Source organism: Lygodium microphyllum, chromosome 6 (genome assembly GCF_053477565.2).
Source record: "Lygodium microphyllum isolate KBCC chromosome 6, Lygodium_microphyllum_v1.1.10, whole genome shotgun sequence".
In the NCBI taxonomy this organism is placed as follows: Eukaryota; Viridiplantae; Streptophyta; class Polypodiopsida; order Schizaeales; family Lygodiaceae; genus Lygodium; species Lygodium microphyllum.
In genome coordinates, this window is record NC_141140.1 from 66,893,434 (window position 1) to 67,181,791 (window position 288,358).

General features: G+C 40.5%; 2 protein-coding genes and 1 pseudogene across 3 annotated transcripts; 2 read left to right on the forward strand and 1 right to left on the reverse strand.

Annotated features, from left to right (window-relative positions):
• Positions 1 to 4,081: 4,081 nt before the first annotated feature.
• Positions 4,082 to 136,233, reverse strand: LOC148034646 (BTB/POZ domain-containing protein). Of its 2 annotated transcripts, none has more exons than XM_087679580.1 (12): positions 135,517 to 136,233; positions 87,182 to 87,365; positions 86,389 to 86,457; positions 86,205 to 86,303; positions 34,146 to 34,225; positions 33,207 to 34,062; positions 32,414 to 33,114; positions 32,170 to 32,254; positions 32,039 to 32,090; positions 31,693 to 31,742; positions 31,510 to 31,557; positions 4,082 to 4,534 (listed from the first exon to the last, which is right to left on the reverse strand). In XM_087679580.1, exons 1-12 carry the CDS (start codon positions 135,786 to 135,788, stop codon positions 4,358 to 4,360), a joined length of 2,673 nt encoding a protein of 890 aa, XP_087535706.1. In that variant the 5' UTR covers positions 135,789 to 136,233; the 3' UTR covers positions 4,082 to 4,357. The 2 variants fall into 2 exon arrangements, with proteins under 2 accessions (XP_087535706.1, XP_087535707.1); XM_087679581.1 differs by lacking the exon at positions 4,082 to 4,534 and adding an exon at positions 4,848 to 7,200.
• On the forward strand, positions 64,399 to 68,794 carry LOC148034647 (uncharacterized). The gene is made up of 5 exons (XM_087680443.1): positions 64,399 to 64,627; positions 66,389 to 67,587; positions 67,703 to 68,017; positions 68,174 to 68,366; positions 68,483 to 68,794. Exons 3-5 carry the CDS (start codon positions 67,839 to 67,841, stop codon positions 68,792 to 68,794), a joined length of 684 nt encoding a protein of 227 aa, XP_087536569.1. The 5' UTR covers positions 64,399 to 64,627; positions 66,389 to 67,587; positions 67,703 to 67,838.
• Positions 136,234 to 230,459: 94,226 nt separating the features above from the next.
• LOC148034648 (peptidyl-prolyl cis-trans isomerase FKBP62 pseudogene) lies at positions 230,460 to 231,073 on the forward strand (annotated as a pseudogene).
• The last annotated feature ends 57,285 nt before the right edge of the window (positions 231,074 to 288,358 follow it).

Genomic DNA, 288,358 nt, shown 5'->3' on the forward strand with positions numbered 1-288,358 from the left:
CTTGGGTTCCCTTCTCTTGGATCCCCCTTTTTCTCTTGTTTGCCATGATGTATTTCTAGTAGCTCGTCATCCCACCCCCCATGTCACACTTGGGTTGAGGCAACACTCACCTCCTTGCTAGGTGAGTTCTCTTCTCCTTGTCCTTCCTCTCTTATCTCTCTCTCCACAATGCACTTTGACAAGACAATTTTTGTCTTGCCCTTACTAGCTTGCCTCACAAAGATTACACACTTTTGTGAAATATTCATCCAATACAAAAATAAACTTCCCCACACACAATCTCACAAGTAAACCAAAATTGATCATCTAAAAAGTCTCATTGGGTTCTACTTAACAAAACATTTTGCTCCCCAAGCTAAAAATTTGTTGCAAATACACTTTCTATATGCAATTTTGCGAAATTGGAACTATCACTAAGCCCAAATCCCTTTAAATCCTTGAGAGCTCACTCTTCAAATGTTTACCCAATGAAGGAGAGATGAGAATACCACTATGCAATCTCTCTTTTTTCTTATTTTGAAACTAATATTAATTCCTTTACAAGTGATAATAATGTCAGGTTAACAATTATCTTATCTACAAATATTTATGAATGTCTTTCACATACTCAATCCAATAGAGATTCTTGTAGGGAGAACTTCCTAACAGGAATGGCCATGACATGATTATGCTTTTGTGATCTTGTACTAGTCATATGTCATGAACTCTAAGATTTTACATTAATATCGTTAAAAATAACATTGACCGTGTGGAACTTGCTATGGTAATCAATCCACAAGGATTTCTATGTATCCCGATGAACTCACTAAGCTATCCAGGTGAACACGCCGAGATATTAATAAAACCTAATGGGTTTTCTAACCTTATAAAACCATTATATTCAAAAGACCCTAGCCACATTTCTAACTCTTTCAACTTCAAGGATGACTCTCTTGAGGAGCGCATCCTTTTTCCGTGAAGAACTTTCTTACAGAGGACAAAACCTCAAGAGTATCTCTTGCATTGAGTGGTTGGTTTTGAGAATTTTTCGATGAGCTAAGTTTCATTATTTGCATAGAGATATTTAAAAATAAGGAACCAAAGAGTATGCAAATAAGATTGAGTTACTTGTTCCGACGAGAGCAAGAGGTAATCCTTGATTATCTACTAGCCTTAGTTCTTATCTTTAAACAAACATTGGAGCCATTACAAAGTGCTTTGTATATTACATATTTGGTCCTCTCATGGGCTACATGTATTCTAGATATGAAGCATTGGGTTACACAATAGCAACTTAACATATATGAACTTTTTTAAATAGGCTAACATCCTAACTTAGGCAATGTTAGTTCATAGTATGGTTGTTATTTGATGCTATTTAGAATATGTCATCCTATATGGACAAAATCAATTCATTAGCATTTGTTTGTCATTAGTTTAAACATATGCTTTAATGTTATGCTTATTTTTTGTAAACTTCATACTCAAAACCTATTTTAAAAATTCATCGAGATATACTAGCAATTTTCTAGGAAACTATTCTAAAGATATATGCATTGGGAGTGCAATTTCTAGTATATCATGAAGTTCATTGGTGCATCTCACATTACGCACCATTTCCTCAGTACTGTGAACAAATCCTTGTATGTATATCAATACCTAGCTGCCAAACAAGCAGAAGAGCCCTTTGAGAGTACTATGAAAGCAAGAGGACTTCCGTTGCAATTTTGTTACGTGTTGAAGTTGAGATGTTTGACTCGCACAACAATATTTACAATCAACCAAATACCTCTCAGTCTCTCAAACACCCCATATTTCTAACTCTACAAACTTTTAAGTGTGACATGATGGGAAAAACTATCAATCAAAGAACAAAGCAAGTGTCTATCAAAGCTCCTTCCATGAGAGTTTTTGTGCACCAATACAATGAGAAGAAGAGTAAATGGGCTTGGCTACATCTATATTTCTTCTAGCTATGCAATGAAAATTGTGGATAATGATCACTGGAAACATGCATGAAACAAAATTGGGAAGCTTCGGCTATCTTTTCCCCACTCTTTTATCACTCAATATGGCATGATATTTGTAATAAGTGCCACTCACAAATAAGGGAGCATGTTGAGAGAGTCATTCTATGAAACTTGGATTTGACTAGATGTACTATTATATTAGATGGTTGATCCAATGTTGAATGGCAACTATTAATAAGCATCATGTTGGATTCATCAAGGAGAGAGACATTCTTAAAGGCCATAGATAGCCACAAAAATTTAAAAACAAGGGATTACATTGTACAAATTTTATGCAAAATTATTGACGAGATAGAGCATTCTTATGTGGTGAAAGTTGTTATGGATAATGCAAATAAATATAAGAATGCTACTGGACTTGTAGAAGAGCAATATCCAAAGATTACCCGTAGTGGTTGCCATACTCACTCGCTTGATTTAGTATTGAAAGATCGATATAAAAAGGAGAATACAACTTGGTTCACTCATAAACGGAAATATGGACTCAAAAAAGATCCTTTAGCCTAAGAGTTAATGACTTTCCTAATTACACAAGATTGAGATGGACCAATGGAAGACGGAGTGGTATGCACATTTTATCCACTTCTCTTTCCACATTTGACCCAAAACAATGGTTTGTGAAAAAATTTAAGTGAATTCCTATACTTATCATATTTTAAAATTGTAGTTTGTTCCAAAGAACATCTCGTCGCATGACACTCGTAAAGGGGATTGGAGGAAGCTTTATTTCCAATTTTCAAATTTGAAACTCTCGCTATTTAAATACGTTTTTAAAGCCTCCTAAAACATGGATTTATGCTTCGAAATCCATATATGAGTGTCGCATGGCAAGATACATTTAAGAAAGAGACCATATAACAATAAAATATCAAATTTCAAGCGCAAAGGCCAGTACAATCAATGGCACCACACGCAAGATTGGAACCCATGACCTCTTTTAAAGAGACCTAAGCCTCTCCCAATAAGTTAAGCCAATGGTTACAACACACATGACCACCAACAAATCAAACCAAAAAGTATGCATCTTTTCTATTATTTTCAATTTAAAATCACCTCTTTGTTTCAAGAAAATCACCTTTGCTCTCATCATTGCTTCCAAGCTCACCATGTTGACAGATTAGAAAAAGTGATACTCTTTTTAATCATTTTCTTACAATACCCTTTTTGAGTCCATATTTTCCCTAATGACCATTATTGATTATTGCAGAAGAGTTGTTAAGTTTATTCTTTAGAGTATTCTAGAGTACTTTGACATTTATTGGGCTCGAATGTCATGCATGCTAAACTTCCTAGAAAGATATGGTTTTACACACATTGTATACTTTTTGAGTCCATATTTTCCCTAATTAGCACTATTGATGATTTCAAGAGAGTTGTCAAGCTTATTCTCAAGAGAAGTGGAGTACTTGACATTTATTGGGCCCAAATCAAAACAAAATTATGCCCAACCAAAACAACTATACCAATCACAAGATTTAAACGTAGGAGCTTTGGCTTAGTAAAATTAGCTTACAAACTTGTTGCCAAGGCCAGACCTTAATGTATCCATAAGTAGTTTACATCTCAAGGATCGTCAATCGTGTAAGACTCCTGAGTCCATGTATAGTCCATGCATTATTAATGGTGGGTGTGCAGGGACATAATAAGGCACTAAGCGTGCAATAGAAACTAGGAAGGTCATGATGTATTCTAGAATTACATTTGCATAAGGAAAGCATGAGTGTAATTGGTCTCTAATTATTGAAACTCTCACATAATTGAAACTTTGAGGCCATAGAATACACCACTTTTCTGCACTCGAGGCAGGGGTCCTTGTTTCCAAGCATTATTATTCATCATCAGTAAGGCCTCCAGCCAGTCATCCCAAATAGGAACGTGAATCTCCATAGTTCATCCAACCAGCCCAGGGATTTCCAATACGTATGCACCCAAAAAGTTATTATGACAAGTACAAAGTGTCAGCTCCCTAAAGAGTCAAAAAGACATAAGGCACTGAAATTGTGAAACCTGCCCAACCTCTCTGACTTCAATATTAAATGGAGAAGGGATAGACTTATCACACAAGTCCCATCTTTAGAATCAAAAAGAAACTTGTTGCTGAACCCAGTCAAGTCTAGGCCAGGACTACACATCTGGTATAAATCCCGTGATTCAAGCCTGCCTCGACGTGTCTCATTTCAACTCAGCATAATCTATGAATAAGTTACATGGCCAAATTCCTGGATCCAGCATAGATTTATCACTGGCAATACCCTTTTCTGGCATTTTCCTTCAATACATGTGCTCTGATCTGACACTATTATCAGCAATGAAGTACTACATTAGTGGCCTTCAATGCAGAACAAATTTTAGACCAATTGTACAACCGCAGCTACTCGCAGGGAGCCCCCTTGCAGCAGATCAGCTAACTCATCAAACAAAAAGGCAGTCCGCCAACCCCAGCCTTTTGGAGATTTGGGAAGTAAGGTTCCTGCTTGTGTGAGACTTCCAAATATCATCACCTCTCTTTTTGCCGGGCAGATCAACTGTAAATCACACCAGAAAAGTATGCGTCATTAAAAAAAGGTGCAACTATATTTTTCAGTGTCATCCTAACAAAATTCAACCAAAATAATCTTAACACTACAAAAATTTGCAATTCAACCAAATAAAAACAAAAGAGAATGGCTCAAGACAGTGCCATGCGTTGTGAATTGAAATTTGAGAGCCAAAAATTAATGTCTGGACAACCACATCCAGTATTACACAATATCAAGCATCCCTCTGAGCAGATCAACCTGCTTTCCATGCATAGAAGTAGAGGTATTCTCTTGGCTGAGGGAGTCTTTGACAAGAGGTGAGATGTTTTTCATCTAGAGAGAGAATTTTTAAGAGCATTCAATCAATTCAAGAGGCCTTACAGAATTTCACAAGATTTAACCACATAACTTTCCCCTCTTCTTTTTCTTTATTAATGAGAAAATTGATATTAATGAAGGATATTTACATCAGCCCCAAAAGGGGGGGATGATTCATAGCTAACAGTTTAGCTATACCTGCTCAGAGCTTTAATGCTGCTTTAAACAGCTGATCCCTTTTCCCTCAACACACCAAAACAACCAAAATTTCTTGCTTACATTTCATGCTATCAATAGACTCAAATCTAGACCTAGATCCAAAGACTCTACAATTCCTAAAACTCCAGACATGTCTAATTATGACAGCTCTCACCCTTCATTCAGCTTTCCCCACCAAAAAAGGCAGTCCCAACACCCACATCTCCATGAAAACCTGTAGCATCCACCCATCTCTTCATCTGCGACCAGAGTCGGTGCACCTCTATGCATCTCCAAAAGAGGTGACAGACTATTTCATCTTCTCTGCCACATAGTGGGCACAAGGGAGAAATCCTTCTCGCAGAAGCCAGCCTCTACCTGGTTGGGAAGTTGTTGAGAAGCCTCAAGATGACAAAGTTGAGCCTTTTGGAGGAAGTACTTTTCCACACCTTCCTTTCCACATTCTTAGCTTTGTGCAAGGAAAGAATCTCCTCCAATACTCAGCTGCTTTGAAGGTATGGTGTCCCTCATAGCATCGGAAGCCTTCCCTTATAGTGCCATCCCATAGTCTTTTCCTTTTCTCGGTCTGAAGAGCCTTGAGTAGATGTCTGAAGAGCCTTGAGTGGATGAACATCTTTGCATACATAGCATGTAGGTCAAGTAGTCTTCTTCCTAGTCTTTTTCACTGAGTCTCTATCTTTCCTCAATCTCCCTTTGAGTGATCCACCTTAACTGGCTTGTAGTAAAGTTGAGGCTTTGCTTCTTATGGATTCACCAAAAATTATAAAAGAGGAGCTTTGTCAAGAAACTGAGGTATCTATTAAGATCTTCTCATATGGTAGCTAAATATGTATATTGTTTATAGAAAATAGTTCAAAAAGATCATTTATTTTGGATACATATGGAAGAGGATGCATTCATGTAGACAAAGGAGAAGTTGAGTACTTTGCCAGTTCTTTTGGCTCCAAAGTGGGATAAACCTTTTTTCATTTGGAAAGAATGCTGTTGGAGCTATTTTGATGCAAAAAGGGAAGGGAATGTCTTATGCGACCTGTGTTTTACATAAGTTGATCTATTGGAGCAACTGAAAAAGCTTGGATGAAAGAAGAGTTGTTAATATCAATAAACCAAGCAAATCTTTGTTTCTGGGGAATATCCAATCCCAATGGGCAGCCCAGGTATAGGAAGACCTCTCCCTTCTTCAAGACCCTAAACTCATAATTATGTAGCCACCCCTCAAGGTCTCCATGACCAATGAACAATAGCTCAATCTTTGGTAAGCTAACTATAGACCCTGAAATAGGACAAAATGTATTAAAAATATCAATCAAGGTCTCTAGATCGTTCCTATCCACATTAATAATGTTGGTGTTATCGTCAGCAAAAAACTGCGAGCCATACCATCCACCCTCCGGCAAGGGTAATGACTGCAAGGATCCCCTCTGAATCAGCCAATCAATCTTCCTTAGAACAGGGTCGAAGATAATGGCAAAGAGGAGTGGAGCCAAGTGGCAGCCCCAACAGACTGATCTCAATAACAGAAATGCACCAGAGAGGGAACCATTAATGCAAATTGAGGTAGCAGCATTGCTAAAGAGAGTAGACACCATGCCTGTGAAGCGAGGACCAAAGCCCATCAGCTGGAGAACCCTGATAGTGAACCGCCGACTCACCTTGTCGTATACTTTATCTAGGTCCATGTTGAGGAGGTAGTTTCCCTTTGGAATTGGTATACAATATCAAGACGAGGTTAATGTGCCGGGGTTACATCTTTATTCAAAATAAACGGTCATCAAAGGAAGTTGAAGGAGTTTTAGAGGCCCCCTTCTTCTTCACTTCCATGCTGAGATTCTGGTGTTCTTCCTCTTGATGCTCTTGGTCTTCTTCTTCATCATGCTCTTCTTTGTCGGTGATGCTCATGAGATAGGCTCTTTGTGCTTTCTTCCTTGAAAAGCAGTCCCTCTCTTTGTGGCATGGCTTGTGGCAGAAATCACAAATGATAGTGTCATTGTACTTGTATTTCCCTTCGCCAAAAAATCCCTTGTGGTAAAGTACTTCCTCTCTTGTAGATGATCTTGTAGCAACACGTGGAGATTCTTGCTTGATTTTATTTTTCTTCTCCTCCTCAAGCAAAGAAGCTTCTATTTCCACTAGTCCTGGATCCGGCATATTGGTGAGAGTTGTTACAACATTGTCATATTTAGGACTAGGAAGGGATTTAAGCAATTCACCAATTGAGATATCTTCATCAATGCGTAAATCAATACCGGCAAGTTGAGTTAGGAAACTTTTCATGTAATTCAAATGAGAAGCAAGTGACGTTTGAGGCTTCATTTCAAGACAAAAAAACTCAACTAGAAGTCCAAACTTGGAACTCTTTGACTTGGATCCAAAGAGAGTATTCAGAACATCCCAGGTGTCCTTGGCATTGTTGCATTCATCCACATTATGGATGCAGGTATCATCCAACTCTAGCTTGATTATGGCTTGTGCTTTATCATCGCGAACTTCCCATGCAGTGGCTTGAGCACGATCCCGAGGCTTCTTCTCCTTTCCATTTGCAATATTCCATAAACTTTTCTTCATGAGGACCAACTTGATCCTAGTTTGCCATGTATGAAATGAAGTTCCAGAGAACTTGAAGCTTAAGTCATTATCCTTCAAAGGCATCTTGACCAAAAAAAAGTGTCTAAACTCTTCTTCTTTTTTTAAGAAAAAACTCCTAACTAATCTTGGAGAGCACAAGCATCCAAGAATTTGTTCATAATAAAAAGAACTATTCCTCCTTGGGGAGGAAGAAACTACCATCCTCATACAAATGCATGTTCATTGCAACAATAATTAAATACTTTCCAAATGCAATGATGACTGAAGAGAGGATCCTCTACTAAACCACACTAGTAGGGAGTGTGGAGGAAGTCGGCCATCTCCGCAACTCAGGAACCTATGGCTGTGGTCTTCAAGGGGAAGGATGTATCTTGTAGCATCCAAAGGCAGGAGATCTCCGTGCTCTCACATCACTAGAAAACATCAGAACTGCTCTGGTTCTGGAGGGTTTTGTCTGCTGAAGCACGTGTGGGTTGGGTTACAAGGCCGTCATGTCAATAATGATGGGAAGGATCCGTCATCATTTGGGTTCTGAGCAGTAGTCTTTGTGGGCTTCACTGTCATCGCAAGGGAGTAGGGCTACTTGAAAATAGAGGAGCCAGCTACTGCAAGGAGCCTCCATCAATTGGAAGTCTTCTGCTCATGCCCGCACTACAAGATTATCGGCATTGAGAGGGTTACGCTTGTAATCTACAGCAGCCTTCTCTCGTGCAGACTCAAAGAAGAGGAGGCGCTCATAATCATCTCAGCCCAGCGGGATGCCGTCCATGGCTGCATGCAGATGTTGCAGAGACTGCTGCGCTTGTTGGTGCTGCAACGCGAACCCTACTCTTTATAAGAAGGCAAGCAGGCAGAAGGAGAAGCCATAAGTTGGAACTCGGAAGGTGACGTCTTGAGACCTTTGGCCTGGAGCTCTAATACCATATTGAAAAATGAGGCAACAGAACCAATAGAAGGCATAGTATGAACATCTTTATTCACGAGAGAGTCAAAATATATAGACCAAAGATTGACATCATCGATGACTCCATGAACTGGAATCCAGATCCTATAATCTCTCCTCTAATTTCTCCATGATTCTCTCCACACCATACATGGTACTCTCCTAGATTCTAGCCTACACACACATGGGCATACTGCCTTACATCATAGATTAGGTCACTCACACTAGCACACTCTTAAGCACACATCTAGTCCTATGTTCACCGTGTGAACTGATGCTATCCCCCTTTACATTTAGTCCTCAAGTTTGATTTACCAACATATCCAAGCCATAACCAGATCATGGTCAGGCTTTTTGGCCTCTGTCCATACATGTTTGGCTCTGGTAACAAACTGTGGATCATTCAGAAATGAGGTATTCAAGCAAAAAGGAGGCAGTCCTTGTCTTGAGCCACCAGCACTCAGCAGCAACCAATAGGTCAACTGGATAGAGGAATGGTTTGAGGCAATCAATCCCTTCAAGACCTCAATGTTGCTATCTGCAGAGGCCCACCATGAACCATGGTTGCCATACATACGATCGAGCTGGGGTGCCCTTTGACGCTTTCTTGCTGCCTATTGTGCCAGGTGAAGATGCAAGGAGCCTTAGGAGCTTGAACAAAATCCACCAGTTGGTGAGAGGCAGCCAACTCATTCCACTTCTCAATTTTCTCTTTTATCATGCAATTTGTCCCATGAGACCTATCAATCCCCCCTTTCCATCATGTTCCAAACCCCTAACAACAGGGTGGGAACATCTGCAATTTGCTCCATTAAAAAGCCCACTGAGCAGCTTGTTTAGCCGAAACATTGGATGCATATACTGAGCACACCTGGATAGTGTCACTACTGACCCCGATACCAACTGCTGTAATAGAACCATCCTCAGTCCCCCAGCATAGGGTAGGCTGCAAGATATCTCTGATTAGTAGTAGAGTACCACTGGAGCCTCTTCTAAATCCTTTGGCTAGAGTGACATAGCCCAGTACCTTGAAGGAAAGAGCATCTAATTCAGCAAACTTAATTTCCTGGAAGGCCAGGATATTCAGTATCCTCCTCTTCACAATCCTAAAGATGACTTCCTTGAGCTTGTCAGAGCATAGCCCTTTGACATTCCAAGGACCAAGAGACTGCTTTTATCTTGTTCAAAGCTTGGTCCATATCAATAACAGATGTCATTCATGAACTCATGGTCTCCAAGAATTGCTACATAATAGTTTCTATCAACAAGTGGAATACGTGCATGTTTCTTGAGTGATAGTTTACTCTCATCCTAGCTGGGCTTCTGTCTTGGAGTGGCCACATTAGGAGCAATATTCTCCTTCTCATGACTGGTCTTCCCTTTCTGCAAGTTTGTTTTCTGCTTACCAATGACTAAAGCTCCTAAGGCATTCTCATCCCTCTTCCTCTCAATTCTGTCCATCTGCATATCCTTCTTTGACGACAAGGGTCTTGGCTCCTGTACCACCTGTTTGCCTTCTGCATTCCCAAGGGGCTGTCTGCTTGCCATCATTAGGACTTCCATAATGGACCTGCAAATCCTTAGTGGGTTCCTCCAGCTTGGATGGGCAATCTTTAGCATAGTGACCCCACTACTTGCAGAGCTAGCAGGCATCTGGGAAAGAACCAAGCTTGACTTGCAAGACGATTTCAAATCCATTCTGATCCCTAAGCTCCATATACTTGGGAGGCTCATGCCTACGATCCCATAGAATGCACACTTTCCTTTGGGGTTTGAAGGCACCCACAACTGAGGCAAGAGCTGGGACATACAGTACCTTCCCAAGCGTGCTAGCCAGCGATGCAACCTCTTCATCAAGCCAAATAGGTAAATGCTGGTGTAATCCAGACCAGGCATTCTTGGAGTAGGACAGCTTCAGGATCAAAGGAAGGGCTCCATGGAAAAGAGAACACCAAATTGCCTGTGTAGCCAACTGCACAGCTGAGAACCCAGTTTCTCTTTGCTTGTAAAGCCAAGAAGAGCCATAAAAAATCCTATGCAAACAAACCAATACTGCTGTAGCAAAGCCTTCCCTAAAGGTGGCTGAGAACCATCTTTCAAACTCGGCGTCTCCCAATGGATTGCCCATGCAAAAGAAGAATATTTTTGCAAACTGAAAATCAGCATACCGCTGCTTAATACAATCAAGCGATAGAGAGACAATTGCCTGAAAGCATTTTTTCCTTGCAGCCAAAGCTTCAGACGGTTGTTGCTCCTTAAATGTGTTGGCCTAGGCATGGAGCGATTGTGCAATTAATTAAATGGGAAATGAATGAGAATCAAAGAATTAATTGATGCACAATACTCAATCGCGAACAAGAAGCAATGTTTTAATGAGTCAGAGAGAGTACAACGCTCAAGGCGATCACACTGAATAATGCTGCCCTTATGTGCTAATGATGCACAAAGTGTCTTTTTATAATAAAAACGAAACCCTAATGGCTTAACCATCATAGGAAACCCTAAAATAAACCATGACCCTAGTGTCACTTAGTACCTAGGACACTAGGGGCAAACCTAGTTGTCCATGTCCGACAGACGGGTCAACTCGTCCGATCCGTCCTATCTAGTACAACACGTCCGATCACGTCCCATGGAAGCTGTTCGACTGTTTCAAGTGCCTGTTTGTGACCATTTGGGGTCACTTTTGGGGTAATTTGTAGGTGTTTAGGCTTCCTCCCCACAACACAATTCTACATACCCCAAATCTCTCTCTCTCTCTCTCTCTCTCTCTCTCTCTCTCTCTCTCTCTCTCTCTCTCTCTCTCTCTCTCTCTTTTCGTAAAAGGTAATTGTATTAATTACGAAAAAAAAAGAGTACAAGTTTTCATGATTACAAGATACACGAGGGCTCTAAGCCGACGTGTAAGATCCCAGTACTAAGCCACACAAAAGTTACACAAGCGATGGCAAAGACGCAGAGGAAATTGCCATATGCCAAGTAAGCAAGTCCTCCCGAGGGAGCAAGTCTGAGTGTCGAATGAGATCTATCTGCCAATGCAAGAGACCTTTAAGCCGGGCAATGTATTTCGGAACATTAGAGTGGAATCAAAAGGAAAGGCATTCCGAGTGGTCCAATTGTGCCAGCATCCCCAAAATCTGAAGAAGTGAAACAAGATCTTCATATGCAACTGTGGCGGTGTGGGGTATTTTGGTCGCACAGAAACCCAATCGAACGGGGTGAGCGAGGACCCCACCCCTGTACGCCAAACCTGTGACAAGAGCGACCAGATCCTCTTGGCCAAGGGGCAAGAAATAAATCGATGCCGGGCCGATTCCACAGTAGTAGTACAGAAGAAACAATTTCCATTCAAGATTCGACGCTTGGAGAGGGCTGAGGCAAGGGGAAGACCACCAATCATCACCCGCCAAAGAAAGACCTTGCATTTAAACAGTGTCTTATTCAACCAGCCCTCCATCACCGTTGCCTTCCACCATGACTGAGATTTCCGCAAACCCCATACAGAATTAGCTTTAACAGCCAGCCATTGATGATCTTTCATCAGAAGATGATACACCTGATTAGCAGAGGCTTTTTCCAGACTCAACCAGCCAGCAAGGTCCCAGTCCTGCCAAGGACGATCCACCACAAGGGCAGGAAAAGGTTGCCTGGCTTGAAGTACCAGCAAAAGCTGCTCCCATAAGTCATGGTAGCCACGCGGGATTCTGAAAAGTCTCCTGGCCGTACGAAACGATGCGAAGACATTACGACTGGCAAGGGTGGCGTCCGCAACGGAAGTCACCCCAAGACGGGCCATGCGGTTAAATTTTGGTCGAAGCTCATCTTTGTCTTCTCACGAAAGTAATCTTGATACCGCCAACAATTCCAGTTGAAAGGAGTTAGCATGCAAGTGGTCCTCCGCTGGATGCCAGCTCGCCTTTTGGAGCATCGCTTTCCAGGAGCCGACCAAATGTAATAATAGAGAGGAGGCGGGGCTGGAAAACCTAGAGTCTGCATTAAGGACATGCCACCAAGAGGCCCGAATTTGTGTATTGCCATGTCGAAGCCCGCTGTCCTCCAGAAAATGACGGGCTATAATGGTCCACGGGTGATGATCCACGCATATAGCGCGAAAAAGTGACCAACGAAGGGCCAGCATATGAGTTTCAGCATCCAAAATAGCCCCACCAGCCAAGCGTTTGGGGGTACATGTATGCGACCACGAAATCCAAGAGATACCTGCATGCAAGGAATCCTTCTTCCATAACATGAAACAAATAGGGCGCGTGAGAGCCTTCAAAGTAGTAGGAGTCCAGGGCAGCAAGGGCAAGAAATATGTGAGCATTGGCAGCATAATTGTTTGCGCTACTTTGAGGCGGACATGAAAGGGCCACGCTTGCGACTTCCAATACAGAAACTTAGTGACCAGTTTCTGTAAAATCCACTCCAGTAGCTGCTTTGGCCGAACATCAACCCCCAACGGGTACCCGAGATGCCTGACAATAGAGCCACGGGGAACAACCTGACCCTGCCAACCCAAGGACTGTACATCCGACTCCGTGCAGCTGAGAATGGCTGATTTGAAGGCATTGATGCGAAGACCCGAAGCATAACCAAAGAGTGTCCAAACATCTAATGCCTTGCGAATGTTGTCCTTGTCTGCACGCAAAATCATAAAGCTATCATCAGCCAAAGATTGGCTAATGAATTGCTGCCCCATAGGAAGAGACAAACCGGCCAGCTGATCAGAAGCTGCCATTGAAGATAACATTGAAAGAACCGGGTGAGTCGCCAGGGCAAAGAAGAGAGGACTCAAAGGGCAACCTTGTCTCACTGCGCGTGCAAGGAGAAATGGCTCTGTAACCCCACCATTGAGCATGACACGCAAAGAAGCCTCAGCACTAATTGTGTAGATCAATCGGGTCATCTGCGCCCCAAAACCCATAGTGGACATAAGTTCAGCAATGAAAGACCAATCTAAATAGTCAAAGGCCTTTTCCAGATCCAACTGAATCAATACCACTTCCTGGCTAGAGTGCCGTGCATAGTCAATGGCCATTTGCACATTTAAAATATTATCCAGAATGTTGCGTCCCTTAATGAAACCATATTGAAGAGGATGCACAATAGCTGGAAGGTGCTTGTGGAGCCTATTCGCCAAGACTTTGGAAAAGATTTTATACATCGAGCCCATCAATGAAATTGGTCTCCACTGTTGCAACATTGACGGCGAAGGAACCTTTGGAAGCAATTTGATAAGGCCTTCTTTCCATAAGGAAGGCATGACCCCTGTTTCCCAGACCTGCTGAAACATAGCCACCAATGGCTTCACCAGTTGCATAGCCGAGCACTCAAAGAATTCATTGGTGAGGCCATCCCAGCCAGGGCTTTTATCCTTGGGCAGATATAACAAAACATCCATAACCTCCCCCTCACAAAAATCTGCCTCCAAGGTAGCTCACATATCAAGTGGAACTTGATGGCGGACCAAATCATAGAAAACTGAACGTGCATACGTAACCTGGTCAGAAGGCGGCGAAGAGGAACCAAGAAGATCCCGAAAATAATTCCTGCACATATCGACAATGGTGTGCGGATCAGTAACCATGCGACCATCTGAATCCTGAAGTCTGGTCATATTTTCTCGAGCAGGAGAAGCATGCAAGGCGCGAAAGAACTTATGAGTCTGGCAAGCATTGTCTTGCAAATTGTCAGTCAAATTGTGTAATTTGGCTTGCTGATAGGATTTCAACTGAAATTCTTTAATAAGATCGGCCAAACGCTGCGCCAGTGATAATAGAAAATCATCATCTAGGGTATTGACCAGAAGCGAACGAACCAAAGCCAGCAAGCCTTCCGCTGCATGGCGACGCCGCCGACAAAGAGAGGCATGATGTATCCCATACTGGCGAGCGACCCATTGCACATTAGAGACTAAACGTTCAAAAGAAATTGTGCCCTCAGAGGCAAAGTCCAATAAAAATCTCTCAATCAATTGCTGCATGTAGCCCTGAAAGATTGAATGCTTCAAATAAGAAGAGTTGAAGCGTAAAGGGAGTCTATCCAACAACTGCATAAAAGGTGCAATAGGTTGTGCCAGTATCTCAAGTTGGAGAGGGAAATGGTCGGACAAGGCATATTGCTGCAATACTTTCATTTCCAGCATCTCCGGAAGAAAGTCATCATCCTGCATGATGTACATTCGGTCCAACCGCGACCATGTAGATGCATACTGCGCTGAATGAAAAGTAAACCCTGGGGAGGACGGATGTAACCAAGACCATAGATCTTGCTTAAGAGCCACAAGAGCAAAGGCATTCCACGCCCGGCTTTCCGGCGCATCCATCACCAAATGCCCGGAAGTGGACTGGGAAGAGTCAACACACATATTGAAATCTCCCATCACAAAACCCCTTCTGCCAAGTGACATGGAGCTCTGCAAAGTCTTCCAAAGATCCCGGCAAGATAAAGGGTTATTCGGAGCATAGAGACCCAGCAACCATAAGATCTCTCCTTCAAATAAAATTTCAATTACCACAAAGCGGCCCCGCACATCATTTTTAATAAGAATAGGCTGATATTTCTCATGGACAATCATAAGCACTCCAGAATAATGCACAGCATGTGTCCCTGCATAAAATAAGCGAAAACCATGGCAATCCACCACTTTTCCTGCATCATCGTGGCTCTTGTGCTCCACCGCACACAAGGCAACCCACTGATTTTCATGCAAGACAGTCCACATGGCATGTTGCTTATGGCGAGAACAAATGCCTCACACATTCCACGTGGCTATCTTCATATATCTGAAAAAAGAAAAATCAAGAAGGAGGCACCGCTTGCCTTGATTTCACCTTGTCCGCTAAAATGTCAAGGACACCATCATCCAGAAAATCAGCTAAGACTGCAAAAGAATTCGGCCGGCCAGCTTTAGAAGTAGATGGGTTATCCATTGTCTTAGGGGTGGCGCGGGGATAACGACGATCCCAGGGTGTAATCACATTGCCTTTAGAATCAAATGCCAACTTAGCAGGCCGGCCATTGGGCCCGTCTGTATATACTTTCCTCCTAGACTGATTACGGGGAGCAGAAGGAGCCATAGTACATGCAACATGCTGTGAAGAGGACATTGCTTTCCTGCGCATATACGTACGCATTGAATCCTGTGACACAACAAGCCCAGAATCCGGCAAAGCAGCATCCAACTTCTTACCTTTTTTTGGACGTGCCTCTATCCATTCATTGTTACGAGAATCCAAACCCAAAACCTGTTGTTTACCTTTATCCAAAACACTTGATGGCTGGGTATCCTCCTGTGAGGGAGCATCAAGCACCATGTCATCCCTGGGCGGCCCAACATGCACATTATCGGAAGACGTTTGCCTCTCTTGGCATTCGGCCATAAAGTGTCCCAATTTACCACACGAAAAGCAGTGTCCCACAAAGACACCCCATTTCAAGCGAAAATGTAAAGGATGCATGCCAGAGCAATTAAGGCGCAGCCACGAAGGCCTCTTCCTGGTAGTGTCCCATAACATACACAAACGGTTTCTATTCATTGCCCTTAGGCTGGGGGGGACCAGGACCGTTCCCACAACGGCCATGGCATCCTTTAACAATGGCCAATAAACAGCCAGGCAATTTTCCACCTCAACCCACACCGGGCATTCACGTTGAAGGAGGCGCTGAAAGTCGGCCATAGGGCGTCATGGCACGACATGAACCAAGCGGCGATCAAAGAATAATGGTAGTTTGGACAGGAGCTCAGTTGTCCGAGTTCAATAGAACCTCATAGAAGCCTCGAGGTCCAACAAAAATCTCCTCCACACACTCCCCTTGCAGTAAATGGTGCAACCACTGGCAAATATGGGAAAGCACTGGGATCCTGCCAGTGAAGAAGAGTATAACTGCACGTTCATAAAACATTGAAAAAGAGCGCAGGACCGTTTTCGGGTCCACCGTTGCCTCCAGAACCTCTTCAGTTCCCGTGTCAGAAAAAGCTTCATGATTATGCTAGACATAGTCGCCAAGCAACGTATTGGCAAATTCCAGCAAATGCTCCCAGTCAATTTCCTGGGAATCCACAGAATCAGAGGCCACCTGAGCATACAAACGATCCTAATGATCGATTATCTCTTCGGGCGTAGGCTTGGAGCGTTTACCCGCAGGCTGAAAGTCAGGAGCAGGCGGCATCTCCTCTGTACACGGCACCATATCTTCCGGTTCCTCTACATCAGAATCCGGACCAAGCGCGGCTACCGTTTGTTCAATAAAAGCCATATCCAGGCCAGCCATGCTTCTCTCAGATCAGAGGCGGGACTGCAGAATCAGTTCACCACCCGGATGCAACAAGCAGACAGCAACGGAGAACCGGACCGACACGCGCAGATGAACCGGGGTGCCGGGCAACGGGTCAACCACAGATGAGTCTTACACGCGTCTGCGGCAAGCCTGCAAAACTAGGGCACCGCAGGGCTGCAGCCACAGGGCCGCAACTGGGCGCCGATGCAGAGGGGGACGGACTCGAGCGGTGAGCCCCAGATCAACAGGGCGAGCGAAAGCCGTGGAAGTCCGCAACAAGGCGCAACAGGCGAGGGCCTGACGTCGTGACAGGATGGTCCGGCAGTAGGCGCAAGAGGTGAAACGTCCAGGCGAGGCGGTTGTCTCGCGCAGGAAACGGGGCTCCAGGGGACGGCAGGTGATCCAGGAAATGGGGCTCCAGGAAACGGGGCTCCAGGGGACGACGGGACGGCAGAAGTGGGGTGCAACGAGACGCCGGGGCAGAACGGACCCAGCACGAGTCAGCAAGACGACGTCAGGCAAGGCGCAGGGCATCGATTCGCTTCGCCATCGCTCGCGCACCCCCTCTCTCTCTCTCTCTCTCTCTCTCTCTCTCTCTCTCTCTCTCTCTCTCTCTCTCTCTCTCTCTCTCTCTCTCTCTCTCTCTCTCTCTCTCTCTCTCTCTCTCTCTCTCTCTCTCTCTCTCTCTCTCTCTCTCTCTCTCTCTCTCTCTCTCTCTCTCTCGCAACATACTCTCTCCCTCTCTTTCTCTCTCTTCAAATTCAAATTTCAAGCTCAATTTTAAAGCTCTCTATTCTCAAACTCTCTCCTCAAGCTCTCTAACCCCACTCCCTGAAGATCTCCTTCGCCATATCTCCACCTTGCCTCCACTTTCAAGATCTCCATTGGCCATCCTCTCTATCCTCAAGCTCTTAATATGTAAACTTCTAGTATAAAGTCTCTAAATGTTTAAAGTATATTACTTTGAGTCCCAACATTCGGTATAGGTATTAAAATTATATGTAAATTTGTTTTCATCGGACGTAGCATTGGACATAGGTCCAAGATTTATGAGTCCGATTAGTATTGTACTAGTATCGAACGATATTAATCATACACCATCGGACGTGACAACCCTAGGGGCAAGAACTCCATTCAATGATAGTTTAAATGTCTAGGGAGCCCAAATCATGGATCAAAGGGCATCAATGCATAGCCCACGAGATGGCCTACAAACCCAAATCCATGAAATGGGCGGACGGATCCAGGAAAAATAGCAAAATCCTAGAAAATGAAAGAAAATATAAGGTCATGGCTGCAGAAGTTCATCCAAGTGGATATAGCAACCTATGATAATATAGAGTATGACAGATCATGGAACAAATGGAGCCAAGTTCAAGGCCTGCCAAAAAGCCTAGACCTTTGGTTGAGAAAGAGCCTTTGTGAAAAGATCTGCCAAATTGTCTTCGGTGGGTATATAAGACAACTCTATTTCTCCAACTGACGTCGACTCATGAATATAATGATAATGAACTTCTATATGCTTTGTGTAGGCACGGCACACTAGATTCCGCACAATGGCTAAAGCACTCTGGCTATTCGTGTAGATAAGTGCCAAAGCTGTCTGATGTACATGAAGATATGCAAGTAACTTGCGGAGCCAAACACACTTCACTGTGGCTGTGAATACTGCTCTATATTCAACTTCACGACTAGAAGTAGCAATTGTAGTTTGTTTCTTGCTAAACTAAGAAATAAGAGATGTACCCAATAATGAGCACTTGCCACTATGTACCCAAGAAGAAGCAGTTGCCACTATAAGGGACTTGAGAATCTGAACATCCAGCTTAATCAGTCAAAATATCCATGCAAGGAGAGTAAAGAATCAGCCTTGTAGAGAAGGCCAAGATCCTAGATGCCTTTAAGAGTGAAAGACAAGATTCAATGCTTGCCAATGAAAAACTGAAGGTTTGTGCATAAATCTACTCAACTAGGAGACAATAAACTGGAGATTGAACCTCGTGTGACATAGATAAATCAAGCATCCAACAGCCTCTTCATATAAAGTAGTATCAAAGGATCCACTACCATCATCAAAAGTGAATCTAAAACCAAGCTCCAAAGGAGTAGACACGGGCTTACAATCCTCAAACAGAAAACACTGAAGAAGCCCCCCCCCCCGCCCACAACAAAACAAAAAAATGGTGGCAAATTGGATACCCAAATAATAGCGAACTAGACCAAGATCTGTCATGGCAAATGTTTGCTATAAATCAGCCTCAAATGCTGCAATTTGACCAGCATTGGTCCCAATGACAAGCATGTCATCAACGTAAAGCACAAGAATAATAAGATCAGATCCTTAATGTCAAATGTAAAGAGTAGCCTTGGTAGGGCTATTCTGAAATCCAAGATGCAATAGATGAGAATGTATGCGCATGTACCAAGCTCGTGGAGCTTTCTTTAATCCATACAAAGCCTTCTTGAGACAATAGACTTTCTGCTCAAGGCCTTTAACTACAAATCCTGGCGGCTGAGAAACATATACCTCTTCAATGAGATATCCATGGAGAAATGCCGTCTTGATGTCCAACTAATGCACCTCCCAATGAAAATGGGCAGCAAGGGCAACAATACTCCTGATAGTAGTGATGCAAGAGGTAGGGACAAATGTCTCCTTAAAGTTGATTCCTTGCTGTTGGGCATAGCCCTTAGCAACAAGGCAGATTTTGTACCTATCAATAGAACCATCTAACTTTTATTTAGTTTTATAAACCCATTAGGTACCTATTGCACGCTTGTCGTGTCATTCTAAGATGGCCACCTTCATTGATTCCACCCAATGATCTTCTGAAAAAGCATATTTATAACACAGAAGTTCTTCATTGCCTGTTGTAGCCACCAGTGCACATGCAAGAAGATTACCTTGTTTCTTACGAGCGGAGACCCGAGTGCGATCAGCCAAAGGGAGAGGCTGCTTGCTGTCCCGAAGAGTGTCTAGCAGCCAGCGAGGGACTCTTTTAGGCTGCTGGATTTTCAGCCCTTGTATGCTCCAACTAATCCAATGTAGGGGGCTGCTCTTCAAACAAGGTATCATGATGTTGTTTTGGCTGTAAATCAAGCAAAATAGATTGCTGTTAATGTATCTATAGGTGGTGGAAATAAAGGCTGAGAGGAAGAATCAGTCATAGAACCATCATGGAAAAGTGGTAATAGGCTGTCAAAGATGTCTGAAGCATCAATAATAGGCTGTTTTTACAATCCTACAAGGGGTGACAAGCATTTTCAGCGAAGATAACATCTCGGCTAACAATAACCTTGCTTGTAGACTCTAGAGGGTTAATAAAGACGGTATCTTTACTTTCAGCACTATATCCAATAAATATGCAACGAGCAGCCTTATCATCGAGCTTATGCCTTTTTTGAAAAAGCATATGGATATACGCCAACAATCCAAAAATCTCATATGAGAGAGAGAAGGCTCGGAGCCAATCCATGCCTCGCAAGGAGTGATGGTATGTAATGCTCTTATGGGACACCTCTTCAAAACATAAGCAACACATAGAACAGCATTGAACAAAAAAGAATTAGGCAAATTCTTACTCTTAAGCATACATCTTGCCATCTCCACAAGTGACCTATTCTTCTGTTCCACTACTCCATTTTGCTATGGGGAGCAAGGAACAGTGCAGTGATGATGAATACCTTGAGATGCAAGATACTCTGAAAACTATTTAGAAAGATATTCACATCCCTTGTCAATGTAAAGGGTCCGAATGCAAAAGCTACTTTGGTTTTCCACCATGGTAATAAAAGTCATGGAGCAAGAGAAGACTTCAAAGCTAGATTTCAGCCCATATACCCAAGTAAATCAAGATTTGTCATCAATGAATGTGACAAAATATAGGACCACCAATGGATTCGACCCACATGGGACCACAAACATCACTATGAAGAAGATGCAAAATAGATGGCGAATGAACATGAGAATCCTTGGAAAAGGAAAATCGATGCATCTTCCCAAGTAAACAACCTTCACAAATGTGATTTGATGGCAAGTGAACTTCTGGAAGATATTTGACCATATCCTCTAACTGGAGCTTCATCAATGCTCAATAGTTAATGTGGCCAAGCCTCTAATGCAATAAATGTGTATCATGAATAGTTTCCTTGTTTAATAAGGCACCATCAATAGGACTTTCAGCAAGTTGCTGATCATAAGTATCAATACAATAGAGACCTTTAGTGAGGGTGCCTATCAAGACAATGAAAAAAGAAACTTGATCGCCATATGCCACACATAAGGGCCATCAAAAAAGCGACACCCTAAAGTTGCAATGGCTGAAATGGAGATAAGATTCTTCTTGATGCCGGCCACATAGACAATATCATGCAATATCCAAGGAGTGCCCAACATGGAGGCAACCTACACATGATCAATGCCTTTGACTGCATAAGAGGCATTATTAGCAACATAACTATACTCCCCCTTACGTGGTCTCACACCAAGTGGGAAAACCTAGAGGTCCATTTGCAGGAGGGTCTCCAAGAGTGTAGACCGAGGCTTGGCGGGGGTTGGAGGCCATCCTTAAGATGGATCTTCACAACTGCCCACATCACGCCACCCAGATCTTCCTTCCACCGCAGTTTACTTGGAGTGTGGGTGGGCCTTTGCAAGGCCCTAGTTTAGAGGCCCCTAGGATGCCAGGAGGAGATAGACCGCCAACAGCCAATGGTCTGGAACCCCCAGGTCAAAGATCAGGACGGGATACAGATAGATGAGTGATCCCACATCTAGTGGGCTTGCTGGGAGGCTGGCCCTGCTTGTACTATCAAGACGTGGAGGGAGGTGTACAAGATGGAGAATTAGGAGGTGTTGCAACAGGCACCAGGATGTCAGTGAGGTGCTGAGCTGAGGAGGGAGATTGACTCAGTGATCCCTCAGGAGTGGCTAGATCCCTCGATCCGAGAGCTAGTGGAGCCTGGGGAGGTGTGGGCTGCTAGATTCTCACCGACAAGGGGAGGGGGGGTGTGTCAGGCTCTTGATAGAGGACAGCAAGATGAGGAGATTGCTATCCTCTCCTGGAGGAGAATCCGTATGGTCAGACTCCAAAGGGGGAAAGGGAGGGAGGGGGGGGGGGGGGGGGGGGGGGGGCGGTTGGTGCCAGGCTCTTGATAGAGGACAGCAAGATGAGGAGATTGCTATCCTCTCCTGGAGGAGAATCCGTATGGTTAGACTCCAAGGGAAAACCTTGCGACTGGACCCTTATGTGCCCTGGGAGGAGTTTCGAGAGTGGCACCTTTGGATATGGGAGAGCATGCCACTTAATGAGTTAGAGTGGGATCCTGGAGAGTGGCTATGGCTGGCCACTGTGGTTGCCAAGAAGCCTCTGAGGTTCTTGGAGTACACAGCCACGGGGGGGGATCGGGCTCTTGATAGAGGACAACAAGATGAGGAGATTGCTATCCTCTCCTGGAGGAGAATCCGTGTGGTCAGACTCCAAGGCAAGACCTAGCGACTAGACCCTTATGTGCCATGGGAGGAGTTTCGAGAGTGGGGCCTTTGGATATGGGAGAGCAGGCCACTTAATGAGTTGGAGTGGAATCCTGGAGAGTGGCTATGGCTGGCGACTGTGGTCACCAAGAAGCCTCTAAGGTTCTTGGAGTGCACAGCCACGATTGGTAGACATATATTGATGCAAGAAGACATGGATTGGGCGCCTTCGTGCAACAGATACTAGGCGGAGCATAGCATCACGGATGCCTTTCATCGAACCTTTTGGTGTCGCGTATGGGAGAGATGGAGGCCGAGGAGGGTGTCATATTTCCTTTGGCTTTTGGCACATGGGGGTCTAGCTATTGGGAGTTGGTTGGCCCAGATGCAATAGGCTGGAGGTTGTAAGCACTGCCCACATTAGCATTTGGAAACTCCAAAGCATTGCCTGTGGTATTGCGAGACGGCACAGCTCGTGTGGAGAGGAGCTTGCCGTATTCTCCACCGTGTGGCACCCAACCTTGGATGTATCTCGTAGGGGACTTTTTGCTGGCAAGCAATTAGCCAGGGTCGTCACCACTTGTATGAGGCCAAGATGCAGGACACGATTTTTCTCATCGAGGTTGGTTCTTGTGCAGTGGTCGGCCTGGAGGCTTTACCCATCCGCCAAGTATTGGAGCCCACAGCAGAGCGCTCAGAGGTATGGGAGATCATAGGTAGTCTTATAGGATGACACATTTGGAAGGCTCGCTATCATATGGTTTTTGAGAGGAATTGCCATTCATTATATGCAACTTTGGCAGAGCTTTGGACCTCCATCATCCACTCCCTCCGCGGCCAATTGGACCAGATGCAAGGCGAGTCTTGAACCCGTTAGGAACTCAATTTTCACTTTCTGCGCACTTGGGGCGGCCATAACCTGTGCTTCATGATGCAAGCGGACAGCCTCAGATTGGCGATTCAACCCCCCTCCCCCCCAATGGCTTCTTGCCCCCATCCCCCCAGACCACCTTGAGAGGCTTGTATACATGATGGATTTGTGATTTGCAACAACTCCAGCTAGTCTGTTGAGCATGTGCACTACGTTGTATTCAGCCTTCTGAGTAATATAACGAGCCACACTTTACTTGCAAAAAAAAACTGTACTCCCCTTAGGTATATTAGAGAGATGAAAATAATGCTCGGCAAGAGTTGATATGGTTAGATGCACCACTGTCTAAATACCAAGTAGAAGCCATATCAGTGATAGAAAATTGAGCATCATGTGACATGAATAGAAGGATTATGCTGACACTAAATGAAAAAAGTATAATCATTGAGCTGAGATAGTTCACGGTCTCATGTGTAAGCACAAGACCAGACTATTTTTTCTTCTTCTCCGATGCAATGCGCTTATGACATTTCGTGATGTCATGCCTTGCCTTTCAACAATAATTACATCTCTTAGGTTTGCTGACTATACCCTTGGAAGGATTGGAAGAGGATGGGACCAGTATGAAAGGCTATCTCCGATGGAAAAGGGGTAGATATAGAAGAATGACCAACATGAAAGTTTGTTGATTTTTTACCAGCAGCCTTGTTTTATACCTTCGATTTGGGTTTTGCATGATGATGGGTGGAAAAGGCTTGTTCGGTCGCCATGATAGCATTGCGGTTGAGTATGCTTTGTTTTTCCTGCAACAAAAGACACATGACCTGATCGAAACTATAGGTAACTCGGTTACCCATAGTTACCAACCGCAAGGTGGTAGCAAAGCCTTGATATGACTCTAGTAGGCCATTAAGAGTTATGAAAACAAGCTGATTATTTGGAACAATGAACTTCTTCATCAATATTTAATAATTGTTTAATAAGATATTTGATGCAAGTGAGACATGCATCTGTATTACCTCCTTCCATGAAAACATCTTCCAATTTCTTTCATAGGTAAGCAACATGCGCTTCATTGAGCACTTGATATAATGATGTAAGCTTTTACCATGCAACATTGGCTACTTTGCATGATCTGATGTATGGAATGATAACTCTATTCTGATGTATGGAATGATAACTCTGTTCACCTATAAAGCTATTAAAGTATGTGCTTGGGTGTCACAGCCATCCCATCGTATCTGATCTTGAGTGGGAGATATTGTTGAAGAAGATGATGATTTGGCATCACGAGAGCCACCTCACGATGTGAAAGCGGGAGGTGGTGCCTCACGATGTGAAAGCGGGAGGTGGTGAGGGTGTTGGATAAGCCGGCCTTTGCTTGGTGTCATTTGCAATATACCACAGATTCTTTGCGACAAAAACATGTCGTATCATGTAAAATTTGTGCCGTCAACCTTGTCATCAATGCCAAGCATGCCCAACAAGTCATTATCATTGTTGGCCATGAGTGGAATTCAGCAATGAAATAATACTTTCCAAGTGAAGAGAGAGAACATAGATGCCCAAATAATAATAAGCCACTCATAGAAGAGATGTTGCTTGCCTCAATGAGGTCGAATAATTTGAAGCATAATAACTTTTTATTGTTGTTTTCCGCCTGATGAGAGAGAAAAATATGCAGAAATTTCAGCAATAAAATATCACCCGATCAAGGCAGCAATCAGCAATATGCTGAAATCAGATATTAATGGCTAAAAGTGCTCCAATAATGTGGACAGCAGCAGAATATACTGAAAATTTTCCCAATAGTATGCCGAAATAATAAAATTTGTCTTCAATGTCAAGAAAAAAACGGGGCCAGCAGCCAAATAATATGATTTTTGAGCACATTGAGAACCAAGAAAATGAATTGAGGCAAAAACCCAAATTTTGGGCACCTCGATGATGCAATTGGGCAAAAGCCCCAAACTTGACTCAAAAACTGAAGAGAAAATCAAGAAATTGAATGAAAAAATTTTTAAAATGTTGTCGAATGCGACAACACAAGGTGAATTGAGCCTCGCTATTGATGAAATTTTACGAATGTTAGAAAAGCCCCGAATTTTCCAAAGAAATTGGGATGAAATTGAGCTCGAATGTCAAAAAACCCTACTTTCTCCTTTAGATTCAGTGCGCAAAACTAATGATATAGCAGGCCTGACCTTCAAAATCTCCACTACAAATCAGCCATCCACAAGTGGAATGGCTCGGATTACATATCACTTCCCCAGTACTTCTCTTCTCCAATGCTAGATACGAACCCTGTTATTTTAGATTCTATGCCAACTAATTTTATATTTTCTATTGGATCAAGAGATGCTCATCAAGAAGGGACTCTTTAAAACAAGCTTTGGTTTGTGAGTAATGAGAAGGACTGGTATTTCTTCATGAACTCAAAACTAGGTAAGAAGCTAAAAGAAGAAATTGTAAGTATTCCTACCCTTCCTTTTCCTTCAAATGATTTTATTTCTCATGGTCAATATGGAGCAAATGCATCTTCATCTAGTGCATTTAATGGACAAAAGGAACCTACAATGTTTCCCACAACATCCATCACAAATCCATTTGGGCTCCTCCCTATCCCTCCCTCATCTTCTGTTGCACATTTCTTTCAATCTCCATTAAATGCCCCACATTATCCACCGCACACCACATTGGTGGATTCTGCACATTTAGGCATAGCCTTTAGGACCTCTATATGCTCGTTTCAGAATAGTGTACCTACGATGGAGGCTCGCTCTTCCACACACACACTTTCGAGTTTTCCCCCTCCAAGGCATTCTTCGAGTGTCGATCGTTTGGTATCAGAGCTTGCCTCTATAGCATTACCTAGTGGACCACCCAATCATTTTGCAGTGCTCGTCCGACATTTAGACAAGGCTATCATGTCCCAATGCCTCCACCTACATCTATGGTATCATATGGGCCTATGTTTGTTTCGATACCTCTGCAGCAATCGTCACTCATTGAACATCAACAACATATTTCTGCCTATCCACCTTTACCCCCTCCTACTTTTTATCCACAACCACTACCATCTTGTCCTCCATCTTATTCCATCTATCCATCATTTTGCGATGCCCGTCCGACATTAGGACAAGGCTATCATGTCCCAATGCCTCCACCTACACCTATGGTATCATATGGACCTATGTTTGTTTCGGTACCTCTGCAGCAATCGTCACTCATTGAACATCAACAACCTATTTCTGTCTATCCATCTTTACCCCCTCCTACTTTTTATCCACCACCACTACCATCTTATCCTCCATCTTATTCCATCTTCCCAAACACCTCATGGTTCTAGTTCCTCCTCTGCCAAGCATGCATTTAATGACAAGACTCATTTCAACGAGTCAAACTACACCATTTGGTCAAATTTGATGAGGCATGTCCTAAGACTCTCAGAATCTATAGGATTTAGTGCACGGGTTGGAACCCCAACATGATCCTGCCTTTGTTCCATACGAGGTTGTCTACTCATGGATGGCTCGTAACGCCTCCACCTATCGTCGAGCTTATGCAAGGCTTGTTGCCTGTGTTTCACTCTCATCTTCAACATTTCAACTTAGCATCGGAGCGTTGGGTACACTTGATTGACCACTATGCGGTTCGGGCTAGGACCCATTGCATCAATTTAAATCATGAGCTCCAAATTTTCAAAATCACAAACAAAGATGACTTGAAAGTCAAGTTAGCTAAGTATTGATGTCTCCTCGCCAAGTTCTCAACCACTGGGGCTCCTAAGTCCTCTAACAATCAAGTTACCTTGTTCCTTAACAAGCTACCAAGAAAATATTCCCATTTTATGCAACATGTGATTTCACAACCTGAGAAGCCCAAATTTTATGAGTTTAAGTATCAGCTATTGTGTTACGTACGGTTGTTCGATCAATTTCATAATATATCCTCGATAAAGGGGGCCCTTGTTGCATCTTCTCAGAGGGGGTGACAAAGCAAGGGCACATAAAACTCAAACCAGAATCAAAATCAAAATCAAAATAGGGCTAGTGAATCCCAAGGACACAATCAATCAACACTTAAACCAAGATGGCAAAATGTACCTAAAAAGAATAGGTATTGTCAACATTGTCAAAAGGCCGGCCATTATGACGATAAGTGTCGATCTAGGGCAAGAGGTACACAGCCCAAATCCAAGAATTAGACCCCCGCACCCCAATTGGGTAACCCCCAACAAGGAAAGTAGGCAGGTGGCAACCCTCAGAAGGGGCAGTGGAGAGGCCAAACCCATACTACCACCGGTCCGTCATCACAATCGGGGAACTACTGAACTCCAGAGGGTGGGCTTGACTCGTCTGCAAAGGCCCATATCGTCTCCTTACAGACATCGAATGCGAGTCTCGTTCATATCTACAAGTTGCCTCTTGATGAGATGCCTGCAAAGGCCCACTCGTCACAGTCAAGCACATCAGTACCTATTTGGCTTGTGGATAGTGGGGCTACCCATCACATGACTCCTAGAGCGGATATTTTCATTTCCCAAGCCCTTGCAGCCGAGAGTATCCGCGTAGGAAATAACTCCTCAATCAAGATTCAGGCCCAAGGTCGCATGAATTTTCCCACTAACTTGGATCTTGATCTTGCTTCATTGAATGATGTCTTATCATGTCTCCCAACTTGGGGTAAACTTGCTGTCCATTCAACAGCTTTGTCAGTTGAGGCGAGCAGTTTTCTTCACAACAACCACAGTCGAGGTCCTAAACTCTCAGATTGGTTTAGTGATTGCTCACGGCAAGGCACAGCCTAATGGCCTCTACCACATGATCCACTTTCTTACCAAGCCTACTATCGATGATTCGGAGTTTCATCACTTCCAAGCTTTGGCCACTACACGGGAGCCTATTGACTCTAGGCATCTTTGGCATTTTCGCTTAGGACATCTTGGCTACGACTCTCTTTATGAGTTGTTGTATCCGCCTTTGCAAGCCTTAATAGGACCCTAGGCAATCGACCTGCACCCTTGATCCAATGCCCTAGCCTCTTTGGGGTGATCACTTGAGCTCCCTTAGTAAAATAACCATCGCCTATGTAGTCTTCGTAGATCACTGGGCAGTCAATGTGCACCCTTTACCTAATGCCCTGGCTACTTTGGGGTGGGATACCTTGAGGTTTTAAAAAATATAAATCAAGGGCTTATTTCTCAAGGCTCAATTTTGGGCCCCAAGAGGAGGTGTTGAGCTAAAAATACATTAGTTTAACTTAAACAGCCCCAAAACATGCTTAATTAATGAAGAAAACCTTTTATTTTTAAAAAACACACGATCCTAGAGAATTATTGTGTCCCACATGCAAAACCCTAACTTGGCTGCCCCAAATTTCTATGAATATACATGTAGCCTACCACTCTTCTTCAATCTCGTTTTCACGAGTTTCAGAAGCCATAACTCTACTGCCCACACCCAGTTCACAGACATCACGATCAAAGCTTCCACCAGCCACCTCCTACCATCTGGCGCCTAATTCCAACCTTCCTCGCGTGTTTGCAAGTGTCCCTAGGTCCTAGGAGCTATCGCCATCAACTAGATGATGTTAGCTATAGTTGGTAGTTGGTCACCATCTTCTCTCTCCTGTGAATGTTGCGTTTGCAATTTCTGGCTTGGCACGTTGTCAGCAATTGATGTGGCTACTCGACAGGTGACTTTTCAGCTAACCTGTTGACATGGATGTCAATGACGAGACGTTGCATCCATGTCAACGGGTGGAAGATGACAGGTGGCGTCGAATTGAAGTAGGTCACAGAAGGGTGGTAACTTGTCGGCTAGTACACAACGATTGACGTAGGCAGCACGTTGGCAATCAGTATGGGGAGCCTGTCGACTACTCAATGAGAGGCAAGTGGTACTTTGACGAAAAATCAGCTACACAGTGGCGCAAGTGTGATGGTCGCAAGGCTCAAGCACATAGCCCACAGAGAACGAGTCAAGGGAACAGGCAACAAATCAAGCACTACATGTTTGAAGGTGTAGGTGTTTGCAGGTCACAATGGGACGATTTGAAGAAAGATGTTGCAGTGTGACAAGGACGGAAGGTTCAAGGCAATGATTAGACTAGTGGGATGCTAAACCAGCCTAGCAAAGTGTTGAAGATAAGATCAAGTGGCGGCAACAATGATCAAAACAATGGCATCCAACTACCAACAACCACTCATCGAGGCAACGCAAGCTAGCACAATGGCAACGGCTTCCGGGTGGCAACCGGCCGAGGTGTGGTGTTGAATGACAATGACTGTGTGAAAAATGATTGCAAGCAATGGAGAGAGCGATGAAGGAACTTTGCTCTAACAACACTGTTGGCCTAGGCATGGACCAATTGTGTGATTAATTTAATGAAAAATGAATGAGAATGAAAGAATTAATCGATGCACAATGATACTCGATCACAAATAAGTAGTATATTAATGAGTGAGAGAGAGAACAACGCTCAAGGCAATCACATTGAATAATGTCACACTTATGTGCTAATGAGACACAAAGTATCTTTTTATAAAATAAAAAATAAAAACCCTAACGGCTGAACCGTCATAGGAACAACTGCATTTGATAACTGTTTAAATCCCTAGGGAGCCCGGATCATGGATCAAAGGACATCAACGCAAGCCCAAGAGATGGCCTACAAAATGCATGTTGTTCATGCCAAACAATCTCCTCCACTTCACCCAGACTTCCAGCAATATCCCAAGCAACTGAAGCATAGTCCATCACCTGGAGGTTTCATTTCCTTCCATTGAGCGTTACCCAATCTGCTCTTCATCATCCTTGGGGGGGGGGGGGGGGGGGGGGGGGAAGGGGGGGGCTGTTTCGGGGGGGCGGGCGAGATCGAAATGGGTACATTTGGAGTCTCACATCCAATCCTTAAGGTGTAATAGCCAAGGATTTAGTTTGTCCATACACCTTGGGCAACATAGTTGCATGTGCAGGCATTATCCACGATCTAGTAGGTACAAAATATATTATAATTTCCCTTCACCATTCCTATATGAGGGTGTGGGAAGGTTTGAAATAAGAATCTTGTTATCTATGATCAAACCATGGCCCAAGGCTTTGCATGATCGAGTGAAACCAGCAATAGCCCCAAATTTTGTCTTCTCTATTATTGATTGTTTTTGTCATTTTGTGTTTTACTTACATACATACATTTTATATTTATATATATAATTATATTTATATATATAATTATATTTATATATATAATTATATTTATAATATGGGGGGGGGGAGAGAGAGAGGGAGAGAGAGATGGATGGTTTACTCTGTGCGTGTGTGGCAGCATGAAATGCACCAACAATTTACAACCTTATGCTGCTAATAGGCAGTCGGCCAACCTACAGTTATCCCATGCACCCCTTTCTACTCAGGCTGCATCATTATAATATCATACATATACTTTACAACTCTGCTGGAAACCTTTGACATATTGTGTGATCCTCACATCCCTGGGCAATTTTGCCATGACGTTAGTGGCATTTCATTTAGGTGCTTCAAGATTGGAGACTGATGTGCCTGATATGGAATCAAGTTCAAGTTGCACCAAAGTACATTGGAGGGTTTGGATAGACAATGAAAATAATTAATGTTTCATCGAGAGGTGCATTTGTGTGTCCCTTAGAGTGCCATCACACATTCTATGTGTGTAATTTGTACATTCATGTTCTTTCCTCTTTTCATCATCTAGGCAACATGGAGGGTTTGGATAGACAATGAAAATAATTAATGTTTCATAGAGAGGTGCATTTGTGTGTCCCTTGGATTGTCATCATACATTCTATGTGTGTAATTTGTACATTCATGTTCTTTCCTCTTTTCATCATCTAGGCAACATGGAAAATCAAGAAGAAGGAAGTCCAGGAAAGGTGGACATGAGGTTCTTCAGGTCGATCAACTTGCTTCGCAGCCTATGATTGAAGAGGCATTTGACATGTGAACTAGGTGAACTTGCAATACAAAGAGAGTCTCTGTTGAGAACTAGGCTCTCACTTAAGCTATGAATCAATTAACACTAAACAAAGAAACAAAAGTCCTTTTCTTACGTAGACAACATGCTGGTGATACCATGAAAAGTTAAAAGGGTTTCCCTGATATAGACTCAGCCAAAAGCCAGTGTCAGGAAATGAGTCAAAGCAAGGCCTTTTAGGTTAAGTCAGGAAGCAGTTTAAAACAACAAGATCATGAAAAAAAGATAAACGTTTTCTGTAACATAAATCAGACAAAGTTAGAAATCTTGAATCTTACTTGATATCGAGCTGTAACTTTTTCTCTGTTGTCTGTATACAGGTAGACCTACCACAGACAAAACAATCCAATATGTGAACAGAAACAAAAAATTAACATGAAACATACAAGGTGCTTCATGCCATATGTGTGCCTTGAGACTTCCATATAACATTACAGGTTGATACAAACCAACATGCATACCTTGCGATGAGCATCCATATTTTCAGCCCGGCGGCGATGAAGAAACAAACCTGTTAAAAACACGGGTTGTAGCCTTCTGAATTTTCAAACACACTGAAGCAAAGAGCAATCATCACACGATATTTCTCCAACATCACTTATCATTTCATAAATCCTCTGGACTGACAAACATTTAGACCACCTGAACATTAAACCTAGAAGAAACACATACACATACTTTCGCTATCTGTATTACCAAGTTTCTAAGGCTTCACCCAAGGTCATCCAACAATCACCAAAGGTACATTTAAGTTATTGGACTCCCAATCATTTTCTTTTAAAGGCTATAATAGTCACATGGGCCTACCAAGGGTGCGACGACCTTGTGGATCTTCATCATGAAATGCTTGAACGCTGACCTGAAATAATTTGCAGAAACAGATATTAGCACAAGAGAAAACCCACATAAAAAAAGAACAGAAAACTCATGGGCCTGACCTTCCAAAGTGATCCTGCATAAAATGATTCAGATGAATGTTTAGATTGCCCATCAGCAAGCCGATGTACATTGTCAAACTCCACTCTGCACTCATACAATAAGAGAAAATCATGTGACCTGAGAATAATCAAGTGTAGTGATTAAGAGTAAACACAAAAGTCACCAACTTAAACATGCAGCATTCTGTAGCCTCTATAGACAAAACAGATAAAATGACTAAAGTTATTGGTCTTTTGAGCATACCCAAAACGAAACGGAGGGAAGGTTCTAAGAGGAGTCTCCAGGTCTAAAGCAATAGGATCATTTGTTTCCCATTCTTGGCCCCAAGCATGCTCTGCTTCTGCATTTTGAGATGCAAGACTTGCGTTTTCCAAAGTCCGGTTAGATTCTCCAACCACCCTACCGAAAATGTTTTGATCTTCTAAATTTCCAACTTGATTTGAGTGCATGGGAGCACTACCACTGCTGCCTTGGCTGAGACTAACTACTGCAGGTAAACCATCAGCTGAATGACCAGGCATCCCCATCCCAGTTAAATCCAGTCTTGCATCTGACTGGTCAGTTGCTGTACTCTGTTGAGCATGCCTGTTCCCAAACCCAGCAAAAGGAATCCTTGTGAACATAAAGCGCGATGATGACCATGTACCTCCAGGTGGTCCAAATGTTGTACCACGTCCAATGCCAGCCAGTCCATCAACAGAACCCCTAACATGAACCCTGCCCTGCACAGGTGCTACATTGTTGACTCCTGATTGAGTGTCATTATGAAACCCACTTGCTGCAACAACAATCGCATTCCTATCTTGGTCTTCCCTGTAAAAGTTTGGAGGCACCCTACAATGCGGATAGTTATATGGTGGTTTGCAACTGCATGAAGTCACAAAGAGGCTGCACGTCTTGCATGTATCAGCAGCAATGGTCAGGACATGTTGCTTGAGAAGTGTCTGCACAACAGGGCCTTGTTAGAGTAGCTATTACACTTTTGGCATGAAAAATGGATTTCCCTATATCAATGAGTAGGTTTTTAATCACACACCTGCAACCAAAGACCATCAGAAACGGCCTTACAAGGGAAACCTAGTTCCTCCAGCCTAGCTCTAACATGGAGCAACTCTTCAAAGGCCATGTGACAGTACAGGACACCACCACCTTCAAACACACTCAGAAAGGCATCCCAATCTTCAGTATTAACCCAGCCATTCTGATTAGGGTACACCTTCATCCGTCTCCTCCCTACTACTCTTCCACCCCAAGAAAGACCAGGGTAAGGTAACCCATCCCTCGACCAGTCAGTTGGGGAACTCCTGCCAGCAGGGGAAATCTGACTGGTAGAACAGTTTTGGCGTTGATCTCTAATGCTGTAACAGTTCATATGGGTTCCAAAGTAATCATTATCTTGCCCATCACGGCTCGAGCATGCCTCTCCACCTGAATTTGCTTCCATACTTCTGCGGATTTCTATAAGAGGTCTACAAATGTTTCCTATATCTACTTCAATTTGAGACTTATTGGGAGATCCTGGTTTTTCACTCCTGTAAACATACATAACTCCCGCTATCTGATGAGAATGAGATCCTTGATCCTTTCTCAATGAGGTATGTCGAGCACCATCATTGCAGAAGTCCACAACTGCATCTGCTAGCTCTAGCACAAGACCATGAGCAACTTGAATCCTTCCACAGTCTTCTCCACTCACTGATGGTGATGTTCTTTGCAGTAGGGCATTTGGTTTCATATTTTCGTCAGTAGAGCTTTCGGCTCCAGATTTTGACTGCAGTGAATAAGTTGGAGAACTTTCCCCTCCAATCAATGCTGCAACTGACTCAGATTGAGAATTCTCAATGTCATACAATGCACCTCTAGAGATCAACACACTCAGTGCTAACTCGAACCTGCAAAACCTCAAAAGGATCAGATCAAAATTGATAGGCACATTTCACCCAAGTCTGGCAGCAGATAATAGAATGTATCATACCTTTTTTCTTCACTTAGAACCCAAAGCTCATCTGAAGTTAACAAAGTGCGTAAGGTTTGAGTGGACAATTTTGGAAGAACCTACAAGATCATAAAGAGACAAAGAACATAAACACAAACAGTAAGTGTCTTTTCTACTTCATTAAAAGAGAATAAGATATAAAGAACCCATTTGCACAAGATGACAGACTTCTGAATATAATGCTTCACGGCATCATCAAAAGTTCAATAAGCAGCTGTACATGCTCTGAACATGAGGACCCAGACATTGATGTTTGGAACCTTCAGGCTCTTTACCCAGATTGAATTCTAATGATTCTAGTATGTACTTGGACAAGCATTTAGGCTAATCATATTGTTTTTCATTCCCACTGCATTGACAAGTATGAGTGATAGAATGGGGCTAGAATCTTTTTTTACTATTTTTATTTTATAATATATGGAGAGGCTGCAATACTGTGTTAAAGACTTAGAAACAGCATTCTTACTCCCCCTCCCCCAAAAAAGAGGTGGTGTGCGTGCAGCATGCAGACAAGAAAGGTGGATTATGGATAGCATGATTAACAACAGCAGTACATTTTTTCAACCAGTGGGCTCTGATATCTGTTAAATTCATCTGTGCAATCAATTTTACTATGGAACAGGCGAATTGGAGGTTCAGTTCAGTGTCATGTTGATCATTGTGTGACTACTAATCATTGGTTATATCTCTGCAGGACAATATCTCTATCCACCTGAAAAGAAAAGTGAAAATGACTAGGGCAGGACAGCCTATAAATAGGCAATAAAAAATACATAAAAATGGCCAGGTGAGACGGTTAAAAACTGGCCAATTGCTGCAAAAATCAGCTGCAAATATAAAATAATCATAAAAACTGCTGCATAAATCATCTGCCTGCCATGTGGCATCCTACACAGCCTGTGTGACCTGCCTAACTTCCAGAACTGTTGGAAATGACCTGGCAACTACATGGAACTGTCCAAACTGATCTAGGAAATGTGTAAATATGCCCGAGAGCACTAACTATACAACATTATACTGCCTATTCTCGTCAAAGCAACCGAATCTCTGACACCTCCTCTTAAATCCTAGAAGTGACATAAGGCTCAGGGATCTGCAGTGCTTGATGTGAGCTAGCCCAGCTGGACTGCAAGAGAGAAATAGAAATGATCAGATGCGAGCATTCAGTTTGTCCCAATGTGCCTGTACCTTCACTAACTCAGCTTTCTCATTAGCAAAAATCTTGGAGACATCAAGGGCTGTAGGATGGTCTATGGCTCAGCCATTGGCTCCAACAAATCATAGGACTCAAAGATAGCAAGCATCATTACCCGCCAGATGCAGTAATTCTCCCCATCGAGCTTCTAATCTTTAGGAAGAGCTGGTAACACGGGGACCCTACAATCCATAATAGCCTGAAACTCCACATCAAGCTCAGAAAACATTGTCACTTGAATAACCTGCACAAAAATGAGGGCAGCTCCCTCTAAATCCAAAAAACACAATCTGTCAAGGCTTCGTCCACCCACTTTGAACTTGTTTCAACCGTCAGAGACAATGAAAATGCAAAATCTGTACCAAAGTCTTTTCTCCTTCGTGAATAGCAAAAACCTGCGAAAAGCAACAATTTTGCTCCTTCCTTGTGCTTGCATGTTTGTCTCGTCCTTTTGTTGATGCGCAACCCTCCTGCTAACCCTCAAACATTGAAAACACGAACTTTTGTTGCGCTTCAATTCTACCCACATTCAATCAGCCCTTTAATGCAGCACATTTTGTAATGATCAAAAACCAATGATCCAATGCTGATCATAACTGATGCTACACCGAGCATTAAGTGATGCAAATGCATAGTTCTAGAGCCGCAAATAATAAACCATACCAAACATAGTGACTAGTACACTGAACATTGATCCCTTGGCAAACATACTATCAACTACAGTATAATGCATGCTGAATACATCCAAGATCCATTACATCTAGAACTATCCATCAGTGAGGAGCGGAGGTGCTAGCTCCCTCAAGAGCGTCAAGTAATACTCAAGACCCTTGCTCTACTGAGCCTAACTAAGCTCGACTCTAACAAGAAAGCATCAAGGTAAAGCTATAACAACTAAGGATGGTCTACTAAGTCATCCTCCTCCATCCATTGGTGAATAGTTTTGAAACCTCCCCAAATATCATTTGGAAACCCTACCCCTAATCTTTTGCTCTGTGTACCAATATCTCATCCAACTCCTCAACTTCATGCTGAATTTCAACAAATACATCCTCTAGCACATCACCATGAAAAGACCTCAGTAAGCTCACTTGACAAGCATTATGTATCTGCCAATGTGGAGGCAATTTTAACCTATAACATACATCACTGATCCTCTCCAACACAATTGGCCTATAGTATCTCATACTCAACTTTGGGTATAGTCTCTCTTTGCCCTTCATCTTTTCTAGCCTTGCCTTTTCAAAACACTGCAATACATAATCACCCTCTCCAAACTACAAAGCATGTCTATAACAATCAACTGCTCCCATCATAGTCCTTTGCCGAACCTATGGGAGTCGAATTGTCATAAATAGGCTACTACAAAAAGGGTGCACTAGCTGCATTTCCATGATAACCAACACTATCAGATGCATTTGCATGACCACCACTAGATCCTTGTGCTCCAACAACCCCAAGGGATACAAGTACATTTCCATATGGCCCACTTTGTGCTCCAGGCATCATGCTTGTACTGCCATACATGGGATTGTGCACTCCACCTAACATACTTGGATGCATTGGGTGTTGAAAACTATGCACTGGCTACTGCGTACCATACGGATTCGTGCCACACATTCCTGTATGCAATCCTTGACCAACCATCGCATGAAAAATGTGCAAGCACCAAAGAATCCTTATTGTCCATGTTTGCATTTGCATGAATATCCTGCTCTCCATATTCCCATGGATTGGCACTACCAAGTTGGCCGTGCATTTGCACTTGCTATCCCATGGGTACCAACCGTTTGTGCTCATTAGCAACTTTGGGCTCTTCCAATGGAGGCTTAGACATATACTTCTGGCTGTCTAGAAGCTCTAGAAGGTGTCTTCTTCTTTGCCTTTGTTGTCCTTCTTTGGCGCATTCAAGAATTGAGTAAACTAAGGATCCTTTGCCAATCCAACAAGAAGATTTGCTGCTATCCTCATCCAATCTTTGGATCTATCATCAGATTCTTCACCCTCTTGCTACTCATCAACATCTTGAGGCATGGAAGTCCTTGCAATTGGGTCACTTCCCACATTTTCAGCTTATTGTCCATGTTGAGACCCTTGTTCAAGATCATGCATTGCATTCATAGTTACATTTGTACATCGTACGGTATTGTCCATACAGTATGGTACGGTATGTATCTGTCTAGCATGCCTCCCCACATTCCACTTGTATGTTTCTAGGCCTGTCATCTTGCATGGCACTTTGGGAGGTGGAAAGCCTTGGATACTTCAGCCCACCTCCTTTTCCAACAATGCACTCCTCCCCCAGCCCCCTTGGATTCCATCCAACCGGCAACCTTGTTTGACTATTGACCCTTCTTTGACTATTTGATCCTTCTCTCATCTACAAATGGTGCTCCTCTCCTCCATGCTTCCACACAAATTCAACAAGCATTTGCCATTCTCATCTCCCTCTCTTGGATCTTGAATTGATTTGTGATTTGTGAAGCTCTAGCCCCTCACTCTCTCCTCTTTCCTGCACCCTATCAAGGCTCAAGACTCAAGTCTCTCCTATCCCCTCTCTCTTACTCTTGCTCTTTCAACTTTACCCCAAACCTCTCCCTCTCTTTCAACTTTCAAGAGTCAAGACTCCAGCATCTCACTCTCTCTCTCTCTCCCCCAAGCCTCTCCATCTGACATCAACACCATGACTCATGAGAAGAAAGAGGCCTTCAATTTACATACCATCCATGTGGAGAGGGACACAAAGATGTCCAATTCCCACCATTGGACGTGCAAGTATTGCGAGAAGCGCTATACAAGTGGTGCAATCCCGCTTCTCCAACATCTTTCCAAGATCGGGGGGCAAGTTGCTCCATGCAAGGAAATCCCTCAAAACATCACGAATAAGATTCTCGCCAAGATAAGAGGGGGATCTATAAGAGGAGAAGGAAGTGGCGTATCGGCACCAACTCCTATGCCTACTAATGAGGAAGCATCAAATGTGGGCATATCTTTGACCGATGTGGAAGAAACCTCTACCATTGGTGGTGGGAGGTCCACATCAACATGTGGCTCTAGTAAAAGACAAAGAGTGGAGGCTCAGTGACACCAAAGAGACAATCCTCTCACTCTCTCTCAAGCTCCAGATCATATGCATGGATTAGTTGCCTTTTTTAGAGCAAGGCAACGACTTGCGGACATTGAAATTGCACGCACATTGATTGAGTGCAATATTGCATTCAATGTCCTAAAGCAAGAGCAATGCAATAATATGGTAAAAGCCATTGTCAATGTGGGTCCATGTGAAGGATGGACTAGTGTCACATGGACATAAGGACGAAAAAGATTGATAAAGAGAATGAGAGGATTGATAGAGCCCTTGATCCTATTCGAGCCGCATGGATAAAAATTGATTGCTCCATTCTCACTGACGCATGGAGTGATCGTAAGAAACAGGGTATCATCAACCTACTCATCTCATGTCCACTCGGCACTTACTTTTTGCGAGCCACAGATACCAACAAGGGGGGGAGGAAAACGACGGGCGCATTCATCTACCGCCACATTCGGCAAGTTATCATTGAGATATACATTGCCTTTCAAATTTGTTTCACTTTCTTTCATTATGATTTATCCATAACTATCTATCTCCCTATTCTCTCTGATATCTATCTGGATTCTCTCTTCCCCCCAAACCTCTGTCTCTCTTGATTCTTGAATCTTGAAACTTGAAAGGCTCAACTCTCTCTCTCTCTCCCTAACCTCCAAGTATTGTTACTTGTAATTTATGGTTGTAGATGGGCCCATCGAATGTGATACAAGTTATTACTGACAATGCATCAAATTATCGACGCATGGGCCATTTGCTTGAGGGTGAGTTTTCCACGATTGTGTGGACTCCATGTGCAGGTCATTGTTTGGACTTGCTCATGGAGGACATTGGAAAGCTCATGTGGGTGAAGAAGGTGATCTGCAAAGCTACATCCGTTGTCACCTTCTTCACGGTAAAGGTAAAGGTACTTATGATGTATCATGAGCATAGTACACTCGAGTTTAAGAAGCCTTCTTTGACTTGTTTTGCTTGCATATGGTTGTTGCTCAAGTTATAGACAATGGTGTCCACTCTATGGAATGAGTGGGATGAGCATGAGATAGAGGCCAAAGCCATGCAACGCATGTGGCTTAATGTTGCTCGAGCACCTTTAAGCAGTGCAGTCCGGTGCTAGACAATGGTGTCCACTCTATAGAATGAGTGGGATGAGCATGAGATAGAGGAGACCAAAGCCATGTAGCGTGTGTGGCTTAATGGGCAAATTTATCAAAACAGTCCGTGCCGTTATCATTGTTGTAACTCCCTTTTATAGGGTGTTACATATAAGTGATTGCAAGGGGTCTACCATGGGCCTTCTCATTCACTTCTTTAAAGCAGCATTGGTGGAGCCACATGCTTGTATAGTGATCACAAAGACACAACGTGCATATATTCTAGAGACAGTAAAGAGGAGATGGACATGAATGCATAAACCCTACCGCATTGGTACATCTGGCCTACAAGTCGTAGGCAGTCATGGATGATAGAGAGATCCATTTGAACCAGCTTGCTTATTTGACTCGTGTGGTCCCTATGGATGACCACAATACAGAGCTAGAGGAGCTAGGATGCTATGGGGATCAGAGAGGGCATGTGGCTTTTGTTTCTCCCACTTGTTGAAGGAGAAAGTCTATTAAGAAGCCTTTATTTTGGTGGCAAAACTTTGGATATGCATTGGAGACCCTTCAGCCCTTAGCTGTGATGGTCCTTGCCCAGGATTGCTCAAGCATGCTTTCTACTCTCCTATCTCTCTCTCATTAAGGACACTTTGGGGTTAGGGGGAGCCAAGACCTATAAATTGGACTCAATGTCCTTTTATGCACATTCATTGTGTGATCACCACTCTTGGACTCTTGGCCCATTGGTTGACACATTCGTACAACCGGATGGGATGTGGTCATGACCTCGAGTGCTGCTAGCTCCTAGGCTCGAGGGTGAGCCCGTTTCGTTATACGACTAAGAGGTGAGTCTAATGTCCAATCCCTTTTATGTTGAGTTTATGCTTATGTTGTGTCTCATGTGCAAGTTGGATCCTAGGGGACATTTCAATATGCCCAACACCATGGGATTGACTATGATGAGACATTTGTACGCACGTCATGTATAACTACCATTCGCAATGTCATCGTTTTGGCTACTCATTAAAATTGGCTTGTGTCTCAATTGGATGTGAAGACTACTTTCTAAATGGTGATCTTCATAAGGATATTTATATCATGCAACCTCTTGGCTTTGTTCAAAAAGGATCAAAAATCAAAGTGTGTTGTTTGCATAAGGCCCTCTATGATTTAAAGTAGGCACCTAGGGCATGGTATGAAAAGATACATACAGAATCCAATCTTTCATACTCGCATTAAACACATTGAGTTGCATTATCATTATGTTAGAGAGAGGCTCCATGAAAGGGAGATTGGCTTGGTTTATGTCCCTATACAGGACAACTTGGCAAATGTATTTATGAAAGCTCTCTCTAGAGAAAAGTTTGAAGCCTTTTGCAAGGCTTTAGGCTTCGTACCATTTGGGGATTAATCTATCTATTCCCTGTATACATTCAGATCATTCACTAGAGGGGGATTTGTTACACTTATCGCATTCCTCTTAAGTTTTGTTGTGAATGCTCCCATATCCACGAGCACTTTTTACCTTTTAGCTGGAGAAGGGTTTTTTCCTTAAGTGAATACCCATCAATAGGTGTGGTACTTAATACCTTAGGAATTGTACTTTCATTCATTCTCACATAGTAGATGTGACATTCTAGCACTCTACTCTCTTGTTGTTTACTTGTTCATAGTGTGTGTATATGTGTGTGTGTGTGTGCGCACGCACGCCCATATCCATGCCCGCCGCGCATGCGTGCTACTTGATCCTAACCTAAGAGATAGGGAGCCCACTTTCGTGAAGGAGACTTTACAATCACAACATTGGAGGAAGGCTGTGGAGCAAGGGTTGGATGCAATTAAGTAGAATGGCACTTGGAATCTTGTACCTCAGCCCACTCATAGAAAGATGATTGGCATCAAATGGGTCTTTAAGACTAAGCACCATAGTGATGGCTCATTGCAAAGGAAGACCTATGTTGAGTAACCTCTTCGATTTTCCTCATCCAATAGACAAATATACAGGTTGAAGAAAGCCCTTTACGACCTCAAACAGGCTCCACATGCTTGGAACAAGATGATAGACTCGTTCCTTCAAGGAAAGTTAGGGTATCGGCATTTCTCTTCCAATCCCAAGTTCTATCTCTACACCTTAGCTAGAGGACACGATCTTGACATGTGACCATGCCCAAAAGATCAAGAAAACAGAGAAGACATTACACAAGGTGTTCGAGATGATGGATATAGGCCTTCTCCATTTCTTTTTAGGTCATGAGATTTGGCAAACTCGGAGGGGGATTTCCATCCCTCAACAATGGTATGCGCAGGACCGTTTTACTACATTTGAGATGTAGGGATACAAGGCTATTTCTACTCCTATGGATCCAAACTGGAAGGCTACAGCCCATACATATTCATTGACGGTGGATGCTACCCACTGCAAGTAGTTGATTGGATCATTGTTATCGCTCCTTAACACTCGGATAGATTTGTACTTACCTGTAGATTCGCTTGCAGGTTTCATGAGTGAATCCAAGGTGGTTCGTTCAAAGGCTACAATAAGGACTTTGCGAGTCCTAAAGAGAATCCTCCATTTTGGTATTCATTATCCAACAAGTACTAGCAATTCTGCTTTGGTTCTTTCAAGCCGGACAGATTGAGATTGGACCGGAGATGTTGACCAATGGAGGTCAATGACAAGATATTGCTTTGTTTTGGATGCAAGTGTTATCTTGTAAAGTAGCAAGAAGCAACCCATAGTTGTCATTTTTTCTACAAAGGTAAAGAAATGAGCAATATCTTCTACCACATGTGAGACAATATGGCTTTGGAGCTTACTAGGAGACATAGTTGTCATGTACGATACAGTACGGTACGACAAAATACGGTACTAAATGGTACCTTATGATTTTATAAGGTACGGTACGATATTAGTATGAAAAAAATTAAAATGATATTTTAAAAACCATAAATCATTAAATGATAGATCATAGAATACATGTTTAAAGTGGAAATAGCCATTTTATTACAGAATGAGATGAATACGTGAGGATGACCATCACGGTCGGATGGGCTGCGCAAAACATGCGATACAACTACAGTCTAGTATATCTGATACAAAAAAAGAGAGACCTATGAATCTATGATGAGATATCACTATCATCATCATCATCAAAACCATCTGAGTACTCTTCAAGAGAGTCTGAAGATGACTCCTCAGCATCGGATGATGAGACACGCTCATACTCATCTTCACTAATGAGGTTACCATCGTCATCAAATGATGGCTTCCTAGGTGGTGGCTGTGTAGGCAAGGGGGGATGTCATCATGAGGCACAGGATGTGAGCTACTAGAGCCCCGCCTTACATATGTCTGCAAGCCACTCAAACCACCCCTCCTCGATGATGGAGGGCGTCGAATGACCATGCCCCTCCTACCACCTACTCAAACTCCTCGCCCACGAGCACGTTGACTGTGAGTGTCATGAGTATATGCTGCTATAAGCTCTCTATAGAGCTCTACAAAAATCATCCTCCACCTCCTGATGTATACTCGGAAGAGTGTCGCCCGTCAACTTGAACGTATCAACATTCATCCACACAATGCAGTGATGCACGTAAGATTGTAAATGCTAAAGTCTAAATTGTAAAGTATAAACTTTAAAGTTCAAAGTTTAAAAGTTAAAACAACAAATTTTAAATGTTATAGTTAAGTGTTTAAACTTTACCCACTTCGGAATACTCATGCTCATCATAGCCCTCATCATGCGTAAGTTAGTGCGGCAATGGACTAGCCACTCTAACTATCATCTGCTAAGCCGATTGTGAATCTTTGCGTGAATGAGAGAATAGGCACTCCAATTTCTCTCACATGTACCCGAAGAGCAATCCTGAGCAAGAACCCTCATGGCTAAGGACTAAAGGGTCTCCAGTGCGTATGCAAAGTTTTGCTACCAAAATAAAGACTTCACAAGTGACTCTCTCCTTCGACAAGTGGGAGAAGCAAAAGCCACATACCCTCTCTGATCTACATAGCATCCTAGCTCCTTCAACACTGCATTGTGATCATCCGCAAGGACCACACGAGTCAAACAAGCAAGCTGGTCCAAACGGAACTCTCTATCATCCATAATTGCCGTTGACTTGTAGACCAGATATACCAATGCAGCAAAACCATGGATGGGCTTATGCATCCACGCCCATCTCCTCTCTGCTATCTCTAAAACATGTGCACGATATGTCTCTGTCATCATTGTACAAGCACATGCCTCCACCAATGCCGCTCTATAGAAGTGAACGACAAGGCCCATGGTGGACCCCTCGCAATCACTCATACGTAATACCCTATAAAAGGGAGTCATGACAATGACAACCGCACGGACTTTTTGCCAAAATTGCTCATTAAGGCATAAGCGCTGCATGGCTTTTGCCTCCTTTGTCTCATGCTCATCCCACTCATTCCATAGAGTGGACACCACTGTCTGACGCAAGGCAACGGACCCCATCTCATAAAGACGCTCCAGCAATAACCACAAGTAAGCAAAGCGAGTTGAAGAAGGCTTCTTCAACTCCAATGTGCTATGCGCACGATACATCGCATATACCTTTACCTTTACCGGTAAGAATGTGACAATGGATGTAGCTTTGCGGACAACCCTCTTCACCCACTTCAGCTTCCCAATGTCTTCCATGAGCAAGTCCAAACAATGACTTGCACATGGAGTCCACACAATCATAGGGAACTCGGCCTCAAGCAAATGGCCCATGCACCCACAATTCGATGCATTGTCGGTAACAACTTGCGCCACATTTGAGGGACCTACCTATAACCACAATTTACAAATTACAAGTATACTTATTACTAACACTACTTGGAAATTGGAGGTTAGAGAGAGAAAGGGTCTAGAGAGAGTTGAAACTTGAGCCTTTCAAGTTTCAACTTTCAACTTTCAAGATTCAAGAATGAAGAGAGATGGGGCCCGGGGATTGGGAGCCTTCCGGCCCAGAGGAAAAGAGAGAATCAAGATAGATCATAGATACTAGAGAGAAATTAATTATTAGAATAGGGAGATAGATAGTTATGCATAAATCAAATTTCAATTATGAATCATGATATTATCATAATGAAAGAAAGTGAAACAAATTTAAAAGGCAAATTGCAATGTATATCTCAATGATAGCTTGTCGAATATGGCGGTAGATGAATGCGCCCATCATTTTCATCCCCCTCTTGCCAGTATCTACGGCCCGTAAAAAGTAAGTGCCAAGTGGACACGAGACAAGAATGTTGATGATACCCTCTTTATTACGATCACTCCATTCGTCGGTGAGAATGGAGTAGACTACTGATTATTGGGTATGGAGCTCGCATGTGATGACCAATATGCTATGGCAGAGGGAACTCCATGGAGAGAGAGAGAGAGAGAGAGAGAGAGAGAAGGGGGGGCGGAGATAGAGAGAGAGAGAGAGACTCTTGCACATATACACAAACTAAAAGAAACAGATTAATAATGATAGTTGAGGTATGTGAGATGAAAGTATAAGTGATAGGGCCTAAATATATAGACTGAGGTATTCGCCTACACCCTTGACCTGTATTTAATGCTAAGTGATGTAAAAGGTGGTCATATCTAAACATGCACTCTTACACACTATAATGGGTGTTCACACACAAGGATCAATAAAGCTAACAAACCCCCCTTCTAGTCATAGATAATTGAACTTATGACACGAAACATACCAAAAAGGAAAAGGCAAGCTCTCACCTTGAAGAGGCAATGTCTAATTCCGTACAATGATTCTAGAAAGGAGATACATAAGAGAGATGAAACCTGAGGTAGCTCATAACATGGTCTACCAACAAGCTCAAGGACCCAATGTAAGAATGGTTCAAAGGTGCATGTGTATGGCTCAAAGGCCAATCAAAACCCAGCATGGCTCGCAAGCACTAGGCACATGACTAGAGGCCAAATATACAGGTATAGCTTTCAGAATCAGCTTAGAGGTCAAGCGCAAAGTGGTTAGAATCCTCCTTCAAACATAACTTCTTTGTGAATCGAAAGGAAAGCAAATAGAAAAAAATACAATGCATTTTGGATTAAAATCTAGGTAGAAAACCCCACACGATAATTTAATAACTGATGGAAGGGTCTCAATACATGCGTATATATGGCTAGTGTCTGATTCTGTTTACTAGTTTTATTTAAAATAACTTTTAAATATTTTTTTACTTTTTAACATTTTTGTTAAGACAAAAATCCTCCCTCAAAGTTGATGTTGAGGACATTGCAATCAATGTCGATCGCTTGCGACGGCATCGCCAAGCACTAGACTCTTGGCGAGTAATTGTTTGCTCAATGTCAAAGGCGAGTACTCGGATGGTCTTGATTGTATCGTTGAGAGCCTCGATTAGATATCAAAGAGCTCCAAGGTAAAAAGCCCCAAAATGTACTCGATAAATTTTCAAGAAATTTTAGTAGAAATTGAAAACTCCAAAATTTCTTTGTTCGAAACAATAGACCATGTGAATTGTCCATAAATAAAACTATAACCATTTATTAGCCCAAGCGTGGAGTAATTATGCGATTAATTTAATAAAAAATGAATGAGAATGAAAGAATTAATTGATGCACAACAATATTCGATAACGAATGAGAAGTAATGAATCAATGTGTGTGTGTGTGTGTGTGTGTGTGAGAGAGAGAGAGAGAGTACAATGCTCTAGGCAATCACACTGAATAATGCCACACTTGTGTAAAATGAGGCAAAGTCTCTTTAAATAATAAAATATGAAACCCCAACGGCTTAAGCGTCATTAAAAAACCCTAAAATAATTCCTAACCCTAGTGTCACTTAGAACACTAAGTGAGCAATAACTGTGTTTAATGACAATTTAAATGCCTAGGGAGCCCGGATCATGGATCAACGGGCATCAACGCATAGCCCACAAGATGGGCTAGAAATCCCCATTCCCCCCCCCCCCTCAATGAAATGGACGGACTGATCTAGGAAAAATAGTAAAATCCTAGAAAATAAAAGAAAATATAAGATCATGGTTACATAAGTTCATCCGAGTGGAATATAGCAACCTATGACATTACAAAGTAAAACAACTCATGAAACAAATGGAATCAAGTTCAAGGCTTGCACAAAAGCCTGGAACTTTGGTTGAAAAAGAGCCTTCGTGAAAAGATCTGCCAAGTTGTCTTCAGTGGGTATATAAGACAACTCTATTTCTCCAACTGGCATCCGCTCACAAGCATAAAGATAATGAACTTCTATATGCTTTGTGCAGGCATGGAACACTGGGTTCCGTGCAATGGCCAAAGCACTCTAGCTTTCGGAGCCATCTAGTGCACATGAAGATTTGCAAGTAACTTGCAGAGCCAAACACACTTCACTATGGCTAAGGACGCTGCTCTATACTCAACTTCACAAATAGAAGTAGCAACCATAGTTTGTTTCTTGCTGAACCAGGAAACAAGAGATGTGCCAAAGAAGAAGCAATTGCCATTATGAGAGATGCGAGAATCTGAATATCCAGCCCAATCACTATGAGAATATCCATACAAAGAGAGTGAAGAATCAGCCTTGTAGAAAAGACCAAGATCGTGGGTGCCTCTAAGATACCAAAAGACACGCTTCACTGTCTGCCGATGAAGTACTAAAGGGTTGTGCATCTACTCAACTAGGACATAGCAAACTGAAGATCAGACGTCGTGTGACATAGCTAATTTAAGCATCCAACAACATGTTCATATAAAGTAGTATCAAAGGATCCGATACCATCATCAAAAGTGAATCTAAAACTAGGCTCCAAGGGTGTAGACATGCGTTTACAACCCTCAAACTGAAAACGCTGAAGAAGCTGTCCAATATACTTGGATTGTGTCATAATATACCCCCCTCAATGGTGTCAAATTGGATACCCAAATAATAGTGAAGTAGACCAAGATCGGTCATGACAGATGTTTGCTATAAACCAAACTTCAATGCTGCAATTTGACTAGCATTGGTCCCAATGACAAACATATTATCAACATAAAGCACAAGAATAATAAAATTAGATCATCTTGCTTAACCATACAAAGCCTTCTTAAGACAACAGACTTTGTGCTCAAAGCCTTTAGCTGCAAATCTTGGAGGCTGAGAAACATATACCTCTTCAGTGAGATATCCATAGAGAAATGCCGTCTTTCTTGAGCTAACTATGCATTAGCTTCACTTAAACAGCCCCAAAACATGCTTAATTAAGAAAGAAACCTTCTTTATTTAAAAAGAAATGTGTTCCTAGAGAGTGCATGTATCCCATAATCACAAACCCACTTGGGACGGCCCAAACTTTCTATAAATAGGTATGCTGCCCTCCATTCAGCCTTAATCTCGGTTTTGCAGATTTCAAGTATTTCAACTTGCTTTCCATAATCTGGAAGTGGAGAACATCACGGTCCAAGCTGGCCATTGTTGTCTACAACAATCTAACGCATATTTCCAACCTACCACACACTATTCAAAGCTAAATTCAGCATGCTAGAGCTGTTGCTGGTGGTTTTTCTTGCGTTTTTACTCTTTCTCTCTCCTGCAACCTACATTTACTATTCTCTCTCCTCACCTGCGTTTTTTAGCCTTTCTCTCTCTTGCACTTTCATCTACATCAGATTCAGCCTTGCTTGATTGTGTTTGCTGATGTTCGACATCCAAAGACTTTCTTGCTACAATTTGGGATCCGTTCGGAGCAAGGCACACTCTCTAGCTCATTACCCCTGCCCTGATCCTTGAGATACAAGAGTTCGAGATAAAGTATTCATTTACTACATAGTGTGTTTGCTACATGAGCATTATATATTCAATAATCATACCCCTTCATTCATTCTCTGTGTTCATTGTCTCTGAGTTACCCTAACCTTAACACTATTCTTCTATCAGTCTGTGCTTTGTCGTACGATATTATTTGTGTTTCTCTGTTAGGGTATTTCTTCACAATCTTAATGTCCAACTTATGCACCTCCCAATAAAGGTAGGTAGCAAGGGCAATAATACTCCTAACGATAGTAATATGAGAGGTAGGGGGCAAAAGTCTCCTCAAAGTCGATTCCTTGTTGTTGGACATAGCCCTTGGCAACAAGGCAAGCTTTGTACCTGTCAATAGAACCATCTACCTGTCTTTTAAATTTATAAACCCATTTGGTACCTATGGCACGCTTGCTGTGAGACAAGTCACATAGTGTAGTGACGGGTTAGGCACGAAGATCGAGACAGTCAATCGTTACGTGCAGCAAGAGACAGAGAGAAAGTGGGTGAGAGCAAAGCAAAGAGTGTGCACGTTTTCAGGTACAATCACAAGTGTGTATCTCTAGGTTTTAAGATAGATATATATGTGTAAGTACAAGTGCTAAGGGTGTGTTCACACCCGAGCACATTTAAAGGCACGAGGGCCTTTATTCCCAACAACCTCCCACCTAAAGGCAACGTGCCTTAAGAGGAGAAAAGAATCAGCTAAGTCTAGGTCTGTACAAAGCTGAAATACGTATATCTATCCAACTCCAATCATCTCGGCAATGAGCAAACTGCTGAAAGACCCTTCATGAGAAGGACTGCAAGATTATCATCTGTATGCACTTTGACAAGCTCAATGCTCTTGTTGTCAAGTACATCTCCAATCAAGTGGTACTTCACTTGTATATGCTTTGTCTTTGTATGAAAGACAGGATTCCGTGATAGCATGATAGCACTCTGACTATCACAATGGAGAACAGGTAACTCTGTGATCCCAAGCTCTCCCACTAGACGTGAAAGCCATAAAGATTCCTTGTATGCTTCAGTGGCAGCCACATACTCTGCCTTTGTAGTAGACAATGCAATACACTTTTATAGCCTCGAAATCCAAGAGACTGCTCCTCCTGTGAAAGTAAACGCATACCCAAAAGTAGACTTTTGCAATCCGCATAACAAATATAGTTTGCATCCGTAAAGCCAACAACAGATGCCTTCTACTTCCCAAAGCAGATGCACAACACCTTTCTGCCTTTGAGGTATCTCATAATACCTTTCACTGCATCCCAATGCTTCTTGCCAAGGGTTGCCATGTATCTACTAACCACTTCCACTGGCAAGGCAACGTCAGAACGTGTAGCAACTACACCATACATCAAACTGCCAACAACTGAAGCATATGGTATCTTGGCCATTTCAGCCTTCTCATCATCACATGTAGGGCTATCCTCTGCACTGAGTTTCCCATAAGGAGGCAATGGAACCCCAATTGTTTTCCCCCCCTCCATACTGAAACGCTACAAAACCTTGGAAATATACTCCTGCTGAGATAGATAGAGTAATCCTTTCAACCTATCTCTGACTATTCGCATGCCAAGAATGTGATTTGCATCACCAAGATCCTTCATGTCAAAGCTGCCATGAAGACTTTGCTTCAGTGAGTCGAAGACATGAGTATCCATGCCAACAATCAGCATGTCATCGACATACAAGACCAAGATAATCAGGATGCCATCTGCTGCCTTCTTGGTGTACAAGCAATGATCCACTTGACTTCTATGGAAACCTTAAGACTGCATAAATGTATCAAACTTATGATACAATTCTCCGGGTGCTTGTTTCAACCCATACAAACTCCTTTTGAGTTTAGATACCATCTTTTCTTTCCCTTTTTCCACAAACCCTTCAAGCTACTGCATATATATGTCTTCATGCAAATCACCATGTAAAAATACAGTCTTTACATCCATCTGTATGAATTCCATATCTTCACCTGCAACCAAGGCCAAAATGGTTCTCTATGTAGTCATCTTGACTACAGGAGAGAAAATCTCATCAAAGTCAATTCCATACTCCTACTTGTATCCCTTTACAACCAATCTTGCTTTGTATTTTGGTGAGGAACCAGAAGTGACCTTCAACTTGTAAATCCATTTGCATGGAAGTGTTTTCAGCCCTTTAGGAAACTGCACCAAGTCCCAAGTGCCATTTTTCTCAAGAGATTCCAACTCTCACAACATGGCTTTATACCATTTCTTGTTGTCCTGTCTGACCATTGCTTCCTTGAAGCAAAGACGGTTCACCACAGTCGGTCAAAATGACATAATCAGCCACATTGTTTGCACTATGAACAAATATGTCAGGTTGTCTAGTAGCCCTAGACGATCTCCTAACCCAATGGTCATTGTTTGTTGGCTGTTCCTACAAATTTCCATTTTCAACATGCTATCTTGGCATTTCAGCCTGCAAATCAACATTAAGAGCTTGTTGTCCTAGCTGTTCCTGCACATGTAGTGACTCATTATCATGGGCAATAGCTGGCTGATCATTTCCAGCATCATTTTCTGCATTTACAGTTTCATTTACAGCAAGTATTTGCTGTTGTACATCGCACACATTTTGCTGTCCAAAAGGTATTTCTTCCCGGAATACAACCCTAGACCTCCTCAATCTTTTCGGGTTGTTTATGCATGTGATCTTCCTGGAATATAACATCATTGTTGCGTACTACTTTCCTTTTCTCGGGGTCCCACAATTTATACCCCATTTCACCTTGTCACCATATCCTTGGAAAATGCATTTACAAGACTTTCGCTCAAGTTTGTTGCGTTTTTCTTTACAAATGTGCACAAAAGCCTTGCAACCAAACACTTTCAGGTGAGCATATGAAGGTGGCTTGCCCCCCCCCCCCACCCCAAAGACCTGTTTCGTGACCCATTAATTAAGTAAACGGCTGTCATAATAGCCTCTAGCCAAAAACCATGGGATAATGCAGTATGAGACAACATCGTACGGACCTTATCTTGTATGGTCCGATTCATAGGCTCTGCAACTCCATTTTGGGATAGATTATGAGGGGCAATGAGCTCCCTCTTTATCCCTTTGCTGTCACAAAATGCCTAAAAGGCCTTGGACACATATTCCCTACCATTGTCAGAGCAAAGAGACTTAAGTGCCTTATCAGTCTGCTTTTCAGCCAAGGCCAAGAATTTTTTAAACTTATCAAGCACTTCATCCTTGCTACAAATAGGATAAAAAACCCATACCTTCCTTGTAGTATCATCAACAAAGGTGACAAAATATTTCTTTCTCCCTAAAGATAATCCTGGCATCTGACATACATCTGAATGTACTAACTCTAGAGGAGAAGATTGCAAAGAAAGAGACTTTTTATGAGACGTCTATGCATGTTTGCCATAAATACAATTATCACAGTGCTCAAAGTCAGCATAACAAAAACAAGGCAAGTAAACCAAACGAGAAAGCATTTTCATTCATGTTTGACTCATGTGTCCCAACCGGCCATGCCACAAAGAAACACTTGGCTGCTCAGTCACGACAACAACATGGTCACGCACACTAGATACATCAAGTGAATACAAAGTATCACTTATGCAACCTTTGAAAATCACTCTTGATCCCTTATAGATCTTTCATTTTCTATCACCAAAGGTGGTATGAAAACCATCATCATCTAGCTATCCTCTGCTAATCAAGCTCTTCTTGAGCTGAGGTACATGCCGTACATGCTGAAGTGTAAAGACAGAGCCATGTTGAAACTGTAATTGCACACTGTCAATACCTGCAATCTCACATGCATAGTTACCCCCAAGATGGACAACACCATGTCGACCCCTTGTATAGGTAGAGAACCACTCACGATGAGGGGTGACATGAAAGGAAGCACCTGGATCGAGAATCGAGGTACGCATGTCATTATCTGTATCTGCAAGTAAAGCATGTGCACCAAAGTGTGAAGAGACAAAGAGCACATCACTCCCACTATCACTGTCATGAGTAACTACATTCACCTCTTCAATTTTGGCACTGCTCTTCTTAGGCTAACTGTCTTTATTCTCTTCCTTGCTATCATCTGTCTTCTTTCCCTTTCCTTTCTCTTTCTTCCATTTGTAGCAGTCACGTTTAAAGTGATCCTTCTTGCCACAATGATGGCACTGCGTCCCTTGCTACCATACTTGCCTTTCTGCTGATTTGCCCCTAGTATGCAAAGCACTCGAAGACTTACTAGATGCATTGTTCTGCCGATTCATTTCTTCCATGAGTAGAGCACTCTCTATATCAACATACAAAAGGATCACATTAGAATTGCTCATAGCAGTCCTGAATGTATCCCAACTCTCTGGTAGAGTGCAAAGCAAGAAAGTAGCCTTAAATTTCTCATTAATCATCAACTTCAAGGTAACCAACTGGCTGAAAATGGAGTTAAACCCACTCAAGTGAGTAGACATTGTTGTACCCTCTTTCATACGCAAATCCATAAGCTTTTTCAGCCAATACACTTTGCTTGCAACACTCTTCTATGCATACAATTCTTCCAGTCGAGTCCATATAGCATGTGCAAAATCCAAACCTTCAATGTTAAACAGCAAGGCATTAGAAATCAATAGCTCGATGGTTGAGCATGCAAGCTCATTTAACTCATCCCAATCGTCCTGTTCCATATCTGTGGGCTTTGCCCCTTATGTTTTGATCAGCTTTGCCTACTTCTTTTGCAACAGGATACTGTAGCACTGCTTTTGCCAAGCAATTTTTGAGACAAATGGTCTTGCTCTGCATCACAATCCCCAATTCTAGGAAAAGCCCCAAATTTTCGGGCCAAAATATGCACAAATCTGAATTCTATGCTTATGCGCACGAACCCTCCTCAGGCCAAGGAAAAATTCAGGAAGAATTTTGAAGAAAAAAAACGAAATTTGTGACCCCGTTGACCTGCCAATCACATTAGTGATCTGGAGCCCCGTCAGCTGCCCGTCAGACTTGCGTCACGTGGAAAACCCGCGTCGACTGTCCCAATAACTGATTTTGCTGGCGTCGCTTTGTCACGGCTAACCTTTACAGCGTATGCCGTAAGCTCGCCTACCCATCGACTTAGCCTTTGTCAATCCTGTCGTCTCCTCCTCAACTCGCCCTAACTGTCACACGCCATGAACGTTGGTTCCTTAGTCTCGTCATTGCCCGCAGGTCTTCAGCGTGGTGCTGGTTCCCTAGTCGCTAGACCCCGCTGCCCAGTCGCCACACTGGTCACCCTTTGTACACATGGTCTTGTGCCTCAGCACGACACACAAGTCGTCAAGAACTCCAGTTGTCTGTTGGTCTTGTCAGATCTTGGGAAGCACACAGAACCTGATGGCTCTAATATCATTTTGTAGTGATGAGTTAGGCACGAAGATCGAGACAGTCAATCGTTACGCGCAACCAAAGACAGAGAAAGAGTGGGTGAGACCAAAGCAGAGAGTGTGCACGTTTTTAGGTACAATGACGAGTGTGTACCTCTAGGTTTTTAGATAGATATATATGTGTAAGTACAAGTGCTAAGGGTGTGTTCACACTCGAGCACATTTAAAGGCATAAGGGCCTTTATTCCTAACACATAGCTCCTAAGCGTCATTCTGATGGATGGAATCAATCTCTGCCTTCATTGCTTCCACCCAAGGATCATCTGAAAAAGCATCTTTATAACATAGAGGTTCTTCATTGCATATTGTAGCCACCAATGCACGTGCAAGAAGATTACCTTGATCTTTGCAAGCAAAGGCTCGTGTGCAGGCAGCCAAAGGAAGAGGCTTTTTGCTGTCTCGAAAAGTATCTAACAGCCAACAAGGGACTCTTTTAGGCTGCTGAATTTCAGCCCTTGTATGCTCCAATTGATCTAGAATAGGGGGCTGCTCTTCAAACAAGGTATTATGATGTTGTTGTGGCTGTAAATCAGGCTGAATAGACTACTATAATGTATCTATAGATGGTGGAAATGAAGGTTGAGAAGAAGGATCAGCCATGGAACCATTACAGAAAAGCGGTACTAGGCTGTCAAAGATGTTTGAAGAATCAATAGTAGGCTGTGTTTGTCGATCCAGCAAGGGGTGAGAAGCATTTTCAGCAAAGATAACATCTCTGTTGACAATAACCTTGCTTGTAGAGAGTTGATAAAGACGGTACCCTTTACTTTTAGGACTATATCCAATAAATATGCGCGAATAGCCTTATCATCCGGCTTATGCCTTTTCTAAGAACGCACGTGAGCATACACCAATGATCTAAAAGTTCTCATATGAGAGATAGAAGGCTTGGAACCAGTCCATGCCTCATAAGGAGTGATGATGTGTAAAGCTCTTGTGGGACACGTATTCAAAACATAAGTGGCACGTAGAATAGCGTCGAACCAAAAGGAATTAGGTAAATTCTTACTCTTGAACCTGCATCTTGCCATCTCCATGAATGACCTATTCTTCCACTCCACTACTCCATTTTGTTGTGGGGAGTAAGGAATAGTGCATTGATAATGAATTCCTCGAGATACAAGATATTCTGAAAACTGTTTGGAAAGAAATTCACCCTCCCCCTCACCCAGTCAGTGCAAAGGGTTCATATATGAAAGTCACTTTGGTTTTCCACCATAGCAATAAAAGCCTTGAAGCAAGAGAAGACTTCAGCCATATACCCAACTAAATCAAGATTTGTCATCTATGAAGGTGACAAAATATAAAAATCCACCAATGGATTTGGTGTACATAGGACCATAAACATCACTATGAAGGAGATACAAAATAGATGGAGAATGAACATGAGAATCCTTAGGAAAGGAGAATCGATGCATCTTACCAACTAAATGATCTTCGCAAATGTGATTTGATGGCAAGTGAATTTCTGGAATATCTTAAACATATCCTCTAACTCGAGCTTCATCAATGCTTGATAGTGTATGTGACCAAGCCTATGATGCCATAAATGTGTATCATGAAACGATTCCTTTGTTAATAAGGCATTGTCAATAGGATTTTCAGCAATTTGCTGATCATAAGTATCAAGACGATGGAAACCTTTAGTGAGGGTGCATGTCAAGACAATGGAAGAAGAAATATGATCATCATATACCACACATCGGGGGCCATCAGAAATGACGTGAAACCCGGAAGTGGCAATGGCTGATGTAGAGATAAGATTCTTCTTGATGTTGGGCACATAAAGAACATCATGAAATGTCAAAGGAGTGCCCAAGACAAGGACAACTTGCACATGTCCAATGCCTTTAAATACGTAAGACACATTCTTAGCACACATAACTATACCCCCCTTAGGTACATCAGAGAGATCAAAGTATAAGAGCAAGCAAGAACGGACTTCTTCTTCTTCTTCTCCGATGCAATGCGCTTACGACATTCAATGATGTCGGCCCTGACTTCCGACAATAATTACACCACTTAGCTTTGTTGACTAGACCCTTGGAAGGATTGGAAGAGGATGGACCAACATGAATGGGTGTCTTCAATGTAGAAGGGGTGGAGAAAGAAGGATAACCAGCATGACAATTTGCTGGTTTTTTTACCAACAACCTTGTTTTTTAGCTTGGGTTTGATTTTTCCACGATGATGGGTGGAAAAGGCCTATTCGATTGCCATGGTAGCATTACAGTTGAGACGGCTTTGCTCTTGATACAACAAAAGAGACACAAGTTGGTCGAAGCTATAGGTAACTTGGTTGCCCACAGTTACCAACCGCAACGTGGTAGCAAAACCTTGACATGACTCCGGCAAACACTTCAAAGTGATGGAAACAAGCCGGTTATCAAGAAGTTCTTCATCAATATTTAATAATTGCTCGATGAGATCTTCGATGCCAGTGAGATAGGCATCCATACTACCTTCTTCTTACATGAGAACATCTTCCAGTTGGTTCCGTAGGCAAGAAAGGCGCACTTCATTGCACACTTGATATAATGATGCAAGCTTATTCCATGCTTCCTTGGATGACTTTCATAATCAGATGTGTGGAATAATGGCTCTCTTCATGGATGAAGCGATTAGAGCATGCACTTGGGCGTCATGACCATCCCATCCAATGTAAGCTTCAATGACAAGTCTTGTCGAAGAAGAAGATGATTCAGTATCATGAGAGCCACCTCGCAATGTGGAAGCGGGAGGTGGTGCTAGTGCTGGAGAGGCTAGCCTTTGCTCGGTGCCGTTGGCAATATGCCATAGATTCTTTGCGACAAGAATATATCGCATCATGTAAGTCCACATTGGGTAATTGGTGCCGTCAAGCTTGTCATCAAAGGCAAGCATGCCCAACAAATCATTATTATTACTAGCCATGAGTAATGATCGGCAATGAAATAATATTTTCTAAGTGAAGAGAGAGAAAATAGATATCCAATTAATAATAAGTCACCGACTAGAGAATTACTGTCTACCTCAATGAAGTTTAATAATGAATAATATGGAGAATAATAATTTCATTTGTCGTTATTCTGCTGAAGAGAAAAAAATATACAAAAAATAATTATATTCAAAAATAAATATTACCCGATCAAGGCAGTGTCATGCCGCTACATGCACACCATGCGAAAAACTCTAGAGTGCGGCTTTCTTATTGATCTAGAGAGCCAATGCCATTTTAGACATTAGTGTTAGTAACCATAGTCCACAATATTAGATTTTTTGACAAGTTTAGCCAATTTTTGATATTTTAGATATTATCTCTTGTAAAAATCCAAGAACTGTAGACAACTTCTAGACTAGGATGACATATAAAAGAAAGCAGGTAGCTTTCAACCATTTTTGAGAGGATTTTATGTAAAAAGAGGGATTGGCTAAATCGTATAACGCATGATTGCTATTTTCAGGCAGTGAACAGCACTTCAAAGTGGAAGATGGAGTGATCTGGCAGGATTCTGGCCAGGTTTATGGGTAATTTATCCCCCTTTCAAAGCCAATGGAAACATCGGATTGGCGATCTAAGCAACATAGAGGAATGTATTATTTTATACACGTTTTTGTCTACAAGAGTTTTATCTTCTCATAATGCAAGAATAAACTGACAAGCTTCATCTTTGTGAGTATTCTTCTACATTTTCTATTCCTTTCTATGAGTATTCTTCTACGTCTTCCATTTTTTCGAACCCCTTCTCTTCCGTCTACTCCTCTCCCTGAATCTCCCTTCACCGCGCTGTCTCGACCCCAAACGCTCCGACAGTGGTGGACCTGACGTGAAAGTCGGCAGTAGAGATGTAAAGATGGGGAATTCTGCTGGATCAAGTGGTGGTGATGCTTTACAACAGATGATTGCTTTGTTGCAGCAACAACAGCAACAACAGTTAATGTTACAACAACAGATGCAAACTCGGCAAGAAGCAGAAAGAATTGATTCCTTAGTCGTGAATGCATTGCAAGCAGTGAAACAAGAATTGAAGCAGTTCAAAGGTCAAAATGTTTCGGCCTTCATCCGGTTATATAAAGAAAAAATGATGTTTCATGAGGTACCGAAGTATGCATAGAGTCGGTATTTCTCCCGTTTGGCCATGCATGCATTGCATGATCAAATTGATGAGTTACATAGAAGAGATGCTGATTAGGCAGCTTTCAAAAAAGCTTTGAGAGAATAGTTTTTCTTGGAAGATGCAATATTGGTAACTAAAAAGACATTTATAGATTGGATTGAAAGCCCAATAAAGAGTTGACTACTACAACTTTGCTCCGTGAATTTGAAAGTCGGTATGCGCAATTGGATGCCGATGTGCAACAATCATTGGAAATTCAGAAAATTGATTTGTTTTTTAAGGTTGCAGATCCTGTTTTGCAAGAGAAGCTAACTGATCGTTTAGAGATACCTCTTCTAAAACGGGACTGAAGTCAGATTTGGCCAATGTAACTAAGGCAGTGCATATGTTGGTAAAGAGAAAGCAGATGAAATTAAGATGGGGTACAAGCACCACACCTGCCAGTGTTCAGAAGGGGACTAAAATTGCAGCCAAGGCACCTATAGCTATGGCAGAACAATCGGCTATACTTGTTGGTTCGCTCTTAAAGGTAATGCTGTGGATGAATTAATCAAAGGCATGCGTGATTTGCGGCTGAATTTGACACAGATCTAGGCAAAGGTCAAAAAGTTGGATATCAAGGTAGAAGAGAAGGGCTGGGCAATAGCCCAAAGGCCGTATAGAGAAGGATACAAGAGGAGATGCATTTTTTGTGACAGTTTTCAGCATGAAAAGTGAGATTGTACAAGTTACCGTGAAGCAAAAGTAAAAATGTTAGCCTTTTGGAAAGATAGTAAAATACATGCAACAGAAATTGGTCTTCCAATAGAGCCAAATTTTGGAAATTGTGGTATGCAAAAGAGGTTGGAAGATATAGCTGCAAGGACAACATTTGTTGCCATAGATGCAGCCACATATGGATTGAGAATTTAAAGGACTAATGAAGCTCATAAAGGAGGTATGGCTGAAGCAAAATCTCGTGTTTGGATGCAAGCATTAGATTGCATGGAAAAGGGCAAAATAGCAGAGTCTAAATTGGTTGATGCAAGTCAGAGTATACGAGGAAGAACAAGATGGAGTGCACTAGTGGATTCATTTTCAATCTATGCTTATTTGGTTGAGGTTCATAATCAAGAAACTCTTGTGGAAGAGAAGAGAATAAGAGATTAGGACACTGTTAGTCCTTCCTCTTCAAAGTAAAATGGAGCAGCAAAAAGAGGCAGAAAAAGCCATACCTGAGCATATTATGGAGGATGCATCTCAAGAGAAGAAACAAGAAGGGAAGAAAATGGACAAGCAGCCCGATTACAGGTTACCATTGGATCTTGAGACTGCCACAAACCTTAAAAAGTTCTTAGAAGATCGCATACTTGGTAGAAGAGTGGAATTCACACTTGGCAAAGTTCTTGGAATTGCAAAACAAGAATTTCATGATGAAATCATTGATATGCTAAAACGAAAAAGACAGTTTGATGGTGAAGTTTTGCAAGCATTGATGCACGTTGACAAAGACATAAAGAAAAATCTTCAAAGCAAAAGTGATGATGCATGTCATGCTGTTTTAGAACAAGTTGATGCTGAAAATGGGCTAAATGGGAGTATAGATAGCAAGCTTGTGGCTGAAAATGGTATCATGAATAGCACAAAGCATAGAGAGAAGGCTATGTATAATAGGGATGTCCATCAACAAGCACATGAAGAAAAAGATACTCATTTTATTCTAAGCAATAATTATTCACGAACGCATTGGGCTCGTGCTACAACAGAGACAATTATTAAAGTGGAAGAAAGAGAGACGCCTTGCATAGTTCTCTTGGATCATGGTTTCGAAATCAATGTTATGGCACGCAGTTTGTAAGAGAATGGAGGATGGCCGATGAATGTAGATCCAGGATGGCGTATGCGGGCAGCAAACAATTCATCAGGGGATCTTTATACGGCTTGTCTGAATGTACCCGTGACTATTGGAGATGTTAGGGATAAATATCATTTTTTTGTGCATGATTCATGCAATTATCCTGTGATTTTGGGACAGCCCTATATTTCGAAATCAAGGCTGGAAACAAAAGCCTTGGATGATGGTTCTTCATATGCTCAGGTAAAATTTCTACAACAATTAATGCTGAAAACAGGGTAGAAAAAGAGGTTATTTATGTTGACACTTTAGAGATGTATGAAGTCAATCAAGAGTTTGCTGATCATTAATGTTACGAGATGCAATTTGGGCTGCAAAACAGGGTTGAAGCAAGGATGGATACAAAGTACAAAACTGTTCCAAAGAAGGTTAAGCTTGTGGCTTTTCTTTTTCAACCTAAAAGTGATGGGTTGGTTGAAAAAGTGACTCAACAGCCTAGTTTACGGGATCCACATGGAGTAGGACATAAATTTACAGCTGAAACTATACAAAAGGTTAATACAAGCTTTCTTTTACCTGCAGAAAGAGCTTGTTTCTTGCAAATGGGAAAGCCTTTGCATTTCAGCCAGATAAAATTGGATGTGTTGATCCAACCATCGTTGCACCTATGGTGATCTTTACAGTACCTCATGTGCCATGGAATTTAAAACCTATTTCAGTACCTCGGGCATATTTGCCTAAGCTGCTAGATCTTTTGAATGAGAAGATCAGGATGCGGATTTAGGAGCTCTGTTCAGCTCCATATTCGAATCGGTGGTTTACAGTTCCAAAGAAAAAAGGTTCTTTGAGATTTATACAAGATTTACAACCAGTTAATAAGGTCACGATAAGGAATGTTGGATCACGCCCCATAGTGAATGAATTTGCAGAAGCATTTGCAAGCAAGGCAATTTACTCTATGGAAGATTTATATTCAAGATATGATTAGTTCCAACTTGCATTGGAAAGTCAGGATATCACTACCATGAAGACACCACTTGGATTGGTCAGGATATATACACTTTCACAGGGAGCAACCAATTCAGTGGCACATATAATGAATGCTATGGATAAAGTTTTGAGGGAATATATTCCTCAGTTGGCCTTACCCTTTCTTGATGATGTGCCGATCAAAGGGTGTGATATCTATGAGAAGAATGAAGAGTTGAACGAGCATGGATATAGAATGTTTGTAGCTGACCATATTGCTGATTGTGATAAGATTTTGAGTCGTCTTAAAGAAGTGCATTTGACTCTCTAAGGAGAAAAGTCAGTTTTTGGAGTGGAGGAAGTATTAGTTGTTGGGCACATGTGTGGACCATATGGAAGAAAGCCCTCACCAATAAAGATTGATGCCATAAGCAAGATGGAGGAGACATGTTCGAATGTATCCAAGGTGAGAAGATTTTTGGGTACCTATGTCTTTTACTTGATATGGATTCCGCATTTCGCTCATGTGGCTAAAAGTTTATATCGACTCTTGAGAAAAAGATAAAAGTTTTGGTAGGGGAAACAGCATACGAAGGCAACTCAAAAGTTAAAGAGCTTATTGATTTCAGCCCCAACGCTAAAGAGAGCAAATTATGAGAATTGGCAGCCTATTACTCTCACTGTGGATACAAGCCCAATTGGCATTGGTTGGGCAGTGGGTCAGGATGATGCTGATGGAAATAGATATGCCATTCGGTTGGGAGCAAAGGTCCTCAATGAACGGCAACGGCAGTATTCTTAAGTCAAAAGAGAGCTTTGGGATGTAATGACAGCCCTTAAGTGTGATAGAGAGTATTTTATGGAAGCTCATATAGTGGTAGAGATTGATCGTCTACCTCTATTGGGCATGATAGCAAATTGCTCAACTCCTGATATACCATGTTATGGTGGATTGCATATATAAATTCACTTAACCCTAATTTTCACCATATTACAAGTAAAGAAAACCCCGTGGCTAATGTGCTTTCACGAGCAAGGTTTGAAGATGAAGAGAAGCTGATGAAAGATGAAGAGGATCATGTGATAGGTGCTGAAAACGACTTTGTAATAGCAAGGAATGAGTATGCTACTACTACAGGTACAATTGTTGTAATAGGGATTTCAGCAGTAAGAAAAGAACTTACAGCCATGAAAAAGAGATGGGCAATAGAGAGAAATCATCATCAGTGTTATGCTTCAATGATAACACAATTTTTGGAAGAGTTGTATGAGAATGATTGGCTGAAAATAGGCCAATATCTCAGCCTCATGACAAAGAAGGTTGAATGGTCTGAAGCTGAATTCAAAAAGATATAAAGAAAAGCTAATGGGTTTTTCTTAAAAGATGGATATTTATGGAAGCATGCAAAGAGAAAGAGAGGAGCTCCAGTACGTGTATTGGGAGATACGGCTTCTCAACAACAGGTGATACAAGAGTTTCATGAAAGCTTATGGGCTAGACATAGAGGAGTTTGGGACACATTTGCCAAGATCAAAGAGAAGTATTGGTAGCAAAACATGTATAAAGATGTGAAGCATTATGTGAAATCATGCAGTGTCTGTCAGATGTATTCCATGGTAAATCATAGAGATGGGTTGCAACCAACCTATCCATTGTCTATGCATTACAAGTGGGTAGTTGATTTGGTTACTATGCCTACAGGTCATGGAATATGAGATATCTTGTGTTTGCATGAGAAGACTTGACAAATCAAGTGGAAGGTCGAGCTCTTAGTACAAAGACTACTCAAGTAGTTTGCATATTCTTATTGGAAGAAGTCTTTTGCAGGTATAGTTGTGTTAGTAAAGTGGTTGCAGGTAGAGGAGAATTCGATGTGAATGAGGCTCGTGACTTCTTTTCACAATCGGGCATCAAGTTGGCTTTAACTTCAGCCTATAATCCTAAAGCAAATGGCAAAAGTAAAAGACGCCATCAACCTATCATTAAGGCATTAGCAAAGTCATGCAAGGGTAGGATGAAAGAATGGCCAAGAATGTTACCCTTTGCTTTGTAGGCTGATAGGACCACTCATAGTGCAGTTATAAGATATATGCCTACTGAATTAATGTATGGACCACAACCAATCATGCCTATTGAGGAGACTATTGCTACTTGGAGTGTTCTACAATGGAAAGAGGGCTTAAATAGAGAAGAGTTGCTGGTCCTACGCATTAGATAGTTAGAAAGAAGGCCTGAAGACATTGAGACAGCCATGAAAAAACTGAAGACTACAAGGATCAAGAACAAGAAGAGGTTTGAAAAGCGACACAAACTTCGACCACGAGCTATAAAGGAAGGGGACTGGGTGGTACTAGTTTATGATAGCAGCTTGGAAAATCAACATAGTGTCAATCGAAAGATGGCAAAGCGGTGGTTTGGTCCATATGTGGTAAAATTTGTTTTTTGATAATGCTACCTATGCATTAAATGAGATGGATGGGACAGCTCTAAGGGTTCCAGTGGCTGGAAACAAATCAAGCTCTTTAATCAAAGGAAGTCTTTAGCATATGAGTTGAAGGAGTTGGATACTGAGCATGAACATGAGAATATGAAAGAAGAAGAAGTAGAAGATAAAGACAATTGACATGGCAAAAGATACTTATTCTGACGCTGCAAAACCGTAAGACTTTGGCACATGCCAGAGGATGTGCAGGTTAGGAGGGGGTGGATATCGTGCCACTACGTGCACACCGTGAGAAAAACTCTAGAGTGCAACTTTCTTATTGATCTAGAGAGCCAATGCCATTTTAGACATTAGTGTTAGTGACCATGGTCCGAAATATTAGATTTTTAGATAAGTTTAGCCAATTTTTGATATTTTAGATATTATCTCTTGTAAAAATCAAAAAATTGTAGACAACTTCTAGACTAGGATGACATGTAAAAGAAAGTAGGAAGCTTTCAGCCATTTTTGAGAGGATTTTATGTAAAAAGAGGGATTGGCGAAATCGCATGACGCACGATTGCTGTTTTTTAAGCAGTGAACAGCACTTCGAAGTGGGAGATGAAAAAGCAGTAATCTGGCAGGATTCTGGCCAATTATGTTGGTATTTTACCCCCCTTTCAGAGCCAATGGAAGCATCAGATTGGCGATCTGAGCAGCATAGAGGAAGGTATTATTTTATACACATTTTTGTCTACAAGAGTTTTATCTTCTCATAATGCAGAAATAAACTGATAGGCTTCATCTCTATGAGTATTCTTCTACATTTTCTATTTCTTTCTGTCATAGTTTCCAAAAACAGAACGATCGTTTCTAGCCGTTTCCGTTTTTGGGAAACGGCGTTTCTACCAAACAGGAGACGGACAAGGTAAAACCCCCAAAACAAGCTGTGTTTCTTAGTCGCTTGCATATTTCAAATCTCCCCCTGCTCGTTTTGGACTCTCCTACTGCTGCGCCTGCTCGAACTAAACGAACCCTACCTGAACTACTACACATCAGCCCGTGGTCACTCGATAAAGCTGAAAGCTTTCTTCTCGAAAGATAACCTTCAGCTGTGAACATTCAGCTTGTTTTCCTATATATTCAAACCTGAATGTCTGCAATTTTCAGCCAAGAGATATGAAATTTTTTGTCCTGCCAGTTGTGTGTGCACTATTTCAGCCTTGTGTGTCATTTGTTTGTGAACATTCAGCCTGTTTCATACAGATTTCAGACCTGAATGTCTACAATAATCAATTTTCAGCCAAGATATATGAAATTTTTTGTCCTACAGTCAAGAAAATACCATGGCTCCTAATCCTAATTGGCGCCATGTTACTCTCATAACCTCATATGAGGGGTCAGGTGGATCTAAAAAGTGGAAATGTATTTATTGTGGCATGGTGAAAACACGGAGTGTCACTAGGGTCAAAGACCATCTTGCTCATATGCCAACAAAAGACACAGCTGCATCTGAAAATGTGCCAAGAGATGTGAAGTTTTCTCTCGATTTATTATGGAGGCAATGGCTTGGTCTTCCGACAGTTGGTGCAGAACTGTAATATTTCAGTTGAAAAATATTACTAGTCCGACTTTCGACGCCCCGCGTGAAACTCATGCAAAGGTTAATTCCAGAATCGGAGTTGCGGGCAGTGCAATCTATAAACCATACAGAGGAATCATGACCTCTCCATTGGCAAAACAGGACCAAGGTTTAAAAACCCGCATAACCGTAGGTGAACTCCCTCTTGGGAGGAGGTCAAGAGGATAATGTTGGGATAAAATTATTGCAATTTTTTTTTATTATTTGCCTTCCCCCAGTCGATGTGTGGCTGAGGGAAGGGGATGGGCTATTATGGCAACTTGCGAGGTGGAGGGGAAGACGCCATGCGAAGGGCCACGTAGGGGGGAGGTCCTCTCTCCCCCCAGACTATAAATACCCCCCTCTAAGGGGTGAAAGGGAGAGGGTGGAGTGAGGATTCGCCATGCTGCACCGACTGTAACATGTGTGGAAGAAGGAGGGGAGAGTGACGAAACGCTGTGCTGCGCCGAGGAGGAGAGGGAGACGCTGGTTCAGAACGCCGCCAGTTGCCGACTCGTGTTGCTGCCGCCATTCTACTCAAGGCCGCCATCAAGATCCTCATCGTCCACGTAGCCATAAATTCCCTTTTCTTCCACGTGGCCATCACACAACCCCCCAGAAGCTTCTTAGAAGCTTCTAAGGAGGCTTCTTAAAGCCCCATTCCCGTGGATTTCCATAAAGCCATTTTACCCTGGTTGTAAAGCCCCCTTCCCCTGGAGTCCCTATAAAGCCCATTTTACCCCCGAGATTTGTAAGTCCCCTTCTCATTGGTTTCTCAATAAGCCCATCCCGGCTGAAGCAAAGGAAGCTACTAAGGCCCTAGCCCCGGTTCTTGTAAGAAGAAGAGGGGTTTCTCTAAACCCTTCCTACTCGATTTCCCCCAAAAGCCCATTGAAGAGGATTTCTTTAAGCCCTTTTCCAAGGTCTTTACCCCGAGATTTCTCTATGGATTGTTGGATAGTCTTCGGGCAGATTATGGATAAGCCTGCGGGCTGGACTTTATGAATGCATTCCAAAGATAAATATGATAACCTATTGAAAAGAAACTTGTTTGACACTGCTTTTCTATGTCAAGTGCTAAGATTACGTGAAGGAACCGGTGTCTAACGGGCTAATTAAGGAAGCTGGTTGATGCATATTAAACTAAATGTGGTAGGTAATTAGACAACTAAAACAACTTGAGGAAAGTGCGGTGGATGTGGCCATGGGTCCGTCCTACGGATGGGTGGTCCCCGTTGGCCGGGAACTTTTCTCAATCTTAATGGACAGCAAGAAGATCTTCTCAAAGGAAATGAATAGCAAGGGCGCTGACCTAGAGTCTAAGTTATAATAATCTCGATTTACGTTGTTTTAGCGAAACGGAATGGGACTATGCCCTATGGCAGGGAGGTCGAGCCTTGCATCCCTCTCGTTTCCCATTCTCCTTGAACCAAGTGCAGCGTGAATCCGCTTCGGCCCTAGCGTTTTTGCGTAAAGTAGTTCGCTTGGTGTTTGACGCTAGTTGCGGTTTAGGAAATGACCATTAGGGGAAACCCTGATTCAGGTCGGTCCTAAGTGGGAACGGCCAGAATACTTCCGCTACGTGGCAAACGCGGAAAGTCCTAGATCGCAAACCCCATGACATTCCATGGGAGTGCCGGTCAGAGCTTTCTAGACCTCCTTTCCGATGGACTGCTAAGACGTGTCCTAAAGGGAACAGGTGGACACGTTACAAGAACAAGACCAAGACTTAGCCACAGCTCAGCAACAAGAGGGTAGCACAAGTGTGGTTGGACCATCAAAGAGAAGTAGGCCTGCATCAAAACTTGTTGCAAGTGCATCCAATTCAGCCTCGGTCCCTGATTCACGTGCGATGAGAACTCCTTTGCCTTAGCCTAATGTTTCAGGTGCTCCTAGAGGTTCATTACAGAGGGCTAGCATACATGCTGCTATGCAAAAGCAAGCCATAGCTGAGGCAACTTAAGAGTTGATGAGATTGTTCATTAGATATGTTATTGCCTTCTATGTGGCTAAAACAAAGCAATGGAGGCGAACCATAAAAGCCATCAGCCGCATTGGATGTGAATAGGAGGCCAATCCTCAGAGGCACTACACACATGGGAGCTCAAGAAGGAAAAGGCATGCATTGAGGTTCAATTAGAGCCATTGAAAGATGCATGGAAGAAGTATGGGTGCACCGTTATGTGTGATGGATGGTCTGACGCCTGTAGAAAAAATGTGTATAATGTCATGGTCTCATGTTGTAAGGGCACTATGTTTGTGAAGGCCATTGATGCCTCTTTGCCAGGCCTTGTAGTGACAAGTGCATTTATATGGCAGCTTTTGCAGAATGTCATCTTGAAAATCAAGCCTGAATATGTTGTGCAGGTTGTGACCGATAATGGCAGCAATTGTGTCTCCATGGGCAGCATGTTAGAGGAGGAGTTTCCAAGCATTGTATGGACACCATGTGTTTCTCATTCCATTGATCTTTTGATTGAGGATATAGGCAAAATTCAATGGGTTGAGGCCATATTTAGCACGGCCACAAGTATGGTCAATTTTGTAAGGAGGGACCCAAGGTTCTTACCATATTTTGCTCATTTAGCCACCTTGAGCTCTTAAAACCCTCCACCACCAGATTTGCCTACATCTTCAATGTGCTTGAGAGATTGATGCGCATTCACAAGGAGTTGGTGCGCACTATATGGTTTGATGAGTTCATGCAATGGGATGAGTATGATTATCCAAAGACCATGGCATTTCGGTGCAATGTCATGAATGATACTTGGTGGAAAGATGTGGAGGCTATGGTGAGAACTCTCAATCCTATCTACATAGTGCTACACATTATCGATATGGAGGGTAGCACTATGGGTCTTCTTTATGAGTATATGGATAAGATAGGAGAGGCTCTAAATAATAATAATTTTTTGCCATCGAACAAGTAAGTAACTCTTGAGTCTTTATTTTACAAATTGATATTATATATATGAATTTTGAAATTTAAATAACTATTCTTAAGACTTGAATTGACATTTCTTCAATGTTGATATCTTAAGGACTGCTCAAATCGTAGCTGTGTTGGAGAGGAGATGGAATTGGTTTCATAGACCAATTCATGCAATGGCCCATATCTTGCATCCTCTTTGGCGAGATGATGAGCAGAGTGAGTGTGAGGAGCTATAGAAGGGATTCATGGAGTATATGACAAAGGTGACAGGTGGCGATGTGTCAATGCTTCAAAGGATTCAGGATGATCTTTTGACATTCCGCAATGAGAGCTTGCATTTTGGTAGAGAGACTGGAAAGCTGAGAGAGACTCAACTTCAGCCTGTCTCATGGTGGAAAAAGTATAAAAATTATGTGTCCACATTGGTAATTTGCGACCCCAAGATTTCTTTTAATAATTATACATAATCACATATTTGTAATTTATTATCACTGGCATTCACTACATAGTTTGATTCTTGAAAGTTAAATCCTAGATTCTTATGGCTCTGTTTGTGTTTCTATTTGAATGATGATTTATAAAAACGCATTGCTATATGGGTTCTCTCACAAGATTGTAGCTCAAGCCCTTGTGAGAGAAATTGGAGTACTTGGGCCCTTTTCCATACAAAGAAAAGGAATAAACTTACCACTACTCAATTAGAGAGGTTGGTCTTTTGCCATTGCAACCTCCAACTACTTGAGAAAAAGAATATTCATCCCGAGCCTGCGCAAGTGATTATATTTATATTTTGCTAATAGCTTATGGTCTTTGAAGTTTGACTCTTGAATGTCAATTCTAGAATCTAAAGATGATAACTTTTTTAAATCTCTATGTCAAATAAACACAGGTAAATGTTAACAAGATCGACATAGAGAAGGTGAGGTTTATTCCAGACATCACTCCAGAGGAGCGATACATATATACCATGCTCTACCAGGAGATGATAGCCCCGAGCCGTACCACGCACAACAGGACTACTTCACAACGTCAGAGAGCCATAGATGGAGCTAGCATTTCAGCTACTCTAGTAGATTCTCTAGCAGATTCAGGAGCTTCTAATAGTTCTGGCTCATCAGCTGATGTGGATAGCGATGCGCCAGAGGAGGATCAGGATGACAGCATCTCCATTGACTTAGATGATGTTGCTACAGATGCTTAAGCCTTGAGCCTTGATTTTATCATTGATGTTCAACATTGTTGACAGTTGTCAGTTGCTTATGTTTTTTTCCATGGTTGGCCAGTGGCCATTGTTTGAACTTTGAAGTTATCAGTTCTTTGAGATCTCATAGATCTATTATCTTACTTTGATATTTGACTCTTGAGACATGTCACGACTCACATGATACATCATTTGATCATTGCTATAGCTTGTAGTCTTGACTCTTGAGTCTTTAAATTGACTTTTGTTGATGTTAGATGTATCTAGATTCTAGAATCTAGGTTGCCTTCTTTTGAAATTTGAATGATGAATTATGAATCTTGATGTATCATGTATCTACTTAGTACTATGATCTATCACCGGTGACTACTCGTATTATCATGAGTGACGAATGATGAGTCTCATGAATGATGAACTTCACTTTTAACTTTTAAGTTCTGATCATGATTCTTGAATGACAGATGTTATGATGTTAGTATATTACACTTTTGTTTCAAAATATTGTAAGTTATTTTGGGTGATTTAAGATTTCTTCAATCTTGTGATTTGCAACTTGCGAAATTGATAACTATGTGAAATTGCTGTGCAATGTGATTTGTGAAATTTAAATCATGGGTCTTGGAAGTTGGATTCTTGTGCTAAAAGTTAAGATTGTTCAGTCACCAATGACTCTAGTCTCTAGTATACTTAGTATGTGTGTATTTATTTATTTATTTATTTATATTTATATATATATTTAATCATAATTTATTGGTTTCTTCGAAACGCTGTTTCCACCAAAATTTCAAATGGCCGAAACTCCAAAACTCTGTTTCTTTCAGTTTCCGAAACTCCTGTTTCCGAAACGCATGGAAACTATGCTTTCTGTGAGTATTCTTCTATGTCTTCTATTTCTTCGAACCACTTCTCTTCCACCTACTCCTCTCCCTGAATCTCTTTTCACCGTGCTGTCTCTTACCCCCATGGTAGACTTTCGACCCCAAGCACTCCGACATCGGTGATCAGCAATATGCTGAAATCAGAGATTAATGGCTGGAAATGCTCCAATAATGTGGACGGCAGCTGAATATACTGAAAATTCAGCCCAATAATATGCCAAAATGATCAAATTTTTTTTCAATGTCAGGAAAGAACAGGGCCAGCAGCCAAATAATATAATTTTGGAGCACGTCGAGGACCAAGAAAATGAATTGAGGGAAAAGCCCCAAATTTTGGACACCTCGGTGGTGGAATTGGGCTAAAGCCCGAATTTTTACCCGAAAAATGGAAAGAAATTGAAGAAATTGAGTAAAATTTTTACCCAATTAATGCTAAATGCCACCCCTTAAGCTTGATTGGGCCTCGATATTGATTACTTTCGATGAATTTCAGAAAATCCCCAAGCATTCTGAAGAAATTGGAGTGAAATTGGGCTAGAATGACAAAAAGCCCCAAATTTTATTGGGAGATTGAAGAGACATTTGATAATTTCTATAAAATTTTTACCCAAAAGATGTCGAATGTCGAGCCCGATGATGAATTCTACCTCAATGTTGATGAAGAATGCCGAATTCTTGAAAAACCCCAATTTTGGTGGCAAAATGGGAGTGAAATTCGGTCAATTTGTTGAAAAGCCTCAACTTTGATGAAGACCGTCAACTAATTTCTTGGATTTGATGAAGGATTTAGTGAAATTGATAAGAGAATCCTGAATTTTAATTAAATTTGGAGCAAATCGGATGGGTTTAGCAAAAACCCCCAATTTTGGCACAAGTCGTGCTTAAGAGGAGTAGCTTGTGTGAACAATGACCTGATTAAAATAAAGGAATAAATAAAAGAATGCCTTTTTGTTTTTTTTTTAAGTTGGTAAGTAAGGAACAAGGTAGCAGAACGTTGTGATAACGTGGTGTAGACAAAAAACGCATGACTGGTGTGGCACACTGCAGGTGTCCATGCTAGCAGGAAGGCGGCAACTAATGGGCAAGCGGCTAAAAGGTCGACGATGTGGCACTGCACCCATGTCGGCAAGAGGGACAAGTGGTGACGTGGAGGCTCATGTTGTGGACAAGGCGTGAAGCAGGTGGCACTTTGCTGAATGTCGAAGAGCTCGTGTTTGAAGGTAGTGGACAGGCAATGTGTAGCAACTAGCGTAGTGTCAGGTTGCTATCGACGATCACTGCTACAGTACTTCCTCCTCCTCTTCTTCTTCAGTTTCTCCTTTTCTTCTTCTTCTTCTTCTTCTTCTTCTTCTTCTTCTAATGCTAGAACTATTGGACAATAGATCAAGAATGCACAATGTGGAAATGCAGGCTTGGGCAACACTTAGTGGGCACGCAAAGAGAACTAGCAAAAGATTGGGCAGCCACAGGCAATGCTGAGGTCAAACCCGCTCTAATACCAGTGTTGGGTATGGAGCTCGCATGTGATGACCAATAGGCTATGGCAGATGGAACTCCATTGGGGGAGCGCAGGGAGAGAGAGAGAGAGAGAGAGAGAGATCGACGCGATGAAGATGGGGTCGTCGCCTATGCGTCGTGCCCTGCTGCAGCCGTTTTGACCTATCGACAAGGGCCCCTGACGTCGCCCCGTCCTGCGCGACTTGTTGCCGTTGCCCGCGTGACCTGTGACTCGCGCCCCCTGCCGTCGCCCTAACCTGCGCCCCACCGCCCCGTTTCGCCTGTGTCTCGCGCCCCCTGCCGTCGCCCTAACCTGCGCCCTCTATCGCCAGGCCCCGTGGACGCCCGCCATCTGCCCGCCACTTCCACCGCTGGTCGCTGGTTCTGTGCCAGCGAGCAGCGCCCTTCGCATCTGCCCCTCGCCGTCTACCTTGTGCCTGACCCCGTGACTCCTGCCCCATCCACGATTGACCGGTGCAGAGCATTCCGTCCGTGGTTGACTGCTCTGCGTCAACGAGCAGGGCTGCTGCAGCCGCATTGATGCCTCACCGGTGCCTGACCCGTTTCCCCGGGCGGTTCCCTGATTTTGCAGGTCTGCGGGACTTGCACAGAGAGAGAGAGAGAGAGAGAGCGAGCAAGAAGACAGCAGTATGGCTGGCCTGGATATGGATTTTCTCGACCGAACGGTGGCAGCCCTTGGCCCTGATTCCGATGCAGAGGAGCCGGAGGATATGGTACCATGCACGGAGGAGCTGCCTCCGGGTTCTGAACTACCGGGTTCTGAACTGCCGCCTGCCGGCAAACGATCCAAGCATACTTCTGATGAGCCAATGGGTCCTCAGGAACGTTCCTATGCGCAAGTGGCCTCTGATCCTGTGGATTCGCAGGAAATTGACTGGGAGCATTTGCTGGACTTTGCCAATACTCTGCTTGGCGACTATGTCCAGCATAATAATGAATCTTTTTCTGATGCGGGAACGGATGATGTACTGGAAGCCACGGTGGACCCCAAATCAGTCTTGCGATCCTTCTCGGTGTTTTATGATCGTGCAGTTATACTTTTCTTCACTGGCACAATCCCAGTGCTGTCGCATATTCGCCAGTGGATGCACCATTTATTGCAAGGGGAGTGTGTTGAGGAGATCTTCCTTGGACCTCGCGGCTTTTATGAGGTGCTGTTGAAATCGGAAACGCATCGAGCTGAGCTCCTGTCCAAGTTGCCACTATTCTTTGATCACCGCTTGGTCCATGTTGTACCATGTTGTACCATGGTGCCCCATGGCCGACTTCCAGCGTCTGCTTCAACGAGAATGCCCGGTGTGGGTGGAAGTGGAAAATTGTCCGGCCGTCTACTGGCCAATGTTGAAGGATGCGATGGCGGTTGTGGGAACAGTGCTGGTTCCCCCAAGCCTCAGGGCAATGAACCGCAACCGTTTATGCATGTTATGGGACACGGCCAGGAAAAGGCCCGCATGGCTTCGCCTCAATTGTTCAAGCATGCATCCTTTGCATTTTCGCTTGAAATGGAGCAACTTTGCGGGACACTGCTTTTCATGTGGTAAATTAGGGCATTTCATGGCTGAATGCCCTGAAAGGCAACCGTCTTCGGAGGATGCGCAGGTTGTGCTGCCCAAGGATGACATGGTGCTTGATGCCCCGCCCTAGGAAGCCCTTCAGTCACCTCACGTCATGGATAAAGGCAAACAACAGGTCCTGGGTTTGGATTCCCGTCGCACTGACTGGATTAAGGCACGTCCCAAAAAAGGTAAAAAGTTGGATGCAGGTCTGGCGGATCCTGGGCCTACTGCTTCCCAGGATTCCATGCGCACGTATACGCGCAGAAAAGAAATGGTCACTTCACAGCAAGCTGCGCGTACTTCGGCCCCGTCTGCCCCCCGTAATCAGTCTCCAAGGAAAGTCTATACCGACGGCCCCAAAGGCCCCCCTGCTAAGCTGGCATTTCATACCAAAGGTAATGTGATTACACCCTGGGATCGGCGTTATCCCCGCCCCACTCCCAAGGCAGTGGATTTCCCTTCTACCTCTAAAGCAGGTCGCCAGAATTCGTTTGCAGTATTGGCTGATTTTCTAGATGAGGGCGTCCTGGATGCTCTCGCGGAAAAGGTGAAATCGAGGCAACAGGCGCCTCGTTCCTGACTTCCTTTTTTGAAGATATATGAAGATAGCCATGTGGAATGTGCGAGGCATTTGCTCTCGCCATAAGCAACACGCCATGTGGACCGTCTTGCATGAGAACCAGTGGGATGTATTGTGTGCAGTTGAGCACAAAAGTCACAGTGAAGCAGGAAAAGTTGTGGATTGTCATGGATTCCATCTATTTTATGAAAGCACCCATGCTACGCACTATTCGGGCGTGCTGATGATTGTCCATGAGAAATATCAACCTGTCCTTATTAAAAATGATGTGCAGGGCCGCTTTCTGGTAATCGAAGTCTTATTTGAAGGAGAGATTTTATGGTTATTGGGCCTCTATGGTCCGAATGATCCCGCATCCCGACGGGATCTTTGGTCCACTTTGCAGGCCTCCATGTCACTTGGCCGAAGGGGGTTCTTGATGGGAGATTTCAATATGTGTGTTCACTCTTCTCAGTCCACTTCAGGGCATTCGGTAATGGATGCGCCGGAAAGCCGGATGTGGAATTCCTTTGCTTTGCACGTACTTAAGTAAGATCTTTGGTCGTGGCTTCACCCTTCTTTTTCAGGGTTTACTTTTCATTCCGCACAATATGCAACTACTTGGTCGCGGCTGGACAGAATGTATATCATGCAGGGGGACGATTTTCTTCTCGAGATGCTGGAAATGAAGGTCTTGCAGCAGTATGCGTTGTCGGATCATTTCCCCCTCCAGCTTGAGATGCGGGCACAATCTATTGCACCTTTTATGCAGTTGCTGGATAGGCTCCCTTTACGTTTCAACTCCTCTTATTTGAAGCATTCAATTTTTCAGGGCTATATGCAGCAATTGATTGAGAGGTTCTTATTGGACTTCGCCCCTGAGGGCTTGCCTTCATTTGCACGGTTGCTCTCTAATGTACAGCGGGTTGCTCGGCAGTATGGGATCCATCATGCCTCGCTTTGTCGCCGACGTCGATCTGTAGCAGAGGACTTACTGGCTTTGGTCCGTTCCTTGCTCCTGGAATCCCCAGATGATGATTTTCTGTTGTCATTGGAGAGGCGTTTGGCCCATCTTCTTCAAGTATTTCAGTTGAAATCTTATCAGCAGGCCAAGCTGCATAACTTGACTGACACATTGCAAGATAGTGCCTGCCAGTCTCATAAGTTCTTTCGCGCCTTGCATGCGTCTCCGGCTCACGACAATATGACCAGACTCCAGGATTCGGAAGGTCGCATCGTCACTGATCCGCAGACCATTGTCAATATGTGCAGAAATTATTTTATGGAACTTCTTGGTTCTTCTCCCTTGCCTTCTAGCCAGGTTACGCATGCCCGCTCGGTCTTCTATCATCTGGTCCGCCAGCAGGTTCCATTTGATATGCAAGCCACTTTGGAGGCGGATATTTAGGAGAAGGAGGTTATGGATGTTTTGTTGCACCTGCCTAAGGATAAAAGTCCTGGCTGGGATGGTCTCACTAATGAATTCTTTCAGAACTCGGCCACGCAGTTGGTGAAGCGATTGGTGGTCATGTTTCAGCAGGTTTGGGAAGCAGGGGTCATGCCCTCCTCATGGAAAGAAGGCCTTATCAAACTGATTCCAAAGGTCCCTTCGCCGTCAAAGCTGCAACATTGGAGACCAATCTCTTTGATGGGCTCCATGTATAAAATCTACTCCAAAGTGCTGGCGAATCGGCTTCACAAGCACCTTCCCGCTATTGTGCATCCTCTCCAATATGGTTTCATTAAGGGCCGCAACATTCTGCATAATATCTTAAATGTGCAAATGGCTATTGACTATGCGCGGCACTCCGGTCAGGAAGTGGTATTGATTCAATTGGACTTGAAAAAGGTGTTTGATTATGTGGACTGGTCTTTCATTGCAGATCTCATGTCTGCTATGGGCTTTGATACCCGGATGTCCCGATTGATCTACACCATTAGTGCTGCGGCTTCCTCCAGAGTTATGCTCAATGGTGGGGTTATAGAGCCATTTGTCCTTGCACGCTCAGTCAGACAGGGTTGTCCTTTGAGTCCTCTCTTCTTTGCCCTGGCAACTCACTCGATCCTTTCAATGTTATCCTCCATGGCAGATTCTGCTCAGCTGGCAGGGTTGTCTCTTCCTTTGGGCCAGCACTTCATTAGCCAATCTTTGGCTGATGACACCTTTATGATTTTGCAGGCAGACAGGGACAACATTCGCAAGGCATTAGATGTTTGGACGCTTTTTGGTCAGGCCTCTGGGCTTCGCATCAATGCCTTTAAGTCAACCATTCTCAGTTGCACGGAGCCTGATTTACAGTCATTAGGCTGGCAAGGCCAGGTGGTTTCGCGTGGCTCCATTGTCAGGCATCTTGGATACCCATTGGGGATGGATGTACGGCCAAAGGACCTGCTGGAGTGGATTTCACAAAAACCGGCGGCGAAGTTTATGTATTGAAAGTCGCAAGCGTGGCCATTCCATGTCCCCCTCAAAGTGGCTCAGACAATTATGCTCCCAATGCTAACGTATTTCCTGCCATTGTTGCCATGGACGCCTACTACTTTGAAGGCTCTCACTCATCCCATCCATTTCATGCTATGGAAGAAGGATTCACTGCAGGCAGGCATTTCGTGGATTTCATGGTCACATACATGTACCCCTAAGCGCATGGGTGGTGGAGCTATTTTGGATGCAGAAACTCATATGCTAGCTCTCCGTTGGTCCCTTTTTCGTGCCATGTGTGTGGATCATCACCCGTGGACCACATAGCCCGTTATTTTCTTGAGGACAGCGGGCTCCGCCATGGTAACACCCGGCTTCGGGCCTCCTGGTGGCATGTCCTTAATGCTGACTCTCGTTTTTCCACTCCCTCTTCCTCTTTGTTACTGCACTTGGTCGGCTCTTGGAAAGTGGTGCTCCAAAAGGCCCGTTGACACCCGGTAGGGGACCGCTTGCAGACTAACTCCTTTCAGCTGGAATTGTTGGCAGTATCGAGACTACTTTCATAGGAAGATAAACATCAGCTCAAACTGAGATTTAACCGCATGGCCCATTTAGGTGTGACGTCGGTTGCGGATGCTACCCTTGCCACTCGCAATGTCCTCGTATCGTTTCGGACTGCTAGGCGACTTTTCAAGATCCCACGCGGATACCGTGATTTATGGAAAAAGCTTTCGTCGGAGCTTCAGGGTAGGCAACCCTTTCCTGCCCTGGCTGTGGATCGCCCTTGGCAGGACTGGAACCTTGCAGGCCGGTTGAGTCTGGAAAAGGCCTCTACTAATCAGGTGTATCATCTTCTCATTCACGATCACCAATGGCTGGGTGAGAAAGCTAATACTGTTTGGGGACTGCGGAAATCGCTGTCATGGTGGCAGACAACGCTGATGGAGGGCTGGCTGAATAAGGCACCTTTCAAATGCAAGGTCTTTCTTTGGCGGGTAATGATTGGTGGTCTTCCTCTTGCCTCGGCCCTTGTCAAGCGTCGCATCTCGAATGGCAATTGTTTCTTCTGTACCACAACGGCGGAATCGGCCCGACATCGTTTTCTTTCTTACCCGCTCACCAAGAATATCTGGTCACTCTTGTCGCACATTTGGCGCACTGTGGTGGGGTCCTCACTAACTCCTTTCGACTGGGTTTTTGTGCGCCCGAAGTATCCCACACCGCCACAGTTGCATATGAAGATCTTATTTCACTTTTTCAGATACTGGGGATGCTGGCACATTTGGACCACGCGCAATGCTTTTCTCTTTGATTCGGCCTCTAATGTACCGCGCCATATTGCCAAGCTTAAAGGACTCTTACATTGGCAGCTAGATCTCATCCGACACTCCGACTTGCTCCCTCGGGAGGATTTGCATCCTTGGCATATGGCAATTGCCTCTGGGTCGTTGCCATGATTGGTGTAACCTTTTTAGTACATTACTACGGGGATTTCCCACAGTTGGCTTAGGGCCCTCGTGTCTCTTGTAATCAGAAAGAGAGAGAGAGAGAGAGAGAGAGAGAGAGAGAGAGAACTTCTTCACCTGATGGCTTAGTATCATCAAGTATCTTGTAATCAAGTAATCTTGTATTTTTTTCGTAATTAATACAATTACCTTTTACGAAAAAGAGAGAGAGAGAGAGAGAGAGAGAGAGAGAGTGACGGTCATGGATGGTCCTAAGCCATAGGCTTGGGATGCTCTATCAATTGTATCTTTGAAGTAGGACATGTGGTCTTGGATGTATCCGTCACAATTTGGATATACTTATCATTCTTTTTTGGCAGCCAAACACCTGGGCTAGATTGGATAGGATCTATATTTTTCAAAGCGATTCTTTTCTTCCTGCATTCATTGACATGTGGGTGGAGTGACAGCATGTCTTGTCAGATCACTATCCTTTGGGGTCTTGGAATTGACCGATAGATCTGTTCATGCCTTTAAGGCTCTCCTTGCTCGTTTGCCTCTTCATTTCAACCAATTGTTTCTGCAGCAAAATCAGTTTTTGGAATGTATTCAGCAACCGATTGCTTCTTTTAGCTGGAGGGTCTTATCTGTAGGGATGGAAGCATGGGCTATTTTTAGGGATAATGCATGAGCGGTATCCCAACAATATGGTATTCAGCATGCTTCCTCTTTACAAGCTGAATTGCAGCATGTGCAATCTTTATTGGCCCACTCGTTGTCTCTGTATCAATCAGGGGATTCCACTAATGACTTGCTCTCATGCATTGAATGGTTGAAATGCAGGGTTCAATCTCTTCAAGAAGAGGAATATGCAAAATACAAATTGCTGGCCAAAGCCGAAGCTTTATGTGATAATAACTGTCAATCTCATCAATTCTTTGCTCATCTACACCAGAAATACGCCCAAGAAAATATTGTGTGTTTGATGGATGAGCAAGGTGTTATGGGGACTGATCTTGTTTCCATCATTCAAATGTGTGTTGAGTTTTATAAATCGTTGTTGAGTCCACAAGAGATTCTTTTAGATGTTGTTCACTCTGCTTGCCGCTATATTTGCGATTTGGTCAGTAACCAAGTTAAGCCAGAATGGGTTGATTTGATGGAGGCTGATATTTCACATGATAAAGTGGAAGAAGTGATGTCCCATTTGCCTCGTAGGAAACATCTTGGCTCGGATGGGCTTCCTAATGAGCTGTTTTCAGCCCATGTTGAGCAGCTTAAGAACCCATTAACTCGAATATGTCAGCAAGTGTGCAATTCGAGTATGATGCCTTCAAACTGGAAGATTTCAGTCATTCGGTTATTGCCCAAGGTTCCCTCTCCAACCTCTTTGAAACAATGGAGACCCATTTCTATTATGGGTTCTTTATATAAAATCTTCTCTAAAATCATTGCCAATAGCTTGTGTCCGTTGGTCTTCTCCTCTCCATGTTCACTTTCCTTTCCATTGCACACTCTCACCTAGTATCAGAGCCATGCATGGAAGCCAGTCTACGAAGAGGTGCATCCTATCTGTATTGCAACCAGCTGGGACGACATTCTATAGGCATGAACATCTGCATTTGGTCATGAATCACTGCAGGGCGGCCTGTTTCTCAGTCTTCTACTGCTGTGCTTTTACATGAAGCCATTGTGCACACCTGCGTTTTATGCAGGACATCAGTCTACGTGCTGTGTTTTATATCTATGGGTCTTTTCCTCAATCCTGGAGGCAGATATTCAGCCGGGATGGAACATGACAGGTGCACAATGAAGGACATCCCTGTGTTTTGTGCAGGGCACTTTGTGCTGCATTTCTTTACTGGAACCCTCCTGTATGCCTAGGCGACAGCACAGCTAACCGGGCGGTTGTATTATACTCTGCACATCTGCGTTTTGAGCAGGCCTCCCTGGAATGACCTGTGTTTTTGCTCGGGACAGGTCTTTCTCTGTTCCTGACAGCTGTGGCAGGTTTCAGCCCATTTTTGGGCTGTGTTTCTATTCTGCAGTCATGTAGGCACCTGTGTTTGCCGCAGACTAACAAACCCCGTACTGGTGGAGGACATCTGAGCATCTTCTTTGTTTTCTTGCAGGTAATTAGTGAAGGACAAATATAGCCGACGTGTTTACTTTGGGGGATCGGGTGGCTCGGGATTGTGTAGACCAGCCACCATCCCATCACTCGTACCCTCGAAGCCTTCTTTCGTCTATCTCGCCTTCTGAGTAACCTTGGCTCATTGACAATGGTGCATCAAGACATAAGACTCCTCAAGGTGATTTATCTTCTCACCATTGGTTTAGCAACTTGGCTCATCCATTTCCAACTAGAGTTTTCAATAGTGATCCATTTGAGGCCTCTGAGTTTCCCTTGGCTTGTGTTGGCCTTCCATTGGATCAGATTTTTATCTAGAGGGGGGTCTTACTCCTTGGATAGCATTCTTCATTGGCGGACTTAAATGGCATTGATACTCTTCCTACCAGCCTCAAATCTGCATTTCCTTTGACCTTCAAGCACATCCAAGATCTAAGAGGGGATGTTAGTAGCCATATGTCTTGTATGGTCATCTCTTGCCTATGAATCTTAGTTTGGGTCAAGTGAGGACATTTGGAACTCTCATATTGTATTTGTCTGTCATTTTATGTGGTTCAGGAACTTTAGATAGAGGGCATATTAGTGCATTTCTTTTTGGGCACTTTAGGTTGTCCTGGGTGACCACATTTTAGGCATGTCCACTTTATTACAAGTTGTGGCCCTAGTTTGCCTATGTATAGGGGGTTTGCCCTCTCTCTCTCTCATTATTCATCACTAATTCTTCATAATTATCCAGTCCCCCCTCATTCTCCCATCCCTCTACTACCGTCTGGCACCCACATTGACGCATAAAGCTGCATATTGGGGCTGACCGTTGCAGCCTTGTATCCTTCGGTCATTGCTGTCAAATTGTTCCTTCTCTAACATCCATTCTCCTTCAATCTCCTCTCCATGTTCACTTTCCTTTCTGTTGCGCACTCTCACAGTCTCTTCTTTATGGCTTTTCTTTTTTGGCTAAGTATTCTCAAGAATTAGAAACGACCAAATTTAAGCAAAAACTGCTACGACATAAAGTTACTATTTTTAAAACATATGTCTATTTATTATGATTGGCATTTTTAAGACACATTAAGACTCCTAAAATTTATGGACCTCTCTTCCTCAATATGAATATCTTGTGAAAGCTCTCTTTGAAAACATTACAACAACAGTCCTAGAATCCCCATAAGAGTTCTCTATGCACAAATATGGGCATTCTAAACTTTCATCTTATATATGCATATTGTATAAACTTTAATCATCATATCACCTTGTTGATTGTAACTACCTATTCTAGTAAATCGAGCTCACACTCAAAGGCATTAATCCTTTTTGTATGTGAGCCTTGGCTTGATGTGCTTGAGTTCCAATCTCACGCACCCAATCAGGTCATATAGGTGGAACTGTACACTATCTTTCTTCTGACCTATATATCCTAGGGAACCTTCTACTAGCAATCAGCCAGCCAGAACTATTACCTATACTATAACAAATTGATATGCATTATACGATCTATATTATCAAGACAAGCTCTCGCATTGTGGTCAACCTGTATGCATTACTCAATCATCAAGTACCAAAGTCCATAGTATCACACTCAAACGTTTAGGAGCTCCTTGCCAACCTCACAAGGTGGCACATTTGGAAGGCACATTGTCAAATGATTTTTAGAAGCAAGAGCCTCTCAATATACGCAACCTTGGCAAAGCTCTAGACATCCATTATCCAGCCACTCTCTGGCTGTTGGAACTAGCTGCAAGGCGAGTTCTAGGTCAGTCAAGAACTCTAACAACAGCTATTGCTTGATTGGGGTGGCCACTGCCTGCTTTTCATGATGCAAGTGGGCAGTCCTAGATGGAATATACTCCTCAGTGGCTTTTGTAATATAATTAGCCATATTTTTAACACAAGAAAAAAAACTTTCTTCTAACTCATTGCATGGATCCACCACAATCTATGTTAGTTTGTCTCATATATTTTTAGGTTCGCATAATTGTCTCATATAGTTTGTCTCATTATATTCAAATATGTAGTTTGTCTTAAGATAATATACAAGTAGCTTGGATTTCTACCATCTGTAAGGACTTAACTATGCAAGCAAGCACTTACTTATCATCATTCTAATGAACACTTAGGTTATCAACAAACTCTCTCAATTTCATAGGGAGCTTACACCTCTTCATTTGTATTAGTGTGCAACTCGAATATGTTAGTGTACAATCCAACCATTCTAACAAAATAATTATAATTAGCTTCAAATAAGCCATGTTTCTTATTTAATTTGTGAGGGCATGGAGCAACTTGCATCATGTAGAGCCACTGTTCATCTAGTGGATTAGAATGAAAAATAACATGCATACAAAGTAATGCATATGAGAAAGTTGCACAAAGTGAATGTGACTTTAAAAATTAGAAAGTAATAAAGTTTATAATCCTATTCGCAATGTTTGGAGATAAACAATGCATCATGTAGATTTGTCTAGAATTTCATAGAGTCCACCTCCACAAATCCTAAAGGTCCCCTTCATAGTTGTGCTTGGGCCCTCCATCACCACTTTGTACCACTAAAAATCTAAGATGAACATTTTGAAACTATGGTAGTGAAGTTCCAAAATCTCTTGGATCTTCTCAAAATAGTCTATTTCAACTATTACAATTTTTTCATTCATAGCTTTGTAACAACCCTGAGGGGTTCACCTTATAGAACATATAAGATACCATGTGAGTTCAAAAGAAAGGGTATTATATTTAGTAAAATTTATAGAATCATATTTATAAAATGGATTTCTAATATTCATGAATTACAAAGCAAACAAATTCTATAAGTAACTGGTTGTGGTTACTTCAAATTTGAAAATAACAATAGATCAAGCTTGAGTCGCTATTAAGGCAATCCAAAGCAATAAAAAGGCAAGCCAACAAATGAAGAAGAAATTTGGCTTTCGAAATGATAAATATGTTTTGTTGAATTGGGATAAAGTAGGCTCAAACAAAGTTTCAAAAAAACTTCATCTTTTCCAAAGCTATCTAGTAGATAGTTTGGACCCTTCAGAGTACTTGATAAAATAAATGAATTTTCTTAGACTAGAGTTCCTTGCTTATTGGAAAACACATGATGCTTTTCATGTAAGTTTTCTTTAAGCTTTATGTGGGAGCAAAACCAAAGAAACCCACTAGTGAAGATACCCCAGAAGTTGAAGAAACAAAACAACTCTTTGAACTTGAACAAATTTGTTTCACAAAGATAGAACCACAAGAAGTGACTTTTTGATACAAAGTCTTGCTAAAATTCAAAAATTTATCCACATAGATGAAAAATCCACGAAATAAGAGCATTTGCAAAAGTATCATTAATCCCATTTGAAGATATCCATTTACCTAAATGTTTGAGTGCATCCTCCAATTCAATATCAGTAAAAGGTTCTTCCAACTTTGCAACCTCAATTGAGTCATCAATTGGGCAAACAACATCCAGAAATTGACAACGAATAGCCAAGAGAAAAGCATTCATTGAGTGTTGTACATGCATTTGCAAATTTAACTCCGAAGAGAGTCTGCTTGTCATCAACATGCAACTTTTTAAAAATGATTTTGAAGAGCAGCCCTTGTCAAGAAAAGGCTCATGACATGCTCGAATCTGCCATTTTTGTAGCTAGTGCTAATGAATGGTTGGATGAAATTATTCTATGTGCATGCTCTTAAGCATGTGACTCGAGACCAAGATTATTAAAAAAACAGCTTCTTGAATGCTTATCAGACAACAAATGCACTTGATCTACTGCTATAATTGGTACATGATAGTGTTAGCGGATATGTTAGCTCATGTGTGAGTCTGTGCATGCAGAGGCTAGGCACATTATTTAGGATATTTTAGGCATTTTTTATGGTCTTCATTTTGGTCATATTTAGCATTTATTGCTGGCTGACCTGATCATATTCAAGACATATTTTTGTCCTATATGTTTAGGCTTCTTCTCCTCACTCAATCAATTCATCTACCATCACAAGTGTGGAGACTCCATGAAGAGAGGAGCCAATGTCGATGCCCGTGCAACCAGTGACTCACTGTTGTATGCAACTGTCTGGTGTTGGATATATGGATTCCATTTCCCGAGCATACATAAGAGTTCTCATTTGTATTGTGTTCTTCAATGTTCTTTCTTTCCCTTTCTATTTTGTCTTGTGTTTCAGCAATTTATTACAGCATATATTTACGCTTCCATTGCTACTCCACTTCTGACATGGTATTAGAGCTTAGGTTCTATGCTCCTACTGTGTTTTCTTTGCTGATTTCAAGACTGTTTTGACCATTGCTGATCAAGTGACTGTTGTTCCAACCACGCGACCTGTTTTTCCTACGTTTTTGCTGACGTCAACATCTGTACCGCCTGCGTCAGCCCCTCTACTACTTGCCTGTCAGTTCTAACCTACATTTTGGTGTCTCTGCATCTCATCCTAGATGGGCAACTACTTTATCAGGTCGTTTTTGCTATTTCTGGCACTTTCTAGCTGAGTTTTTTACTTTTCGCAATAGATTTCTTCTTGTTTTGATCAAATTTTGGTGAATATTACATGTGAACTCTCATTTCCTGCTATCTATGCTTGTGGTTTGGTTATGTTCCCTCTCTAAATACCTCATTTTCTCTACTTCTCTTCTAAATCCTCTACAGATGGCTCCTCCGTGCACATCCACTGATGATAAGTTACATAGACCTGATTATCTTACATAGAGTGCTGTGATGAAGGCTTGGTTTATACAGAAGCGGTTATGGTATGTGGTTTATGAAGCTATTGAAAGACCTCAACAGCCTTCTCCTATTCCCACTGATTTTGATAAAGACAACCATGAGGAAGCAGTGCTTACATGGGATTCGGACAATGCTTGTGCTTACTCGGTCTTGCTTGGGTATAATTCGAAAGAAGTCCTACCAGTGGTTACCACTTACAGGACATCTTCTGAAGTATGGACAAAGTTGCAACTCATGTATGTGGCACCTTCCACCATGAGGGCAGTTACTCTTTATGGATAGCTCCAGCAAATTCCGTTCGAGACCAAAGATACTATCTAGTTTTTTCTACTTTGTGTCACCCAAATCCAAGACTAGCTTTGGCAAATGCAGTCTACCCTTCCAGAGGCTCATCTTATTAGACTCTTACTCTCTAAACTCCCTCCAGTGTTTGATAGAGTGGCGAATGCTTTAACGGCCTAGACATCATCAACTCCTATCAATTTTATACATATGACCTCGATGCCACTTGAGCATGAGGCATCATTACAGTTACATGGGAGGTTTTCATCAAGTTTTAGTGAGGCTCTCGTTGCTTTCAGAGAGGGGTTCGAAGAAGAAGAAGTCGAAGTCCCACTGTAACCACTGTGGGAAGAAATGTCATTTATGGAAGGACTACAAAGAGTTAGCGGCTTCCAAGAAGGAGGAGGAGAGGACGAAGCGGAATGTGGGCTCCTCCGACAAGACATCATCTGCCTCAAACTCAAACTCTGATCCTTCGACCAAGGAGAAGCCCAAGGCGCAAAAAGGATTAGCTTCTTCCGATCACGAGAACGTATTGATGACCCCTTCCTCAATTGCTTTCTAGTGGTGGTGATAAGGCATCTCTCACAACTCTCCAGTGCAAGAGAGGAAGTGAGAGAGGGTGGTGAGATGGAGCAACCGCACCTCATCTATACATCTATACAAATGCCAAAGATCCAAAGAGGGACTTCCCTAATGCATCGATTGAAGTCTGGCAAGTTCAAATCCTAAAGCTAGGATTGACATCCAGGTTCATGATTGGCTCTTTATTTAATAGAGAGCAAGCTTGGCTTCTAGTCTTGAGCTCACATGAGGGGACACTTTGGCAGTCTGGCCAAAGGTGAGACTCCATGGTCACGTATATTCTAGATACATTTTTGGCAGGATGGTCCTGTATGCTACTGAGAGACATTGGGAGAAGCACAGAGATATACTGCAATCTTTTCTATTTTCACAAGCTAGTACGATCGACCTCAATATCAAGTTCTCTCCGAGGCATCTTGTGGTGGCTTGATTACCCACTGCTTGGGTATCCATGGTTCTACTTGGTGTTTCTATGTTGTATGGTTTATGATTCATTCTCATTGTACCATTGTATTGTATCAGATCACAAATGATCTGAGAGAGGGTGTTAGTGGGATATGTCAGCTCGTGTGTGAGTCTGTGCATGTAGATGTTGGGCACATTATTTAGGATATTTTAGGCATTTTTTATGGTCTTTATTTTGATCATATTTGGCATTTATTGCTGGCCAACCTGATCATATTGAGGACATATTTTTGTCCTATATATTCAGGCTCCTCCTCCTCACTCGGTCAATTCACCTACCATCACAAGTGTAGAGACTCCATGGAGAGAGGAGCCAATGCCAGTTCCCATGCAACCAATGACTCATTGTTGTATGCCGCTGTCTCATGTTGGATATATAGATTCCATTTCATGAACATACATCCGAGTTCTCATCTATATTGTGTTCTTCAGTGTTCTTTCTTCCCCTTCCTCTTTTGTCTTGTGTTTCAGTAGTTTATTACAGCATATGTTTACGCTTCCATTGCTGCTCCACTTCTGACAGATAGGCCTCCCATTCATCATGCCATTCAATTGTGGCTAACAGGATCTGCAGAGTCATGACATGGTGATTCAAGAAGTATAGATGTTAGGTGGGCTATGATGTGAACTAAAGACTTGCACCTGATCGAAAAAACTGAAGTACTAGCTAACAAATAAAGATATCCAGACTCACCTACATAGTAAAGTCCAAGCACTGCTTTACTGCCAGATTAAATGTCAAACATGAAATGCTCACCAAAAGTTAAATATCAAACAATTCATACAAAATGTTTCTTCTCTCAGAGATGAACCATTTGCAAAACTTGTTGACTCAAACTGACCTCTTTCAACTCCACAGCACCTCCTCGACATAGGTAGCCCCAACAAGCCTTCCTGACACGTTCTCCATAGATCCCATAATCTTGGCTTTCAGCAAAAGCCTGACACGGTAAGAAACGTGTTATGCCAACATGCATCGCAAATAAGAGGTAATCAGGTTTTAAATCTTGTTAATTTTATTTCAACCTGATATGACAGAAAATTGTCTGTCCATATTTCAGAAATGATGAACTCAGTACAAATGGCGCACAAGTCCTGCATGGAGCAATGCACCAAAAACATAATAAGTTCCCATTTTTAACATAAAAGACATATCAAGAATCCATTATACTCATTTTCCACCCAATCAGACCAATTGCATTATTTGGGAAACCTTAGCCACACTAGAAGGGGCAGCAGCAGTATACAGTGGAAAGGGCTTCCCCAAATAGAGAAAAACACAGATAGAAATTTAGTGGAAGTGCCAAAAATGTGACCTGAAAATTACTAGTATCCAACTTTACCTATCAATAAAATGATTATTCTTTTGAACTGCAAAGCATCTTAACCTTCAGATGGATTCAGTGATTGTTCAACTCGTGAAAAACCATGTTGCTTCAAATGCCAGTTTCTTTTATTCATACTCAGTTCCACAACACGTGGTTAGAACATGGTTGACCATGCGGTTATAGCTGCAGTGATTGTGATTCATAGAACAGAGTTCTTGAAGGTTGTAAATTAATAGATCAGCTCCGCAATTCAAGTTCCACATGTGCAGAGGGGTGAAGGCAAGGGAGATGGAAGAGATCAAATAAAAATGGAGAAGCAGTCTTTCACATGCTTGCTTAAGAATGCAAACACATTTTCACCCATCCTTAGCAAACAATGTTCATGTATTCATCTAAACAAAACATAAGATTACTGACCATTACGATGCTTTCACAGCAGAGAGTTTTTTGTAGCAGGAGATCTTGTTCATTTGAAACCACCCTGCACATACCTGCAAATCAAGAAAAGAAGCAGCAGCCAACACGCGAAATGCATTTCCATCATTCAACTTGGGATGGTGCCCGTAAAGGTAAGCCAAAGAGATAGCCACTGCTTCTCCATTAACATTCTCATCATCAATCTGCAAAGTAACTTCTGGCGCACCAGCTTCCTTCCATGGACCTTGAAGCATGTGCCTGTTTCCATCCTATACAAAACTTAGATACCTTCAAAAGCTCAACGTTACTTCTAAATCTGAGAACTGAGAAAGACACTGAACATGAAACAATAAATAAGAAATGCTGCATGCCTCATACATGGCAAACCAAAAGGCTGTGTTATCAGTACATTGTACCATGGTGTTTCTTGAATCTCAATGTTGAAGATTTTTTTGCCATCTACTACATTTTCTGGATCAGCAAAGCAATAAGTTTGAAACATTTGTTTGTTCTGATATAATGTTGTGAATGTGCACGAGCATCTCATGGTATCAAAGCCAAGTGTGATTCTGTGAGAGATTATTGCTACATTTTTGTGGCTGTTGCAGAGATTATTGCTGCATTTTTGTGGCTGTTGTAACCTTTTATCCCCACTCTCCCTATAGATGTCACCAAAATGAGAAATGGGCTTAATGATTTTATTAAAATGGGCTCTAATTCTACTACCCATAGCTCTAAGGATGGTGACCATTACACTAGCAATGAAGGATTTAACACCACGCCATACAATGGATGAGTGTATAGGCTATGTGGTACAAGAGCAAGAAAAAGCAACAAGGTGCAATGTGAAACTTTTGAAAGTTTACACCTTAGAATTGAGTTACATCATAAGTTTTGCCCAACAAGCATCTCACTTAGGGCACTTGAGATATAAACCAAGCCCTAGGTTAAGTTCAGTACAATGAGCAACTCCCTTATGGTTAATGATCAAGTCATTAATTAGCCCTTAATCAAAAACAAGATTTGAATAAGAAGCAGCTCGTTACTCATTTAGAAAATTGATCTTGCCTATTTGGGATCTCCTCCTCTCTAATTTGAAAAGCCCAAGTTTGAACTCTGGAGACAGCCATTCTTTTCTTTGTTGCTACAGAAATTGCAGGTTTTAGACATGAAATGTGAGTTGAAAGCATGAGTGGAGTGTGGACAGCAGCCAATCTTCTCCTCTCGACATGGGAATCCATTGGCTAGCTTTGTTACTCCATTTACAACAAGCTATGCTACTATTTTGTTACCTAAATATCAAAAAAAAACAAGTTATTACAATACTATGGGCTGAGATTCTAGTTTGTTGTGGTGGCAACAATGCAAATCTAAAGTGCAGGTTTGAATTTACTCAATTTAATAGTGAATTGGGTGTGCAAAGGTGAGGGCCAAGAATTGGGATTGATACATGAATAGGGCCAAGGCTTCCTACAGTGTATTAGATCACTTTGCAAATGATATTTGTGTGTTTTATACATTGTTTGCAATACATAACGGCGAATGCTATGAGACCATCTTTGCACCTTGAATGTCACTTTTACATGTCATTGAACTATGGATTGTGAGAGTGCGCAATAGAAGAAGGAACTCAAACACAAAGAAAGAGAGAGAGACAATCTGCAAGAAAAGAAGAAAAAAAACCTGCACTAAACAAGGAACAAATGCTGAATAGAGGAGGACTAATCAGTCCCTGCACTCAGTCCACAGCATCAATGAGGGCACCAAATCAGGCTGATGATGACTCCAGCACCGAAGACGGAGAAAGATGACGGAGTCGGAGTGTGCACCTGCCAAGGAAGGAGGCAAGATGATAATATAATTGACTGCAAAGTGGGAAATGGCTTTAAATAGCCCAAAATCCCAAAATTGGCCAACCTGAAATTTGGGCCAAAAATATGGCCGACCAGCATTTAATGCTGGCTGACCAATAGTAAAAATGCTAGAAATGCTTAGAAAAATCCCTTAAAGGGTGGACAATGTCTGTTAGGAGAGGCAGGCCGAAGAATGCAAAAACTACCCCAAGAAATGCATTTAAAATCCCAATTGGAGGAGAAAATGCACTAAAATGCAAAAATTGAGTACTCTAGAATGCACTACCTCCTCCGTCAAAACAAGTGATAGACCGTTCAGAGCTCTTGAAGTCCTCGTCTAACTCAGACTGAGGCTCATAAGCAAGAGATGACAAGGCATGACAAACATGATTGCTAACACCCCCTCCCTGATCCTCGATGTGGCAGAAGGCCAAGGGAAAAATGGATCTTAGGGTGGCAAGAGGAATGCCAATAACAATGAAATCTATCGATGAAGACTACCAATGAAGCTCTTCACGATCTTGGAAAATCCCCTTTGAAACACTGGGGGCCAGAGAATCCATAGCCGCATCATCGAGATCGCCCCCCTCTGAAAGGGATGGGGGGTACAAGAGAACCACCGCAAAGAGGGTGGGGATGGGAAGCAACCTATGGAAAAGAGTGTGCATAAGTGGGAATGAGTGTAGAGGACCCTACATAAGAGAAGGGGAATGGAGCCTATAAAGCCCGCTCCCCTGCAAATCTGTCGTAATAGCAATCCCTATAGAAGAATCCTCAATACAAATGGCCTGCTCGCTAAAGACAACCCAAGTAACAAGCCTAGTAAGGCCATAAACAGAGAGGAGTGAAAAGCCCAAGTTCGAAACATAAAGGGCCTGTAAAAGGGAACTCAACACGTGGTCTGATAAAGACAAAGTGCCCAACACCACAAATAGACACCGAAACAATATCGCCAACTGTGATTGAACCCTCTTAAGAGCATAGATCCTGCAACAAATCACCTCATGGAGTCACATGATGAGAAGCTCCACTATCAACCAACCAAGGCCTCTCAAAAGATGAGGCAACCACTCAAGAAGGATCCCCCAAGTCAACAATACGAAGAAATACTAACTCATGGCTAACCATTGAAGTAGAAGTAGAAGGCTCGAATATTTCAACTCCATCCTTCGCTCTCGGATGAAGGTGAGGATACTTCTTCGAGCATTTCTCCTCTAGATATATCTCCTTTCCACAATAGGGGCATTTAGGCTTCTCCGGGTCGGAGTCAAAACCTGAAGAACTCTCCTATCTTTTAGTCTTTGACTTCCCTTTCTTCTTCATTCCCCCTCCCGAACCTACAACAAAAGCTTTGGGGGAGGTGAATCCACTAGCTACCTCTTTAGCGTACTCACCATGCTCCAAAACAAGCGGGGCAAGCTCCTCCCATGGCAGCTTCTCATGGGTCCTTGAGGTAAGAAGGTTGGTATAGAAGACACACATCAAACCAAGGAGATGGTAGCTATGAAAGACACATATACTATCCAACCCCCATCATCAAGCGAAAATGAGCAAACCGCTCAGCTGGAAGACCCTTCGTGAGAAAGTCTGGAGGGTTGTCATCTGTATGTACCTTGACAAGCTCAATGCCTTTACTGTCAAGTACATCCCTGATAAAGTGATACTTCACCTGTACGTGCTTTGTCTTTGTGTGAAAGACAGGATTCCGTGCTAGCATGTCACAGTGGAGGATAGGAACATCTGTAATACCAAGCTCTCTCACCAAACGTGAAAACCATAAAGCCGCTTTGCATACCTTAGTGGCAGCCACATATTCTGCCTTTGTAGTAGACAATGCGACACACTTTTGCAACCTAGATATCCAAGAGACTACTCCACCTATGAACATGAACACATATCCTGAAGTAGACTTCCTACAGTCACGATAGCCAACATAGTCTACATATGTGAACCCAACAACAAATGAATTCTGCTTACCAAAACAGATACACAAATCCTTTGTGCCTTAAGGTATCTCATGATACCCTTCACTGCTTCCCACTGCTTTTTGCCAAGATATGCCATGTATTTGCTAACCACTCCCACAGCAAATGCAATGTTAGGACATGTAGCAACCATAGCATACACATCAAGCTATCAACAGCTGAAGCATAGGGTATCTTGGCCATTTCAGCCTTTCCATCATCTGATGTAGGGTTGTCATCTGCACTAGTTTTCACATATGGAGGCAATGGTACACTAATGGCTTTCCCCAACTCCATATTGAAATGCTACAAAACTTTAGTGACATACTCCTGCTGTGACAGATAAAGAAGACCCTTCAATTTGTATCTGAGCATACGTATGCCAAGTATGTAATTGGCCTCACCAAGATCCTTCATATCAAAGCTATTGTGTAAACTCTGCTTCAAGGAGTCCAAGGCATGAATATCCTTGCCTACAATCAGCATATCATCCACATACAAAACCAAGAGAATAAGGTGTTGAGAAACCCTTTACCCGCAATTTATGTTTTTGCATTTCTGTGTTTTGCGTTTAGGGTTTACAACCCCAAAAGGGGGCACCATCCTAGACTGACTGTGCCTATGTATAGGCCACTCTCTCATTTCTTCCTTAAAGCTGATTCATTCAGTCCGCAACCTCTTCTCTCCAACCTCTCCACTATCCTCACACCCCTTCAGGAGGACATTGCGGATCATGGTTAGTGGCCATCTTCATCATCTTCCTTGTGCTACGGCACCCTTGTTCCCTTGTATCACATTCACTCCATGATTCAGAACTTCGTAATTCCGTTCATTAGAGTTTCTTCTCTCTTCTCTTCTCTTCTCCGTGTTTGCCGAGTTCACTTCGTGTTCCTCCCTACAAACCCTATTGTCTCGCATGTACGTCATCTTTTGGCATGGTATCAAAGCTAGATTTGCTCAAACAGTGGAAGAGATCCTCCACTCCAGTGAAGGCAAACACCGGTGGCGGGTTCACAGAGGACATCGCAATCTCAGCTGTCCCTTGTTGTCATCTACAGTTTGGCACCTATTTCCAGCCTTCCACCCATAGTTTGCAGCTATTTACTGCAGAGCAACTGTTGTTGATCACTCTCCATTCAAAAAACAATCTCGTTTTTGCAAATTTTAGGTGTTTCAGCTTGCTATCCACACCCCGTTCACGGAGGACATCTCAACTGAAGCTGTCCATTGCTGTCTACATCAGAGCAACTGTTGCTGATCACTCTCCATTCAAAAAACAATCTCGTTTTTGCAGATTTTAGGTGTTTCAGCTTGCTGTCCACACCCCGTTCACGGAGGACATCTCAACTGAAGCTGTCCATTGCTATCTACATTAGTTGGCGCCTGATTTCCAGCCTCTTCTTGTAGTTTGGAGATGATCCCAGCCAGGCGACTGCTGTCCCTGCACAAACCTACTATCGTACTGCCTGCCACATCATCTCTGCAGCCTGCGTTTGGCAATTTGCTCTCTCCTCCAACTGTCGCCTAGCTTCTAACACTGTCGCGAGGCTGTCCCAACCTGCATTTGACAGCCTTCTCTCTCTTGCAGGCTGTCCTGCCTGCATTTTTAGTCTTTCTCTCTCCTACAAGCTGTCATGCCTGCGTTTTTAGTCTTTCTCTCTCCTCACCTGCGTTTTTCTACTGGTTGCAACCTCTTACTGCTGGTAGCATCCTCCTCCCACTAGTTCAACCCACTTCCAGCCCTTCCCCTACCCTCCCACCCCTTGAGAGGCAGATATTGTGGCTTGTGGTTTGTGGCTGACATCTTCCTTCTTCAACAAGGCACACTGGTACCCATGGCTTCTTCCACAATAGATGACCAGTCTAGTGGGTATTCCTACTACCGCATGAACAGTCATCCCACCAAAGACTGTCGACTTCGACCTTTACTCCCCACCCCCCCTGGAGTATATCCGTCTCCCACCTGGCACTTCTTATGCCACCTCTCTTTTCTGGGCCACAGAGATCGTTTTGCATCAACTATCAGTGTATTATACTCAAGGCAATAAGCCGCAACTGACACGCAGTAAGTCCTTTCGAGCACACGGAGGTTGTAAGACCTTACGAGGCGATAAGCCCTCTTGGAGACCACCCCACTGCATGAAGGTTTCCCCCCACCCACTTCTGGGTACAGTGGCTTCCACGGCCCACATCTCCTCCAAAGTCCACTCTCTTGAGAGCCTGCAACTATTCCCCAGCCTTGGCTCATCCTAAGCCTCCTTCGCCACCCTCTTCCACTCAAGCCACTTCTGGGTGCTTTGCGGCTTCTTCTTCCGAGCCCCAAATACCTTCTTTGACACGACCAGTGGTACTTTCTTTGTTATCAGATGCTTCACAGTCCGTGAGCCATGAGTAATTGGATTCCCTCTCTCTCACAGACTGGGATTCAAAGGGGGATTTTCTTACTTTGCCCTCAGAGAGGGCTTCCAATTCTTCTTCAGCTTCAGGGGGGCTCCTACTTCTACTCCTTGCGATTCAAAGATGGACCCTATGTGCCATGAAGTTCTTAATACACCACCACCTTTCACTTTAGAGAAGTGGCTCTACTTTGAGCAGTCATTTCCTCTACTTATACCCAGGATCTAGAGGATCTACCTAGATCGGGGTCCTTGGATCTTCAGCAACAACTTGGTGGCTAGGCCTTCGTATTCCTTCTAGCATGGAGTCACGGAGCTAGTGGCTTTTCTCTGGAGCCTCAGTTTCCGGTTCTACAACTCATCCAATCTCCTAACTATCTTCAAAGGTCTCCTTTCAGGCAATATTCCCAGATTACAGGGTGGATCTTCTTTGTCCCTTGGTCAGCATGGAGCCATCTCCCGAGATCGAGTACGGGCATATCCTTATGATTCTCAGCACCACACAAAGTCCGACATTCCTCCTATGCATTGCATGATTTCATCATCTTTGTACTAGGGCGCTTGGGCAAGTGAAAAATTTCCCCACGAGGAACACTCTCCAAGTGGCACCTACTACATGAGCATTCTTCAGCATGTAGCATTGCATCTCCACCTCACTCTTCTCTTGTTTCCCATTTTGGGCCTGAGAGGGGGTGTTTAGAAACCCTTCACCCGCAATTTACATTTTTGTGTTTCTGCATTTTGCGTTTAGGGTTTGCAGCCCCAAAAAAGGACGCCATCTTAGACTGACTGTGCCTATTTATAGGCCGCTCTCTCATTCATTCTTGTTGAGTTTACATATCATGTGCTCTTTTCCCTATGCAACAAAACCTTCACGCTGCTGCATATAGATCTCCTCATATAGATCACCATGTAAGAAAGTGGTTTTTATATCCATCTGTATAAGTTCCATGTCTTCAGATGCAACCAAGCTCAAGATGATTCGCAAAGTAGTCATTTTAACTATAGGAGAAAAGATTTCATCAAAATCAATTCCATGTTCTTGCTTGTACCCTTTAGTAACCAAGTGTGCCTTGTACTTTGACAGAGAACCAAAAGTGACTTTCATTTTGTAAACCCATTTACGAGCTCGGTCATTTCAAGAGGCAATGTCCCAAGCTTGGAGGAGGACATCGCCAAGCACCTTTCCAAGAAACGGGCCATAGACAGGGAGCCGCTACCCATCGACCATGGAAGCAGAGTTTGAAAGGGCCATAGTCGATGCCGCTCTTCACAAGAAAGGGCCGAATCGCCAGTTCTCGGTGATTCATCAGACACCGTCGGACTATCAAGGTAAAGGTTTCAAGACCTTGATTGATTGTTGCAATAGCACTTTTTGTCCTTTTGGCAAATGCACCATAACCCAAGTGTCATTCTTCATGAGGGATTCCATCTCTGATAGCATTGCTTTGTGCTATTTCTTACTATCCTGTCTGTCCATTGCTTCCTGGAAGCATGAGGATTCACCACAATCTATTAACATGACATAATTAGCCACATAGTTTACACCAGGAACAAACCTATCTAGTTGTTTTTGCACTCTGGTTGACCTATGGACCCAATGGTCAAGATTTGCTAGTTGTTCAGCCTGCAAATCTACATTAACAGCTTGTTGTTCTGCAAGTTTAGCATGCTGTACATGTCAGAAGTGGAGCAGCGGTGGAAGCATAAACATGTGCTGAAATAAACTGCTGAAACACAAGACAAAAAGAGAAAGAAAGAACACGATACAGATGAGAACTCAGATGTATGCACGGGAAATGGAATCCATATATCTGAACACGAGCCAGTCGCATACAACAGTGAGTCACTGGCTGCGTGGGCACTGGCACTGGCACTGGCTCCTCTCTCCACAAAGTCTGCAGATGGTGAAGATGATGATACTGGCTGAGGAGGAGCACTAAGTATAAATAGGCTGAAAAAGTAGGGAGCAATAATGCTCGTCGGACAGTATTAATGCTGGCCCACTGGTGCATAAAAATGCTCCACTGACATAAAATACCACACCAGGAAAAACCTAAAATACCTAATAAAAATGCCCAGCCCAGATCAAGCTCAGACTCACACATAAACTGACAAATACTCTGCTAACACCCTCTCTCAGATCATGAGTGATCTGATACAATACAATAGTACAATGAAAAGGGATCACAAACTATACAACATAGAACCACCAAGTAGAACCATGGATACCCAAGCAGTGGGTGATCAAGCCACCACCAAGGTGCCTCGGAGAGAACCTGATGTCGATGTCGATCATACCAAGCACCTGAAAATAGAGAAGATCATAAAATGTCTCTGTGTCCATCACCAATGTCTCGCATTAGCATACAAGGCCATCCTGTCAAAAATGCCCCTGAACATAGGTGACCATGGATTCCCCGCCTTTGGCCAGACCGCCAAAGTGTCCCCTCATGTGAGCTCCAGACGAAAGTCTCCCGCTCTCTGTCAGATAACCAGCTCATCATGAACCTGGATGTCAATCCCAGCTCCAAGATTTGATTCCGCCAGACTGAAATCGATGCGTCAGGGACGTCCCTCTCTGGAACCTGTGCACCTGTATAAAAGTATAGATGAGGCGCAACTGCCCCATCTGAACACCCGCTCACACTCCCTCTCTGGCACAAGAGAGTCGTAAGGGATGACCTCATCACCACCACTAGAAAGCAGCCGAGGAAGGGGCCACCAAGCCCTTCCCGCGATCCGAAGAAGAGGATCCCTTCTGCACCTTGGACTTCACCTTGGTTGGAGGATCGGAGTCGGAGTCTGATGAAGGAGAGAACTCATCAGTAGAGTCAACATCCTGCTTCTTCTTCTGCTCCTTCTTCCTGGAAGCCGCTAACATCTTGCAGTCCTTCCGCAAATGTCCCTTCTTGCCACAGTGGTAACACTGGGCATTCAACTTCTTCTTCCCGTCACCCCTCTCTGAAGCTACATAAGCTTCGCCTCCATAATGTGCCGGAAGCCGCCCCTGTAATCTCAAGGATGTCTCATGCTCAAGAAGCATCGAGGTCATATGTGTAAAACTGACAGGAGTCGATGATGTCTGCACTCGCAAAGCATTGGCTACTCCATCAAACTCCGGGGGGAGCTTGTAGAGGACCATCTCGACGAGATGCGCCTCGGGAAGAGCAGATTGCATGTGCCGAAGCTGGTTCTGTACCTGTGTAACACGAAGAAGAAAAGACTGAATAGTATCTTTCGGCTCAAACTTCATCTGCTGGAGCTGGCCATAAAGTGTGACTGCCCTCATGGTGGAAGGTGCCTCGTACATCTGCTGCAACTTCTGCCATACTTCAGGAGATGTCCTACAAGAGGTAACCGCCGGTAAGACCGCTTTAGAAATACACCGAAGCAACGCCGAGTAAGCACGGGTATCGTCCGAGTCCCATGTGAGCACCGCTTCCTCATGGTTGTTCTCATCAAAGTCTTCAGGAAGAGAAAAATGACGGAGAGGTCGAGGAATAGCTTCATAGACGATGTACCATAACCGCTTCTGCACAAACCAAGCTTTCATGACAGTACTCCATGTGAGATAATCAGGTCCATGTAACTTATCATCAGTGGAAGTGCACGGAGGAGCCATATGGAGAGGATAAGAAGAGAAGTAGAGAAGAGATGGAATGTAGAGAGGAAACACAGCCAAAACACAAGCACAGACGGCAGAAAATGAGAGTTCACATGCAATATAACCCAAAATCTGATCAATAGAAGACAGAATCTGCTGCAGAAAGTCAAAAAATCAGTCAAAAACTACCAAAAACAGCAAAAACGGCCTGAATTAACAGTCACCCAGCCACAAGAGACGCAGAATCAGCAAAACGCAGGCTGTAAACTGAAGAAAGACAGGTAGAAAACTGTCGCCAACAGCTGCAGTTGAAAAACGCAGGCAGTAGAGGGTGCGTAGGTAGCAAGCGATGGCAAGACTGCAAAAAACGCAGGCTGAAAACAGCCCCAAAACAGGTCGCCTGGCTGCGACAGCAGTCGTCTGATCAGCAGGGGTACAAAACAGTCCTGAAATCAGCAAGAAAACACAGCAGAAACACAAATCCTGAAAACTGATACCATGTCAGAAGTGGAGCAGCGGTGGAAGCATAAACATGTGCTGAAATAAACTGCTGAAACACAAGACAAAAAGAGAAAGAAAGAACACGATACAGATGAGAACTCAGATGTATGCACGGGAAATGGAATCCATATATCTGAACATGAGACAGTCGCATACAACAATGAGTCACTGGCTGCGTGGGCACTGGCACTGGCACTGGCACTAGCTCCTCTCTCCACAAAGTCTGCAGATGGTGAAGATGATGATACTGACTCAGGAGGAGCACTGAGTATAAATAGGCTGAAAAAGTGGAGAGCAATAATGCTGGTCGGACAGCATTAATGCTGGCCGACTGGTGCATAAAAATGCTCTACTGGCATAAAATGCCACACCAGAAAAAACCTAAAATACCTAATAAAAATGCCCAGCCCAGATCAAGCTCAGACTCACACATGAGCTGACAAATACTCTGCTAACAATACAGCTGGTTCAGATTGTTCCAAAGCCACATGTTCTTGTTGAATTTGTGGGACATCATGGGCAACATCTTGCTGATCATTTTTAGCATCATCCCCTGCATTTTCAAGGACATTTACAACAAGTATTTGATATTGTCTAACAGGCAATCTTTGCTGTCCTATTGGTACATCCTCCCGGAATACAACCCTTCTGACCTCCTATATTCTTTCGGGGTGTTTGTGCATGCGATCTTCTCGAAAGATAACATCATTGCTACGTACTACTATTCTTTTCTTGGGATTCCATAATCGATACCCCATCTCACCTTTATCACCATATCCTAGGAAAATACATTTATAGGACTTTGGCTCAAGTTTGTTGCGTTCTTCCTTGCAAATGTGCACAAATGCCTCGCAACCAATCACTCTCAAGTGAGCATACAAAGGTCGCTTGCCTAACCACTCTTCTTGAGGGACTCCCCCCCAAAGACCTATTCGATGACAGTACATGTCGAACATTGTGCAAAGTAAACATAACCTGAACCAAACTACAATCAAATATCACTAAAACCAACTATCTACAATGCCAAGTCATTCCCAAAATGGACAGATCCAATCATACTGCGATAGGAGTGGAACCACTCTCTATGAGGGGTCACATAAAAGGAAGCCCATGAATCCATCAACCAACACTGAGTAAAACTAAGTGAGGCATCAACCACAGCTATGACTCATCCAAAGAAGAAGCTGCAAGTATGTAATCATCATTAGAGTTAGGTTACTGCACTACATTGATCTCTTCGATCTTAACACTGGAGTTAGTAAGGACAATACTGCAATCATCAAACTTGTCCTATGCTTTTCCTTTGCCCTTTTCCTTGTGCTTATCATTGCATATTTTATGGCACTATGGCCAGATATGTCCTGCTTTCCCACAATGATGGCATGTCAAATTAGACTTATGTCCATCGGACTTACTGCGAGATTGTTCAAAATGAGACTTATGCGAGTCTCTACCATGGCAGTCATTCTCACTCTTACCATCACGGCGACCCTGAACAGTCAAAGCATGAGAAGTACGAGAAGCATCCACATTCTTCCTATTAATATTCTCTATCCGGGAGTGCACCCTCTACATCAGACAATTTCAGCCCATTCTCAAGTATATTTGTAACCTCTGCCCAAAATCCATGGGATAAAGCAACATGTGACACCATTGTACGAACCTTGTCTTGAATGATCCTGTTCATACGCTTTGCAACACCATTTTGGGGCGAATTATGAGGGGTAGTAAGCTCCCTTTTAATCCCTTTGCTATCACAAAAGTCTTGAAACGCTTTGGACACATATTCCCCATCATTGTTAGAGAGAAGGCATTTTAATGTCTTTAATGGCTTTCCTATCCTTGGGTAATGAAACCAAATCCCAAGTATCATTCTGATACAACGACTTCATTTCTTCTTGCATAGCTAGCTTCTACTTTTTCTTTAATTCACATGATAAAGCCTCTTTATATGTAAGAGGCACACCTTCGTCTGTGAACAAAATGCAGTCCAAAGAGGGATCAAACCTTTGTATAGGTCTTCTGACACGTGTAAACCTTCTTACCCAATGAATTGTGTTGACTGCTGAACAGCCTGTTCAGGTTGCTGTAATACATTTTCAGGCTGTTGTAATTCATTTTCAGCATGCTGGTTTTGTTGCCCTAGCTGATTTTCAGCATCCCTTTGCTGCCCATTTTCATCTGGCTCAATGATGATACCTTGATTATCATAACCAGTATCGAATAGAGCTGAATTTTCAGTGGGTGGCTGATGGCTGTTCAAGAGGCAGATCATGCTGAAATGTCACTTTCTTTTTGTCTGAGTAATTAGATGTGACATTTTTTGGCAGCTTTGACTCATTAAATACCACATCCCCACTACATAGCATTTTTTTCATACTTGGAACCCAAACTCTATGGCCCATTTTACCTTCATCTCCTCTATGAGATTTCATGTTAAGTTTGGTCCTGCTATCAACAAGTACATGTACATAGCATTTGCAGCAAAAGACTCTCAAGTGGTCATATGAAGTAGGTTTGCCATATCAAACCCCTTAAGAAGTGCCACTTTCAAGTGCACGATGTGGAGATCCGTTGCAGATATGCACCGCAGTTTTGAGTGCCTCTCCCCAAAATGATTACAGGAGATTAGTTGTGGACAACATGCACCGTATCTTCTCACATAACGTGCGATTCATTCGCTCAGCCACACCATTAGATAACAGATTATAAGGAGGTGTAAACTCCCGTTTAATCCCATTGGCATCACAAAATTTATTGAATTCCTTAGATACATACTCTCCCCCGTTATCTGTTATTATGCATTCTAATTTTAAACCCTTTTGAGTACTAACAAATGCATAAAACCTTTTAAAAGCATCCAATGCCTCATTTTTCAGCTTAAGCAAGTAAACCCATAGCTTTCTAGAATGGTCATCAATGAAAGACACAAAATAACGAAAACCACTATGAGTTTTTATTGGCATGGTGCATACATCAAAACGGACTAAATCCAAGATACATGCCTTCCTAAAGCTCTATGAGAATATGGACTCTTTACATGTTTACCCAGAACACAGTCCTCCCAAAAGTCGAGCTTTGAGTTTTTCACATCAACTCTCCCAAGTGAAGAAAGTTCTTGCAAACCCTTTTGGCTCATATGTCCAAGACGCTTGTGCCATAACTCCATGTGTGACTGCAGTTCAGCAACTACAACAAACTTTCCAGAAAGTGCCTTGCAATAGAGATAATACAGAGTCCCCTTTTTACCACCTCTAGTGACTTAGCATAGACCCTTTTTGTATCTTCCACATTCCACCACCAAAAGTAGTGAAGTAACCTTTGTTGTCTAGCTGCCCAACTGAAATCAAGTTCTAAATAGGAAGAAAAACACTCCAAAGATGGAGTTACATGAAATGAAGCATTGCTGTCAACAATCCAAGATTGTGACAAATCATCATGGGCTGAAAACAAAGCATCTATCACATCCCTTTTAGTGATATACATGTCCTCCACTATCATAGCATGTGGATCTGAAGATGCAACTAGAAAATCGGCATCTTTATCCTCTTCTATATCCTCAATAACGACACTAGATACCACATTTGCTTTTTCTGTTTCTTTAGGAGTAGAGCTGCCATCCTTTTCATTCTTTTTCCCTTTTACATTAGTCTGCTTCTTGCATTCTTGTTCCCTTTTAAAATACTTGCAATCAGGCTTTTTATGCCCTTCGCAACCACACTGATAACATATTGCTGTTTTTCCTTGCTTTTGCTGCGATTTTTCTTCTTATTTGCAGCATTTCATCTTTTTTCAATTCTTCCTCTTACATTGTAAGCTAATCCACTGATTTTTCCACTTGCCTTGCGTCTAATCTCTTCATTGAGAATAGAACCACGCACACCATCAAATATCAAGTTGGGGTTGTTGCTCAATGACACAACCAATGCTTCCCATGAATCAAGCAAAGTCATGAGTAAGAAGATAGCCCTCAATTTAGGATCAAAAGCTCGCAAACATGCATCCTGTAACTGACTTAAGATACCTATGAAAGCATTCAAATGCTCTAAGGTAAACTTAGGCTCATCAAGCTTCAAGTTGACCAACTTTCGCATGAGATATACCTGATTGACAAGAGTTGTATCCTTATAAGTAGCCTTGAGTTTCTCCCAAACTGCATAGGCAATAGGAAGCACCTTTATATCAACCAAGAAATCATCTGTAACAGCCATTTTAATGTAAGTAATGGCCTTTTTATTCATTTTAGCCCAATCCTCATCTGGCAAAGCAACAAGCTTATGTTCTGCCAAGGCATCATCACAATCCTTCAAAAAGAGTATACCTTGCATACGATCTTTCCAAAGATCAAAGTCATTGCCATCAAATTTACGAATCTCAAAGAGATTCTTTGTGTCAGATGTAGATGCACTGCCAGCCATCTTCAGCAATAAAAAACTACAATAAAGTGTTGAATGCTTTCAATCAATAGCAAGGTTGTTAAATGTAACAGCAAGTACACACACTTGTACTTCCAAGATGTCCAAGAAGCAGATGTTTTGCTGCAGTTTCAGTCTCAAGTACTGATTACAGCATGTATACACATCAAATCTGATACAATTGCATTGATGACAACCCCCACTTCAGTAATACATCACCATAATGCCCAAATGCAATAACCCAAGTGCTGTATATACCACTATTTCACTGCATAATGAGCATTCAGCAATACATATACCAAGAGAAGCTGCCCTTTGGCAACACTTGAAACATCCCAAGTTCAAATTTCTGCTACTAAGCAGTGAATCTGCTGCGAATTTCACTGTCAAGACTCAAATTGACTCAAAATTCATCACCAATGTGGAAAGCCCCAAAATTTTTACAATAAATCTGCCCCAATTGCATCAATACATCTTCTCGAGCATCAAATGCAGGCAAATGTTGCAGAAATTTCACTAATTCTGCAAAAGCCCCAAATTTCAGGGTCCAAGAGTGCACAAATTTCAAAGAAAAAGACTCAACTGAGCAAAATTCCACTTACACATGAAAACCCCCAAAATTTTCGAGGCCTATGCACCCAATGTCTGCAATTTATGGGTCAACGGTCACTGTTATGTGTGTTTGGTACCAAATCTGGGAAAAGCCCCAAATTTTCGGGCATCAAAATGCACTAGTCTAAAGATCGTACTTCCACACACGAACCAGTGCTTAAAAATAAGCCACTTCTTTAAAAAAACGATTTACTGGGTGCCCATCTGCCTAACCGGTCACTCGTTTTTCCTGGTGTGTGATGTCTGCCTACCGTCGGGATGACCTAGAGCCCCACCAGCACCTGTTGCCTGCAAGTGCTGCCTGTCACATCTACGAGCTTGGACCATGCAGCTCTAATACTAGTTTGACAAGAATGAGCAAAAGTAAAGAGCGTACACACAGCAATCGAGCTACAGCAAGAGTTTAGTGAACAATGAGTGAGTGTAAGAGTGAGAGTCGACCGATAGGTATGTACCAGTGTGATACACACACAGAATAAAAGAATGTATTTATACTTACAATACGGTACATGTTTACTGCAAAGCAAAAGAAGCAAAAAAACAAGGCATCAAGAGGAAAAGAGCAAGGTGGAAAAAAGGAAAGGCGCCCTACAAAAGAGTGGGCCCGGTGGAAATCTAAAAGCATGGAAACAACCACCAACAGTCCAAGACGCAACCATGGAAATTGTAAGAAGCCAAAAGCAAGAAGGCACACCTTTAAATATAAAGGCACAGCCAAAATCTCTGTAAAAGAGTGCAACGCTTCCTTCTGTGCAATTTGTAACCATGAATGGGTAGGAGGACCGAGCTAGGAAGAGACGAGGACAAATGGAAAAAAGGGCCTAGGCCACGGCCAGTCATGTAAAAAAAGGGATAAGGGGGTGACCGCCCAAAAGGGATTTAGGATTTTATATATAAAGTTTCAAAAGTGAATGAGAGCTCATTCTTTGGTATGTGGCAAAGTGGACTCTTCTTCTCCTCTTCCTCTCTTCTATTGCTTGCTCGTGAGTGCTTGAGAGAGGGAGTGTGAGTGTGAGTGTGAGGGAGTGAGTGTTTGAGAGTGAGGAACTGTGGTGGAAGAAGCTCTCCATCTTCTCCTCTCTTCTTCATTTTCTCTTCTCTTCTCTTCTCTGGTCTCGCGCATGGCTATGGAGGATAGAGGTTAGAGGAAGAGTGTTGAGGATGCTTAAGCGTGCATCACAAATCGTGGAGCTATCGAAGTGCTTGCGAGAGGAAGCAACTCAATCCGGCATTAAGGTAAGCTCACTACACTCATAGACAAGGATAGCGCATCGGCTATGTGAGAGGTAGCCATTAGTGCTTACTTGAAATGCTTGAACAATAAGCGGTCTGTGGATCTTAGCGATTGAACTTGAGCTCGCCTCTACATTTTGATTCTGTTGCCGGGACCAACGGATTCAAGCTTGAGTGCTTGCGCGCTTCAAATCGAGCATCAAAGTAAGGGTTTCATCCCCTAATCGGAGCTTGAGATAGATAGGAGGTTTTGGGTTTTTAACATGTGCTACAAGTAAGTATTTTTGGTTTTTTATGATCAATTGAGTAGGAGAAATCAATTCAGTACTTTGCTTTTGATTTTTGTCGCATTTAGAGTAGGATAGGAGGGAGAAATTGAAGTGGAAAGCTTAAGGTTTACTGCTATTAAATAGTCCTGAACAGGTCAATAACAGGGAAAAATAGGTTTTAAAAAGTGCTCAAATATCTCGGAGTCGCAAGTGGAGTAATCGGGAAGACTAAGGTGTTGGCCAATACGGTTTAAGGTCTTAGGTGACCAAGGAAAACCTCATTTGCAATCTTAGCTTTGTAAAAGAGAGAGAGAGAGAGAGAGAGAGAGAGAGAGAGAGATTACAAGTCATGAGTTTACGTCAGATCGATCGGAGCATATCGGGGCTTCCTGCGAGATTCAGGTATAGGATACCCTTGGCCTACACCTTTGCTTGGACCAGGTGAATAACGCGACCGAAGAGCCAAACATAGCAAGGACCGACCCTATCGGGGAAGTGGATCTACGTGACCTCATTAACTTGATCAACAACTTAGTGCAACAGGAAGTCCTAGACATGGAAGAGGGCATCTCAGGCTGTAGAAGCTACGAGGAGCTCCACCTAGGAGACCTACCTGAAGTTGTCCAGCAACTAGTAAACAAATACAATGCTCAAACCCGGCTAGAACACTGCGGTAGATCTATAGAGGATGCCATAGCAAACCTCGAGGAAGAGAGAAAGCTAGCTCACAGGGCTTTGAAAGGCCTAGCTGCGTACAACCAAGACCAGTAAACTAAGAGCTTGCGCCGAAACTTGGAAATGCGAGAGATCGAGAGAGTGCTAGCCCTAGCAGGCAAGAATTGACCGGAGAGCAAGAGAGCACTAGAAGGGGACCTCACGTTGAGCGAGCTTCTGAGGAAGCGGCTACTAGATAACACGGCAACAGAGCAAAGTGCTGCAGCATTAGCAACATTGCTACTAGTGGGGTTAGGGATTAACCAAGGCTCTAAGAGCCAATCGAAAATTTCTTTGGTGGCCAAGCAGCTGGATAAATACCAAGCAAACGACGACCCGTACAGCTTTGTGGAACAGTTCGAGCAAGTCTACAAGGCCAACGGCCTAATCGATCCTACTCAACGCTCCCAAGCTTTCGGACTGTGCTTAGGTGATAAAGGCCGGACTTGGTACACGAGTTTGGATGTTGCAGAGCGTGCCAGTTTCAATGGCTTGAAAAATCTCTTCATTAAGAGTTTTTCTGAACTTGGGTACTCCAATAACCTGCTAGTGCGACTCATGAACGTCAAGCAGAGAGAGAGAGGATATTCGAGATTATGTAACCCATGTGAGGAGCCTCTTCAAGAGAATCCCCATGGGCGAGAGACCAACCGAAAGAGTAGTATCCACAGTATTCATAAACGGAATACGAAGTAAAGAGCTCTACAAAGCCTTGGCCGGCAACTCGAGCTTACAACGAGATGCACTAGCAAGGGTCTTTGAAGAAGCTATTAGAGTGGACGACCGACGCAAGGAAAGAGACTCCAGAGGCTCCGATCGAGAAGAGTCCAGTACCACGAGTTCCGAGAGCCTCAACACCGAGTGAGAGAGCAGACCCAAGTGCACAGGACAAAGGGAAGGGCACTGATCCGGGACAAAAGCTAGTAGAGATTAGGATAGACAGAGCCAAACTGCAGGAGATGATGAGACGGTCAATGTGCCCATATATCTAATGTGTGCATTGTGGCGGAAACCACTTGCCAGCTGAGTGTCACGACCCTAGGTCACGACCTTGCGCTAATTGTGGTAGGTTCGAGCTATGACATCATGCATTGTTGATTACCCCAAAGGCTCCCATACCCGCAGCCTTACGGTCAATCCTACCTTGCGAACAGGCCACCAAACTTCTTTGGAAGGGGAATCCCATTGGCTCTCCCGGCACCTAACAACGCCAAGCCGCCCATCCCTAGAATGGAAATAAATCATATAGGCCATGACACATTTCTTTGCGCTGCCCCGAGAGGAAGCAAGCAAATAGAGATAAGGCTAACCTGAGATGCGCTGAGTGTGGAATCACTCATCTCTTTGTCGATTGCCCTAGACGGAGGCCATCTTCTAGTTCAGCAAACAGGCTATCGGTTCCATTGGGGTTGTTCGGTGTCGAAACACTCGATGGGGAGGCCACGCCTATCCCATCGCATGTCATGACCCACGCGCCAAGGAAGCAGGCCGACATATCATTGCCAAGGCCTAGCAACTTTGACGCAACCTCAATTGGAAAGAAGAGCTGGAGACAAAGGGAAAAAAGACCAGACGCTAAGGTCACCCTCAAAACCGAAAGTGCCACAACACTGCCCGTTGAAAGAAAAGCCATTGACGCAGAGGAAGAAACGTCGGCTCCACGGACAACTAAAAAGGGAAGTGCTAAGGTCGAGAAGTACCCCAATCCGAAGCGCCAACTTGAAGCCATCAAGAAGGTGAAATAGTGGATGATGAAGACCTACGAGCACCTAAAGGACGTTGAGCCCATACTAGAACGAGATCGATGATCTCTCAAGCATAAGCATGCCAATCTCTCTCCCACGACCAAAATCAAGGGAGGCGATGGCACCACAAGCACGGCTACCTAAACAAAGTCTAAATGCTCCGATCCAGTAAACCAATTAGGGCCATTGGCCAAGAACCGCAGAATTAGAAGAGAGGCAAGTGACTAGCAACCTCCTCAATACACTGGTGACCACCCTTGTAACTCTAAGCTTAGGCGACCTACTTAGGCAGCATCCAACGCTATGGCTAGAGCTGAAATAGTGGGTTGAAAAACCAAATGAGCCAATTACCATAGAATTGCCTAAGCACAATGCAGAAACTCAAATACCGAGTCTGACGCTACACTCCATACCTAAATCCTTGCACGTTAATGCCTTTTGGGAAGGCACGGAAATGCATACAGTCCTACCAATCTTAGCACTAGGGAATGTCACCAAAAAGGGGATCCTGGACACGGGGGCAGGAGTGAGTGTGCTAAGCCATGCGGTACTCCAAACTTGGGGTAACCCACCAGTCGAGACTGCTAGGTTCAACATCACATTGGCTAACAGAATGAAGATGAAACCGTTTGGAGTGTTGAAAAATTGGCTAGTCAAGATCGTGAAAATCCAATTCTCTGTTGACTTTATAGTCATAAAGGGAGTGGACTACGACATCCTACTAGGTCGACCCTGGATGTGCAACACGAGAGTAGTAGAGAATTGGGGCAACAGTCTTATCTTCCTGGGCAATCGAACGAAGGCCATAAGAGTGGAGATGGACACATGGAAAACTACATCTGTCAACCTGGATGCCATCTCCACCATGCTGAAGGGCGACGAATAGACTAGGGGATCCTATGGGGCCCTTACCAAGTATATCCCTTGCCCTAAAGACGAGCGAGACTCGATGCATGTTCTTGCTACCATTGACCTAGAGTTCTCAGACACTGAGGAGTACGAACAAGCCATCAAGACAACCGGAAAACTCGAGAACATACCCTCAGTACCAGTCTGCATGATGACTGAAAGCCTATGCGGAAAACCAAACCCGATCAAGTTCCGAGTCCCGAACAATAGACCAGAGCTCCTGGAGATCTTAGGATGTCAAACAAACAAATTGAGTGGCAATCCAACCACGAATCTCAAGCCACTCCAAGACCTCTCAGACAAGCCCGAATGACGATAATCCAAGGTGCACGATTTAAACTTGAGGTACAATTAGACCTTAATCCTCGACCAGCAAAAAGTGAAATGTCAGAACCTGGAGAATGATGAGCAACCGAACAAAGACAACTCTGACAATGAATACGACTGTTGTTCCTTCAATGATGAGAGTGAAAGGGAAATCAATACCATAGAATACGGCACCGGGGGACGTATAATCGAACAAATATGAGTAGACTCCGGACCACGCATGTAGAATGTTCTTAGAGTAGAGAAAGGAGTCAAACATAAGGACTGCGATCGAACTTGGTTGGAGCACACAGGTGCAATCAACTACGAGCAAGTAGGCCTAACCCAACCAAGTGGCACACCACTGCTGCGAACGAACTCACCTTCTCAGCTACGACCACTAGGAGAGAGCCTTTCTTCTAGTGAAGATAGAGAGTTCGATTCGGAGTCTAAAGCCAGCTTAGAAACTGACCCTGAAATACCTGGACCTCCCCAAGACTAGATGAACCAAGGGAAACCTACCTGTCCATCTAAGATGGCAACAGTTAAGGGAGGAACAACGGAAGCTACCTAAAGAAACATAGACAGAAGAACAGCGAAACCCGCAAAACCTACCAAAACAATTCACGAAGTTCAAAAAGGGAGATAGGGTAGTGATCTTGTTGGGACCCAAATGACAAGGACAAGCAAGCAAACCAATCGAGGGACCCGTCAAGGTCAAGGAGGTCAATTTAGCCAAGAAAGGACAGACCCCACGACCTGTCTTTATAGCCAATGACTTGACTAAGGAAGAGGAAGCATGTCTCATTGCTCTCTTGCGGGAGTATATAGACGTCTTTGCTTGGTCCCTAGAAGAGCTCAAAGGGGTAGACCCGAGAGTAGTGACTCACAACATACCCATGACACCTGACACAACACCGGTCAAGCAGCGACCATATCCCATGAATCCAAAGCACGCCCATGCTGTTAAGGAAAAAATCAACAAGAGAATGAGAGCAGGATTCATCTACAAAATTGAACACATGGACTCCGTTTCCCCCATAGTCATCATATTAAACAAGAATGGAAAGATTAGAGTGTATCAATTACAAAAAGGTAAACGCAGCTACAGAGAGAGATAATTATCCACTGCCGTACACCGAGCACATGCTCGAGAGAGCAGCTGACAAAGAAACCTACAGTTTCCTAGACGGCTTCTCTAGATACAATCAAGCGAAAGTACATCCTAACAATAAGCATAAAACCGCATTTGCCACGGAATGGGACATCTTTACCTGCATAGACATGTATTTTGGGTTGACTAACGCAGCAACCACCTTCCAACAACTGATGTGTACAATATTCAAAGACATGCTAAGGAAGGAGTTAGAGGTCTTCGTGGACGACTTGTGTGTTCACTCTACTTGGCAAGAATACTTGGACAAACTCCAAGTAGTCTTTGAACGATGTCAACTATACCGTCTCTCATTGGACCCCTTAAAGTGCTAGTTTTGGGTGAAGCATGGATGTATCCTAGGACACTGTTGAGAAACCGTTCACTCGCAGTTTGCGTTTTGCGTTTAGGGTTTGCAGCCCCAAAAAGGGGCATCGTACTAGACTAACTGTGCCTAATTATAGGCCACTCTCTCATTCATTCCTTACGGCCGATTCATTCAGCCCGTCACCTCTTCTCTCCAACCTCTCCACTACCCTCACACCCCTTCAGGAGGACATTACGGTTCGTGGTTCATGGCTGTCATCATCATCTTCCTTGTGCTACGGCACCCTTGTTCTCTTGTATCACATTCACTCCATGATTCATGACTTCATCATTCCATTCATCAAAGTTTCTTCTCTCTTCTCTTCTCTTCTCCATGTCTGCCGAGTTCACTCCGTGTTCCTCCCCGCAAACCCTACTGTCTCGCTGGTGCGTCATCTTTTGACATGGTATCAGAGCTGGATCTGCTCAAACAGTGTCAAAGATCCTCCACTCCAATGAAGGCAAAGACCGGTGGCGGATTTAGCATCCACCTTATCTTCTTCTTCCACTGCATCAAAATCTCGTTTTTGCAAATTTCAGGTGTTTTCAGCTTGCTGCCCACACCCATTTTGCGGAGGACATCGCAGTCTCAACTGTCCCTTGCTGTCATCTACAGTTTGGTGCCTGTTTCCAGCCTTCCACCCACAGTTTGCAGCTGTTTACAGCAGAACGATTGTTGTTGATCACTCTCCATTCAGAAAACAATCTCGTTTTTGCAGATTTCAGGTATTTCAGGGTCAGTTTCGCGGTCTAAGCTGGACATTGCTGTCTACAACAGTCTGGCTCTTGTTTCCAGCCTATAGCACACTATTCGGAGCTGATTTCAGCATATTGACTACTGCTGCTATTTTTTTTCCTGCGTTTTTAGTCTTTCTCTCTCCTCGCCTACGTTTTTCTACTGGTTGCAACCTCTTACTGCTGGTCGCATCCTCCTCCCACTGGTAGCTCACTTCCAACCCTTCCACTGCTCTCCCACCCCTTGAGGCGGACATTGCAGTTCGTGGTTCATAGTGGCTGACCTCTTCCTTCTTCAGCAAGGCACATTGGTATCCATGGCTTCTTTACCAACACATGACCCGACTATTGGGTGCTCCTACTGTGGCATCACCAGACACACCACCAATGCTTGCCGACTTCGACCTTTGCTCCCCACCCCCCAGAGTATATGCGTCTTCCACCAAGCACTCCTTGTGCCACCTCTCCTTTCTGGACCACATAGATCGTTCTGCATCGGCTATCAGAGTCTATGCTCAAGGCAATAAGACGCATCCAATGCACACTAAGTCCTTTTGAGCACATGGAGGATCGATTGGCGCTACGACCTCCTAGAGATCATCGCAATGCCAGCAATAGTCTTCTTCCACTTATTTTCAAGTACAGTGGCTTCCACGACCTATGGCTCTGCAGTCCGCTCCACCGAGAGACAGTGATTGTTTGGTACCGTCTCCTCATCCGTCCGCTCCTTCGAAAGAGGGTGGCTGCTCAACTCCTCTCTTCTTCGGCTACCCAGTCTGCTACACTGAGAGGAGACAGCAACTGTTGCCCACCTCTTGCTCATTCTGAGCCCCATCCTTCCCCACCCTCGACTACTCAGGTTCAAGAGGCTACCTCTAGGAGCTCTTCAACATCCCAGATACCTTCTTCGACACGACCGACGGCACTTCCTTCATCATCGGACATTTCAAAGTCCGTGATCCATGAGTTTTTGGATTTCCTATCTACTTCAGAGGGGGATTCAGAGGGGGATGTTATTTCTTTGCCCTCAGAGGGGGCATCTACTTCTTCTTCGACTTCACCGGGGGCCCCTCCACCTCCACCTCAGAGGGGAAACCTACTCCACATGAAGTTCTTCACCCATCCTCTACTTTCTTGGTGTGGCTGTCTTCGACCAGTCATCGCTTCTACTGATACCCAGGATCTTCATATACCACCTAGCTCGAGATCTCAGAGGTTCAGCCGCGACTTGGTAACGAGGCCTTCGTATTCCTTCCAGCATGGATGCATCGAGCTAGTGGCTTCTCTCCCGAGGTTGAGTTTCGGGTTCTCCAGTCCACTCTGTCTACTGTTCTTTAATGCAGGTTCTCTTTCCAATGGAAATCTTGGATCTTCGGGGTCCTCTTCTCTTCTTGCCTTGGTCACTTGGTCAGCATGGAGCCACCTCCCGAGATTGAGTATGGGCATATTCTTATGGTTCTCGGCACCACACAGAGTCTGACATTCCTCCTATGCATTTCATGTTTTCATCATCTTTGTACTAGGGCGCTTGGGCAAGTGAACAATTTTCCCATGAGCGACACTGTCCAAGTGGCACCTACTGCATGAGCATTCTTCAGCATGAACATTGCATCTCCACCTCACACTTATCTTGTTCCCCTTTTTGGGCCTGAGAGGGGGTGTTGAGAAACCCTTCACCCGCAGTTTGCGTTTTTTGCATTTTTGCGTTTTGCGTTTAGGGTTTGCAGCCCCAAAAAGAAGCATCATCCTAGACTAACTGTGCCTATTTATAGGCCACTCTCTCATTCATTCCTTACGGCTGATTCATTCAGTCCATCACCTCTTCTCTCCAGCCTCTCCACTACCCTCACACCCCTTCAAGAGGACATTGTGGTTCGTGGTTTATGGCTGTCATCGTCATCTTCCTTGTGCTACGGCACCCTTGTTCCCTTGTATCACATTCCCTCCATGATTCAAGACTTCATCATTCCATTCATCAGAGTTTCTTCTCTCTTCTCTTCTCTTCTCCATGTTTGCCCAGTTCACTCCGTGTTCCTCTCCGCAAACCCTACTGTCTCGCTGGTACGTCATCTTTTGATAGACACATGGTGTCAAAGAATGGCATTGCCACAGATTTCTCGAAGATCAAGGTCATTGTCAATCTTCCATCCCCAACTGATTTCAAGGGTATTCAATGCTTATTAGGACACACAGGGTATTATCGACGGTTCGTGTTGAACTATGCATTGATTACTAGACCTCTATACAAGCTACTGATCATATTCGAATGGACCGAGAAATGCCAACATGCGTATAAGGAACTGAAAAAGGCTCTGACCACGACACCAATTCTACGAGCCCCAGATTGGACACTCGCGTTTCATATGCACATCGACGCTTTGAAATTCGCCCATAGGAGCTATGTTGTGCCAACTTGGTGAACACAACCTGGATTACCCAGTGAGCTTTGCTAGCAAACAACTCACTGCGACCGAAATAAATTACTCAACAACAAAGAGAGAGGACTTAGCCATGGTGTTTGCCATAAAGAAAATTCGACATTGTCTTTTGGCTATGCCTTTTACTTTCTTTGTTGACCATCAAGCCTTTTTTATATCTTGTTAACAAACCATGCACTACAGGACATATCGCTAGATGGCTTCTGCTTTTGGACTTTGATTTCTCGATGGTGGTGCATAAAGGGAAGCAGCATTACATGGCTAACCATCTGTCTCGTATCCCCACGAGAGAAGTGGCTGGACAAGGCATTGTGGATGAACTGCCAGACGTGCATCTATTCCGCTTATCCAGCAAAAAAGATTTGTTTAGAGCTGACATGACGCTGTATTGGGCACATGACATAGTTCAAGTACTTGAGCATGCGCTGCCGAAACAACCGATAGAAAAAGCCCGACTTAGGCGGCTCATCCTGAAGATCCAACCCTATCAGTTGATAGCAGGCCAACTTTACAAGCTCGGGCAAGACGGGTTACTGTACAGATGCATGTATGAGCATGAGATGCATGACGTACTGACAGAAGCACACGGCGGAATCATAGGACATTTCAGCGGAGACATGACAGCCCACAAAGTGCTGAAATCCCAACTATGGTAGCCTACCCTCTTCCGAGATGCAGCACAATTTATGAAACATTGTGATAAATGCTAACGGACTAAAGTCCCGATTCATAAGAATCACATGGAACTAACCCCAATTATCGCACGACAACCCTTCGAGAAATGGGGGATCGACTTCATCGAACCCATTAGTCCTACGGCACAGTATTCACAAGCCAAATACATCATTGTGGCCATCGACTATCTAACAAAATGGACAGAAGCACAAGCTACAAGAAAGAATGACGCTAGGACCACTGTTAAGTTCAAATGGGACCAAGTGATCTTACGGTTCGATTGCCCCATCGAACTAGTTAGCGACCAAGGCACACGCTTCACCAACGAAGTGATAGCTCACCTCCTGTCCTCCTTCCTAATCATCATCGGAAATCTTCACCTTATTACCCTTAGGCAAACGGTCAAGCCGAATCCACAAATAAAATCTTAGTGAACATCCTGACCATAGTCATCTCTACTTCACGCAATGATTGAAATAACAAGCTGATGGCAGCCTTGTGTGCCTACCGCACAGCTTACAAGACGACTATAGACCCCCTTTAGATTGACATATAGTACAGAGACAATCCTTCCCTTAGAATTCTTCATACCAAGCCTCAAGATAGCCCTTCAAGAGAGATGGGATGGGAAGGAGGCATGGACAAAATTGATTGAACTCGAACGCTTATTGGAGCTACCCATCCGCTAAAATGCGAAAAGGCAAGACACAAGCGTTGGTTTGGCAAGCATATCAAGTGGCGGAACTTTGAATAGGGTGACTTAGTACTACTGTACTCAGTCAAAGGACATAAGCAAAAGCTCAACTTTCAGGGGCTAGGACCTTTTAAGATCCGAGCCATCAACCGAACTGGCAACGTAGAACTTGAAACCCTAGAAGGTGAGAGCATATGCTTCTTCCATGGCAACCGCATAAAGAAACACTTCCCTCCCACGCACCCATTACATGAGCTTCCAATGCTAGCACCCCCGGTCCACGTACGAGTAGCCACTATCACTGAGATGGACGGTGAGGATGAGAAAGCAGTAGCGCCAGCTTACCTAAGCATGATGGTCACATCTAAGAGCGCATGCATCATCAACGCATTGATCAATGAGGGAGCTGATTTTAATATCTTAACCCATGACCATTGGACCCAAATTGGCAAACCGCAGTTGCAGCCCACTATGGATGCTAAGCTCAACCCTTATGGAGGCCAACCCTACACACTTTTGGGAAAGTACAAAGTTGTAGTTTCTATCAAGTTTGAAAGCATGCCGATAATCTTCTATGTGTTACCCAACACTAAGAATGCACGCACAAAATCGTTGTTAGGATGAACCTTTAAGAAGCAAGCTCGTTGTACTGTCGACTACGAGTTGCAATGTATCCAACTAGCCCTTTTCAAAAAGAAGAACAAGCAAAATATGGACTTTCAATGGAAACACGAGCCTTCAACTAGTTCAAGTTCTGGCATATCTTCAACCTAGAAGACGTGGCCATTGAAGAGCGGGCTATGAAGCAGATCACCAAGCAATGCAATCTGCAGAAATACATGGAAGCAATAAGCCAAGGGGTGGACTACTTTCACTGTGCATAGTTTCTGAGGACTTTCCACAGGAACCGCAGCACCGTAATTGTGCATAAGGAAGAGGGAACTCGTGAGGTGCAAATTGAATTGACCCTGGAGCTGGTGGAAAGGCTAAAAGGAAAGCTTCGTCTTCAAAGGTTACAACCATCAAATTCGGTGGGATCCTCACTGCGATCATCAGGGAAGCCTTGGGACAAGGGCAAGAAGAAGCAAGAGGAGTAGATGAAACGCCAAGAAGGTCGCCACCTCACCAGGAACAAGAGGCGCAGTCCAATGAGAGGACACTGAGTGAGGAAGAAAAAGACAAGGAACAAGAAGAGCAGACTAGCTGCGGGAAGGCTAAGAAGATAAAGAAGAAAATCGCGCTAAGAAAGCAAAAAGAGGAGAGGAGAAAAGAAGAGAAGGCGGACTTGCAAAAGGCCCGTAGGAAGTCCAAAAAGGACGAGAAGGAAAGAATGAGAAAGCAAGAAGAGTAGAAAGAGGAGTTCAAAAAAAAGGAGGAGGAAGACATGGCCCTCGCCACACACAGGTCCATTGAGCAACAGTCCAGGTAGGACGAGCCGGAACCTACAAGCCCAATCAAAAACAAAGGGCTGAGCTCAAGCGTCCATGTGCCAGAGTTCATGCCGCCTACAGTGCAAGAAGGCAAAGGCAAGGCCCCAATCACCCCCATTCCCACTCTCCTAACACGCGCCGCCACCACCGCCATCTCCACTCTCAGTTCTACAACCCAAGTACACACCAACAACTTAATGGCTTGGGTCCATTACTTCGTGAATAAAGAAATTTGCATGATGGCCCTTAATTCCCAACAACCTTCCCCCTAAAGGAAATGTGCCTTAAGTTAGAGAAAAGAATTAGCTTAGTCTAATTATGTACAAAGTTTAAACCTATACCTATCCAACTCCCATCATCTGCCGACAATGAGCAAACCGCTCTATCGAAAGACCCACCCCCTTTGTGGGAAGGTCTGTAGGGTTATCATCAGTATGTACCTTGATAAGCTCAATGCTCTTGCTGTCAAGTACTTCCCTAATAAAGTGATACTTCACTTGTATGTGCTTTGTCTTTGCATGACAGATACGATTCTATGCTAACATGATAGCACTCTGACTATCACAGTGAAGGACAAGAGAGCAAGAGAAGGAACCCCCCTGGTAGGAACCAAAAGGCCGGCTGCGGTAGACGCCGAGTCGAGGCAAGACCCTAAGAGGCAAAAGGTGGCAGGCTCCATGACCTCCGTCCCTGCAATAGAGAGGCCATCCGAAGAATACAACGAGTATGTCAAGGAGCTCCTCTCTCAATTAGAGAAAGCCAAGGAGCAGAAAAAAATCGTGGTAGCAAAGCTCGAAGCCGAAAAAGAGGCCATGGCTTCATCCCAGTTGGAGAAAACACGCCAAACAGCCATGGCCCAAAGGAAAGTTCACGAGTTGAAGGAGCAGCTACACGCTAAGGAAGAGATAGAAGCGGAATGGCAAGCGTGAGTAAATGAAGAAACCGCGGCCATACAATGTCTACAATGGCACAATGAAGAGATTGTGGCACGCTACGAATATCTACAAGCTGAAATGGAGAAAATCACTAAAGCCACAGAAGAGCTGGAGGAGCTAAGAGAGGAAAGAGCTCGCAGATACAAAAGAGACGTGAAGAAACTAACTCAAGAGGCTACCTCAGCACAAGAAGAGCAGCAAAAGCTAAGGACAGAAATGGAAGATCAAAAACGAAGGCTGACAATGCTAGCTCAAAGGCAGGGGAAAAGCCTCGAAGGTATGAACAGGAGGGGAGAAGAATGGGCTAATCAAAACGGAAAAAGAGTCAAAGCCTTGGCACGCCATCTCACTCAAGTCGAAAAAGAAAAGATACTTGCTGAAAGTAGAGCGGAAGCTGCCCAAGTGACCTTCCAAACCTAGCAATGCACCGTCCTAGATACCCTATTGGACATCACCCAGACAGAGGAGGAAGAGTCCATAGAGGCAATGAAAAACAAACTGGGAATGGCTCGTACGGCACTAAAAGCAGGACTATAGATGCCGCCACAACCTAGTGGAGTTGGCCCAATCTTGCAAAAGCAACGCCATTATCTCCTATTGGCAGGCCTAACCTCGCAGGAAGTGAACGCACTCGCATTCCTCAAAGAAGAGCAGCAAGAGCCAAGCCAAGAGAGGGAGATGGATGTGAACTTTGAAATGGGATCACATGAAGAAGAGCTTGTTCCATCGCCTCATTCCCCGCGGACTGAAGAGCAGCAATGCGCAGACACCTCCGCAAAAAGAAAGGCGGCAGTGAGGGAAAGAAGAAAACAAATGGTGGAGGACACAAGGAGAAAATGAAATGCAAAGGGAGTGAGGGCACCCCAGGCATCTATCCCACCATGCGAGAATGATGCCCCAGTGAGCTTCCACGCCGACCTTGTAATCTGGAAGAGACAAGAAATGTCCAAGAGCCCCTTTGATTTTAACTTCTAGTTCCCCAACCATCTTGCGTAGAGTCTTGCCCATCAAGGTGGTGGAGGAGATAATTAACATTGGAAGCAGGCTCGGACAGAAATGGCTGGAGGAGAGAGAGCAGAATCCCACCTTATGGGCCACTGAAGATGCCGACTTTTGGCAGAATAAGGTTTTTAAAGTGCCAAGGTCTGTGGCCGGCTACAAATGTCAATCTAAATGGAGAAGAAGAGTCTGCGACTCCAACCTGGACACTTGGATGGTCTTTTGCAACACTCACCCCTCTGAGCGGAATGACCCAACCTTTATGCCTTATCCTCGAAGGGTGGGAGTGGATTTTGACTCCAATGTCCACGGCCGATACGACTTCCTTATAATCTATAATCCTCATTGTACTACGTATGAAGAGGCCCTCGTCTTCACATCAGAGAACTTATATGATACCCTAATCCAATTCACTAACGAATTCTCTTCATGCCCTGACCCCACCTTTATCACTACTTATAATTACCTTAGACTACTTAGAATACTCCTTAGGCAAGACCCCACCCCGCAAGAGCGCAGCCTTCTAGTACTCCATTTTGATCCTAACGCTATAGATAGTTGCACCATGGCTCGACTAATGATGCGGGCTGCTCTATTACCTTCATTTTGCTTAGCTCTTCTAGAGGACATGAATGATAGCCGCTTCACCCGCTGCAATCATCCATTCCTCTCCACCACCACTCTTCAGGTCTGCCTAAACCTCAAAGGGTATCTCCAAAGCCGCCAATTTCTTAACAAATCTATTAAGCCCCCTTCTCCACCTCACTCCGATGACGAAGATTAACTTCTATCACGACTATGTAACTTGGGGAAAAAGAAAAGATATTACACGTAGACACCGCAAGCTACACATCGATCACAATCACTGCACCTAGGGGTCCTCAAGTTAGGTGCAACAGGTGGCCTCGGTCAGCCGGCTCCGTGCTTAACCCCCTAGCCCTTTGGATCCCCCACAACACTTGCTTAGGGCACATCAAGGGCAAGACATACCTAAGAAGGTAATTTTTACCTAGGGTTATACCTGTCACCCTAAGCCCCCTGCACTGCACCTCCCTTATGCACAAACTAGGTCCTCAAGTGTAGGACACCACTGAGGGCTTGCCCAAGGTTAGACCCATCTCCCAGATCTACAAGCACGGGCACCACACACTCCACAATAAGGCAAAAACACCCCCAGATAGTGCACCTGTTCTTTCCAAGTACAAACAAAGACACTGACCACCAACTCTAGAGGCCCCATCATCCATGCAATGCACTCCCCGTCTTATGCAACTTGCCCCCATGCAAGCACAACAAAGCAAGGAACGGACACGACAGCCCTAGTCGAAAAGTGAATGAAGAAGCTCGTTTAGAACAATGCAAGAGACGGCAAGGGATCCGTCCAACACGATATTCAATTTCAAAGGCATAAATCCCTCCAACACACCCTCCAACACCAGGGCTCATTCCAAACTCAAAAGCCCTTCAATTCCATAAATCCCTCCAACACCAGGGCTCATTTCAAACTCAAGGGCCTTTCAATTCCATAAATCTCTCCAACACACAATCCACCAAGGCTCATACACAAACTCAAAAAGCCACCCGGCTACTCTAGCAACACCGTCCAACTCACCACCCAACAATGCCATGGGACTAGCACTCAACTAGGAGGGAGGTAATGTTTACTGCAAAGCGAAGGAAGCGGAAAACAAGGCACGGCTCATTCCAAACTCAAGGACCTTCCAGATCCATAAATCTCTCCAACACACGATCCACCAAGGCTCATATACAAACTCATAAAGCCACCCGGCTACTCTAGCAACACCGTCCGACTCACCACCCAACAGTGCCATGGGATTAGCACTCAACTAGGAGGGGGGTAATGTTTACTGCAAAGCGAAGGAAGCGGAAAACAAGACATCAAGAGGAAAAGTGCAAGGCAGAAAAAAGGAAAGATGCCCTACAAAAGAGTGGGCCCGGAGGAAATCTAAAAGCATGGGAATAACCATCAAGAGTCCAAGACACAACCGTGGAAGCTGTAGGAAGCCAAAAGCAAGAAGGCGCACCTTTAAATATAAAGGTGCAGCCAAAACCTCTATAAAAGAGCGCCAAGCTCCCTCTTGTGCAATTTGTAACCATAAATGGGCAGGAGGACCAAGCTAGGAAGAGACGAGGACAAATGAAAAAAATGGCCTAGGCCATGGCAGGCCATGTAAAAAAGGGGATAAGGGAATGACCGCCCAAAAGGGATTTAGGGTTTTGTATATAAAGTTTCAAAAGTGAATGAGAGCTCGCTCTTTGGTGTGTGGCAAAGTGGACTCTTCTTCTCCTTCTCTTCCTCTCTTCTATTGCTTGCTCGTGAGTGCTTGAGAGAGGGAGTGTGAGTGTGAGGGAGTGAGTGTGTGAGAGTGAGGAACCGTGGTGGAAGAAGCTCTCCATCTTCTCCTCTCTTCTTCCTTTTCTCTTCTCTTCTCTTCTCTCATCTCGCGCGTGGCTATGGAGGATAGAGGTTGAAGGAAGAGTGTTGAGGATGCTTAAGCGTGCATCACAAATCGTAGAGCTATCAAAGTGCTTGAGAGAGGAAGCAACTCAATCGGGCATTAAGGTAAGCTCACTACACTCATAGAGAGGGATAGCGCATCAGCTATGTGAGAGGTAGCCATTAGTGCTCACTTGAAATGCTTGAACAATAAGCGGTTTGTGGGTCTTGGCAGTTTAGCTTGAGCTCGCCTCTATAGTACACTTACACCCGTAAGGGTGAGTTCACATGTGTAAAGTAATATACACACGGAAGTAGCGTAAGGGTCTTTACACCCAACAAAAGGGTGCTTGGGCAAGTAAATAAATTCTCCATGAGGGACATTGCCCAAGTGGCACTTTGCTACATGTGCATTCTCATCATGTGGTAGTATATACCCCTACACCCTTTACTTTGTCATCCACTCCCTTGCAGCTAGCCATGTACATGCTATTTGTTTTGTTATTTGTAAGTGAACCATCCCTTTCCCCCAATGGGCACACATTCATCAAAAAGAAAGTAGGAAAGAAAAAAATATAAAGAAAAGTTCCACAATTGTTGTACATTGCTTTTGTAGGTCCTACTAGGCTAGTGAGCAGCCAACAAGCACCCTTCGTCCCATGCCTTGGACTCTCTAGGGTGGCCCTTCAGACTCCCAAGGGAAGATAACCATGATCTCTATAGTCTTCATAAGTTCTTGGGTAGTAGACGTATGCGCATTGATCCATATCCTAGCCACATGGGACCTCTCAAAGTAAAAAAGAGTGAGCTACACTTGGCAATCCCTCCTCATTCCAATCTTGGGCCAGAGAGGGTGTTAAGCTAAAAAAGGTGCATGCCACATCAACCCTCAATTAGCTCATTTAACGAGCCCCAAAACTAAAGCCTTACTGCTAAAAAAGCTTATGTGTCCCATAGGCAAACCCTTTAACTTTAGTTGATCCCTCATCTATAAATAGATAGTGTGTATAGTCACTTGGCATCCCTAATCATTCAGTTCAGCCTACCCCTATACTACAACACACTGCTTCACTCCATTGTCTATTGTTTGCTGGAACTCCTTCCTAGCCCCCGGCATGCTACAACTGCCACCTACCATCTAGAGGTTGCTGGTTGCTGTGTTTGCAGACCAGCTGCTTGGCAATTGCTTCTTCCATTACTCCTCAATCCTCTAGCTGCTGCATTTTGCTAATTTCAGCCTTCATCAGCCTGCTGATCATCGTCTATTGCTGATTGAACAGCCGCCTTGGCTACTACAGCTCCTTACAGCTTGTTCCCAGCTACTGCCCTGCTCTTCCAGCCACATGGACAGCTGCATTTTCAGGCCTGATTCGGTGATTGGTCATCTGCTGCTGGACAGCTCTTTAAGAACACGCTTTGCTCCAGCACCAAGCTGCAGGCTGCATTCTCGCTGCCTGCCCACTTCTCTCAACTCTCACTAGTGGTTTCAGCATTTGGGATTCATCCCAGATGGAGGTCATACTCCAACACCTCCCTCAGACCACTCCCACAAGAGCCGTTGGTTGTTAGACAGCTCTGCTTTTGAGCATTATGTATATAAATTCACTTGCATTCATCATTCATTCAGTTTCATCAAAGTCTCTTCTTCTCTATTTTGTGTCTTTGCATTTTTATATAAGTCATTGTATTTTTGTCATGTTCATACATTCTTTGCTTTCTCACTACAACCCCAGAAAATCTTCACATGGTCCCTATCGACAACAGGTTTGAGGCCCATTGTATCATATTCAGCATACAGTTTGTTTCATCCATTCATTCATTCATCACTGTTCTCTTCATCTTGAGTTCTACTCTATTCAAGTGTTTCATTAGATAGTATCAAAGCTAGGTAGATACCTATGTCAAAGTGCAGCGAATGCGAAAGAGTATGGACAAGATTGAAAGAAAATGAACATGAGAGAAAAGGGGAGAGAAAAGAGACAGAAGAACGCAGAAATTTGCAGTCAATGTATGCTGAAATGAAGAGGGCAGATATACAAGGGCAATTAACATATCTCCTTGAGCCATCTCTCTCCCACCAACACCTAAAAAGCAATGTGACACTGTCTAAGGACAGCCAAGCTCTCCTAGTAACCTCCGAAGCTACACGATCTCACAAGTGGTAGAAGACGCCCCTCTATACTCTATCTCCGTGGAAGAGAGGGCAACAGTGGGCTGCTTCTTGCTACTCCACGAGATAACACCTACACCCAAAGTGAAACAATATCCTATCGTTGACCTCCATTGGTCAACATCTCCGGCCCAATCAGAATCTATCTAGCCTGTAAGAACCAAAGGTGAATCTCAAATACCTCCTGGATAATGAATACCAAGATCTAGGCTCCCCCTCAGGAACCACAAAATCCTCATAGCAGCCTACCAATACCATCTTGGGTTCACTCATGAACCCATCCAACAGACCTACAGGAAAGGAAAAATCAACCAGAGTGTTAAGAAGCCGAATCAAGGACCCAATCAACTACCTGTAGCGAGGAGCATCCACTGCCAGAGAATCTACATGGGTCGTAGCCTTCCAGTTTGGATCCATAAGAGTAGAAATGGCTTTACATCACTCCATCTCAAATGTGGCCAAAAGCTCCTGCACATATTGCTATTGCTGGGAGATGAAAATCCCCCTTGGAATTTGGTAAATCTCATAGCCTAAAAAGAAATGAAGAAGGCCCAAATCCGTCATCTCGAACACCTCATATAGTGCCCCCTTAGTCTCCTTGACTTTCTGGGCATGGTCACCTGTCAAAATAAGATCATCCACATAAAGCATGAACAATGCATGCCCTCCAACTGAGGTGTGGACATATAATTGGGGATTGAAAGAGGAACATCGAGACCCCAACTTCCCTTGGAGGGCTTTAGGCACAAAGATGTCATGTAAATCCACCCCTAGTTGCTCTGTGAAGCCCTTTGCAACGAGCAGCACCTTGTGCTTGTCCAAAGTACCATCACTATGATATTTGGTCTTGAAGACCCATTTGGCACTAGTCACTTCCTATGAATGAGCTGAGGCACAAGATCCCAAGTACCATTCCGCTCAATAGGATCCAACTCCTATTCCATAGCCTTCTTCCGATGCTATGACCAATAATTAGTACAAACAAGCTCGGTAGCATATGCTTGGTTCCTTCGAGACCGTCGTGGTCTGTCACCAAGTAGTGATACTTTTCGCAATTGCTTTCCTTATTTACTTATATAAATATTGTATTTTTCTTTTCTTTAGTTGTTGTTGCTTTTTACCCCCAAAGTTTTCTTAGATTAAGCCGGGATCTTTCAATGGCCAGAAGAGGTAGCCATTGGGACAAATTGGACTACTAGTTTGTCTGAGCCTTGGGACCGGACTGAATGGGCACTGAAGAATAGAATGCCAGTGGTTTGGGATTGTATGCTTAGACCCTGGAGATGGTGCAGGACAATGAGCCTAGCCAAGACAGAAGATGCACGTGTGAGAATGCTCATAGAATAAAAGTCACCGTAACTGAGTCACATTAGACTTTTTGATGTGGTTGCAATGATAAAAGTTGCTCAGAACAACTTGAGGAATGCAAGGGTCACCATCTCTAAAATTTAGGAAGTTACTATTTTTGGACCCCAGAATCTATTCGCGTCATTATCTTCGTTTTTGCACGATGATTAATTCTCTGGTCTGTGCCGAGGTCAAATTTTGCACCAATCATGGAGAATTTTAGAACGGAAGGTTTAAACAGGAAAAATCTTGCATGTATGCCATGTGTTCAGAGACTAAGGGCAAATTGCTGCAAGCACATCAGCTATGGAGAATACTTCTTAGTCTTTGACTCACGTACGGAGGTAGAGACTGCTCCCTCTAGTCAACTCTCTCTCTATTCTCAGAGGAAATGCTCTGCATGATGGGCTAATTCCATCGAATGTATAGTTCTCTGTTTTCTTTGCACTTCTGCTGAGACAAGAGCCTCACTGTCCAGGTTCAAGAGCAACCGATTGCTCCTCCAATGCAGAAACTAAAGAAAGTGATGACCACACCACACGGGAACAAGGTTTTCAGCTCTAATTTAGTGTTTTTTGTGGGATTGTTTTTACTGCTGGAATGATGCCAAGGTCAAAGGGTTTGTAGTCCAACTGGTATGGAACAAATCTGGAATGGAATAAGGCTGAGAACAGGTCAAGAAACAGGTAAAAATAGTAAATACAGAGTTCTGCAGATTGCAATTCTGCACTTGAATTATTGAGTTATGGTCACAGAAAGTGTTTTCCTACTTGGGATATTGTTCTGGATATGCTTGTTAGCAGAGTATTTGTCAGCTCATGTGTGAGTCTGAGCTTGATCTGGGCTGGGCATTTTTTATTAGGTATTTTAGGTATTTTTCTGGTGTGGCATTTTATGCCAGTGGAGCATTTTATGTACCAGTCGGCCAGCTTTAATGCTGTCCGACCAACATTATTGCTCCCCACTTTTTCAGCCTATTTATACTCAGTGGCTCCTCCTCAGTCAGTCACTTCATCTTCACCATTTGCAGACTCTGTGGAGAGAGGAGCCAATGCCAGTGCCCACGCAGCCAGTGACTCACTGTTGTATGCGACTGTCTCGTGTTCAGATATATGGATTCCATTTCCCGTGCATACATCTGAGTTCTCATCTATATTGTGTTCTTTCTTTTCTCTTTTTGTCTTGTGTTTCAGCAGTTTATTTCAGCACATGTTTATGCTTCCACCGCTGCTCCACTTCTGACAATGCTGTACTGTCCTTATGTAGCTGAAATTTACTCAGAAAGGGATGTTGTTTTGGATATGTTGTATTGTCCTTATGCAGCTGAGATTTACTCAAAAAAGATGAAAGGCAACTGTTCACACGTTTTGTACTTTGGAACATTTCATTTTTGTAACTTTCCCTCTTTTAATTGATAAAGAAATACTGTGAGGGGCGCCGGTCTTCGGGGCCAATCTGGTGTTGAGCGAGGGAGTGAGGTCTCTATTTGTGTGTATGTGAAAAGACCGAGTATTAATTGAAGGGACTGCCGCTTTATGTGAGTCATAGACCAATTTCATGGTCCATCCTACGGCTGCCACTCTTGAAGGACTCCCTCAATCCTTGAATTACAGTGTCTCGAGTCCAACAAGGAGGAGATCGGATCTCTCCTCAACGTGTATCATATGCTAAAGTTTGTGGAACATCCACTGCCGGTGGCTAAATCAAGGAAGCCAGTGGGGAAGTAGTATCCTCATCCAAAGATGAAGCATCACCACAAGGCGTAGGCTCCAAAGGTACAGCTATTGGTGCCCACCTATCTCCTGGATCTCCAAGCACAAGATGCTCCTCACTCCCCTCTAAGGCTAGAACCTCCACAAACTGAACATTTCGACTCGTGTAGACATCTAGCTTAACAAGATCAGACAATCAATAACCCTAGGACTGCGAGTTGTAGCCCATATACACCTGTCTTCGAGAAGCTGCTTCAAATTTATCGCACTGTCTTCGGGATGTGGACACAAGTATCACATCAAAAAACCCTGAAATAAGAAACATCAGACTTAGACCTCAAAATATGCCTCATAGGCTGTCATACCAACAATGGCTGAAGTAGGGGATCAAGCACAAAAAAAGGGACAGCCCCTCTGACTCTGCGCACAATGTCGATGCTTGCTAGTGCTTCCTTTGCTTGTCCTCAAAGAGTTTCACCCGGTAGAGGAGATGAAAACTCAAAATCTACAACAAAAGGCTGAAAATGCAGCCTTTCCTCTTCATGAAGAGCAAGGATCCACAAAAAACAGCAACTTCACTCCTTCTCCACGCACAACCTGTTCACCGCAGCCTCCAAAGGCTGAAAACTTAAACTTTGTCACAAAGAATCCTCCTGATCAGGTCTGCCCCCTATCAATCAACCCTTCTACGCTACTTAGATACCATGTCAAAGTGCAACAAATATAGAAGTGTATGGACAAGACTGCAACAAATATAGAAGTGTATGGACAAGACTGAAAGAAAATGAACACGAGAGAAAGGGAGAGAGAAAAGAGATAGAAGAACGCAAAAATCTGCAATCAATGAATGCTAAAATGAAGAGGGCAAATATACAGGAGCTGTTGAACTATCTCCTCAAGCCATATCTCTCCCACCAGCACATAAAAAGCAAATGAGTGGGGCACGCTACCAACTAGGCCTAATTAGGAGGAAATAAATACAATAAAATAATGCAGGTGGCCAGCAAAACTGGCCAACCTAATCAAAAAGCTGCCAACTACATCAACAATGAATAAAATAATCAGTGACTGATCCTCTAGCTGCCATGTGGCATCATCGTCTGCATAATGGAACTACCCATACACTATGCCTGCTGAAAACGCCCACTAACTGACAAGAAAAATAAATAATGCCCTCCAAGAGTACCTCCAAGAGAACTAACAACACCAATGATAACCTAAGAAATGCTAGTCTAGGGGATGACTAATCTCTAACAACCTAAGCCTTGATCAAAAAGCTTGGCATTCAAGAGAAGAACAAACACAAAGAGAAGAATGTCTCGACTCTAAGCCACCCTCACCAAAGCAGTCTCCTCAAGAGCCTATTTTCTTTTAACACCGACACCCATTTCCATGGGAGGCATGGAGGACTAGCATCATACTCTTGGAATGTGAAATCCTCCAAACATCATTCTATAACCAATTTTCAAGTACAAATAATGGTGTGGGTGTGAGAGTACGCAACGGAAGAAGGAAACATTGTGAGACGGGAAGAGAGAAACAAGAAGAAGAAGAAGGAAGAAATTTGCACTAACTGAAAATGAATGTTGGATACAAAGGAGGGACTAATCATCCCTCCATACAGCCCACAACATCAAAGAGGGCACCAGATCAAGCTGATGAAGATGGCAGCACCGAAGACAGAGTATCAGAGCTAGAGAGTACACAACCTACAAAAAAGAATGAATGCTGCCCCAACCAAAGTCTATTATAAATAGTAGAAAATCTGCTGAACTGGCCAACCTATCCACATGGCCAAACACTGGCCAACAAAATGCATTTAATGCAATCCTCAACATGCTGACATGGCAGAAAATAGCATAAAAATGCCAAACGTAGTTGGACTCATATGTGTATGAAACAATATACCAAATCTCTAAAAATGTATGAAAAGAGGAGTATGATATGGGCATTTCATACTTGCCCTTTTTTAGCCCCCCCCCCCCCCCAAAAAAAAACACTTGACAAAAAATAATCATTGGTACTATAACATAGCCCTTGTCAAATTTCAATGTCTGTTGTGCTTGTTTTATAAATTCTAAGCTTTGTTGGAATGTTTAGAATTTGTGGCAAGTTTCAAGTTAGTTAAATTTTTATTTTTTTATTAAAACATTAGGGCAACATATGATTCAGCCCAAGGGTATTAATCATACTTCAATCACACTTTCATACCCATACATGTATGGAAGTATGAAATGTATGTTAACACCTATGATGCCAGATGCCTAGACAATATCTAGCAAATGGTGACAAGCTGGGAAATGCAAAGAACACATTACAAAGGCACACTAAACTCTGCACAAACCGAAGAAATGCAGAGGAATGCACACCAAAACTGCCAAAGCTCACATGTCTCCATCAAACTCTGCCACATCACCGTGCTAAGGATGAGGTTGTGGAAGGACAATCACCAAGGAACAAAACTTACCCTCAATAAGTCACCCTCAATGTGACATTAATGTGACATTTAATGTTACTTTTAATGTCACACTCAACCTTGTAATAAAGATTGGGATTGTGATCGAAACAATGGAAACCACTTTATAAGAAGAAGCGATCAATCCGGTACCAAGCTCGAGGAGCTTGCTTCAAGCCATAGAGAAGCTTCCGCACCTATAAACATGGTCCTCCTGTCAGAGTGCAGCGGTGCGGAAGCGTAGGACTGAGAGAGAGAGAACGCAGAGAGAAAAGGGAGAGAAAGAGACAGTGTACAATGAAGATCTGCTGTATAAAGAATGCTGAATACAAAGATATACACGGGCGCAGTGCGCTGGACTGCGTGTCTCCACCTCGACGATGCGACCTGCTGTCCACCTCGAAGTCTGCTGCAGTCTGCACTGTCTGCTGTCTCAAATCTGTGAACAGAGACAGAAATCTGCACGGCACCAGTCTGTAATCTGCGACAGAGAATAGTGGCCAGACTGCTGAAAACGTCAGCAATAAATAGGCGAAAAATCACCTAGAATGGGGCGCCAAAATAGGGCGCAGCCTGGAATAAAATGGCTGCAGGCAGTCGGACTGCCACGTGGCAGTCCGACTGCTGCAGGTCCGACTGCAGCAGTCCGACTGGACTGCACTTGCCTGGCTGTGATCCTCTCTAACACCCCCTCTCAGAGCCTGGGCAGGGCAGAAGCCTGAGGGATCTGGAATGTTGCCGAAGTAGAGCCTGAGGAAGCGCCTTCGTAAACAAATCCGCAAGGTTGTCCTCCGTCTTGCAATACTCCACAGTGATGGTCTCATCCAGAAGCTTTTCTCGGATGAAGTGGTACTGGATCTCAATGTGCTTCGTCCGGGCATGGAAAACAGGGTTCCTTGCCAAGGCAATGCAACTCTCATTGTCACATCGCAGCAATGTAGGACGAGTCTGGGGGCACCCAAGCTCCTCCAACAATCTCCGAAGCCACACAACCTCGCATGTGGTGGAAGACGCGGCCCGATATTCCGCCTCAGTAGACGAAAGGGCTACCGTGGGCTGCTTCTTGCTACTCCATGAAATAACACCTGCACCCAAAGTAAAGCAGTAACCTGTTGTAGACCGCCTGTGGTCCACGTCATCGGCCCAATCCGAGTCGCTCCAACCTGCAAGTACAAGATCTGACCCATCTGTCCCTGCGGGGTAATGAATCCCCAAATCAGACATCCCCCTCAGATACCGAAGTATCCTCTGAGCAGCCTGCCAATGCACCGTCTTAGGTTCACTCATGAACCCTGCCAAGAGCCCAACAGCAAAACATAGATCAACCCTGGTGTTGAGAAGCCAAATCAAAGACCCTATCAACTATCGATAGCGGGAAGCATCCGCCAAAGGAGAAGCTAAGTGGGAAGTGGCCTTCCAGTTCGGATCCATAGGAGTAGAGAGGGCCCGACAATCTTCCATCTCAAAAGACACCAAGAGCTCCTGTACATATCTCTGTTGGGAGAGAAAGATCCCCCTCTGAGACTGAAAAATCTCATGTCCTAAAAAGAAATGGAGTAGCCCCAAATCCGTCATCTCGAACGTCCGATGTAAAGCTGACTTTGTCTCCTGGACCTGCTGTGCATCATCACCTGTGACAATCAAATCATCAACATATAATACAAACAGCACACAACCTTCCCCGGAAGTGTGAACATACAGCTGCGGATCGGCCTTGGACCGCCGATATCCCAACTGAGTCTGGAGGAACGAATCAATCTTCTCGTTCCAAGCTCGCGGGGCCTGCTTGAGACCATACAGGGCCTTCTTCAACCTGTAGACTTTCCCATCTGAAGAACCAAAGCCAGGAGGCTGCTCAACGTAGATCTCCTCCTTCAAATCACCATTCAAGAAGGCCGACTTCACATCCAGCTGATAAACAGGCCATCTCCTATGGCCAGCCAAAGCAAGAACAGCTCTAATGGTTGCCATACGAGCTGTAGGGGCAAAGGTGTCATGACAGTCAATCCCTGGGCGCTGGGCAAAACCCTTAGCAACAAGGCGAGCCTTGTGCTTATCCAGAGTACCATCACTGAGATATTTGGTCTTGAAGACCCACTTGACTCCAATCACCTTCTTCTTCAGGGGGCGTGGCACAAGTGACCAAGTGTCATTCCTCTCAATAGCCTCCAACTCAGCTTCCATAGCTTTCTTCCATGGGGCGGACTGTAAAGCCTCCTTCACGGAGGTGGGCTCTCGATCCTGCATAACTCGGGACATCAAACAATAATTGGAGCACACAAGCTCCGAAGAATGCGCCTGGTGCCTCCGTGACCGCCGCGGACCATCCTGCGGTCCCCACTCCTCAGGAACCCCCTCGATCCCTGAATCACGGAGTGTGTCACGGGCCCAGCGAGGAGGAGGCCGAACCTCCCCTCGTCGTTCTCCATCAGTAGAAGACTCTGGAATGTCCACCGGTGGTAACTCCTCAGAAGGATTCGGTGGAACAGTAGACTCTGTGTCAGAAACAGAATCATAATCAAACGGCACAGGCTCCAGTGGAACTATAGAAGGAGCCAAACTCTCCCCTGGATCTCCAAGAACGGGATGCTCCTCACCCGTTGAAGAAGCCGGAACCTCCACAAACCGCACATCACGGCTAGTATATACATCCCGCTTGACGGGATCATACAGTCGGTAGCCTTGGGACTGGGAGCTGTAGCCAACAAATACCTGTTTTCGGGAAGCCGCTTCAAATTTGTCACGGTAAGCCTTGGGAATGTAAACATAGGCATCACACCCAAAGACCCGAAAGTAAGAAACATCTGGCTTCGTCCCAAAATAAGCCTCAAATGGAGTCATCCCTTCCACGGCCGAAGTAGGGGATCGATTAAGGATGTGGACTGCAGTAGCCACAGCCTCGGCCCACAGAACCTGAGGGGTCTGTCGGTGCTCCATCATGGTGCACGCCATCTCGATCACACTGCGGTTCTTCCGTTCTAGAATACCATTTTCTTGAGGAGTATTGGTATTGGCAAACTCCTGGTGAATTCCTCTATCTGCACAAAACCGAGCAAATTCATTAGACACAAATTCACCTCCCTTGTCGGATCGCAAGGTCTTCAACTTCCGGCCTGATCGGTTCTCCTCAAAGAGAAGCCAATCCTTGAAGTGCGAGAAAGCTTCTGACTTTAGTGCCAAAAAGTAGGCCCATGTCATCCTGCTGTAGTCATCCACGATCAGCATGAAGTAGAGCTCCCACGCAGGGACTCATTCCTCATAGGGCCACATAGATCCGTAGATACTAGCTCCATCGGTGAAGTAGACCGCCGCGAAGCTGTGTGGGGAATGGCATCCCGATGCTGCTTCCCCCGTATGCAGGAGACACATGGCTGCTGGCTCACCACTATATCCGGCAACCCTCGAACAAGCTGTCCACGTGACGCCTTCCGAAGATAGTCATAGTTCAGGTGACCAAACCGAGCATGCCATAATTCAGACTGTGACTGTGAGGTAAGAAGAAGAGTAGAGAGGGCAGTGGAAGACTTCAGTTTGTAAATGCCGTTCTCCTCATATCCAGATGATAGAACCTTCCTCGATTCACGATCAAGGACTCGCACTGTAGAACTGTCAAACTCCACCAGAAGACCAAGGGAGCAAATCTTATGAACTGAAAGGAGATGGTACCCCAATCCTGGTACATGCAAAACCTCTGAGGTATGGGTGCCACCTCGTCCATCCGGAATAAGCTGCATCTTACCCCGACCTGCAATAGAAACTGAAGAGCTGTCTCCAATGAGAACCTGCCCACGCGAAGGTCGCAGCTGGGCAACACCATCTGATGAAGGAGTCATGTGCCGTGAGGCACCACTATCAATAATCCACTCTCGAGATTGGGAAGCCGCCATCGCAACATCAGAAGCATTCGGTGAAGCGTCCTCAATGACAACTAAATGTAGAAATGCAGCTGATGAGGGTGCAGCCACCACTCCAGAATCCTTGGTTTCCTTCTTCTTGGTGTCCTTCGAGTCTTTGTCAGGGCAATCCTTCTTCCAATGGCCAGTCTTTCCACAAATATGGCATGTGGAGTCTTTGTTCTTGTCCTTCTCCTTGTCCTTCTTGGACTTGTTATCCCCCTTCTTCTTCTTTTGGTCCTTCCCCTTCTTCTGAGAGGCTTGACCTGTCAACGCCTCCGTCTTGGAAGCATTCTGTCCCTTTAACTGTTCCTCTTGGTCCAAGACCATAGGAACCAACTCTTCCCACCGAAGAGTAGACTCTCGCCCCGAAGCAATAAGGGCAGAGTAAAATGTACCGAATCGTGGCGGCAACTGGGACAAGAGTGTAATCGCCATGTCTTCGGAGGAAATTGGCTTCCCCGCATTCTGAACCTGCATCTGTAGCTGCCTTAGCTTGTTAATGTGTTCCCTTAGCGAAGAAGACTTATTGACGGACAAGGTCCGCATCTGTACCTCCAAAGAAACCCTCTTCATCAGGGTCATCCGATTGTACATTTGATCAAGCTCCAGCCATATCTCACGAGCCACCGTCAAGTGCTCGATGTGAGCGATCACGGCTGTAGTGCATGATAGAAAGAGAAAGGATCGAATCCTGGCATTCAGTTTGTCCCAATGAGACTGGGCCCTGGCCAACTCCGCACGAGCATCGGAAGAGAGTTTGGACTCATCTCTTACCGAAGGCCGGTCAATATCTTCCTGTACCAACTCCGCCAAATCATAGGACTCCAGAATGGCCAACATCATAACGCGCCAAATGCGGTAGTTGTCGCCGTCGAGCTTCTGATCTGTAGGAAGAGCCGGTAGGACAGGCACCTTCCGGTCCATAATCGCTTGGAACTCCAAGTCCATCTCTGTAGACATCTTCACCTACAATGCCTTCTCAAACGCAAAAGCAGCCCCCTCTGACTGGGTAAACTCAGCCTGCTAAGGCTCTTCCGCATCCCGAAGCTTCTTCACCCGCCGGAGGCGATGAAAAAGCAAAACCTGCACTTTTAGGTTGAAAACTCAAACTTTCTCCGCGTCAAACAGCAGTAAACAGCAGCAAATCCACCACCTGTACTCCTTTCCTGTGCGCCCACACTCGTTTCAACCTTGTTCCAAGGCGCAGCCCTCCTGTCTGCCCTTAAACGCAAAAAACGCAAATTTGTGTCGCGATGGAAACTCCTCTTCAGGTTGATTCTACGCTCAGTCAGCCCTCAAACACTGCTCTGATACCATGTCAGAGTGCAGCGGTGCGGAAGCGTAGGACTGAGAGAGAGAGAACGCAGAGAGAAAAGGGAGAGAAAGAGACAGTGTACAATGAAGATCTGCTGTATAAAGAATGCTGAATACAAAGATATACACGGGCGCAGTGCGCTGGACTGCATGTCTCCACCTCGACGATGCGACCTGCTGTCCACCTCGAAGTCTGCTGCAGTCTGCACTGTCTGCTGTCTCAAATCTGTGAACAGAGACAGAAATCTGCACGGCACCGGTCTGTAATCTGCGACAGAGAATAGTGGCCAGACTGTTGAAAACGTCAGCAATAAATAGGCGAAAAATCACCTAGAACGGGGCGCCAAAATAGGGCGCAGCCTGGAATAAAATGGCTGCAGGGCAGTCCGACTTCTGCAAGTCCGACTGCAGCAGTCCGACTGGACTGCACTTGCCTGGCTGTGATCCTCTCTAACACCTCCTTCCCCTGCACAAGAAAACTAGGAGGCTAAGAGACATTAGTCTCCTCCCCCAAGACACCATTTAGAAAGGCCAACTTCACGCCTAACTGGACAATGGTGATAAGCAGCTAAAGCCAAGATAGCTCGAATAGTGAACATCCAAGCTGTCAGTGTGAAAGTCTCAAAGTAATCCAAACCTGCCTGCTAAGAGACTCCCTTGGCAACAAGTCATGAGCTCATAAAAGAAAGGATCTAGCTCGAGAGTTAAGCCATCATTGATCCGAAAACAAGATCGTCCACGGGACAAGGTAGAGGATGAGAAACAAACTCCCAAAGGTAAAAGGTGTGGAGGATACACTCCACCTTACATTACCACAAAGAATAGTTGGAACCATCCAAGCAGTCCTCCTTGGGCAAAGAAGGAAGCATAGGCACCTACACAAAGGGTGTCGTCAGGGGCATCTGAAGACCATGGTATCGGGTCTTGTGAGAAACATGAAGGTAGGGAATAGGAGAAGGCTTCCGTACAAACGGGCGTGTTGACCTCCATTCATCTCGATCTTCACGCAGACTAGCACGATAATCTCTCCATCTCTTAGAGGAATGATGAGAAACCTCATCTTCTAAGTCATCAAAGCCGAAAAACTAGTTATGAGACATCTTTGAGAACTTGCAATCATCCAAAAAAGCTGTGTTTGCCTGTCAATCAGCACAGGTATAGGAGGAAATCAGCTACAGTTAATGTAGATGTGTCGCCTATGTGGTAGATGCTCTCACCTACTGTAGAGGACTGTCGCCTAGAGGAAAAACCTGTGTTTTCAGTCAAAAAGCTGACAACTAATGTGTAAGACCTGTTGCCTAGGCTGAAAACTTGTTGCCTCAAGCAAAGGAGGGTGCTTGTACAGCAAATACAAGGTTATGACCTGCATTTTGAAGGCTGGGTTGTCACCTCTTCAAGGGGGGGGCTCAGCTATGTCACACTTTTGGCGACAATACCATGTGAGAGTGCACAATGGAAGAAGGAACACAAACACACTGAGAAGGGAAGAGAGAGACAACAGGAAGAAGGAAGAAATCTGCACTGACTGAAAATGAATGCTGGATACAAATGGAGGACTGATCAGTCCCTGCACACAGCCCACAATGTCAGTGAGGGCACCGGATTAAGCTGATGAAGATGGCAGCACCAAAGACAGAGAGTGTCGAAACCGGAGAGTGCACCAGATCAGCCTGATGAAGATGGCATCACCGAAGACAGAGAGTGTCCGAGCCGGAGAGTAAACAACCTGCAGAACAGAATGAATGCTGCCCCTGCCAAAGTCTGCTATAAATAGCACAAAATCTGCTAAACTGTTGGCCAACCTGTCCACCTGGCCAAAAACTGGCTGACTGATTGTATTTAATGCAGTCGCAGGCATGCTAATGTGGCAGAAAATAGTAGAAAAATGCCAAATGCGTGGCAGGCTGCAAAATGCAGAAAATGCATTAGAAATGGACCCTAAACTGTACACAAACTAAATAAAAATGTGGAGGAATGTGCACTAACACTACCAGATGCTAACAGAGGGAGCATATGACAGAAGAAAAGTGTCTCAAATGTGGTGAAAACAGGCATATGGCCATTAGATGCCCAAAAATATCACCACGACAGAAGAAATAAATCCAAAGGAGATGCTATTCCTCATGACCAAGTTCAAACTAAGGAGAGAACCAATTTGAGATTATTCATTGTTCAAAGACTAGAGAAAGATCAAAGATATTTCGACATTGACATCAAAAATTCACCTATTCAAATTGCTAATGAACTTGGACTTGTCGCATGATCAAAATCATTGGCAATCCATGCTAGAAAAGGGAGTTACACCAGGAACTATGCAAGTCCATGACATTTGGTTATCTTAAAGCCAAGCATAATGCTCCACTTAAAAATTATACCAAGGAAGCCATGCCCAATTTATGTTTGGCTGTTCATACTAGCATTTTTTGCACTCATTGCAAGAACTAGAAGTGGCTATTTGTCAATGCTTCTCATGGCATACTTGCTACGATATCAAAACACCATCCTCTATGCAGTCTCACTTTCAAGCAATTCAACAATCCACAACAACCACATCCGTAAAGGATTCCACATGAAGACTTGGTATTGGACTTCCACCTTACTCTTCAATCGATGAATAAAAATAATGAAAAGAAGTAGCTATGTTTTGGCTATAGTTTTGATCAGGAACCCTTCAACTTGGGTTCCTTAAATAGAGGCAACTCCGATATCTATCTCCATGATTCCCAGTACTCATGCTAGCAATCGTGACACCCACACAGTGGTGCCAATTGCTCACATGTATCAAATATGTAACACTATCATTTGAACGTAAATGACGGCCTGTGAAAAGTTTCCTCATATTTTAGAAAAAACTTAGCACTGCCATCCATACTTTTTCTTCCAGTAAGGTCCTCAAGTTTGCAAGTTGCCTGCTTGATACTGAACACTCTAAAAATACATAACGACAAACATTTTCTTTGGGCAGATGACCTATAACAGTCCCTCTGTCTTTAGTATTCTAAATGTTCAAATAATTACTGAAAACAGACACGTCCTGTCCGATTAGGAACTTTCTTCTGTATAACAAATGCACCCAAAAAAAAAAGTCTCGCTAGTTGAATGCAGTACCTGAACACAGAACTGCGGGAAAGGATGAGCCGGTGCAGATAATATGTAGAGCCCATGGCATGGACAATGATGTCTGAAAATGCCCCTGCATTCCAGCCTTCTGCTTGCACATGTTCACACAGGGCAACCAGGTTGCAGTCAAGCGATCGGATCTCCTCGCTGCTCCCAACGTCCGAAACTGCAGAAGAGGTCGGTGTGGACATGAGAGTCATTGCATTACTTAGCCTGGCAGAGAGGTGTTGTTTGCCTGGCCCACTCAGGCCCCCTGGCATTGTCCCCTCCGCCTGTCCCTGTCGCCTCCCGTCCTTCCTCTTCTGAAACGTTTTTTGTAAAGCCCTGTTGTGAAGTTCCAATATATCTTTTCACCACTGACCAAAGGTCGTTTCACGGTCGTTCATACCTCTCTCTCACCAGCAGAGATGAAGACCACCATTCCAAAAACTCGCTTTTATGCCGTCCCTGCAAAGAGCGTCTTCTTTCCCGTCTTATTTGGCAACGATGAATCCTGCCTCTTTTCCACAGTTAATTGGCGGATAATTGCAGATTCGCAGCTAAAGGCGAGTCAATGCAGATTCAAAAGGTCATGCAATATGCAAATTGGGTAAAAAATTTAGGGTTTTCACAAGGAAGGGACCACAATCAGCAGAAAGGAACTCAGTTACAGCAGAGGTGTGAAGATTCCACTGCTGTGAATCCTGGCACTGGGGGGGGGGGGGGGGGGGGGGGGGGGGGGGGGCGGCCAGAGAGAGAGAGAGAGTAGACTCTGGAGTTCAAGAAGTGCTTTCACTTCATTCGTTCATCGTTCCCTGACATACACCCTACCCTGTGTGTCTCCCAGAGAGGGACAGAGAAGAAGGGGTTAGTTGACGGGAATTTTTACGTCCGCGTGCTGTTTTGCCCTTTCGTCCTCGACTCTTTATTTATCGTTTGAGCCTGGAGGCGAGCCGCGACGTTGAAACTAAATATTTTAGATGCCAATTGATGTTTTTGAATTTAAGAAACTAGCGTTCCTTGCATATGCCACTTCGAGGTAAGGGAGTGCTATTGCACGACAATTTGGCTTCCTACCCTACGGTAATTTCTTTCTCATATATTATTTTACTTTTCTCATTGTCTTTCCTCACTTTTTCTCTTACACATTGTATTTCACTTTTTGCACATCAAATTCTCTCTCTCTCTCTCTCTCTCTATTTTTTTCATCTCTATGTTTCTTACTCTTCGCTCTCGTCTCACCTCTCTGTCTCTATTTTTCCCCCCTCTTTCTCTCCTTGAATTTTGTTTTCTTTATATATATATCTCCAAGGTTTTTACTCCCTCTCTCTTCTCACTCTCCCTCTCATGATTTTTTTCCTCCTCTCTCTCTCTCTCTCTCTCTTTTCTTTCCTCTCAATTCTCTCTCTCACAAGTCCGTGTACTAATAAACAATGTGTGGTTAACAACTAGTTATATACAATAGAGTTAGGCCAAATTGTTTACAATATTGGCCATTTCAAAATCACTTATTTTATCGATTTTACAAGCCAAAACCAAAAATTATTTTATACCAAGATATCAATCCATGAAACTCTAGTGAGACTACACCCTCGAAGATTTGTTTTGATGCACACTCCAAATTTCCTATATGATACTGTTCTTAAAACTCCTTGCTTTGAATGTTGAGCTTGGATAGTCCAAATATGCATAACTCCATCTTGCATTCCTTGCTAAACTCATCCCTCTCACGGGGCCAAAAACTATCGATAACTTTTCTTCAAATTTTCCTAAGCATGCACCTATTCCAAAACACGTGCTTGGTGGTCTCATGTTCACCACATGTGTGCTATCTATCCATGAATCTCTTGCCTTGTGGCTTCTACCCAATTGTTACTACATTCATGACAACTCACCAAATGAACACTTTATCCTCCGATGGTAACTTTAGTGCCCATGTTTTTCCTCTGTTGTTCACTAATTTCTCTTTTGATAAATTTATCCCCCAACTTCTAATGACTCTACTAGTATCTACTCTCCACCAACATTTTTAATATCGGCTTGGTGCTTTTCCATTTATTACAAGGGAGTTGAGCAAATGAATGCCCCTGTGATGAGCAATGATTGACTTCAACTCAATGCATGCATGTGCAACTACTCCCCAACTCACCAGCTCATGGGTTTTTTATGAGGCTCCGTTCCATACAAGCTTCATTGAAACCCTTTAACTTCCCACAAGTATTCCTAAACCACTGCTATACCCTATGAACCTCATTTTTTAAACCAAGTACATACCCTTCCTCCCCAACATCTTTGTAATCGGGGGGTCAAATTGCCATGCCCAAAATACATTTTCATCAATTCTCTTCTCTTTATTGCACTTGTTAGAGTTCATCAATATCATTTTTTATGATGCAGTAGCTCCCCACCACGAATAAGGTCTTGATTTCTAATTTCATCAATGGCTTGTGTCATGATTAGATATATAGCTCATCCTCTACACTGCTTTCTTTAGGAGACGATCAACCAACTTTTGGGCCCAATGGCATTCATTTCTTATTCCTAGAATCTCCTCAACAATTTTTCTCTTAAAGAGTCCTCCTCCCCTTCAAATTGATAAAAGACCAAGGCCCCCTACTTCCTTTTTCTTCTTAAAACCATGATGGCCAAGTAATTTCTTTACAATTGAGTCTAATTTCTCCCATGTAAATCCTTTATTAAGTGTTAAATCCTCCTCTTTAGCTGATGACTTTGTTAAGTGCTAGATTCTCCTCTTCACTAGCAACTTTGTCTATTTTTCCCAATAGCATCCTTACCACCTAAAGGTTATAGGGTTCACCCTCACCATAAAGCTTTACAAAATGCACTATAAAAGTTGCAATTATGGCCTTCTAGTTTATTAACCAAATCCCATCCTTTTGTTGTAGCACAATAAGGCCACCCTATGTTCTTTTCCATTCTAAGCTTCTTAGAACTTCTATTAAATAGCATTGCTCCTTGTACCATGTACTCAAAGATAGTTTGCTTAAAATGCCTTGGGTTTGCAATAAGCCATTTATGCATTTGGATAAGCGTGAATGCCTTGAGACCTAGAAGCATTAATGTGCAATTAGAAAGCAAGCATTTATAATCTATGTCAATGTCTATTATTGCGAGCAACCATTTGTAGTGAAAAGTGATTATGAGAGAGAGAGAGAGAGAGAGAGAGAGAGAGAGAGAGAGAGAGAGATGGAGAATGAACCACACACTTGTAATGCACACTTGCATTGCAATAGCTAAGAATACACATATATATACAATAACAAAAGATGTGGATATGGTAGGTCCTCTTATTGAACTATCCTCCACATGTTCTAGATCTATCTTATCTAGTTCTCCTAAATATCTAGAAATTGTCTTCTTACATATTCTCTATGTACATGTTCATATGAGTACATTCTAATATTCTAACGTTCCCCCTCTCTGGAGTACACATATCTATACAATAAAGGTGTGGATACGGTAGGTTCTCTTATTGCACTATCCTCCACATGTTCTAGATCTATCTTATCTAGTTCTCCTAAATATCTAAATATTATCTTCTTACATATTCTCTATGTACATGTTCATATGAACACATTCTAATATTCTAACATTTCCCCTCTCTAGAAAAGGTTAACAATATCTTCTAACATTCTTCCTGCCTTCTCAAAAGAAAATAGGATTTTCTTTTGCAATATAAATATCTTGGCTACAAAAAAAGTCAAATTATAATGATGACTATAGCATGAGACCTTGTCCTTGTTGTTGTATAATATATACATCAATCTTTGCTTGCAATGATTTAAGGGATGTAAGTTGATGATGAATATATTTGGGCTTTGGTTGATGGATACCTTGATGAAGAGCTGATCGCCATAGTTTGCTTCATGATAGACTTGATAAGAGATGGGCTCATCATATAGATAGATGATGTATTTCAATTGGAGCTTGATAGTTGTGGCGTGAAACAATGGTGAGAGCATGTTTGTAGATGGAAATATGATCCCAATGTCACTAGATGCCATAGTAAGATAGAGCTTGACAAGGTGATTATGGCATGATCTTTGGGAAGGTTCTTGATAATTAGCTAATGATTGATGATAAATTTTGAGCATATTGTCTTTGAGAGGACTCCAAAATTTGAGCATTACATTTCCAGTCATAGCATGCTCAATATCAGTGTACTCTTTTATCCATACAAAGTAGTTTGTGCAAATGTGCACAAGTATTTCTTTGTACTTTATATATTATTTGCCCCTCCTTTCAAAGGCTAAGATAGTTGGTCAATTTAAGAAAGATGCAAATTGTAGATGACCATTTGCGTAAGGCAGGAGATGGACCATTTCATGATGATGCCGAGAGAAAATTGGAAGAGAGAGCACTTGTGATTGTTGATGAGGTTGTTGCCATGTAAGGTAGATTGATGATTGAGATTTGAGCATATATTCGAGCAAGATGATTGTAGGGCAAAGATAACTATGTGAATGATTGGATAGGGTAGAATAGAAAGAAATAATGATTTGATGGATTCATAGTGTGGATGGAATGTGATGGTAGGATAACATCATGTGTCCAGATTTAGGATTATAGATTGAGAAGTCGTGATATGAGAATGAGGAATTCAAGGAGATAGGGTTTTGTTGTATACTTGGGAACATTGTGAGAATCCTAAATGTGTAGGAGCAAGCCAAGAGTGTATGCAATTGGATTTGTTCAAGAGATAGTGGCACACTATTGAAGTGGAGTGTGTGTGTGACCATAAGAAGATGAGGATATTGAGTACATAGAGAGAGCGGAAGATAAGGACCAAGATGCGATCTTAATATTAAGGCAGAGTTTAAATAAAGACCAGATGTTGAGCGACAAATGTAAGGAAATAGGATAGAACTCGGACATGTAAGAGAAGTGGAAACAATGTACCTAATGAGGGAGTGACCTTGAAGGTCGGCAGAAATATCCAATAAGAGTTGACGAGGAATGTTAGGTGTATCCATGTTGCTAATTGAGAGAGTGATGATGTTTAGCCATCTTCTTGCCACTAAAGTACCATCCAAAAGTCTCAAATAACACAATTCAATAGAGAGGCCATAGATAATGTCTTCTTTGGCCTCCAGATGTAGAGTACAAAAGGCATCCCCTTCTTCAATTGTTATTCTCATTGAGATAGAGTCCTCTATTTCAGAATGCCAGAGGAGAAACTGACAAGGGTGACAAATATTATAGTATTGGGAGAGCTAGAACATGCTTGGATGGGGTTGTCCATCAAAGAAATTTCTATGTATTCCACTAGTTGACAAGAGAGAGTGAATACTAGACTTAATGAGGATACAAGGATGGAACATATGTGTTACACGATGTGATAGAAATATCTTGTAACAAAGACTTTAGATAAGGCAGAGCATTAAGAGTTTATTGAAAAGGGAGAGAGTAAGCATGTGGCAATGAGAGCTATCAAATGAGAAACATCAATATGATAAGTAGGGATTGAGATAGTGGAATGACTTGTGGATATTATGATAGATAAGAAGATTAAGGGTTTTGTGATAGGGATAAGAGATATTGAGTTTCTGAAGAGAAATAGATAGGAAATGAATGCTCTTGACGGCCAATAATAGCGTTGGCAACTCTCCTTTGTGTGTAACTCATGAACTTAATCTTCTCATGGTCCTTGGAAGCTTGTTGATAAAGCTTAGATACTCCTTAAACATCTTGAAATATTTTGTGTGGAGAAGGAGTTGAAGATGCGCTTTAAGGGGGATGTGAACTAAATTTCATTACTTCAATGTGAATGGGGGGACTAGATGTTAGTTAAGGTTTAATAACCTTAGAATTGAGAAGAATCGGGGGAGAATAAAAAGGTTAGATGAGAAAGAGCCAAATGTCATGAAATGCACTTAGTGATGTTGATGGACAGCTACCTTCATTAACATCGATGGTTGTGCTTGTGATACAGTTGACTTCTAGTTGCAAAATGATGTCAGTGGATGATGAGCTGTGAATTTCGATGATTGTTGCTACCCTTGGCTTTGATAATGGTTGCTTGGAGGTCAATCCGCCATGTGACTATGAGCTGGATAGGCTGTCGTTTGAGTATGCCCACCGAATCTATGTTGCCACTGATTGCGGAGCTCGAGACTACCAAGTTGGGGCACATTGATGTGGTGTCGATGACGCAAATTGGATGTTGCAATAATCTTGGGGAGAGACAACGTTGCTATTGGTGGCACGCTAATGCTATGCTAAATTTTTATGCCAATGTTGGTTTTTTTTAAGGTTTAGAAACCTTAATAAAGAGATTAATCTCTCTCGCTCTCTCTATTTCAGGAGGGAATGTGAAGATGATAAAGATAGGAGTTAGTGAGAATAAAGGAAGAAACAAGTAGGTGAAGAGTAAAGAAGGGAGGATAGCTCAAAATGCCAAAGATGGTAGGTACGTGGAGAGAGGAGATAATATGAGAGAAGGATGACAATAATGATAAAGAGGAAAAATATATCTCTCTCTTAAGGAGAGGCAATAATGAAGAAGATAAGAGTAGGTGAATATGATAAGAATAGACAAGAAGTAGGTGGATAGGATAAAATGAGATCAAGATAATGAAGATAAGGTGCATGTGGATAAGGTTAGTTTACCTTGACATGGATTCAAATCCTACTAATCTACACATAAACCAATTGATTTTGATTGCATGCAATAAATAAACCTAAGGATTAATTGAGTAGACAAAAGTCCAAAGCTAATAACCTAGCCCCTCAAGAGCTTGGTGTGCTTTGATACCATGTAGTGAAAGTGATTATGAGAGAAAGAGAGAGAGACAATGAGACAATGAGATGGAGAATGATCCACACACTTAAAATGCATACTTGCTTACACACTTGCATTGCAATAGCCGAGAGTACACGTATATATACAACAAAAGCATGGATATGGTAGGTCCTCTTATTGAAGTATCCTCCACATGTTTTAGATCTATCTTATCTAGTTCTACTAAATATGTAGATACTCTCTTCCCATACATTCATTGAGTACATTCTAACATCATTCTTTGCATTGGTACACTACTAGTGATCAAGGCATGCCATGTAGTCTAGGTGGCTTAAAGAATTATATGTACAGGTTTTCATGTCTATCTACAAGTGATCAACTATGACAACAAGACTAGACTTTTCTTCAATTTCTTTCTAGATTCCAAGTTCAAATTCCTATAGCAAGGAGTATTCTATGGATGTGTCTTCTCTCATTGTCACCATGTGAAAGTCACCTCCTATCAGCCCTTTTACATAGTTGAGCTCCCCAAACTTGCTCCATAGCATTTGTCTAGATCTACCTTGATTAAAGCCATAAATATTTATTAAATCAATATATTGACCATTCAGTGCTACCTTGGTCACCAAAATTCTTCCATCATTTGAGTTGAATTTAAGCTTTGGGTTCCTGCATGTGCACATAATTGTTAAACACTCGTCATCATTGCTATTTTTTCCCTACTAAACATTTGTATCCTTTGTAAGTTAGCTGCATGCCACCCCATGATTGAAGCTTATGTTCTTGTACCAGTATAGTGTCTAGATTCTAATCAAGGAGGACCCATTTCCAAAGGATGCTCCCATTGAAGCCCTTGGTATTAAGTGTTGCAATTCTAACTTGGTTCCAAATCATGTTTGTCTATTCAAATGTTTGGCCCCCCCTTTTCAAAACCATTTTCCTAGTATTTCAAAGAACCTTGATCATCATAAAGCCATACATACACCATCTTTCTTTCTAGATTTTCTTGCTTGCTAGATTGGGCATGGGCTTCAAACCAATTACGATTTCATGTCCCCTTTAAGGCTTTTACACCCTTGGTAGATTGATGCCATTTATATCTTAGCATCCATCCCTAGGTATTCCATGCCAATTTGAGCTAGAGAGGTTATATTGACTTTTGTGAATGCATTGGTTCTCTTGGCATTCCATGCCAATTTGAGCTAGAGAGGTTCTATTGACTTGTGTCAATGCCTTGGCCTTGCCTTGGCTATTTTTTGGAATCATTGCTTTTTTCCAAAAATTTGTCATCATCATAGCATTTTGGTTAGAGTGCTTTCAAGGACTACTATTGCTTGAGAAGCAACATGCCCCCTCCCTTTTTTTTCCCTATTGGCAACCCATATTGAGCTCTTGGTATGTTTCATTGCCTTCCCCTTTTTCCTTTGCATTCTTTCCTTTGACTACCTTCGACCAAATAGCTTGATTGTTATTCAGTGCACCCTCCTCCTAATCTTTCACAATATTTGAGCACTCATGAAAATAATGTGTCCAAGCTCCACCTTTAGACCTTTAGACATGCAAATTTACTCCATGACCTCCCTCCCCCCTCTCTCTCCCTGCTTCTCTCTCTCTCTCTCTCTCTCTCTCTCTCTCTCTCTCTCTCTCTCTCTCTCTCTCTCTCTCTCTCTCTCTCTCTCTCTCTCTCTCTCTCTCTATAATCAATAGCATCAAGGTGTCATCTTGTGCTCTTTTATGAAAATACCAACTCCTCTCTTCTCTATTCAAAGCTTGCACTATTAACGAGTGAGAATAGGAACTTTTGGTTATGAGCTCCACATACAAACATGTTGGCAACTTGGATTTGGAATGATGGGTCGAATCAATAATTTCCAATTCTTAATTCTCCAAATGAGCTAGATGATGGACGTAGATGGCATGATGATGTCTTCCATCATGATGTTTTTTACGATGTTCTTTGGCTTTTTAATAAGCTATGATTTAAATATTATATAAAGCATAAATAATATCCATTTCTTTAATCATATGAAGCATAGGCATTCACATTCGAGCTATTTCACTTTCATAAGTATTCTCTCTTTATTTATTATAAGGTGTAAATATATATGCTTCTTATTTAGTCTCGGTTACTTAATGCTTGTATGTCATTGTATGGTCCATCAATAACATAAATTGATTCATGTTGCTTCCATTCATGCCACAATTAAAAAGAAAGTTTTTTCCTTGTACGCAAGCTCATAAAGCTATGGAACAAGAATTTATTATTGATGTTATTCTTATCAGAAGGTTGGATATGTTATGAAGAGATAATATTCCTAGCATATATTTGAAAATTAACTACTGAGCAAGAGCTCATAATTGATGCTCTCATTGATGAATGCTTGGGTTACAATATCTTAACTCATGAAGTATGGACCAAGATTGGAAAACCTAATCTCCTTCCTACAAATGTGACTATCTAATCTTATGGAGGATCACTGTATGTAGCACAGAAGTGTGATCTGTGTCACACAAAGTTAAAATGGATGCAAAAGCACCAAAAGACGGGGAAGAAAATGCAAGCTTAAAAGCCAATGTAGCTTCCCAAGTAACAAATAGTATAGCTAATATAGCCCATGTGCATGGCATGGACAATATGCAAAGAGATGGTGACATCCAAGTAGTTGAGTCACATGCAAATGTGGGAGCACACAAAGAAGAAGAGTGTACATACTGATGTGGAACACACTGTAGAACATGCCGAAAAGGTCGAGCATATAGTTGAGAAATTGCATGATGTATTGGAGCATGATCATATACTAGAACATGTTGTTGTGGAACATGCTAATTTGACACATGCTAACATGGAACATGTTGTGACACATGCTAATGCGGTTGAGCATGTACAAGAGAAAATGCATGATGTATTAGAACATTCTATTAAGTGCGTGCCAAGGTATTGATATTGGGAGGTTCTAGAGCATCCTTTATTTGAAAACAAACCAACCCTCATTTTGGATCTCAATGGATTTCTTTTTACATTTAAATACAGGTCAAGGAGAGATTACATCTTCTTGTGTTGTCAGACTAATGAAGAAGTGTCATTGGGACCTCAAGGAGTGGATCTTGCGACGAAAGCTGATGCCAAATTATTATTGGATTGGTACCTTCAATGCTCTAATGTCTTTTTCTGGATTGTTGTGGAAAGCAAAAGTCAAACAACCTACTTCAAGCTTGTTTTCCAAATCAACATACAATATTTAAAAATGGCTACTCATAAGAGGTCTAAAATGAAGAGGAGTGTTTCAATATAGACGGTTTGTGTGGAGGTAAGCTGGTTTTCTATAAGAAGCTTGATAGTTTGAAGAAAGATCAACACACTTACACTCCTAGAAACACATTGCTGGTTAACAAGAACGAATATAAGTGTGTTTGGAATCCTTTAGGAAGATCTCTAATTGTGAAGAAGCTTGCTAAACAAAAGAAAGTTGAAATGCTAACCTATTTGATAGAGGATGTGTACAAGTGGTTGGAAAAGTGGCTTGTAATCGAATATCTCTTGTCCTTTACTATTGAACACTAGCTTGACCATAGGCCTAACTTGGAGAGTCGATGGGTCATTGAATGTCGGAAGAGGCACTATACTGATAGGTAGAATTGGATTGATGTGCCTTTGTGGATTTGCACCTTTTTGTTGTGCGAGGGAGCAAGCTTTGTCATGTCTAATATTTAGAATGCATGCTTGCTTTAATTGTCTTGCTTTGACATCTTCTATATTAGTGTCTCTTTTTTATATTTTATATTGTAATTTGAAGACTCTTTTCTAGCAAGAGGATAGTAGCAAACAACCATTTTTGTGGATATGTAATTATTTCACTACAAGGATATGGAGGTATAGCGATGGCACTTTCCGACGCAAAATAGCGATGGCGCTTTCCAACGCAAAATGCGACGTCGCTATTTGTGTCGCCGACGCTAATAGTGATTCAAATAGCGACGGTGCTCAGACGAAAAAAACGCAGGCCGAAACCCGAGCGCATTATTTTGTGCGCATACACGAAAGAGAGAGTGAAATGGAGAGCGAACATTTTGCATTTGAGAGGGAGAGAGAGAAAGAGAGAAAGAGAGAAAGAGGGAGAAGGAAAGCTTCTCACTGCTGCCGCCGCCATTCGTGAAGAAGAGGAGGAAGTGTGCGGAGGGTGAAGAGGAGTCGCCGTTGCGAAGAGGAGTCGTCGAATCCATCTTCGAGCCTTTACAGTGAGTGCATTGTTCCTTCTTGCTTTGTTGTTGTGTTTTTTCTCTTTCTCTTTTACTTGTTTTTGTTAAAATTCATGTGTATTGAGAGAGGGAGAGGAAATGAGAGAGAAAGAGAGGGAGAGGGAGGGAGAGGGAGAGGGAGAGGGAGGAAGAGAAAAGAGAGGGAAACATTAAACATAAGAGAGAGAGAGAGAGAGAGAGAGAGAGAGAAGAAGAGAGAGGTTGTTGTTATTGTTGTTGTTGTTTTGTTTCTTCTTTTCTTTTTTTATTGTTTGTTGTTGTTGTGGTAGTCATGGTAGTGGTAGCGGTAGTTGGAGATTAATTTCTTATTTTCTTATTTGTTGTTTTTGTGGTTATCGTAGTAGTGGTAGTGGTAGTGGTTTGTTGTTGTAGTAGTTGTATTCATGGTTGTAGTAGTAGTAGTAGTAGTGGCGGTGGTTTTCTTGTTTGTTGTTATTATAGTAGTAGTAGTTTTGTTTCTTTTCTTGTTTATTATTGTTTAGTTTTCTTGTTTGTTGTTATTATAGTAGTAGTAGTTTTGTTTCTTTTCTTGTTTATTATTGTTTAGTTTTCTTGTTTGTTGTTATTGTAGTAGTGGTAGTAGTAGTTTTTTTTTATTTTCTTGCTTATTGTTGTTGTAGTGGTAGTGGTAGTGGTAGTGGTAGTGGTAGTGGTAGTAGTAGTAGTAGTAGTAGTTGTTGTTGTTGTTGTTGATCTTTCTTCTATTCTTGTTTATTGTAGTGGTAGTGGTAGTGGTAGTGGTAGTAGTAGAGAGAGAGAGTTGTTGTGGTGGTCGTAGTCGCGATCGTAGTACTAGTACTAGTAGTAGTAATAGTAGTTTTCTTGTTTGTTGTTGTAGTAGTAGTAGTTTTTTTTTCTTGTTTATTGTTGTTTAGTTTTCTTTTTTTTAAAAAATAGTAGTAATAGTAGCTTTTTCTTCTTTTCTTATTTATTGTTATTGTAGTAGTAGTAGTAGTAGTAGTAGTTGTTGTTTTTTATTCTTTTCTTGTTTATTATAGTGGTAGTGGTAGTGGTAGTCGTTGTCGTAGTCATAGTTGTGGTCATGGTCGTGGTCATAGTCATAGTTGTGGTTGTAGTCGTAGTCATCGTAGTCGTAGTCGTAGTTGTAGTAGTAGTAGTAGTGGTTTTCTTATTTGTTATTTTTGTTGTAGTAATAATTTTTTAATAATTTTTTTTGTTTTCTTGTTTATTGTTGTCTAGTTTTCTTATTTGTTGTTGTTGTTATAGTAGTGGTAGTAGTAGTACTTTTTTCTTCTTTTCTTGTTTATTAAAGTGGTAGTGGTAGTCATAGTCGTGGTCGTGGTCGTGGTCGCAGTCATGGTCATAGTCGTAGTCATCGTAGTCGTGGTTGTTGTAGTAGTAGTGGTTTTCTTGTTTATTATTGTTATTGTTGTTGTTGTAGTAGTAGTAATAGTTTTTTTTTGTTTTCTTATTTATTGTTGTCTAGTTTTCTTATTTGTTGTTGTTGTTGTAGTAGTGGTAGTAGTAGTAGTTTTTTCTTCTTTTCTTGTTTGTAGTAGTAGTAGTAGTAGTAGTAGTAGTAGTAGAGAGAGAGATATGTTTTGTTAAAGGAAATGAGAGAGGGGGAGGAAGAGAAAAAGGAAGAAGGAACGAGAGAGAGGGAATAAACATACATCATAATAAATAAAGAGAAAAAGAGAGAGAGAGATGGAAGGAGAGGAGATAATGAAAGGATAAAAAACAAAGAGAGAGTGGTGGCGAGGCCTGGTGAGGTCTAGTGCAACACCACGAGATGGGAAACACTCCGACATACGTTAATTTGTGGGTGGGTGGGTGGAGACTTTACATACATTATTTTTTGCTGAGTTACAAGAGAAGAAATCCCTTCTCAAACAATTTAAGAAAGAAAAAAAGAATGATAACAAAAATAAATTGTTTGTCGTAACATAGACAAAATGGAAAACGATGAAGGTCTTGATGTTCAAGATCGCGAGGTGTATCTTAATCAGTGTGTCCCATGTTCTTGCTCTCAATGTAAGCTGACAATTAGATGAAAACGTCGATTTTCTATAGAATATGTACGACACTTCGGTGAGTTTCAATATGAGATCATTGATTAGGCGATCTTGGATTTTCAGCAAACTGTAAGAAAAGTTAATATCAATCATGCATTGTACTTGCAAGCTAATTGAATAACATATACAAAAAGATTGGGTGTGGCTGGCAAATTTTCTATCCAGGGAGGTGACGTCTCGTCCCAAGGAGGAGTACACCCTTTGCGGCCAATTAGAAGAGTTCATGGACATGCGATGGATGGAGTGCCTGAGCCAATCCACCACTTGGAAGGTACTACCCAATCTATACTGTCAATACCAGAGAAGACAGACAGCCTTTGAGACTTACCTACAATCTTGGAGCCTAAGATGGAGGCAATGCTTGATGCATTAATTCCCATGGATATCGAGACTTCTGATCCGCTTAGAGAGGAAGCATCCATACCATTATATGATGGGTGCCGAGTATCTCGCCTGAAGACATTGCTTGCACTCTTAAGTATGCAAGCAAAATACGGGTGGAGCGATGCGAGTGTGATCGAGTTGATTAGGTACCTTACTTGTACGTACGCTTCGTTGATTTCTTTTTGGTACTATCATTAAAAACATTTGTGCTTTTTCAAGGTGTTTTATGATTTTTTTCAGGTTACTGAAGTATCATATATTACTACTTACAAATATCATGCCTGAGTCTCGTGATGATACACGACATGTTTTACGAAAGCTTGGCATGGACTACAAAAGCATCCATGCATGTATTAAGGATTGCATACTGTTTCGAGGAGAATATGAGACTATGGAGACATGTCCAAAGTGTGGTTCTCACACGTATCGACATGACTTGCAAGGGCAAACCATTTCTCAAAAAGTTCTTAGTTTTCGCTTATCCCCCACATAAACCACATGTTTCGTATGTCTGGCATGGCGAGCTTGACAACGTGGCATGCACAGAATAGGTCCACAGATGGAGTTTAACGAATATCAGTAGATTCACGCGCATGGAGCTACATTGACTCTACTTTCCTAGGCTTTGCCCGAGAGCCAAGGAATCTTCGCTCGATCTTGCAATGTATGGCGTGAACCCATTTGGTCTGCACTCAAATTCTTACAGTGTGTGGCCTATAGTCCTTGTCAACTACAATATCCCTCCATGGCTTTCTACGAAGAAATGACATCTCATCCTTAGCTTACTCATCCCTGGCCGCTATAAAGTGAAAAATATGGATGTGTATCTTCGTCCATTAGTCGATGAGCTTAAGATTTTGTGGGAGGAGGGGGTCACCATGCAAGATATGAGCAAGCGCGATGGTCGACGGTCCGCCAATATTCGAGCCATTCTCATGTGGATGATGCATGACTTTCCGGGATTCGAAGAGTGCTCAGGTAAATAGGCTTCTGTTCTCGTTGGTAATATCTATTATAGCTTGTTCAAGCTTGTATTCAGTGGATAGAGGTGTTGGGACATGTTTGATTACCTCAGGTTATCATGCATGTCCATTGTGTGGGCCACAGTTAGACTCCTGAAGGTCACGAACCATGAAGAAGATGGTATATCAAGGACACACCGCTTCCTTGTCAGAGGGTCATGAACTTAGGGAAAGTTTTCTTGGATGACCTCCAACACATATGAATGCCCAAAGCTGGTATGAGCTGAAAATGGTCCACGCGGAGTCACATCCAAATGGAATGCAACGATTCTCAGTTTTCTACGAGTTGCCATATTGGATCCACTTACTGATCAACCACTTGTTGGATCCCATGCATATTTTCAAGAACGTGGGCAGCTTACTATGGAACCACATCACAGGAAAGAGAGACACTATAGGGGCACAAATGGATTTGAACGAGGTAGGCAAGATGGAGGCACTTCGGCCACAGTCGAGTGCTGATGGTCACGTGTAGCTACCTCGTGCTCCTTGGGTTTTGTCCACTAAAGAAGAGCGCATTGTGAAGCAAATAGTCAAGTCTATCTACACTCCGATGGGTATGATGCGTTCTCTCAGGTCTACGTTTTCTAAAGACAACCAATTATCAGAACTAAAATGCCATGATTGGTATAAGATATGCCAGGTTTGTACTACGAATGGATTGTAAGTGGCCTGCGTATTTTGCTATTTGGAGTGTAGTCATTGTTTATAGTGCTTTCTCATTTGTGGCAGTTTGTACTACCGATCACGATCATAGGATGCCTTACTCCAGAAATAGGCGGGGCAATTTACAGGTTGTTGACTTTAGTGCAATGGATCTCACAAAAGGAGATTAAGACGTCCTCTATTGAACCCGTGAGGTGGGGAGTAGTGGAGACGGTCTATCTCTTTGAGAAATACACCTCCTTGTGTATCTTGTAGATGAAGTGGAGATTGCTAGACCTGTCTATACGCGTGTATTTTAATTAAGAGGATAACAGAATGAGCGTTGTCTCGGTGCTATCCTTACATCGCCGCAACGAGTTTTGAAAATTATGTTTGCGTACTTTAGGATCATCCATTTTTACATGTGCATATCAACCATGGTATCAGAATATAAAGAACTGGATGCATAGCACATGTTTTCCATCATGATGATCTACATTTGAGTGTGAAGATGTCCTAAGTTGTAGGCTAGTCAATCGTTTTCTTAGGGAATTGTTTGGTAAGAACACATGGTATCTCTTGGAATATGTTCAAAATGAAAGAGTGGAGCTTGTATCATTTGTACTTTGTGTTGGAGCAACACATCTTGGGGCCAATCCCCGAGGTGTAGGAGAGTCGTAGTGGAGCCGTGGTAGTCAGCCGAGAGGTGCTTCCTTATGTTTGTGCTTTCGAGGTACTATGCATATATGTTATGGGATCTCCCTCTGAGGAGAAGGGTTGGTAAATGTTGGACTATGACCTAATACAAACACAGAATTGACATTAGCATTTAGTATAGAGTGAGTCTTAAATGCTCCTGGCCATGAGGCCCGTGTGGTGGGGTTGTTTGTTGTGTGCATGAGGTCCGGCTAGTGCCATAGCCAGTGCCGGCCCATTTTAGGTCCCATCAACCATTTAGTCATGTAATCAAATGTAGTAAGGATATAGGAATTTTCTATTTTAGTACAAGGCAAAGGTCCAATGAAATCCAAGTCCTATTTCTCAAATGATCTAAATGCAACAATTGCTTTAACAAGTTCTGGATTCAATACCCTCTCAATGTGAACAATCAACAAGCATGGCAACTTTTACACTAGTTAGCAACATTTGTACTCAAACTAGGCCAAGTAAGTCCAAGTAACAATATTTTCATTTTGGTTAGCTCAAATCCAAAGTAGCTTCTTTGGCCTTCTTCATGAAAAGAAGATAAACAAGGAGGAATTTCAAAACTATCCAATACTCTTCTCAGCGCACTATTAGTCCCTCTCATATACAGTTGGTCATTCATAAGTGGGTATGACAACTTGGCCTTTCTAACAATTGCATACCTTGTACACTTATTAACCAAAGATTTTAGGTCGCTAATTTTTATGAACATTTGAATCAAATGAAGGCTTTTTGTGCCTTCATATTGAGCTCTCCACTCTCATGGCAGTAACTTAATTTGAAATAGTAGTTTTAGTCAACTCATGAGCTCTAGTGTTAAATTTCCATGTCAATATGGAAAATTCTAAAATTTTATAGTTGCTTAACCAACCCGTTTATCTTGAACAACTAGTTCCTTAAAAATTCTTTGTTATCTTTCTAGACACTTTAAACTTGCTTGACAACTAACATAGTATCCCCTTTTGCCACTACCTTTCTATATCCCTATTGGATACACTGTTTTAAACTAGCATGTAAAGTTGTAGCAACCTCATTATTGCTTTGTATTTTCTTGCTTTCCTAAGTTCTTGACCTTCATCATTCAAGATGGAAAATGTATTCTCAGGGAGGAAAGATGACTTCGGTCAAATTCAGAGTCATGAGCCTAGGTATCCATGAGTGTCTAGTCGGAATGGATTGGCTTAAACTTAATGACGCCCACATTCATCGTGGAAAGGGCTAAGTTTCCTTTCGGAACTCTGAAGGGGAATTGGTTACAACTCAAGGTGAAGCAAGGAAGCCAAAAATTCAATTGGCCAAGGCATCTCGGATTATAAAGGGAGTCAGAAAAGGACTACCTGTCTACTTGATTAAGCTCAACAAGTTAGATCAAAAGCAAGAGTCTAGTGAAGGACCTTCATGGCTAAAGGAATACGCGGATGTATGTCCTAAAGAGTTGACAGAACTCCCGCCTCAAAGAGAAGTGGATCATGAGATCAAGCTAGTACCAGGTGCTGTGCCAATTGCAAAAAGACCCTATAGAATGTCCATACAAGAAGCAATTGAGCTGAAGGAACAACTCAAGCAACTGCTAGATCAGGGCTACATCTGTCCTAGCAATTCACCATGGAGAGCTCCAGTACTGTTCTAGAAAAAGAAAGATGGAACGCTTCAACTATGTATTGATTACAGAGGGTTGAATCAATCAACTGTCAAGAATAAGTACCCTATTACTAGAATAGATGAGCTTCTTGATCATCTTCAGGGTGCGAAGATCTTCTCCAAGATTGATCTCAGGTCTGGTTACTATCATATAAGAATCAAGGAAGAAGATATCCCAAAGACAGCCTTCAACACAAGATATGGACACTTTGAGTTCCTAGTTATGTCATTCGGGTTTACGAATGTGCCTGCCACCTTCAACAGGTTAATGCAGGATATCTTTAGGCCATATCTTGATGACTTCGTACTCGTCTTCTTCGACGATACTTTAGTCTATTCCAAATAGGAGGAAGATCATGAACCCCAACTTTGGATTGTCCTTGAGACAATGATGGCTCATAACCTGTATGCTAAGATGAAGAAGTGTGCATTCTTCAAACGTCAGATTGAATATCTAGGATACATCGTATCAGCGGAAGGAATCTCAGTGGACCCAGCCAAGGTCAAAGATGTGCTAGAATGGCCAATACCAAATACTGTCAAAGAAATATGCAGTTTTCTTGGATTGACAGGATGGTATAGGGTCTTCATAAAAAACTATGCTTTGATTGCAGCACCTCTAACGGCCTTACTGAAGAAGAAAACTTCCATTGCATGGTCAACTCCCGAACAAACTAGCTTTGATATATTGAAGCAAAGTTTGGTATCAACACCTATCCTAAAACTTCCAGACCTCAGTAAGGAGTTCGAGGTAGTAACTGATGCTAGCGTACTTGCCTTAGGATGTGTGCTCATGCATGAAGGTCATCCTGTAGCATACTCTTCAAGGAAATTGAAGAGTCATGAGAAGAATTATGCTATCTATGATCTAGAATTGTTAGCTGTCATCCATGCTCTAAAGCTTTGGAAACACTACCTGTTGGGTAACAAGTTTACACTAGTGATTGATCATAAAAGTCTCAAGTGGATCTTTACCCAGAACGAGCTCAACATGAGGCAACGTCGGTGGATTGAAGTGTTGGAGGAGTATGGCTTTGAAATCAAGTACCGACCTGGAAAGGAGAATGTAGTTGCCGATGCACTCAGTCGCAAGGCATTCCTTAATTCTCTAATCTTGCAAAACCCATCAACAGCTAGATCTCTAGCTACAAAGGTATCGATGCCGAACAACCCAATACTTGAGCTAGCTAGAGAGAAAGCATGCCATGATCCAGCCTATCAAAAGATGCTAAGGGAGATCTCTATCAAGGACCAAAACCAAAAGCTACAGGCTAAGTATCATGAATTCTCTGTCAATAGTGGACTTGTCTACTATAGAACGAGGCTATGCATACCAGCAAGCCAGTCACTTAAGCAGTAGATATTGTGGGAAGCTCATGATTCCCCTTTCTCAGGATATCCTAGCTATGCCAAAACTCTCAATGCAGTTAGAAAGAGCTACCATTGGGAGAGGCTTAAAGGTGATGTTTTCAAATATGTCACTGAGTGTTTGTCTTGTCAACGTATCAAAGCCGAACATGCCAAGATGCCAGGGAAGTTGCAACCACTTGACATTCCCCAAATGAAATGGGAATTCATCAGTATGGACTTTGTTGTTGGCCTACCCAAGTTCAGGGAGGATACAACTCCATTATGGTTGTGGTTGACATGCTGACTAAGGTTGCACACCTTATTCCAGTAAAGGCAAACTATAAAGCCTCAGACATTGCAAGAGTGTTTATCAAGGAGATATTCAAGCTACATGGGCTACCCAGAAGAATCGTTAGTGATCGTGATTCTCTCTTCACATCACACTTCTGGAGAGCTATCTTTGAAGCTATTGGGACTCAACTCTATTTTAGCACAGCTTACCGTCCCTAAACTGATGGCCAAACGGAGTGAGTCAATCAAGTCATTGAGGATATGCTAAGGGCACACTGCTGTCGTGAACCAAAAATGTGGATTCAATACTTGCCTTTGGTTGAATTTGCCTACAATGCTTCTTACCAACAAAGCATTCATATGACCCCTTTTCAAGCATTGTATGGTCATGATTGTAGAAGTCCCCTAAACTTCTCAGATCCAACCTTGAGGATTGAAGCTTCAAGGTAGATGTTGAAAGAGATGGATGACCAAATAAAGTCAATAAGACAAGACATCCAAGCCACCAAGGATAGACAGAAGGCATACACAGATTTGAAGCGTCAAGATAGAATCTTCGAGGAAGGAGACATGGTCTTCATTCGCGTACGTCCAAAGAAGAGTTCTCTATCCTTAGGAGATTGCAAGAAGCTAAGTCCAAGGTATTGTGGACCATACAAGATCGTCAAGTGCCTAGGACCTAATGCTTATAGACTACAACTCCCGGAGAACCTAAAGGTTCATAATGCATTCCATATCAGCCTATTGAAGAAGTATGTACCTAATCCAAACCATGTACTTGATGACCAACAAGTTGTAATGCCTAGTCAAGGAGTCCTTGAACTATGGCCTGACAGGATCTTAGATGTTAGGGAGAGACAACTGAGATCCAGAACCTTGAGAGAATGCCTCGTCCACTGGAAAGATTATCCTGAGGAGGATGCCACTTGGATAGATGAAAGCACCCTCAACCATCAATATCCCCAGTTTATCTTGAGATGAGGACATCTCGATTCCTCCACGTGGGAGAGAATGTAATATTTCTGATTCCTCCCGCGTTCTTCATAAGAATCCCCTCTTGGGAAGAGGTCATTAGGATAATTGTTAGAATTACGGTAAAATATTTTCCCCCTTTCCCCCCCAGCCAACTGTTGTGCTGGAGGAGGGGGGGAATAGCAAGGGTGATTGAGCACCGTGTTGGAAGCTTATGGCGGGGGTGAATGCCATGAAAATGGCGCGTGGAGGGAGGAAGGTACCTCTCCCTCTCCTTATAAAAACCCATTGCCATGGGAGCTTTGCAAAAGGAAAGAGAGAGCCGTCACACTACCAGGCGAAGAAGGAGAGAGCTGTCACGCTACCAGGTGAAGGAAGAGGAGAGTCGCTAGCTGCTGCAACAGCGCCGCCGAAGCCACCATCTTGGCCTTGGCTGCCAGCTGCCGCCCATAGTCGTCTTCTTCTCTCCTCCACGTGGGCTCTCCACGTTGGCATAAGCTTTCTGGAAGCTTCTAGAAGCTTCTAAGGGGGCTCCCTAAACCCCCTTTCATATTGCAAGCCCACAAAATTCCTTCTTGTGGGCTTCCTTGAAGGGCTTTTCAAGTGGGTTTAATAACCCCCCCGGAATCCAAAGCCCCCCTATTGTGGTTCTTATACCCCCCCTTGCCCTCGGGATTTTTCCATCCATTCCCTTGCAAATTCCACCTAACCCCCTTTCCGTGAGGTTTCCACACAAGTCCTCAAATACCTTCTTGTGGATTTTCCCTCCCCTAGCCGGTTTTAAGGCCTTTCATAGCATTCCCCTAAGGCTAGTTAACCCGGGTTCCTTTTAAATCCTCCCCACACAAATAGCCATTTTAGCAATTCCTGTGGATTTCCCCCCTCACACGTTATCTTAAAAGCCCTTCTTAGGGACTTTTATAAACCCTTTCCAAAGGGGTATTTATAACTCGGATTTCTAAGCTACCTTTTCCCCCTTTTGCATACCACAAAGCTATTTTCTTTTCCCCCTTTCCGTGTAGACAATGTGCACCCCCGGAGCTTCTACGAAAGGAAGGAAAAATTCATAAGTTCCATTTATAAGGTTCGATTTTGAAGGATGGTGGAATCGCAAAGGGAGTTTTGCGTGCGAAGGAGACGGCCAACATCATAAATCTGCGTCCAAGGCAGAAAAGCCAAATTCGCAATGGCCCCTAAGAAGGCACAAGGCGCAACCGCAAGAGGATTGTCTCCTAACATCCATGTGGACATTTCACCACAAGTCCAGGTTTTTCTTCCTAATTTTGATTTACATCGTTATAATTGAATTGTGCATGGATCATTCATGGAGATAGGATGCATTTTTCAATTAAAATACTTTGACTAATTTAAAAGAAATAGCTCACGATGGAAGAATTCGGTCATTGGTATTTTGCAATGAAACAAACAAAGAAAGAGCATAAAAATCTCTATGTATTCCTAGTAAGTGGGTTTTATGCATTGCAAAGTAACAAACTTAGATTAACTAAATGCCTATCTTTACAGTCAAAATAATGATGGTACACTTCAATTATGCATGGAAGGAATAAATCGCATTATTGAACATCTTTTCTTCGAAATGATTCATTAAAAGAAGTTGCTAATAATCCATAAGAATTTGCAAGGTAGGGAAATGGTTCTTGAGCTGCTTAAAGTAGATTAAACTCTAGTCGATTGGCTTAAATCTTAATCAAATACGCAAATAGTTACGAAAGGTTGTGTAATGCTCATTCAGCATACAAAAATCTCATTTAGAAAAGAAGTTAGAAAAAGTTGCATGGTTCAAACATAAAACCCTAAAGTTTAGTAGCATAAATCTTGAATGCATGTTATATAAGGATCAATTGGAATTATGCTATAACTTAATATATGCTTTGATCTTAACCCAAAAAGTTAGGGTTTGTAAATCAACTTATACGTAGACAGTGAATAATGTGGTTACGAAAATGGTATCATAAATATCTTCAAGAATAGACAAGTAAATTGGTTTAACCTAAACACCTAAACCTCGAGGGACTCGTTTAGAAATGGTTAAGTTAATGCAACATATCCCAAGTGCTAACTGGGATTTAGCACATTGAGGACGTGACCTAATCGCTCTTGTTGCCAAAGTTGAAACTCTTATACCCTAAAGACTTGCCCACATTCACGGAATGTAGGGACAATAGGACATACTTGCGAGAAACGATCTAGGTTTTTTTACCCTAAGGATCGCTCGCTAACAGGATGAAACTCGGTTTGAATTTGGAACTCTAGGACCGACAATGTCAGCCTAGTGCAATCAGGATCCGATTGTTATGAAAACACCCTAACCATGTTTCCTATTTAATCATGATACCGTGATTAGAAGACGCCGTTGAAGGGTAAATTAGCCCATGGGACACTCATGCAACAAGTTGCAGTATCGCATGATCTTGTGATTTGATCACAAGGGAATGGCCAAATCCTCGGAATGAGATTGGTAGATTTTTACGCAAGTTTATCTTGCAAGAGGATGAATAATCATCCTGATATAATACCTTTCTTGGGTAAAGTAACCAAGATACGGGGATTAGATATTTGCTTGGAAGCAAAGGACCAATCAGTAATTTGGAATAACATATGTACTACTAATTGAACTTAAGGTATTGATTAAATCGGGTTAATAGGGTATGACCCTAACCCAAGGATATAGGGTTAACAAATAAACCCTTGGGGGATCTTGCCAAGTTGCAATTGATCCCGGATCGAGTGTTGGATGCATTCGGAAAGAAGGATTCACTCCTTAGCAGTTGGCCAAAAGTAACGACCAATGGAAATGATTGTGCTTGTAATAGTTTTAAGAGCACTGTTTTGCTTTGTTTGTTCAAAGAATTAAAGGATGAAAAGATATCTAATGCTTCAGGTTGAAGGCCTGAAGGGAGAGACAGCTTCAGTTACCCCCGACTGCCTGCCTGACCCCAACCAAGGGGGTTGTTAACCGCGCCGGGAAGGCGGACCGAACCCACCGCGGAAAGATGGACCGAACCCGCCATGAGAGGTCTCTCCGTTGAGCGCTACTTGGAGCAGGAGGATGCTTGGGTGCTAGAGGGGGCTCTGGTCGTAAATCCCTCGCCTTCCGGGCCCTACACAAGAGGCCAACGTGACTCGGGATTAGATCTCGAGGCCCGCATACTGGTCTACAGGCGGAATCTTGGATTAGTAATCCTTGTGGATTACTGGATAGCCTTCAAGCAGATTATGGATAAGCCTACGGGCTGGACTTTATGCATTTCAAAGATAAATATGATATCCTGTTGAAAAGGAACTTGTTTGACATTGCTTTTCTATGTTAAGTGCTATGATTATGTGAAGATACCAGTGTCTAACAGGCTAATTAAGGAAGCTCATTGATACATGTCTAACTAAATGTGTTAGGCAATTAAATAACTAAAACAACTTGAGGAAAGTGCAGTGGATGTGGCCATGGGTCCATCCTATGGATGGTTGGTCCCGATTGGCCGGGAACTTTTCTCAATCATGATGGACAGCAAGAAGATCATTCAAAGAACACGAATGCAAGAGCGTTGACCTAGAATCTAAGTTACAGTTTCCCAGTTTATGCTGTTTTAGGGGAACGAAATGGGACTATGCCTTATGGCAGAGAGGTCGAGCCTTGCATCCCTCTCGTTTCCCATTCTCCTTGAACCAAGTGCAGTGTGAATCCGCTTCGGACCTGGTGCTTCTGTGTAAAGTAGTTCGCTCGGGTTCGACGCTAGTTTCCGTTTAGGAAATGACCAATAGGGAGAACCCTGATTCAGGTCGGTCCTAAGTGGGAACGACCAGAATACTTCCGCTACGTGGCAGACGCGGAAATTCCTAGATCACAAACCCCATAACATTCAATGGGAGTGTCGGTCGGAGCTTTCTAGACATCCTTTCCGATGGACTGCTAAGACGTGTCTTGAAGATAACAGGTGGACACGTTACAGGAATCCAAGGGTTCTTGTTTTTCCACAAGCATTATAGTATATAAGATATATCTCAAGAACTTAAGTTCCCTTGAAGGCAATCAATCTTTACTGAAAGAGAATTGCTTTCCATATAGATGTACTCTACCACCTTCCTTTTTCCTCTTTATTAGAAATGCATGTTGGAAGCTAAGGCCTTTTAATTTGTGCAAAGATTTTACATTTTTCTTCTTTGAGCCATATGCAAAAAGCTTGAAGTCATATGTTTTTCTTAGGTGCATGATAATTGGTTTTTGTATAAGCATTTTCTATGATACACATCATTTCAGATAAGCTAAAAGCATTGTGCCAAGACAGCAACTTAGCAAATGTGCTAAACAATTGATCAATATGATCATGTGTATGGCCCACCATAAAAAAGTCCACTTTTACTTTTTGAAATACCGCCGTGTGTGGAAGCATATTCAGGTAGCCCAAAACTCTCCAATTTTTGTTTTCTCTTGCTATGTTAGCCAACTACAAATAAATAATAGGTGGTAAAGCACCCTCCCAGCTAGAAAGTACAATGTTCAAAATTGTAATCGTAAGGTTAGGATGATTATGAAAATTTGGATAAGTAAAGAATACTCTAGGATGAACTCTTCCATGGTACACAATGCATCCCACTAAATGCATTTATACAAGAGTTTCTTCATTCATATCCTTTGGAAGACAAGAAAAATGAGGTAGGCATGACTTCTTCTAGTCCATACCATCAATAACAAGTCTAATAGATCTTTTTGGTACAAAAAAAAAAATTATGCCTATGTGCATGGCCTTTTTTCTCTCTATTGATTGCTCTTCCAAATGAATTTATGGTTCTTCCTTTGCCATCACCAACTCCTCATCATCTCTTGCATTCTTTCATTGAGCTTTTGAATTTGTACAGATGCTTTATACTCTCATTTTAACTTTCCTTGGGATTGATATATTGCTAAATAACAACTTTCATAATCTAGTGAAATGTGGATAGCTCACAAACTTTTTTGCATTTTGAAACATAGCTTTCTTATAGATGGAATATACTTCAGTCCTACTAAAGTTATCTACAAGATGCAACCTTCTAGTTTGTCACTTACAAGTAATCTAGCATGCTCCATACCATAATTTCTTTCATTGTTTTGGAAATGTGTAATTTTTTTACCACCACATCCTTCTTACAAGCATGAAACATCTTCAGATGATTTGTGATGTTAATAGTATGAGTGATCTTCATGCTTTGATGTTACACCTTTTCATTATTTAGGGAACCTTTAATGTCCTCCAAAGCATTGGGATCAAATTAATCAAAGGACAATTGATCTTGTTCTTTGACAATATTCACATCATTTTTCTTTACAATCTGGATTGCACTGCATGCACTTGATAGGATCTCTATCTCAAATGATCCAAAGATAAAGCATTAGATCCATCATAGGAATCAAAAGACAAAGTATCCATTGATACAAGAAAAAAGATACAATTTGGATTCTAGCAAGAGAATTAGAGAAAATGCTTGGGGATAATATTATTACTCACTAATAATAGCAAAGTGGAATTATAGGCCTGATGGTCTTCTACGAGGAGAGTAGTTGAGGTAAGAGTTAGGGTTTGGGTTAGGTCATGCATAGGGCTTAATGTAAGGTTCCCCTAGGATTAAGGACTTACCAGGTTGGAAAATTTTTGTTTATAAAAGGGATGCATACCTCATTCCTCTCATTTGCAAGCAATAGATCAACAAGCTAGATTAGACGAGCATTGTAAAAGGATAAATACCAACCCACATAAATCTAGCATGATAACCTTGTAACAACAATAAAAAATGCCAATGTAAGTTATTTTTGGCTAGTGGTAAAAGATTTTAAAAATATTTTCTTTATTGAATTGATAAATTATCAAGACTTTTCAAGCAAGAAATTGAGTTTAAGAGGTTTTAGATAGTTGGATTTTATAGGCCTTCTATTTATGTAATGACTTAATTAAGAATAATGATTGATAAAAGCAAGTCAATTTGATGCAATGCATCAAGTTATATGAATATAATAAACATGCTTGATCACTCAAGAAAGAAACTTTCATAAGACTATAGAGAAATTGATGTACTACATCAATGTTCTAAGAAACTTCTAACTTCTTAAAGACAACTTGATGGATTATATTGAATTTTTTTTCAATATCTCCTCGAATTTGATGCAATGCATCAAGCTTGAGTAGACATATATTATGATATCTAATTTCACTTGATTTAGTGCAACAAGGTTCTTAGAAATTATGTTTATAGATTGTTGTACTTGATATAATATATCAATTTGACATAAATATTATACCAAGTTTTGTTTCTACTTGATGTATTACATCAAGTTTCCTTTAAATTTTTTTAAATGTTGTAGCTAACTTTATGCAATGCGTTGAGTTGCGTATTTTTTTTTCTCCAAAATTTCAATTGATTTGATGCAATGAATCATGACACTTGCAAGGGCGCAAGTAGTGAAGGCAGGTCATCTCGTCCAAAAGCAAGACTATTTCCTTGAAGTCTTAATTAGTACAATACATCAAGTCTGAAGAAAAAATTATTAAATTTTTGAGTAAGTTTATAGAATGCATCAAATTTCTTGGAGTTGGAGCTAATATTTTGGATGAGTTGATGCAATGCATCAAGTTTACTTGATATTTATATAATTTTTTGTCCTACTTAATACATTGTATCAAATTTCTTAGAGAATTTGCTAATTTTCTAGCCAAGTTGATACAATGCATCAAATTTCTTAGAAGTTTTTCTAATTTTTTGGCCAAGTTGATGGATGCATCAAGTTTCTTAAAAAATTTTCTAATTTCTTAGCAAAGCTCATGTAATGCACCAAGTCTCTCATGAACTTTGTTAATATTTTTACCCAATTGATACAATGCATCGTCCCCTTAAATTTTAGCTAATATTTTGGTTGAGTTGATGCCATGCATCAAGTTCACTTAAATTTTAATATATTTATTATTTTTTACTTGATGCAATTTATCAAGTCTCCTTGAAATCTTATTACATTTTTAGTTAGATTAATGTAATCTATTAAGTTTTGATATAGTACATTAAGTTTACTTTAGTTTTGGATAATTTAATTTTGTCATACTTCATGAAATGTATTAAGTTTATAGTAAGCTTGATACAACACATCAAGTTTCCTAGAAATTTTTCTTCCATTTCAATAACTTGATTGTAGTACACAAAATTACTATGAATTAGTCTAATTATGTTCTCTTAGTATTACTATAATTCATCAAATGTCTAGTAGCATATTCCAAAATTAGTTCATCAACACCACTTCGCAGCTATTGAAACCATCATTTCAATGACTATGGTTGCTTTGGAACAGATAACAATCATGGAAATTCTCAAATACATTACATTGATCCACACATCATCCTTTCATGCTAAGCTAGAACATCTTAGATCACCTTGCTTGTGGAGAACCCATGGAGTTTGTCACCTTGTTCTTGATGGATGCTGCCCTGGATATATCATTATCACTTTAAAGTTATTGGATGTTTTGGAGATGAATAAACTTGTAGTATTATATGTAAACTTTATTCCCCACCTTAGTATTATTGTGTATCAACTCTATCATGTCTATGCTATCTATGATCCACTTGTAATATAAGTGCTTCTAGCTTTCTTAAGCATCTTGATTGAAATAATTTAGTCATTTCTACATACATCGATAGGATTATGGTCATTTTCAACTCTCAACCTTATTCTCTTTTATAGTTTGGATTTTGATGACCATTTCATTTTAGAATTGGTGATAAGTTTAAGGTTGATTATGCTATTACAACTATTTTGATTGTGGACTATGATGTTTATGATAATCTTGATGATATTGGTGACCATGATTATGATTGGTATGTACACGATTATGATCACAGGCATGATTTTTTCAAAGTTGATATTACCTTAATATACTTTTTGAAGTTTTTGATTTATTACTTATTTTAGCCTTGATCAATTAGGATTATCTCTCTTTTATTTATCATTGGATTAGTTTAAGGAAGCATTCCAAACAAGCTACTTGCTTCTTATGAGTATTTTACTATAATGTGGCCTATTGTTATACGAAGCAAATGATGTAGACAACCTAGGGCAAAGCACCAAAACACAAGAGCTTGGGATAAGGTACACATGTTTTTTTGGTAATTGTACTTTTTATGTAAATTTGTAAGTTGAATATCAATATTTTTCAATAAATTTTAAAAAGTGTAGTTATAACTTGGAAAAGTTACTATATGTATATCCTCTACATCACGTGCGTTCAATGCATATTTATAAATATCCTTATTTGTGGATTTTTTCTGAATAAAACATAACCCTGTTCTATTCAATCTGTAAATAACCCCTTTATATTACACCCTTCTATATGTAAAAAAGGTATAAAATGGTATTTCAAAAACACCTTATTTTGAACCCACGTGATGCACACACATATTCATGAGTAACTTACCCGAGAGTTATAATTACATAGATGTTCAAAAATTAGACCTCTTGCTTCTATAAATTTTATGAAAATTTTTATGTAATGGATTAGTCATTACATACTTAATAATTATTAAAATATTAATAATTTCTTATATACTATATTTTATTGTACAAAATATTAAAAACTTTTACTTAGATTTTCTATTCTACTTCGTAATTTTTGTATGTTTTTCATTTGAATTGGTAAATTAAATTTGATACATAAGTAATATATATATCTAGTACATGTATATTGTACAAAATGCATATTTTATTCCTAATTTGATGCAATGCATGAATTTTTCTTTATAATTGATAGCTTACAATTGGTATTTTATGTTGTGCATCAAGTGATGTTATGATTCATGTGAGGTTTTTTCTCCACTTGGTGTAGCACATCAATAGGAGTTAAAAATTGTGATAAATTTTTCACCCACAATGCAATGCATCTAATGGTATTGAAAGTCATGAGAGTCCATTCTCTTATTGATGCAATACATTAAGTTGGTATGAATTTGTAATGAAGGAGACCTAACTGTCCTAACTAAGGGGAAAGAGAGAGAGAAGGACTGCAGAAGAAGAGGGAGAGGAGAGAGAAAGGCAAGAAGAAGAGAGAGAAAGAGGGAAAGGAAAGATCCGTCCTTTTTCTTAACTAATAGGACCGGGGAGGCATAAGCGGAAGAGCTAGGCTCTATGAATCCCATCTTTGTGAACTCCTTGACTTGCTTTGCTACTTCCTCTCTCTCACATTTAGAGAGTCCGTATGGGGGTTTATTGATGGGCTTGGCATGGGGCTCCACATCGATTGGGTAATCCACCAATCTTTTAGGGGGAAGGGTAGTGGGAGGCTGAAATAAGTCTTCATACTTAGCCAAAAGTGCTTTTAGTGCTGCATTTTGCTTCCCCAAGGTGTGTTGGTTATCATTATCCTTATGCAAGTGCAATACAAAGATTTGGGAGCACTTCTTGAATTCCTTTTTGAGTTATCTTGTTGTTATGAGCTGAAAATCTACATTTTCTTTGATTCCCTCCAAGTGTACAAGCTGCCCATGCATTACAAACTCCATGTACAGCTGAGAGAAGTCCATAGAGATTTTTCCCAACTACTGAAGCGAGTCACATCCCAATACAATATCCACGGGGCCCATATCAAGGGTAATCAAGTCCACCTTTGCTGTGTAATTTTCAGCTAGCATGAGAGACACTTGTGTGCATACATGGGAGCTCACTTTCTCATTTCCATTGGCCACTTGAACCCGAAGGGGTTGCTGTAATTCAGTGGGAACACATGCCAAATGGCTAAGAGTTGATTTATTTACAAAGCTGTGTATGCTGCCACTATCTATGAGAATGTATACACTTTTGCCATCAATGTTACCATGCATCCGTAAGGTGTTCGGACTCCTAGAGCCGGTCCATGCATCCATGGAGATTGAGCAGGCTGATATAGCGGTGGATGAGGGGTGCCAAAGGTCATTCCCAAGCATGTTATCAACGGGGCAGCCACACCGGGGTCAAAAGGGAACCCGTCCGGTGAGTCATAAAACTGATCGGGATCAATATCCTCCTCATATTCAGCATTTTCAGTAAGTGTCATGATTTGAGAGCTGTCATGCATGTCCTCTTCCAGCTTGTCACTATCTTCCAGCACATACATGCTATTAAACTTGACAGTGGCGTTCTTAAAGGGGCATTTGGATGCATGATCAGTCGAGTACTTATCCCCGCATTTGAAACACAAGCCTTTGGCTTTTCTATCCTTGACAACTTCAGGAGGAATGAATTTTTGACAGTTGGGACCGAAGCCATTCCTGGCCTTATTTTCAGCATACTTTGGATCACTTTTGAAGGGTGGTGCTGTCCCAAAACTGCCATATTTCCTTTCAGCATTAAAAGTGGGGTAAGTAGGAATTTTGGGGTTGCCATTCCCTGCATTATTGCTGCGATAATTAGTAGCATATGGGGGTTGCCTACTAGGGTATCTTTGCTGTCCGGCAATGGGCTGCGTGCTCTCATTGCAGCGGTACTTTCGACCATAGCGTTCGACCAATGCTATGGCTGCAAACAGGGTGGCTGGCTTTTGAGCCATTACATCAGCTGAGAGATGCGCATCCAGCCCATAAATGTATTTATGCAATTTGGCCTCATCACTAACTGCCTCAACATACATGGATAAGTTCATAAATTGGTTAGTGTACTCCCTCATGGTGAGATTTCGCTGATCAAACTGATACCATTGCCTAGCCAAGCGTTCTTTTTCCACCGGGGAGACAAAAACTTGGATCATATGCATTTTGAACTCTTCCCAATCACGAAACTGCTGGTTTTCTCGCTGAACAAATCTCCACCATGTGTGGGCAAAACCTTCTAAGTGAAGGGAGACAAAAATGATCTTTGCTTCATCGGTACGGGGGTAGATGAGAAAATAAGCTTCCAATTTAGAGGTCCATTCCTCTAGTTCAGCTGGGGATGAGGATTGCCCATTGAATTTTGTAAACACGATCTTGTCATGCAGCTCATTTGGGCCTGGTTGCCCATGAATACCATGTGCTACATGCTGCCCATATATGCCTTGCTATCCAAAATTCCCATGGGGGCCATGCTGCCCGTGCATTACATGAGGACCAAATTGCCCATTAGGACCTTGCTGTCCAAAATGTCCATGCTGTCCATTACCATATGCATGCTGCCCATTGCCATATGCATGCTGCCCATGCACTCCATGCAATCCATGCTGCCCAAGGTTTGCATTGGGGCCATTCCCTTGAGTGTGCAAGTAGTTTCCGTTACGGGGGAGTTGGGGTGCCAATGATGGGCTGGAAGGATTCGGGACGGGGGAGGGAAGGAGGGGCTCATCATTTCGAGCAAAGGGCTCACCCGTCTCATAAGTTCTATGGGGAATGCCATGGGTACCACCAAGACCTTGTGGGCTGCGCCCGGTCTCCAAGGGGGGAGGGCAGTTAGCCTCACGGGGAGGGACATACTCCTTGGGTCGATCCGAGGAGGGGGCAATGGCGGGAATGAGGGTGCCCATGCGCTCTATGAGTAAGTCCATCTTAGCCATCATCTCAGAATGACGCTGATCCTGGCGGATTTCCATCTTCCTGTGGCGTTGCTCCATCTCTCGATGTCGATCAGCATGGCGGGTCTCATGTTGGCATAGGGTTTGGTTAAGCAGAGACAAACAATCTATCTCGGGGGCACCTTCTTCAAATAAGTCTTCACGATCCTCTTGGGTTGAGCTAGGATCGTTCATTGAGGCACGGGATTCCCTTATTTCACGCTGAAATTCCTCTTGGGCCTTTGCTTTACCCTTGTGGCCTGCCATTCCAAGTGCAGTCTACCAGACCCCCTGTTACAGAAATGACAATAACTTGAGCTAGGGAACTCCGATTGCCAAACTTTCTGATTCAAATGAAAGCCCTCGATCCCCTCTACGACAATATGTAAAAATATTTCCGATAGCAAATGATCAGGACTTTGCTGTAATCACTTTTTGTGGGCTGACTGTGTAGGACTGCTGCCTGTCCCACAATACCTTTGGGCACAAAACTGAGTACAACTCCCAAACTGTAGGGCGGAATGGAGAGGTTTTTAGCTCATATCGAAGGGGAAAATGCCCTCTTCGAATCAAGCTATAGAGATTATGCTCAGTCACACGAGAAGGCTTTGCTGTAATCAGTTCTTGCGGGCTGACTGTGTAGGACTGCTGCCTGTCCCACAGTGCCTCTGGGTACAAAACTGAGTGTATCTCCCAAATTGTAGGGCGGAATGAGGAGGTTTTTAGCTCAGATCGAAGGGAAAAATGCCCTCTTTGAGTCAAGCTATAGATCTTGCGCTCATTCATACAAAGAGGCTTTGATGTAATCAATTCTTGTGAGCTGGCTGTGTAGGACTGGCTGTATGTAATACCCTGCAAAGGCTCCCTCAAGAAGCATTCTTTATCCCAATGGTGAGGGTCTTATCCCAGACATCCAGGGCCTCAATGGTGGCTCTCAATGCCCCATAAAGCCATATATTCTTTGCATCCATATCTTATTGCTTAGACCAGTTCCATATTGCATTCCCTGCCCTTCTTGCATTGCATCCACCATACATTACCAAGCGGTTTATGACATTATCAATGCATGTAGGGGTTTGTAGGCTCAAGTGATCAGGGTTCGGGCTATTCCATCAAATGTACCTGCACCTACAATAATTCATTGGATTCCGGATCACCGGGAGGTGGGCAAAGTTCCCCCCGGGCCGGGTTGTGCACTCCTTCAGGGTCTTTGATGGCAAGGGGGGGTCACCCCTCTTTTGTCTTGCCACCTCGCTTGGCATCGGGCTTTTCCTCACCCGAAATATACATGGCAGACATTTATTAATTAAACAACCAGCATGAGATGCATTTCTGGAATCAAAATTTTGGGCTTTTCATGAAGTGCATAGAATTGGAATGGGAAATAGGGATAGGAAGCTTACTGGCAGTGACTCACTGCCTACTCACCCTTATACAATAGATTTTTATCACTTCTTGGCTCAGCCAATTCACAAAAAGCCAAACGGGTTATGGGTAAGCAAAATATAATCACAATGAAGCTTCAGCATGAGTAAAATCTATTTCAGCACTATAAGATCAAAGAGAAATGACTAGGGCAAGTAATCAGCATGCATTCAAGGTCTGGGTCTCCTATTATCTACTTGGACTCATACATTCTCTCAAACAAATGGATGGGATTCAACAAGAGGCTTAAATGGAGAGAATGACAGCCAAGAAATAGTTACCTTGAGTCTTTTGGAGAAGAATGCAGCCATTGATGCCACCTCAGTCCTCCATGAGAGCTCCATTTGATCCCGAATGCTCCATGGCTCCAAAATGGGTATGCTTCTTTAAGAAAGCTTGGGGCAGGATGGTTCAGGACCTCTCCATGAGAGTTCTTGCTGAAATGGAGGTCCTACTCCATAGCCATGGCTGCCCACAAGTGCATGCCTTCAAATCTTGCTTGTAATCTTCTTCCCATTCTTCTTGATGGCTGAAATCTTGAGCAATGTTCAAGAGGGGACTCCCGAGGACCAAGGAGAGACCAAAATCTTCAAGATTTCTGAGCTTGATGCCAAGGTTTCATGGCTGCCATGGACTGCACCAGACCAGGGTCTCTTGAGTGCCAAAGGGGAGTCCAAGGGCTGAAGAAAATGCCACTGATGCTGCCCAAGAATGTTGCCAAGGACCAGGACTAAAGTTAGGAAGGAGAGGAGGGCTGGGGGGGCTGCCCTGCAGGCCAAGAAGCAGCCCGTTTTTTTGCACTGCAAATTTTGGGCTGCTCCTGGGGGCCACAGGCAGGGTTGAACCACGTGGTGCTGCTACTCACTGTGCTCCTCTCATTGAGGGGAACACCTTAGGACCAGCCCAACTTGCTGAGGAAGAGGAGGGGTAGAAGAATTCCTAAGATTCTTGAGCTGGAGCTTCCATGGCAGCTTGGGAAAAGAGGAGAGAGAAGGTCTTCTTGAAAAGTAACTGAGTCTTTGGCCTTCTCTAACTGTGCTGCCCTCCTTTTTGCCGAGAACCCTAAAAAAACTTGCATGAAAATTAGTGACGACCTGTCAAATTTGTCTGCCCGCCTCCAGATTTGTCCATGGTTCTTGGGAAAGCTCCAAGAAAGGCTGTGACAGACTTCAAGAGGGCTGACAGCCTGCCCGAGTACTCCTGTGTACCTATGAAAGAGATGTAACTGGAGCTTTCTAACTGTGGGAAACTGTGAGAGCCCTAAATCTATGGGGAAAGAGAAGGATCAAGGACAAAGCTCTGATACCACTTGTAATGAAGGAGACCTAACTGTCCTAACTAAGGGGAAAGAGAGAGAGAAGGACTGCAGAAGAAGAGGGAGAGGAGAGAGAAAGGCAAGAAGAAGAGAGAGAAAGAGGGAAAGAGGAAGAAGAAGAGGAAGCCATGAAAGCTTGAGAAGGTGAAAAGAGAGTTTCTTGATAATTTCTGTGATGCTTCAAAATACCCTCTTACACCTTATATACAGTTAGTGTGACTGGTATGTTCCCATGCCATATTCCCGTGATCCCCGTTCATTACAGAATTTGTGGTAAATTTTACACAAAGTTGATACATTGCATCAAGTCGCTATAATTTTTTGTTTTAAATTTATTTTAACTTAATGCATACATCCAGTTAATGTGATTTTTTATTTTAAATCTATACAAGCTTGATGAAAAAGCATGAAGTGGGGCAAACAATTGTGATAATTCATTCTCTTCTTAATACACTACCTCAACTCCATGTGAATTTGTGGTAAATTTTGTACTAACTTGAGACATTGCATCGAGTTAGTGTGATTTTTTGTTTTAATTTTATACTAACTTGATGCATTGCATTTAGCTGGTATGATTTTTTGTTTTAATTTTATACTAACTTGATGGATTGCATCAAGTTGGTATGATTTTTAATTTTAAATCTATACTAACTTGATGCAATGCATCAAGGTCTTTTTATATTTTGTTACATTTTTGTTCTCTAGTGAGATTGAGTAAATACTATATTAGCTTGATGTATTACATGAAGTTTCATTCTATTTTTCATTTGATATAATGTATCGAGTTGTTACAAGTGTTGTGTTGACTGATAGAGTGCATTAAGCTTTGTAGAAAATTTTGACATTTTCATCATCCACTTGAAGCATTGCATCAATTTGGTATATATTTTGAGTAAACTTTGTATAAATCATTTTTCAACTTGATGTAGTGCATCAACTTGCTAGCTTAAATAAAATGACTTAGCTTAAACTTCTTAGGATGAATAAATTGACATTAGATACTATGGAGTTTACCACTAATAGTTCATGCATTGAATCAAATATCAAGTTTGTTAGATATTTCTTCAAGTTTCTATTGAATGTATCATGTTTAATGTATCTTATGTAATAATTCTTACATCTTGCTGATTTTTATTAATTAGCTAAAAGTTTAATTAAGTACAATGTTTCACTAACTTGATGTTGTGTATCACTTTCTTTCTCTTTTTGTGATTTTTGTCATGGATAAGACTCAAAAAGAGAGTAGTAAGAAGCCCAAGAAGACATGGGAGTATACTCTTAAAGAGGATACTTCAATCCATTTGATTCTCCTCAAGAGTGGCAAATTTCAAGTTAAGAAAGGTGGTGAGAGGGATCTTGGTGGGGTAAGCCAGTAAAGTATCAAGCCCCGACGAACAAGAGAGCACTATGTCGAGGTGGTGCTTTTGTTAAACAAAGCAAGACCACACAAGCATCAAGGTAGAATAATAATGAAGGACCTGAGGACCACTGACCCTTAGGTGTTCAACAATAACATCCTTTAACATCAAAGTCCTCATATATGAAATGAAAACCTGAAGAGGATCCACAAATATGTAAAATTTTAGAGTCTAGATTTGACTCTTTGACATCATATTATAGTTCTAGTAGTGTGGAGGAGCCAATGTGGCCTCTGACAAAGCAAACTGCCTGATTTATTGAGAAGCCAAACCACGACAAGGTCAGGTGCCTCTTCTTGTAGCTGAAGGGCCTTCAACAAAGGATGTCACACAAGAGCAACCTAATCATGAATGGTGTTTATCATATCCTTCCCAAGGAAATCTCATTTTGTGCCTTGTAAGAAATCCTAGGTTGAAGATATTGTCAACAATTGATAAGACAAAGCAATGTGAAAAGTTTATGTCATGTAATTATGTAGATCGAGATAGGTCCATGGTTTACTTGATAGTTTCTAACGGATCAATGATGTAAGATTTTGGCTTGCTAGATAAAACAAAATTAGTTAAAACTTAATGTAATGTAGGGGCTTTGAGAGATGAAGTTTAACAAGAAGAAAACCTTAATGTTGCATTGACTTCTTTTATACAAGGCAATGTACTATCACATGTTGTACCTATGCCTCAAAAGTCTATTCAAGCCAAATAGACTCCTCATCCTACAAAAATCAAGCCGAGTGGGAGAGAAGATAGTAGCCCTATACAAAAGAAGAGGAGTCCACGAAGGCCAATACCTCTATCAAAGAAAAGACCACAAAAGAAATCTTAGAAACATGTGGAACTTGAGCCAAGTGCTAGTGTTGATTTTGAGAAGTTCAAGGATGAGTCAAATATTAAAGGAGAGAAACTCATAATGCTAGGTGGGGAGAAACATTCTGTCCCCATAGATGAGAATATTCGGCTTAGAATATTAGAGGTGTGAGAACCCATCAAATGACATGTTAGTAACTTGAAGAGAAAAATGAAAATAAATTCTTATGCTACAATTGTTTCTTTGATGGTTATGGTGAATCCTTACTTAGTCTAGTGTCCCAAAAAAGAAAACTTTGATATGTCCAAAGGAGAGATATATGACTATTATGTCATAGGTGGCTCACACTCAGTTGAAGCAAGAAGGCAACTTCTAGAAGAGTATCCTGATACACGATACTTTAAATATATCGAGTGTAGGGTGTATGCAAGATTTTTTAAAGAAGCAAAGCTTTTGGCATGGGGTCACAATAATGACAATGATTTCAAGAGAAAATTTTTCTTCATCACAAGAAGATAAGAGTTTTTCATATAGAATATGATGAATATACGCAAAAGCATAGGAAGGTAGATATGAATCTTAAAAGATTATGCTTATTAGAGGTTGGTGTGGTAATTGATGAGAACTCAAAGACAAATGATTTTCATAAGTATTATTCAATGTTCCAAGTTGCATTTAGAACGGGCCAGAATTGGGATTTACAGGATCAAATCTTCCGCATGTGGGAAGATAAGCAATTAAAATGTCAAAAGTTAAAGAAGACTTGGGATGATGTAAATGTAATTTTGAAGGGAAAGTCTAAAAAGATAGATGTGTCCATTGAAGAGCTTGTTGATGATATGAAGTCGTTACCATGACACTCTCTTCAAGGTGTAAAGGATGAGAGGGTGCTTATATCAACCTTATCTAGGATAATAGCAATGAAACTCCCCTTAGATGAGATACTCAATAAGTTGAACTCGTAAGTTTTCTTTTCAATATGTTTATCCTATTTTATAGTCTACTCTTTTAAAGATCAAGAACATACTTTTGTTTGCAAATATAAAGTTTATGTGAAATGCACATGGATGGTAGCAAGTCTATGGTGAACTTATATCAAAAGCCACAAAGGTTGATCAATAGATTGCTTGAATTATTTTCAATATAAGATGATTGGGTGCTTGATTTATTTTCAAGGACAAATATGTATATGGTTGTTCTATCAAGAAAAAAATTCTAAATAGCATAAAAAAGATATATATAGCCCATGGTAATTAATTAATATATTTAAATTCTAAATTGTCAACAAGAACAACAATTGTGTGTACTATTCAAAAAGGAAGACATTGTATTATTGTGGAGAATGATGATCTTCAAGTGGCATTTATTTATAAGATGGGAATTCAAGGTGTCCTTGAATTGCTAGATGAGAATCAAGAAGTAGGTACAAAGGTTATAGCAAATATTGAGGTCATGCTTGCATCTAAGAAGCCCATGTTTCCTCTATCTAATAAACCAAGAGAACATCCAGAGCTTATTGGTATTGAGATTATTGAAGCAATTGAGGAGAATGATGAAGAAGAAGATGCGGTGATAATAATAGTCATGATGGGAAGAAGGCCAAAGATGAGGAGCAATAGCTTGAGGACAAACAAGTTGTGGATGTATAAGCCAAGCTATTTATGTATTAGATCATTATAGGTTTTGTAAATGAAAACAATTTTCACTTTTCTTGAAGTGAGGTCTCTCAATTTATCATACTGATTTGTATATTGCAGTTAAGCATTCACCAAAATATAATAGCCTCATTCTAGTATACTCAATAGTTTATGTTTGGATATTATTATATATATATATAATGTTATGAAAAATATAAATATCTCTTTAATTGTATAACATACTAAATAGTACTTACATATTTACTAACTCATACTAGGATTTGAAAAGTTTAGTTTTCATATTTTATAATACAAGATTATTGTGTATATATTTATTTTCTAAATAATCTAAATCTTCACTTATGCAAAAGCAAGTCAATAGTATATTTTTGAAATGATAGCATGTTAACTACTTTTTTAAAATTGATCAAAGATATGAATTGGTTAATGATTGTACACTTTGGTAAGTAACTATAAGAATATATTTTTAATCAATTAAGCTATAATTTTTTTCTATTATATATTTTTTAATTCAATATAAATATCATGTACCATGTTTAATTAATCATTAATTTCTGGAAAAATAAATAAATTTATATCATGTAAACTTTACGATATCAAGATACTAGCTTCCCTATTAAAAAAATCCTCTAAAAACGATCTAACTTTTAAAACAAAGTTATTTCACCATAGTAGTTTTATTTTAGAAATACATAAAATTAAAATTTTTAGAAAGCTATACATTATTTTTCACCCAATATTTTAAAAGGAGTCATTCTCGCAAGGTTTAAAATCGAGAGAATCTCCTTAGGAGAAACATGCAACTTACCCAAAAGGTTGGCAACTATGTTCACAATTGATTCTCAGCAAGGGCACACAAAAGTGAGGTGGAATTTTCGTATGAAAGCATTAAGATTGAGCACGCCACTAAAAAGGAAAGATATGTTACTGAGGTGGGAGAGCACGGTCGGTGGCGTTCTGTGAAGGAAAGTGCAACAGAAAGCAAGGCGGCTTCCTCGATAGTAGGAAGAGGAGGCGGTCTGGAGAGGAAGGAGGTATAACAAGGTTGCATGTTTTGAGACTGAGTGAGAAGTAGAGGAGTGCACAGTAGCGGCCATCTTAGAGGACGTTGATGACTGCAACATGGAGCGGTGAATATTATATTCTGCAATCGGGAAGAGTTGGCTCCAGGGAGTATAACTAACTTCTCTAGCGTTTGTGGAAGAAAGAATGAGCTTAACAGTCGTGAGCAAAGGCTCAACAGTCTACAATCTTAGCCTTAAAGAAGTAACAGTGTCGGAGGCATCATGGGATCTTTACCAATCTAGGCCATCATAAGCTGTTAACACTTGGAATAATTGGTCGTTGTCTCGCACTAGAGCCTTTGATGCCCTTCATCTTCAATACAAGGCATACAATAAGCACAACAATGTACATGCTTTCAATCTTGATCTGAAGATAAAATAAGCTTGTGATAGGTGATTTTCCTAAACCTCATGCTTGTGACAAGTGATTTTCCCAAACCTCATCATCATCAACCTTACATCAAAACTTTCTTGTGCTGCAACACCTTAGATAGCTAATAGTCTTTCCTCTCTCATCTAAAGCTACATTTTTATGATACATAATATTCTTCCTCACATGCATGTTGTTACTCTCAATCGTGCATTTCCTAACGAGGACTTGAGCTATTTGTTGAGTTTAAGTTGTTTACTAGGCCATTGCTATCACTCTTGTCTAAGAGTTAGACATCTAAGCCAAGATAGCTTGAGTCACATGTAGAAGAGGGGAGGATAGATTTATCTAGATTTTTCATGTGTTGGAAACTAGGAATGGCATTGGATGGTATTCCATTATCAAGTTCTATATGAGTTGAGTGATATGAATGATCAAGAGTCAGTGATCTCGTGAGCGTGATAAGCCAAGAGATGAGTCGAGTGAGAGGCGAATTGCCTAGAGTATGATTGATATGTATTGAGTTTCTTGTAGGATGTGACATGGCATCTATTGTGGTGTTTTCTTGTGCTTTTCCATCTTTTTCATAGGTTCTAGCTCCAACTTTGCCGTGCCTACTTCACGAGACCATGCTTCTTCTGGCCAATGAGTGCGTACCACCCCAACACTAGTAAATCTGAATATTTAAACTATTATAAGGTAAAATTGAGCTTTTGATGGAACGAAAGTGATGTAGGGAACCTTACTTTGCCTTATGCCATGCTGCTTTGAAAATTTTTGTTAAGAGAGATTCTTGGCTTTTGTCTTGTGGTGTGGTCTTGCGAGTCGATGGAGGTCGACCATCCAATCACCTACCAATTGTCTTGATAGGAGGTGTGGTTGGATTGCAATACCATTGAGGGAGAAACTGTTGTTGAAAATAGGTCAACTACCATCTGTGTACTTTTTACAACATTTGGACTACCAATTACATAAGAGAGAATTGACATGGCCTCAAGGGTGACAACCTATCTTTTGGACAAATCAAGGGGATTAGATAGAGTTGGAAATTTTCCATAGACTAGAATCAAGGGAACAGTAAATCTATTGCTTCATTTTTGCAATAGTCAGGAGGAAAATCAAGTGCTAGATGTAGGTCATGAGTTGGGATAAGAAGACAACAACTAGGCTACTACATCTAAAGTAGATGATAGAAATATGAACAGTTTATCAAGCCTGTTGATGTTGTTGCTTAGGTGTTGATGGCTAAGAAAAGATCAGGAACCACAAAGTGGAGCTGACGAGCTTGTAGAATCTCAATGTAGAACTAAAGGGAGATAATGGATTAAGCACTAATAAGAGATCGGCATGGATAGAGCTTTCAGAGAAGTTAAGAAGATCAAGGTTGAAGACCTTCTGAGGATAGAAATTGAAGATCAGCATGGATAGAGCTTTTGGAGCAGTTTAGAAGATCAAGGTTGAAGGATAGGAATTGGTAAGCTATTCATATACACCTTCAATTCATCAAGACACTCTCTTTTCACTCTACACTAAACCCTAACTTATTCTTCACATAGTTTTTTCTAAGTCAAAAATTATCTTTTAAGGTGGTAGATATTTTTAATGTTGCAAAGAATTATGTATAAATCTTGGTGGCTAAAGGTTTTGTGTGTTTAAAACTTAAGTTTCTATTTTTTTGGAAATATACATAATATAGTTCATGTAGAAACACATATTTATGAGTTAGCTTTGCAAGAGGGGCATGATGAACTAGGACTTAAAAAATAAAATCAATATTATTAGAATTTTTTGTTAAAGCTAAGGAGGATGATAAATATAAATCCTAAGCCATAGAGAGAGAGAGAGAGAGAGAGAGAGAGAGAGAGAGAGAGAGAGAGAGAGAGAGAGAGAGAGAGAGAGAGAGAGAGAGAGAGAGAGAGAGAGAGAGAGAGAGAGAGAGAGAGAGAGAGAGAGAGAGAGAGAGAGAGATAAGCATTATAAAATATTGACTAAACTATTAGTAAGTTGAGTAAAACTTTGAGTTCAAGTCCTAAGGAATTATATTAAAGATGTGATTAAGTGTTCTCTATGCCTAGTGGTATAGGTCATGATATTGATGTATTTAGATACTTCTGTGGCTCCTATAATTGACATATTAGGAGGTGAACTATGTGGGGAGCTAATCAAGATAAAAACAAGATGATAAAAGGGCCAAAGAATTTGAAATTGATTAGAAGTGAGAGGAAAATATAGATTGTAGGTGATCTATTTTTTGGGCTAGGATTATAGACCCTGAGGGTATATCCAAAGGGGTTTGTATATAGTGGTGAAATCATCTATGATCTTCGGATCATATGAAATGATGAAAAATGTTGTGTGTTGAAGATGAGCTTTGACTGTTACAATGCTCCTTTTACTTTTCATGATCATGCATGTCCCCTCCTGTTTTTTAAAAAAACCATCATTTAGGGCAACATGCCAACCCTTGTTTTTTCGCCACTCTTTTCCACTTTTCCAAAAGCACGCCTTTTGTTCCATTATTAGCCTTCTTTCTTCAAACATAGTGGCTTGGCCATTTGTGCCAATAGTGGATCTTACATATATGGGATTAGAATTGTAACGTGTCCGCCTATCGGCTGTCCAAGCTCGTTTTAGTGGTCCATCGAGAAACGAATCTAAGCATCGCCACCTAGCACTCCCAAGGAATGTTCCGGGGTTTGTCGCCTAGGGTTTTTCAAGTTTGCTTCACAACGGAACATTCATGACCAAACCCACTAGGATTGACCTGAAATCTGGGTTCCTAGGACCAAGGTCTCCTAACAGCATTCTAGCGTCGAGTTTTGGACATGCTACTTTACGGAGAGATACCCAATCCGAAGTAGATCCATACCGCACTTAGTTCAAAGAGAATGGAAAAAGAGAGAGATGCACCACTCAACCTCTTTGCCCTTAGGGCATAGTCCCATTCCGATCCCCTAAAACAGCATGAATTGGTTTCTAACTTAACAATACCTAAAGTCGAACGGCAATAAGTCCTTGTGAGAAGCCTCCCAATTCTCTAGGACCACCTTGTCATAGGACACCCGTCAGGAATTCTACCCACCCGCTTCCCTTGATAGCTTTAGTTTTCTAATTAGATCCTACCACAATTATGTGTGACATTTAAAATCAGCTTCATTAATTAAGCCTTTTAGGGAATAGGATTTGTTCGCATAACTTATAGCACAAACACGAAAACAATGCAAGCTATCCTTTTGACAAACAATGCAAGCTATCCTTTTGACAAACAAGTTCCTTAACTTATTTTCTAGTTAATCTTTGTCTCCTGCTGCCCATACAAGAGAATTATGTATCCCGTCTGTCCAACAGAAGTACCCGGTCCAAATCACATGGCACCATAATTTCTATCCTTTATCTAGAATAGGATCTTCCAATGCCCTATACGTTCAACTCACGATAGTCTAGAATTCCGTTCCGGTCTAGGCAAAGGGTGTCCAGAGCTCCACTGACCCCAAGTGACCTAGGAGTGAGACACAACTTCCGTGGTTGGCCTTTTCACCAGTCGACCTTCGGCTCGTGAATCGAGTAGTGCCCTCTCGAGGTAATCCGTAGTGCAAACTTGGAGATGATCCACCCGTGCAAAATATCCTTCCTTAATTAATCCACTAAGGAATCAATCACGATCAAGGAAATCAGCCTAATATCACCTTCCAGTGAAATATTCCTTTATTTACTATGGCTACTTGTCATTACTGACCCTTGCCATGCTTTTGCCATCAAACACAAGCACTTTGAATATTTATCCAAATCACAATGCAACAATCAGTTTCTTGAAAAACAACATTTAAGGTGTTGTTCAATCATCCAACAAAACTAATTGTATTTTTCGCAAACAATACAAGAATAGACGCGATAATAATTTCACTCAAGGAAGTTACTATATTTATATGCTCTACATCATGTGCAATCAAGGCCTATTTATAAATATCCTTATCTGTGAATTTTTCTTGAATAAAACGTAACCCTTTTCTATTCAATCTGTAAATAGCCCCTTTATATTACACATTTTTGTATATGTAAAATATATAAAAATGATATTTTAAAAATTCCTTATTTTGAACCCACGTGAGGCACACATATATTATGAGTAACTTACCCAAGTAATTCCATCCCATATTCGTTCTTTCCCTTGGGATCAAAGAGTGATTCTATGCAAAATTTACTTAATACTTGTATGCACAATTCTTAATGTCATTCTTTTTACGATAATGCTATTCATAACCCTTGACCGATTGCTCTATCAGCGAATAAGTCATACGCAACTAAGTGCAATTAACTTCCCTTGATACATGCATTTTGCAGACTCCATCTTTCGAATATGTGAGAAGAGGCTTATCCCTTCCCATGGCCTATTCTTATAAATCATAGCATGGGTCTAATGTATCTCATGCAAAAATCAAATCAAGCATCTATCAATTTAGAAATACATTACTTACGACTGGAACCGCCGTTGGATTGGTAGTGATGGCCTCGCCCGAGGCTTCGTTGCCGGTTGTAGGATTTTCATGCGCACGCGACATTCTTTGCTTGGAGGCCATTGTTCGAAAGTAGACTCAAGAGATTAAGAAGGCGTAATAGATTCGAGATTGGAGAGCGTATAAAGAGAAGATGGCTAAGTTGAGGATCGAGATAGAGGGAATTGAGCTAACTCTCTCCCTTGCAGCCTCTCGAGGATACTCTTCTCTCTCTCTCTCTCTCTCTCTCTCTCTCTCTCTTTCAAGCTCTCTCTCATAATCTCTTGGAGGGGTATCCTTCTCTCTACCTCTCTCTCACAGCCTCTTGGGGTCTCCTTATGCTCCCTTATGCCTCCCCATGGCTTATGTTTATAATGAATTAGAGAGGAGGGGATGTGGCTGAGAACAAGAGTTCTCGGTGGAGGGACTCTTGGAAAACTCAATGATTTGATGCTTAACTCATAAAGTTGATGGTTCCATTGGCTCCAAAAGGGGGATAAAACTCCAAGACACTCGGTTGAAAAGCTTTCAGATCACTTCTTAATTCTCTCCTTGTTTGAAGTGCTATCTATTGCTTGTAGACTGCGATCGCGGCATGCGCGATTTCGCCAATCTCTCTCTTTATTCTTTTCTTTTTATAAAATCTCCAAAACTAACTAAAATATCACTTGTCTTTTCTCTTAAATATCCTATTTTTTTGCCCAAAAATCTAATATTTTCGAACCATCCATAATATATACATTAACACAATAATTAATATGACTCGTAACTCGTTCACATTGTAACTTCCGTGAAGGATGGCTATGGTCCTTATTAATCTGAGAAAATATCGGATTTAGGACTCTCAAATTTTTAAATAAAATATTTTTAATTAAATAAAAATGGTTAGTTACTAATGTTAGTTAGTTTTTTACCTTAGTTAGTTTTTAGTTAGTAACCTTACTAAATTATTAATTGAGTAACTAACTTTTGAACTAACCAACTAACTTTTAATTGTGTGGAAATATTACATTCTCCTCCCCTTAGAGAAATCGAGATGTCCTCATCTCGAGAGAAATCAGGGGTATCATTTTCGAACCTGTGGGTTATGGGCTACTACACTTTTGCTGCGCTACTGTGATCACTCGTAGGCATGCGGTCTTTTGAAACATCAACTTATTGTATTTGATATATCCGAGTCTTGATTACAAGAGAAAATTTATTGTAGTTACATCTCATGAATATCTTCTAGGTTTTTCCTAAGTATCCTGGTATATTCTGGATCACTAGAGCTTGTACAACTTTATTTCTTGTAAGCCCAAGTTCTCTTTAAGTTATGTTGGGACAATTGGCGTAGCTATGTCTAATGTTGTGGCACTCGGAGCATCGGTGTTTAGGATGCTTTGGACATTCCCTTTTGAAATGACCGTAACTCCCTGCAATAGAAACAACGTGGAGCTTTATCACTTGTGGTCACAAGGTTCTTGGTTGTCCTTGGCAGGATTTTCTTCTTAAGACCAAATTGTCCTAGGACCCTTTTAGTAGATCGAAGTGGTCCTTTATCTCGGAAACTCTATTTCCAGATTGTTCTCTTCTTAGTTCAGGACTGAGCTCCATGGACAATCGGCTTTGCTTGTAATACTAAAGAATACTTCCAAGCTTCGACATTTTGGAAAGACCCAATCCATATTAAATGAGAAGAAATGACTTAAGAGAAATTCATTGCAAGTTATAATTGTCATTCCTCGCTAGAGTATCTCTAGTCATTTGCAAGTTCTAGGCTCAAAATAGATGCAACTCATATTACTTAGATTAATTGTAGTTACAAGAGTAAAGTTTATTTCAATACAAATTGTATTTCATGTTGAAGAAATTTCTAGGACTTCTAATTATCCTGGAAAGGTGTAGTAGGCTCTAGGTCTTCGTCTTCATCTTCATTTGATTCCTCTATATATCCATAGATTGAGTCTGTGTAGCTTCGTTTTCTTGGAGGCTCACTGTCTTCTGGAGGGCAGTCCGCTTGAACATGTCCCAGCTCAGTACAATGGAAGCATTAACTGTAGGGACATCTCCTACGGATGTGCCCTATCTCTCTGCACGTGTGGCATCTCTTGTCTTGATCTCGGGAACCATCTTTGTCACAATTGCCCGATTTCAGTTCTTGCATGATTGGCTTTGCTTGAAGTAATGCATCTTGCAATTCCGTTGGATGCATTGCTTCAAGACGGTGGTTTAGAAGAGTGTTCAAGCCATGGTAGAACTTGGATACTTGCAGTGCAATATCCATAGGCGGTGCATATTTAAGTAGGGTTACAAACTTTGAGTAGTAAGCTTCCAAGGTTAATTCCAGCTACTTGAGCTTGAAGAATTCATTCATCCTCAAAGTCTGGTAGGTTGGCGGAAGGTATTGTTCGCGTATAACATCTTTCAAAACTGAGTCCAAGTGACAACGACTTCAGAAATACATTGATCTTTGCACCATTGCTTCCACCATAACCAAGCCTCGCCAACTTGGCTATCATTGCTTGATTGGTAGAGGTAGTTCCTGAAGCAGAGAAATAGTCATCCATTGACTCAATCCATGTCTCCGCCTTTGCTACGATGTCTAACCCTTCTCCACCAAACTTAGGTGCCTTAATTTTCTTGAGAAGAAATTTCTTCTCTTGCATGTCAGTATTCGTGGGTACAGAAGGTGCTTGATAATCAAGCCATACCACTTAGGTTATTCTGTTTAGGATATGTCTACGAGCCATACATTAAAAATTCGCATATGATTACGAAGTTTTTCTTTGATACCAACTATAACGTGCCCGCCTATTGATTGTCCAAGCATGTTCTAATGGTCCATCAAGAAACACATCTAAGTGTCATTGCCCGTCACTCCTAAGGAATGTTCTGGGGTTTGTCGCCTAAGGTTTCTTGAGTCCGCCTTGCAATAGAACGTTCACAGCCAAACCCACTAGGATCGACCTGAAATTTGGGTTCCTAGGACCAAGGCCTCTTAACAGCATTCTAGCATCGGATTTTGGACATCCTACTTTACATAGAGATACCCAATCCGAAGCAGATTCATACCGCACTTGGTTCAAAGAGAATGGGAAACGAGAGGAATGCGCTACTCAAACTCTCTGCCTGAAGGGCATAGTCCCATTCGGGTCCCCTAAAACGGCATGAATCAGGTTCTAACTCAACAATACCTAAAGTCGAATGGTGATAAGTCCTTGTGAGAAGCCTCCTAATTCTCTGGGACCACCCTGCCGTAGGATGGACCCATCAGGGATTCCGCCCACTCGCTTCCCTTGATAGCTTTAGTTTTCTAATTAGGTCCTACCACAATTATGTGTGACATTTAAAATCAACTTCATTAATTAAGCCTCTAAGGGAACAAAATTCATTTGCATAACTTATAGCACAGACACAAAAACAGTGCAAGCAGTCCTTTTGACAAACAAGTTTCCTAACTTATTTTCTAGTTAATCTTTGTCTCCTGCCCATACAAGAGAATTATGTATCCCTTCTGTCCAACAGAAGTATCCGGTCCAAATCACATGGCACCATAATTTCTATCCTTTATCTAGAATAGGATCTTCCAACACCCTAGATGTTTGGCTCATGGCAGTCTACAATACCGTTCTGTTCTAGGCAAGCGGTGTCCAGAGCCACTGACCCCAAGAGACCTAGGAGTGAGACACAACTTCTGTGGTTGGCCTTTTCACCACTCAACCTTCGGCCCGTGAATCGAGAAGTGCCCTCTCAAGGTAATCCGTGGTGCGATCTTGGAGATGATCCACCACCCATGCAAAATATCCTTCCTTAATTAATCCATTAAGGAATCAATCTTGATCAAGGCAATCAGACTAATATCACCTTCTAGTAAAACATTTCTTTATTTTCCATGGCTACTTGTCATTACTGACCCTTGCCATGCTTTTGCCATCAAACACAAGTACTTTGAATATTTATCCCAATCGTAATGCAACAATCAGTTGATTGAAAAAAAACATTTAGGGTGTTGTTTAATCACCCAACAAAACTAATTGTATTTTTCCAAAACAATACAAGAATAGACCCGATAATATTTCCATGGTATATTCACTCTCCCGCTTGGGATCAAAGACCAATTCTATGTAAAATTTACTTAATACTTATATGCACAATTATTAATGTCATTCTTTTTATGATTATGCTATTCATGAACCCTAACCGATTTCTTTATTAATGAATAAACCATATGCAACTAAGTGCAATTAACTTCCCTTGATACATACAGTTTGCAAACTCCATCTTTCGAATATGTGAGAAGAGGCTTATCCCTTCCCATGGCCTACTCTCGTACATCATAGCATGGGCTTAATGTATCTCATGTGAGAATCAAAGTAAGCATCTATCAATTTAGAAATACATTACTTACAATCGAAACCTCGGTTGGATTGGTAGTGACGCCCTCACCCGAGGCTTCGTTGCCGGTTGTAGGATTTTCATCCGCACACAACATTCTTCACTTGGACGCCATCGTTTGCAAGTAGACTCAAGAGATTAAGAAGGCGGAATAGATTCAAGATGGGAGAGAGTAAGAGAAGATGGCTAAGTTGAGGATTGAGATAGAGAGAATTGAGCTAACTCTCTCCCTTGTAGCCTCTCGGGGTAACTCTTCTCTCTCTCTCTCTCTCTCTCTCTCTTTCTCTCTCTCTCTCTCTCTCTCTCAAGCTCTCTCTCACAATCTCTTGGAGGGGTATCCTTCTCTCTACCTCTCTCTCGTAGCCTCTGGGGGTCTCCTTATGTGCCCTTGTGCCTCCTCATGTCTCATATTTATAATGAATTAGAGAGGAGGGGATGTGGCTGAGAATTAGAGTTCTCGGTGGAGGGACTTTTGGAAAACTTAGTGATTTGATGCTTAACTCATAAAGTTGATGGTTCCAAAAGGGAGGTAAAACTCCAAGACACTTGATTGGAAAGCATTCAGATCACTCCTTCTTTCTCTCCCTGTTCAAAGTGTTGTCTACTGCATGTAGACTACGATCGCAGCGTGTGATTTTGCCAATCTCTCTCTTTTTCTTTCCTTTTTATAAAATCTCCAAAACTAACTAAAACACCACTTGTCTTTTCTTTTAAATGACACCTAGTTCTATCTTTTTAGGATAATATCTAAAATATCCTAGTTTTTTGCCCAAAAATATAATATTTTCAAACATCCATATTGTACACATTAACACTAATAATTAATAAGGCTCGTAACGCTCGTTCACGTTGTAATTTTCATAAAGGGTGTCTATGGTCCTTGTTAATCCGAGAAAAATATCAAATTTATGACTCAAATTTTTGAATAATTTTTTAATTAAATAAAATGGTTAGTTATTAATGTTAGTTAGTTTTTAGCTAGTAACCTTACTAACTTATTAATTGACTAACTAACTTTCAAACTAACCAACTAACTTTTAATTGTATGAAAATATTACAAGAATAGGTGTTGATTGAATGGAGGTACATCATTAGATTCATTTGATTTAGATACGTCATGATTTTGAAACGACTTGTTTGCATAATTTTCTTGGTTGGAATAGCACTCTCTCTCAAAATGACCAAAACACCTACAAATTGTGCATTGATGTTTACCTGTTTCTATAATTCTTTTATTCATGATTAGTTAATCCACAGTGATTACATTAGAGCCTTGATTTTCTTCTAGTAATGAAGATATTGTCATGAGTAGTGGTTGAAGTGCTCCCAATGGATTTCAGTTTGCTCTCTCTCTCTCTCTCTCTCTCTCTCTCTCTCTCTCTCTCTCTCTCTCTCTCTCTCTCTCTCTCTCTCTCTCTCTCTCTCTCTCTCTCTCTCTCTCTCTCTCTCTCTCGTAAGGAAGCCTCAATGTCATGACATAGCTTCAAATATTCCATATTGGATACTTTTTAAACTAGATTTTGATCACCATCTACATTAATCTTGATACGAAACTACCTAGTTGTGAATTAATGTCCTTATATTTGATCAAGTGACTTGTGAGACCTTTTGAGTTAAACTTTAGATTATAAAGTTGCATTAGTAGTGTCACCTTATATCACTTGGATTCAATGCTAGAAACTTTGTTGAGCTCCTCACATGCTAACTTTGCACTTGGAATAACATCAATGTGATGTATGCATTCATCACCTAAACTTGTTGCTATGTATCCTAATACTTTCTTGTTGTTTTCTTCATATTCCTCTCTAGATCTTGTTTTGCCTCTCCCAATGATAATGCCCCATAAGCTCTTCCACATAAGTAGATATATCATTTTTGATTGTCGAGTGTAGAATTAGAATGCCGTAAATTTATCAATTGCATCTTGACTTGACATTTTTATTTATGGATTGATCTTATCCGGTTGTTTTTCACAAAAATATCTAACTCCATACAGTGAAGGGACATTTTTTGCAAATTTTCAAAGACTTTTGAACAATAAGGGATCTCACATGCAGTGGAATTTTACAAGGGTGTAAATCAATTTGGATAAGCAACATTGTGAATGACATCCAAATAATAGGTTTCAACTTTTTTAATGTGAACAAGCCTTTAATTGTGTAGTTCCACAATATGCAATGTGAATCAAGGCAAATGTAACCAATTTGGTTACACCCATGTGAATGAGAATAAAAGTGAACTAGTTTAAACTCCCGTAAGTTACTCATGAATATATGTATGCATCACATGGGTTCAAAATAAGGTATTTTTAAAATACAATCTTTATATATTTTTAACATACTAAAGGGTGTAATATAAAGCGATTACTCATGAATATATGTATGCATCACGTGGGTTCAAAATAAGGTATTTTTAAAATACAATCTTTATACATTTTTAACATACTAAAGGGTGTAATAAAAATTTAATAGAAAAGGGTTATGTTTTATTTAGAAAAAAAAGCATAGACAAGGATATTTATAAATAGGCCTTGAAAGCATATGATGTAGAGGATAAACATATAATAACTTCCTTGAGAGTTTAAGACAATACAAATGTGAAAGGGACTTAGTCTATTAAGGTTTGAAGACTTAGTAGTTAAAGCCTCTTTTAAAAAAATTTATCCTCAAACCAATGCAATCGGTTGTGAATAGGATGGCATGAATTCATTTGGGCCTTCGAAGTGTCCTTGACAGGTTGATCTTCCTCAAAAACTCTGTGCTGGGCAATAGGCAATGAAGCTAGAGACTCAATCTCTCTCTCTCTCTCTCTCTCTCTCTCTCTCTCCATATTATTATTATTGTTGTTGTTGTTGTTGTTGTCTTCATTATATCTTAGTGAGACAAAGAAGAAACCCTATGCTTATGGTGGAAGCAAGCCCTTAGCTTGTTTGAAAGTAGACCCTATAATCAAGGCCCTTAAGTAGCCCCCTTAAGTAAGGGGTTTAAGTTGATCCCTTACTTGCTAGGCAACACAAGATAAAGAGAAGTGGAAATTGATAGAGACTAAAAAAAACTTTCCAATGATAGTAAGCTTCAATGGTAGCCACCAAGAATCCTTCAAATATGATAATGACTAAGTAAGAATGATATTTCCTTCTTCCTTGTCTTAAGTTTCTTCACACAACTATGGACGCCTCTCTTCCTCACAAGCCTCAAGTATGAGGTTCTAATACCAACAACTGATAAAATTATGGAGGGTATGAGAGAGAGTTGTTCATAGCAAGAATGTATGTAAGAAAGATGATTGAATTATACTAGATCAAGTACATGAATTTATATCTTTTTAGCTCTACCACTCTCTTCCCTCTCTTTGCTTATGGGATTCACTTTATATATTGTAGGTAGCCTCTTTTGAGTGCCAACTCATCTATCCTTATCCATTTACATATCTATCCATTCTCTTAGACCTAGTTTCCATACATACGCATCAAATATGCTAACAAGGACTGTGATTAATGAGTGGCCTTATTATTCTAGATATGTATAACAACATGGAACAACATGTTTTTCAATATACTCTTCTCCAATAGAACATTACAAAGCTTTCAACACTTGTAAAACTTCAAGATCTACAAAAAATTGGACTATAGAAGCATAAAATATAGCCATGTGAGAAAGTCATTTCCATTTTCAAAGAATCTTGCAGTTTTATTATATTTACTATTGTAAATCCTTCAAACTTTCCATTGATCCAAGTCATATATTCAACCTTTAATAGCATTATATAATCTTTGCATTATACCAATCCTTCAATCACCAAGACTCTCATTTCCCTTCTCTAACTGATGAGAAACCTTTGACATGCAACATACACCATCAACGATATAGAGCAAAATATCTCTCTTGTTGTCGCTCTCATGGACAATAATAGCTCTAATTAGATATTGCACTCATTGTGCATCCTATAGTAGAAGAAAGGTAAAGAGAGGCTAACATTTTCAAAATTTATCCCATAACAATCCATTCATTGCTGCCTATATAACTATATCATATGCAATTTCAGTCATTTGTCTACTTCCAACCCTAGGTAATCTAGATAGTATCTTCTAATAAACTCCATCATGGAAAGCATACTCCTCTTCTAAATTTTTCTACAAGCCCATACAACTTGATGCGAGTACATGTCCAAATTCTTTGGATGGTCTTCCACCAATTTAAAGAGGATCTTTAACAAAGTTCCATTGAATGATTCTACCAACCCATTACATTGAGGGTAGTAAGTAGTAGCAAACCTATGTTTTAGATCTAATTTTTGTGTCAATCCCTAAACTAGCTTAGTCTTGAAGCTGGAATGTTGATCTGTAACTATTTCCAATAGTATCCTTAACTTGTAGTGTATATATCATGTATCAAAAATTGGACTACATGCTCTTTCTTGCATCTTCGAGCGGCTTTTCCTTGAGATCGTTTGATCATGTAATCAACTACAATAAGGATATAGAAATTTCCTATTCTAGTTCTTGGCAAAGGTCTAATGAAATCCATTACCCATTTCTCAAATGGCCCATAGGCAATAATAGATTTAGCAAGTTTGAGAATCAACACCCTCTTAGATAATGACTTACAAGCATGGCAAATTTTGCACCAATGAGTAACATTAGCACTCAAAGTAGGCCAAGTGAGTCCTACAAAAAGGATTTTCCTTTTGGTTAGCTCCAATCCAAATTGACCTCCACATCCTTTCTTATGACAAAAAGATAAACAAGTAGGAATTTTAGAGCTATCCAATACCCTTCTCAATACATTATCAGCCCCTCTCATATATAGCTAGTCATCTATATGCATGTATAACTTGGCTTTTCTAACAATTGTATGGATTTTATCCTTACCAGCCAAATATTTTAGCTTGCTAATTTTTTGAAACTCTTCAATCAAATGAAGGCTTTCCTTGTCTTCTTATGTAGAAGTGTTTACCATCATGGCCCCAATATAATTTGAATGAGCATTTTCACCCAACTCATGAGCTCTAGTGTTGATTTCCTTACTAACATGTCAAATTTTAAATTCTAATTGCTTAATGAGCCCCTTTATCTTGAACAACTAGTTTCTCAAAACAACCTTAATATAAACTTGCATATTGAGTCTCATTATTACTTTGTATTTCCTTGCTTTCCTGAGTTTTTGAAAAAACTTGTTGACCTTTAGCATTCAAAATGGAAAATCCCAAACCTCCCCCTTTTTAGCATTCTTCTATATTTGCCATCAAAAAATAAAGTTGCATATTTATCCTTCATTTCCTTATGAATGCAAGGATGTGGGATCAACTTTTGTTTATAATAGTTGCACTTTCAACAAGCTCTTTATAGGTCAAAATGTAAGGTAAATTAGCTAGTATCCTCTTTCAAACAAGTAAATTTGAAATCTTGTAGAACTAATAGCCATTATTTAGCATCGGAGCATTTTCTATAGACCGCAAAACCTATGATAGTAACTCAAAACTAGTAGGTACTACAAGCAATTTTTGAATCGTATATGATTTTCATCTTTAAATTGCATATATGAGTCCCCATACTAATAACTCTTCTTTCATCCAAGTCTTTTCAGTTACTCCAATAAGATCTGCTTATGTTAAACACAAGTCATATGTAAGACATTCCCTTCCCTTTCTACATCAAAATAGCTCTAACAACATTATTTGGAACGTTGATGCTAATGACGAATGTTTATCCCAATTTGTTGACATAAGAACTAGTAAAGTACTTAGCTTGTTCTTTATATATAGGAATTCATCCTCTTCAGTTTGTGTCCCAATTAAAGGATTTTTTTGAATAGCTTTCTCTAAAGGATACATATATTTAGCTAGCATATGAAAACATCTTGATAACTACCTCATTTTCTAAACAAAGTTAATAAACTCTTTTATGTTTTTGGGAGAATCCATAGGAAGAAAAATCTCAACTTTACTATGCTTAGGTGAATTTGAGAGCTGAACTTTAAGACCCATTATTGAAGCTCAAAAGTGGCCCCCGAAGGCGTAAAATATCAAATTTTCATAGAAAATTGAATGGTGGTAGATGGTCTAGCTAGAGTTTTCCTAAGTAGAGTTCAATGCTAGGAACCCAACACAAGTCTCGGTTCATTGCTCAGAGTCCATTTGACCCTACATTTAATTCCTACAAGGTTTCATGTTATAAAGTAGCTATGTGATTTGGGAGCCAAAAAAGAGAGCAATAAAGGTCAACTTGATAGATTTTGATGCCATGATGCCGGCCGTCTAGTCAGATTAGGAATTGGAGATCGCTTAGGCCTCCATTCGGCAAAAAACCACTTGTCGGGCAATGTGAATACTCAAAATGAAACTTGTTATTTTCCTGTTTAAAGAGCTTAATGACTTGATTAAGTGCTTATAGTCCAAAATTCACATGATGCCACGGGGGGGGGGGGGGGGGAGGGGAGGCACCATTTTTTCGACGCCCCATTTGTTTAATTAAAAAATGGGTGATTGCACCCATTGGCATCAAGGGGAGGCAAGAAGGGGTTGAGATGTTAAATTTCCATGCCTTTAATCACTTCAAACGGATTAGAAAATGATTGAGTAAATGAAAAATTTAGTTTCTGGTCTTTCTCTCTCCTCTCTCCTCTCTCCTTTCTCCTCTTGATGTGTGTTTTCATGGATCAATCTATGAGAGAAGGGGGTGGATTGAGACGCAAGACATGGATCACGAGATGATGTCTGAGTGTGAAGGAGCATAGATTGAGATTGGGAGGAGTGTCAATGGCTATTGGGAAGTGCCAATGGGCTTCTAATCATGAGATGCGTATGATATAAGGGGTCATCATAAATTTAATGATAAAGTTCTTTGGTAATGGTTAAAAATGGTTGTATTTGGTTGTCAATGACATGATCTATTAGAAATGTTAAGAAAACTTAAAAAAATCAGGCATTTAATAAATTTCTTTATAGACATGCAAAACTTGCAACATTACGATTTTAAGGAAAATCATGAGTATTTAGGGTTTCGTTGTGTACGTGGTGTTCCTATGGGATGGAATGTGATATAAAAATAATTCTCAATATGCTTAATCACTCCATATTAGTAAATAAAAATATTGATATTTATCAATAAATAAATATAGAAAAATAAGAAATGAGAAAATTTAGAAAAATGAGAAAATTTTAGGATTTTTTGCATCTAAAAATAGGAAAAAATCACATTTGTGTTTGTGAATGTATGATAAGGCTAAGACATGAGGTTTAGCATTAGCTTAGTTCTATCTTTATGTTAAAGTGTGTATTTACTACTTTTATAAAAGAAAAATACATAAAAAATACTCTCTAAACCTACCATCCAATGCACAACCTTAACTTATAGGGAGAAGGGGGGTGTTAAGGACTCACAATATGTTGAATTCTGATTTTTTTTTTAAATGCATGGCATAAAGGACAGGTGGTTTTTAAGGTTAAGCGGGTCTAGTAGCATAAGCATGCTCGGTGCTGGCCCTAAACAACGCAACAATTAAGCTTAGAGTAAAGGCATAAAGAGATGTTTTTACACCTTCACAATGTTGGTTCTTGATGGAAAAAATTGTTTGAGCACTATAAACCATACACAATTGCATTTCATGCAGCACATGGTATCATCGTGGATGCACAATAATTGTTTTCATGAACAATGACCCACTTGAGGAGGTGAGATACCCTAAGCCATATGGTTAGTGTTTTGTTTCCTTTGGGGAGTATTTAGTTACATCTCTTGGAATGACTAATTAAAAGAGTAGAGCATGTATTGAATGTGTTCTATATATGTATGTGCGGTACATCTTGGGGCCAATCCTCCAGGTGTAGGAGAGTCATAGAGGAGCCACAATTGTAATCAAGCGAGGGACACTCCCTTTGTCTATGCTTACATGGTGTCTTACATTGATATGTGTAGGGACTTCCTTTGAGGAGTGTGGGAAGGGTTATCCATTGGATTACAATCCATACAAACGTGAAGTTCTACATTAGAGACGTAGGTGGTGCATTTACCAGGAGCCGCTAATAAGTGGCAGTCTTTGAATCTCGGTCGATAGGGGACCGGTTTATTAATGTATGCCAAAAGGCAATGAAATAGATTTAAAAGACCATGAAGTCGAGCTTTAGAAGCAAGAAAGAGCTGAACGGGCTTGACAGATCCTGGCCCCACACATAATCTGTTAAGAGGAGGAGGAAGTTCTAGTACTTCCCCTCTCTGAGAACCTTCAAGTGAAGATAATTTAGGTGGTACAAACTATACTTTTTGGAAGTTTAAAATCACAACTATTCTTGATTCTTATGAGCTTCTAGAGACAGTGTTGGAGACTGACCTAGAACCATAACCCATCCCTGACCTATCAAATTTGAGTGTCATGGTTCCTCTTAATGTAGATCTTTAATGAGCTTGGAAATGAAGGAATGTAGATGCATTGTGTGCCTTAAATTACAAGCTATTTTGATGGTGTTTTGACCTTGATTCACCACACAACCAAGGCATCAGAGGCTTGGAACATATTGAGAAGCCAACAGAAACATGAAATCAGACAAGGATGTGGAACTTGGAGAATCAACTAATAGCAGAGAAGTTTGCTAAAGGAGAGGGATTTGAAGCATTCATCATTCGTATCAAGAATTACTCACTTCTTTTCCTTTTCTATATGATGATGAACCTCCTTTGTGGGATAATATTTACTCTTCAAATTAGGATTCACAACCTATGCCTATTATTACTAATGATGACCTTGGCGTTGATCTTTATATTGATCTTCCAATTCATAATGGGCATGGTACTTGTTATGTTTATGATGCTGATGTTCTTGAGAATGCTCTTAATACTTGTGAAGACCATGTCTCTTATAGTGATGGCATGTCATCCCCACAAAAGGAACAATGGCAGGAGGCCATGGAAGTTGAGTATGAATCTCTTCTCACTAAAGGTACTCGGGCTCTAACTGAGTTATCACCTAGACGTGTTGCTACTAAATGCAAGTGGGTTTATAAGACTAAACAAAGTTCATATGGAACATTCAAAAAATTCAAAGCAAGGCTAGTTGCCAAAGGTTTCTCATGAATTATAGGAGTTGATTATCAAGAAAATTTCTCACCTATTGTTCATATTACCGGTGTTTGGGTCTTGTTAGTTTTTGCTATTGAGTTTGATTTGAAGGTTTACCAAATGGATGTGAGAAATACTTTTCTTAATGGCTATTTAAAGGAAGAGATATGCATGGAGAAACTAGAAGGGTTTGTAGCCAAACATAAGGAAAATCTTGCTTGCAAATTTCATCGGGCAGTCTATGGTCTCAAACAATCTTCATGATCTTGGTATCAAAATATTGATCTCTTCCTTACAAAAGAAGGTTTTATCTCTTGTTCTTCAAATCCTAACTTATTTGTCAAGTGATGTAATGATAGTTTTGTTATTCTTGCTCTATATGTGGATGATACCATACTTGTGTCTAACAATCTCAACTTCCTTCAACAAGTAAAGAAGGTTTTATCTTTTGCATTTGACATGGTCAATCTTGGAGACATACACTCATACCTTGGTATTCAAATTCAACACTATCGAGAAAAAGGCATGTTATTACTATGTTAAACAAAGTTCATTGAAGATATTATTCAAAATTTCGGTTTGGGTTCTACACATCCTGCTAGTACTCGTTGTCTTGTGAGTTTCTCTACCAAAAACTCTCAATTTTTGCAAAATGGTGGACAATTAGCATTACATCAACCTTATGCTAATCTTGTTGGATGTTTTCAATTTGTTGGCTTAGATTTTTTCCCTGACATTCTTTTTGCTACAATTTTTCTTGGACAACATCTTAGTTCTCCATGTCTTAAACATTGGATTACGGTTAAACAAGTTTTGAAGTATTTGAAAGGCACTAAAGATTTTGGGTTGGTTTGTTAGTGCCAACAAAACTCTGATTCTTTACATTCACTTCAACTTTTGGATTATACAGATGTAGATTGGGCAAGCTCTCACTAATCTATGCATTCTACAAGTGAAAATCCTTTCTTTATCAATGGTTGTCTTGTTTCTTGGACTAGTAAGAAACAATGTTGTGTTGTTGTTCCACTACAGAGGTTAAATACATAGCTACATCTTTAGAAGCTCGAGAGTTATTATGGTTTTGACAAGTTTTATCAAATATTGGCCATCCTCCTCTCTCCAGCACACCACTTCGAGGTGATAACCAAAGTGCAATTATTACACCTCAGACCTCTTGGTCATCTTTATACATGCATATTCAGTTTCACTTCACATGCATAGATTCACTTTACATGCATACAATAATCCTTCTTGATCATGTTTGTACATTTGTATATGGGAGCTCAAGGTTTTTCCCTTGTGCTTCCCAAGGGTTTTTTCATGTGTAACTAGAGACCTTTGTTTAAGTGGGGGTGTTGGAGCTATATATAGCTCACCCTATCTAGACTAGGTCTCACCTATATACATGTAGATTGTGATCAATGTGATATAGTCTTTGGGAGTATATATAGTGTGTCTCTTCTCTCTCTATTGCATGTCTACATATCTTCTCTCTCTACATTTCAACACGTTCAATTCAACAAAGTTTCAATACTTTTACAAAAGCAAAGGGATTAAGCATCGATTGATGAAGCCTAATACACCTTAGTGGAATGGTGTTGTTAAATGCTAAAATTGCACCAATGTGGAAACGGCAAGAGATTACCTAACTAGTTTTGGAAAGAAGCTGTTACATCTAAAAAGCACAAAATGTATCTTATTGGGTTATAGTGATGAACAAAAGGCTTACAAGTTGTATGACTAAGAGGCAAAGAAGATTGTAATGAGCTTTGATGTGGTGCTCAAGGAGCATTCACATATAGTGGAGGAGAAGAATAGAAGTTATTCCACTTTATCATCAAGTGAAGAAGTAGTCCACTATGAACGTATCGCAAGAGCTATCTCTACTCTCAAGAAGGAGGTAGCATCATCTTTGGACGATAACCAAAAAGGTTACCAACCTACAATCATGCCTTTGAAAAATCCATTGTCCTAGTAGGTGAAGAAACTCTATTATTATAGCAATCCTATGCCTACCACTATTGAGGAAAAGGAAGATGGACCAAGGAGGTCACTAAGAATAGAGGTGTAAAGAAAGGCTTCTACTCACAAAGAATCATTTGCTTCAATTGCTAGAACGAACACTATTCGCATAGTACTTATAGTGTGACTACTCATAAGAAGTGGCTAGTTTACCAAATGGATGTCAAATTGGCATTCTTGAATGGTGACCTCAAGGAGGAGGTGTATGTGACTCAAATACTAGGGTTTGAGACCCCCCATTTTGAAATCAAAGTTTGTAAGCTAAAGAAGGAATTGTTGAGCTAAAACAATCCCGTAGAGCATGATACTAGTGGATAGATAATTTTTTTCTAGTTTTGAATTTCAAAATATGTTAGATACTAGCTTGTATGTTTATAGGGATAGTGGAAAGTTTGTGTAGTGATTGTTCTATACGTGGAGGATGACCTTCTTATTAGAGGTGACTATGAAGATATGATCCATCAGACTCAAAAGGCTTTGAGCTCTAAGTTTGAAATGAACGAACTGGGCTTGTTGCACTATTGTTTGGGGATTGAGGTCTGGAAGGGCAAGATCTTTATTTCTCAAAAGAACTATGCATGGGAGATCTTAAAAGAATTTCACATGATCGAGTGTAAGGAGATAGCTAGACCTATGGAGGTCAATGTAAAGTTATCCATTGAATATATATTAGCACAAGAGTAGACATTGGGAGGTACATGAGGTCGCTTGGATGCCTCATCTACTTGTGTAACACTAGGCCATATATTAATTTTGCTATTGAGGTTTTGAGCAAGTTCGCAAACAAACCTTAAGAAAGTCATTGCAAAGCTAGGATGTGGGTGCTTATATACTTGAAGGGAACTCTTGAGACTATGGTATCACATATAGTTTCGAAAGTACTCTTATGGAAAACTATGATTGACATTGGGTAGATAATAGTAATTCCAGGAAATTAGTTTTTGGATATTATTGCTCTTTAGGTTTATGAATTTTCTCTTGGACCAGTAAGAAGCAACCAACTATGGCTTTGTCTTCTACTAGATTACAAAGATAGATTGCTTTACTACATGTGAAGCAATATGGTTAAGGAGGATCCTATGACATATGGGAGTACAAGATAAAGATCCAATAGTCCTAAGATGTGACAATTAGAGTTGCATTGCCATTGCCCAAAATTGAGTTTTTCATGCACATACAAAACACATTTAGATCTAGTATCATTATGTGCGTGACTTGATTGAGGATGGGATAGTAGAGTTGGTCTCCAATGGAGGAGAATGGAGAAAATATCTTTATCAAAGATCTTGCAAAGAATCTCCTTCAAATTCATCTTCAAAGACTTGGCATTGGGTCGAGAATGTAGTTCATCTATGGGTGGGATATTGAGGGGATGTTAGATATACTCGACAATCTGCCCTCGTTAGATGCTACCAATGTTCCATGGTGCTCAAAGTTGTAACACCCCCATTATGAGAAGAAGCCATGTGTAAGAAAAAACTTTGGCTAGGTCTTGACTTGTATGTCAGATGAGGTCTATATGACTAGATGGCAAAAAGGTAATCTTCGTGGATCTATCCATTGGGTTAGATAGAGTAGTTGTGATGTGGTAGCAACTTGAGGCACAATGCATCACATTGCAGGGTGTGGGAGTTATGAGGGGCCTCTATTTTGGGTCTAGGGGCTATACAAGTGGCTCCTAGCTGGGGGGGTCTCAGGGGGGGCAGTGGCCCCATAGTGACGAGAATCCAATGCCCTCGAAGGAAATATTCCCTACAATATTTGCTAGCTAGGTTTATAGTATGGTCAGGCTTGTCGACCAGGCCACCTTCCCAGGCTATAAAAGAAAAATCCCTCTAAATCCATCATCTTTATCTTTCACCCAGTTAGATTTCTTCTAGTTATCCTAAGCTCTTGATTTGTCATCCATCTGAATCACCATCTAAGCTTCACAGTAGAAGCATGTGGATGGATAAAGCCATCTTTGTATTAGTTCATTTTAAAATAAAGCAATCTTTGTTCTTCTCATATTTTTTGTGTGTTCTCTACTTCTTGCTCATATTTTGTCTGTTGTGCCCTATAATTTCTACATATCGAGCTATGCCACCACCAAGAGCTTCACATGGAGCCATATGATTAGTCACATTTGCATCCGCTTGTCAAATTAGTCGATAATTCACTTTTATTGATACTTGGATATATTCTTTTTAAATAACACCCTTTTTGAAAATTTATATTATTGTGTTTTATCTAAACATGTATATTGATTATGCTAACATTGTTCTCTAACTGTGCTGGTTACTATTGACGATATCTAGATAGTAGGATGAGCTGAGTGACAGATGAGGAGCTGCATGAGATCTTCATGTGTATGTCTCCAGATTAGATGGCATGCTTCACAGATATGGCAAACCAAGATTTATCTTAATCAAGGTCTAGGCATTCTACATGTTCTACCTTATTATGCTCTAATGCTTTTATATCCAATAGGCAAAGTCTACTGTAGACTACTAATCATAGAGAGAGGCTTAGGATGCCTCCCTTGACTGGAAAAGGGAATAGTTGTGGTGGCTCTAGGGATGTTACAAAGATGCAGATGTTGTGACCCCATAGTTGATTGCTATCTCACTCTTGTACTAGTTCTAGAGAGAGTGGCTCAGGTGGGTGCTATGAAGGCACTGATACAGTGTCCCCATCTCGTTTGATCGAGTAGATACTTATCACCTCCAAGGTTTGCCACACTTTTAGGGACATCTACTCCCATGACTATAGGTTTCACTCATCCATCTACAAGTGGCACCCCCTATTAATGCTACTCTGAGAGATACCACCTCTGTAGGTACTCTAGATTGACAGGGGTCTCTTGGCTATGCCCAAGAGTGTAGTCGTAGGTGGGAGAGGGTGCACCTTAGGCATACTCCACTGGGATATAGGTGCCTAGTGGATGAGAAAATTGGCATCATGCTCATAAATGATGAGTGGAGGAGAGTGATGGCATGCATGAGAGAGTCATGCTAACAAGTATTTAGGTACAATGTTCTAGACCTTTGGAAAGCTATGCAAAAAGGAGAGTAAGAACTATGTGGTAGTATCCTTGTACAAGGAGTTCATGCTAGTATCTATGATGGAAGATCCATTTTCCACAGGAAGGATGATGGATTGTATGCGTGCATACATATCATATAGACAATCAGATGCAATCAAGGAAATCAAGAGTGGCATTCCAAATCTTGAGGGGTTGGATGCAGAGGATTGAAAAAGAACTAAGGGAGACCACAGTCTCTCTAGGAGGACGATGACATCCCCATAGAAAGAGACAACTAGGGCATGGTTGGAGATAGGGGTTGTGCATCATCTAGTGAGTGGCAAACATAGAATTTATTTGAAGGATTTTATAAGTTTTATTTTGATTGTGTTCAATTTTTTATTTGAAATACTACTTGTACTAATGACCTTATTTCTAACAATACTACTTCGTTTTTCTTAGAGTACTCTATCACAAGCCGTGCTCCTTTAGGTTTGAAGACTCGGCATGTAGCGACACACGATTTCACTATACTCATTGATAGATTATATACACATGGTGGCCCAATAATTAATGTCTATTCCTTGTTTTCAATCATTAGTTTTTTTGTGATGCCTTATGTATTTTGGATTAATCTTTGGTTGTTTATATTGCATAGTTTGTTTAATGCTCCATTGCGTCGGTATAGTAGTCGCTTGGATTTGTGGAGCACACATCCTTTCCTTTCTTAACCCTATGATCTATGCATGCTCTTTCTATGTAGCTTTCCTTGGAAATATTTCTCATACTTTGTATGGACTCGCATCTTGTGATATTTACAGATACATTTTCCTATTTGTTTTGGACTCTTCTCTCTATTATTCCATATAGTTTGATGAGCTATCATCATCAATATTGTACTTATTTAAATCTAAAATTAATGACTTTTTCTTTCTAGCATCTCATGATGTATGTGTTTTGATGACAATTGTGCACTTTATTTTGAAATTTCTATGGAAGATTGTTCATCATATGGAGTTGGAAGGGTGGTAGGGCATGCAACCGTCGCTATTAGCATCGTAAATTTACTGGCATGTGTTGCTGTTTGCATCGGTAAATGCATCAAACGGTGTTGCTATTTTCATCACAAAATAGTTTGTATTTGTAGAGATATATATACCAATGATTTAAGTGATAATGTGGGCAGTTTTTTAGATGAATATTTTCATTGCTTTAGACGTCCATATATGGCCTATATCTTGTAGTGTTAGTCAATTTGTCACCTATAGTTTACATAATATATGAATTTTTTGACATTATCATGGCTACAAATTCAACAGAACCAAATGCATATAATATACCAAATCAATATCCAATTATGTGAATAAGACCAAGCATCAATCAATCAAAACCAAGACCATAAACCATTCAAAATGCCCAAGAAAATACATGTAAATTTAGTTCCACTACAATGGTTGAAATACATGCATTCAACTACTATCATATGTATCCATACACCATGCCTATACATCAAACATTGGTTGTCCCACCAGCAAGAAATAGTGAAAATAGAGCTCAAACAATGCTTGTATGACCCAAAAGCCATTAGAAGAAAAGTCTAAAATTGTCAAGTTTTCCTAATATTTTTCTACAATTTTTCATGCCAAGAATGAGGTCTAAACAAGCTCAAATTATTTTATTTTTCATGGAAATTTTTGAAATTTTGGGGCTCCAAAAAGCCACCCAAAACTCACATAGAGACCCGCCTTTAGCTAGTCCTCTTGCGTGTGTAATATGAATAGACTAGCTATGAACTAGTTTGACAATAAAACCAATTTAGCCTCATGAGTGTGAACCTAGTTGCCCAAAATAACTAGTTTAAAATATCTCTAATGTGAATAGAGATACAGATGGAGCCAATTCATTCACATAAGAATATAAAAGGTATTTTTTAAAATTGAGGCTGTAGTTAAGATTTTTTATAAAAAGCTTATTATTAGTGAATCACGAGACGACTGCAAGAGATGTCCTTTTGAATGGTCATGAATCACATAAGTTGGCACCAACTACTTTCAATACCATCATCAATGTTCTCTTATACATGATGATCAAGTTAGAGCTTCAAGCTCTATCTTACATACTATAATTAGTCTCCTCTTTCTATTCTTTGTTAGGCATGGTACCTAGTTTGGGTGGATTATTCAAAGATTAGTACCTAATTTAATGGCAAAGAACAAGATTTAAATCTCTAATGAAGACCTCAATTCAATGTGTTCCTCAATCCAAGCTTTTAATCCTACACTCTTGCTTTCATACCAACTAAAAAGAATGGAATATAATGCAAGATATGGAGGCTCAAGAGTTTTTCTTCATCATCATCTTCATTCTTCTTCTTCCTTCATTGTCATTTCATACATACCAAAGTATCCTCCAAAGTGATAGATACCTTTGAGCTTTAAGACACATCACAGATATGACCTCTACTTTATTTATGCATAGATAGGATAAGAGGAGGTGTTGGATAAAAGTATGGATTTTAAAGCTCATGCTGAAAAAGAGCTTAATTGTTATGTCTCATGCTGATGGTCTGATGGTGGTGGAGAGTATGTCTCAAAGGAGTTTGATAGATACTTAGCAAAGCATGGGATCAAGGGGCAATTGACTTCTAGCTATACTCCATAGTAGAATAGAGTTGCTAAAAGAAATAACACGGTGATTATGGAGGTAGTTGAGGATATTTTGAATGAGAAGGATATGCCTTTGTCTTTTTGGGCTGAAGCAACACACTTATGACATAGAACACCTACAATAGGAATACATGAAAAGACACCTTATGAGCAATTGTATAACTGCTACAAGCCTGCCATCTGACATTTGAAAGTATTTGGTAGTATTGCCTATGTTCATGTTCCAAATGACAAACAGAAGAAACTTGACCCTAAAGCACTGTCACTAAAGTGTATTTTTATTTGATACTCATAGGAAATAAAGGCATATAAGTGCATTGTTTTGACTACACAAGAGATATTGCTCAATTGTGATGTTGTATTTGATGAGTTATTATCTTTGTATGGTTCTAAGCACGCTATAGTATATGATGACACTTCACAAGGCACATGTGTTGAAAATGGACAGTCATGCATTTCGTTTATCAGTGGACCTACTAAGGATGCATTTGGTAGTGTAAGTCCTTGGATAAGCAAGCTACATAGCCATGGGTATCCATCCACACTGACATGGATATGTCGATGAGGGGGAGAGATAAAGGAAAAGAGAAGGCATCTGAGGATATTACATGTCCATTGACTTTAGCTTATGACTCTTTTGAGAGTCTTGACAACAAGTTTGGTATACCTATAGTGGTTACACTTGGAGTTAAGTAGAGATATATATGGCCTCATGAGATAACAGAGTCTAGTTTACCTCCATTACAGAGATCGCAGAGAGAAAGGAAGCCCATGGATAGGCTTACCTACATTGAATAATGAGTGAAACATTATGCATACATGATAGAGGTGAAGAAATACAAAGAGCCTACATATTTTGCAAAAGTAATTAAGGATGAGAACTAGTACAAGGGTATGGATGACGAATTTGAGGCTTTCCTAAAAAATAGAACATGGGATTTGGTTGAGTTTCTTGAGGGAAAAATGCCTATTGGATGCAAGTGGGTTTATAAAGTATAATGCAAGTTTGATGGCTCATTAGAGAGGCACAAAGCTAGATTGGTAGTGAAAGGATATGCCTAGCAGTATGGGTTGGATTACCAGGAAACCGTTAGTTCAGTTGCTAAGATGGAAATTGTATAGAATATTACAACATTCTACCTCCAAAGGTTGGAATCTTTATGAGATGGACATTAAAAATGCTTTCTTCAATGGTGATTTGGAAGAAGAGGTTTATATGGAACAACCAGAGGGCTATGTGCATCCCGACTATCCGTCTATGTATGCAGACTAAAGAAAGCATTGTATAGCTTAAAGCAAGTCCCGTGAGCCTGGAATACTAGGATTACTTCATACTTGCAGACACTTGGATTTCAGCTAGGCAAAGCTAACCACAGCCTATATACCAAGAAAATAGAGATAGGATATGTGATTTTGATGCTATATAGATGATCTTGTGATTCACTGATGGTGACATACGGGGCATTGATTACATAAAAGTTATGTTATAGAAAGAATTTTAGATTACAGACTTGGGAGAGCTGAAATTTTTACTAGCATTGAAGTTATGCGTACACATCATGGGATATGGATGATACAAAAATACTATGCACAAAATATATAGCTAGGAAAGTATGGCATGTTGGAATGCAAACCCATGGACACACCACTAGAGCAAAATGTAAAGCTAGCTATTGATACAAGAAATGTGATAGAGAACGTGACTATGTATAGAAATATGGTTGGTAGTCAGGTCTATCTCACTATCACTAGACCGAACTTGAGTTATGCAGTTGGTTTGATAAGCTAGTTTATGCAGCAGTGGAGGAAACATCACCTAGATGCTGTGAGGAGGATTTTGAGATTTGTGAAGGGTACATTGCGTTATGGGCTATTCTATGAGCATGGTCAGCTTATTGAGCTTACAAGTTATTGTGATGCAGATTGGGATGGCTATATGCATGAAAAAAGATCAATTAGTGGATATACATTTGGTCTTGGAAGCGGCATGGTCAATTAGAGTGGTATTAAAAAATCTACTATGGCCCTCTCAAGCATAGAAGTGGAATACAAGGGTGCAACATTGGTTGTGTGTGAGGGTTCTTGGCTGGTTAAGTTCATGGATGACTTGGGGATTCGTGTGGATAAATTAGTCAAGCTCTATTGTGATAACATGAGTAATGTTATGAGTGGGTCCCCAGACATTTGAGCGCACAAGTTGTAAAGGTGTGCTGCTATTCTGTATATTCTTGGAAAATGGAAATTTCGCTTGTTTTCCAAACTAGCAAGCTGATCATAGATGTCCCAAATTAGCATACTTAGACCTTAGTAGCCATATAACAAGATCCTTATGTTGCATATTTTTTATCCCTGGGACATTTATATGTCTAATCCATTTCTGCCATAGATCAGTGTCTTGAATACTTGCCCCATCATAAGCAAACATAGCAGCATTCAATCTCCTTTCAGTTCAGGTATGTTTGCATCCACTATAAACATCCTACCATGTCTTTGGCCTTTAGCAACCAATCTACAGCCTTTGCTATATTCCTCCATGAAGTAGCCATCTCTATTGAATCATACTAATAGGTTTTGCTCAACCATTTGACCTATAGATAACGAATTCTTGGTGATCGACGGTACATGCAATACATCATGCAAGTGCTTTTTCTTGCCATCATGGGCATAACCAAGGACATAATCCCTGTGTTTGTTATGTCATGCTATAAATCATCTGCAGTACATACATAGCCATTACCACTTGTTTTCAGCTCATCAAACTACTCACCATGTGGTGTCATGTGATTTGAGGCAGTAGAATCTATATACCTGATATCTTTAAACTTTTCTTGCTTCTTGCCTTTGTTGCATACATAAGTCATAGCAAACTATCTCTCACCAATCTTAGGCTCTACATGACTAGAAGATGCATAGTGTCCCTACTATCTACCCTTCTAATTAGCTTGCTTTTTTCACCACCCTTGTGCAATGTGGCCATGCTTGCTACAGTAATGGTAAACTTTATCCTCCTTAGCATTTTCATGAGTAGACTAAGTATGCCATGATCCTCAGCCCCTAGAGTAAGAACTCCCCCTCACACACAGGAGCATCCACCACCTCTACTAGCAAATCCATTCTAAGATGCATGATGTTGAGTTCCCTTGCCATGGCTAGAACCTCTACCACAATGACCAAGATCTCTCTGATTAGAGTACAAACTTTCATCTTTGTCGTTAGAGCTATTCAAGCTTGTAGTCAACTACAATTTCACTTTTTCATGGATAATCAAGGATACAAGTTCATTAAATTGAAGCATCTTAGTCATCGTGACTCAAATTGACATATCAAAGGACTTGTATTTAAGCCCTAGACCATTCAGGGTCATAGCCACCAAATCCTCATCATCTACCTTAGTCCCAATGTATACTAGCTGATCTATAATAGTCTTGATCTTAGTCATATAGTCCTGAATGGATCATCCTTTCCTGTCCATCGTGTTAAACTTCTACTTCAACTGTATTTTTCTAGCACTAGTGGTAGTACCATAGTATCTCATCAGAATATCCCATGCATCCTTTGATGAGCTGCAATTCATTATTTTCATAGCCATAGCATTAGAAATGCATAGGGATAGCAAATGTACTACTCTACAAGCTCTCTTAGTCCATGCTCGATGTGCCCAAGCTGATTAGGAGTTGCATTCCTATCGGGGAGTTTGGGCTCATCTTCCGCACTTATAATTAAGTCCTAGTAGTAACCATTGCCAACGAGAAAGTTCTCTATCTTGAACTTCTAGATAATATAGTTGTCGTTTAATTTTTCACCCACTATTTGAGTTATGTTATTAGTCCTTTCAGGATTTTCCATGAAAGTTCTCTATCTTGAACTTCTAGATAGCATAGTTGTTGTTTAAATTTTCACCCACTATTTGAGTTATGTTATTAGTCCTTTCAACATTTTCCATCTCTGCAACTCTATGTATTCAATGCAATCTAGACAGTGCATGACTCCCTACAAACCAAGTAAATCTTTCATTGACCAAGTTATTTATATAGCATTCAATCAACACATCTACATCAATTTCTACCCTTCAATTAGTTTAGTTTAGCTCAATTTAGCTCAATTCACCTCCTTTGAGCATATTTTAGTCATGAATATTCCAACCCTTTCATTCTAGATGCATAGGAAGTTTACCATTAAAACAAGACACTTTTATTCTGCTAACTTTATGATAGTAAAATTTTGCAAAAAATAGTAAATTTGAGCTCACAGACATGTCCAAAAACTCCCCAAGTATGTGGCAAAGCATCTAGACATGATAGCGTATTCATGTGGATTGCAACTCCTACATATCCTTTATGCAACTAAGTCGTCTAACAATGGTGGACAGATAAGCAATCTATGACCAGCAGTCTATGAATAACCATGAGCATATTTCTCTACTAAAATATGGGAATTTCAAGCTTAAAATAGCCTCAAGTCATAGTGGACATGTATCTTGACCTTTGAAACCAATACATTTTCATACAGGCATGAATGCTTGATTATATAGTTAGTAGTAGCAGTGGCGAAAAAACCTTTCTCTCAAGTTATGTACAGCCAATAAACTATTTATCTAGTAGTACATGAGTTCTAGACCAAGCATTCAATGCTCATTGCATTAAAGGAAAAACATTATCTAATCATGGAACATTGCCCATACATCTACAAGTACCAGACTCCCTTCACAAACCTCAAGAGATTCGATAGTTGTCACTCATTCCATGACAATTTTCATCTTGTGAATACACTTCCAGATCCAAACTTTAACTCTCCCTAATCATGTCCAAATGAATGATACTAATACTATGTTCATTGTCAAGCATTGTCAAATATATCATGAAGTTTGAGTGTATCCCATCAAGCATTTAATGACAATCGCATCGAGCATCATTCCAATTGCAATAGGTGACACTTCAAGCTTCATCAACATGATAACACATGTGACATCCACATAGTTAATCAGCAGTAGGTGCAATTCTGTAGTAGTCATGCTAAATGCGTGGTCATCATGCTAGCCACTAAGGCATACTCCCAGGCTCCAATACATGTCATTGATTCTTTCTATCATGCCTCAATAGGCTCAAGAAAATATGGACTTCACAAAGATTGATACATACCCTCTAGATATTTGTTATGGCTCTGCCAATGTCTTCTTGCAAAGATTCACACTCCAGCTCCCACAATCCCAGCTCATAGGATCTCAGGGTTTCATGGCTCTTATACCATGTTAGAAGAGAGAGAGACAAAGATAGATGCAATAGTGAGTAGTCAGCTCTCTCAATGTTCATCTTCATTATTATCACAATCAAAAGTACAAAGTACATCTAACTTAGGTCTAGTGACTAACTCTCTAACTCTGGTTAAGTCAGCTATATTGACTTATTCAAGACACATACATGATTGACACAGTACACATGCCCACATGCTATCATATCAATAGGCTATTGAGCTTGAATATCTCAATAGAAGGAAGGGAGAGAGAGAGAGAGAGAGGAGAGAGAGAAACGACAGATGAGGGAAAGAGAGGGAGGAGAGTGAAAAGAAGAGAGAGAAAGACATGGAGGAAAAGAGAGAAAGAAATAGGGAGAGAGGAAGAGAGGTATAGAGAGAGAGAAAGAGAGAGAAAAAGAGAGATGGAGAAAAAGAAACACCATATTAGAGAGTTTAGAAAAAGTTCAAGTCTCAATTTTAAATAAGTGATAAATATTTTACCACGTGGCTAAATCTTGATCCATATTTGAAACTAGGATTTGGGAAGGAAGCTTATATAGCATTTCGGGTAGACTCCACCTTTAAGTAAGACAACAAGATTTGACAATGTGGTCAAATAATAAAGATAGTGTTAAGATAAAAATAGAGATTGAGAGAAAAATAGAGAAACAATGAGAGAGTGAGAGAGGAAATAGAGAAAGTAGAGGAAGAGGGGGGAGAGAGATAAAGAGACAAAAAGAGATTGCTTCCCACTTTTTGGTTTTTAAAGTTTCTTATATTCTCTCTTTACTTTTGTTTGTAGAGAGATGCATAGAAAAAGAGAAGGTTCAAGGGAGAAGAAAGAGAAGAAAGATGAAGAAAGAGACAAATAAAGAGATGGAGGGAAAGAGAAAAATAGAGAGATAGAGGGAAAGATAAAAATAGAGAGTGAGAGAGAGGAAGAGAGAAACAGGTAAATAAAAAGAGAATGAGAGAGATGGGAGAGAGAGAGGGGGTAGAGAGAGATAAAGAGAGGGAGGGAGACATTTCTTTCCATTTCGTTGTTTTTCAATTTTTTTGTTTTTTCTCTTTACTTTTGTTTGTGGAGAGATAGATGGGAATGAAATAGAGAGGGAGGAGACACAAATAGAGAGATGGAGGAAAAGATAAGAATAGAAAGGGAGAGAGAAAAGTAGAGAGATAGGGAAAGAGAAATAGTGAGGAAAAAAAACATAGATGAAATGGACAACTATGATGGCCATGACATTCAAGATTGTGAGGCATATCTTAATCAACATGTCCGGTGCCATTGCACTTAGTGTAAGCTGGCAATTTGAGGAAAGCATTGCTTAGCTATAGAGTACATCTGATGCTTTGACGAATTTTAATTAGAGATCATTGATCAAGAAATCACAAACTTTGAGCTAATGGTAAGAAAAGTGTGTACCAATTATGCTTTACATTCAAACTATAATTGGATATCATATATAATAATATTGGATGATCCCTACAAATGTCTATAGAGAGGTGCCATTCCATCCCAAGGAATACACCTATTTTAGCCCTTAAAAAGAGTTTTTGATCATACAATGGATGGAGTGCTTGAGCTGATAAACCCATTGGAGAACACGCTGCTAACTGCGCCCTCAATATTAGAAGAGATGGTGGGCCTTTCAGACCTTACTCCAATCTTGGAGCTCAAGATGGAGGCAATGATCGATGCATTACTACCCATGGATGCCAGGTCATTTGATCCATTGATCGAGGAGGCATCCATAATTATATGATGGGTGTATGATATCTTGCTTAAAGATGCTATTTATGCTCATTAGTGTACATGCAAAGTGCAGATGGAGCGATGTAAGTGTAACCAAGTTATTGAGGTACACAATATGCTCCTTTGACTTTGACTCCATTGTAAAAATGGTTTTTACGCTCTTTCAAGGTGCTTGTATTTTCTTTAAGATTACCAAAATATCACATATTACCACCTAAAAACATGATGCCCGAGTCTCGTGATAATGCACAACTAGTGTTATAAAATCTTGGCATGAACTACAACAATATTCATGCATGTGTCAATGATTATGTGCTATTTTGAGGATACTAGAAGACTATGGGGACATGTCCAAAGTGTGATACTCACAAGTATTGACAGGACTTGCAAGGGAAAACTATCACTTAGAAGGTTCTCATATACTTTTTACTTGTATTGCATATACATGTCACATGTTTCACACATCAATCATGGTGAGCTTGATAATGTGGCATATGCAAAATAGATCCACAAATGGAGTCCAATGAATACCAGCAGATTCATGGACATGAAGTCATATTGACTCCATCTTTCCAACCTTTGCATGAAAGCCAAGGAATCTTTGGCTCAATCTTGCTATGGATGGCGTGAATCCATTTATTTTGCACTTAACTTCTTATAGTATGTGGCCTATAGGCCTTATAAAGTACAACATCTCAACATGTCTTTCTATGCAAAAGAGACACCTAATCCTCAACTTGCTCATTCTTGGGCATTATAAAAGAAAAGAACATGGATGTTTATCTCTATCCATTCCTTGATAAGCTCAAGATTTTTTGGAAGGAGGGCATTGCTATGGAAGACATGAGCAAGCATGTTGATTGCTAATATACAAGCCATTCTTATGTGGACCATGCATGACTTTCTGAGATTCGGTGAGTGTGTTTGTGTTAACTAGATAGGGATATTGTAATAGGTATGGTTATCTCAAGTTAGCATGTATGTCCATTTCCATTGTGTGGACCATAGTTAGTAGACTCCTGAAGATCATGGACCATGAAGAAGATGGTATATCAGGGACACGTTGATTTTTTGCTAGAGGGCCATGAATTGAGTAGATTTTCTTGGATTACCTACAACACAAATGAATGCCCAAAGCTAGTATGAGTTGAAAATGATCCATGAGAAGTTGCTTCCAAGCAGAATGTGGCAGTTCAAAATTTTTTATGAGTTGCCATATTTGACCGATGGAGGCATTTTGGCCATCATTGTAGCTAGCTCTAATGGTCATATACAACTACCTCATGGTCCTTGGGTCCTTTCCACTAAAGAAGAGAACATATTGAAGTAAATTATTAGGTTTATCTGCACCCTAATGGATATGCCGTGTTCTCTCATCTACTTGTTTTAAAGATGATCAATTAACATGACTAAAATCCCATGATTGGCACAAGATATGCCAAGTTTGTCTCAATCTTGATAGCAAGTATAATCAATATTTCACTATTTTATGTCAATTTGATATTTATAATGCTTTAAATTTTTGGCAGTCTATACTACTAATCATGATTGTGAGGTGTCTCACTCCAGAAAGACATTCGACAATTTATAAGTTGTCAGATTTAGTGCAATGGATCTCACAAAAGGAGATCAAGATACCCTCTATTGAATCTGTAAGGCAAGGAGTCGAGGAGATGGTCTATCTCTTTGAGAAGTACCTATCCATGGAGATTATCATTATACAAATTCACCTCCTAATACATCTCGTGGATGAAGTGGAGATTGTAGGATCCATCCATACTTGATGGATGTTCTTCTTAGCCTGCTTCATGAAAACCCTGAAGGGTTTTGTGCAATAATGAGCTCATGCAAAGGGCAACATGGGCTAGTATCATAGATATTAGTGCATATTTAGGAGTTGTTGATGGTGGATTCTCAGATAATAGTATGATATGGATGCTAAAGGACATGATAGACTGACAGGAGATATGGTGGTTGGAAATGGGATAGAAAAGAGAATGGATGGTACCATGGAGGAGAAATTGAATCATGTTTGTATGTTGCACCATACGTCCATGGAGAAGTGGCTCGGTAGGTATAAGCAGGCCAAAAGAGAATGGGAGGGAGCACAAGTAGAATTTTTACACAACACGTCGCATGGAGGATATGTCGTGGTTCATTCCTACAAGGTGGTTGCATGATGCTTTGGCTATAGCTTTGCGTAAAGGGATAGTGGTCTCTAAGGAGGAGTGGAAGATCTCAAGGGGATGTAATCTAAAGGTGACCTCATGCTTTCTTTGATATCACATCTAGATTTTATACGCAACAACTAGTCTAGTCATTTTTATGTATGATACAAAATCTACAACACAGTGTAGTTGTATGGCTGATATTTTTGAGTTGAGCACATCAACAAAATGCATTACGCAATGGACTGTGGTGTCATGGGTGAAGTTCAAGTAAGAGAGTCGATGGCTGCCCACCATGGATCCAAATATTGTAGCAGATGAGATGGAGTATTTTTGTGAGTTTATATTGATTAAAATACAACCCTTTTCTATTAAATTTGTAATAACCCTTTATATAGCATCCTTTTGTACGTAAAAAAAGTAAAAAATTGGTCATTTAAAAATCCATTATATTGAATGCACATGATAATACATATATTTATAAGTGAACCCCCCTTCCCTCCCCTCTTGAGGTAGAAGACAAGGAAAGAGAGAGAGACTATATGTGTATGAGAGAGAGAGAGAGAGAGAGTAAGAGAGAGAAATAGCGAAACATATAAAGTTAGAGAGTAAGAGCATGTAAGAGACAAAGAGAGAGAAATATCAAGAGAGAGAGAGAGAGAGAGAGAGAGAGAGAGAGAGAGAGAGAGAGAGAGAGAGAGAGAGAGAGAGAGAGAGAGAGAGAGAGAGAGAGAGAGAGAGAGAGAGAGAGAGAGAGAGAGAGAGAGAGAGACTAAGAGAGAGAAAAATAGCAAGACAAATAGAGTTAGAGAAGAAGTGTAAGTAGGAGACAAAGAGAGTAAATAGATGTATACTTGCATAATCTATTACATTAAAAATTTGATAATCTTAGAACTATTTAGATTTAATATTAGTGATCGTACATAAAGGTAAGCATCTAAGAACTATTTAGATTTGATATTAGTGATTCTACATAAAGGTAAGCATTGACATGGAAAACCACATGTAGACCATCTCAAGTATAAAATTGTTGCAAGGCATCATGTATGATCTATTAATTATGTAAGAGAGTACATAAGACAGTAGTAGAGTAGTGAAATTTTTGATAAGTTACTTGCATTGTAGCATAAATAAGTAGTGATGATGATTGATGTAATGGAGATCTAGAGAAATATCTCAATATGTGTATCCCATGTCCTTGCACTCAATGTAAGTCTACCAATCTATATAGGGAAATGATAATACATTGGAAGAAATATATCTTCTACATCTCTTGTAAGAAGAGTAAGTGGGTGTACCATGCAAGGAGTACACAAAAAGTCACATATTTTAGAAGGTGATTCCTCTTGTACACCTTTGGAGAAGAAATTGGGGATCAACCAAACCATTCTACAATATTAGAGTCTAAGATGAAAGCAATAATATTAGATAAAAGTGACGATTGAGGCATTACTACCCATGGATGGTGAGTCTTTTAACCCATTGAAAGAGAAGGCTTTTATAGCATTGAATGATAAGTGTGAGATATCTCACTTAAAGACACCCCTTGTGCTCCTACATGAAAAGTATGAATGGAGCAAAGTTAGTATGATTGAGCTATTTAGATACATGATATATTGATCTTGTTATTGCATAAAAATGTACACTAATTTTATTTATATCTTTGGGAAATTTTAAGACATTGAAATGCCCTTGGGGAGGTAAGTCATAAATATATGTATGTATCACGTGGGTTCAACATAAGGGATTTAAAAAAAATTTTCACACATTTTTTACATACAAAAGGGTCCCATATAAAGGGGCTACTTATAAATTGAATAGAAAAGGGTTACGTTTTGTTAAGAAAAAATTCACAGATAAGGATATTTATAAATAGGCCTTGAACACATGTGATATAGAGGGTATACATATTGTGAATTACCTAGGGAAATGTCACATATTTGCATCTAGAAATACAACATTGAAGTCTCATGATGACACGGCTAGTGTTATGGAAAGGAGGTATAGATTACAATAGTATATATGCCTATATCAAAGACTAGGTGCTCTTTTGAGAAAAATATGAATCCATGGCTACATGTATAAAGTGTAGTACTAATAGCTATCGATATGACCTACAAGGTCAAATGTTCCCGTAGAAAGTTATTATACCCTTTGCACTCATACCATGTGCCGGTCACAACATATTTTGGACTACAACCATGGCAAGCTTGACAACATGTGGCAAGCAAAAAATAGATCCATAGATTGTATCCAACATATACCAACAGACTTGTTGGCATGACATTATATCAATTCAATGTATTTAGAGTTTGCACAAGACACAAATAATCTTTTGTTTGTTTTTGCTATGGATAGGGTGAATCCATTTGGATTATGCTTGATATCTTATAGTATGTGGTAAATACTTCTTGTTAACTATAACATTTCACCATGGCTCTCTACCAAGAATGGATATTTGATCCTTAGCTGGTGGACCTTTAAGGTCAAGAGTATGGATGTCTATCTTGGTCCATTGATTGATGAGGTTAAAGTCTTGTGGGAGGGAATTATTATGAAAGACATGCACAAGCATACTAGGAGACCCTCCATAATGTAAGGGACATTCTAATGTGAACCATGCATAGCTTTCTTGGTTTAGGAGAGTGCTTAGATAAACAAGTCTCCATTGTTGGCCCTTTCTCCAATATATATTTTCATGGTTAGGTGAATTATATACAAATTTTGTTCGTGCGGTAGTCACTTTAGGTTACCATGCATGTCCCATATGTGGACCAAGGTCATCCTTCACTATACAATGGCTATTGTAGGTGTGATCATTTCAGGCTACCATGCATGACTTGTGTATGGACCCAGTTTAGACTCTCAAAGGTCAAAGATGAAGAAAGTAGTTTATCAAAATTACATACATAGTTTCTATCAGAGGGACATGTTATGAGAGAAGGCTTCCTTGTGTAACCTCCTACAAGGATGAATGCACAAAGTTGGTATGAGTGGAGCCCATGAAGATTTTCTTCCAAGTGGAACGTGACACTTCTCCATTTTCTTGGAGTTAACATATTGGACTCATATACAAATGAATCATCTTTTAGATCCCATGCACATGTTCAAGAATGTTGGTAGCTTATTGTGGGATCACATCACAAGAAAAATAGATATTCTAGGAGGAAGGATGGACTAGAAAGAGATAGGTAAGATGGAGCCATATTGGCAACACACAAGGTTAAATGGTCATGTACCAATTGCCTCCTTTTCCTTGAGATTTTTTTCATTGAAAAGAAATGGAATGTGAAATAAATCATTACGTTCATTCCCATACCAACTAGTATGATATATTTTCTCAAGTCAACATTTACCAAGGATGACCAACTAATATGTCCCATAATTGATATAAGATGTGCCAATTTCATATTAGTCAAGATAGCCATTGACTTAATTAAGTGCTTTTGTGTTTTTTGTTATCCATTGATGTGTGATACATAATATGTTTGAATTGTAAGAATCCATAGTATTGATCGGTAGGATTATGGGTTGCCTCACTATTACAGAGATACATTTAGCCATTTATAAATTGTTGGACTTGGTGCAATGGATCTCATAGAAGGAGATAAGAACATCCTCATCCAATTGGTAAGGAAGAGAGAAATGGAGATGGTTTGTTTTTTTAGAAATACTTATCCATAAGCATGATCATGATACAAACCCACCTCCTAAAACATATTGTGGAAAACTTGAAGGTTGCAAAACCAATGCAAAGTTGATGGACATTATTTTTGGAGAGATTTATGAAGACCTTAAAGGGCTGTGCGGGACAATGGGCCCATTGAGATAGTAGCATGATTGAAGACCCACTAGTATCAAAGGCATTGGTACATGTTCCTGAGTGCTCATAACACACCGAGAATACATACAATAAATTGCTATGGACTCTCAAGGTTAAATTGATTGACTAAGTGTGGACATGTTTGTTGGAAATGGGATAGAGAAGAGGATGGATGGAAGCATGGAGTAGAAGTTTAAAGCTTTTTTATCTAATGTACCACACATCCATAGAGAAGTGGTTTCATAGGTAGACGGTATGAGAAGTAAACAAGATGTAGCATAGTTAGAGTTTTAGTGTGGTATAGGCCATTGATCTATGTGATGTCTTGAGGGCCTGGAGAAAGTGTTGCAATCCATGCCTATAAGGTAGTAGCATGAATCATTGACAAAAGCATCACATAAATGTGAGGTAGTTACAAGAGATAAGTGGGATTTCTCTAGGGAATGTGGTCCAAAGGTAAAGATGTGCTTTCAATTTTATGCTAAATTTTTTTTAATGAGAAGCATGTTAAGGATTGGTTTTGCGGTTTTATACAAAGAAAAATTCAAAAGCATCTCAAGGTCTCTTGATAGTTGGTACTTTCAATTCTTGATATGTAAAGTTGCTAAGTTTTTTTGTGATCATTTATTGGTTATTGGGGTTGCTTTGGATAGTGAATCAAAATGAAGCATTTGATTTTATGAAAGTACACACCAACCCTCCTTTCTTCTTCTATTGAGTCTAGGGATTGGTGCCCCTGCAAGGATTACATGATTATAGAAAATTTAGGATTGCGAGCAAGAAGCTATCTTTTCCCATTCCAAATATGTTTTCAATATAAAGAATATATATGTTTTAGCATGCTTTTCTTGAATAGACACTACACGGCTTCAGAACCTGCTACAGAGTAATGAATACCACTATAGGGACTATGGGACTACAATTTTTTTAAAAAATTTCTAGATTTGCATACCAACATGTGAAAGTATGCATATTAGTATACTATTCTCTGATAAAACACTACAAAGCTCTCAGGACCCTTAGAACTTTAGGAGCTACAAAAAACTTGTAATATGTGAGCATGAAACATAGCCATATGAAAATATATTTCCATTCCCAAAGAAACTTGCAATTTCATAACTTGTATTGTTGTAGATCGTTTGAACTTTCCATTGACTCTAGTCATGCATTTAGTCTACAACACCAACATATGATCTTTGTAATATACTAATCCTTGAATCACCAAAATTCTCATTTCTCTTCTCTAATTGATGAGAAAATTAAAATTGATGCATGACATATACCATCAACAATATAGAAGAAACATCCCTCTTGCTATTTTTCTCATTGACAACAACACCTCCAATAAAAATACTCATCATGCTTCCTCTAGTAGGAGAAAGCCAAAGAGAGACTAAAAGAAAAACCTTGTAGATATAGTTAGAGAACAGAGGAACTATAACAATAGAATCGATTCCACAACTCTATTTTTTAGCTCATTGTCACCATTAGCTTTGAAAACCAAGCAATCTTCTATCACTTATTATACGTCTCTTCTCTTCATTTTTTTTTCCTTCTAAAATCTTGCACATTTTTTCTCTTTACTAAGGTTCTTTCCCATGCCAAGTAGTAAACATGACATTAAATACTTTAAAATCCCACTTGAGATCCCATATACTATATCAACAATGCAAATCCTATAAATAAGAGCATACTTCCAATAGCAAGAATGCATTTCAAAACTAAGTGACAAAAATAGGTAATGAACATGTGAGTCACTACTTAATTAGACACCCATCCATTAACATGATGCCCGCTATGGATAAGCATTGAAAAGTCAAATGAGTAGTATTTTGATTACTTATCCACTTTGTCTAGATGTGATGACATGCCCACAACTAAGCATTTATACACACCAATGTGTTTTGATCACTTAGTTTTGAAACATGATCACATGATTGAAATCGCATTGAAGTATTTGTGACCTTGAGTGAAACTTTTAAGTTTTTAATGACATGATTGCTTCTTGGCATGGGAAAGAAACTTAGTAATAAGAGAAAAACATGGGAGATGGGAGAGGTGTAAAAAAATACACCATGAGAACAAAGACCTACAATAGGTGATTGAAGCTTGCATGGTTTTAGAGCTTGATGGTGATGTGTTGACGAATGAAGTCATAAGATGAAATCTACAACTACAATTCCTCTATTCACTGACTACAACAATAAGGGTTTTCTTTTAGTCTCTCTTTCCCTTTCTCTTACTATAGGAAGTGTGGTGAGTATAGTCTTTTGTTAGAGGTGTTGTTATTGGCAAGAGAGATAGCAAGAGGGCTCTTTAACTTTGTATTATTGATAGTATATGTCATGCATCAAAGGTTTCTCATTAGTTAGAGAAGGGGAACAAGAATCTTGGTGATTGAAGGATTGGTATGGTGCAAAGACTATGTACTAATATTGAACTTGAAATATATGACTTGCATCAATGGAAAGTTTGAAGGATTTACAATAGTAGAAGTAGTAAAATTACATTTTCTTTGGAAATTAGAAAGGCTTTCTTACTCGTCTATGTTTCATGCTCCCATAGTATAAATTTTTGTAGATCTTGAAGTTTTATGGGTCTTGAAAGCTTTATACTATTAAATTAGAGAATATAAGTATACTAAAAAACATGATTTTTCATTGTGATATACAAATTTGGAATAATAAAGTAATTCATTAGTCACAGTCTTGGAATCCCTACAATGGTGTTCACTACTTCACAACAAATTCTAAAGCTTGGTAGTGTTTATCTAGGAAAAGAATGCTAAAATGTATACATTTTAATGCTAAATACATACTTAGAATAGAAAGAGGTATTTTACTACCCACAATCTTGCATTTTCTATTGCATCAATACTTCCAATCCTACATCATGGTAGTATGTGCAATAAAACTAAAAGAGAAAACTTGTTTCTTTCAAAGCTATAGTCTCCGCATCACTTTGCATTACATGTAGTGGCAGCACTTGTAGCGGAATTTCTCGTAGTGCGTTATTGCTCATAAAAATAAGGAGACTAGTAAATCTTAATTTTTGAATTGTTATAAGGATGGGTTGAGATCTTGATGGAAAGAAAGTGATGTAGGGAACCTTATTTTTCCTTTTGTAAAGTTGATTCAAAAACTTAGGTTAAGATCTGAGATTCTTGGCTTTTGTCTTGTGGTCTTGTCTTGGGAGTTGATAGAGGTCGACCATCCCATTTATGTAGCATATTGGTGCTCCCACCAAGGATCTCTTGCTAATCATATCAATTGGAAAGTGTAAGATTTATAAATCAACCTATACACAAACTCAAGCATGGACATGGTTGGATATGAATCTTTTTCTAGCATTGAAAATGAGGATGTAAATAAGTGTATTATAAGAAAATTGGAATGGATGGCCTACAAGGATCGCATAGACACTAATATTGATAAGCTTTGAGTGATTAACATGTTGCTTTAATATTCTACAAGACTATGATGGAATTCATTTAATGAGGAAACAAAGATAAAATGGAATTAATTTATAACAAGGTTTATCATCAGATTTATAGTAAGTTAAACTCATAAGAGTCTATGGATATCTTTGGAAATAATATTTTAGGAAGAGAATGAGAAAGTATCTAAAAGTTTTGTTAGGTTTGAAGAGAGATAAGTAGAGGTTATATGGATATGGAAAAAACTCCAATCACATTTTAAAAAACAAATAAATTTGTTTCTTTGCTCAGACCTAAAATTAGAGAAAAGATATTGATACAAGATCCCACCTCATCTAGGATGATACAGTTAAAATAGTTAAGAAAAATTAGAGAAAGTTATAAATAAGGTTGGACCCATTAAGAAACATTCTTGCAACTACAATTCAAATGCCCAACATAGTTGATACTACTACAAGAAATGCAAGAAAATAAGTTAAAATCTTCCCATGGTATTTGAGAGACCAAAAAATGATATACAATAAGGTTATAGAAAACTTGATGATGATATAATGAAAAAATTTAGGAACAGTTGGTGAATTTGAGTTTAAACATGTATTTGTTGGAAGCTAGGCAACCTCTGCTACAACCAAGATCTAGAGAACCTCCAAGGTACACATGAAAGAAATTTGAATGGTTCAACTAGGGAAAGAGGATATATTGTCCCTAATTTTCCATACATTGGAAGAAGAAGAGGGGAGATATATCCTAGGTTGCAATAAAATTCTAGGCAAGATGACAACAACAACTACAATGAAAACTTGAACCTGCTAGAGGCAATAGTTAGAAATAAGACTTGATGAAGGCCCATTTAATATTAATCTAATTGAAACCAACATGTTTGATGATGGGGAAGATGTAGATATTCTAGTTAATTAGAGAGCTAGAGAGAGGGATACTAAAATTGAAGCTCAATGAATAGCAAGAAATAAGAAAGAAAAATAGGTTACATATGAGGTAGAGATTAGTAAGAAGACTAGACAATAGAGAATAAAAATTCAAATGGGGGATTTTACCTTGGGATTTTATCAAGTTCCTTATAACTTGCATGAAGATCTTAAAAGTAAAAAGGATGATGTTATATATGGACAACTACTATAAATGAGTTTATCCTTAAGGAGACAATGACATGGACTAGTTAGTGTCAAAAAAGGGAGGACCAAAATTGAGCATGTGGGATTGTGTTCCAATCAAATACGAAATATATTATACATGTTATCAAGGCATGGGTAGATGGAAGGAAAGTTGATGTAGATGGTACTAGACAAGTATGTGTAATCACTGCAGAGACAATGTTGCAAATGTATCTTAAAATGACAAGAAAGTGAGTGTTTGAGTTTAAAATGGCTAATAGCTCAAAGCTTAAGCATTTGGGAGTTACTAAGAACTTGGAGATTAATATTGGAGGCCAGAGGGCATGCTTGGACTTTCATGTTATGCTTACAAAGCTAGGGGCATATCCTCTCATTTTGGGGTGACTCTAATTGATTGGTATAAGATCCAAATAGGATTGATATAGGGGCCAATTGAAACCCTATTTGGATAAACCTACTCATAAGCGGGTGATTTTTGTATGAAAATAGGGTCTATCATTCAACGTGGACATGCTTGGGTAAGTTACTCATGAATATATGTGTGCATCCATGGGTTCAAAATAAGATATTTTTAAAATACCACTTTTATACATTTTTACATACAGAAGGGTGTAATATAAGGGGGTTATTTACAAATTGAATAGAAAAGGGTTATGTTTTATTCATGAAAAATTCACAGACAAGGACATTTATAAATAGGCCTTGAACGCACATGATGTAGGGGATATACATATAGTAACTTCCCCGAGTGGACATTAAAGTGATGCTAAAGGAGATGAGATTAGCGATGTAGAAAGTTCGTCAAGAGCATTGATGAAGAAGATAGAGAATGAGAAGACAATTTACTTTCTAGAGTTTTTGACTTTTTTGGATTGTCAATTCAAGGTCCAAAACAAGAGAAGAAAATAGTAAATCTTGCATAGAAAATGTATAACCCATAGTAGGAAGTAAATGACCCGAAATAAGATATGCATGATCATCAATAGGAAATGAATGTTGGGTTACCTAAGTTCATGAACATGCTCGGAAATTACTTAATTAATGGGTTGCAAAATAGATAAATATTTAGCCATCTTTAAAAAACACCCAAATCTATTTGTTATTGAATATTATCATAGCTAAGGGATACCAATAGTATTGTTCATCACACAAAATTGAAAGAATGATATAAACCAATAGCTTAAAAGGTACAAATACTTGGTACAATTCAAGAAAGTGTACTCAAGGCTAAAGTTAAAAAACTATCAGAGGTAGGGTTTATTTACCCTATTGATGATGCAAAATGGGTACCTCTTGTTGTAGTCAGACCAAAGAAGAATAAAAATGGAGTGTATGCATTGATTTTAAACCTCTTAATATGTTACAACCAAAAGGGATTACTATCCTCTCCCATTTTAGGATCAAATTTTGGATCAAGTACCACATCATGAGCTTTATAGTGTATGTGGTGGGTATTCTGGATACTTCCAAATTAGAATAGCAAAGGAGGGTTTGAAAAATATAACGTTCATTACTTATTAGGGATGTTTCTGTTATAGGGTAATGCCTTTTGGTTTGATAAGTTCATATACTAGCTTTCAAAGATGGGTTAATTGAGTATTTGCTCCTTTCATTGGGAAATCTTGCAAGTGTTTATGGATGGCTTTTGCATATACAACTCTGGGGCTTTGCATGCTAAAAAGCTAGGTGAGGTTTTTTACAAACTATGTCAAGATTGGGGATAGCTTAATCCTAACAAATTCAAGATAGCAAGGGGTAAAGTGATAGTTTTGGGTCACAAAGTATCTAATAACGGCATTTCACTTCAACCTACTAAAGTTGAGGTTTTTCTTCTTATGGATTCTTCAAAAACAATAAAAGAGTGTATGAGCTTTGTTCAAATACTCAAGTGTTTATCAAGATATTTTCATATGCTAGCTAAATATGTGTATCCTTTACAAAAACCTATTCAAAAAGGTCCTTTAATTTGGACACAAACTAAAGAGGATGCATCCTATAGATAAAAGAACAAGCTAAGTACTTTACTAGTTCTTACATCACTGAATTGGGATGAACATTCTTCATTAGCATAAGCCTTGGAAAGAATGTTGTCAAAGCTATTTTTATGAAAAAAGGGAATGGAATGTCTTACATGTGACCTATGTTTTACATAAGCAGATCTATTGAAGCAACCAAAAAGGCTTGGATAAAAGAAGAGTTGTTAGTATAGGGACTTGTATATGTAGTTAAAATATGAAAATCATATCTAATTCAAAATCACTATAGTATTTACTAGTTCGGAGTTACTGGTGTAGGTTTTGCAATCTACTAAAATTGCCCCAAGGCTAACCAAATGGTTGTGGCTTTGATAGGAATTCAAATTTACTTGTTTGAAATAGAATACTATAATATATAATTTAGCTTACATTTTGACCTATAAATAGCATGTTGAAAGTGTAGTTATTATAAAATAACAATTGATCCTAAATCATTGGATTCATAAGAAAATAAAGGATAAAGATGAAACTTTGGTTTTTGATGAAAAATATACAAGAATGTTGAAAAAGGCAAGCTTAGGATTTTCCATTTTCGATGCTAAAGGTCAAGAAGTTTTCTCTAAAAGTTTGGAAAGTAAGGAAATAAAAAGCAATAATGAGGTTGAATATGTAAATTTATATGCTAGTTTAAAGCAGTGTATTCAGTTGGGATATAGAATAGTAGTGGCAAACGGAGATGCTATATTACGAACTAGGCAAGTTCATAATGTCTAGAAAGCTAACAAAGAAGTTTTGAGAAACTAGTTGTTGAAGATAAAGGGGATGAGTAAGCAGCTATATAAATTTAAAATTTGACATGTTAGTAGGGAAATCAACACTAGAGCTCATGAGTTGGTTGAAAATTATATTTCAAATTATGTTGTTGCCATGAGGGTAGACAGTCATAGATAAGAAGGCAAGGAAATCCTTCATTTTATTGAAGAGTTTCTAAAAACTAGCGAGCTAAAATATTTGGCTACTAAGGGCAAAATCCATACAATTGTTAGAAAAGCTAACTCATATATACTAGTAGATGACCAACTGTATATAAGAGGGGTTGATAATGTACTGAGAAGAGTATTGGATAGGTCTAAAATTTCTAGTTGTTTAACTTGTTGTCATGAGGAAGAATATGGAGGTCACTTTGGATTTGAGCTAACCATAAGGAAAATCCTATTAGTAGGACTTGGTTGGCTTGGTTTGAGTGCTAATGTTGCTCATAGGTGCAAAATTTACCATGCTTTTGGGCCATTAGCTAAGAGGGTGTTGATTCTGGAACCTGCTAAAGCTATTGTTTCCTATTGGGCATTTGAGAAATGGGGAATGTACTTCATTAGACCTTTGCCATGAACTAGAACATGAAACTTCTATATCCTTATTGTAGTTGATTACATGACCAAATGCTCTAAAGAAAAAGCCACTCAAACATATAAACTCGGGGAAGTTACTATATGTATATCCTCTACATCACATGCATTCAAGGCCTATTTATAAATATCCTTATCTCTGAATTTCTCATGAATAAAACATATCCCTTTTCTATTCAATTTGTAAATATCCCATTTATATTACACCCTTCTATATAAAAAAAATGTATAAAAATGATATTTTAAAAGTACGTTATTTTGAACCCATGTGATGCACACATATATTCACGAGTAACTTACCTAAGCATATAAAGAAGAAGATGTAGTTCAATTTCTAATAGAGGATATATGCTACACATTTTGGAGCCCCAAGAGGAACACCAAGAAAACGGGGAATCTTTTGCAAGAAAATCCATCTTATATCATTAGCAAACATATTTTTCTCATATTTGATAAGACCACAACAATGAAAAGAATACGATGAACAAGAAATCTTCACGTAGCTTCATAGAAACAATTCTTCCACGGCTTTAACATGAACAAAATCAATTATGCTCTTCATATTCTTCATAGAATTCATCAAGATACCACAAAGACACAAGAGAATACACCACTTTGAATGGAAATAATCACATAGTATTCTTCTTCAAAGGTTCCATAACTTTCTCTCGCAATCTCTCACTCATAAATACATTGTTTTGCATAGATATGGTTATCTCTCACTCGTCTCTCTCCTCTTATACATGCTCTCTCTCAAATGTACAATTATATAATCAAGAATAATCATCCATAGCCCCTCTTTGGTCGTGGATACCCCTCCCAAGAGATATGTCTAGTATAAAAGGTTACTAGAACCACCACAGTATCCCTTGAGAGATCACTACTATCACTTGCAACAAAAATGAGATGCCAAGCATACCGAAGTATCCTCATAAAGCTCATCAATAACTTTCTTTTGCAACTCTAGAGTCTCTTGAGAATGTTGAAACTCATCTTCACAAATACCAAGCTTGCGAGTTGATTCAATCATTTCCTCAAGGGTAGCATTCTTCTCTTTGGTTAAGGACACATTCGCTTCCTCTAAAGTGGTAACCTTAGTTTCTAATTCTTTAATCATGGCTTGTTGTGAATCCATCAAAGCCGTAGCTGCAATCATTTGTATATGGATATCACTCAAAGTAGTCTTTTCATCAGAAGCTAAATATGTAAGAGCTTTGCAAAGATGACTAGTCAAAGAATCCACCTTGTCTTGAAATGAAGTATACACTCCCGTATAGGTTGTTTGTAGGCATGAAGTCATGGAAGTCTCCAAAGTAGATAGAACACCAGAAACTAGCTGTGACAGCATAGATCCAGAAAGTACTATTTGTAACAAAGGAGGAATCTGTGGGTCTAATTTTCATTCTCATTGTGCGGCAAAGAGATTGGTAGAAGACAAGAATGAGGGAAGGGAGATCCCAAACACCTCGGGGATTAGAATTTGCACCATAGGGCTTGGAACATGTAGAGGATCAGAAGGACCCTGTGTGTGACACTTCTTTCAAATGATTCTAGTAGGGGGCACATCCACTAGATCTGAATTGACTTCTGTAGGAGGAGAAGGAACAGGTGGAGGAGACTATTGTAGAAGGGAAACAGGATCAGGCACTAGAATGCTACCTGGAGGAGGTGCCAACTAAATGATTTTATGTAGAAAAACCCTATAGGACATATTATTGAGTTGACCTTTCAAGACTCAGTGAAAATGTTGATCCATCTTAGCCAACAAAAAGGTTGTCCAATTAAACTTAACCCCTTCCAGGATCTTGATAGTAGAGGCCATGAAGAGTTCTCGAGACAAACACTTGGAAAAAAAACTTGCCTAACATAAAGCGGTCCTGGAGGAATTGACATAATTGCTTCCATAAGGGAGAGAAAATATGTGCCACTGATAACCTTATGTGCTACCAAAGGAGTAGAGATTTCCTTTTGCACAATGCAAGGATCTCTATAGTGGATAATAAATGATTCCCACTAGGCATAGGAAAAGATGCAAAAGCCAAGAACAAGGCCTCATTGAGAGTAATAGAGGATAAACAAAATTGATGGCCATAAACCAAGCCCGAAAGCTTCTTGTAAGTCTCCAAGAAAGAGTAATAGAGCTTTGCATCCACTAGAGGGAACTTCAAGGCCAGAAAGAGATGAAAGCTAGCCTTTCAAATACAATCAGCATCCAAGAGAAGAGAATAATCATGGTACAAGCTAGATCACAAGCGCGGGATTGGAAGAAGATGCCATTTAGACCACACTAGAGTATCCACACACACATAAAACCAGGAAAGAGGAAGGATTTATGCAAAATCCACACACCATCACTAAGATAAATAATAAGGGAAACAAAAATAGCAACAACAACACATTGAGTGGACTAGAGCAAACCTTCCCAAGCATTCCACATCCTACGAAAAATTTGACATGACCTATGCACATATGCGACTGAAAGCTTCATGCAATGCATACATACATGCACCCACAAACCCCATAATCAAACACTCAAGAAAATAAAATTCCACACATACCGTTTCCCAAACACAATACAGAAATCAAGTCTAAACCATTGACTCTGACCATCACAATAAATATAAACAAACAAGATCTCTGTCATCGACTAAGAAAAATCCCAATCCTCATAATCGTTTGGCGTATACCTATGGTGCGGTGAAGTGGGTGAGTGAAAGCTACATGACTCATTTTATTAAATGATCAATTAATCACAGCTCATTATTAAATTATTTCGTTAATGCATGGTGAGTCTTTTACATATCCCATTTCCTACTTAGACTGACTTGATTGGACGTGGAGTCTCTATAAATATAATTTATTTTAAAAAAACTTATATGATCTATGGCGCAAAGTGCATGTATGCGTGACTTTGGGGGTTCATTATTAATTACAAATTAATTATGTGTATAACGCACGTGCGCATGCACTGTGAATGGATTTGAAGTTACTAAATTAAGTGAATTATGGTGCTATGTGCTCGTGCAACGACAGGGTTCCTTTTAAAAATTAACAACTGATTCTTTTTAATTAAAAATTTAGGATGTGCATTCTGCTAATTTTGTACATGCAACGATTGGTTGATTTTTAGTTACAATTACATATGTGTGATGGTGCATATGAAGGAGGCAAAGAGAAAAACCTGGCAGAGCATGTGGACACCCATAAGGTCTGATGTGCAAAATCCCACTTTCAAACAATCCAACAAATAGGAAAATCCTCGTACATAAACAATAGGGCGACTAAGTGGCAATCGGCCGCATGGAAGTTACAAAAAAACAAATACTAATATAAAAATAAGAGTTTTGCATTTTTTCTATAAATGGATTTTCATAAATGTGTCGTTATGTGTGGTGAGTTTGGTTTGGTTTTGTTTTGTTTTTAATATTTTTTCTTTGGCTATTTTAGTATTTTTTGTTTTTTTCTTGTGAATAAATAAATAATAAAATAGATGAATGTGAGTATCCAAATGGTAACACAAATATTAGAAATATGAAAAGAATTTTTTGGATTTATTAAAAAGCATTAAAAATAATCAATTTTGAAATTTTTTGTAATGGCTCATTGTTGAAGTTGTTTTTTTCTTCAAATAAATCATGTCAAATATGATTTCTAAATTTTATGTATTTTTAGCTAGTCATAATCATAATGGAAGTTTATTTGGAATTTTTAGTTTTTTTATTTTTTCAATATATTTATGAGATTTTTATTATATGTTAAAATTTTGAGACATTTTTTATATTGTAATATTTTTCTTTTTTGTATTGGTATTTTTTCATTAATAAAAAATGCTAAAATGTTTCAAAAAATTTTAAAAATTTTCAATGAGTTTTTTTTGTAATTTTCTTTCATTTCATTTGAGATCTTATGGATTTTAGATCATTTTTAAATATTTTTATGGTTTTTTAAATGTAAAAGGAGGAAAATATGGTACTTGGTCATGGGACGGCGTGTACTACATGTGAACAACTACAAGCTCCCCATGACACACATACAAAATCGCACGTGCATCCTCGCACGTCAACGACTGTGATCACGAATGTGTGCAAGAAGGTCGAAAATCGTGCATGTGAACAAGACTTAGGAAATATCAACACATGTATGACGACCGAAAAGGGGGCGGTCACGCACTAAAAGAGAAAACAAGGGAAAGAGAAATTTTTATAGAAGGTGGAAGGCGAATTTGGGTTTTTTTTTAAAATTATGTTTTTAAAATTGTTAATTAAGTAGATAAAGATATATATAGATATGTGTGTGTGTGGGGGGGGCTGTTGTTGTTGGGTTTATTGTTGTTGTTTTTTTGTTCAAATTGGGGTTTAATATAAATAAATAAATAAATAAATAAATAAATATAGAGAGAGTGTGTGTAGAAAAATGTAAATGTTTAAATTTGAAAATTCGAAAAAAGGAAGGGGGTACCTATTTGGGGGGTTGGGTGGGTTATGCGCTAGGGGAAATGTCTTGTGGGCAGGGTTAGGGGGGTCACTTGGTGGGTGAGGGGGTAGGGGTGAGGTAGGTGGGTGGGGGACTTGTGGTGGGCGCGAGGCACTACAACGGCGGACGTGCGACGTTAATGCAGTATTCGTTAGTACCTTGCGAGCGCCAAGAGGGGCTGACACCGCAAGCGGACGACTGAAGCGACAGTGTGACTATGGCGATTCACAAGCGGCAACGATGGGTGGCACTAGTGGCGACAGCGACGAGCAGGCGGGTGGTGCCTCCAATGCGGCGAGGTATTGTCTAGGGAGCGGGTGTCGAGCGACTAAACAAGCATCGCGAATGGGCATTGAGCGGGTGGACAAGTGACGACGATCCTGCCAGGGGAGGCCGGCTATTGGGAGGGAGAAGGATGAGGCCAGTTACACACCAAAAAGGGACACCCACTTTGTAAGCTTTGACCAATCAAAACACTTATTTAAAGGTTGGCGTCCGCAATCTCTTACACACTAGAGAGGACATGACCTGTTATTTACTTGCTAAACAAGTGAACTCCCTGCCCACTTTTGGATGGGGAGTCTCCCCTGCCCACTTTGTAAAGTGGCAGATAAGGGTGTACTTTTTGCATTTGCAACCAATCAAAAGATTTATAAGTTTATTCTTTTTTATTTTTTTACAAATTGTGTCCCTTTGGTGTGTAAAGGTATGACGCCTATGTTCGTGCCCAATTTCAAAAAGTGCATGCCCACACTCTAGGCGGGGGTTGGCCATCCATTACTTGGTGTGTAACCAGCTTGAGATGGGAGAAGGAAAAGGAGGAGAAAAGGAGAGGGGAAGAGAGGAAGGAGAGGTGGGAAGTAGACGAGGAGAGAGAAGATGGAGGAGGGAGAGATGGAGGAGAAGAAGGATGTGGAGGCTAGGAAAATGGAGGAGGAAGGACGAAGGGAATCACAGAGGATGGGTGGGGAGAGGGAGAGAGAGAAGGGGTGGAAAGGGGTGGTTGGGTTTTTTTTTGTTATTATTTTTAAGTATTGTTATTTAAATGGTGAAGTTAATGTTAATTTAAATGGTGAAGTTAATGTTAAAAATTGGTTAAAAATAGGTTTGTTTAGTTCTTTCTTTTTTTAAAAATGACAGATAAATTTGTGACGGTAGGATCGACATGGTTGTTTGTCAGAGAGAGAACTAGGGAGAGAAGAAGAGGAGAGAGAAAGACTGCAGAGGAGAGAGAAAGACTGCAGGAAGAGAGAGAAATAGAGTGACGAGGAGAGAGAAAGACTAGAATTGGAGAGAGAAAGACAGGAAAGATGAAGAAGCCATGGAAGCTTGGAGCAAGAAGGGAGAGAAGGATTGTAATTGTATTGATATGTCAAAAATATATGAAAAATTACAACTTATCTCCTTATATACCAATGTCAGTGTGACATAGCATATTATCAACATTTAACTATTTCCAACTTCTTACAATCCATCCCTTCCCAAAAGTTTTTGTCCTAAAAAACAAACCTAGAAACAAACTAAAGAGGAGATGGATAGAACAGAGTACTACTCTGTACAGCATTACAAGGGATAAAAGAAAAGATTACCTAATACTCAATAGTAGTACTAATCTATACAGGAGGTCAAAATCAACCTGTAACCTCCCGGATCAAAAGGAAAAGTTGTATCTTTGCCATGCATAGGATCAACTTTCATAAGATCGAAATCAAATACTGCTGGAAATATGATCATCATGATAGTACTCACTAACAAAGTCTCCATTGCATGATGGTCTTCCAAGTCCACACGCTGTCCATAATCTGCCTTCTTGAACTGAACTTCTTGTTGTTGAACTTCTTGTTGTGGACTCATACCAGAATGGTCTTCAACAAGATGTTCTTCATCATCTTCAACAAGATGTTCTTCATCATTTACATCATAATATTCGAATAGCAAGATTATTTTGGCAGACCTTGCACTACATGTGGCTTGGTGGTTACAAGATAGTGGCTTAGCACAACGATAGCATAAGCCCGCAGCATGCAGTTCCCGTATTGTATCACTAGTAAGGTGTCTAACACGTTTAGCTTTAGATAGCAATTTACACACCTGTTCATCACCATTAGTCAGCTCTATGATATTTTTGACATGCTGCTCATAGTCATCTTGCTGCTCATGCATAACAGATGGCTGTCCATGCTCATCATGTACAACAGATGGCTGTCCATACTCATAACCATATTGCTCATGCTGTCCATACTGCATATGGTGATAATAGTCCTGCCGCACATCAGAGGGACAATTAGGTTGAGCATATGCAGTTGTTTCCACTGCAGTTTGCTGCTCACATTCATAAACATGTTGCCTTTGATCATTGATCCCACTGTATTGGTCATAATCACTTGCTTGCTGTTGATCAAAGCTAGAAGTGTACTGATAAGCATAACCATTTCTGTTACATCCATAAGAACTATGTTGCTGAAGAGATGGATGCTCATAAGCATAAGCATGTTGACCATAATAACCATTCTGCTGCCAAGGTTCAATGGGACGATACTCTGCATTATGATATGGTACATCATATTTATAAGCATTAACATGCTGTCCAGATGTACTTGCATACTGCTCATATTCATTTGCATATTGTTGCTGTTCATATTCATAAGATGCATGTAGATCATAATGTGTACCATCAGTATATACATGCTGTCCATAAGCATAAGCATTTGATCCAAGTGTACCATCAGCATATTGATGCTGGCCATGAGCATAAGCATTTGATTCAGGTCTTGCTGTTTTTTCCATAAGTGCCTTTGTAAGAGCAATACATTGTTCAGCCGAAACTACAAGTTTGTCAATATTAGCTTGTGTTTGAAGCCAACCTTGTCCAAGTTTGTCCATTTTAGCCTGTAATTGAAGCCAACGTTGTTCACTAGAGCTGGAGCTATTGTTCTCAGCTGCCATTGCAGTCAAGTTGAAGAAATATATTGATCCTTGAAAAATAGAAGTCCAAATAAGGTGTATGATAGCTTGGCTCGAAGGTTAGGATGTCGAGTATCAATTAGAAATCCTAGTTTGAATTTAGGAGTAGCAATACCCCTCTCTGTTTAAGAATTTCCAGAACTGTCCACAGTAAACTGCTAGTGAACTGCCGGTACCAAATAAGCTCTAGCTCGAGAAATATGTGTCCAAATGAGACGTTTGATGGCTCCACTCGAAGCTTATGATGTATAGTATCACTTCCAATTGTTTCTTTGTCGTTAGAATGATGCTACTAATTTCTGTAGCAACTTTTCCAAATCTGTCCCTGTTTGGACTGCACCCTATTTTGGCCCTGTTCCAAGTATTTTGAGTACTTCTTATCCAACTTGAATCAATACCCAATACCTATACACTCAAATGAGTAGGAGAGAGCATTCCATGAATATGGCATTAGAAGATTGCATCCCCAAAGCATCATACCCTTGAGAATGCTCCAGCAGACTTCCATAGGCAATAGGTTGATGATAAAAAGTCAAGTGGTACAAGATTCATCAAATAGATCATTGCTGAGCCTTCAAGAAATGGTTCAATCTCTTCAATGTTAGGAAAGAACCTTCAAATGTTGTTGGTCACTGATGCTAAGAACATTCAAGAAGTGTTGAAGAGAAAAAGCCCCCCATGAAATTCTTCAAAATTTTTGAACAATTTTAGTGCTGTCCAAAACTATCAATCCTAGAGTTCCAGATATCATTGATGATGCTATTGCAATGTATGAATCTGGATCTCCAGTGAGCCAGGAGACAATCAAATCTTCTCTAAAGCATGGGAAATTGCCATTGGTTGCATTGTCGATGGATGACAATCGAGCTATTGATGCGATATGAAGCCTTGCGTCTCCTAGATAACAGATAGTGTTAACTGAACCTGCAGTCTGTTGCATTAGCAAAACTCAACATGGAAAAGGAAGCTGAAGAGATGTTGGAAGAAGGGACAGGGTCTTAGCAATAGCAGCTTCAATTCAAGCCAATGCCATCTTCATATGAACGTCTTGCAGCTCATCGTGTGGCACAACATTATCATTTACAATCAGTGGTTGCAGACTGTGGCACAGGCAAGGGGTCACGGATAGTTCTGATAAAGACAGCAGAGAGCAGACTTCCAGACATCTGTTTGGTAGATATTCCAGTAACACAGGAGAAGTCCACAATGGTTCCACCTGAGAAGTTTGCAATTAAGCAAAGGGCAAACGGATCATCCAGGGCTAATGGCTTAAAAAAAAAAAAATGGAGCAGGAGAATCTGGAAGCATAATTTTGCCCAGCTTTAAGTAAGGCTGTGAAGACAATGAAGAAGGGGAAGAAAGTCCTTTTGACTGTGAAGCCACAATATGGATTTGGCCTAGATGGAGCAGAGGCAAATGATGGACATGAAGCTGTACCTTCCCATGCAACGTTGTTGATTGAGATGGAGCTAGTATCTTGGAAATCTGTTGAGACTGTGACAGATGACAAAAAAGTTGTGAAAAAGGTCCTTAAACCTGGGGAAGGATACGAAAAGCCTAATGATGGATCTCATGCACAGATTAGATATGTTGCCAAGCTTGCTGATGGAACAGTTTTTGAAAAGCAAGGTCACGGTGACTCTGGACTCTTTGAGTTTGTTACAGATGAAGAGCAAGTAATTTTAGGTTTGGACAAGGCTGTGGCCACCATGCATAAAGGGAAAATAGCACTTGTCACAATACCTCCTGAGTATGGTTTTGGCAATTTAGAAATAAAGAGAGAGCTTGGAGTTATTCCACCTAATTCTACCCTTACCTATGAAGTTGAATTGGTCAATTTCAAAAAGGAGAAGGAATCATGGGATATGGACACACCTGAAAAACTTGAAGCTACTGGAAAGAAGAAAGAAGGAGTACAACAAAGCACGGGCTAGGATATTCTGCAACATGAAGCTAACAGGAAGAGTTATGGAGGACAATGGGACTACTGATGTTCTTACTATCTCTAAGTCAGGAGACAAGATCATTGCAGATAATTTGTCTGAATTGTTAATCAGGAGCGCTTCTGTCTCGAATGGTGAAGGTAAGGGAAGGACAGATGATGAAGCCTAAGCAATGATCTGAATAGGAACTTCTCTCATCTGAGTGATTCTACGGATGTGAATATGCTTTTGGAAGATCTGATGAAGTTGAAAGAAGGAGACCCGGGAGGTGACAGCATGGAGGTCTCGCAATATGGCCCTCCCTGCGCATCCGATGAGAGAGAGATGGCGAAGGAGCTAACGGGTCTGCGTATGGAGACGATGAAGATGAGGATGAAGACGATGACTCAGAGTCTGACGAAGAGGAGCTTGATGAAATTCTTGTCCAGGAATCTCGCTCCAATGCGGTTTACAACTCCGTTGTCCTCCATGAAAAGCTTGAAGAGATCAGCTGGCCTGGTGACTTAGATTGATTGCAAACTCTAACAGTCACATACAGTGAACCTGGTGACATCAACATTAACGACGACCTAGCCAGAGAGATGGCCTTCTACACGCAGGCCCTTGAAGGCACCCGTGAAGCTTACATGAAGCTGCAGAACCTCGGGATTCCCTCAACAAGCCCTTCGACCTCGAGGAGGATGACGGGGCTGTGGACGTTGCTGAAATGCTCGCTAACGAACCCTTCCCCCAAGCGAAGGAAGGAGAAGGAGAAGGAGTACGGGATGCTTGCCAGTAGAAAACGGAAGAGGAACTGCGAGGAGATCATCAGCAGAACGTTTTCTGCCTCGCCTATATGCCTTCGTCTATCACAGGAACACCTGCCAAGAACACAAACTCCCGGAGAAGGAAACACTTCTTTAGGGGCATCAGGCACGCAGCGGCCATGGGGTAAATGGGCGGCGGAAATTCGAGATCCACAGAAAGGATCAAAAGTTTGGCTAGGCACATTTGGCACAGCAGAAGAAGCAGAACATTGAGTCGGTGAAGAAATGGAGGAAGATGAGACAGTACAGCGATTTTGCTCTCTCTTCACCAAAATACCTCCAGCCAGAGTTGTGTAAACTCCCAAAAAAAAACTGCCATTAATGCTCCTGCATGCAGTCCTTGTGGTCCAGAGATGTTGTGTTAACTCCCAAGAAAGCTGCCATTAATGCTTCTGCATGCAGTCCTTGTGGTCTGGAGGTGTAAACTCCCAAGAAAAGCTGTCATTAATGCTTCTGCATGCAATCCTTGTGGTCCAAAGGTGTAAACTCCCAAGAAAGCTACCATTAATGCTTCTGCATGCAATCCTTGTGGTCCAGAGATGCTTTGGAAACTCCCCTACTGCTCCCGTACTTGTGTACCTCCATTTTTGCATGAAATTTGATGACGTCCAGCCATTTAAGCCTTTACCCGCCATCTCTGACCTTGGATATCTCCAGATGTAGTCATTGCTAACTGTAGTTGTCCTGCAACACTCCACTAGTCACTGTCTTGTACCATTTTTGTCTGAAATTGGTTTTGAAATAGGAAAATGAGAGTGAAAATGGAAGAAAATAATGGATCAAAGACTGAAGCTCTGATACCACTTGTCAGAGAGAGAACTAGGGAGAGAGAAAGAGGAGAGAGAAAGACTGTAGAGGAGAGAGAAAGACTGCAGGAAGAGAGAGAAATAGAGTGATGAGGAGAGAGAAAGACTAGAATTGGAGAGAGAAAGACATGAAAGATGTAGAAGCCATGGAAGCTTGGAGCAAGAAGGGAGAGAAAGATTGTAAATGTATTGATATGCCAAAAGATATGAAAAATTACAACTTATCTCCTTATATACCAATGTCAGTGTGACATAGCATATTATCAACATTTAACTATTTCCAACTTCTTACATTGTTGAGGTGTACACAAGATAGAGGAACAACTTCATGGACACATCAACATGTGGAAAATCGCGAAAATGCGGGCGTTTGCGCGAAAACATGCAAAACATTTAAATAAAAATTATAAAAAAATTAATAACCATTAAATGAAACATCGGATGAATGAATAGTAGAAGGGAAAATATACTAGAGGATGAGAGGCAAATGATTGAAAACTAAAACGGGATGTTCGGGGACAATTAGGAGCGTTGACATGAGAAAAAGGTGAAAATCGGGCTTCAAAACACACATGAAAATTATTATCGAAAAATCCGTTGACCAAAACGAAGGGCGAACTGGCTTTCATATCAGAATGCACTTCTGACATGGATAAGACCCGTTCTCATGGAAAAATGGAAAAAATACCCCTGAAAATGGGAATAAAAATTAATATGAAAAAATTTAGTGGTTGAAATAAAGTAGAATAACAACAAAAAAATGTCTTAGGAAAGTAACAGATAGGATGGGTAAAGTAGAAAGCAATTCGGGAGCAGTAGGGCAGGTTCACATGGAAAAACGACAAAAATACAAACAAAAACGAAGCCAAAAATTAATACGAGAATATCTATGCATCAAAATGGAGTGCAATGAAAAGAAAAAATGTCAAGGGAAACTTGTGGGATAGGATTATCAAGTCAGAACACATTTCGGGTGGTGTTAAGGAACATTCGCATGGGAAAAATAAGAAAAGAGGTATGAAAACTCACGAAAATATTAATATCATAAAATCGGTGACCTGGATCAAGGTGGGGGGAAAATGCAAATTGTGCAAGGAAACAAGTCAGACAAGGCTATCTAATCAAAATTGAATTCTGAGGTGAATAAGGCAGGCTCACATGGAAAAAGAGCCAAAAATCACACATGAGAATTCTCAAAAATACGAAAAATTTAATAACGGACAAATCGTGCATTAGAATGATGGGTAGTAAAAAGAAAAAATGTCAAAAGGAAGGTGTAGGTCAAAACTGTCACATTAGATAATTGTTCTGAAGCAAAAGAGGTACGCTTAAATGAAAACACATTAAATAGTCCAAAAATTCTTTAAAAATTAATAACTCATGGTCCGTGGCTTGGAGTAGGGGGTGTAAAGAGGAAAAATGGCCAATTCAAAGAGGAAAATAGGGTTGTAAGGTCATATTTTAATTTTGTTGAATGTAGGGTGCATTCTTATAGAAAATGTCAAAACAAAGAATAAAGCTAAACGGTCAAGGAATGATCCCAATACAAGGTGCAAATGGGACGGGTGGGTAGGAAAAAGATCCCATTAGGGAAAAATAAAAACTTTGTGTACCTGAATCATCAGATAGGGATGTTTTCATGAGGATATGCAAATTGGATGCACAGGAATGCATTCCCACACTCAAGACATAACTAACACTTGTAAATAAAAGAGGTAGCGTTAGAAAAACTTGACCCAATTTGTTGATGATGGAGGTGAAACTGTCGCTAACACGAGAGGAGTTAGGATTTTTTGATGGGAGAGACTACGAGACATGGTCATATCCCACTTGTCTAATGTGGTAGGGACCACACAGCACCACCTAGGGAGGTAGCTTTGTTGATGAAGCTTTGGTTGAATTATTGATAGCAAGGTATACAACACTTATTGATAGTCGCTCATATTGGAATGATAGATCAATCGCTCATCCCATAACTCACATCACTCAAGGGATAATGATAGAAACCCATAGCTCACATTCGGTTTAGAAATCAATAAGAGGAATGATTCAGAGGGAGTATGCAAACATGGAGAGTTAATGGTGTATCGGTGTATCCTAACCCATTTGGCCTAGGTACAAGGAGGAAGGCCAGGGAGCCTTAACATGCAGTGCACTAAACAGAATAAGGTGTATAGTGATGGACGGAGGAGGCCCGTCCAATTGTCGAAACATCCCTCAATTCTCACCTCTCAGATGATGAAGGAAAAATTAATCACGCTCATCCCCCCTCTATCTCACGCTCTATTAATGATTACAAGATGGAAACCGAGTTTCTCATATCCATTGATTAAATCCTTACTGCCACTTGTGTGAAGGTTGTATGCCTTGTGCACAATTGATGGTGCAGTAGTGCATCCCGCCCTGTCATAGCACATGGTGCGAGAAGAAAGGTGAGGGAGCCTTATAGTGCTATGCATAGGAATAATTTATGCTTTGTGCATTGAGAGGCCCATCATGTACATACAACACTCCATTCACATATCTCACCCCTTTGTTGGATTAAAGGGAAAGGACTGGTTACTCACCCCACCCTCTTTCTCACGCTTTGTTTCTGATTAGAGAGAGTAGCCCATACACACATCCCCATCTGGTCAGGATAAAAGGTCACATTGCTCAAGGGTTGTCAATGAAGATTGGCTTCATCTATTTGATGATGCTCACTTGGATTGGTTGATAAAGAGGCATACCCATGGAGGTAGCCAACAAGTTGGGTACTTGGATTGCATATTGGAAATATCATCTATTGTAGGAGTCAGAAGCACAGATGGGGTTGCAAGATTTAGTGCTCCAAGGGAGGCGGCTTTGGAATTGCTTCTGAAAGAGTTTTGCTAGTGATTCAGCGATCTTGGACTGTAGGGCGTTGCCACATTTTACACAGCAAGTTACTCATCTAAGGGTGTTTACCATCTTTTCTTAGAATGAGGCCTGCTATGACATGGAATTTCTTCATTTTCTCCCATAAAAATTTTGATAGGTCGGCATGACAGGGACCGAAGTCCTTTTATTTTTCCTACTCCTGATAGGGCGTTTCCACCTTTTCTCAAAGACTAGGTTGGCATGACAGGGACAGAAGCCCTTTTTTCCCATGACTGATATATCTTTTTTTTTTGTCTTCTTCTTTTGAAAGAGGAGAATGGTAGGAACACCATGTATTAAAATTATCCTCACCACCTCTGCTGGATCAGATGGAAAGGAAGCAATGTTGGGGTGGAAGGTGGTTGTGAGGGGCTAGAAGAAGGAGGCCACCTCATCAGTATAAATAGAAGGGCTATCAGGAGAAATAGGTAAAGTCGTACCGATCGATGTGCAAAAAATTAGGGAGCTATCGGTGGTGATTTTTAGGATCCCCAAGGGGGGTAATACTTCTTGAGGTGATAGGCATTAATCTGGAAGTGATCATTAGAGGCATCAACTATCCACAATATTGGACAGATCCTTTAGGATTGACAACAAGTACCTTATAGGGGCCCATCCATCGTTGTTGAAGCTTTCCTAGAAACTTACCAAATCTCGAATCATAAGTAAGGATGAAGTCACCTTTCTTGAACTCCTTCTGCTTGATGAAGCTTTCATCATAGGCCTCTCTGCGAGCTTGTGTGGCTTCCATACATTGTAGGGTCATCTTGCAAGTCTCATCTAGACAATCCAGGTGTAAGAGATGGCATTGCAAGGACTCACCTTTGCCTAAGCACTCTTTGATAGCCACGTGTAGAGAGGATAGCAACAGGAAAGACGACTTCTATACCATACACCAACTGAAAATGGGTATGTCCTACAGTAGCCTTATGAGAGGTTCTGTATGCCTAGAGTGCCTCTGTAAGTCGATCGTCCCAATCATGACAATGTGCAACAATCGTTCTTGTCAAGATCAAGCAAAGGATGCAATTGGTAACTTTGACTTAGCCATTGGATCTAGGGTAATAGAGTGTGGACTTGCAATGGCAGATCTTATACAACTCTATTAATTCTTTCATAATCTTGTTAAGAAAATGAGTACCTCTATCACTTATGATCTCTAGGGGACTACCAAAACGGGTGATGATATTCTTATACAAAAAGTGAGCCACGTTGTTGCCATCATCCCACTTGAGAGCTTTGGCTTCACACCACTTTGTGACATAGTCCATACAGACCAAGATGTGTTTGTTCTGCTTCCTTCTAGTTGGCAGATCAATGGGGCCCAGGAAGTCAATTTTCCACTTCTTGAATGGCTATAGGGGAAGGATGGGTTGCAATGGCATGGCGCTGGATTTGGTCGGCTTTCCCCTTCGTTCACAAGCATCACAATGTTTGTTGTAGTTATAGGCATCCTTGTGGAGGGTCGGCCACCAATATCCTACGAGGAAGGCCTTTCTAGTTGTCACCTCTCCTGCAAAGTGTCCTCCATAGGGCTCCTCATGGCATGCTTTCATAAAGATCTCCATTTCATCTCCTGCAACACATCTTTGCAGGACTTTGTCTTTGCCTTTCTTGTATAGAGCACCTCCTAACAAGGTATAAGGGGCTGATTCCAACAAAAGCTTCTTCTTCTCATGGCTAGAAATACTAGGGGGATAGTGTTGCATTGCCAAGAGGTTAGCTATGTCTATAAACCATGGGGTTACAATTTCGACTAGAAAGAGAGAAGCATTAAGAAGGTCAGGGTCATCCTGCTCATCTTTTTTGCTCTAAGTGATTCGTGACAAATGATCAGCTGGGACATGGGAATGATCGAGTTTAGTAACCACTTTAAAATTGAACTCCTCACACAGAAGAAGCCATCTCATCATTCTTCCCTTCATATCTACTTTGTTCATCAAGAAGGGCAGAACCTCATGGTCCACATAGAATTTGAAATGCGTTGATAGCAAGTAATGTCAAAATTTCTCCAAGGCAAACACCATTGCCAAGCATTCAAGCTCCATCACTATGTAGTTTTATTCTCAATCAGTTACTTTCCGGCTTGCATATAGATAGGTTTGATCCAACTTTGAGGATCCTTTTTGCATAAGACTACACTTAGGCCTTCTATAAATGCATTGGTATGTACATGGAACTCTTTTGTCTAATCAAGAGGTTGCAAAATGGGTGCTTCAACCAGACACTACTTCAGGGTGTTGAATGCCTCCTCAGAATCAATGGTCCATGTAAACTCTGCATCTTTTCTAAGGAGATTATGCAAGAGGCTACCTTTGTCACAAAGTTTGCGATGAATCTTCTGTAGTATCCCACATGGCCGAGGAACCCCATAAACTATTTGAGGTTAGTTGGCACTATTAAAGTTGCGACCTTCTCGATCTTTGTAGGGTCTATTGCTATCCCCTATGCAAAGAAAATATGGCCCAAAAGAACTCCTGATAAGACTTTGAAGAATTAGTTGTCAAGGTTAAGAGAAATCCCATACTCCTCACATATGCCAAAGCACTGCTCTAGGTGTCCCCAATGCTCACGAATTAGGCTATAAAGATAGAAGTCATCTAGGTACACCTCAATGAAATTATGCAAATGGTTTTGGAATGCATCCATCATCAGTCATTGGAATGTAGCTAGAGTGTTACAGAGCCCAAACAGCATCACTCTATAAGCATAGGTTCCCCATTATGTTGTGAAGATTATTTTGGACTGATCTTCTTTTGCGATCTGGACTTGGTTATTGCCACAAAATCCATCCAAGAGGGAATAAAGCTCATGGCCTACCACTATGCCTAATAGTTGGTTTGTGAAAGGAATAGGAAAATGATCGTCTTGGTCTTGGAATTCAGCTTTCGGAAGTCCACACATATTCACAGATTTCCATTCTTCTTGGGTACTACCACGATGGGCAAAATCCATTTACTATTGGCCGCTGGATAGATAAACTCAGCTTCAAGGAGCTTCAACAATTTGTCTTTCACTAAGGCATAGTAATATGGATTCATGCACCTCTGTCTTTGCCTCACAGGCTTGGCATCAGGCTCTAGGTTGATGTGGTGTTGACATACATCGTAGGATCAATCCACTTTAGATCTTTGTACAACCATACAAACACATCCAAGTTCTCCTTGAGTAGGCCATGTAGGACTGATAATTCTTCTTCGGGAATACTGATATCCACCTTCTGGTGACATTTAGTACCATCAACATCCATAAACATTATTTTCTTTTCACCTTTCACTTCATGATGAGGGTCCCACGGACTGCTTCGGGATAGAGATCTGACTCCCTCAAGTGAGTGGTCTTCTCTTTTGATTCAAAAACTTAGGTTAAGATCTGAGATTCTTGGATTTTGTCTTGTGGTCTTGTCTTGGGAGTCGATAGAGGTCGACCATCCCATTTATGTAGCATATTGGTGCTCCCACCAAGGATCTCTTGCTAATCATATCAATTGGAAAGTGTAAGATTTATAAATCAACCTATACACAAACTCAAGCATGGACATGGTTGGATATGAATCTTTTTCTAGCATTGAAAATGAGGATGTAAATGTGTATTATAAGAAAATTGGAATGGATGGCCTACAAGGATCGCATAGACACTAATATTGATAAGCTTTGAGTGATTAACATGTTGCTTTAATATTCTACAAGACTATGATGGAATTCATTGAATGAGGAAACAAAGATAAAATGGAATTAATTTATAACAAGGTTTATCATCATATTTATAGTAAGTTAAACTCATAAGAGTCTATGGATATCTTTGGAAATAATATTTTAGGAAGAGAATGAGAAAGTATCTAAAATTTTTGTTAGGTTTGAAGAGAGATAAGTAGAGGTTATATGGATATGGAAAAAACTCCAATCACATTTTAAAAAACAAATAAATTTGTTTCTTTGCTCAGACCTAAAATTAGAGAAAAGATATTGATACAAGATCCCACCTCATCTAGGATGATACAGTTAAAATAGTTTAGAAAAATTAGAGAAAGTTATAAATAAGGTTGGACCCATTAAGAAACATTCTTGCAACTACAATTCAAATGCCCAACATAGTGGATACTACTACAAGAAATGCAGGAAAACAAGTTAAAATCTTCCCATGGTATTTGAGAGAGCAAAAAATGATATACAATAAGGTTATAGAAAACTTGATGATGATATAATGAAAAAATTTAGGAACAGTTGGTGAATTTGAGTTTAAACATGTATTTGTTGGAAGCTAGGCAACCTCTGCTACAACCAAGATCTAGAGAACCTCCAAGGTACACATGAAAGAAATTTGAATGGTTCAACTAGGGAGAGAGGATATATTGTCCCTAATTTTCCATACATTGGAAGAAGAAGAGGGGAGATATATCCTAGGTTGCAATAAAATTCTAGGCAAGATGACAACAACAACTACAATGAAAACTTGAACCTACTAGAGGCAATAGTTAGAAATAAGACTTGATGAAGGCCCATTTAATATTAATCTAATTGAAACCAACATGTTTGATGATGGGGAAGATGTAGATATTCTAGTTAATTAGAGAGCTAGAGAGAGGGATACTAAAATTGAAGCTCAATGAATAGAAAGAAATAAGAAAGAAAAATAGGTTACATATGAGGTAGAGATTAGTAAGAAGACTAGACGATAGAGAATAAAAATTCAAATGGGGGATTTTACCTTGGGATTTTATCAAGTTCCTTATAACTTGCATGAAGATCTTAAAAGTAAAAAGGATGATGTTATATATGGACAACTACTATAAACGAGTTTATCCTTAAGGAGACAATGACATGGACTAGTTAGTGTCAAAAAAAGGAGGACCAAAATTGAGCATGTGGGATTGTGTTCCAATCAAATACGAAATATATTATACATGTTATCAAGGCATGGGTAGATGGAAGGAAAGTTGATGTAGATGGTACTAGACAAGTATGTGTAATCACTGCAGAGACAATGTTGCAAATGTATCTTAAAATGACAAGAAAGTGAGTGTTTGAGTTTAAAATGGCTAATAGCTCAAAGCTTAAGCATTTGGGAGTTACTAAGAACTTGGAGATTAATATTGGAGGCCAGAGGGCATGCTTGGACTTTCATGTTATGCTTACAAAGCTAGGGGCATATCCTCTCATTTTGGGGTGACTCTAATTGATTGGTATAAGATCCAAATAGGATTGATATAGGGGCCAATTGAAACCCTATTTGGATAAACCTACTCATAAGTGGGTGATTTTTGTATGAAAATAGGGTCTATCATTCAACGTGGACATGCTTGGGTAAGTTACTCATGAATATATGTGTGCATCCATGGGTTCAAAATAAGATAGTTTTAAAATAACACTTTTATACATTTTTACATACAGAAGAGTGTAATATAAGGGGGTTATTTACAAATTGAATAGAAAAGGGTTATGTTTTATTCATGAAAAATTCACAGACAAGGACATTTATAAATAGGCCTTGAACGCACATGATGTAGGGGATATACATATAGTAACTTCCCCGAGTGGACATTAAAGTGATGCTAAAGGAGATGAGATTAGCGATGTAGAAAGTTCGTCAAGAGCATTGATGAAGAAGATAGAGAATGAGAAGACAATTTACTTTCTAGAGTTTTTGACTTTTTTGGATTGTCAATTCAAGGTCCAAAACAAGAGAAGAAAATAGTAAATCTTGCATAGAAAATGTATAACCCATAGTAGGAAGTAAATGACCCGAAATAAGATATGCATGATCATCAATAGGAAATGAATGTTGGGTTACCTAAGTTCATGAACATGCTAGGAAATTACTTAATTAATGGGTTGCAAAATAGATAAATATTTAGCCATCTTTAAAAAATACCCAAATCTATTTGTTATTGAATATTATCATAGCTAAGGGATACCAATAGTATTGTTCATCACACCAAATTGAAAGAATGATATAAACCAATAGCTTAAAAGGTACAAATACTTGGTACAATTCAAGAAAGTGTACTCAAGGCTAAAGTTAAAAAACTATCAGAGGTAGGGTTTATTTACCCTATTGATGATGCAAAATGGGTACCTCTTGTTGTAGTCAGACCAAAGAAGAATAAAAATGGAGTGTATGCATTGATTTTAAACCTCTTAATATGTTACAACCAAAAGGGATTACTATCCTCTCCCATTTTAGGATCAAATTTTGGATCAAGTACCACATCATGAGCTTTATAGTGTATGTGGTGGGTATTCTGGATACTTCCAAATTAGAATAGCAAAGGAGGGTTTGAAAAATATAACGTTCATTACTTATTAGGGATGTTTCTGTTATAGGGTAATGCCTTTTGGTTTGATAAGTTCATATACTAGCTTTCAAAGATGGGTTAATTGAGTATTTGCTCCTTTCATTGGGAAATCTTGCAAGTGTTTATGGATGGCTTTTGCATATACAACTCTGGGGCTTTGCATGCTAAAAAGCTAGGTGAGGTTTTTTACAAACTATGTCAAGATTGGGGATAGCTTAATCCTAACAAATTCAAGATAGCAAGGGGTAAAGTGATAGTTTTGGGTCACAAAGTATCTAATAACGGCATTTCACTTCAACCTACTAAAGTTGAGGTTTTTCTTCTTATGGATTCTTCAAAAACAATAAAAGAGTGTATGAGCTTTGTTCAAATACTCAAGTGTTTATCAAGATATTTTCATATGCTAGCTAAATATGTGTATCCTTTACAAAAACCTATTCAAAAAGGTCCTTTAATTTGGACACAAACTAAAGAGGATGCATCCTATAGATAAAAGAACAAGCTAAGTACTTTACTAGTTCTTACATCACTGAATTGGGATGAACATTCTTCATTAGCATAAGCCTTGGAAAGAATGTTGTCAAAGCTATTTTTATGAAAAAAGGGAATGGAATGTCTTACATGTGACCTATGTTTTACATAAGCAGATCTATTGAAGCAACCAAAAAGGCTTGGATAAAAGAAGAGTTGTTAGTATAGGGACTTGTATATGTAGTTAAAATATGAAAATCATATCTAATTCAAAATCACTATAGTATTTACTAGTTCGGAGTTACTGGTGTAGGTTTTGCAATCTACTAAAATTGCCCCAAGGCTAACCAAATGGTTGTGGCTTTGATAGGAATTCAAATTTACTTGTTTGAAATAGAATACTATAATATATAATTTAGCTTACATTTTGACCTATAAATAGCATGTTGAAAGTGTAGTTATTATAAAATAACAATTGATCCTAAATCATTGGATTCATAAGAAAATAAAGGATAAAGATGAAACTTTGGTTTTTGATGAAAAATATACAAGAATGTTGAAAAAGGCAAGCTTAGGATTTTCCATTTTCGATGCTAAAGGTCAAGAAGTTTTCTCTAAAAGTTTGGAAAGTAAGGAAATAAAAAGCAATAATGAGGTTGAATATGTAAATTTATATGCTAGTTTAAAGCAGTGTATTCAGTTGGGATATAGAATAGTAGTGGCAAACGGAGATGCTATATTACGAACTAGGCAAGTTCATAATGTCTAGAAAGCTAACAAAGAAGTTTTGAGAAACTAGTTGTTGAAGATAAAGGGGATGAGTAAGCAGCTATATAAATTTAAAATTTGACATGTTAGTAGGGAAATCAACACTAGAGCTCATGAGTTGGTTGAAAATTATATTTCAAATTATGTTGTTGCCATGAGGGTAGACAGTCATAGATAAGAAGGCAAGGAAATCCTTCATTTTATTGAAGAGTTTCTAAAAACTAGCGAGCTAAAATATTTGGCTACTAAGGGCAAAATCCATACAATTGTTAGAAAAGCTAACTCATATATACTAGTAGATGACCAACTGTATATAAGAGGGGTTGATAATGTACTGAGAAGAGTATTGGATAGGTCTAAAATTTCTAGTTGTTTAACTTGTTGTCATGAGGAAGAATATGGAGGTCACTTTGGATTTGAGCTAACCATAAGGAAAATCCTATTAGTAGGACTTGGTTGGCTTGGTTTGAGTGCTAATGTTGCTCATAGGTGCAAAATTTACCATGCTTTTGGGCCATTAGCTAAGAGGGTGTTGATTCTGGAACCTGCTAAAGCTATTGTTTCCTATTGGGCATTTGAGAAATGGGGAATGTACTTCATTAGACCTTTGCCATGAACTAGAACATGAAACTTCTATATCCTTATTGTAGTTGATTACATGACCAAATGCTCTAAAGAAAAAGCCACTCAAACATATAAACTCGGGGAAGTTACTATATGTATATCCTCTACATCACATGCATTCAAGGCCTATTTATAAATATCCTTATCTCTGAATTTCTCATGAATAAAACATATCCCTTTTCTATTCAATTTGTAAATATCCCATTTATATTACACCCTTCTATATAAAAAAAATGTATAAAAATGATATTTTAAAAGTACGTTATTTTGAACCCATGTGATGCACACATATATTCACGAGTAACTTACCTAAGCATATAAAGAAGAAGATGTAGTTCAATTTCTAATAGAGGATATATGCTACACATTTTGGAGCCCCAAGAGGAACACCAAGAAAACGGGGAATCTTTTGCAAGAAAATCCATCTTATATCATTAGCAAACATATTTTTCTCATATTTGATAAGACCACAACAATGAAAAGAATACGATGAACAAGAAATCTTCACGTAGCTTCATAGAAACAATTCTTCCACGGCTTTAACATGAACAAAATCAATTATGCTCTTCATATTCTTCATAGAATTCATCAAGATACCACAAAGACACAAGAGAATACACCACTTTGAATGGAAATAATCACATAGTATTCTTCTTCAAAGGTTCCATAACTTTCTCTCGCAATCTCTCACTCATAAATACATTGTTTTGCATAGATATGGTTATCTCTCACTCGTCTCTCTCCTCTTATACATGCTCTCTCTCAAATGTACAATTATATAATCAAGAATAATCATCCATAGCCCCTCTTTGGTCGTGGATACCCCTCCCAAGAGATATGTCTAGTATAAAAGGTTACTAGAACCACCACAGTATCCCTTGAGAGATCACTACTATCACTTGCAACAAAAATGAGATGCCAAGCATACCGAAGTATCCTCATAAAGCTCATCAATAACTTTCTTTTGCAACTCTAGAGTCTCTTGAGAATGTTGAAACTCATCTTCACAAATACCAAGCTTGCGAGTTGATTCAATCATTTCCTCAAGGGTAGCATTCTTCTCTTTGGTTAAGGACACATTCGCTTCCTCTAAAGTGGTAACCTTAGTTTCTAATTCTTTAATCATGGCTTGTTGTGAATCCATCAAAGCCGTAGCTGCAATCATTTGTATATGGATATCACTCAAAGTAGTCTTTTCATCAGAAGCTAAATATGTAAGAGCTTTGCAAAGATGACTAGTCAAAGAATCCACCTTGTCTTGAAATGAAGTATACACTCCCGTATAGGTTGTTTGTAGGCATGAAGTCATGGAAGTCTCCAAAGTAGATAGAACACCAGAAACTAGCTGTGACAGCATAGATCCAGAAAGTACTATTTGTAACAAAGGAGGAATCTGTGGGTCTAATTTTCATTCTCATTGTGCGGCAAAGAGATTGGTAGAAGACAAGAATGAGGGAAGGGAGATCCCAAACACCTCGGGGATTAGAATTTGCACCATAGGGCTTGGAACATGTAGAGGATCAGAAGGACCCTGTGTGTGGCACTTCTTTCAAATGATTCTAGTAGGGGGCACATCCACTAGATCTGAATTGACTTCTGTAGGAGGAGAAGGAACAGGTGGAGGAGACTATTGTAGAAGGGAAACAGGATCAGGCACTAGAATGCTACCTGGAGGAGGTGCCAACTAAATGATTTTATGTAGAAAAACCCTATAGGACATATTATTGAGTTGACCTTTCAAGACTCAGTGAAAATGTTGATCCATCTTAGCCAACAAAAAGGTTGTCCAATTAAACTTAACCCCTTCCAGGATCTTGATAGTAGAGGCCATGAAGAGTTCTCGAGACAAACACTTGGAAAAAAAACTTGCCTAACATAAAGCGGTCCTGGAGGAATTGACATAATTGCTTCCATAAGGGAGAGAAAATATGTGCCACTGATAACCTTATGTGCTACCAAAGGAGTAGAGATTTCCTTTTGCACAATGCAAGGATCTCTATAGTGGATAATAAATGATTCCCACTAGGCATAGGAAAAGATGCAAAAGCCAAGAACAAGGCCTCATTGAGAGTAATAGAGGATAAACAAAATTGATGGCCATAAACCAAGCCCGAAAGCTTCTTGTAAGTCTCCAAGAAAGAGTAATAGAGCTTTGCATCCACTAGAGGGAACTTCAAGGCCAGAAAGAGATGAAAGCTAGCCTTTCAAATACAATCAGCATCCAAGAGAAGAGAATAATCATGGTACAAGCTAGATCACAAGCGCGGGATTGGAAGAAGATGCCATTTAGACCACACTAGAGTATCCACACACACATAAAACCAGGAAAGAGGAAGGATTTATGCAAAATCCACACACCATCACTAAGATAAATAATAAGGGAAACAAAAATAGCAACAACAACACATTGAGTGGACTAGAGCAAACCTTCCCAAGCATTCCACATCCTACGAAAAATTTGACATGACCTATGCACATATGCGACTGAAAGCTTCATGCAATGCATACATACATGCACCCACAAACCCCATAATCAAACACTCAAGAAAATAAAATTCCACACATACCGTTTCCCAAACACAATACAGAAATCAAGTCTAAACCATTGACTCTGACCATCACAATAAATATAAACAAACAAGATCTCTGTCATCGACTAAGAAAAATCCCAATCCTCATAATCGTTTGGCGTATACCTATGGTGCGGTGAAGTGGGTGAGTGAAAGCTACATGACTCATTTTATTAAATGATCAATTAATCACAGCTCATTATTAAATTATTTCGTTAATGCATGGTGAGTCTTTTACATATCCCATTTCCTACTTAGACTGACTTGATTGGACGTGGAGTCTCTATAAATATAATTTATTTTAAAAAAACTTATATGATCTATGGCGCAAAGTGCATGTATGCGTGACTTTGGGGGTTCATTATTAATTACAAATTAATTATGTGTATAACGCACGTGCGCATGCACTGTGAATGGATTTGAAGTTACTAAATTAAGTGAATTATGGTGCTATGTGCTCGTGCAACGACAGGGTTCCTTTTAAAAATTAACAACTGATTCTTTTTAATTAAAAATTTAGGATGTGCATTCTGCTAATTTTGTACATGCAACGATTGGTTGATTTTTAGTTACAATTACATATGTGTGATGGTGCATATGAAGGAGGCAAAGAGAAAAACCTGGCAGAGCATGTGGACACCCATAAGGTCTGATGTGCAAAATCCCACTTTCAAACAATCCAACAAATAGGAAAATCCTCGTACATAAACAATAGGGCGACTAAGTGGCAATCGGCCGCATGGAAGTTACAAAAAAACAAATACTAATATAAAAATAAGAGTTTTGCATTTTTTCTATAAATGGATTTTCATAAATGTGTCGTTATGTGTGGTGAGTTTGGTTTGGTTTTGTTTTGTTTTTAATATTTTTTCTTTGGCTATTTTAGTATTTTTTGTTTTTTTCTTGTGAATAAATAAATAATAAAATAGATGAATGTGAGTATCCAAATGGTAACACAAATATTAGAAATATGAAAAGAATTTTTTGGATTTATTAAAAAGCATTAAAAATAATCAATTTTGAAATTTTTTGTAATGGCTCATTGTTGAAGTTGTTTTTTTCTTCAAATAAATCATGTCAAATATGATTTCTAAATTTTATGTATTTTTAGCTAGTCATAATCATAATGGAAGTTTATTTGGAATTTTTAGTTTTTTTATTTTTTCAATATATTTATGAGATTTTTATTATATGTTAAAATTTTGAGACATTTTTTATATTGTAATATTTTTCTTTTTTGTATTGGTATTTTTTCATTAATAAAAAATGCTAAAATGTTTCAAAAAATTTTAAAAATTTTCAATGAGTTTTTTTTGTAATTTTCTTTCATTTCATTTGAGATCTTATGGATTTTAGATCATTTTTAAATATTTTTATGGTTTTTTAAATGTAAAAGGAGGAAAATATGGTACTTGGTCATGGGACGGCGTGTACTACATGTGAACAACTACAAGCTCCCCATGACACACATACAAAATCGCACGTGCATCCTCGCACGTCAACGACTGTGATCACGAATGTGTGCAAGAAGGTCGAAAATCGTGCATGTGAACAAGACTTAGGAAATATCAACACATGTATGACGACCGAAAAGGGGGCGGTCACGCACTAAAAGAGAAAACAAGGGAAAGAGAAATTTTTATAGAAGGTGGAAGGCGAATTTGGGTTTTTTTTTAAAATTATGTTTTTAAAATTGTTAATTAAGTAGATAAAGATATATATAGATATGTGTGTGTGTGGGGGGGGCTGTTGTTGTTGGGTTTATTGTTGTTGTTTTTTTGTTCAAATTGGGGTTTAATATAAATAAATAAATAAATAAATAAATAAATATAGAGAGAGTGTGTGTAGAAAAATGTAAATGTTTAAATTTGAAAATTCGAAAAAAGGAAGGGGGTACCTATTTGGGGGGTTGGGTGGGTTATGCGCTAGGGGAAATGTCTTGTGGGCAGGGTTAGGGGGGTCACTTGGTGGGTGAGGGGGTAGGGGTGAGGTAGGTGGGTGGGGGACTTGTGGTGGGCGCGAGGCACTACAACGGCGGACGTGCGACGTTAATGCAGTATTCGTTAGTACCTTGCGAGCGCCAAGAGGGGCTGACACCGCAAGCGGACGACTGAAGCGACAGTGTGACTATGGCGATTCACAAGCGGCAACGATGGGTGGCACTAGTGGCGACAGCGACGAGCAGGCGGGTGGTGCCTCCAATGCGGCGAGGTATTGTCTAGGGAGCGGGTGTCGAGCGACTAAACAAGCATCGCGAATGGGCATTGAGCGGGTGGACAAGTGACGACGATCCTGCCAGGGGAGGCCGGCTATTGGGAGGGAGAAGGATGAGGCCAGTTACACACCAAAAAGGGACACCCACTTTGTAAGCTTTGACCAATCAAAACACTTATTTAAAGGTTGGCGTCCACAATCTCTTACACACTAGAGAGGACATGACCTGTTATTTACTTGCTAAACAAGTGAACTCCCTGCCCACTTTTGGATGGGGAGTCTCCCCTGCCCACTTTGTAAAGTGGCAGATAAGGGTGTACTTTTTGCATTTGCAACCAATCAAAAGATTTATAAGTTTATTCTTTTTTATTTTTTTACAAATTGTGTCCCTTTGGTGTGTAAAGGTATGACGCCTATGTTCGTGCCCAATTTCAAAAAGTGCATGCCCACACTCTAGGCGGGGGTTGGCCATCCATTACTTGGTGTGTAACCAGCTTGAGATGGGAGAAGGAAAAGGAGGAGAAAAGGAGAGGGGAAGAGAGGAAGGAGAGGTGGGAAGTAGACGAGGAGAGAGAAGATGGAGGAGGGAGAGATGGAGGAGAAGAAGGATGTGGAGGCTAGGAAAATGGAGGAGGAAGGACGAAGGGAATCACAGAGGATGGGTGGGGAGAGGGAGAGAGAGAAGGGGTGGAAAGGGGTGGTTGGGTTTTTTTTTGTTATTATTTTTAAGTATTGTTATTTAAATGGTGAAGTTAATGTTAATTTAAATGGTGAAGTTAATGTTAAAAATTGGTTAAAAATAGGTTTGTTTAGTTCTTTCTTTTTTTAAAAATGACAGATAAATTTGTGACGGTAGGATCGACATGGTTGTTGAGGTGTACACAAGATAGAGGAACAACTTCATGGACACATCAACATGTGGAAAATCACGAAAATGCGGGCGTTTGCGCGAAAACATGCAAAATATTTAAATAAAAATTATAAAAAAATTAATAACCATTAAATGAAACATTGGATGAATGAATAGTAGAAGGGAAAATATACTAGAGGATGAGAGGCAAATGATTGAAAACTAAAACAGGATGCTCGGGGACAATTAGGAGCGTTGACATGAGAAAAATGTGAAAATCGGGCTTCAAAACACACATGAAAATTATCACCGAAAAATCCGTTGACCAAAACGAAGGGCGAACTGGCTTTCATATCAGAATGCACTTCTGACATGGATAAGACCCGTTCTCATGGAAAAATGGAAAAAATACCCCTGAAAATGGGAATAAAAATTAATATGAAAAAATTTAGTGGTTGAAATAAAGTAGAATAACAACAAAAAAATGTCTTAGGAAAGTAACAGATAGGATGGGTAAAGTAGAAAGCAATTCGGGAGCAGTAGGGCAGGTTCACATGGAAAAACGACAAAAACACAAACAAAAACGAAGCCAAAAATTAATACGAGAATATCTATGCATCAAAACGGAGTGCAATGAAAAGAAAAAATGTCAAGGGAAACTTGTGGGATAGGATTATCAAGTCAGAACACATTTCGGGTGGTGTTAAGGAACATTCGCATGGGAAAAATAAGAAAAGAGGTATGAAAACTCACGAAAATATTAATATCATAAAATCGGTGACCTGGATCAAGGTGGGGGGAAAATGCAAATTGTGCAAGGAAACAAGTCAGACAAGGCTATCTAATCAAAATTGAATTCTGAGGTGAATAAGGCAGGCTCACATGGAAAAAGAGCCAAAAATCACACATGAGAATTCTCAAAAATACGAAAAATTTAATAACGGACAAATCGTGCATTAGAATGATGGGTAGTAAAAAGAAAAAATGTCAAAAGGAAGGTGTAGGTCAAAACTGTCACATTAGATAATTGTTCTGAAGCAAAAGAGGTACGCTTAAATGAAAACACATTAAATAGTCCAAAAATTCTTTAAAAATTAATAACTCATGGTCCGTGGCTTGGAGTAGGGGGTGTAAAGAGGAAAAATGGCCAATTCAAAGAGGAAAATAGGGTTGTAAGGTCATATTTTAATTTTGTTGAACGTAGGGTGCATTCTTATAGAAAATGTCAAAACAAAGAATAAAGCTAAACGGTCAAGGAATGATCCCAATACAAGGTGCAAATGGGACGGGTGGGTAGGAAAAAGATCCCATTAGGGAAAAATAAAAACTTTGTGTACCTGAATCATCAGATAGGGATGTTTTCATGAGGATATGCAAATTGGATGCACAGGAATGCATTCCCACACTCAAGACATAACTAACACTTGTAAATAAAAGAGGTAGCGTTAGAAAAACTTGACCCAATTTGTTGATGATGGAGGTGAAACTGTCGCTAACACGAGAGGAGTTAGGATTTTTTGATGGGAGAGACCACGAGACATGGTCATATCCCACTTGTCTAATGTGGTAGGGACCACACAGCACCACCTAGGGAGGTAGCTTTGTTGATGAAGCTTTGGTTGAATTATTGATAGCAAGGTATACAACACTTATTGATAGTCGCTCATATTGGAATGATAGATCAATCGCTCATCCCATAACTCACATCACTTAAGGGATAATGATAGAAACCCATAGCTCACATTCGGTTTAGAAATCGATAAGAGGAATGATTCAGAGGGAGTATGCAAACATGGAGAGTTAATGGTGTATCGGTGTATCCTAACCCATTTGGCCTAGGTACAAGGAGGAAGGCCAGGGAGCCTTAACATGAGTGCACTAAACAGAATAAGGTGTATAGTGATGGATGGAGGAGGCCCGTCCAATTGTCGAAACATCCCTTAATTCTCACCTCTCAGATGATGAAGGAAAAATTAATCACGCTCATCCCCCCTCTATCTCACGCTCTATTAATGATTACAAGATGGAAACCGAGTTTCTCATATCCATTGATTAAATCCTTACTGCCACTTGTGTGAAGGTTGTATGCCTTGTGCACAATTGATGGTGCAGTAGTGCATCCCGCCCTGTCATAGTACATGGTGCGAGAAGAAAGGTGAGGGAGCCTTATAATGCTATGCATAGGAATAATTTATGCTTTGTGCATTGAGAGGCCCATCATGTACATACAACACTCCATTCACATATCTCACCCCTTTGTTGGATTAAAGGGAAAGGACTGGTTACTCACCCCACCCTCTTTCTCACGCTTTGTTTCTGATTAGAGAGAGTAGCCCATACACACATCCCCATCTGGTCAGGATAAAAGCTCACATTGCTCAAGGGTTGTCAATGAAGATTGGCTTCATCTATTTGATGATGCCCACTTGGATTGGTTGATAAAGAGGCATACCCATGGAGGTAGCCAACAAGTTGGGTACTTGGATTGCATATTGGAAATATCGTCTATTGTAGGAGTCAGAAGCACAGATGGGGTTGCAAGATTTAGTGCTCCAAGGGAGGCGGCTTTAGAATTGCTTCTGAAAGAGTTTTGCTAGTGATTCAGCGATCTTGGACTGTAGGGCGTTGCCACATTTTACACATCAAGTTACTCATCTAAGGGTGTTTACCATCTTTTCTTAGAATGAGGCCTGCTATGACATGGAATTTCTTCATTTTCTCCCATAAAAATTTTGATAGGTCGGCATGACAGGGACCGAAGTCCTTTTATTTTTCCTACTCCTGATAGGGCGTTTCCACCTTTTCTCAAAGACTAGGTTGGCATGACAGGGACAGAAGCCCTTTTTTCCCATGACTGATATATCTTTTTTTTTTGTCTTCTTCTTTTGAAAGAGGAGAATGGTAGGAACACCATATATTAAAATTATCCTCACCACCTCTGCTGGATCAGATGGAAAGGAAGCAATGTTGGGGTGGAAGGTGGTTGTGAGGGGCTAGAAGAAGGAGGCCACCTCATCAGTATAAATAGAAGGGCTATCAGGAGAAATAGGTAAAGTCGTACCGATCGATGTGCAAAAAATGAGGGAGCTATCGGTGGTGATTTTTAGGATCCCCAAGGGGGGTAATACTTCTTGAGGTGATAGGCATTAATCTGGAAGTGATCATTAGAGGCATCAACTATCCACAATATTGGACAGATCCTTTAGGATTGACAACAAGTACCTTATAGGGGCCCATCCATCGTTGTTGAAGATTTCCTAGAAACTTACCAAATCTCGAATCATAAGTAAGGATGAAGTCACCTTTCTTGAACTCCTTCTGCTTGATGAAGCTTTCATCATAGGCCTCTTTGCGAGCTTGTGTGGCTTCCATACATTGTAGGGTCATCTTGCAAGTCTCATCTAGACATTCCAGGTGTAAGAGATGGCATTGCAAGGACTCACCTTTGCCTAAGCACTCTTTGATAGCCACGTGTAGAGAGGATAGCAACAGGAAAGACGACTTCTATACCATACACCAACTGAAAATGGGTATGTCCTACAGTAGCCTTACGAGAGGTTCTGTACACCTAGAGTGCCTCTGTAAGTCGATCGTCCCAATCATGACAATGTGCAACAATCGTTCTTGTCAAGATCAAGCAAAGGATGCAATTGGTAACTTTGACTTAGCCATTGGATCTAGAGTAATAGAGTGTGGACTTGCAATGGCAGATCTTATACAACTCTATTAATTCTTTCATAATCTTGTTAAGAAAATGAGTACCTCTATCACTTATGATCACTAGGGGACTACCAAAACGGGTGATGATATTCTTATACAAAAAGTGAGCCACGTTGTTGCCATCATCCCACTTGAGAGCTTTGGCTTCACACCACTTTGTGACATAGTCCATACAGACCAAGATGTGTTTGTTCTGCTTCCTTCTAGTTGGCAGATCAATGGGGCCCAGGAAGTCAATTTCCCACTTCTTGAATGGCTATAGGGGAAGGATGGGTTGCAATGGCATGGCGCTGGATTTGGTCGGCTTTCCCCTTCGTTCACAAGCATCACAATGTTTGTTGTAGTTATAGGCATCCTTGTGGAGGGTCGGCCACCAATATCCTACGAGGAAGGCCTTTCTAGTTGTCACCTCTCCTGCAAAGTGTCCTCCATAGGGCTCCTCATGGCATGCTTTCATAAAGATCTCCATTTCATCTCCTGCAACACATCTTCGCAGGACTTTGTCTTTGCCTTTCTTGTATAGAGCACCTCCTAACAAGGTATAAGGGGCTGATTCCAACAAAAGCTTCTTCTTCTCATGGCTAGAAATACTAGGGGGATAGTGTTGCATTGCCAAGAGGTTAGCTATGTCTATAAACCATGGGGTTACAATTTCGACTAGAAAGAGAGAAGCATTAAGAAGGTCAGGGTCATCCTGCTCATCTTTTTTGCTTTAAGTGATTCGTGACAAATGATCAGCTGGGACATGGGAATGATCGAGTTTAGTAACCACTTTAAAATTGAACACCTCACATAGAAGAAGCCATCTCATCATTCTTCCCTTCATATCTACTTTGTTCATCAAGAAGGGCAGAACCTCATGGTCCACATACAATTTGAAATGCGTTGATAGCAAGTAATGTCAAAATTTCTCCAAGGCAAACACCATTGCCAAGCATTCAAGCTCCATCACTATGTAGTTTTATTCTCAATCTGTTACTTTCCGGCTTGCATATAGATAGGTTTGATCCAACTTTGAGGATCCTTTTTGCATAAGACTACACTTAGGACTTCTATAAATGCATTGGTATGTACATGGAACTCTTTTGTCTAATCAAGAGGTTGCAAAATGGGTGCTTCAACCAGACACTACTTCAGGGTGTTGAATGCCTCCTCAGAATCAATGGTCCATGTAAACTCTACATCTTTTCTAAGGAGATTATGCAAGAGGCTACCTTTGTCACAAAGTGTGCGATGAATCTTCTGTAGTATCCCACATGGCCGAGGAACCCCATAAACTATTTGAGGTTAGTTGGCACTATTAAAGTTGCGACCTTCTCGATCTTTGTAGGGTCTATTGCTATCCCCTACGCAAAGAAAATATGGCCCAAAAGAACTCCTGAATAAGACTTTGAAGAATTAGTTGTCAAGGTTAAGAGAAATCCCATACTCCTCACATATGCCAAAGCACTGCTCTAGGTGTCCCCAATGCTCACGAATTAGGCTATAAAGATAGAAGTCATCTAGGTACACCTCAATGAAATTATGCAAATGGTTTTGGAATGCATCCATCATCAGTCATTGGAATGTAGCTAGAGTGTTACAAAGCCCAAACAGCATCACTCTATAAGCATAGGTTCCCCATTATGTTGTGAAGATTATTTTGGACTGATCTTCTTTTGCGATCTGGACTTGGTTATTGCCACAAAATCCATCCAAGAGGGAATAAAGCTCATGGCCTACCACTATGCCTAACAGTTGGTTTGTGAAAGGAATAGGAAAATGATCGTCTTGGTCTTGGAATTCAGCTTTCGGAAGTCCACACATATTCACAGATTTCCATTCTTCTTGGGTACTACCACGATGGGCAAAATCCATTTACTATTGGCCGCTGGATAGATAAACTCAGCTTCAAGGAGCTTCAACAATTTGTCTTTCACTAAGGCATAGTAATATGGATTCATGCACCTCTGTCTTTGCCTCACAGGCTTGGCATCAGGCTCTAGGTTGATGTGGTGTTGACATACATCGTAGGATCAATCTACTTTAGATCTTTGTACAACCATACAAACACATCCAAGTTCTCCTTGAGTAGGCCATGTAGGACTGATAATTCTTCTTCGGGAATATTGATATCCACCTTCAGGTGACATTTAGTACCATCAACATCCATAAACATTATTTTCTTTTCACCTTTCAGTTCATCGATGAGGGTCCCACAGACTGCTTCGGGATAGAGATCTGACTCCCTCAAGCGAGTGGTCTTCTCTTTTGAGATTCCATTGGAATTGACTTTCTCTTTTAGTGAGGACTGCTTCGGGATAGAGATCTGACTCCCTCAAGCGAGTGGTCTTTTCTTTTGAGATTCCATTGGAATTGACTTTCTCTTTTAGTGAGGACTGTTCTTGCTCCTTTAGGAAGCTAGAAGGGTATTAAGGTGCTTTCGGGTTTGGTGTGGGGATTATTTACCTCTTGGCTCGGGGACTCATATTTTGAAGATGCATCCAATAATGTGACATAATAGGAACCTTCTAAGGTCTGTTTAGGTTGCCTGGTTGTCGGCACAATGTATCATCATCATCCTTTCTTAAGAAGGATAGATTAGGGCAGCAAGAGCCTTTGTTGAAGAAAGACTTATTCTTCTTAATCAATTTCTTATAGATCTATTGCACATGATGTTACTCATTAGCTAGTCCAAAGGGTACCAGAGTCATTCTATCAAATAACATCATGGGATTTTCTACTCCTAAGGATTTTGAAACTTCTTCCTCATTTGTATCTTCTCCAAGTAAGATAGATTCTTCTAACTCGCTTTTAGAATCTTCTTCTTCACTGTCATCTTCGTCCTCTTCAAACTCTGTTTCTTCCTCTGTGGGGGATCTGTAAGAGAAGAACAAACTCTTTGTCGTGTTCGATGCCTCTGCCTTTGCGTTTGTCTCTGGTTTTTACCCTACGTGTGTCTTCGTCTCTTTGTCTCTGCAATAGCCATGTAACAGGGAGAATAGTACATCCATGCTTCTATCTCATTGTTAGAGGTGACTTTAGATGTCAATTCGGGTTCATGCAGGAGGTATTTATCCATTGACAAAGACTTTGCTTCTTTCAGTAGTTAGCTTATAGTGCCCACTCTGTTAGGGACTTTGCCTCAATTTTCTTGGGAAAGATATGTTTGATAGCTTCTTCGTCTCCTGATGTGCCATTTGTTACTTCATTGGAGGAGTCTGTAATGACTTCAATGGAAGTGGGTCCATTACTTTTTTGTGATCCATACAACTTCAACACCACTTTGTTGGGTCCTCTTCCTAGGGTTAGGGTTCCTTTGAACCAATCCATTCCCGGCCCTTGCTTCAAAGAGTCATGGTCTTCCCAACATAGAGGGTATGAGGTTTCGTAGGAATTTGGTTTTACCACCAGATAGGTTAGCCAATAATCCCTTCCTACGAGGGTTGTCTTCAAGTATAGGAGAATGCCCAAAGGCTTAATTCTGCTTTGGTTTTCCAATATGATAAGCCACTACTACGTGGGCTGCATTCTTTGCAAATCTAGATCCTTCATTGGCACATCTATCTCTATGTTCACTGATGAGCCTCCATCAATCAATGTGTCTACTATAAAGCATCCTTCAATCCACACACCAATCTCTAGGGTACCAAGATCTAGGGAGGCGTTAGTCACATCCACTTCTTTCACAGGCTCTAGGTCCTTGTTGGACTTGGTTTCCATTGAGAGAGCAATCCTTAGGCCTCTTCTTCTTATCAATATTCTTTTGAATTTCTTTTCGGTAACTAGGAGAAAACATCAGCAACTATCGGAGTGTCAAATTTGATTTAAAGGTGTCCAGGTCTTTGACCAAGTCATATTCTTTAATAGGATCCATGGGCTTTTCCAATTGACTAGGTAATGGAACAACGCCCACTTTTATCTTTTCTTTCTCTTCCAAGAGCGGAAATATCTACATTTCTTCTACTTTCGAAGGTACTTTTGCATCCTCCATCTCTTGGACCTCCATCTCTACCTCTTGGATAGTCTTTTGCAATGTGGCCTTCTCCTTTGCATCGAGTGCATAAGGGTTTGTAGTACATGGACCTTCTAGGGTTTGGGTAGTTTGGCAAGATATGTCCCTTTTCTCCACATCTATAACACTCCACTTCTGACCTATGGCCACCGCCAGACTGCTGTCCTTCTGTAACTTTGAGAGGGAAACCTCCTTGGATTGAACTAAGGATCAAACTTTCTAGGCTTTGGTATGATGTCTTGTGTTGTCATTTTGGATTCCAACACGTTGAATCTTGCTTCTTTGTCTTTCTTCCTCCTTTCATGCATCTCTTTCAGAGAGAAAATATCCTCTATATGGTTCTTCCTCAGACAATATAAACAAAAAACTCCAGGAATGGTTGGTTTTTAGGTACATTCTATGGCTAAATGTCCCACTTGATGGCACTTTCCACACCACGTATCGGAGCACATCACATCTCTTCCACCTCTTGCAAGAGTGGATATGTTGGTAGTATTCACCTTCAATATCTGTAGCTGTTATGTAATCATATCCATCAACTTGTTCTTAATGCTTGCAACTGAATTGGATAGGTAATCTTGCAAATTTTCACCTCCTAAAGTACTTGAAATAGGATTTTGGGAAGCCTATCTAATCATTGCATAGATTGGTTGAGTTGATCTATAGGGTCCTTTGTTTTGATTCTGATTCAGAGCTCCTATTGACACTGGGGGTTGTTGGTTCCAATTGGTAGGGTTCTAGTGTTGTTGTAGAGTTGCCATTGGGGGAATTGTTTGAGGCCATTGTGGTTGTGGTTTAACCATCATTTGAGGTACTGTCATCTGCAACCACTATGGATTTGGTGCACTATACTGTGGCATTATTTGCATCCAAGGGTAGGGGTAGGGAACTATCCCTAGGATTGCATTTGGTGTGTATACCATTCCTAGCATAGGAGGAGGTAGGACTCCCCTTCTTGAGGTCATCGATAGCCTTGATTCAACTTCATCATACAATCTTGCACTTCCACTAGAGATTGCAAATTAACGGGTCTTCTTAGTTCCACAAACTTACGAACGTATAGTTGTATGTCTCTAAGAAAAACTGTCTTTTGGATGCCTTCATTCAAATGACGATTGGTCCACCTCTTTAGTATGGATTTCATTCTAGAGACATATATTTCCAGTCGTAACCTTTATGCCCGATTTTAGTGAGAAATGCCAACTTCAGGTTGTCCCATGTGCCAAAAGTTCATGCTACTTATCTCTCATATAACTAAAACACCGCACCTTTGAAAGTGGTCACCGCACCTTTGAAAGTGGTGGGGAATATTGCCAACCAATGCTCAAGGGTTATGGCATTGTTAGCTACATTCACTACCATGAACTCTGCTACATGAAGATCAAGGTCTTCATTGTACTCTCCCTTAAAGATGGGTAATGGTACTACATTTGGTAGCATATCATCAAAATTTCCAAGATGGACCTGACTAGGAAGGGGACCTTGAATAACCATGGGGACTTCAGTAAAGAGTGCCACAAGGATGTCAAAGGAGGCTTCTCCTGCTAGCTCATTCTTGGCTTTGATTTTTACATTCTCTCTTTTCACATACCTCTGACTCATTCTAGTGCTTGTCTCTTGATCGCGTCATTCATCAGGGAGTTAGCTCCACCCAATTTGTGTCTACTCTAGAGAGCAAAATGGGAAGGACTTGAATCTCTAGAGGATTCTCTTGCCAACATTTCTTCTACTTCCTTAGTTTTAACGTCTATGAATTCAGGTTTCATTCCACTACAGAGGGGGCGATACTCAGTTGTGAAGGTATCAAAACTCATTCTTTTGAGGATCTCGTGGTGCCATCATCATAGTAATGTCAGCTTTTGGTGGTTTCAACAGTGTATGTTATGAAGAATGATCTATCGACCAACTTCCAGTGGGTTGCTAATTAGTCAAACAGAAGGCTGTCAGAGCACCATACATCCCATGTATTTTGCTATTTAGTATCCATGAATAGATTCCAACTCTTTTCCTTCTTCTTCTTAGGAACCTCCATTAACCATCACGACTCCTAAAGCTTCTTCACAATTTTAAACTTGATGATGTTTGGAAACTCCTCAATGAATTCTAAATCTCCCATGGATGGTCATTCTTTCTATGTGTGCTCTTCAGTTTGCTCCCAAACAACTTGCCACCAAGATGCATGTCTCTATTGCTTCAACAGGGAGAGGAAATAGTCCACCACATAGAGCCTACATCAAGATGGTAATTTTTTTTTACCATTGTGGGATGAATATCTTATAGAAAGTGGTTTTGGCAATAATAATCTCTAATTGTTTAGTGGTTGAAGGATCTTTGTAAGCATCCATTGAATTCTTCTCCTCTCAATAATGCCATTTACTTCATTTTTAGCCCCTTTTGATGCTTGTTGATGGCAGTATTTCCTTGATTGGGCAACAAAAACATGGTGGCCCAAGAGGAACATAAAGAAAAAGGGAAATATTCTACAATAAAATATATCTTTTATAATCAACAAACATCTTTTTCATATTTGATATGACCACAACAAGAAAAAGAACACCATGAACAAGAAATATTAACACAACTTCATAGAAACAATTCTCCCACGGCTCTAACTTGAACAAAATCAAATATGCTCTTCATATTATTCATATAATTCATCAAGATACCATAAAGAAATAGGACAGTACACCACTTTTAATGGAAATCATCACATAGTAGTCTTGTTCAAAGGTTCCATAACTTTCTCTCACAATCGTTGACTCACTCATAGATACATTGTTCTGCATAGATTTGGCTATCTCTCACTCACTCACTCCACTCACTCACTGTCTTACATGCTCTCTCTCAAATGTACAATGAGGCAATCAAGAATAATCTTCTATTACCCCTCTTTGTTTGTGGATACCCCTCCCAAGAGGTATGTGCCTAGTATGAAAAGTCATCAGCACCACTACATTGTCTCTTGAGAGCTCAGTATTGTCATTGTCACTTCAGTATTTACTTCAAGTCTTTAGCATCTACTTCTTCTACTTCTTTGAGCTATTTTGAACTTATATTCATCTCTTTTAAAAATTGGAAAACTTTCTCAAGCTACACATTCATCCCCTATCACACTTACAAAGGCACATAGAACAGTACAAAATAGAAATAGAGGCTCTATAGATTGTCAAAATAGAGGGTTAACAGAAGGCATCATAAAGCCTTTAGCTCAACTTAAATCATTCAAAACCATCAAGAATCAATCAATAAGATTCCAAACACTCTCAAACTTCATCAATCATCATCCCAAACCATCTTACAAAAGGAAATTAGAGCAAAAGAGAAGCTCAACAGACCCAAACAAACACTAACAAGACATCAACAAAACATCATATCTCCCTATAAAACATCATGAGCTTCCAAAAAATAATCAACCTCATCCAAAACACTCCCAAACACTTCCAAAACAACTAATCATCATACAAAATCCATAAAACATCAATCATTGAGTCCACAGAAATAACAAAAATCAGCCAAAAAAATCAAGTCATTTCAACTCTCAACACATTTATTATACCATTGGAACTAGTGATAGAACAAGGCTTTGGCTATTTAAAAAAAATATACTTTAGGGATTGACAATTTAATGACATTTGAACCATACGTTTTCTACTTCTTACTACCCTCAATGTAATGGGCTAGTAGAATTATTCAATGGAACTTTGTAAAAGATCCTCCTTAAATTGATGGAAGACCATCCAAAGGATTGGGACAAGTACTTATATCAAGTTATATGGGCTTGTAGGACAATTCAAAAGTCTAGTACAGGTTTCACCCCCTTTCCATTTGGTATATGGTCATAAGGCTATAATGCCCATGAATATTATGTTTCCCACAATGGAGTTTATAAGAAGATGTAGCTAGATCAAATGGGGTTGGAAGTTAAGAGAGTTCTAAATTTGCATATGCTACAGCTAGACAAGGAGCAATCAATGATGGATTGTTATGAGAAATAAATTTTGAGAAGAAGGAAATGGTTTAATACACAATTGAGGAGGAAGGATCTTAATAAGAGAATGTTAAGCATGAGATATGACATCAGTTGGGATTCTACTTTTCCAACTAAATTTCAAGTCAAATGGGAAGGATCCTTTATGATGAAGTAAATGTTTAAAAATGATACTTATTCATTACAAGATCTAGATGGGACACAAGCAAGATCAATGGGTTTCATTTCAAGAAATACATTTGTAGAATCATGTAAATACGGATGTTTTAAATACTCTATATACAAGTCTTAGAGTAAAATTTTATGGTTAGTAGTTTGGGATAGTTTTGGTATTCTGAAAAGTGATGAGTAGATTTGTGCCTATGTGTCCTAGTTGACAAGATCTCTCATGCTATAGGAAGTGCGATGAGTGCAATATTTTATTAGAGATATTGTTGTTAGCACAAGAGAGATGATAAGAGGGCTATTTTTCTATGTATCGTTGATGGTGTATGTCATGTGTCAAAGGTTTCTTATCAGTTAGAGAAGGGAAATGAGAGTCTTGGTGTGATTGAAGGATTGGCATAATGCAAATATTATGTACTGCTATCAAAGGTTGAATATACAACTTGGATCAATGGAAAGTTTAAAGGATTTATAGTAGCGAAAATAGTAAAATTACAAGTTTCTTTGAAAATGGAAAAGACTTTCTCACATGGCTATGCTTCTTGTTCATATAGTCTAAATTTTTACATATCTTGAAGTTTCACTGGTCTTGAAAGCTTTGTAGTATTCTATCAGAGAAGAGCATACTAAAAAACATGTTATTTCATGTGGGTATATAGATTTGGATTAATAAGAAAATTCATTATTCGCAGTCCTTGTTAGCATATTTGAAGCATATGTATAGAAACTAGGCCTAAGAAGAGAATGGATAGATATGTGAATGGATAAGGATGGATGAGTTGACACTCAAAAGAGGCAACCTACAATGTATGAAGTGAATCCCATAAGCAAAGAGAGCAAAGAGTGGCATAGTTGAAAAGCTATAAATTCATGTACTTGCTCAAGCATAATTCAATCATCTTTCCTACATATATTCTTACAATTAATGGCTCTCTCTCATACCCTCCATAATTTCATTAGTTAGTTGGTATTAGAATCTCATACTTAAGGCTTGTGAGGTAGAGAGGCATCCGTAGATATAGGAAGGAGCTTAAGACAAGGGAGAAGGTGGTTCCCAAAGAATCTCAAAGATCAAGGTCTCAACTCAAGAAAGGTATAAGGAAATATCATTATTACTTAGTCATTGTCATATTTGAAGGATTCCTGGCACTACCATTTAAGCTTACAATCATCATAAGGCTAGGTTTAGTCTCGATAGAATTTCACTTCTCTTTATCTGGTGTTGCTTGCCCAGCTTAAACCCCTAGTGTAAGGGGCTACTTAAGGGCCTTGATTAAAGGTCCTATGTTAAAGGATTGGCTTTAAACCCTAGCTTAGTACTTGCTTCCACCATAAGTACAAGGGTTGCTTCTCTATGTAACATAGAGAGAGAGAGAGAGAGAGAGAGAGAGAGAGAGAGAGAGAGAGAGAGAGAGAGAGAGAGAGAGAGAGAGAGAGAGAGAGAGAGAGAGAGAGAGAGAGAGAGAGAGAGAGAGAGAGAGAGAGAGAGAGAGAGAGAGAGAGAGAGAGAGAGAGAGAGAGAGAGAGAGAGAGAGAGAGAGAGAGAGAGACTTAAGGAATATACTATATTGGCTAAACTATTAGTAAGTCGAGCAAAACTTTGAGTTCAAGCCTTAAGGAATTATAATAAAGACATGATTGCTACCCAATGACCCCTTCAGTTTTCTCTATGCCTAGTGCTATAAGCCATGACATTCATGTATTTAGGTACTCTTGTTGGTCATGAGATGAAGTTTTTGTGGAGAGCTAATCAAGATAAAAGCAAGGTGATGAAAGATCCAAAAAATTTGAAATTGATTGATAGTGAGAGGAAAAGACACATTGTAGGTGATCTATTTTCTTGACTGGAGTTGTAGACCTCGAGGGTCTATCCAAAGGAGTTTCTATATGGTGGTCAAGTCATTTATGAGCACCTTAGTCTTTAACACATCTTTCCTTGTTGGGTTTCAGTGTGTTGATAAGAAAAGTTCACCTCAATTTTTGGTGCCCTTAGTGAGGATCAATTGTGGGTTTTTAGGTTGAAACATCACTTAGAACCTAGCTCAAGATGGGTCTAATTATTGTTATTAAGTACTTTTATGGGATAGATTATGAGAGATGGCTATTAGACATACATGAATGGGTTGAATATATATTTCATTTGGCCATGCAAAGAAGCTATGATGTTAGTTTACCTATAGAGGGGGGATCAACTACCAATAATGACAATGATTTTAAGTAGAAAAGTGATTGGGATGAGGATATTTTTGTGGTGATAGATATGAGTGGGGATTTAGATACGCATTTAGATGTAGATTGCCAAGCTATGTATAATGATAATGTTGTTAGTTGTGAGTCTCTAGATAACGGTTGATACGGTGGGGTTACATGAACATGCTTATAGTGGAAATGAAACAAGAGGTAGAGAATATGTTTTGGAGTATGACCCTAGACGTAAAAAGAGAAGAAAATTCAAAAGGAAAAAGTAATATATTGGTAGAGTTATCTTGGGACAAAGCTGATAAGATAGTGGCTATATATATTGATGAATATCTCATCATGGAAGAGATATAGATGCCTAGTATTCTAGAAAGACTTAGGTCTCCATCACTATTAGAGTGGTTAGGGATACAATTCAATATTGGTTCAATGATGAGAAGGAAGGAAGTCATAATGTTGATATTTTAATTAACAATTAGCATGACTATGGATTTGGAAGTGGATATGACATAGGGACTAGTGGAAGAAAAGGGAATTTAAAAGAGTTATTAGGTGTTGAAAGTGCAATGCAAATAATTTTAATGGGTGATGAGAGAATAGATGGAGGTAAGAGATAATCTTAGACTAAATAATTTTTGAGTTGTAAATATGTTAATAGTATATATATTTTTGCTTACTTGTTAGACTTGATTGTGGTAGTAAGGTTTTTGAATTTTCTTGTAAATATAGTATCATGGGTTTGAGTATAAAAAAAGGAAAAAGTTAAGTGGGTCTCAATGATGACCATGGCCTCTTTGATTTAGAGTAAAAAGTTGCATCTTTGTTTTTAGAGCTATTCGAGCTTGTAGCCAACCCCAAATTCACTTGTTAATGGATAAGTAAGGTACCAGTTCATTAAAGTTAGGCATTTCAGTCCTAACTGAAATTGATGTATCAAAGGACTTATATTCAAGCCCTAGACCATTTAGGGTCACAGCCACAAGATCCTCATCATCTACCTCAGTCCTAATGGATGCTAGCGAATCTACAATAGTATTTATCTTAGTCATATAGTCCTGAATGGACCGTCCTTTCCAGCCCATCATGCTAAACTTTTGCTTCATCTGTATTTTTCTAGCGCTAGTGGTAGTACCATAGTATCTCATCAGAATATCCCGTGCATCCTTTAGTGAGCTCCATTTCATTATTTGCATAACCATAGCATCATAAATACATAGGGATAACCAATGTAGTATCCTTCGAGCTCTCTTAGTCCATGCTCGATGTGCCTTGAGCTGATCATGAGCTACATTTCTGTATCGAGGAGTTTGGGCTGAGCCTTCGCACATGCAGCTATGTCTCAGTAACCCTTGTCAATTTGAAAGTTCTCTATTGTAAATTTCTAGATAGCATAGTTGTTTTTATCAAGTTCCTCACCCCTTATTTGACTTATGTTGTTAGTCCTATCAGCATTTGCCATCTCTACAACTCTGTGTATTCAATGTAGTCTCAATAAGACAATGCCTAACTCCGTGCCGACCAAGTACACTTTGCATAGGAAATTTTTAATCCTCAGATTAATGATAGTAAGTTGATTGCAAAAATCAATGATTTCTCAACTCAAAAACATGGAAAACGTCTCCATACATATGTCATAACAACCATGTTTAGTAGCGTGCTAGGTACGTAGGTTTCGTTCACTCCAAGACATATATGAATGTTAGCAAAACCATTTAAACATCACAGTCTGCAATTTCTAGCAACATTTCTCTATGAAAAATTGAAGCAATTTTAGGCCACAAACATCCTTAAATCACATTAGACATGTATCATGACTAGTAAGGAACAATACATGATCACATAGGCATAAATGCTTGCTCACTTTTTCATAACTATAATAGACAATTTTCAGCCAATTCAATGCTATAACCTGTAGTAAATTCTCTATGTAGTCTAAAGTATTTCCAGCTCAAAATAGCCCCAAAATATCTCTTAGGCTAAGGACTATAAGATATTGACTAAACTATTAGTAAGTCAAGCAAATCTTTGAGTTCAAGACCTAAGGACCTATATTAAAGATGTGATTGCTACCTAATGACCCCTTATTTACACTCTATGCCTAGTCATGTAGGCCATGATATACATGTATTTAGGTACTTTTGTTGCTCCTAAGTTTTCCATTTCATGAGGTGAAGTATCTAGGGAGCTAATCAAGATAAAAGCAAAATGATGAAAGATCTAAAGAATTTGAAATTGACTGAAAGGGAGGGGAAATACACATTGTAGGTAATTTGTTTTTTGGGGTGGGGTTGTAGGCCCTGAGAATCTATCAAAAGTAGTTTATATATAGTGATCAAGTCATCTATGGGCACCTTACTCTTAGCATAACTTTCCTTTTCCATGGCTTATTGGGTGTTACTACCTCGATAAGAAAAGTCTACCTCAGCAAGAAGACCCTTGATATAAAGATTGAGTTGGCTAAGGAAAAGAAGATGTTGGAAGAGGAAGACCCTATGGCACGGGGGGAGATTTTCAAAGTCTCTCAATATTTCATGTTTACACATGGTGGGGTCTGGGTATTGAGATAAATTTACTAAATCTAGTACCAATCTCATTGAGGCCTATTCCTAGAGCCAGTGTGTGGTTTTCATCATCCTTCCACGACTAGGTGGTTTATGTCATTCATTTAGGTGATTTAGTGATAGAACCTCTCAAACGTCTAGCAACAACAAAGGATGAAAAACGTGCCCTTCAAGCTTGGCCCCTTTAGTGTTCATTCTCTTCATCTATGCCTTTTATGAACTACAAGACATGGCTTGCTCAAGACTATTTTGTTATAGCAACCATGCCACCTTGGCATAACCACCTAACACATTTAACTTTTCTAGCATTCACCTAGACCCTACAACACAAGGGGATACTTTCTAGGGCCTCATATTGCATGTTTTTGTGTAGTGGATCTAGTTGTCACATGCATCATAGGCAATGTGAAGGTGGCATAATCAATAACAATGTGTAAATGGGAGAGAAGTAAAATAGTAGGCCGACAATGTCTTATCTCCTATATAGCCAATGGGGGAGAAGTAAAATAGCATGCAAAACTTGTCTTATCTCATGTCTAAACTCAATCAATCAAATAACTTCATACAATACCAAGTAGCATGATTAATTAGGACCTTACCGCACAGTGAAGGACAATCCAACAATCACAAACTTTTTTGTTGTGCATTATGTGTTATGTATGGGAATATCCTTGTAAGAAGGGATCCGAAGTGAGGAAACTATGACTATGATCAATGTTTGGAAGTAGGTGGAAAAATGAAATATGAGACCAAATGTCCCCATATTTATAGAATGTCACAATCACTACAAGATACAGGCCTCAAACTGATGTTCAAATCGACAAAATTGATACAAGCCTCAAACCGATGTTCAAAGTGACGAAATTTTTCATTAAAAAAATTGCCCCCATCATCGCTATATACGTTAGTATTAGCTCTCCATAAAACCATCGCTATTTGCAATGGTACTTGCATCGCTATTAGCATCACAATTTTTGTTGGTTTTACGACGCAAATAGTGATGCAAATATCGACGCAAATAGCAATGGTTTGTGATACGTATTGCAACACTAATAACGACGCGTGAAGTAAATTTACGATGCTAATAGTGATAGTTACAGAGAAAAAAAATTGTGGTAGGCCAGCTACAAATTGATTATATGTTTAGTATGCAATGGTTGTCAAGATGAGTGCAAAATGTACTTGAATCCACAAGATTGATATATAGAATAAGTACAAGATCATTGATGAAAACTCATGGAATTATGGCAAGATACAAAGGATGATAATAACATAGTACATAGAAGATGCTTGTATAAATCGTAGGACCACAAAAGAACAGGATGTGCGCTCCACAAATCCAAGCGTGAGCTATAGATCCTTACCATCCGAAAGCTCATCCTGACACAAAGGAGCATCGAACGGACTCTGCAAAATGAACTACACATCAATCCATCACACATAATGCATTTTTAAAAAAATAGTAATGACGGACAAGAAATATGATTGACTTAGTAGGCTGCCGCATGCATACAGTCTATCGATAAATGTAGTGAGACCGTGTTTCTTTGCATATCGAGTCTCTAGGCTGGTGGGATCGTGGTTTATAATCGAGTGCTGCAAAGAAAATAGAATACAAATGTTCGAAACACGATTGTCAGTACAAGTGATATTGCAAATAACAAAGTGATAAGAAGAAAAGAAAAACTTACAAAGTCCTCCAGATAAGTCCTATGGTGGCTAAGATGATGGACTACCCCTGTCTCCAATTGTGCCCTCCCTGTGCCTCCCGATACTATTACTAATGTCCTAGAGAATCTGTAGCCTCATCCATGAGTCTTCAGTTATCTATGTCTAGCCCCTTGGGCTTTGAGGCGCCCTTGGATAAGTTACTCATGAATATATGTGTGCATCACGTGAGTTCAAAATAAGGTATTTTTAAAATATAAAATTTTTACATACAAAAGGGTATAATATAAAGGGGTTATTTACAGATTGAATAGAAAAGTATTTTTTTTATTTAAGAAAAAATCATAGATAAGAATATTTATAAATAGGCCTTGAATGCACATGATGTAGATGATATACATATAGTAACTTCCCCGAGGAGGCGCCACTCTTGAGTGCCCTTGCATGCATCTGTGATCATCTATGTGACATGTATACACGCATCCACCTAGTGAAAAACCTCTCGGTCGCGGTGGGTACCAAAAACTCCTCGTACAAGAATGCTACTATGTAGTCGTTTCTTTTCTGGGGTATATTATTCCAATGGTCCAAGACGTTGTGCCGAAAAATTTGTTGGCACAACTCTCTCGTGTGAGACATCACTCTCCTTCCCTCATCATTCATGATTATGGCTCCTATCTTGTCATCTATGAAGTATCCATACCCCTCTCTGGTATGTCTAAGGTGTGTACTCTTTGACCTACGACCGTGTCATTGGCATAACCAGGAGACCCCTCTACATGTGGTGTACTCATGGAGTTCGTATCTCTTAGAGTAACACCCATAGGGGAGCCACCTGTGGACGACTAAGCAAAAGCTGAAGTCATCAAAGTAGATGTCTCCACAGGTGTGATAAATCCTGTAGGTGACATGCCTCCACCAGAACCACAAGATGGAGACATTGCATTAGTGCCTTCACAACATCCACATGAGGTACCCTCTCTCAAACCTACATGAGAGCAAGGAGTAGCACCCATATCTCGAATCGACCACGGGCTTAGACCATCCACATCTCCACAATATCCCCCAAAACCACTCCCTTCGTCCAAGCCCAATCTTGGAGCATCGATCTTGTCTACTAGAAATAAAAGCATCAAAGTGTGCCGAAGTAGATCTAACGGAATGGCCTGATGGTATCCGAGACAGCTCCTGGTCCACCATATCTCTAAATTGGGCCATCTGATCTTGAGACATACATGTGAATATCTCCTGCAACTCCTCGTCATTCATCCCTTGACTCATCTTGCTCTCCAAATCAACGAAGCGTATGTAGAATATATCTAAACAACTCGGTCACACTCGCATTGCTCCACCCATATTTTGCCTGCACACTAGGAGTGCAAGTAGCATATTCATGCAAGATACTTGGAACCCATCATATAATGGTATGGATGCTTCCTCTCTTAGAAGATCAGATGCCTCGGCATCCATGGGCATCAATGCATGGATCATTGCCTCCATCTCAAGCTCCAAGATTAGAGGAAGGTCTGAAAGGCTACCTCTCTCCTCTGGTATTGATGGTATAGACTGAATCGTGCCTTCAAAGTGGTGAATTGGCTCATGCACTCCATCCATTGCACACCCTCGAACTCTTCTAACTGGCTGCAATAGATGCATTTCTCCTTGGGATGAGACATCACCTCCTTGTATAAATTTTATGGCCACATCTAATGTTTTTGTATATGATATTCAATTAGTTTGTGAATGTAAGGCATGATTGATACACATTTTTCTTATCGTCTACTCAAAGTTTGAGATCGCTTGATCAATGATTTTTTATTGAAACTCATCAAAGCATCATATGTGTTCTATAGAAAAGTGACATTTTTGTTTGATTGTCACCTTGCATTGAGAGTAAGGACATGGGACACACTCATTAAGATACGTCTCGCGATCTTGGACATCACGACCATCATCATTTTCCATTTTGTCTGCGTTACGACAAACAACTAGTTTTTGTTCTCATTCTCTTTTTCTTTTTTAATTTGTTTGAGAAGGGATTTCTTCTCTTGTAACTCAATAGAATTAATGTCAACTGAAACGTCTTGGTTTACAACACATAATGAACTAGTTTAATATACATTATTAAGATTCCATATAAACCTTATTATATTTTAACATAAATGTTTATGAGCTAATGAGCTTGCACAAGTAAAAGGCAAATAGTTATCTTTTATTTAAGTTTTTCCAATAGCTAAGAGACATTACATCATGATAAGAATCCTATTATAAAGATTTACCCATGGAAATTCGATACATTAATAGTATGGTTAACCCTAGATTCCTTCAAAATAAACATTTAATAACTTTTAGATTTTTCATCCACTATATCTACTTAAGGTTAGTTCTAATTTAGGGAAGATGATCAGCATTGATAAAGAAATACATGCCATTCCATATCCAACACATTTCATGATGGAGGAAGATCATAAGGTCAATCTAAGGTGTGCATAAATTGACCCTTTCCATCCAAATTCTAGAGAGTGTATGGCCTTGCCAATCTGGAGACTATAGTCATATCTAGATGCATATCTATATTTGTAACATGTCTACTCACCGAATCCTAATGGCACAAATTTATCAAGAGGTCATCAATGTAACTTCCACTCAAAACTCCCTTGTAATAATCAAACTCCATTACCTCAAACTACTTAAGTCTACCTTGTAGGGAAAGTTCCACCTCAACCCCAGAAGGATGGACCTAAAGCAAGTCTAAATCTTGATTATAGTCTCCTACCATGGTTATCTAACATTAGCTTAAGATAACTACTTTGCTATCATCTCTCAAACTTAAGTAGAACATTGCATTGGTTTAAAGAGAGTGAGAAATGAGGGGGAGTGATATGCATCAACCATTGTATTAATAAGGTAGTCTCAAGACAAGCCCCCTAAAACAACATTGATTTGGATCTATGATGACACACTAGGATAGTTGACATCCGATCAGTCCTAACTTGACCTAATCTAACATTTCAGAATTTTAATGGAATCCTCTTGGCTAACCAAGACCACTTTGTTGTATGAAAAATCCATGGGTAATTCAAACACTTGCTTTCCTCGAGGGGTAGCTTTAGTTTTCTAACTAACCTAACACAATTTTTGCACCTCTCTTTGCACTCTTCATTTTATGTTCTCTCCCCCTTCTCTTTCTTTCTCTCTTTGTCTTTCTTTGTTGCCCCTCTCTTTGTTTCTCTCCATTCCCTTGTGTTTTGTCACTCATTCTCCTCTCTCCCTCCCTTTTTCTCTCTCTCTATCTCTCTCTCTCTCTCTCTCTCTCTTATCTTTCATGTTTATTCTCTCTATTTCGTTCTCTCTTCCTTTTCCTTTCTTCTTCTCCCTCTCTCATTTCCTCTCTTTTTTCCTCAATGCATCTCATTCTCAAGAAAAACAAACAAAAGAAAATAAGAAAGAACAAGAACAAACCAAGAGGAGGTAATGTACTTATCGCAAAGTCACGAGGATGGATTCTTCATCTCCTCTTTGTGATGGCCCCTCTTTCTCCTTCGTACACTTCTCCCCCTTCTTTGCAAATGGCGCTGGTGGAGGCACTAAGACGATATCATTCTCTCTCTTTGTCTCTTCCTCTCCCTCTCCCTCCCAAAGCCACGATCTCTTTCACTCTCTCTTAAACTCTTTGTGGAAAACGCCATTTTCGGAGGGGTTTTTGTCGAAAGGTCGAATCCACCGGAGATCAGAAGTAAAAGGAAGTAGAGATAGGAGATGGAAGAGAATATAAAGAATACCCAACTGGTAAACACGACAAAAACAAACACAATGAATTGAATCAATATGTATTGAAAGAACCCGGAATTCTTGCACTACTCAGAAGCAATCTCCAGGTATTAGATCTCCTGGAGCTTCTTTGTAGAACAAAACGTGCATAAAAAATATAGCTCCTTCTCTGCTGCTAGGAACCCAAATCTGATGGCTCCATTGGCTCCAAAAGGAGGGTAAAATTGCAGGACACCTGTTCACGGATCTCCCAGATCACTCCTTTTTCTTTCAGTTCAATCTGTAGTTTTCAGCCTGTTTATAGTGATCGTGACGTGCGCGATTTTGTCAATCTGTCCTTCTTGTGAAAATACCCTAATTGGCTGAAAAAGCAACTAGCTTTCTGCGTGCCATCCTAATCTAGAAGCTTTTTCTAACTTTTTCGGATTTTTACAATAAATAATATAAAAAATAGACTAAAATTGTCCAAAGATCTATTATTTTCGGATAATCCATGCAACTCACACTAGTACTAATGGCTCAGATCACATTAACTCTCTAGATCGATAAAGAAGTTGGATGACGGTGCATTCCATACTTTTTCACACAGTGTCCTCATAACATCACGACATCCACCCCCTCTGAACCTGCACATCCTCCGGTATGTGCCAAAATCCTAGTTGTCACCGAATTCTGAGGCCTCCTCATCCTCTGCAACAACCATATTCTTTACTTCTTCATCTTCCATATCTTCCTGGCTAGCCCTTGTATCATGACCACTATTTTCTTCCAATTCTGGCAACTCATAGGTAGTAGATTCCCGCCTTTTGAATAATTTGATTCTTTTCCCTGGCTACCAAAAGTTTGATGCTTGTCCCATCCATCTCATTTAATGCATAAGTAGCATTATCAAACACCTGTCTTACCATATAGGGTCCAAACCATCTTTTGAAAACTTTACGCATGGCACTATGCTCGTTATCTAAACTGCTATCATAAACCAATACCCAATCCCCATCTTGTATGGTTATTGGTCTCAATCTATGCCTTTTGTCAAACCGTTTCTTGTTCTGTATCCTTGCTTCCCTTAACTTTGCAGTTGTTGCCTCTATGTCTTCTGACTTTCTTTCCAACTGTCTAATGCGTAAGGCCAACAACTCCTCTCGATTCAACTCCTCCTCCCAAGGTAACACACTCCATGTGACTGTCATCTCTTCTATTGGCATGATAGGTTTTTGACCATACATCAATTCTGTAGGTATATATCCTATAACAGCACTATCAGTTGTTCTGTCAGCCCACAAAACATAAGGGAGAAATCGTGGCCACTCTTTTACCTTCTCTCCACATGCTTTTGCCAATGCCTTCACAATAGGTGGATGACCTCTTTCACTTTTTCCATTTCCTTCAAGGCTATAGGCTGATGTTAAAGCAAGCTTTATCCCCAACTGTGCAAAGAAATCATGAGCCTCATCTACATCTAGCTCACCCCTATCTGCTGTAATTTTTCTCACACAGCCATATCGACGAAAGATCTCTTCTAAGAGAAAAGTACATATAGCATTTGTCATCTTAGTATATAGAGCTCTCCTTTCCACTTGATTAGTCAAGTCTTCACAAGCAAGCACAAGACACCTCATTTTCCAAAGACATGTAGGCATTGTGACCAAATCCACCACCCACTTAAAATGAAGAGACAATGGATATGTGGGTTGCAATCCATCTAGATTTTTCACTGTTGAATACATTTGACATGTCGTACATGTTTCCACAAAGTAAGAAACATCCTTATGTATACCCTGCCACCAATATCTTTCTTTGATCTTTGTAAAAGTACCCCAAATACCTCTATGACCAGCCCATAAGCTTTCATGAAATTCTTGCATAATAGTTACTTGTGAAGCTCTTTCACCCAAAACTCGCAATGGCATACCCTGTTTCTTTTTAGCATGTTTCCATAAGTATCCATGTTTTAAGAAAAATCCATAGGCTTTCCTCTTGATCTTCTTAAACTCCTCATCTGACCATTCATCTCTCTTTGTTAATGTACTGAGATATTGACTAATGCTCATCCACTCTCCTGCATATTTGTCTTCCAAAAACACTTCTACACAAGATGCAAAATATCTAAAGTGTCTTCTCTTTGTTGTCCAAGCTTCTGTTAATGTTGTAGCAACACCTTGCATTGCTAAATTCACTCTTGCAACATCATTTTCAGCCATAAGAAAGTTATCTTCTTCCTCCTCATCCATCATCCCATCTTCTTTCTCATACCATGCTCGAGATAACATGTCTCTTCCTGGAATATGCTGAAATTCAGGGTTCAAAGATTTGATGTATGCAATCCACCAGAGCATAGCAATGTCTGGGGTAGCACAACTAGTAATCATACCCAATATCGGCAAACAATCAGTCTGAATGACTACATGAGCACCCATAAAATACTCCTTATCACATTTAAGGGCTGTCACAATTCCCCATAATTCTCTTTTTACCTGTGGATATCTTCTCTATCGTTTAGTCAATAATTTTGCACCAAAGTGTATTGCATATCTTTGCCCTTCCTCATCATCTTGCCCAATTGCCCATCCAATCCCTATTGGGCTTGTATCAACAGTAATAATGATAGGCTTTCCATGTGAATAGTCAGCCTTTCTCAATGTAGGAGCAGTTTTTAAGAGTTGCTTCAATTTCTTCATTGCTTTCTGATGCTTCCTTTCCCAATGAAATTTCTGACCTTTCCTTAGAAGCTGATAAAGAGCATCGGCTACATGTGCAAAGTGAGGAATCCATATCAAATAGAACACACGTGCACCCAAGAATCTACGCACCTCTGATACATTTGTGCATACATCTCGCATTCTATCAATCCCATCTATTTTTGCTAGTGATGGCCTTTGCCCATAAGGCCCACACATATGCCCAACAATCAAAACCTCTTTAACTCCAAAGACAGACTTTTGTCCAGAAAGAGTTAAATGCACCTCTTCTAGATGTGTCAAAATCCTCTCACAATCCACAATATGGTCTGCAACAAACTGTCTGCATCCATGAGCATGCATCTCTTCATTCTTTTTATCCACTGCACACCCTTTGATTGGAACATCATCCAAGAAGGGCATAGTCAATTGTGGTATAAAATCCTTGAGTACCCTATTCATAGCATTTTTCATGTGTGCCACTGAGTTTATGCACCTTGTGGGAGAGTACACATTCGTACTAACCTCAAAGGAGTCTTCATGGTTGTGATATCCCTGCTTTCAATTGCAAGCTGGAACTGATCATAACCCGAGTAAAGATCACCCAAAGAATAGATCACTCTTCTTGCAAAAGCCTATGCAAATTCATCAACCATAGGACCTGCACCCACATTTCTTATGGTCACTTTATTGACCGGTTGCATGTCTTGAATAAATCTCAAAGCCTAATTCTTTTTGGGCACAGTAAACCAATGCTTTGAGTACGAGGTTGAAGAAGGCTCCAAGATCTTCATGTGAATCTTTTCATTTAACAAATCCATCAACGTTGGCAAGTAAGCTTTAGGCACTAGAATAGGCCTCAAGTTCCATGGTACATGTGGCACAGTAAATATGACCATAGGAGAGACAACATTTGGATCCACACAACCTATTTCACTTGGCTGAAATGCAAATGCCTTCCCATGTATAGCCAACATCCGCATAAAGCAGTCTCTCTCAACAGGCAAAAGAAACCCTTCTGCACCAACTATCAATTCCTGTAATGTTTCACATGTAAATGGATGACCTATATGTTTAGGATCCCGCAAGCTTGGCTGCCTTGACATTTTTTCATACATACCCTCATTGTCTGGTGGAAGTGGCAAAGCAATTGGTTTTACCTTTTTGTCAATTGTCTTATACTTTGTCTCCATAAGTGCTTCAGCCCATTGTAATCCTTCTTGCTGATCAAACAATGCTATAACATCATACATATCCAAAGAACATACTGACAACACTCTGTTTTCAGCCTCATTTTCTGCATGTATAGTTGCTGAAATTTCAACCATAGTGTTAGTAATCTTCATCCAATAAAAGATGCCTAAAATGCCATCATTTTCAGCTAACAACCCCAATGCTCTTAGTTTCTTAGTAGTCCATTTCATAGATATGGGTTGAGCCCTACACATAGCTTCCATAGGCTTAAACCAACATGAACTGTTTGCTATAAACTGAGAATTACCAATAGTAAATACATGCTTCATTTCATCAAGAGGCAAGTACACCCTTTGAACATCACTACTGTAGCCCCGCATTACAACAATGCTTAATGAAAATCCAAGTCTTTGAATTCCCTTGCATTTGGAACCAAAGGAGACTCTTGAAGCATATCCCGATTTCTAGGACGATTAACAGAAAAAGTAAGAAATTGGACTGCTTTTCTCCCATCCTTGCTTTTGACTCTTGCATAAGCAGAACCATCATCAAGCACCTTTGTTTCCATATGCACACCTGTAATATAGGGCTGTCCCAAATCACTGCATATGAGGAATTATCTTGCACAAAGAAGTGTTGCTCTTCCTGTACATCACCAATCGTCACTTTTACAATAGGACATGCAGCATAGAGCTCCCCTGATGAATTATTTTTAGCCCTCATTCACCAACCATGATCAGTGTCTACAAGCCATGCACCATTTTCATACAATCCCCGCTCAATGACATTTATCTCAAACCCATGGTCAAGTAAAGCAACACAAGGAGTTTCACGTTTCCCTATTTTCACTACCATTTCAGTGGTAGCTCTAGCCCAATGATTTCTTGTGTAGTAACTTCGAGGAATAAATCCTAGAGTCTCTTCTCCATATTGTTGCATTTGCCTTACTCCACCATGCATATTGCTACAAGACAATGCATTTTAAGCCACTTTCTTCTCTTTTCCACATGCTGTCCAACCACTGATTAGTAGCATCCTGCATAGATAATCCAGTACTTACTTCATGCTCATATTCAGTCCGAATACCCAACAAACTAGTTTCCTCTTCAAATTGCAGCAATGCACTAGTGGTATCACCAAGAAACTGACGCTTCCTTTCAATTATGTCAATGATCTCATCATGAAATTCTCGCTTGGCAATGCCAAGTACCTCTTCCAAGGTAAATTCCACCTCTTCCAATGATCTCAAACGAGGAGGAGGAGGCTGTGGTAAAAGAATCCAAGCAGCAAGGTATATTTTTTTTCACTTGAAAAATCTTAAATATGGCTTTATTTAAACTACTTCCATTGATTTGTGATGTTAATTTTGCTTAGATCTCTTCTACAACCAAATGCAAGTGAAAGAGATTCTTTAAGAGCAGCTCAGTTTTATTATCATCTTCTTCCTTCAGTAGTTTCAAAGGATATTTTGGAGAAGAAAAAATTTAAAAAGGCAAAGAAACAATGCTTGGAGTCATTTGTAAAGGATCATTCTTTGGATTCTGAGTTAGTACAGAAGACACTGGATAGTATTGGTATCAGTCGAGATGCTTATATGCAACTTTTCGAGCTTTTACAATCAAATATGAAGCAAGGACAGGTACACAATTGCATACTTCCGAAACCATTTGTGGTTAGGACTATCAGACAGAGAGTTAATAACAAAGTGATGGAGATTCTAGGTGAGCCTTTTCATATCAAGGCTAGCTTCAAGGGTAAGAAAAAGGAGGTTATATTCAATGAATTTAACAATATTTTCCTTGACTTGCCCACCCTACAATGCTTAATGATCAAATTTTATGACTTGTCAGCAGAGGCACAGGGAGTGGCTAGATTTGTGATTAAACTTGATGAAAGTGAGATTCTGAAATGTAAAAAATTGGAGAGAATCTCTATCACCTTGATGAATAGAGCACTTTCGTCAGGTCATTGCAATCACTCAACATCATTTAGTGTTCAATTTGAATATAACATCTGGTGGCTAGGAGCATTTGAGGTAGATACTGAGAATTTTGATATACTATATTGGGTTTTTCATCAAACATCAATACCTAATGTTATTCAAAGGCAACAAGCAGGAGAATAGCTATTTGTTGAAGGATTTGGGAACTACAGGATTGAGTGGCACATAGCTGGTGACCTAAAGACACTCAAATGTATGTATAATGTATCAAAGGAAGCTAACTCGAGATCTCCTTGCTTATACTGCATGTCACCAGCTGCAGAGTTAAACTCAAGCAATTGGAATAGAGCTCCCTCTAGGCACAATAAGGATCCACAGTTTAAACCAGTCTTGGACATTCCTTTAGCAAATGCCCATATTTGTACACTTCATGCACTTTGCAGGATAATTGAAAAGCTTGTTCATCTCTATATAGGATTTGCATGGAAGTTGAATCCATTATCAAATAGAACAGATGCTATAACAAAGGTTGAAAAAGTTCTCTCTGCAATTGGTTTGCATGGTGGCAATGTTGTTATTGAACCAGATCTTCAAAAGTCTAAGGATGGTAATTGTGTCCCAAAAAAACCATCTATTGGTGGAGTGAAGGCTAGAAGGTTTCTAGGCTTTCATGGGAGACTTGGCAAGATAAACTCGAGAAATGGTGGCTCAACTATTAAATTTAATCAGTGGAAATCCCTACATAATGTAGTTAAGGATCACACTGATAATGGACAAGCTCGAAATAGAAAAGCTAAAGTTTGGGAAACACTAGACAAAGTGTTTTTTTATTGTGATAAGACTGAATGGAATGATGATGATCTCAAAGACTTTAAAAACCAATTGAACCTTTTCAAAAAGGCGATGACAGAAGCTTGGGGTGATCAACACTTTACTCACTATATGGTAAGAAGTTTGTATATGTTTGTTTCTTCATTGTCGAACTCATATAATGTTTTTTAATAACTTTCTTTATTTATTAACTATGCAGCATATTCTATACAACCATGCTCCATACTTTATTAAACAATATGGATCTCTATCTATCTGGTCAACCTAAGGTATGGAAAAATCACATTATCAAGCAAGAACAAAATATTTCAGACACAGAAGACATGGAGGTGGAAGACACAAAGCCAACAGTTTATTAGAGGTCTTTCAATGGTTCTATCGACAAATTTGGCATAAATTCAAGCTTAAAGATACAACCACATCAAACAATATATCATCTTTAGGAAGGACTATACAAATTGTTACCCAAAGAAGAAAAGATAGATATTTAAATTCTTGCACAAAGCAAAGATTTACAGAATGGTTACAAACCAAACAAAGAGTTGGGAAAAGATGGGTTTCAAGAAACCCTTAATCTTTGGCATCTTCTAGTTTGATTGTGTTGCAGAAGAGTCCTTAGTTTCAGGCACCTCAACAGGGCCTTCAGAGGAGTCCTTGGTTTCAGGTAGCTCGACAGGGCCTCTAGAGGAATCTTTTGTTTCATCCCACTCAATAAGACCTCTGTATTTCAAAAACTCTTGTTTCCGATAGCCTGGAAGAAGCTTCAAATTCTTACTATCTCCTACATAAGAGAGCAAATAGGAGCCAAGAACTCTAAAATATCCAGCTCTAGATCCACTGTATCCAGGCATGAAGCCAAAAACTCTTATGGCTTCTTCCTTCTCCACCAAAATGATATTGTCCAAACCTCTGCTGAAAACTTGAGATCCAATTACCTTTGAGATAGCTCTCAAAGCCATCATTGGTAGACTTGGAGAGCTTGACAATCTACTATGATATATTACAATTGTTTGATTGTTTAAGTTTCCAATATAATGGCCAAGGCTTTGGTTTTTTCCAAGCTTCATTGGCCTAGAGCCCTTGGCCCTTCCAAGAAAGTTGTCTAGATCTTCAATCTCAATCTATAGAACAAACCACAACAGTACAAGATATAAGATATTTATCTATAATGCATAATAAAGTCTAACATAAACTCAATGGGTAACTTCGAATTATATTTCATACCTTAGGGTGTTCGTCTTCTTCGTCTTCTTCAAGAAGACTATCATCATAAAGATTTATTGAACTCTTGGGTTTCTCATCTGATGGAGACTTCAATCTCTCTTCATACCCTACATCATCAATATGAAGTTTCTTCTGGACCTGCAAGAACTCTTCTTCTGTAGGTAGTCCCCCCTTTTCGTATTCTATGATCTGATTAATACATGTATGTAAGGCTATAGAGCTATCCTGGAAATTCTCTCCCTCAACATCAAGACTTGCTAGTGGTTCTTGTTCATAACCTATAAAATTCATGTCATTTTTGCCCCAACCTGCAAGGATTGCTAAGCAATAATCTTCTCTAAGATCAAAAAGATGTTGAATATCATTTAGCAACACATATCTCTTCTTGTTGATAAGATAAGTGGGAAATGTTGGAACACAGGCAAGAGGACCTTCTTCATCAACCTGTGCACTTGGCTCGATCTTCTTTTCTTCCACCATTGTGATATTGTCACTCTTGAATAAACCTACATCAAAACCTTGGACAAGTTGATTCTCAACATCTTCTTGGAACATCTCCTCCTTCTCTTCGACCTCCTTATCCATACTTGCAATATCCTCTAGCTTTCTCTGTTGGTCTATATCTGGAGAAGAATTTTCCATGTACTAAAGATACACAATAAATCCAACATCCTTGTGGATCAGAAGGCATTGGTGTTGGTACTTGTGGAAAGGGCAACATGTTTCTTTCTTTCTGAATTCCTCTTCAATGAGGTTGAACCTGCCTAGCAAAGTTGACCTAGATGTATTGGTGGCTCCCATGACATCACTATAATGAACAAATCCATTGACTTCCAAACCTTGCACATGTCTATCATAAAAACATCTGTACTCCTTAAGTTTATCTTCAAGATCCTCCAATAACTCCTTCAAATCAAAAGGAACATTGAAAAGTTCCCTAATATAGCCAAACTTGGAAGAATTTCCAGTGGTGTGTAAGAAATCAAAGAGCCTATCATCAGATGTCTCAATTATCTCCTCCTCATCCATTCCTTCCAGAGATAGCTTCCTCTTTGTCATCTTGACCAGGAAAATATTTATCCCTGAAAAAAAAGCAGAATAGAACCAATATCCAATAAAACAAGATGGAACCATGGAAAGAGGCCCCAAAATTGATTTTCCAAGACAAAAAAATCAAAAAAGGAGAAAATTTTTAAGTTGACCGGTGAAACATGAAAATTCAAGTGTCCAAAGCAAATGCCTGTGAAGAAATCGCGTTTCACCGGACACTACCTTGAAGACAAAAATTATTCCAATATCTCACCGGTGAAACGCGATACTTAGCAAAATATCACTAACAGGGACATTGTTTCGCGTTTCACTGGTCAAAAGATGCAAATCAAGGAGAGAAACATGAACTATAAATTAATTCTATGGAGACACAGAAATTGATGATAAAATCATTTTTGGAAAAGCAATGCTGCTTTTAAAAGATACAAAGCACATAACATTCTTTCTATATTAATCAAATTTATTTTGTTAAAATACTTGTAATAAAAATTTTTTGTTACCTATCAAAGATTGTTGAACTGCTCTCCACACAGGAAGCAAGGACCTTGAAGGGAAGTGGAGACGAAATTTTGGCAGAAAAGAAGACAATGTCGGAGAAATGGCTTTGAAATGCTTTTATATTGACCGTTAAGCATGTGGTGATAGTTTCAATGAAAAAGTTTGTGTAATAATGGAAAATTACGTGTACATATGTCTCACTTAACACACCGTATCAAACTCCTCAGAAGACGTGCGCACTCTCTTTTTCCAAAAATACGTCACACGTGTGTTACATAACCCTTTTCCAAGAAAAAAAAATTCCGATAAGCGAGAGTACATCACACGTGTATTATAAACACTTTGCCACGAACATTGAGTCCATGCCAATTCACCGCCTTCGCCTTTCATCACATTTCATCGCTACTCCACCTTTACCTTTGGTATTCCTTCCAATCTCCAAGCATTTCACTGCTTCCCCAACAAAGGAAACCTTCGAGCATATTGTCATCTTTAGGCCGAGATTGTGAAGAACAAGCTAAAAAGAAGGTATGGTTTCTGCATCTTGCTTTTCAATAACAGGCTCCATTAAATGCATTCTTTTGATACTTTTCCTTAATCCTTTATGTTATTATGAGCTTATGACCACTACAGAAGAATTTTTTCCACAGAATACATTCAATGCAAAAATATGCATTGAATCATAGACTAAATCCAATGATAAATTGAAACCATATAGATCATGCAATCTCCACATTATAGACTCTCTAGATAATCCTGCTTCCTTGAGTATACATTCTCATTCTATCTGCGTGAATGCTTTTTGAGATTGTAAAAGTGCTTCTTTCATTCCTTCTATGGTACGTTTTTCTGGAGGATACCGAGCTTGATATCTATTTCCATCATAAATATAGCGACCTTGAAATGATGAGTTATTACTATCCAAGGTAGCCTGAGCTTTATCCCTTCGACAAAAGGATTTTCCTCCATCTTTAAACATTCCAAGTTTGCATTGGGCTGGATGATCACCTGTGACCATCATTAACATTGCACGTATCTTGCAAAATTGTGTTTGTTGAGCGGAATTATCAAAGATACGTTCAATTGGATAATTATAAAACACATTTACTCCCTCAATGAATAACTCCTCAAGCTCTTTTATTAATGGTCTCAAAAGGATCTCGAATGCAAAGCTTGAATTGTGAATCAATTTTTTACTACTTAGTGGCAAAAATAATACAGGAAGAATCCCAACCCTAGACCTTTTGCCACCGTTTAAAATCATAATTTCTACTGCTCCACAATCCTTTTGAGTTGTTCGAGAAGCTTGGAATCCATCCCAATGTAGAAGTAGAGCGAAGTTTCGAGGCTCTCCCTACATAAAAAATTAATTTAGTACAAATACGCATAGAGCAATAACTAGTATGATTCTATGTGTTCACAACTAGATTTGGTATACATATTTTGAAAAGATAACTAGTGAAATATGTACCTTGCATAATTGTTGATGGTGTTTATTCAAAGTACGACACTTATTGCATATAAATATATACTCCTTGGTAGATTCGCTCCATCCATGCTGAAGTGTTTCTGATTTTCTTGGAAAGGTGGAAAACATAGTATTACACCTTGAGTTTTGGCAGATGATAGGTAGCTCGTACTCTGCATTTGGATTCCAAAAATCTTGGACCTCACGACATTTTGATCCATCCCAAAATTCAAAGGATGAGTTTGGATGTATAGAAACAGCTTGTCCAAGCCATCTCTCTTTGTGGCGCCACATTTGTAAAAATCCATGGCAAAAGCTTTGACTTTTTACTAAAAGTTGTAGTTGATTCTTAATAGGTAAATAGTCAAATGAAAGCATATCCTTTCGTAGCTTTTGACACCTTGGACACTTGGAAGAACAAATCAAGCAATCACGTTTCAAGATGCTTTGTCTTCTATTTCCTGGACAAGAACACTTTTCAACATTTCCCACATATAGATCTTCTCTACTAGGCTCAAAAAGCTCTATCTCATGAGGATTATCACGTGTACCTCCACAAATCTTATAGCGTTGAGATTGAATCATTCCAAGTCCATTGTACATTGTAATCAATTGCTCCCAACATGCAGGAATCCTTACTCCATCTAAGATCCCATCCCATGTCTCAGGAAATTGAACTAAGAGCTTACTCAAGCTTGGTTTCAAAGGCTCATTATCTCGTTTTCCAACTCTTTGGCCACCCATATCGCCAAACAAAAGTTGAAGCATTTCATCTTGAGCTGTAATAGATACTCTATGTTTATCCTAAAGAGCTTGTAACTCAATTACTTTCTCAAGTATATGGATGCAAAGTAAAGACTCTGTACCATCCACATTTGCACTACTTGGATCAACGTCTTTATGTATATCCATATGTTCATCATGTTCTTCCAAGTGCTCAACATTGTTAGCATTATCCTCACAATGTTGATCTGGGTCACTATATGCATGATCTCCATGATCATGAACATCACTTATTATATCATCATTGCATTGTGGCATTAATCCTATCTCGAGTCCCAAGTCTCGATATTTCAACCTCAATTGTTGATGAATAGCAAAGGTAGAAGGAACAACATATCTTCCACCATGACAATATAAAATGCAATTGCACCAAACCTGTCTCCTCTCTGTGGGCCCATCTATAGTTTCAGTTAATTGTTCCTCATCTTCGGCCATAGTCAAGTTTGGATTTTGTAAACCGACTCTCCTATGCATATTACCAAGTAAATCTTGGCGGCTATGATGGTAGAAAGTACTTCGACTAACCATCTGCCATCCTTGATTAGTTTTTGAACACTTGTAGAGGCATGAGCATCTTCTCATATCACTTGAGGAACTTGCCATCTGTGCCACAAGAATACCATTCAATTAAAACTTTATATAATCTCTTAACAATTTTAGTTTTCAAGCTTACTCTAATCCACATTTACAAACCCACATAGCACCCATGTGGAACACTCTTGAATCTTAGAAGGAACGTGGTTGTAGGCTGAAAGGGTGGTTGTAAGCATGGTTAGACATCTCCTCAAACAAGCAAAGGGGATATTAAAAAACCCTACTTGGATAGGAAGATCGTGTTCCTAGGGCCAAAAAGACCCATCACAATAGTTATCCTTTCCCAAGCACAAGAATGTCTAATGAACAAGCATATTTCAGTAAATAAAAGTATTGTAAGGTGTTTCATATGCGAAGTAGAAAACGACTTAGGCACTAGTAGGGAAGCACATAAAAAACACTCTAATCCACATTTACAAACCCACATAGCACCCATGTGGAACACTCTTGAATCTTAGAAGGAACATGGTTGTAGGTTGAAAGGGTGGTCCTAGTAGAGGTGTATGTCATTAAAATACTAGACTAAATCCCCAAGCAAGTGATCACACCTAGGTGACAATGCATGGTGTAAGAGTGTGCTATTATGAATATGGATGTGTCCTACTATGTACATGAGTTGAATGTAGAAATGTAAGAGTCCAAAAGGCACTTAACTTGGCATATATGGCGATTTGAATGGCTATGCACACAAAGTAAATGAGCTAGAAAAACCTTCTTAGGTCATGTGAGACTAGGCTTCTTATGCACATTGTTTTCATCTCTTGAAGTGAGAATGAGTCTAATTATGAAGGAATTGGACTTCATGATAAAAAGCCAATTTTGTAACAATTTTTCAATTTTCTTAATGTACTTCTCTCTCAAAACAAAATAACTATAATGCATGATTCCCCCTCTTTCTCCTAAGAGAGCCATATCACAAACCAAACTTGGTAGAACCTTGGACAAAAGCCAATGAGAGATCTACCAACCATACTTCTAGAGGAAGATCGTGTCCCTAAGGCCAAAAAGCCCATCACAACAGTTATCCTCTCTCAAGAATGGTTTCACATCTCCTAACATTATTGAAGGTGTTGGTTGTCAAGCTACGTGACATATGCTTGTACTTATTGGTCCTAATAGAGGTGTTTCTACAAAAAGGATGGTCCTAGTAGAGGTGTTTCTACAAAAAAGAGTTACAAAAAAAATATCAAGGACAAACATATTGGACCACAAGTCGCAGCAAATTCAACAACCTCGGTTATGCAAATGCACATTGCATGAGATCCTATTTTAGCCTGCAAATATAGTGACAGAATATTTAGTGAAAGAACACATTGCATGAGATGCACATTTAGCCTGCAAATATAGTGCACAAGAATGTCTAATGAACAAGCATATTTCAGTAAATAAAAGTATTGTAAGGTGTTTCATATGCGAAGTAGAAAACGACTTAGGCACTAGTAGGGAAGCACATAAAAAACACTCTAATCCACATTTACAAACCCACATAGCACCCATTTGGAACACTCTTGAATCTTAGAAGGAACATGGTTGTAGGCTAAAAGGGTGGTCCTAGTAGAGGTGTATGTCATTAAAATACTAGACTAAATCCCCAAGCAAGTGATCACACCTAGGTGACAATGCATGGTGCAAGAGTGTGCTATTATGAATATGGATGTGTCCTACTATGTACATGAGTTGAATGTAGAAATGTAAGAGTCCAAAAGGCACTTAACTTGGCATATATGGCGATTTGAATGGCTATGCACACAAAGTAAATGAGCTAGAAAAACCTTCTTAGGTCATGTGAGACTAGGCTTCTTATGCACATTGTTTTCATCTCTTGAAGTGAGAATGAGTCTAATTATGAAGGAATTGGACTTCATGATAAAAAGCCAATTTTGTAAAACTTTTTCAATTTTCTTAATGTACTTCTCTCTCAAAACAAAATAACTATAATGCATGATTCCTTCTCTTTCTCCTAAGAGAGCCATATCACAAACCAAACTTGGTAGAACCTTGGACAAAAGCCAATGAGAGATCTACCAACCATACTTCTAGAGGAAGATCGTGTCCCTAAGGCCAAAAATCCCATCACAACAGTTATCCTCTCTCAAGCATGGTTCCACATCTCCTAAAATAAGTGATACTTGGAATCTTAGTTCACTATTTCTACAATTTCAACTTTCTAGCTTACTATAATAAAGCTAAGCTTTGCAAAAGCTAGTGTAAAAGCCAATGAGAAATTACAAAATCATACAAAAGCTAGTGTAAAGGCTTGTACTTGATTGGTACCTTTGCTTATATAAAGGCCAACTATTGCAAGAGAAGTTGTGAAGCCCAAGCTGGATGTAAATTGCTCCAAAACAGCGCCTCGATACAGCTCGATGTCCAGCTCACGACCACAGCGCCTCAGTACAGCTCAATGTCCCGCTTCAACCCTACGGCCACGTTAGCTTCCAGCTGCAGCTCACAGCGCAGTACAGTAGCTCACAGCAGCACGCAGCTCATAGGGCACATGAGCAGCTCACAGGGCACATGAGCATCTCACAGCAGCGTGCGCACAGCAGCTCACAGCAGCTCGATCAGTACAGCAGCGCGTGCACAACGCACTGCAACAGCTCACACGTCAGCAGCGCGCGCACAACGACTTACAACAGCTCACACGTCCCACCGAAACGCCTAGAGTTGTAGGCCGTGAAGTGGAGCAGGGCACGCTATATCAAGGCGTTCCGGCTAAATATTATGTTCGCGGGCGGGCATGCTAGTGCTTTGATCAGGCACGCTTAATATAGCGCTTTGAGGCAGAAGAAGCGGCCCGCGGGCACGCTAGGTGTTGCAGAAGGTGTTCGATTCTGGCTTATGTCCAGGTAGCTGCAGATCAGGCGCATGAGGTTAGCTGTGAAGGCCATGATCCATGACGTGATCCATTCCAGCTCACGACGTGATCTATAGCAGCTGATCACAGCGCCACGCGCAGTACTACAGCTCACTAATGTCTCTTCTTTTCTTTTCTAATGTTTGATCCCTCCCTCTGCTGCTCTCTGGCATTCCCTCCTCCAATATTCTCAGGTACTGATATGGCGACGAGCAAAGTGAAAGAATATAATAGTACAAAAGGAGAAGGATAAAACGATGTTGAAGGAAAGAATGGAGACTATATAAAAGAGAGGGAAGTATCCGTTGGCGGGAATTAAGGGGTAGGTAGAGTTATTTTCCTTCTACCAACCCTTGACTAAAGTTTTTCTTCCCTTCTACCATTGAGTAGATGTAATGTTCGTTTCTATCAACCCTTGACTTCTACCATTGAGTAGATGCTATGTTTTCTCAAGTAGCAAATAGAAGATACTCATGAGATTTATCAAGTTTTTTTCATTGTAGGAAACATATGTGGTGACAACATATTAAAAGGAAAATGTAAGGTAGTTGTTGGAAGCTACTTGCTTTAGCTGCAAAAGGGTTGAGTTGATTCTATATAAGTTGATGCCTTACCCATACAAGTTGATGGCTAAGCCAAAGGGTATGATAGGATCACTTGGGAGTTCCCCTTACTACTAAATGGCCATATATTTGCATCATTGATGATAATTCCAATGCTGTAGCAAGTGAAAGCTCAAATCTTTAGACAGTTGGGTGCTCCCATTGGGTTGGGATTCAACATATCTCAAAAAGATTTGAGTGGCCCGATACATAAGACATGTAGAGATTAGGAAGAGGACCAGTCTCAAGCTTGGTCTTACTAGTCAAATCTTTAGATAGTTGGGTGCTCCCATTGGGTTGAGAGTCAACATATTGTCTCAAAAAGATTTGATTGGTGGCTAATACATAAGACATGTAAAGATTAGTAAGAGGATCGGAGCTTGGTCTTACTAGTCAAATCATAGACTCGAAGATGTTTCTTAGCCCCTAATGATATTCAGTGCTACTATCTTCCCCTTTCTATATGGACATGTTGGAAGAAGTTAGAGTCTCTTTTCAACTCTTACTGTTGGAGCTTTGATGGTGGAAGGGAGTGATTTGCAACATCATAGGAAATATTGATTGAAAACCAAGGCTACTCAAGAGACATGTAATCTTCAATTTCCAATTCCATATAATCCAATTTGAAAGTTTGTCTCCATTCTATCCATTTCAATGCTTATATTCTTAATATTCTTAGCATTGAACTCCATTGAAATATGATATCAAGCTCCCAACTAGTTACACTCACATTTTTAAGAGCTCCACACTAGTTTAAGGCAACCCATTTGTACTAGGCAATACGCATGCACCTCATATAGGTCCATTTTGCTAGTTATACATGGTTTTAGGTACACCAGATTGGAACCTTGCAAGTATGAAAATCTAGTGGCAATTGACAAAGATAGGGACAACTAACAAAACTTGCAGTGTAAAGGTAGCTTCTTGTCACCACTAGGAGTTAACCTTGCAAGTAAGAAAAGAGAGTGATAATTGACAATGGGTTCACCACACCTAGGTCAGCCCATTGGTGCATTGAGACCATAGAAATTAGGGTTTCCACCATTGGCTACCAAGCATTGCCGCACAAGGAAACAAGTGCTCAAAGAACCCTAGACTCAAACTCAGTATCAAGACTACTAGAGTGGGAAAGAGGTGACTCTTTGGCAACTTTGAAATTGAGGCAAGCACCATAAGACAAAAAGGAG

What these genes read in the sequence shown, in the direction of transcription:
- LOC148034647 (XM_087680443.1), top strand. Translation starts at nt 67,839, where the DNA reads ATGGAGTATATGACAAAGGTGACAGGTGGCGATGTGTCAATGCTTCAA. An exon ending in AAAAATTATGTGTCCACATT is followed by an intron (nt 68,018 to 68,173) that starts GGTAATTTGCGA and finishes TGATGATTTATA; the next exon opens with AAAACGCATTGCTATATGGG. An exon ending in TTCATCCCGAGCCTGCGCAA is followed by an intron (nt 68,367 to 68,482) that starts GTGATTATATTT and finishes AAATAAACACAG; the next exon opens with GTAAATGTTAACAAGATCGA.
- LOC148034646 (XM_087679580.1), bottom strand. Translation starts at nt 135,788, where the DNA reads ATGCCAGGGGGCCTGAGTGGGCCAGGCAAACAACACCTCTCTGCCAGG. An exon ending in CTTCTTTTCTTGATTTGCAG is followed by an intron (nt 86,458 to 87,181) that starts GTATGTGCAGGG and finishes TGCTCCATGCAG; the next exon opens with GACTTGTGCGCCATTTGTAC. An exon ending in GTGCTGTGGAGTTGAAAGAG is followed by an intron (nt 34,226 to 86,204) that starts GTCAGTTTGAGT and finishes ATGATCTTGTAG; the next exon opens with GTTCTTCCAAAATTGTCCAC.